Raw genomic sequence first — 262,717 nt, forward strand, 5'->3', positions numbered from 1 at the left:
ATTGAATACATCTTACAAATCTATTTATTTAAAAAACATCATCATGATTCATCACACTTGTTGCAATAAAATGACAAAATAAAAGGACACTGGGGAAGTCTTGCAGTGACTGAATGTTCAGTGGTGAGTGTCAATGCTACATGTGTGTATGTGTGTGTGTGTGTGTGTGTTCAGAGCATTTAGCACAGAGCCCTATTATTCACCTGTCTGCTCAAGTACCGTGAAAGTGTGTGTGTGTGTGTGTGTGTGTGTGTAAAGGACAGCGGTCAAATCTATTTTGAATACTGCAACAGCACGATCACAGAGAGGCGGGCGCGCACACACACACACACACACACACACACACACACACACACACACACACACCTGTGGAGTGGGTTCATAGAGACTTACTGGAAGTTTCTGAAGTCACAGTCACCATCAATCAAGCCAAAACACACACATATGGTATAAATATCTCTCAAAGTGGATTTTCAGCTGAACCTTTGAGTGAAGAAAATAAAACAGCAGCACTGATCTGAAAGTTTGGCTTCCTGTTTGAAACCAGTGCTGCTGTTCAAACTTCAACCCTTCTGAAAAAGAAAACAAAACACTAAATACCAAAAAAACCATTTGTACAGCTCCGTCTTGGTGTTTCCTGTAGCTGGTGTTCTTATACATTTGTGCAACTATGAAACTGACCCTTTGTGTATCAGTCAGAGACGTTTAATTTCTATCTTCTGCATCCTGATTGGACGAGGCCAAATGTGAGCCACCCGGTCACAGCTGACGGGGTGACGGGTGCATTTTAAATCTGAGCGTTTTAGCTCTGACTCAGGGTGGAAAACATGTAATGAGCAGAGCTTGTTTAAAAAAAAAAAAAAAGACTTAAAACGGCGAGCAGATCCCAGTCAGCCTGACGCGCCGCATCACAAGCCTCACAGGTCTGCTTGGATCCTGCTGGGCTTGGACAGAAACCTCCTCGCTTCCTGTGTGTTGTTACTGGAACTGCGAGCGTGCGTTCACGCGGCCGTCGACATGATACTGAAGTCACAATTCATTCATTTGCTATAAAAACGCCGCAGAGACTCAACAGACGTCAGCTGGTGCAAGTCGGGCACAGCTGATGTTCTTAATCAGCAGGTCAGGGTGTCTCTTAGCTTTTTTTCTTCAAGAGTAGAGATTAAACATCTCAAATGATTCGACTGAATCTGAGAGCTGAAACCACTGAACTGGTTCCGTTGGTGATGTGAAATGTTTGGCAATGAGAATGTGAAGGAGGAGGGGGTGCTGTAAGGCTTCATATGGCTTCAGTAAAAATGTGGAAATTAGTTCTTTCAAGGCTAATTGTTTCATTTCTGATGGGCCTTGCTTAACAGGCCCCCCCCCTCCCGCTCCCAGTCTCAGCCCTCAGCTAGGCTAAGCTAACCTGACACAGAGACAGGACTCTCCGAAATGTTCGACCCCCCCCTTAAACTCACAGAGGTCATGTGATGTTTGAAGGAATAGCTCACTTTTGGGGAAATAAGCTTTCTTTTCGAGATTTTGTTCAGAATATTGACAGAAATCTCGCGTCTGTGTGTTGCATACAAAGACTGGAAGCAGTCAGTGAGCTTCAGAGGCCGTGGTGGCTGTTTTTATTCACATCGGACACAACAAGGCTAGCTGTTTCCCCTTGCTTCCAGTCTTTATGCTAAGCTAGGCTAACCACATCGTGACTCCAGCTCCGTACTTAGTGTACGATCTCACTCTCTAAGTCTTTCCAAAATGTTAAACTATTCCTTTAAAAAGCAAAACTGAGACACATCATTTTGCTGAAACTGTCGCGGCCGTAAACCACGGAAGTAATCGAGCTTCTTACAGCACCAACACTCTGTTTTAACAGTCATGGCGCTCACAGCGTGAACACATGAGAGTCAGTTAGCGGAGCGACGGCGAGGTTTGAAAACGGAGGCTTTGATGTTACCCTGGAAAAAGGCTCGCGTTGCTCATGAATGACATCGGTCGGCCATTAGAAAACAGGACATGCATGTCTTCGTCTCACACACTGTGGCACAGCACTCGCACAGTAACACACACGAGAGACGGGGAAAAGAACAGCTGGATACAATTCAGAATATTTAGAAAAGAAGAGTGCTTGCTGTCGCCACTTTCAGTGGCTGTTCAAGTGTTGATCTGGCGATATGAACCAAGCACGCCTCTGTCAGTTCAAATATTGGCACCACGTACAGTATATCTCACACACAAACACACCGACTGCATATCTCCTTGTAAAGCTTAAAAATGTCTCTCACTTTTAAAATCTCTCAATTTTCTTAAAACTAGAGCTGAGAATAAAGGTAAATATTGTCCTTTTGTTAAAGTAGGAATACTCTGGGGTGATAGTTCTAGTGCAATACCTCTCGCGTGGAACGAAGGTGGAGCGCTTTCGTTGTCTCGGACTTGTGCTGCCTGTATGAACACGGCTCCACAGAAACAAAGGCTCAGGCTGCCTAAAGCGCCGCTCTCTGCGGGTACAAAAGAACTTCAAGCCACGTGACTGAACAGATAGCGTTCAATCAGACAGGTAAATGGATTTCCGTCTCAACAACCCCGACTGCCCCTTGACATTTCCGTTCTTCCTCAAACAGTAAAGTCAAGGGGGGAGGGGCAAGACTTCCTGTCGTGGTTGCACTTTGCAGCGAGCCTCGGCATCAGAAGAAAAAGTCCAGCCTGAGCGCTTCGTTTGTTATCCCTGGTGGTTGTAGAGGCAGCAGATCTGTTTAGTGGTCCTTTATTCCCAAGTGGCAGTGAGGCCTCAGAAGCCTCCTGTTCCTCAAAGATTATACTCTGGATTCTTCAGAGTGTCTTGTCGTGACGGCGAGCAGATGTATCTGTGTAAAAATCACTGGAAGCGCCACAGATTTCAATGGATCTTCATAGAAATTAAAGTGTCAAAGGCTATTTCCCCCCTCGGTGCTGGCAACAGTCCCCTGCTCCACCACTGCAGAGCTGGAAAATCCCGGGCACCTCTTAAAGCACTGCGATCGATCAGGCTTCGGTTTCCAAAGCGATGTGTCCTTTCACTCCCAGCGTCCCTCGCCTGGAAACAACTGGGTGTCCCAGAAATCGTCTATGGGCGTGTGTCTGTTGTGTGCGTGGTGTTTCCTGTGAGCGCTGCAGTGTGTGGGTGCGGGGGAAACTGTTTGTCAGTCCATCTCCAGGTCCATCAGTTTGTTGCGTGAGCGTGGAGTGTGCGTGGTGTTGCGGCAGCAGCACTGGGCGCAGACCAGACCCAGGACCAGAGAGAAGAGGCCCACACCTGGAGACACACGACAAGGTTAGAGACGGAGGAGACGCCACGTTACCAACAGTACTCCCACACCACCAGCACCACCCCTTCTTCTGTCCTCCATTTGGCCATTTTCAGGGACATTTCGCCGCTGCTCTCGGCTGAAAACTAGATATGAACGTCAACATTTCAGCGAGCTAGCTCACAAAAATAGGCGAGAGTAATCTGTCATCCTCCACCCAGATGTTGAGGAAGGGATTTTGAGACTGCAGCCTCCGCGGAGGCCATGAATTCCTGATTGTGGACACCTTGAAGGGAATTATCCCATTTATACCGTGGTCACTCGCCAAAGGGAAGAAAAAAATCAAGACCATGATATTATATTTTCAATGTTTTGCAATCAAAACCTAGTTTTCCACAAGTCATAACTCACCTGAGGATGTGACTAACACCTGAAACAATGTACCTTCCCATAAGGTTCTTATGCAATAGGAACACTCACTACTCCAGTAAATAGGTGGAACCTTAGACAGAATTTGGCAACAGGAGATGTCTTCACTGCTTTTTCTGTAACGTTTAAATGTAGCTTTAAACACTTCATTGCTGGTCTTGACTCTGGTGTCAGGCATGACACTGAATTCAGTGAAATGACGATTAATACACTCTATAGGCTGCAAATACTGAGCGATGTCCTGCTTCCTATTTAGTAATATATCAAGCAAATATTAAAGATTAAACACAGACTTGAGCTAACGCCTGCAAATACAGTGTGTGATGATTACATTACCTATTGAGGCTGAGACACCGTATAGGAGAGGCAACTTTAGGGACTCCCACACTGCAGGAGGGGAGAGAGAGAGAGAGAGAGAGAGAGAGTATTTAATGGGAGCACATCATGCAAACACATTGACAGTATATTCAATGCTTTTCATTCTGGTGTTAAAATATGGACGTGTGAAATGACCTCATGTGCCACGTCCACACTAATGGACCTGTTTCTGTCTGTTTTTGGCCTTCGGTTCACACTAAGCTGCAGTAACACAGTAACAGGACAATAAAAATGGAACTGTCCGGAGTTTCTGCACGAGTGTGGATGCGGCCGCGTTTGAACTGTGATGAAGTCGAGCGCACACACTCCTCACCGGCAAAGCGGACTGTAAGGAAGATTCGAGGCGACGTCAGCTCTCCAGCTTGAGTCCAGGCTCCTGTTGAGGCCGACAGGTACCAGGGGGTGGCAATGCAGTGATACTCGCCGCTGTCACTGGAAACCACAGAACACACAAACACACACACAGCAAGACACTGCAGGTGAGACTGTGCCGGCAAAGAGGTCACAAAGAACAAAACACGTTTGCTAATGTCCCATCACCACACACTCACCTGTCCTGAGTGCCATGAATGTTCAGTATGTAGGTGTGCGTGTCCTTGCGCTCGATTGAAATGTCACTGGAGGAGTTTCGAGCTTCTCTCTTCAAAACGCCGAAGCGGTCCACGCTGGCCACCTGGATCGTCGTCTCTCCGCCTCGCAGCCGGGTGAAGAACCAACGCACCTCGTACGCCAGGTCATCTGGGAGGCGACACGCACATTTCAGGGCAACATTTTGAAAATGGCGATTTGCCAAGAAATAGCTCCAAATAGCTACATGTTGAATGAGCTAAAACAATATGGAAATGAGGCAGCTGGCTCAGCAGTCTCTAAAGGCTACGCTAAACCCACAGGCTGACAGTACCTCCATCCTGGAAACACAGATTCAAGTTATACTGGTCTCAAGGACTTTTGCCTTTCGCTCCCACTGCAGGATGCAGCAGGATGACATCACCACTGAAGAGGCCCCCTTTTCCAGGAAGCAGCAAATTCACAGAAAGTTCAAGTGCCTACTTTCTGGAAACTGTCTCAGCTTTATCTAACATTTATTTTAGCTAATAGCTGGCTGCAAACACTGATGTTAAACTGTTGTAAATGTTTCCACACTATGACGTTTCCACATGTGATTATGAGCTTCATACACTAACAGTAAGAGTGAAGTGAGACTGTACTGCTTACATGATGCAAAAGGAAGAGAGCGTGTTATTTTTGGATGCACAACGCAGCCCTAATTTCACTATGATGACTACATAACAAAAAGAAGATAACCAAAAAGCAGGAGAAGCAGTCCAAACCAACAAAACACCTCCATTATCACCACATTAACACACACACACACACACACACACACACAGGCTGCTGCTCCTTCCTCCACGGTAAGAGGAAAGATGAAAAAGACAGACAGAGAGATGGACATGTGACATGCAAAGGAGGATCGTGATGACAAAAGACAGAAAACAGGGACAAGACAGAATATGTGATAATAGACGTAATCTTTGGAAAAGGGGGAGAGCAAGCTAATTATTTCCAAGAACAAGAGAGGGAGGGAGAGAGAGAGAGAGAGAGAGAGAGAGAGAGAGAGAAGCACAAACTAGTCATTAGTCTGTCAGGGAGAGAAGGACTATTAACACTGCACCTCCTACACACACACATACACACACACACGCATGCGCGCACCCAAGCACGCACGCACGCACGCGCACACACACGCACACACAGCACAATAAAAGCCCCTTGGAGTCTTAGTCATCCTCTGTCATTTCGGAGACAAATAGAGGATACAGATGAAAAAATAAGGAGAACTTTTACGAACAACAACGTGAAAAAAAAAAAAAAAAAAGATAAACGATGATGAAAAACAATTATGATTATAAAAAAAAAAAAAAGGATGAGAGATGGGGAAATGAGGGGGAAGAAAGAAGAGGATGGAGTGAATATAATGAAGGGAAAGACAGAGGAGAGGAGGAGAGGAGGAGTGAGCTCACCCAGGGCAGAGTAATGAATCACATCTCAATTTCTCTCTCCCTCTCGTCACTAATGGTTTTAATATTCAAGTGCTACATCATTAAAAATCAGTCGTAGCATGAGCAGCGGCGGCAGTAATAACACCGGCTGTGGTTGTCGCTCAGTGGCCCGTGGTCTTAATATTGATCGTTATCTGAAAACTTTGGCCCTCCATGTGACACTTCAGTCCAGACCAGACAGCGCTGATCTTCCTTCATACTGGCCAGACTTTCATTAAGTTTTACTGCATTCGTTCATGGTCTCAAGAGGACGACTTTAGTGACCTCTGATGGCCGAGATATCACAAAAAAAAAAAAAGAAAGAAAGAAAGAAAAAAATCCTCAGGCCAAAATGTATACTTGGACACATGGAATACACAAATTGCCATTAAAGTTAGTGAGGACATTTGTGCCTCCTGAAGTATGAACCCGTTCTATTTTGGATACTCCATAAGCATTTTTTGTACCGCTTCCCTCAGGCCACACTTTAAAGTTTCAGCAGCGCGCCTTCAAGAAAGGCAAAACTGAGGGCAAGTTGTTCCTCCATTTAACAACACATAAGCAATTTTGGGTGGCACAGCCAGACCGATGGGGGATATTGACACCGTTATTGATATTTGAGAGTTTATCTGATTGAATATAATGATTCATTACCTCAAACGTGATAATCAAAAAGCTTGTGAGCGAGATATGGACGAAGCAGGATAAGTTATGGTGGGAGGCACCAACTATGTAACGGTGACCCCATTTATACCTGGTAAATCTGAATAAGGAGAGACACGTTAATGTGCTGTTAACGAGGCTGATCATTTATCTTGTCAGAGTCGCCCACACTGGGCCAAACTGACAGGATTTGTTAAGGCAAAGAAAGGAACAACTTCATGTATAACATTAGCAGAATTTACAAGAGGGGGCAAATAATTAAGACTTTTTCATAGACGGTGTTTGATGAGGTTTAGAAAGCTTTCCTGAACTCAACAACTCCCAAAACTCCTTGATTTTTTAAGGGAGTCTGGGGCTGATTTGCCTCTTCCACACTACAAAGATGAGGATGATGATGATGGTGGTGATGCATTAGGACACAGCAGAGTGGCCGAGCGCTCCATCCAACCACAGAGGAGCAAACAGGAGAAGTGAGGGGTGAATGGGTTGACTGACCACACACACATGCACACACATACACACACATGCACATAGAGCTGATCTGCCCATTAACATCCTGAAGAAAGCCCACACGGTCCCCCACAGCTACACAAACTGTCGCTACAGCACAACTATCACTGGGATCGTCTGCAACTACTGGAACTGCCCTGACGTCTGACTTTGACTAAGGTCTTTTTAAAATAAGTATTCCAAGCTGTTTCCTCAGCAGACATATTGTCCACACATGAGGCCTGCCTCAGTGTAAGCCTATATTCCACTGAGACCGTCTGCACGGGCAGGGCCAGGACTTCTCTGACAGTGAGGACCCCTCCATCAAAGCTGAACCGTCCATTAGTCAGGGCTCCCATCAGTCCATGCTTCAGCACAAGAAAAACAGGCTGAGATCATGAGCACGATGAAGGATGGGAGTGATAAGAATGATGATCTCTTGGGTTGTGGACTCGGTGTGACCCGGTGCAAGAATCACGTCCTGAACATGACGGATGATTACAGCAGGAGAGGTTCAAATGAAGGAACCAAGTCGGACAATAACAACTCTGGACTAACTGTCCACCTGACTGATATGAAATCCAAAATTTCCCCAGAGCCAAAGGGGACAATTTCGACTTGGCTGTTTCGTCCAACCAAAAGTTCAAACCACAGATATTAACGGTGAGTTATGACGAAGAAAAGCAGCAAATCCTCACATTTGAGAAGCAGCAAATGGACACTTCTGCTTGAAAAATGACTGAAATGATTATCTGAGTAGAGAAATACTGCTGAGGGTCAGTTCGACAAGTCACGAATGTTGGACCATGACGACGTTGTTCAGGTGTGATTCAAATTTCTGGGTGTTTTTGACCAGACACACTGAAAACAAAACCCCGGGTTAAAAACACCTCACAGTATCATCACGGCAGCACATTTCAACATATTTACCTGGACGTGTTTTGTGACTGCAGGAAACTATTTGAATGCCTTTTAGAATCACTATATTCTTATATAATCACATCGTGGAAAAAGTGCCGAGCTGACAGTCAAAAACGTGTGTTTCTCTGACGTCCTGATAACACCAGGTTAACGTCTGACACCGCCGTTAATGATCAAAGACACATTTTGCATAAATCCGCAGGACTGACGCATGAACTCCGCTTGCTTGTTTCAGCAGTGACACCCGTACTCGAGGAGCGGAGCTATAATTAGAAAGCCTCTGCTTTCTCACAGTTAGCCTTCCATCCTTTACTTTCTTTGTTCTTGACGGCGGAGAGGACGGCGAACGGAGGAGAGAGCGAAGGGGATTTGAAAATACTGAGCGACTGAGGAGATTATTTTGTTTATCACACGGCCACGAATCAACAGCAAGAGGCAATGCGAGCACATCTCAAGCTGAGTCTTTGGAGAGCACGTAGTATCAGCAGAGACACCCCCCGCCCCCTCCTCATGGGAGGTGCTATATGGGAGTATGTGATCTTCCACCGGCAGGCTGACACACAGCCTCCTGCCCACAGCTGTTCCTCTGCTCAACGCTGTACGGACCTTTGTACGCCCCCCGTGAACTCATGAACTCACTGACTCTCATCCCAGCAGTCACTTGATAAGCTGCAGGCTCTGCTTACACTGCCTCCCTGCACAGCTCGTCCACATACAGGAAACACTTAGAGTTTATCTTCCTTTATTCCCTTTTACTCATCACACATGTGGCTGACTGTGGTGGGTCTGCCAGGGCCGATATTTTGTCCCAGTGCAGCCCTGGCAGCAAAGCTCTCCTGTCCACGATAATGTATTCACAAACATCAATACAAACCGGCCATTTGTTGAAGCCCACATTGCTGTTTGAGCAGTGACCATCTGATATATTCAGGAAGAATGGGGCTCTTTTGGGGAGGGGGGGGGGGGGGGGTGTAATGGGCTGAGCAGTCAGCTGACAGACTCGTCGATGACTGAGTTTGACAACATGGTGTGTCAGAACTTCACAACTCTGTTAGCGCCATCGCTAATAACACTTTTAGGTGGTGAAGCAGATTCAATAAAAAAAGGGGTGGGGGTGGGGGTGGGGGGGGACTACAGTGCATCTCTAATAGAATATCTGGCTCCTGTCTGAGCTAATAAAACTAAAATGGCTGTCTGTGGAAATGAAGACAGTCTGATTGGATTTCTCTGGATTAATCCCTTGAGGAGAGTCCAAGGCGTAAAACTGCCTGAAACACACACGCACACACACACAAAAGACTGACAATTACCACCAGAGCTTCTAATGAAACTGTGTGTGTGTGTGTGTGTGTGTGTGTGTTCTCTGCTCCATAAAGCAGGACAGCACTGGTAGAGTGGAATACTAAACACTATAAAAACACTATTTAGCCTCACAGAAACAAAGCCACCGGGAAGCGAAGTTTCCCTCGTTACTCGCTGCATGCTTAATAATGAATGCAAATCTGACTTGATATTTGGCACGTTTTCCATGCAGATGCCTTCTGAATGCATGACCACTGAGTTGCACGGATGCACGGCAACATTTTTCACGAGGGCGACGGCTATATTTCGGGTTTTCAGCGGCTAAATGCTGGTATTGAAAGCTATTCTTTTGACTTTGGACTGCTTTGAGGGGCCAATACAAAACAGAATTCCCCTCAAAACTGAAGCTCAAGGACACAGAATTCAAAACATTTTTACGTCTCTGGACTGTTTATTCTGCTGCTTAGCCTGCTGGCGTTAGCGCGTTCCCTGGCTAATGTGGCTAGTGCCATCAGACCCGCACGCCGGAGCGATGCATTTAAATTTTGAGGGACAGTCAAGAGACTCTGTGTGAACATCTGAAGCCACTTAAATCACCAGAGTTGTAGGTTGGATGTGGGACACTGTTTTTTCATGTTGCTTTCTGTGTGGTCTCACATAACCAGAGCTAACATTATCTCCACACTTCACATGGGCTCAGCTGGTTTTGTTGTCCCAGGAAAGCCTCCTCTGCTGCACTCGGCTGTGTGTAAACGTACTTCATAGATAGGCCCCTTGGTACACTGACGGTTGTACTTATATAAATGCTGTTCAGATGCTTAATCCTCCCCTTTGTCTAACACCGAGAAAGGATCACATTACATTCACTAATTAACCTACATTATGGGCAGTGTTGGGAAAGCTACTTAGAAAGTGTACTGAGCTAAGCTACCGCTCACTCTATATTTAATGAAGCTTCAACACGCTGAAGCTACACCCAGAGAAATGTCGCAAGCTAAGCCGCAGCAACATGGCAAGAGCTGCTTCTTACTTCTTTTTGACACTGGATGAACTTCAGGCGTGGATCAATGTTAAAAAATATGAAGTTAGTCAGTCTCACCGCTTAAAAACCAACAAACCAACACAAAGCAGGTGTCCAGAGTGTGTGTGTAGCTTCTCGGGGCTGCACAGTAAGTCCCTGAACACATCGCTTTCCCCTGTTGTTTCACTTACACGCACGTATTTCTCCACAGGATGACTCCCAACTGCATGAGTGGAGACGAGTGGGGATTCTCTCAACAATAAACAATAGCCGATTGTGCCATTATTATTGTCACCGGATAAATGAAGTCCTGTGTCATGGTTTTCTAAAGTGCTGAGCGGTTTTTGGATTTCGAACAAGCGCTGAAGCTCACGGCTGTGTTGCTGAAACCAGCCTTCCTTGATCTCATTTCCCCGTCTCACAGGTTCCAGCGTGCCTGTGGCGTTAAATATTATCTGTGAGCATATGCAGATTTGTTTTGGCCAATACAGACAGAACATTATCGGATGCGTGAGATAAATGAACTGTCCCTGGAGACGGATCTGTGGATTTGCAGAAGCGATTACACCTTATTCCGCCTCGACAGAGAATGCAGTTTCTGGACCACATTGAAATTCTGAAGTCAGATTAACATTTTATATTTTGACACATTATCAGTCAAGGCCTATCAGTGCAACTTATGTCATCCGGGGTTTCTCTGAGTGCTGAATGTCCCCATTGACTTCCACTGTAAAGCTAAACAGACGTACCCCCCCGTGATGTTTTATCACTGCACATGGAAAACTCAGTATGATCACACTAAAATCTGCCATTTCTGAGGGTTCCTTTGAAGCTGCCTCTCCGCTCCCATTCCTGTTTAACTGGAAGAGCTAATGGAGTGAAGATGATGGCGCCGCTCTGCTGTTCAGGACGATCTGCTCGACGTTTTCAATTTACGTTTTACTGTCACCCCGTCCTCTCCTCTCCTCTCCTCTGCTCTCCCACTGCTTCCCAGCCCCTCTTCCGTCTTCGTCTTTGTTTCGTTAGCTACCATTTGCTCCACTTTTTCACTACAGTATAAATATCCAGCGTGAGAGAGCGTTTGATGCTTTGAGTCAAGACCCTCTTCTGCTGAACACCTGAAAGCGAGCAGTAGCTTTGAATTATTTTTTTTTTGCAGTCATCTAAAGGCGGCTAAACTGACAAAAAACGATAAAATGACTGCTGAATAACTCTTTTCTCAAGTCTCTGCTAATGCTAATAGGAATGTTGCAGCCACTAAGAGGCCAAATCTGCTTTTTGAACATCAGTACACAATGATAACAACTCTTTGTTTCCATGACATGACGTCATGACAGAAAATTCAGCTGCCAGGCCTTTCCACGCTGTTCCATAAATCCCTGGGTTGCACAGTTATGTATTAGCGAATAAAACAGACATACGATAAAAAAGACAAAAGTATAAAAATCAGTACTTTTGTTGGCAGAAGAGTGTTAGCTGGGTTCAGCTGAGGGAAGCCTGCTTTTGAGCGTGGATGTGTGGGCTCTGGGGCACCTGTAGTGCCACCCAGATGGCCGATTTGTGAACGGTTTGCGAGCAGCATGGGTAGAGTCTTTGGTTATGTTATTAGCTGCGCCATCACGTCGTACTGTGCAGCTTGTTTGGACTTGAAACGAGCGTGCTATCTCGAAGTTTGACGGGAGAAATTTGTGATGCTGCAGGAAAGTTCAGGGGACACAAAAACAGGACAGACACACGAGCCAAAAATCGCCACCCTGAGAGCAGAAGAAGGGGATGACCTGGATTAAACTAACACGCTGTGACAAACCCTGAATTGGCAGTTCTTGAATGAACTAAAGCTTGTTTTTTTTTTTTTTTTCATATATCTGCAGCTGTTATTGGTTCACCAGAAACAGTTAATGGGGCGAGAACCATTTGTCTTTCTGTCATCCGTTCTCACCACCTCACCACTTCATCGTCCTCGCTGTCCAGCCTCTCTCATCCCTCTCACTCCTCTCCGTTCAACAACTCTTCCCATTCTTTCTCTTGCCACTTTGTTAGAATTCACTGCCTTCCTCTTCTTTTGCTCTCGTCCTTGTCTCTCTCTCTCTCTCTCTTCAGGAAACTTTGCATGCTGTTCTCGAGCCACTCTTCCTCCATTTACTGCCTCCTCTATTCACTCTCTTCCACTTTAACAATCTGTTTCGCTCCCTCCACTTTTCCCCATTCACTCCCACTTTCTCTCACTCTCTCTCCATCTCGCCGTCTATTCTTTCTCTACCTCGTTCTGTCTCCCCGGCTGGCTAACGGAGCGTGAGATTGGCTAATTAACGGCTGCCTGTCGGCCCTGCAAAGACAGCTGGGTAATTTGGTGAGAGTGGGGGGGGGGGGGGGGGGGGGACCGAGGAGGAAGTGAGCAGCAGAGGAGCCAAAAGAGGAGAGAAGGATGTGGCGTTATATTTATAACACAGAGTTATTTTAAAACACAATTCAGACGTTAATCAGCTATATCAATTATTTAAAACTATTCAGTATCGACTTCACACCCATCAGGTTCAACTGTTTAAAGCTGCAATCACTGATTTTTTGGCCACTTGGGGGCAGCAAAACAAGTTGTCACACCAACCTGTCACTTCACAAAAGATGCAATGCCAAATGTGTGTTTTTTTTTTTTTTGTCTTTTTTGGAAAAAAGCTTCCTGCTGTCACCAAAACAATGAGCTAACAGACGCCAGAACGCTCCTCAGAGCTGAAGGCTTCTGCAGGAGTGGGTGCATAAAAACACTGATGGCTGTACTTGGTTTAGTGACATCACGGCAGCTGTTCCTGTTCTGTTTGCATGAACGTTGCACGCCTGTGATTGGCAGCCACATGCCGTGATGTCTCCACAGATTGCGTCATTATCAATGAGCTGAGCACGAGATGAGTTGCGAGCGAAGTCTAAAGTCGATTTTCTGCTTGAGTAACTTAAGTGCTAATAGCTGGTTGAAAGTAACATGACGCTAAAACAGGCATGCTTGTAATATGCAAATGTTTCCCAACACGTAACGGTCGGATCTTCAAATGGACTCACTCACAAACAGATCGAGTCTTCATCATCAGCTTCCACTTCAAAAGCCTGATTGAGGAATCGGGGCACAAATGCATTTAAATAGAAATGAAATGGTAATTATTGGATTTTCATTACATGCCTGCGTCTGATAACAACATCTGAATTCCTTTTATCAACTTTGCAATTTCCTCTGCAGCATGTTCCAGTAACCTTATTGTTTCACAAAAAGACTAAACGAGCTCCTGCAATTACAACCAAGAACACTATCTGATAATCAAAAATACAAGCACCACTGTAGTTTTATCAAAAACTGTTTCTCCCTCTGTCATTCTGGGGAAAATGGAGATTTTTTTTGCCAGATGAATCGAAGCTTAATTGCTCCCCCAAACAGTGTTTCATACCAGGAGCTGAGACACCAGAATTCAGCAGGAATTCTCATCAAAATCGACTCTTTCAGGGAAAAAACACTTAAGTAACAGCATACAGAGAACAGGGTGTTTTAAAATGGAAAGCATAAAAATACAGACTGCGATGACACTCATTTGAATTAGTGTGATCTCTGGCTGAAAGTTGAGTTTCCTTCTTTAGTCCCTTTGACATCATTTCTTCACTGCATCTAAATTAAATCATCTTGATCGACAGTTGACAATTGCGGCTGTCCGACGTTCTTTTTCGTCTTTTCCTGTATGGCTGATGCCTTCTTTGGAGGCAGGGAGTGTGTGTGTGTGTGTGTGTGTGTGTGTGTGTGTGTGTGTGTGTGTGTGTGTGTGAACCAGTGAAGTACAAAGCTTTATTTTCTCCCAGGAGGAACAGACTGGTACACTGTTATTTTAACAAAAGAATGTCAGAGCAGAAAAACAGCGACGTGTTGAGAAGACACAAACTGTCACAGTTTGAGTGGCTTCAAAAAGGAGAGAAAAATATCTCTAATGGTGATGTCATCTCACCGCCACTGACTTCAAGCGTGCAGCGCCTCATGAACACGCACTGCCTTGACTGCCATAACATGCCAGTCATTCCTGTGCTGATGAACGCTGCGTGTCCGCATGCAGCAGCACGCTGAGATAACACGAGACCAAACAGCAGAGGGTCAAACGCTAAATGTTAGCTGAAACTCTCCTTCTACAGACTTCAGTTTAGCAAATGATTAGCCGTGCAAGAGGTGTCGAGAAGCTGTAACAATACGCTGATGATTTACTGCCACGGTTTTTAGAGCCTTAACAGGAGAGGAGTCATCACGCTAACACGCTCACAGTGACGCTGCTAACACACTGACGTTTAGCTGGTATCATAAGGACCAGACAGACCAACCCAGTGATTCCACCCTGAGGCCTCGCTGCTGCAGTATAAAACCTGACAACACTGCCATCGGTAACACAATCAGCGACGTATGGTCTCTATGCAGCCTCTCTAGTGCTGCACCACTGCAGTTCATGTAAGGTTTCTCTCTTCCTCTCTCACACACACACGCAGTTATGCATTTACCTGTGAGTCGTCAATCGTTGCACAAATAAAAGGCTAAATGTGTAACCAAATATGCTCACCATCTGACTCAGCAGTGAGGAAGAATGAGGGATACTTTGTGTGTGTTTCACCATGCCCGTCATAAAAACAAGCTCTGACAGGAGAGCCGTCTTCAGCCATTTATGAGGAATGTGTCACTCACACACACACACACACACACACACACACACACACACACACACTAAAAACCTCTTTTCGTTGGGTGTGACAGCATATTCCACCACAAAGCAGCGCCTCTGTTCCGGCATGCTCTCGTCTTCACACCGCAGGTCAATACAGTTATTTCAGTTGAGTAATATTAGCTGTGGCATACACACTGTTCCAACATGTGTTGGCGTGTGTGTGTTTCTACACAAACGACTGGTTGATTCGTTAGCACCTCACCTCCACAGCTCATTGTTCTGACACAATAAAACGAGAAGGGATCCTTCAGCAACAGTGTGTGTGTGCGTGCGTGCGTGTGCACATGTGGGTAAGGGAAGGTTTGGCTGTTGCTCAAAGCCACAGAAACGCCACACCTTTGTTGACATGTCACTCGATACCAGCTTGCTAATTTGTCTGTCTGACATTTTACCTGTGTGTCACTCATGCTTTCCCTTCCTCGAGCTGCTCGACCTGTTTGCCAAACTGAAAGAGTAAACGCCACCACGCCCATGCAGGAATGGTCGCAAGCGTTACACGAGTTAGCAAAATGGTTGTGGAACTCTATGATTAGCATGATTAGCAATGGTACAATGGTAAGTATATGAAAGAAACATATTGTATTATTGTCATTTGTCAAAGATCAATATCAAAACGCATGTATCCTTCCACAAAGCACTCTGATATATCCTATTCTTCCGTGCCACAGAGCTCAACTGTTGTCCAAAAACTACTAAAAACAAAATAATTAAGCAACAATGTCGCACTGGGTGACGTGTTTCTTCATTACCGTGAACACACACATTGTCGGTCTCAATCCCACAAACGCCATCCTGTTGCCTGAAGCACTCAGTCGGGGACCAAATGTGGATTAATCTGCAGCTGAAAATAGTCCCCAACTAATGCTCTTCTTACCCCTGTTTGGGTAACGTCTGAGGGGGAAACTACAGTGTCCAGCTGTTTTAGGAAATTACTGAGCCCATTTAAAAAATGAACAACTTGCTCTCCTTTGTTTTCTAGCACCGTTATCAAGGAGGTAACTTGGCAACTTGTGAAAGTAGATCAGTTGTTTAGTGGAACTGATTAAATGCTGCTGCAGGGGGAAAGAGGTAAAACGTAGTAAAACTCACGCAGGTGTTGACGTGAGGAATGATTTGTCGGGGGTGTTTGGCTGCAGAGCACTTAGTTACAGTTCACTTTGAAACCTGACACACAAGTCACACACACCATGACAGAACATGAGTTACAGTGACTGCACAGTGAACCACATACTTTAACAGTTCACCCCAAAACACACAAACACACTGTAAAAAAATCCTTCAGCAGTGTCTCGCCTCATATTTGTCTCTATTTTATGCACAGTTTTTTAAATATCCGTCTCTGAGTATCTGAAAAATTCATCAGCGGACCTCACTTGAGACACTTTGTGGAGTCTTTTTCAAAAGTAGTCCCAGTGAAAATTGTGCATGATGAGATCTATACACAGTAACCGGGACACTGTTGTCTGGAAAACACATTGCTTCTCAATGTTTCAGTGCCTGCCCCAAAATTCCCCGACACCCTGCCGGGCCTGGGAGCTTCCCCCGACTTCCTTACCTCTTCATTCATCAAAAACACTCAACGCAACAGCACATACGAAGAACAACTAGACCTCCTTCATCGCATATTTTATTCCATCATTGGTCTGATTTGCCTCATCTTCAGAAACAGGAGGGAACTTTTCATGCCTAGTTTTGTTCTTGAGTGATCAAAAAGGGCTGAAAGTGGGAAAAATGTGCTGTTTTTTGTTCTTTCGATGGACCACACCTGCCCCTTTAACACAACTAAAAGCACTTTATTCCAGTCTTGCACTAATACTGCCAGTAACAACACAATCCAATATATTCATGCACACTACAACATTCCCTTCCTCCCTCTTTCCTTCCCATCGTGAACGCGTCCATGCGTAGCGTGTCGGCTGTGATGCTGAGGGGGAATTTCTTCCCGTGGAGCAGCTGTCTGAGAGAGCGTGCTCCACCGCCACCAACCCGCCGAACCCTTCAGCGTTCTACTGCTGCCACTGAATATTGTGTTTATGTACTGGCATAAATCAAACGCATGCATGCAAACATACATTTCAGTGAGGAACCATATATGCTCCACATATGTTTATATGACTGTTATTTCCAAACAACCATACACACTTACATTGAGGAAGAATGGGAAAAAAAAACACATGTTGGACAGCAGAGAAAGATGGAGAGGGAGAGGGATGGTGACAGATGGGCAGAAGGAGGTGGCGAGTGATACACGGCGTCATGTGATGTGCTTAAGTTAAAGTGTAAGGAGTGACGAAGAAGAGGAGGGAGGGGAGGAGATGGATGGATGTTTCGAGTGAGGGAGGAGAGGAAATGAGGGGGTGGGACAGAAGGAGAAATAGATAAACGGAGTGAAGGGGGAATCGTGGTGGTTTGCACTGCAGATGGTTAGTTTCTGAGGAAAAGATGGAAGCGGAGGTTCTTCTTCTCTGTTCTATTGGAGTCTATGGGGAAATTTCTGTGGTGTAATGTAACCAAGTACATTTATTATACTGCGCAATCTCGATGCAGTTGTACCTTCCTTGAATATTTCCATTTTATGATGCTTCTCCTTTTGCTTCACTACATTTCAGAGGGCACTTCATTTATCACCTTATAAAGTAGACATGGAGGGTGTTTTTTGGCCTATCTACTCATCGAGCTGACACAGAGCAACATTAGGATTCATTTGGAGTTGTGTGAGGTCCGATTCTCTCCTTTGGGCTAGTTTGGTTTCATTAGCTAGTTGCTAAATTAGTGTGTTTGCTTAGTGCACGGTGCATTTTTCAGAGCTTTTTTAACTGAAAAACTAGAAACAACACCGATCAGAGAGGTGAGAATGCACCAAAACAGTTAAGTTGCAAATGTATAACCAAAACAATCAGCTGAAAGAGTCCAAAAAGCACCAGTAGTTTTCTTATTTCTGCATCAATCTGACTAAATGCAACCATGAACTGATAATATCAAGCTCGTTTCAGTTGTGAACGGTAATATTTACCACAGAAACATTATTATAATATACACCACAAGACATAACCAGTTTTTCAAGCTGCAAACACAAATGACAGGGAAAGAATTCAGATGGTTGTGTGTGTGGGTGTGTGTGTGTGTGTGTGTGTGTGTGTGTGTGTGTGTGTTGCCAGAGACAAGAGAAAGTCTCCTTCACATATACAACCATTTGAAATGAGGAAGTCGCATCATTCTTATTAGCGGTGGTGTTGACAGGTTGGCAGGTGAAGAACGCAGTGGAAGTGTGTGTGTGTGTGTGTGTGTGTGTGTGTGTGTGTCTGATTGTGTGTGTGTTACATCTGTGTTTCTTTATGCATCTGTGTAAAAAAAACATTCAGAAAACTCAAGAGAAAAACAGGAACAGTAATTGATCGTGATTTATGAGTGTGCGTGAGGAAACATCGACAAGTATGTGTGGTCTACCTGTGTGTGTGTGTATGTGTTTGTGTATGCGTGTGTGTGTTGTACCAGTCTTTGGAGAGGATCCAGAGACGCTCAGCGAACACTCCATCTTGGCTGTTTCCCATGGATAAACACTGCTGACGTCTGATTGGATGGCGATGGTGAAAGACGGGCCTGCAACACCAACACATCAGCTCAAATAATCTTTATTCAGAAAAAAAGAAAAAAAAAAAAACATTTGACACGGACAGCAAACATCAGAGAAGCTGAGCCGGGATCAAAAGGATGCATTTAAAGACCAACTGTTTCCAAACCTACACATACTATAACTCCGCATGCGCGTCCCCGAGGAGCAGCAGTAAACGCAAGTTTGGTCGGGGAAAATTGCGTTCGGCTCAGCTTTCAGCAAACATCGCTTTAAAGTCACAGTCTGCAGTCTCTCTGATATGCTGAAACTCACGAGGAGGAAACAGCTGTGGCGCAGATAAAAAGAGATCGACGAGAATAGATTACAGAATAACTAACGGCAAGCATGCAAGCAGCCAGCAGAGCGGAGTGCTGACATTTGTGGAGGCATCCTCACTGCCTATATCCTGACCCCGCCCCATTTCATGAGGTCATAATAACGCTTTAAATGTGGATTTCCATGAAACGTTCAGACCACTAACACCCCCTTCCTCTCCCGCGCTCTGGCTCATTTTCAAATGTGTGGGTAGAAGGTGGGAACAGGCGAAGAATCACTGTTTGATAAGTCTTTTAAGTCCTGCGAGCAGCCCCTGGAGGTTCACAATACAGAAGCGTTGGACAGAACGAGTGACGGAGAGACCGCGGACTCATTAAAATCGCGAGGCTTCACCACCGTGGAAGTGATCCTGCTCTGCACATTTCATGGCAATTGCCGATTCGATATGACATATCTGTTGTGCAAAGTTGTCGCAGGCATTTTTTCCCCAACAGACATTTTGGCTCGTCATAATAGAGAGGTGTTACTAATAACATTAACAAACTGTCACAGTAAGCCGTGACATTGTGACAGTGAGCCAGCGCGCCACAATACCAGGATGCTTCTCCTGCTGTGACATGTCAACATGGTGTCATTGAAAAAAAAAAAGGCTTATTTTGTGGATTACATTTTGACGTTTCCTGTCAAAAATTTGGACTGATGGACTCGAGACAGTCACGATGGTCCTCAAGGACGCTGCAAGGAGACCCTCTGCTTTGAATGTGGCATCAGAGGACAGGTTGAGGGGTGTCATCAAACTCCCGAGGAGTCCCCCTGATCCTACCAAATGTCAGTGTGCTCCTGTAATATTTTGCTCTGGACTCAAGCGTTGGGGACAGATGGATTGGCGGTCGGACAGATGGACAGACAATCCAACTGCCGTTCTTGGATTGAGACACTCGTGTGGCATTTAGCAGGCTGCAAAACATTAAGCATAATGTACAAATTCAGTGCTCAGTGTGAAAAGCCACAGGAAACTACAGCGATGATGTGTACTTCAGTGCGTGGATCAGATCGTCTTTGATAAACATTTAAGATGTTTTCCCCAAGAACGCTGCATTACTCATGGCGTCACATGCACACAACGTGCCGTATGATAGATGAACTGCTGCACAAACAGCACGTGGACAGATATTAAACTTCGTCCCTGGGTGTTGGCACTGGTGAGCTGTCAGTGAGCAAATCAAAAACAGGAGCGTTCAAGAAACAATTCGGTCATTAGTCCCAAAACGATGACGTTAAGATACATATATCATATATTCACTGTTTCTTCTTTGGGCCAGCATTTATTCACCACAAAACAATGCCTGAAGTCTTGATGCACTGTCAGTTTCAGCTTTCAAACCACTCAGATTCCACAGTAATAAAGTCAAGAGCACTTCTTTGGGCACAGCCCGAGGTCTCAGTCTGTTCTTGTCCCGTCTAAATCCTGGTTTTTGGTCTGCAGAGGCAAACACTGCCATCTTTGTGCGCCTCGCCCAACCGCCATGCCTGTGATTATCTCTGAAAGGTCCGTTGATGTGAACATTTAGTTATTTCCAAAGCTAATCCTGATCATCTCATCCCCATCATTCTCCCTGATCAATAAATCACTTGTAGTCGTTTATAATCATTTTTGGAGATTTCAATATTCTCATTGATGACTCCACAATTAAGTTATTCCAGTCGTTTGACCTAACCCAACAAGATATGAGCCCAGCTCCTCAGCACGGGCACATACGTGACAAAACTGTCATTTCCATGTCAGTATAAGTGCTATCAATGTCAAGTTATCGTGAGTAGACATGTCCAGAAACGGTACCTGGCAAACATCACCGCCGCCCTTTCAAACTCATTTTCTCAGTTCAGTGTTCTCATTGGGGCCTTTATCCGAGAGCAGCAGTTGTGATGCCCGGGCTGATTGCTTTAATTCTCTTCTGACAGATGGTATCAATAACGGCGCACCAAATGCTGAGACAGCATTTCTCAAAGCAGCAGCTCAAAAGAGACTGCCGTACAGCTGACAGGATGTGCAGAAAATCAAAACTGCACGCTGACCGGAACATCTTCGGCACACCTTCAGAACCGACCACAGATGTCTACAACAGGCCAAGCTCAGCTCTGATCCAGACCCACAAAAAAAAGATCCAGAACACCAATTCTCAACCACTGATAAACCCTCTGCTGTTTCCTCTGATCCTTTCTCAACCACCCAGTGCAGCTTGCATTAACTTTTCCGACATCTGGTGCGACATCCAGAATAATTTCGCTCCAATAGCAACACAACTGCACCGTTGTGTGCTGACGGTCTGAAGCATTTCTCCACTGTAGCCTGCAGAGCTCTCACTGACACTATAAATCGTCTCAAATCCGATGCCAGCCCTTTGATCCACTCTCAGCGTCTTTTTTCAAAATCTGCTTTTAATTCTTTAGCAGATGACATTTTGTCGATCGTGAACCGCTCTCTCCAAACTGCCGTCTTTCCCCTGAGTAAGATTATTGAGAAGATTGTACTGTAGATCAGCAACTGAACTAAAATCTTACAGACAATCTGGCTTCCGCATGTCTCACAGCACAAAAACTGCTCTTTTAAAAATGGTTAATGGAACGAGGATCGACAGTGACAATCAGTCCTGATGGTCCTAAAGCTCTGCATGTGACCCAGTGGATCATGGGATCTTGCTGGAAAGGCTAAGACACTGTTTGGGTCTATTTGGCACAATCCTCCCGTGGTTTGAATCGTACCAACACTTCAATGACACACTTGGAGACTCCAGACATGAATTAGTGTGTGGGGTCCCGCAGGGCTCCATCCTGGGTCCTCTTCTATCCAACCTACATATGCGTCCCCTTGGCGACATTATTAGCGGACATAACATTAGCTACTATAAATATGCCGACGACACGCACCTCCTTATAACACTGTCCACTGCTGATGGGATCACCAAACAAATCAATGCATTGATTACAATTTATCCAGAACTCAGCCGCACAAGTACTAACCAGGACAAAGAAATCAGCCCACAAAGCTCCAGTCCTCCCCAGGTTACCCTTCATTGGTGACCCGTTGTTCTCTCTTAGTTCACAAAGCACTTACTGGTCTGGCTCTACAGCACATGGAGCCATGTACAAGCTGTCAGTTTACAATCCCAGCAGATCTCTTTGGTCACAAGGTGGAAATCTCCATCTGCCTTGGGCACATCAAAGTCTGGTGAGATGGCATTCAGCATTCATTCATCTAAATAAATGAACACGCTATGTATGATTCCATGTATATGCGTATTTATGGGATGGGGATGTATGCATGAATATTTCGGTTTATAGTACTTTAAGATATGTGAAGATTAAGATTTTAAAATGCCCTCAGTTTATCCAAATTATGGAAACCACTTCTTTGGAACACACCTCCAAAAATCAGAGGGTCAAACCAGAGGGCAAGATTTAATGAGTGAACTATTTGAATAATACCTCCACTTTCATTTGAAACTCCAAATGAGTTGCTGTGTCTCCATAGCTCAGTGGTGAAGTTGGATTTTAAGGAACAACCTATAGGAAGGATAACCTTATGATAACAAAAATCAGATCCAAGTTGTGCATACACACAATTTACCTTAAAATCTTGAGTGGAAATGTCTGCAGGGTCGGATTTAAAGCCATAAAATACAACTCAAGAAAGAAGACGCTGGTGCATCTTTGCACTGGTCTTACTCTAGTCAAAAGATGACATGTTTTTCCTCTGGCCACTCCATATTTATGTTACAACCCATCTCAAAAAAAAAAAAAAAAAAAAAAAAATCACTTAAATACTGAATTATTTAGTAGCGAATGTGCTGTGAGACTTTGCATTTCCATATACATCCTCATAGACGATCCCTGTGCAGGCTGAAACACCACAACACGTCTGAAACATTCAAGATACAGCTGGAACCTTGGGAGAATTGCCAGTTTGTGGATGTGCTCATAACACACACACACACACACACACACACACACACACACACACACACACACACACACACGACTGAGTGCACAGAACTTCCGTCCCCTAAGGCAAGTATAAGGGGTTCTTGAAAACTGCGCAGCTTGAAGCTTGAGCGCTGTCAGCATGTGTGTGTGTTTGTGTGTCTGTGTGTACGTGGGGGGTGGGGTGTTGCTCTGTGTGGGGTCAACTCAAAATGTTCGACTTGGATGCACACACTTGAACACTTGAAAGATTACACGCACACACACACACGCACACACGCACGTGCACGCAGGCAGAGAAAGAAAAGGAAAGCAGCGGTGCAGATCTCCGCAGCTGGCTGATTGGCCAAAGGGCTTCACTTTGAAGAGGTCCCTGAGAGAGAGGGAGAGAGGGGCGAGAGAGGTAGAGGGAGACGGGGAGGGGGGGTGAGAGAGTGAAAGGATAGTGGAGAGAACGGGGGAGGAAAAATGGCAAATGATGGAGAGAGAAAGAGGAATTAAAGCTCAAGGGTTCCTTCCCTCCCCAGAGACAGAAGATGATCTTCAGTCTATCTCTCTCTTCTCTTTGCTGCCATCTTCCTTTCTCTCTCCCCTCTTTGCTCTTATAGGCTTAGAGCCTCTCTGCCTCCCACAGACCTCATTCAGGCGGTTCAAAATGCTCGTCTTCTAGCAAAGACGTGCCACAAAGTAATGTCTCGGGAGGGGGATGACGCGGTGAAGCCCTGAGTAGGTTTGTGATTTCTGTCCCCACTGCTAACCAGAGTCCGCTCCCAGGAGAGCGGGACAGACTGGAAACTGGACTGGACCAATATTTAGATTGCCATTGGCCAACTTTTTTTTTCTTTTTTTTTTAAAATCTAATAATGATATATCCATTTATAAGTAATCTTTTTCTATGTAACAGTTCAGCTTTGACCATGTTTATGTCGACTTCAAATTCAAATTCAAAAGTCATTTTCAAAACATGACTTCAGGCTTTTATGGCATACTTTCAATACCTCTGAACTTTGATCATTTTCTCCTTCAAACTTCTCACCTTCGCCCCGTTAATCTATCCATCAATTCCTTCTTCCACTCTCCCCTCCCTTCCTTTTGTGTCTTCCTCCCCCTCCTTTTTCCTTTCCTCACTTCCCCTTTCTTTCTCCCTCTCCGCCTTTCCTCTTTCTCGCTCCTCAGTCCACCTCACCGTCTCCCTCTCTTTGTCTTCCTCCTCATCATCTCCATCCTCGTCCTCCTCTGCCTTCTAATGCTCCTGTTCCTCGTCCTCCTCCCACTGTCCCACTGTCTCCCACTTCCCAGTCAGATCAAAGAAAGTTAAGTAGGCCAGTGGCTGTGGTGGGCGTCAAAGGGCTTAAGGTGTGTGTATGTGTGTGTGTGTGTGTGCGGCTTCCTTTTTGCACATTATTGGGGAACTTATGTTGGTTATCGCTAACAGTGTGTTGGTGGAGGATGTGTGTATGATGTGTGTAGAAATACAGAACAGAACTGCTTCATACCTCCACTAAAAGACTGTTTTGAAAGTGAATAAGTGATTGAAGGACTTAAATTAATGATCCATCTTACGACCGAGCTGGAAAGCACTTTCCCAACATTTAGTCTTCTGTTATGCTCTTTGTACACAGCCTGGTTCGAGGAAATTTCATGAAACGAGCGCAGTTTCTTAAAAAGAACAGACTGCTTTAGGAACAAGTGAGTGAGAATGAAAGAGTTAAGTGTGGGAAACATTAGAAAGAGGAAGCGGTGTGACAGAGACAGAGCACAGCAGAGGTGTTTAACCCTGCCAGCCTGAGCTCAGCAGAGCAGCAAGGTGTGCAGAGCAGCTGGGTTTTCCAACTCTGTGTTCACAAATCATTCACCTCAATGTTCCTCTTCGCGCAAACGCTGGAGCCTCGAGTACCATTTTAATGATACCGTCCTGTTGCAGCTTGACTTCTCGACAAGACGGTGGCCAGAGATGTGAAATCAGACTTTAGAGTAGAGTTTATAGAAAAGAAGACAATCTGTTTCATGTTTTACTTCATCAGCTGCTCGTTCTGAATTCGACATTTTGTGGCTGGAATATCTGTTTCTCACTTTGACGAAGCCCGGAAATATTTCTCACACTCAGTGAAAGTGAAAACGCACACATTGACCCACCATTTTCCTGAAAGTCGATCTTGATTTTGTTCGACTCTGCGCTGGTGGACCTGGTCCAAGCTTGTCCTGGCTGCTGTTTTGTCCATGCGGTGATGTCGCACCAGTAGTAACCCCTGTCAGACAGCTGGACGCCCGCCAGGCGAAACCGAAACTCTGTCGGACCAGACTTTGTCAGAACCAGACTGTCTCTAAGTGGACACAGAGACATACATACATTTCAAAATAAAGCGCAGACTCCGGTGCATCTCTGAAGAGGTCATGTTCTGTACACATGTAACCAGATACGTACCTCCTGTTGGGGTCCGTGGCTCCTCCGTGCTGCAGGACGTTGTCAGGGCTGAGAGTCATGATGGTTCTCACGCTGCTCTCCAGACTGTCTTGTGATTGGATGAGCACAGAGTAGCCCACTTCCCCAAGGTTCTCAGTGGCCACGGTGCAGCTCATCTCAAAGGTCGCCCCACCCACTGAGGCTTCACGGATGTGCTTGGCGACGACGTTTAGAGAGGGGCCTGAAAATACCACCAGTCCATCCATCATTGACCATCATTCAGCCCACCCAGTAGTGTCCCAGCGGGGAAATCCCCGACATTTGGCAACAGGAAGTGATAAGAGATAACACTGAAGTTCAGACTTAAAGCAGGCTCTCTTGTTCACAACACACACTTCCTCTATCTCAGCCCTACATGCTGAAGTTGCCCTCAATTTAGCTAATTGAGCCATGATGTAACTGCATGGCTGCGTGTGTGTGTGTGTGTGTGTGTGTGTGTGTGTGTGTGTGAACAAGAGAGGCTGAGACAAGAGGTCTGTTGTTATGTTGAGGGATTTCACTATGAAGTCTGGAACTGATATGTAGACATTACAGCTTATTCATAAAACTTAGCAGCAGGGTTGCTATGCCTGACTGGCAGCATATTAGACTTTTCTTAATCATGAGTGTGAGCTAATGGTGCTATTTTTCTGAATTTCTCTGAAAAAGAACCTCATTAAACCACAGAATACGACCTGTACGGAGCGTTGGGATGAATGTTGAACGTGCAGAGATGACTATGAAGGTGCCACAAGGAATTTACTGTCAACAAATGGGTACTGATGAAGGGAGGGCAGATAAATAAAGCTTCCTTACGTTTGGTGACCCACTGCACCGTCTGCGGTGAGCTCTGGTGCTCAGCCGCCTTCACCAGGTCACCCTGGCTGTTCATGCTCCAAGCAGACACAGTGCAGACATACTGGCCCATGTCGATCTCCTGCAGACAGAATGAAAATCAGTCAACATTAATGTCCTAACATGTTCAACTGAACGACCGGTCTGTCCCTGCGCGCTCTGTTAAGCTACCTGTGTACGGAGGAATCGCAGTTTAAATGTGTTGGGCTGAACTCTGGTCAGAGACAACGCGCCACTCTTAAGCCTGTCAGAATACATCGATCCTGGCAACAGGTTGCCGTGGCCGTCCAGGGAACCAATGGGATGCGAGGTCTGAGGATCGTCCCCTATACCTGCAGGTGATTGAACACAAATGAGTGAGTCTGTACGAATTCTGTGGAAAAAGCATTGACAACGGCTGAGGTATGTGTACCGGGAAGCGTGGTGTGCTCCCAGCTGACACCCAGCCGGCCTCCCAGGGGTAAATGTGTAATGTTGGTCACATGACAAGCCAGCTCTGTGGGTTCTGCTGTCATCTGGGCGCTCAGGACGGGCTCAAGGGTCAGCGTGAAGCTTGGTTCTGCAGACAAAATGTGAGAAGGCATATAATTAAACTCAATCTGATGATGTCGCTCAAACATTTAGATGCTTTAAATGACAAAATATGTACTAACAGGGTTATAAAGTATTGGTAAACTGTCTGATAACTCATGTCCTTCTGGGTTTTGAACTCATCTGTAATGTTCAAAACCCAATTCTGTAGCAAATTCAACACGGCTCAAGTTGGAATTGAATGCATTACGTTAAAGGAAACGGCAGCATGGGGTTAAACACACAGACAGATGTTCAATCCATGTCTATTGTTTAGTGGCTGAATGAGAGAAAATCCCTGCAGCCAGGTCCCAAAATTGCTGTGGACGCTGGAATGATGTTTAATAATCCCACACGGGTGTAATGTCAGGTTATCTCCATACTTTTGGTCCATATCTCAACATAATGACAACTATACACACGGTATATACTTAATCATCCCGATCATTGTTAATTGTCTGGATCAGTGAGTCTGAAATTAATACCAGTTTCAAGGGAAGGATCAGCATCCTGATGAACAACTCAAACCTCATCACACCACACAGCGAGTGACTGTGCTGCCTCCAGAGAAATGATTCCCATCCCAGCGGGGCGCTACTTTCATCAGTCATCGCCAGGTTTGGTCATTTTACAACATTCCAGAATCAGCACACAAATGCAAAGAGAACCCTGCTTTTTTTTTTTTTCTTTTCTTTGGTTCTTTAAATAGAGAGCAGAAATAGAGAAATACAACAGAAATAGACCTCCAAAATGAGGTAGGTGTGTGTGTGTGTGTGTGTGTGTGTGTGTGTGTGTGTGTGTGTGTTTGTGTGCAGGTGATGAGGCAGGTACTCTCAGTCAGACAACCAGATTGCACCTTTACGCGTCAATGAACGGGAAATGCACACAAAGATTTCCACCTGCCAAATGGTGAGATATCGCGCACACACACACCCACACACACTGTAGTGTACACAAGCAGTCACAGACACGAACCAGAGTGCATCGGCATGCCGATATATAACACTGACAATCACCAGTGTGCACACACAACTCGAAACTCTATAAATACAAGAGTGAGTGTGTGTTTGGCAAAGGAGGGGGTTTGTGTGATGTCATTTTCAACGTCACACACACACACACACACTGACTCATGCACTGTCACCATCTGCTGTGAAACGCGCGCGCGCACACACACTTTGATCGATGAGAACGTGTGAAGCTTTCGCTGCCAATTAGCCACGTGCCGCTCTCCCTCACATTTGAAATGTCGCCTTATTTAGTCGAGCGACGCGAACACGCAGCATTTCTCCATGTAGAGCCAAAGAGATGTGGGCACAAATCACTGCAGATACAACCAGGACAGCTGTTTTATTGATTATTTATTCAAAATGAACCGATCTTCTTCATGCATTAGTGAAGCATGGAGTGAAAATACCAAACGGTTGCTGAATAAAGCTTCTCAAATACACAGATTAGTCATTAAAGGACCTCACTACATGAATCACTTCATAGATTAGGATTAATTGCTAAAATAATTGATGCATTTATCAATAATTGTTGCAGCATGGGTGATGTAAACCCCCGAATCCCACGTCCAAGAGCCAGTGATGCTGCTGACCTCGCGCCGTGTCCTCACAACGGAGCCTGACGAGCATGAACTGCACTTCCTGCCACTCTCCGTGGCGTTTAGCAGAGCAGAAATTGTGTAAAAAAACAAGCTTTAAAAAGAAGAAAAGACTCTATTAGTGTGTGGCTCGGGGAGGCAGAGTGAGGAAAATAGGTCAATGTCAATAACGCAACACGCTGCTTTCATCTGCATCACACTGCGTGTGTTCATTTTAAGAAGCTACTTGGAGTTAGAGACTCTTAGTTTGCAGTGAAAGCAGCAGTGACATTCATTTGCCACTGATTGGTGTGTTTCAAGAGCAAAGGCACGGCTTACTGCAGGGACGCGACTAACAGTTAGTTTCATTGTTGATTAATCTACCAATTGTTCAACAAAACATCAGCAAATTGTGAAATGTGACGTGAAAGACGACAGCAAACGAGGAAGTGAAGCCTTCAATGAGAGCGCAGAGGGCGCGAGGCCGGGCTTTCCGTGTTTGGTCAGCGTGTGTGTTTGCTCATGGCTGTCTGCCATGATAATGATATGTTTCTAAGCAGCAGAGGAGACGAAAGTGCACCGCTAACCTTGGCAGTGACGGCAGCCACTGACCAGAGCAGGGAGTTGAACTCCCAGTCATGGCAAAGCCAGTGGTTTCCAGGAACAGAAGAATGTCGTACTCTGCCAAAACAACCAAAGGCATGTGAGACGCTCTGGTCTCACTGGAGCATGCAGGCATGTGTGTGCAGTGTGTGTGCGTGTGATAGGAAAACCAGATATGAATAAGACACTTGAGCCATTCCTTCTTTCTGTCAACACCCACTGTGTCTCCCAGGATGGAGGGGAAGTACGGTCGACACACACTGAGCAGATGCACTTTTTACATCACAATTCCCAGCTAACGCAACATGTAATCAGATTACTGTGCGCGCAGGCAGATGACAGTCGTCTGTTACCAGCCATGTCAGGCTTTCAATGTTGTTCACTCTTGTTCTGCAAGTTTCATGCAGATGTTCAAAAATGAAAAACGAGCCCAGCTTGTTCTGACACACTGTATGATATATAAAGGCTAAATAATGAATGCCCTGCAAATAATATATGAAGAAGTGTGAAAACGATGCCAACATTGGCTCCTCACAGGCAAACTGGCTAATGAAGTGAAGGTGGAAGATCTCCAACAGAAAGACACTGAGCCGTATAGATGCTAAACATCATGAAACCAAAAACTGGAGCTGCACACAGCGTGTGGCGACGCACAGCCTCCTTAATTCAGCTGCTTTACGTTTCACTGAAGGACAGACTTTCACTGAGTTCAGGAAACTGTTGCTCATTTGACAGAAGCTTTTGTCAAAAACAACAGTTTTCCCCCACATGAACACACATCGGGAGCCTTGCTCGAGAGCTTGTGGGGCAGGACAAGGTGGGACTCAAACCCCCAACCTTCTGATTAACGTTGGCTCTGGTTTACGTTGGGAGATGAATGGGCCAATTTCACTGTTTATCACAGACAGTAAAATAATAACTGTGACTTTCCAGAGTTGTAAAATCCTCTCTCATAACATCACAAACCGCTGCGCAGTGTTTTGATGTGCTTTCAAACTCTGGAACTGGAATACCTGGACCAAATGTCAACATCTTGCTGGTATCTGAAGCAACATGCCCGCACAAAGAGCCAGAAGAACCGTTCAGGGTTTCACGTTCTTTGGTCGTCCTGTCGTGCGGCGAAGCTGCTGCCGCCGGCTGGTCTCTAATGTTGTCTGTCTGCTGCTTGGTGCTGGACAGGTAGCGCACAGCGGATGTAATACTTAAAGCAGCTGCCTGCTGCTGGAAACGACGTTGATGAAAGCAGAGACCGTGGGCAGGAAAACCACAACAATGAGCTTAAAGAGTCGAGAACCGCAGTAAAGCTGCAAGAACGCAGGTTGACCCCTTTAAACGCTGTCATCTGATCCACTGTTTATAGAACAATATTACTGAGAGCAGCTCTAATGTGAAGCAGTGGCGCTGAGACTCCACGCTGTGCGAGGAGCAATTCCTTTATAGTCTCCAGTTTCCTCGAGCTCCACCTGGCCCCGGCGGGTCAGCTGGGAGACATTATACCACCAGGATGTCTGCGCTGAGGCCTCGGGGTCTCTTATCAGTCGTGCTAAAACACTTCCAGAGGAACACGGGTGTGACCTCCGCTGGCTCCCTCTCAGTGTGGCGGAGCAGCTGAACGGTGCAGGGGTCCACTCGTATCACCGAAGTCCCTGTGGTGTCGCAGCGTGAGGCCGCTGAGGCTGCGGAGAAACCGGATTTCGACGATTGCAAGCGAGTGCAGCCTGGGCATCCACCTCTACATTTCCATATTACGATGGCATCTTTCTCATATCGACACAAACTTTCCTGATACTTTTTGGGGATAATAGGTTTCATCATAACCAATCGGATCTGCGGCGGATGCTTCTCAGTTCTCCATTTCCTAATGAAGTCCATTGAATTCGATGAAACGACGAAGCAGAAGGCACACTGAGCAGCTCCTCTCGTTGGGCCCGGGATCAAAAGCCTTCGCTTCATCTACCTCGCGCCTGACAGCTAGCGGCTAATTGAAAGCAAACTGCTAGACTATGCTAGAAATAGGCAGCCATCTGTCTCTTCTGTAGCCTTTTTTCCAACACAGGTACGTGGGGGGAAAAAAACGTGGTTGCCACCGTCTCAATGAGATTTGTGTCTGTGTTTACTCCCTGATTCAGAATAATTAAAGGATAATTTGACTTTATCATAATTTGGGTTTTGCTTTCCTCGTGTTCTAATAGTAACAACAATAAAACACCCACTCAGTCAATTAATGAGATGTGGGAACACTGTTACAGCTCTAAAAACTGGATTGTAGCTTGCAGTAAGCTGCGTACTACAAGGTTTAGATTACCTTTAACGCCCTAAATGTGAACAAACGAGAGGCTGAATGCATGCATGAGATATGCTAAGATATCCTAAAATATTTCATTGGTGTGAAACAAGCAGCTAAAACAACCAAATCAAAGTAAATATGACCAAAATGTCATATCTATACAATGCTAAAATATACAGATGTTCCGAAACGCACCGTATATTTTCATAAATATTCTGATGAGCTTCAAAACAATAGAGCATGAGCCTGGATGGAATCTCAGCGGTCCTTTTTTGAGTGAAGCGGATCCACTGACACAATTCCAGCTGACACAACAACAACATGGCACATGGGGGGCTCGGGGGGGCAAGGGTGAGTGGAATGACACCCTCTTTAACTGTACTCTGTGGTGTGTGTGTGTGTGTGTGTGTGTGTGTGTGTGTGTGTGCCTGCCGTGGGGAGTTCCTAAACATGTTCTCCAACTCTTTTTGTGCTTCCTGGTAGGCTGTGCATGTACAAAAGCATCATGGGAAGAGGGGGTAACCTCAAGGCCACACATCAATAGAATAGGAACTGACTGGTTGACAATACACACACACACACACACACACACACACACACACACACACACACGCATAGTTTATGTTCATTCTCAGGAGGGATGAGGATGAAATGTGTGAGCTACACAGAAAATGTTGAGCTACATGAGCTATCGTCAATTAGAAGTGTTGCTCTTGTGTGTGCATGTGTGTGTGTGTGTGTGAGTGGGCAAGTGCGTGTGTGCGTGTGCGTGTATCAGCAGACGCAGTTTGAAGGAATGTATACCCTCAGGCTAAAATGTAGGAGTTCCACCAGCGAGAACAGCCTCATACCCTCAGTATGTGGGACACACACACACGCAGCGAGTGGAGCATGCATGTGTGTAGCATCCACTCGGGGGAAAGCCTTCGACAACCCCAGATTCACTCAGCACACAGCAGACGAACACACACACGGGTAAGTATGCAGGTAACGCACACAGGATCACCCACACACGCAACATATATAAACACACACCACATGGCAGAGGCTGACAAAATGTTCTTGATATTTCAGCTGCGCCCTCACTCTGTGTGTGTGTGCGTGTGTGTGTGTGTGTGTCCATAATGCCTGGTTGATATTTCTAAATGCAACACTGATCCTGAAGGCTTCGAGAATCTTCTGTGTGTCTGGAGCTGGTCGGATCTTAAATAAAGGCTGTGGCTGACACACAGGGTGGAGGATTCCTCACAGCGCGACAAACAGAAAACACACCTGGATTTTACACCTTCATCTCAACAAAACGCTGTCATTTAGCAAGAGGTTCACCAACAAATCAGCCAATGGAGCCAATGCCGGTCTCTGCATGCTGCCGTTACTGACCCTCCCAAACATCCAGCAGTCAAGACTGAAGAGCAGGGATTTATGGGTAAATGTCGTGTTCACTGGATGTCCATAAAAAAATCGAACTCATCTGATTTCAGTATTGAGGCTCCCATCCAGTCCAAAGCCCTCGGAGGACTGAGGTGTGTTTGAACTGAACTGACAATGTGATGGCCAAGAAGCACCAAAGCAGACTGGACTCCATAAATATCATTAAAAGTCTTCTATTCTCTCACCCCAAAAAAAAAAGGGGGGGGGGGATAAGTGTGCTCTTCCCTAAAATAAAATGACTCTCACAGCAAACTTTTATCAAGTCGATCTGCCAAAACGCTCGCTGGGAACTCCCAAAGGCCTTAAATATAGTGCTGCGGCTGAAGTGGGAGCGATTATGTAACAAGTATTAATTTATTCATTAAAGTCCATTTCATTCATTTAATTGGGAATTGGGAGTTTGTCAGAAATCCAACTGCTGTGGCACAACAGCAGCTGCTTCTCTGAGCAGTCACAAGCCTCCGTCAGCCTGCCCGCCTCTCCATCACCATCACCGCAGCGTTCCTTTATGTCAAAGCCAGCGGGGCTGTCAAATGTCACGGTGAAACTGTACCAAAAAAAGTCACTCACACACACACACACACACACACACACACACACACACACCACTAATACCAATATGCCAGTAATGCTCCATTGTTATTACAGCAGACTCTGAAGGGGCTTTAATCTCTTTGGCGCAATTCACATGTGGGTTTGGTTTGTTGGGGATGGCGGGAAAGCTGTTCGCTGAACCAGTGGCGACCCCGCAGAGTCGCTGGCCTCGCCAAGAAGCAATTCCAGGATGCAACTCCCGGGCACAACCACAAGTTGTCAGATTAAACAAACAAGAGGTAATGGTGGGTTAATCAGCGAGCTCCGGGGGTGGCGGTAGGTGAGGTCTCCTAGCCTCCAGGCGTTATGCTAAGCTCGGCTAACTGGCTGCTGACTAGCTTCATAATTAGCTCAATTTTCTCGTGTGACTCTCGGCAAGAAAGCAAATAAGCATCGCAAAATGTGGAAATGTTTAGTGTTGTACACCTGCAGAGAAAATGCAACATGATGTGAAACTCAAGAGCGCAGCGAAAGAGGGACAGAAATAGAGAAAAGACAGACAGACAGACAGACAGACAGAGAGACCACCCGCCAAGCCAGTAATTGATTGCTGTGTCGACTGTGTTCGACACCGCTGCTCTTTAGAGGTGGGATCAGAGCATCGCGTGCACACACTCACATACACAAAAACAGCATACCCAGAGGTAGCAGAGTGCAGGACAGGCATGACTAATCAATCGTTCTCACAGCAGGAGTCAACAGGCTGACTAGAGGATTAAAGAGTTTCCCCTCGAGACGCCAGATTCATCTGTGGCACCGCAGCACTGTTACACATCCGCAAATCATGAAATCACTCAGAAAGAACACGCACGTGCTGCTCGACATCCACTCTTCCTTCAGTTTTTTGCGATTCGCCACTGCGTCGGACATCAGAACTGCCTCCAAACACATCCAAGTCTCAGCTCTCCAATCAAACTGGACCATGCTTTACAAAAAGCCGCAGATTTCGACAGCAATGGGACCACACTTAAGCACCATAAACAAACTCTGGGCAAGGTTCAGTTTCATGTCAGGATGACATTTTACACAGCTCTACCCAAAGCACAGCAACATCAGGCGCTTCTCTCTTTGTGCCCTAAAGCAATGTGCTTTTTGTGCTGCAAGCCGCCTTTAGCCTATGGCACACACCACAGTGTGCAATGCAGCGCAGGGAGCGCCAGTCTTTCCACTGAAGTTGTTTTTTTTTTTTGTTTTTTTTTCTACACAGACAATTACAGCGATGGAAGCCCGTTCTCAGCAGAAAAACTCCAGAAGTTTGGAATGAGAAAACTCTCCCGAGTATCTCATGAGAGTGAATGTTGAAACGATTAAAAGACTAGTCAATGAGCAATAACACACTGAAAGTCATTTATCAAGAAAAAAATGACTTCTCACTCTCATTTCTCACATCTCTTCGCCTCATAAGTCATCTGAATATTTTAAAATGAAACACAAACATCTGTCGTTTCACTCACTGATCTGAGACACCTTCACCGTCAGAGGGCTGGACGTCTTCTCGGCTGCCATGTGCCACCTCCCTCCTCCACCCGCGCTCCTTCCTCCTTTCTCGATAAAGGCCCGGATGCGGCAGGCGTACACCCCTCCGTCCTCCCCGCTCACCCCTCTCACCGCCAGCCTGTACTCTCCGGCCCCCGTCCGCTCCAGGCTCGCCTGCCCCCGCTTCCCTTGCGCTCCGCTCGAGGACGCGTTCGAGACCACCACCCCGCTGCGCTCCATGGTGATGATGTCGCGGCCGTCTGCCAGCCAGGTCACTTCCAGGGCGAGGGCGGGCAGGTTGTCAGCAGCGACGGAGCAGAGGAGGGTCAGCGTGTTACCGGGGGAGAGAAGCAGAGCCGTGGAGGAGGGAGAGGAGGAGGATGAGGCCTTCACGCTGAGGGATTGACCTTGAAAGAAGGAGACAGCGTCAGTCACATCATCCTTATGTGTACGGGCATCAACAAGACGAGAAGATTAGGACTATTAGCAGCTTAAATAAGCAGTTTGAACACAAATAAAAACTTTCTTCAATAAATGATTAAACCTTTGAACTGTAGGACGTGTTCGTCCCCTTTAATTGCAGGCCGCTGGCTGCATGTCTCAGCGCGCCTGTCCACAGAGCTTCAATCGGCGAGATGTGTCTATTAACAATCACAACGGACTGTGTGATATCAGTCTTGAGTCATGTCAGATTGTGTGAAATTGTATTAAAAGAAAAGGCGCAAGCAGAGACATGTCAACAACCGTCACCGTCCACCCACGTCGCTCTCGTCTTTTGCCTCTGAGACCACAGACTCTGGTGTCACCTGTGGCTCGGACGCTGCACGTGGCTCTTTGCTTGAGTATGTAAAGAACTGCCCTAATCAGGGACCCAATCTCTCTTCTTGAGCGAAAGAAGAGAAAAGATGCTTCTGCTCTGTCACTGAGCCATGCAGTTTGTTGATCTGATTGGTTGAAGACAGACACTGGTAAACATATGGCTCAACCAATCACCTGCCAAGTGTTTTTTTTTTTTTTTTGAAAACGGTTTTCCAAACAGTTTCCATGGCCGACTTCCCAGATGCGTGACAAACCATCTGGTGCATCAGGCAAACTGTTAGTTGGACAACACAAAACATTCTAGGAAATTCCGCTGTTCTCTGACGCGTTGTCGACCAAAACAATGAATCAAGAATTGATCGACAATTGGGAGAAGAATGCAGATTAGTCGTCAATGAGAATAATCATGAGTTGCAGCCCGACAATTACAGATCACAAAAGAGTATTTTGCAAATGATGGTGTGCAAACTGCATCACATCAGATTCAGGTAATCAAAAGAATATTTTAATTCTGGTAATAAATAATTAAAATGATGCTTAGCTGCAGCACTAATGTGCACAGCTGAATATAAAAGCCTGATGCTGGAGGAGAGCTTTCCAATCCTTTCTATTAAAACTCGTTTCTGTGTGTCTTCAAAGTTGGATCAGAGGTTTGGATACGGTCTCCAGTAACAACCTAGACAGCATTATGCGGGGACGAGTCTCTGTATGGTGTCTGGAAGAGGACAAAAGAGACAAAGCCCACTCTGTTTGACTTTTCTCATCTTCTTTACTCAAGTCAGTAAGTCAATATGAACTGACTGCGACACAATGGACCTGAGACTGAGACCTGTGTGTGTGGCTCATCTCTGGTTTCATTACAAACCACTGGCTGTTTTCTAGCACTTAAGAGGATATGGAAACCCAGGAGGATATAAGATACGGTGACCACAGCAACCACAATGAATGAGTGAGAGAGAGTGTCTGAGTCGAGGGGGCCTCTCTCGGGACGGAATAAGCCAGAGAGACAGACAGCGAGGGTCATGAGCGTCCTGGGACAGAGCGAGGCCCAGAAAAAAAGACTCCCAGAAGAGAGGACGCCATTAAAATAAAGACAGCCACACAACAGGGAGAGAACTCTCCTACGTCCCTCCCTCTCTTGCCGTCCTTGATTTTCTTCCAGTGTCACTCCGCATCCACAACCAAGACTTGAGAGAGGTATCTGAAGATCTATTGCTCCCTTTGGTGTAATTATCTCCAGAATGTTATTACTACAGCGCTACTACTTCAGGCGTTACTGCCAGGGATGTGCAGGGATGTTGCACAGGATCACGTAACGCCCTTTTCGAGAGCGCGCAGATCTATTTGATGAGGCGGATGAATGCCCGCTGAGCCAGTGGCTCACCGTCTGTGTCGAGGCTTCAGAAACTGATGCACCTGGACTCGCATCGCTGTCAGATGGAGCGTCTGACGGGACACCTGGCAGTGCCACCTCTCTAATGAAATCTATTGTTTTTTCTATTTGAAAGGAGCGTTTGGTGCATACAGAGTCGACTTCTCTCAACAGAAAACTTGAGAACTTTGCTGCATGAGACTTAGGATCACGGCTATTACTAAACCTGTGTCTGTTGTAATGAAGACGACTGACAGGCCGATCAGAACATTTCACATAACAGATGTCGACACAGCATTAGCTAAATGCTCAGGTCTGCATGCTAACATGCTCGGCTATGACACTCGTGCTGCAGCTCCTGTTGGCCGGGCGGGTTTCTTACCTGTTGGAGTAACAGAAACAGTTCCCATCTCTTTGGTGCTCTCGACGATTTTTATCCATTTCCCTGGTTTTTCATGTGTCCATTCTGTTCCATTGCATTCATAAATCCCTTCATCAGACGACGTCACTCTGGAAATCACCAGCTCAAACAATCCGTTCTTCCCGGGAACCAATCGGATGCCTCCGTCGGCGTAGCGCCGGGCGAACTTCGGCCCCGCGACCACGTCTCCCTGAGGGCCAAATATCAAAATGTCCTCTGATGTTGCTCCCCTCTTCACCGACCAGGTGACAGACAGGTAGGTGGGGTGGGTGAGCTCCCGGGTGACGTTGCAGGACAGCGTGAGGTCACTTCCTTCTGGGACAACAGTGGGCGGGGTCTGGGGCAAGACCTTGAGGGTGTTGGGGATGACTGACGGGAAGAGACAAAAGAAGAATTTGAGGGAATGCATTAACAATTCTGTCACACTTGATATCACTGAAGACAAAAAAACTGCAAGCTCTCAACACACACATGCACACACGCACGCACAAAGTGTGACAGCAGAAGGCACTGAGTGACAGTGGAGGCCAGCAGTTCAGCACAGGCTGGTTGGAGTTTCACAGAGGTTTAATCTACTTTCAGGCACCTTTTGGAGTTCAGTGCACATCAAACCTCCCGCTCATTAAAAAACTAAATAAGTTTATAATGGTGTGTGTTCAGATTTTTTTTTTTTCTTTATTACTTTTTTTATTCGTCTTTGTTGTTCCTTGTAGAGTTTTGGGGGATAATCAGTGGCATATTTGCATTTTCTCCTCATTTTTCTTCGCTGTCTATTACTGGAGGCACATTCTGAGCTTCGCGTGAGACAATCTTGTTTACTGTGATGATCTGTTTAAACCAATTTCCACTTGAAATAATGCTCAATTTTGGGGGGGTGGAAACTCAGTCTTCTCCTGTGTTGTTCTGCCTTCGACACTCTGTGTGCACACAGAGACGCAGGTATTTATCACCAGGAAGGTAAGCTAAAGGTTAGCGTGAACTTCAAGGGATTCGTACAAGTCTGCTCGTCTACTCTTGTCAAGGTCACTAGCTTGAAGGAAAGAGAACAAGCAAACGGCTCCAGATAAAGCTGTGATTGTACGTGTGTGTGTGTATGAAACACACCCAGGGGAGTGTTCATAAAGGTGAACGACCTGCCTCGCTCAGGTAACACAATAAACTCTCTTTCGCTTGTTTTGTTCTGATCATGAAAAAGTTCCTGCTTCCCGGAACTGTCCAGCTGCTCCATGTGACATTCGAGAGTTATGACGCATAAGGAAGGCTCATGAGTCACTCTGTGAGGCGGAATTAAAAAAAAAAAAAAAAAAAAAACTGGGGAGCTTGTCGCTGCTGGGTATCCTGTTGGGAGCAACCGGCGTTGCTTTCAAACGCCTCAACGAGAACAATAAAAAGAAGTTTTACCTCTGCTTTTCACAACAGGGAAGAAAGAGGCATTGGATGCTTTGATGAATGGCGTGTCTGCGGTGAAGACGTGGGGGGTTAATAAGAAAACCGAGCAGCAGGCGAAGCAGTGCTGCTGGATGACTGCTAAACACAAATTAGAGGCTCGATTTTAAAAGAAACTTAAACATTGGATAACAGTAAGGACTGACTAACTCTGATGAGCTCATGGTTCCTGTTCTTAAAGGTTCATGTGCACAACAATCTTGATCATAAACATCCCATTTCCCTGCTAATCAGCCATTAGCATATTTATTTTGAGACATTAGTCCCTGAGTGCTGCAAACAGGAAGTATGATGTCACCACTGAGTCACTCAGTTATCCATAAGCTTCACTTGGCACCCCGAATGGTCGCCCTCATCTAATTTGGCCGTTGTTTGACTTGCCGTTTGAGGGGTGGGGTCACTGCGAACGATCAGCCCCCTGATCATATTGATCGATTGTCCGCACCCTCCACATATCTGCAGACATAAAGCCGGGTTCAGACGATGGTCACTGTGTCAGATAAGGCAATCACAGAGTCATAAATTCTTGCCCTGACTCGGCCGTGAGATACGTTTCACAGTTCCACCTCGCGATACCATCAACATCATTCCTCTTTTAGTTCGCCGTGTTAAGAAGAGCGCTCTGTTCTGCTATTGGTCAACGTCATGGAGCACTGTTGTTATCTGCTGTGACACCCCAAACTGGATAATCAACTCATTTTTGCTCCCTGCGTCCTTCATCTGTGAGGCCGGCTGATACGGTGCAGTCTAAACGCTGCAGAAATCGCACAGGAGGGCAGATTAAAACGTGTGGTGCGAGTTAAAACTATGCACAAGATCAATAAAATCCAACAATATCCACCGAGCATCTCCAGGAGTGTGTGTGTGTGTGTGTGGGATGTTTGTGTCTTCAGATCTGAAAAAGAAGGTGTGTGTCATATTCAAAAGGGGTTAAAGTCCTTTCACTGGAATCCTACAGCTAAATATAAAGCGTGGATATAACGGGACAGTAGTGGACACCGATGAGTCTCGTGGTGGAGGTTGGGAGGATTCAGCCGTGCTGCTGTGCCGCAGTGATGTGAGGGTCTGTGGCAGATAAAGAAAGCAGTACGAATAATCTGCGTTTTGCTCTATCAATTAAAATTAGCCTGAAAGGAGTTTTCAAATCCTCAGCGACCTGCGCTTCACTTGCTTCTTACATAACCAAACAGCCTCAGTGGGGCGATGGAAGCTGTGTGTGTGTGTGTGTGTGTGTGTGTGTGTGTGTGTGTGTTTATGGGAGTGCCTATGAACATGGTGTACAAGTCTCGACTGGTATAGACCCTCAAGCAGCAAATCTAACTCATCATCTCTGTTAACGACTGACAGTCTCATTCACACACACAAACACCTCCCCCCCTTCATACACTACAAAATACACTCATCAGTCCTCACTAATACACACGCTCGACATCCACACAACACAATCTCTCTGGCACATAAACAGTGCTGCCTAGTTAATTCAGGTCTAAATTTAACAAGGTGTCTGGGGAACCGTGCTGGGAAGCAGAGAGCAGCAGAACATGATGGTGCATTATGGAGCTAACTAACCTGCTGTCAGACAACCCCGATGTGTGACTTCACCTCTCAAATTTGAGGGGTTCAGAGCATGAAACGCTCCCGAAGCCCCTCCGATGGCATCATTAAGCACCCTGTGTGTTTGGGCTTGGGTCAACAGTGGATGTAAATGTGTGTGTAATTGCTGGACTGGATAACTGTGAGGGAAAAAGCCAATTAAATTCAAAGGAAAATGCTGAACATGGGTTTCTCTCTTTACCTCCGTTTCTGTGTCAGAAAATAGTCCAAAATCATGTCCACAGTGAGATCCGGGGAAGCACCCGGAATATTGTTTCTCAGCAGATCTCCACTCTTTATCTGAACTGCATATATGTCAAGCCTCTAGAAGAAGACCAAAATTCACAGGATTGGCCGGATATGAATAATGAGTCAGGTCAAATACCTGGAAGAGTGGCAGTATTTTAAACCTAACTACGGTCACATAAGTGTAAGATTTAACGATGAGCTGAGCTCTGAGAGCTTGAAACATGACGAAGACAAGACAGCACAAACGTCATTAATCACTAACTGTGACGATCTCAACATGCAGTACTGCTGATGGAAACAGGGTGAGACTAAAACGTAGTTTAAAGAATAAAATCTCTTGCTGTTCTCAGCGCAGGAGTTCCTTCTCCTCGCTGCGGGCGCCATATCAAGACGACACCGCAAGTGTTGCAAGCGTGGGCGGGTGCTGACCTGAAAGTGTAGCAGGGAAAGTACGCGCTGCACGGGAAGCGCGGATGTTTCGGCGAGGTTTGTGTGTTTACATTGGACTAAAATGACAAAAAAAAAAAAAAGGGATGCTTTTGACTGGACCAGATTGACCGAGACGATCAGTATAAGGACAAATTTCAAATGAAACACTGAGCTGCAGTGGCTCCATCACATGTTGGTGGCTGTCCTGTTTTCAGCTCTGTGATCATGCGTTTCCCTGCTAATCAAAGGGTTTTCAAATAGTTTATTTAGTTTCAGAAGTATGAACGTGCACATGTATCGCATGGATTGTATCTATATTCTCTCCTCAGCCTTTGAGTTTCAATACCCAAAAAATGCCTCCGTCTCTCCCCGGACCTCATTTGACACGAGCCAAGTACTCCCACCTGACATCTGCTCCCCACCATGAGTGTGCGTGTATCAGTGTGTTGAGGTGTGTTTTGTGTCTGCGTGAAAGACAAATTAGAGGCCAGTAATTGTCTAAAACCAGCAGGAGTGTGTGTGTGTGTGTGTGTGTGTGGGTGTAGTGTGTGTGTGTGTGTGTGTGTGTGTGTGTGTGGGAGGATATATACACGGTCAGTAGAGCATTAGTAAGTCATGGGGATAGCTGTTAAATGAACCATTATAGCCAGCTAGCTTCATACACAACCAAACACACAGGAGAAGAGTTTTGACAGGATGGAAAGGATTTAGATGATGACACACAAAGTCTCGGTTGAAACAGACACACGCGAGCATACACACACACACGCACACCTTTCCCATACCGGTGAGCTGGACCTGAGCCTCGTAGTTGCCGCTGATGACGGAGTCGGTGCTCGGCGTTTGACACCAGTAGAACCCGGCGTCCAGCTGCTTCACCTCCGCTATCTTCAGCTCCACCTCATTGTCCAGGAGGCGCACCACCGAGATGTCCCCGGACGCCACGCGCTTGCTGAGCGACGGGTGGGAGTAGCTGGCATCAAAGGTGGAGATTATCTTTATCCTCTGGCCATTGGTGTCCCTGGACATCATCCACTCAAAATCCTGCAGGGCAGAGGGGGACAAAAACGACTAGCATGTTCATTTCTGATGGATGTTTAATGCAACCGGCTGTAGGAGGTACTAGAACTATTTCATCATCATCATCATCATCATCATCATCATCATGTGTGATGTGGAGGCGTGAAAGACTCTCACCTGTTCACGAGGCCCCCCATAGTCATTGACATCACATCTGATGGACACCGGCTGGCCCTCCACCCGAATTAATGGACCGGGAGATACGGTCACCACCCGGGCCAAGCACCCACCTTCAGGGGGAGAGAGAATATTAAAAACTCCTTGGTTGTCTTCACATATGCAGTATTCTTCTATTAAAAGCTAGCCGCGCACGCACATAAACGCACGCACACACACAGGGCTTGCTGCAACTTTCAAATTTCAATTCTCCATGTACATCTGCACACATGCCCACATCATTTTGTTTGGCAAGCGCACCAACCGCTGATTCTGTCAGCACTCCAGAAGATTTCAAAGATTCCCCAAAGGCAGAAACCAAGAGTGAGATTTATATCTATAAGCGAATCCAATTTAGTTTCCATTGTTTATCGTATACCGTTCGGTTACAGTGTGAGATTTGGTCGTGTCAGATCAAAACATGTGGTTTACGTTCCTCCCCAGTCTAAGTAAAGTGTACAACTCTGACATTCCAGCTGAGCGAAGCATGTAGCAACACAGCAGAGCGAGACTGAGCTCAACAGAGTTGGTCGGTTCACTGGCACTTTGCTTCCTGGTTGGTGAAATCTGGCTGCAGGCCTCCGCATTCCAACTCCGACCCGGACATGTGCACTCGGCTCAGCTAAAGGTAAAGTTGCAGATGCTCCGTGCTGCCGGGTTTGTGTGGAGCGGGAATGTTGAGGAACGACAGCGGAGCACAGTCTGTTTCTTGGCAGGTTTCCCAATAAAATGTTCATTTTGATAATTTAGGATGATTTGATGAAGGCGAAGTTCTTGTGCTGGTGCTTTTTCTCTCCTGATGATTCAACCCTGCGTATCAAAGCACCAATCTGATACAGTGCTCTCTTTTCCCCCAATTTACAATCCTCACTACATTTTTATGGAAGGTAAGACAGTGACTGAATGAACGTACCTGATGGAGGAGGCACAAAATGTTATACTACAGATTTATTTTGCCATGGAGTGCATCCACGATGACAGTATTCTGTTGGATTCTGTCATGTTAAAGTTAGACATTAACATCACCTAAAAGTTTGTGTGAATATTTGTATACTTAATATTTTCCTGTGGGTTTAATTGTCCTCTTATCAATTTAAAAAGTGCTTCAATCATCTGAAACCATGTTTAGAAAGTCAGACATATGGTCATTTTGGACTGGGTATGAAGTAAATTAGGAGTACTGGACTGTGTCCATATAAATCTATCATATCAGAAGGTAGCAAGTTCTGAAAGCTGGCAACAAAAGTTTGGTCCGATTCTTCGTCTTGTTAACTTATTCTCGGGTTAAATATTACCTGATTTCAACAGCAGTTTTGTCAGTTTTATGCAGTATTTTATTCAGGTCCTCTGAAAAACTTTTGAGAAGTCTGCAAAAGACTGAAATCTGTACCTGGATCAGCTGTGGTTGAGAGAAGCACCTCATAAACAAGTCCTGCGCTTGTATGCTACATCAATACTTGGGTTTTTGGCAGCAGCTCTGGTGTTACTGTATGTGTGGGAGCCTGCTGACGGTGAGCTTTTTCTGCTCCAGTAAGTAACAAGTCACAGTGAAATAAGTACAACATAAAACCTGCTTTATGTTTCAGTTTCTGCTGATAATTTCTGAAGCCAGGAGTGGTCTGGGGCTTTACGTCGTCTTAACTCTGTATCACATAAAGCAGAGCCTGATGGAGCCCTCACATGCCGGTCTCTGTGGAGTCTGACAGCTACAGTGTTCATCATTTTAAGACGTGCTATGTGACGTCAAACACGCAGACAACTTCTTGTTTTCGAGTGATTCACTCGACTCAAAATGAAGAGTGTGAGATTCAGCAATCCCAACACATCTGCAGGTGTTTCTGCACCAGTGAGTCATCGGGTAACAAAAGGTCTTTCAGATTAAAACACTTTCCCGAACTTAATTACTCAATATACCTGGTCAATGCAAATCATCATCCGAGCTCCATTTCCATCACTGCTTTTAAAGGCACAGTGAGATTTCCGCTGTGTCATACTCCAAAATGACCATAATATACTGTATATCTAGGTGATGGGGCCATTCATCACTGAAATAAGAGACTGAAAGTTGCTTGGCCAGGTGCTGAGATTTATGGCTTTCCAGCCTGCCTGTCACTGCTGGAACAAATACTGCACAGCCGGCGGAGCCTGAAGACACTGAGAAAGTCGAATAATCAAGTCAAGAATCTGAAAAAAAATGTGGCACTGGCGGGGAGGAACCGAGAGGGCCGGCTTGATGTGGAGAAGGACTGGTCAGCCCCCCCACAGGCAGCAGTCTTGAGCCAGGTTAGCTGGACTTGGACTGGTTACCTCTGGTATTTGATTCATCGATGTACAAAAACACACCAATCCAAGGGTTCAGGTGAGGACACTAACTCCAATGTGGTCCCATTAGAGGGACACAGGGCCACTTTTCTACATTATTGGCCAATCCACCAAAAGAAAAACATGTACATTCACGAAATTATATACAGATTACACAGGATAATATATTTGAATATGAGCCATGCAGGCAATTCTCAAGCAGCCATTTGGACAGCAACCAATATGGACAGCAGCAAGCCGTTCAGACAGACATGTCTGTGGTGCACTGCAATGAAAATATCAGGGCAGCTGTCATGTGTCACCGTGGCATTAGATAACTCAGATTAAAATGCAAATGCTCTACAGGCTGTTACACAAAAAGGAAGCAGAAAGTCTGGTGGTGACATGAAAGGAGACTCCGTCCTCCCGGGAGTTTAAACGTGCACAGCAAATTTCATGCCGGTGTGGCCATGATGTGTCTGGCAAACCCACAAGTTATTGCACGGCGTCAGGAGTGGAACTCGAACTCTGTCTGTGTTATCTGGGTTTCCGTTTGGTCAAAGCACTTTGTATATGATGGCCACTTTCCCATCTGTCAGAATACACACACACACACACACACACACACACACACACACACACACACCTACAGAGGCACACACCCGCAGGAGTGCTGGCGACATTTGATCATCTTACAGTGCACTAATTTAAGCCAAGTGTCCCTCTCTCTTTCTCACACACTCTCTCTCTCTCTCTCTCTCTCACACACACACACACACACACACACACACACACGAAGAGAGCCCCCATGACATTCAGTGTTTTGCTCACAAACATATGGCAGCTTCAGTATTGGTAAGCCCTGTTTGGCCCTGCGGTAGGCCAGTGAACAAGAACTGGTTTACCCCTGTGGTGAAAACCAACCTAACGACTAAACACTGGCTTGGTCCTGTTTTAAACCAGCCTCATAATTAGCCGGTCTGGTTTGATTCTGGTGTGAACACAAGGCAAATAATAAGGCCTATCATGGTGGCCTAATGGGACGTTGTCATATCTGGTCACCTCCTGTTTGCCAGTTGGTCTTAATGGAAGTAGTTTTATTTGATCATGAGAGGTTGAGACTGATAGGAGGAAACATCAAACTATTTTCTCCACTTCTCTCAATCATTTGAAAAAAAGTCGTCAGTACTTATCAGTCCATTAATACACTGTTTTCCATTTTAGTTGAATTGAAGATGTGATGCACTGGTGGTGTTCATAACCTTTGATTTGGTGATTATTCTGTGTTAATTATTCATGCATTGAAATGAATTCATCACATTAGCTAAACACAATTGTACTGTAGTTTCTACACAGTCAGTGAGGCAGCTCATTTAAGGGGAAAATCCAACCAGAACCTTCGTGAAAGGTGCAGTTCATCCTGGCAGGGAGACTATCATGCCAGACTCCGCTTAACAAAATGGCATTTTAGCATTTTTTTGTTGGTCGTCACATGCAGACATCTTCAAAAACATCGCTTAATGATTTTTTTTCAATGTGTTGGATCCACTCTTCAATTTGGCATGATCCAATAAACCAAGCGACACTTGTTTTACACTTAATTTTTGACTTTTTAAAACTGTTCGCTTGTTGCACTCCTCAACTTCTTCCCTGGAAACACACAGTGGCTGGCAGCTGCTAAGCAGCGTAAACCAACAGAAAAGAATGATAATGAATTGACATTAAAAGCTGAAAAATGGATTAGAGACATGCCGGACTAGCTAGTTGACCTGTAAGATACGGGGAATGCTTTAACTGAAATTTTAAAATGCATATAAGACAGCCGAAAAATAAGTAAACATTTATTTGACAGATTTCTAAACGGGGTTTAACAGTGGGCTCTCCTTGAGAATGCCGACATGCACCGGAGTTAATTAGCTATCAACAGTCAAGCAAAGAAACGTTTCTTACCGAGCATTGAAAGACCAAATGCGACTGTGAAGAGACAATTCTCCATTTTTGTTCCTCTCATTTCCCACTCTTATCTTTTTCCTTAATTCCCCCCGTTTTCTTTGTCCTGTGTGTGGGGTACCGACAGTCCTCTCCCGCCGCTGTCGGTCAATCCAATAAAACTCTGAGATCTGAGTAGTCAGTCCGTGCCGCACACCGGGCGGAGCCGCAAAGGAAATCTGATGCACACCGCAGATCCTAATCCAGGAAAATGAAGTCCAAATACATGTTCACACAGTGACACTGAACCGGTTTGGTGCGTGTGTGGGAATGAGGGTGAGATTGATAGAATAGGAGAGAGGCTGATTGAGAGAGAGAGAGCGAAAGAGAGAGAGAGAGAGAGGCCGGAAGTTAGGTGACGGGCTGGAGGAGGAGTGGAGGGAAGCAGGGAGGTCCCAGGTGGAGAGAGAGATTGTAATATCATTCTTACGGACTATCGCAGGGTTTTTGGTGCAGATATTAGTCTTTATTACATGTCAGGCATTTACCAGTTAAGGTGGACCACCTCTGATATGATAGATCCCTCCCTTATAGTCGATATTACTGCTGTTTAATCTCTGAATGGTTTCGGGGCATGTGAATATCTTTTACTTGAACACTCTTGGCCTGACACCACACTGAACTCTCATGGTGGGCTAAACATTGAGCCGCAGTTAGCAGCCAGTTAGCTTAGCTTAGCATATAGACTGGAAACAACAAGAACTTCCTTGAGGCTTCACCTGTTCCCAGACAACTGAACCTGTCCAAGAAAAAGCCTGTCACATTACCTCCCATAAAATTATGAATGGTCAATTTTTTAGTTTTTGTATGAACCAAATGATATAAGGTGTTAATTTGTGAGCTTTACGGGTGCTGATACATACATTTTGTTCCGCCTGCCTTTGGTCAGAGCCAAGCTAGCTATTTCTAGCCTTCATGCTAAGCTAAGCTAACTGACTTGTGGCTCTTACCACACATTTAATAGGCAGAGGTGAGAAAATGAATAAGCATATTTCCCAAAATGTCTATGTTTAAGCACCCACTGTAATTTTGAGTCTGTTAAAGTGGTGTGTTTAGGGACCCCAGGAAGAATAGCCTTTGTTTTGATGAAGCAAACTGGGAACTTAAAGGTGCCCTGTGGAGTTTTCTGGCATTATGAAAAGCCACATTTTAGTGTGTCTTGGCTTTGAAAAAAATGAAGCAATCTCCATATCTCCCAAATTTCCATTTCCCCTGCAGGCTGTCCGGTTAACAAGGCTGACACATGCCGGGTGTCACTTCCAGTCCTGTGGCCAGGCCCATGCTGTGTATTTACACAGACGCCATGAGCAGGGCAAAGTTCACGGCTCAGCCAGGGGAGGTGAGTAGTTTTAGTTTGTGACCTCAGGGTCAAAGGTTACAGCTTCATGGGTCATCTGGTGTGTTAATGTGAGTATCTTGTTTTTAAAAAAATGTGTGTGGCAAGAAGGAATCAAGCCAATGTGTGTCACCTCTTACTGTATGTGGTCTCAGCACCGTTGCATCTGTTCCTCACATGACATCTGTTCAAACTGACACACACACACACACACACACACACACACACACACCAGACACAGTCTTATCTTCCCGCCCTACTCTCCTATCAGTCATTAACCAGGTCATGGATTGTTGGCACAGGATCTGGTTTTAATGGACTAAAAGCATCAGTCACTGCCAGCCACCTCAGATATGATGCATTTAAATGGTATTTCATACTTAACTTGAAACCTTTTTTTCCCACTTCAGACGTATTTACTCTGCAGGCGAACGATAATGGCACAGAGTCACAAAACTGTAACATGTAACATACTCAGCTGCCCTTGTCCATGCAAACCTTCTAAATCAGCTAAATTATCTTCCCTGCTTAATTGCCTCGCTGCAGTTAAGGACTGGATGGTAGAAAATGTTCTTCAGCTTAACTCATCCAAAACAGAAATCCTTATTATAGGCCCTGAGCACACTTCACTTGATCTTGGCACACAAGCTCATCGTGTTGTATCCACTGTTAAGAACCTGGATTAGATCTTTTATTACTTTTAATGATCTTCAAAGAGTTACTCGTGCTTTTATCACTTCTCCTTTGGATTACTGTGTTTACTTGCCTTGAGCAGAGCATGATTACACCGTTTTGGGGTGTCAGACTTTTAACCAAAATCCCGAAAGATTAGATCTCCCCTATTTTAGCTTCCCAAAGCAATTGAATCGTTCCTCAGCAGCCTGTAGCTCGAGGCCCTCTGATAAGAACTGTTAGCTCTTCCCCAGTCAAGGCTGAAGACCAAAGGTGACAGGCCCTTTGCTGTTCGGGTCCAACCCTTTGGAGCTTCACTGCCATCCTTTAAATCCTCTCTCAAGGCTGACTTTTACCATTTGCCTATTTGCTGATTATTTTATTTATTATTTAACTGCTATTACAGGTGTTACATGCGTACTTTTAGCTGTTTTATTTGATGTTTTTATTCAGCGATGGTGATTTTGGATTCAGCTGTTCTCCTGCTTCTTTTGTTCGTCTTTGGTTGTGGAGCACTTTGTGACAGGAGGTTTACAAGGTGCTTCTTCTTCTTCTTATCAGTGAAAAATACTGCTAATAATAGTGATTAATTCTGATTTAATCTGCCTTAGTTTGTTCTGGTGTGACATTTCACCTCAACATACTGACCTATTTTAGAAAACATGAACATATAGCACCATCTTCTGGCCTTCAAAAAAGGACTTTGACAGTAAGATCTTGGGAAGTAGTTCTATATCTGTAAGTGGAGTAAAATCTTAAAGGGCTTGAGGAGAATCTTCTTGGATTTATTCGCTGTGTTTTCACTGTGTAATATATGATATCATGAGGTTTACTCATGCTGCTGGTGGTTTTAAATCAACTACTCCTCACATCTACAAGATTGATCTGATGTTGTTTCTCATAGAAAGAGATAATAATCCAGTGAGTTTTGAAAGGTGGATTGGGAGTTGGAAAATAGTCTTCACCTGAAAAGACATCTGAAGATTCTCAGTCCTCCAGGTGATGGTTAGACAACCTATAAAGGAATATGTCATACTTTACTGAAAAGACACAAGAAACGCTAAAAAACATACATATTCGTACAGGAAAATTCATTGGCTTGGCATAAAATCCAATGCTGAAATGACAATCAGACAAGGTTTCACTGCTATGATGATGAGTCCAAACTGATTGGCCCTGTGGACATGAGGCCACAGCACCATCTAGTGGATATAATGGGCCAATACAGACTTCAAAACGAAGAGCATAAAGTTAGGTGTTTTCTCGATTTGCCCCCACATATTGCGCTTGCGTAGCTTCACGTGTGCCAGTAAGAAACGTCATTACAGAGGACTGGTTCTGGAGCCTCAACAGTTGATCCAGTGGCGTTAGGACACATCCATGACAGCACGTCAGCCAAGTCCATCCCTGCACAGCAGCTGCTACAGAGTCAATGTTTTGCTCATTCTCACATATCTGATGCAGTGCTTCAATCTTCTTTTCAAGCTGTGCGATTCTCGCTCAAGCTGTGTGCAGCTCACAGATTTTGCCATCTTTTCCCCGTCCTGATCCCAGCTTTCCAGTCACAGACACAGCACATGCTGTGTGGAGGTCGCGCTCACACAGTTCAGCCCAGTGTCACACCAAAACATGTAGCAGCCCTGCCAATCCACCTGACAACCGTGCATGAAAAAAAGCATGAAAAGTAAAGGCATGGATGGTGCTGCACTACCAGCGGGGGCAGAGAGTGACATGAGCGAAAGACAAAGGTCGTATCGAGGTGCACAGAATACTGTGATTCACTTCCTGAGTCAAACCAATGATCAGTGTTGGCCGCAGTTGTTATAAACTGTGACCTTTTTCAAAACATAACCAAACTGTGACCATCGCCTGAAATACAATGATATGATATGATTGAAAGAACAGCGGTTTCTGACATATAGGGACCGAGCACACACAGAAAAACCAGTCCAGTGTGCTCCAGAGACAGCCGCCCACCGCATCAGCCTTTCAGACAGGACACTGTGATCTCCAGTATCAAAAGCTGCGCTCAGATCCAGAGCATTCACCCACATCAGAAGACATCATCACGTCAGTGGAGACTCGGAGGAGAGTCTGTTTCGGTGGAATGCTTCAGATGAAAACCAGCAAGATGTCGAGTGCAGTGAAGAGAGCAGTCAGCTGTTCGCCAACAACTTTCTCGAATACTTTGAAGATTAAAGGCCTGTAGTTTTTGGGAATGGGCGCATCAAGGTTAGTTTCTTTCAGAAGAGGCTGAAGAAGTGTTTAAAATATGCTGGGATTAGGTCTTGCAAGGAAATAGGCGAGAAACAATCTGAAATTAGTAGCTGAGGTGGATAAGCATGAAAAGGAGTAGCAGAGGGGATGATGCTCGCCCGGACAAAGAACGAGGGAATCCTTATTTGAAAAGACAGGCACATCAGGAGGTGTAGGATTGGCCATGTTGCTGATGTCAAACAGGATTTTAGGGTTGCATTTACTGGTGGAAATGAGCTAAAGAATGAAGAGCACACCATGGTCGCGTAAAAGGGAAGCAGTGGAGCATAGTGAGGCAATGAACAGGGAATGAAACACATTGAAATGTATGAAATAAAGGCAGATCACTTCAGAATAGCTGCAAAATTGTCTTTGCTGCAAGTACAGGAAAACAAACACACACACACACACACACACACACACACACACACACACACACGATAATCATCTCGCACTCAGCAGTCGCTCAGCAGCCAATACACTCAAAACCACAAACACATTCTCAGCAAAAAGACACAGGATATGTGACTGAAACACACACACACACACACACACACACACACACACACACACACGCACACGCACAAACAGAGCTGCAGAGCTGTCGAGGTGAAAATGACGCAGTTTGAAACATTCATTCCTCCTGCTCATATTTCAGTAAAAGAGTCGCATCATGATTTACAGCATTTATTTTAAAACAACACAGAAAAGTTAATGTCGGTGTGAATAACTGTGACAGCAGAATATTCCAGAGAAAAGTTGAGTCATCAGACAACCCTGCGAGATGGTCAAGTTTCCAAGAATAAAGCAGAGGTGACGTGGTGATGGTTTGTCTTTTATTCGCCAAATCACCACAAATATACAGAGAAAGTACTGCGCATAAATAAACACAAGATAGTTTGTTTTTCTGTAAAATGTACAGGAAAAGGCTGCCGTGAAAGTATGTCGCTCCCAGAATGAAAACCTCTGAAAGCACTTTTTTTCTGCAGCTTTTCTTTTTTGGAGAAACAGAAGTAAGCACATGCAAAAATCTTTTCAACACGTTCAAGACATGGCCAAAAAAAAAAAAAAAAAAAAAAAAAAAAAATCTAATATGCATTTAAAAAAAATTGGTTAATAGTTTGATATTTTGGGAAATTGTTTGCTTTCTTGCTGACAGTCTGATACAGAGTCGCCGTTAGCTTAGCTTAGCAGAAAGACTGGAATTTCAGTAAATGTACTTAGTTACATGCCTCCACTGTCCCATGCATAACCTCCTGCTATACCACAATTCGTTTTCATACTTCTACAAAAGACACAAACAAGATGAAAAATAAGCTTTCTAAGTCTGTCTGCTATGCTAAGCTAACTGGCAGCTGACAGTAGCTTCACATCTAGCTCGGCAAGAAAGCAAAGGAGCAGCTTTTTGTTTTATGTTTTGTTGTATTTGTGCTCAATAAACTAAGAATTAAAGCAAAGAAAAAGCACAAAAAACACACAAAGGACACAGTGTTACAAATGTGCTCATTGTTTTTAGTTTGTTCCCATGCTGGATGCGGTCATGTTAGAGGGAAGTAAGCAGTCCTCGAACGCACCACCAAGACAGGAAATCATACATCCTTCAAAGATCATTTATATGTTGTTTGACATCCCTATATATGAGATTACTCGAGTATAAAGATCCCTTATATTTAAAAACTACAAAAGTACAGTAATAACCCCTCTAAAGGTCACTCTGACTAATAGTTTGACATAAAAACCTTAAAGACTCACTTTACAACAATGGCCTTTTACAGCCGACAGTCTCTCCAACAGAAAACTCAGGAGAACAGAGGTAGCTCTTCACAGAAAGTTACGCTTTTTGGTCTGAAAATGAAAATCAAACAAGAAATTCTGGCCACCTTTTGCTAGAAGATGTCATAAAATAACTAAATTGTGATAATGAGATAATGGTTTGATATCTTGAGACAGTTTAACAATGAAGGTTATCAGAAGATGATAACGAGTAAATATTTGTGTCTTAACAAACCGGAAGCTTAGCGAATATTCAGTTTGAGTTCAGCTTTGGCTTCATGATGTTTAACGGTGAGTTTGGATTAATTCATCTTCAGTGAAACACAAACATCAGCAGAGAATTATGGAGAAGAAGAAGAGCAGGTGAACTCAGGAAAAAGAGGATTACGCCGTCTGAACTCTCACATGGTGTCACACTCGTGGTGTTTTGGGAGCTTTCTTCCTGGGCTGAGGAAGAGGAGGAGGCTTCTCGTCATCAGTGGTGTCAGTTGGCCTGGGGGCCTGAGGGGAAGTGAAACAAGTGAGGCATCAGTCATGTTCATCCGACCACTGGTGGTAGCTTTTTCACCAAATGACCACATGGCTGTGTTGTTACCTGTGCAGGCCTTCTGGGGCTGGGCTGCGGCTGACCGTTGGGTTGGTCGGGGGCTCTGGGACGCTGCTGGCTGCGTGGCTGTTTGGAGCGGTGTTGGCGAGGACCAGTGTGGCCGGCCGGCTGCTGCTGGTGATGGTGGTGATGATGATGTTGACCTGGAGGATGGCTGTGTTGCTGAGGAGGATGTTGTTGGTTCGTATTGGTCCATCCCAAACGAAGCTCCTCCTCGTCTGTAAGAGTTAAAGAAAATGAGCATCGATGCTACGTCGTATGTGATGATTTACATTTATCGCTCACTTCTTCAGCATGTTGCTGACAAGATGCACAATCCCAAATCCTAAATTAGAAATATCTTTTGGATTTTTTCCCTTTTGTTAAAATCCTTGAATTTTAGAGACTTTATTCTAATAATGAGTTGGTTGGTTTTTGAGGGGTATATATTGGGTCTAACACTGAGCCTTGGGGACTCCCATGAGGAAACCTTGAGTGTATATAAGCAGCAGGAGGCCCACCAGCTCATCCAATCATCGAGCATGCTGTGGTAAACACAAGTAAATCAGAATACTAGCATTTTAATTATTGAGAAAAAAGCCAACCCTCACCCTTCACGTGCATGCGCTTTTTCCTTCTGTTGCAGACGCAGCAAACGATGACGGTGATAATCAGCAGCAGAACAACACCTGGTGAGGATGGAAATGACAGGAATTTGTTTCAGACATATAAAACTCTGCTGAGGCCTCTGTACATGGGGGATGCACTCTGGTGGATGAGCTGCCAGGGCACTCCAACAATGACAAGGTTTTAATTCCTTTAATCACAATTCCACCGGATTTCTTCTTAAGCACATGCAGCACAGTATGCTGTGAGGAGAGGTACTGTCCATGGAGTTAAGATGTATTAGCATCTGTGGCACTGCGTAGGAAAGCATACATACCTCCGCCGCCACCCACAATTATCCATGAATTAATTCCAGGTATTAATTCAGGGAGATCATGCCCTTAAGACAGAAAGAGGAGGAGAAGAAACACATTGAGTGAGTGCTGATTCGATGCATTTTCTCCTGTCTTATGACTTAATTTTCGATATGCAATCAATTCCATTTCAGACGACATTTAATCATATGTGAGGAAGAAGACATTGGCTGCTGTAAAAACTGGCTAATACTCACCAGGCTGAACGCAGTTGTGTTGAACAGGTGCACTAATCAAAAAGCTGACGCTGTTGGACACCTTGCAGCTGATAGTATGTGTTCCAACATCTTTAATTGTTTTTTCCAGAGTCCGACCTTTCACCTCGTCCAATATGTTATTATCCTGAACCCATTCAAATTTGAGATCCTGGTTCTGCTGGGCAAAAACACCATTGATGGTTGGATTAGCGGTTGAGCGTGAGAGCATTTACAGAGTGAGACCCTCTCTGTCTCTGATTCTACAAACACATCTTGAGGGGAATCATTTTGAAAATTACAGTTCCACTGCACTGCTTTGTGAGCATTGATCACATTTGTTGGATTGTGTGCATTTGTTCTCACCTGACCAGCAGTGCAGGTAAATTTGACAGATGACGGTGGAAGACATTTGAACATCACTTTAGGCTTCGGGACACGGTCTGAGTAGAGCAGATTTGATTAGATCAAACAAGTGGGATCCACAGCGACGCCGGGGCCAGACGACATGATGTTTTTGTCTTTGGCGATACTCCGATTTTCTTGGTACTTACCAAATACACATAAAGTTACGCTCTTCAGATTCGGTACCGCCTTTCCATTTTCAGTATAAACCTCAGGGGTGTATTTTCCGGCCTTGCTTTTATCCAAATTTGTCAGCCTGAGGGATCCATTACTCAAAACATCCTTCGCATTGCCTTGGAGTATCATGTCTGATCTGCGATAGAAGATGAGTGTACTCTCGTGAGTCCATCTCAATTGGTTCAAGTTTTGCGGTGCGTTGTGCAGTGGCACAGTGAAGTCATCGTTCATCGCAACAGAGTAGTCACAACTGGCCTGAGAACCTATGGAACAGAAAGAAAGGTGGCGAAACAGATGGAGAATTTGCAGTGAATTCAGCAGGAACGCATGTTATGTATTTCAGATTCCATGGCAGTCCATGTGCTGTTACAGCCGCTGGAACATCAGTATTCTTGTCTGGTGCTGGGGTTGGCCCTCAGAAGTACAGCGGACAGGTCAGTGGCCTTAAAATGACTCGGCTGAGTAATATCACAACTTCAAATATGAACAAAAATAGTTTTCAAGTAGGCCTCTTGAGGAGTACACAGGAAGAAAAGTGCACCAGTTTCATCTCATGAGTCATGGTTTTATCACCGCTGCTCACCGTGGTGAAACTGGGGGATTACGCTGGACAGGCCACAGTCACACTCACATGGAAACGATGGATTATGCTAATGATAATAATGCAGAGTTTTTGTCTGCATTATTTGTAGTCAAGTATACTTTATGTATATCAGATGCCAATTATTGCTTATTGCTTCTCTTCAGTAGTGACTTTGAAACTAAGTTCCCTTTCCGCTGGCATCAGTTTTATTGAAATGATTTTTTTTTTTTTTTTTTTTTATCATTTTCAGCTTGCACTCCCACGTCTCACACTGTGCACACATGGAATCTAAAACTGCAAAAAAGAAAAAATGAAATGAAACCCCCGTGCAGCCATGCATGGGTCGGTTCACGCTGTCGCAAAAGCCCGAGTGCATCGAGGATCGATGGTATGTGTTATATCCTGTGTTCACACCACAGTCTGCTGAAAAGCCACACACAGCAAAACACGCTCCCAATCGTCTTCGTGTCCAGCCTTCATCTGCACTAAAGCTGAACATCAGACTAAAGTTGACGGTTTTCCCCTTTCATACCCAATCATGATACACAAAGTAACAGGGACATTTCTCAGTGTTTTGCTGCTGCATCAAATTCGGAATAATCATATATTTACAAAATTCAATGAAGCTGATGAGGTCAGACATGAAATATACGGCCTTTGTGCTGTTTTTGATTGAGTCAGACAGGATGAGCAAATTATCATGTTTGACACAGCTTCCCAACTTTTTTCAGTTTGGAGTTGTATATCACTGGTTTCCTTGTAATAAAATATAAAAAGGTGAGCCAATTAGAAAAAAGTCCTACTTCATAGTCGTGCTTTAATCTTTGATTTGTAATCACACAATGTAGCTTTGCATTGTTTCATTTTTTGTGAAGCCCACAGGAAATGAGTGGTCATATGAGTCATCGTGTGATGAGATAGCACGTTAATAATTTTCCACATAATTATAAAGTACATCTGAATCAATGTAACATCGGGTTGATGTCATTTCTACAGAAAAATGACTTTGCACGTCTACATTTACACTGAATGTGTTTGCGAAACGTTCACTGTCAATGTATTTGTTTTCCTGCTTTGATAGATTGTAGCAACTAACAAAGCCTGATTAATATAATTATGGTTATTCGAAGCACCTCAAAGCACTTAAATACAGTTACAGGAAATCTGGAAAAGTCAACACGGTGTCATTACTTTATCAGTATTTAACCAAAACCACAATTTTCCACCACAAACGTTCAGAACGGAAACCTGATGTTGAAGTTCTGACCTTTGATTGGCTTGCAGCATTGTGTCCCCCCCACCCCCACCCCCTCACCAACCCAGCTCTTAGATATACTAAAGGTGAAGCTCACATCCAGCAGTGTACAAGCTGAAATCATCAAAAGCCAAAACAGAAAAGTTTGATACAGGTTATTGTTGCTCTTTCCAAATGTAAGATCAAAAAGAGAGGAAGGCAAACGATGCAGTTCATGACATCTAGGAGCCGGTGAAGGGGAAGGAAGCAACAGCATTTCAATCAGCCAGTGTGCCCCGTCTTCAAGAGACTGCTCACATTTAGACATTAAAGACAATTTGATTGCTTAAGACATCATGACTTGACTGTCAGAATTATTAAGGACAGCATTTATTATTTTTGGGGTTGTTTCAACTGATGATTATCTTGGGATAAAGATTTTAAAGAATTATAATTTGAGAAAGCAAGCCAAACAATTTGTTCTCAAAGTTGGGATCGCAAGAAAAAACGATTTTGAGGCGACATTTAAAAGCAGCCACGTCTGCTGTCCACGCCGCGGAACGAACCGGACATTCATGCAACATGAACATCGCTCACACTCATTTTGCAACAGTTTGTGTTGCTCTTTTCAACTGGATTGAAAGAAAACCACGTGGAATATTTCATCATGCGAGGACAAATTCCAGGAAGCAACAGGCAAATGTGTGAAGGCTGTTTATAAACCACACGTTTATGCCTCAGAGGCTGCACTCAGGTCAAGAAACAGACTCTGACATTTAAAAATCAGACAACAAGATCATCAAACTGCCCGCTGCAACACCTGAAATAGCTTTTTGACAAATACCTTCAGTCACTTGTTTGGCTGAATGCTGCATTTGTAATCAAATTATTTCATCAAATTATAATTTTAACCAAATTATAATCAAAGTATTTGCTGCATTTATGCTATTTTATTCCCTGTATATTCATGTTTCTTTCTTTCATCGCCTCCTGTTCACTCTCTACAGCATAACCTCATTTTAGACCATCGTCACCACATCAGCAGACTGTTTGTGCTGCAGGTAACGTTCCTTTGACAATTTCCTTTGTCTGACTTTGATATATTTCTGGCAGAGGTTTCAGCTCGTGCTCACCCGCAATTACAAGCACAGTGAAAGGGACACAAGCAGAAACACAGCGACAGAAAAGATGTTATTCCAGCAAGTTGAGTCAGTTTGAGTCAGTGTGTGCACACCAATCTTTTCATATTCATGTCTTTTTTCACGTCATTTAACACCTTTTCTTTATTTCTGGAGCTGCTGTTCGTTCCTTTAATGTAACAGCGATGAATCAACTTTACAGATCTGTCTAGTCTTTTTTTGTTTTTGAGAATTTCTGGCAATAAAATTGTTGAATTCACAGCATCAGTCCGGCGTTCTTCCATGTTTTAGCCCATTTGGTGTACACAGGACTGAGGCACTTACATGTTTTAATGTGTTTTCTTGAAAACTGATTCTTGCACATCACTGAAATCAATGTAAAAGAACAGAAAAGCAGCTGTAAAGTAGAAGTAAAACAAACATTTCAAAGCGCTATTCAGTTGGCCAGAAAGCTCAAACATAATTTTTTTTTAAAGGATTTCGTTTTGTTTAAAAGAGGTTTTACTTTTAAAAAATCTTCTGAAAATAAATGTGAACAAGCAGCCCTGTTACAGAAGGAAGTTTGATGCTCATTGAGCTCCAACAAAAAAAAAAAAAAAAAAAGCCTTTTAATCCTCAAATCATATCTTACGACTTCATCAGAGCGAGGAAGGTCATTGCTTAACTGTCCAGTACCTTTGGAGGCGAAGACGGAGCAGCAGAGCAGGAGCACAGTGACGGTGGAGACGGCAGCCATCTTCATCATCCTCATCATATGTAGCTGAAAAGAACAGCCGCTTTCCATTATCAAGGTTATTTCCTGTCAGAGCAGTCAGCTCGCCTCCTTTATGTGTGTTTGTGTGTGTGTGTGTGTGCGCGCTTATGGTTTCTAAAGGAAGTGATCCAAGCAGCCCCACTTTCATTGTGAAAGAAAAACATAAGCAAAGCCAAAAGTCACATATTTAGAACAAACAGAGAGAAGTCTTCTGCTTTTATTGTTTCTGTAACTAAACAGAGAATTGTCAACTCCAGTTAAAGATCATCAAAAGGCAAACTATTACCGGTACAAACCTCAAACAATGACCTTTTTTTGGTGAGCACCAACTTATATTTTAGACATTAGAGGAAACCACTTCCTCTTGGGTCAGCCACACCCCAAAAAAACAACATTATGAACAGACGACTTCTTTCTGAACACCACTGTCTGCCGTCATTTTCCTTTGTGAGCATTCTTCCATCCTCACAGTGTTTGATTCAGATAATTTACTTCATGCATTGGCTTGTTCAAACTCAGGTGTTTTGATTTGAGGACATTCAGGGCTTCACTTCATTTTTGAAAAGTTACTGCAGAGGCTGAGTTCTTGCAAGCCTTCCTCACCTCTCTTTCTTAAAACAAAATCCACACATAAGCCTTAAGACTCATCCCTCCACCTGACAGGTGTGACACATCAAGGTGCTGATTAAGCAGCCTGATTGTTGCACAGGTGCGCCTTGTTGCAGGTCACAATTAGAGGCCACTGGCCCAACTTCGCATGCATTTTTGTGTGTCTGTGGGTTTTATTAGGAGGCAGAAAACCAATGAGTATCCGCTGCTCCGAGTGAGCTCACAGACAAAGACATTTAATGTTCAGTCAGACACGATACCTTTTGTTCAAGGAGCTAGTCTATTACTCGCCACTGAGATGTCTCGGTGTGACCTGGTTGACGCGCTACGCTTCGTTGATTGCGTAACTGTGTGTTGCTTCCTCTACGAGCAAGAATCTACAGGGAATTCGTCGTTGCAGCATAACAATCTCTTTGTTGCTTTACTGTGATCAAAACATACACAATAACCATTTCTTCCTTTATCAAAGACCAAACACTCAGCTTCACAGTGACATTTCATCACCACAGTGGTCAAAAACCGTTTGTCCTTCCGGGGTCAAACACCTGACATCAACAGGAATCCTCCTACCTTTGTACCTGAGCCCATAGACTGGTATTACAGCGACACCAGTGTTCACAGCAGCGAATAGCACACATAAACCTCATGACGAATTTGCACATTTTGTGGAGCCAAGCTCAGGTCACGTAGCAGAGCTCCAGCGTGGACAAAGAAATGCATCACATAAAATGACACGCATGCCGTCTTGCAGTAAAACAGTTCATAGAATATTTTCTTACGATGCTGAACTTGAAATGAATAAAAAAGACATGGTGAAATAAATCATGGTATAATTAAACCAACAACCATCAAGCTTGCTCACGCTATCCACCTGAGCTAATTTATTAGCTTGGAGTAGAATAGAAAGGTCATCAATCTGGAGGAACTGAGTCGATGTACATGAGTTTTCAGAGTGAGAGATGAAGAATTTCCCTCACACACACTGCTACAGATGTCACTTTTTGGTCTCCATTATGTTCCACATCCTCCAGCAGCTTCATTCTTCTTTCATTTTCAGTTTTACTTCCTCAAGCTTGTTCCCCATTTTGCCATTGGTGTGAGTTTATCTGGGTGTTGATGGATCTGTACAGATCTAAATAAACAGGAAACACAGTCTCTGCAGTGCACGATAAAGGAATTGTGTTCATCACCACCAACAAACGAAATCAACAGTGTTAGATATGATACAGTAAGAAGAACCATGATTGTCCACATGGTGGCACCATTACATTTCCTGTGCATGTAGTTCAGTGTGTTGTTGATGCCAGTACAGGACCGCCAGCCTTTAAACCATCACAAATGTAATGCTGCATTAAATGTCATCTTAAATGTAGTATGTGAGCAGCTACATGAATTGGAGTGAAATTATATGACTTCCCTTAATGAGGATAGACTATTCTTGTATTATATAAATGATATATGATGGCATAGTTTGACAGCATTGCAGCTGCTGTATTACTGTGTTTACATTACAGATGTAAACAGACCTTTAATAGCATGAGTTAACAATAACTAATATTGAGCTGTCCCATTGAGGTCATCAGTCACTTTGGAATAGTGTTTCCAGACCTGTATTTGGAATTTAAGTCACAGATTGTACCATTAAAGACTTCCACAATAAGAAGATATTTAAAAACTTTAAAATCAGGTTGAATCTTCTTTTTTGTCATTTCTACTCAAGCTAGGAATAGAAACTTGAGAGGCCGGGACGGAAAACTTTTAAAAATGCCGTTTATGACATCTGTGCTTTATATGACAGCGTGTAAAAAGCAGGTAGCTGTGAGTCCAGACGAGATGCTGTGATGGAGTGAGTTCATGGCAGCAGCAGGACGGGCGGACTGTTTGAGTTCCTGTGGGGGACACAGATGACCCTCTTCTGTTAAATGGGCCTTTATAAATAGAGCAGTTATTTTTCCACTGCTCTGATCCAACTTGTCCGTACATCACACCGAAGACGCCGCACAAACCCTTTAGATGCCTCGGCTTCCAATCGCAGTCCTCTGTGTTAACCCCAACGGCCAATCAGAGAGCTCCAGATGACTTCGCCATCATATCAGAACGCTCTAAATAATGTTGCCAATCAGATATTTCAGCTGGACTGCGTCAAACCAGATGGTTGTTGCTCTTGGATGAGCCGGGTGCCGCGATGAGCAGAGTGACCTTCCTTCAACTCGAGAGACTCCAAACTCTTTCACACAGATACGGAAGCCCTGCAGGCTCCAGGGGTCCTGACCTCATGGTGGACAGGAGCCACAGCAAAGAGGAATATGCCCCTTTGAGTGTTGAAGAGGTGTTAAAATGTGTTTCCAACTTTATGCAAATGCAAGGAGAGCAGAGGATGCAACCCCCTGCAACATCATTTAGGAGACCCCTGACCACGGACGTGCACAAGGCCGGGCTAAAGTTGCCAGAGCAACTTGATTTGCTTTGCCCTCACATTTTGGAGCCCTAAGTTGAAATCCCTTAGAATCAAATCACATGTCAAAATGTGTTTGCAGTGCTTCAAAGCTGAGATTGCTTTGATATGTTCGTCACACAGCGGCCATCTTCAATTCACATCACACACAGTAGAAGGGTTTACAGTCCAACTACACCTCAGGGGCCTGTCAGATGAGGCATTAGCATGCTCGCTGTGGGCTGGGGAGTCAGTCCACATGTTCACCTGCAAGCTACCAGCTAATCTGCTCTGAAGCAGATCTCAGGAATAACGAAGGCTCCGCTACTACCACAACATGGCGGTCAGCTTTGAATGAATGATAGTAAAGCAAAGGCTGCATGTTTCAACATCGTACTGAGGAAAAGGAGCTGGAGCTGCATCTTAATCACACTGAAATACTTTACAGGGCTGGACGGAGATGAGTTCACCGCAGGCTGTTGTACTCTTGAAGCTGCCTCGGTGAAGAGAGACTCTTTTTATAGACTGTGTGATGAAACAATAATGTATCAATGGAAAGAATGCCTGCTGTGCTCTAATGACCGCCAGTGATAAGGACATTTAGTTATGCGTTCAGTGGCCTGCACTGTCTGCAGCGTACCTCCTGTAATCCTCTCTGGACGTCAGCAGGAACAGGGTGACTGATCAATCACACTGTTTATGCTCATCATAGATTCTTTGTTGCTCACCTATGTCAGAATTCTGTCTCGCTTCCATCACAAAAGTCAGTTTAAGACACAAAAAGCATCTTATCATTATCATATCAAAGAGTTAAAGGGCAGCTAAGACAAAAATACTGCACATTTTATGACAATTTACCGTCCATATTTGGACAAATGGAGGGAACTTCTCCACATATTGTTCAGTCGTTTCCAAATGGAAAATGTAAATGTGATTTTGAGTGAGTTCTTCGTACTTCTGGCACTAAAATCTGGGGGTTAGCGTTTCACTTGTTGAACAGGAGAGAGGCTGTAACGCTGATGGAAAGCTAATTTTAGTCAGTGTCATCCATCACGACTGGACTTTTCGAACTGGATTTTTCCGCTCGTAGCGAAAGAAAGCAAGTTCATCTCACATCGACCCGCAGTGGCTGCATTTACACGACCCCAAAAGTGATGCACGCCGCAGTTGTAGCTCCGGTCTCGCAGTCAATAGGCCCCAGCTGATTTGGGTTTCTATTTTCGGATGAGTGACAAGTGTGTCCAAAAATTCATTGCGCTGGATTAGTGTTATTTTTAGTGTCCAGAGGCATTCCCGATTTGAGTGAGTGTTGCCGGGTATCTCTGGGGAATGGTGTTGTTATGAGGCGCTGCAGCTGAGTGATTATTTTGGAGGTGTGACAGGGGACGACAGTGATCAGGTGCTGCAGATTTGTGAGGCTTTATTCCTGGAGGCCCTGCTGCATTCGTTTTATGTGGTTTTATTGGAGAAGCATGATGCACATGTCAGGATTGGATGCACTGGATTAGTGTTACAACAGTAGCCTGCTGTGGTTACTTTTGGCTCTTGTGGTACATCGAGGAGACTGGGATGCAAAGTCATTTGAGCACTTTTAGTTTCAGCATCAGTTAAGTTGAACAGAGGATGGCAACTATTGTGCCTTGGATTTGTGGTGTTTCACATTTAGTACATTGGGTGCGCTTGATTTATTTTAGCTAGACAATGAGGTGTGCAGGCTTTGTGGATTATTTCAGGGTTATTTTATGCAGGGAGCACGAGCACTGTCACTGGGAGAGCAGAACGAGGGCTGTAAAGCACCGAGTCTGCAGTTTTAAAGGTACGCTGTGGGGATTTTGACCTCGAGTGGCGCTGTGGTTAAATGTTTTGATGAGCAGTTTTTGTTTGTGCCCTCTGCTCTACTAAGATATGCACCGGCTATCGGTGGCTGCTCCAATTTGATTCAGTACACTTGCACTTGCCTATTGTGCTGCTAATGGCTCAGGCCCATCCTACACGCAGGACATGGTCAACCCATACACCCGGCCCATCCATCCACTCTGTCTGACCTTGTTTCTAAATGTAGCCCTTGATGCAGTTCAGCACACTCGATGAGGTTGATATACTTACATCACTCCTGCAAATTTGGGGTTGTATCCACATCAAATGCACTTTTGGATAGAAGCGTCTGATAAATAAATGTAAAGTGATGTCGTGTAACAGTGCAATAAAAATAAAGATGACTCATAATGTCAATAAACGTTTGCTAATATTAGTCAGCTCATCTTCTCGTTTGTAAGAGGATGACTGTTTTCTTCTTTCTAATATCACTCAGTCTCGCTTTAAAGTGTTTTCCAGATGATGACTGTAATCAGAGTCTTGACATTAATATTGACATCACAAGATAATTTACCTTCATCACAACAAACAGTTTTCCCTGAAGCTAATATTTGAATATGAATATCTTTTACGGGAGAGACCCCTTTGAAACCACCCTCTGAGATTCCATATGTGTGCTGATGGTTGCTGTTTTGTGATCACGCTGACATGTTCCCCTACAGCCTGTCAGTCACTTCCTTTCTGCCGCCCATATCGGATTTTTCCTGCATCTGAAATGCAAGAAAATCAACTGGGCTACTATAAATACATCCGACTCTTCCACACACACACAAACCTGCACCTCACACCTCCAGCGAACATCCAAATTAACAATCCAAATAACTAATTAAAATGAGATCATCAGATTAAGGTGCGTGTGTGTGTGGCCTGTGTTTCAATTGCAGTATTCTTGTAATCACATTAGGTTCAGTGCATTAGTGTGCATACTGATGCAGCCATCGCTGCGTCTGAGACATCAGGGGTTTTTTTGATGGATTAATGAGCCATTTTAACAGCTAAAACCTCAGCTTGGTGTCTCATTTTAATGTTATACGCTCGACTGGGTTATCTACATTATAACATTCAGCAAAACCGGTCCAACGCTGCCTGAAAGGACCTTTAACCCACCCGAGTTTCTACATTTAATTGTCTAAATTTAAACTGTTCACAAACATTTTAACGTCATTATGGTGAACTTCAGAGGAGAACTGTTCTGAGTCGGTGCCGTACTTCATAAGCCCATATCAGATAAACCCTGCTTTTAGACGGAGGCCTCTGGGGAAAAGCTTGTTGTAGGCTTCTCCACATAGCTGGCTATATCTGGAGAACAGAGAGACTAAGGGAAAGAGAGAATGCGTGTGAAGCTGCCAACAGCAGCAGTAAGCTTCCAGAGTAAACACAGCTGATGGGGTAAACCCTCCCTCCATCCCTCTTCACCCCTAAAATGCCCCTTCTCTCCGTCTATCTATCTGCCGCAGCCTCTTTATCATGTGTTACAAGCAATGCACGGCATTAAAACAATCACATCGACAAAAGTGTCCTTAGCTCGAACGCAGTCAATGAATATCAAATGTTAGTTTTGATTAAACGTCTGTGCAGGGTGAAAAGAGGAGGGTAGCTTAGGACAGGGCCTTGGCGAGTGGACATTTCCTTAACACCTCCTTCTGTACAGTGACAGTATGTGGTGCCAAATATTCCTGGTTTATTAAAGAGTTATTATGTCCACAGTGGAGAGTTTTCCAGAAGCTCTTTCTCTGACACGTGCAGTGGATTGGAGAACAAAGCTCAAATAACACTTTGAGCATCTGCATCGCTGCAACCGTTCACATGAAAAGCGCATGAAAAACAAACACACACCTCTTTGATTTGAACGAGGCCGTCGCTCTGATGCAGCACAATGCAAACGCACACACAAGAGCGTTGTACAGCCGTCACACACAAACACTGGTTTTCCTGAATCGTATTTCTTTGTCATCGTTCATGAGCTTAACTGCATTTGTGCGGATGCATGAATTCAGTTTCTGAGGACATGAAGGAAAAGTCAAGAACAAGCACTGTCGCTTGGAGGGATCGACTTTCTACAAACAGAATGTTTGGACTGATCCAAGAACAGGCCAGAAATGTCAAGTTTGTCTTGCGGGTGGAGTTAGAGGAGAAGTCACGGGGTCGTTAAAATCTAAACACCCTTTGGGGGGGGACCACTTTTTGGATGGTGGCACTGGAGGACAGCTCAGGAGGGTCCAAAATGCAAAGAGTTCCCCCCCTCTGGGGAGCATGAATGTCTTCAGTAAATTTAATAGCAATCTACTCATTAGACTTTCATTTGAAAGCTGGTCTGAGTGCAGCTGGAGGAAAGGTCAGGTGGTCCCCAATGCAATCAAGACTAATCCTCTGTGAGCATCCATTACCAGTCGATGGGAATGTGGGGAGCAGAGTCAAAAATGTCACGTGTGAAAAGCCACTGTGTGTTAACTGCATAAGGGTCCGCTTTTCATGTGGGCGCTCTGTGCTTACGACCTCTTCGGTCACGAGAGAACAAACCTCTCCGGCCTGGCAGCGGAGGCATCGCCTATTTTCTCTGGCCTGCCGCGGTTTTCTACATCAGTCGAGCTGTTTCTCTCACTCCACGTCTTCCTCTCGTCTTAGTCAGAGCTGTATGGCATTTCACCATGTAAGGCTGCAGAGCTGAACTGCTGCTGGGACTGAAAAAAAAGAAAGAAAACTATTTTCTTGTGGAACATTTTTCCAGCTGGAAATAAAAGCGACGTGTTTGTGAAGATGGAGAAGAGGATGATGATGATAAAACTGGATCATTGAGACACTCCGAGCCCATCAGATATACGTATATGTTGCTCTCTTACGGAGCAGTTGATTAAATTGCTGGTGGAATTCTTTTTTTTTAACCTTACAGGGAAGTTAGAGTTTGAGCAAAGCTCTCAGTTTCACACCTCCACAGCTCCATGCTGTCGTACCTGGAGGCTGCCCGGTGCAGTCACAGCCTCAGTCTGATCTGATGGCCAGTGAACAGCTTGTCACAGGCTTTGGGGCCTTGCTCAGGGCGATAATGACTTTCACTTTGCTCACCCAGATTTATCCTGCTGGTATCAAACCTTTGGGCCTCTGTTGGGGGCCTGTCACTGTGTCATCTAGCATCTGCTTGTTTTGATGTACTGAGGGGGTATACTTCAGCCACCTGACTCCTGTCTGCAGACCATTCCTCTTTTATGGAGGTTAAAGGAAACTGTGTGGTGACAAAGCAACAGGGATTGACCCAGGAATTTGTGGAGTGGTGCTAGTGGAACCACCTCCAGATCAATGCAGGGAAAACCAAAGAGCTGCTGGTGGATTTCCACTGGTGCAAACCAGTGAACATCCAGAGAATGAACAATCTGTCTCATTCTGCTTATTCTATTCTCCAGATCATATCACATTTCTAAACCCAGATTTCATACGTCGAAACAACGACACGAAGCAGTGGAATCATCTGTTTTCTTTAATGCGTTGTTATCTCCTACTTGAGCAGCCCTGCTTTCCCAAAGGGAGGATCAGTGTTTCATTTCATCTTTGGAAAAACACAGCAGACATAAAAGAGAGTGATCGAAACATGTGCTTGTCCGATGTACTCAGATTGTTTGAAATGTGTATCCACAGAAGAGCAGTGAGGAGCATTAACAACAAAGCTGACTGCCCAGTACGTGACTGACAGCCTGTTTACAGGCAGATTCTCCTTATAAGGCAGATGCAATGCTTTCTGGGCCACGGCAGGGGGGTTATTTATACTTTTTCCGGAGTTTTTTTTTAACGTCTTGTCGCTTTTGATTTCTCCCAAGCGGAGGATACTGTCCAGGACTTCACACACAGACTTGCCAAAGATCCAGAATTACTTGTTTAGCCCTAACATGTGTTTTATCTCCAGTATATACATTCATGCTGAAGGTTGGCAGGACAGCTGGCTGTGCTCTGGACTGTATGTCCATCTTTAAAATGAGTGGATGGCACAGGTAGTGAAGTGGATGTTTGCTTTGTCATTGTCCCAAAGGATCAATTCCCAGGCTCTTCTCTGGTGTGGTCATGGCCAAACTGTATATTTAGAGGTGCCATCAGCTGTTCATACGCACCAAGCTTGTGCCAAGTGTCTGTCAGGCTGCCATGATGATGAAGACAATAGAGTAATCCAGCCATGATGTTTGATTGCAGGCCAAACTGCAAAGCGAGCTCTGCCATGATGCACCGGTTGTTGTGAACAGGCACTTCATAGATGTGTTAAACGAAAGACGAGGAGTCCACACATAGTGACCTGTTCATTACATTTCGGATGCTCACCAACACCAAAGGAATTGCAAAGAGGTGAATGAGCACCAGAAGCAACTGTGTATGACATGAGGTTTTTGGGTCACATGACCTGCAGCAAGTCCAACTTCGACCACAAGGGCGAAATCAATGCAACAGCACAGCTCTGATCCCATGACATGAGTTACAACTGAGGCAAAAACATCAAACACTTTGATACAGAAATACAAAATCGAATAGAATTTGTGAATGGAGCGTTCGCAGATTGAAATCATTGTCGTAATGTAAACACTCACACAGACCTCCTCTCAGCCAGAACTCAAACTCCTGATCCTGGCTGCTGCATGTATAATTCACCAGACCTGGTACGACCTTGGCATCCTCACTTTCCGAAAATGTTTTCTGGGATGTCCTGCCTCTCTCTCTCTCTCTCTCTCTCTCTCTCTCTCTCTCTCTCTCTCTCTCTCTCTCTCTCTGCCCCCCTCTCACATTGTGTTTACAGCCTCGCAGAGCGCTGCATATCTGACATTTCTCTCTCAAACTCCAACCAGCTCTGTTCTCATCTGAAAGGTAAGAACCAGCATCCTCTTCAGACACAGCTGTTTTTAGATTTTCTCACAGTGGATGTGAAGACGACGATAATGATGACGTATATGAGAAAAATGCTTAGAATTAACCAGAGAAACTAGTCATTAAATTGGATTCACTATTATCATTTCTAGTGCTCTGAATGACCATCGAACAGCTTCTTATGGAAGTTGAAACTAGCTGCGTAGTTTGATGTGCTCATAGAGCAGTCAGGCAGTCACAGTGAGACGTCATTGATCTCACTCTGAGGGGAAGAGCAGGTTTTATGTGAAGATACGCTATGAAAAAAGTCATTGTTCACATGCAGTACAGACGGAGGAGTGGATGGAGGGGACGAGGCTGAACCTCCCAGAGGGATAAACACTCATCTCCTCTCCTCGTCTTCCATTCAAATCACATGCTTTTCTTTTATTGCCCTCGGGAGCCCGATCAGTTCAATCTGAAGCAGGGATTTCATTAAAGTTACTCTAGCCGACCAAATCCTCCTGGCCTTTAGTTTCAAACCAGTCTTATCTGACACGGCAGCGGACTTCATAGATATTGATGGTAAACTGGCTAAACTGGAATCTGAACTGGAGAAAATGGTTTAATTAAATGTGTTCGGTGGAGACTTTTCCTCCTTCATCCTGACAACAGGTAGCTGCTATGTTTTGGGCTTTATTTCACTCCACCATGACCCCTCAACGAGGTACATGGACCTAACTGCATAAGAAAGCACGATTTGCTCACTCTCTGATGAGCTTATTGTCAATACTTTTTCAAATTCAACGCAACCCACTGGAGCAAGTTAAACACATCATCTATAGATGATCTATCTTTAGAAAGAGAAACGACTGAATGTTGCTGCAAAATACTGGACCCCCACAGTTTCTATCAGCAGGTGGGTGACACTGACTGTGCCCCACTTACAGTAGGTCAGCATCCACAAACCGACAAATCTGTCTAACCTACATTTTACCCATCGATAGCTGTCAGTCAAACATACTGCAGTTGTTCTGTCGACGCAAACATTCAGATTTTCATCAGATCATAGCTGCACGGGCTCGAGAGGAAACTGCGTGTGCGTGTATGTACGTGGACTTCTGTGTGTCGCCTCGCTTGCTACTCAAAACAACAGATACTGGTGCTGACACACACTGATAAAACTCACACTCGTGGAATGACTGCCATCTGAAAGACTTCACACACACACACACAGAGGTCTGCTGCACAGTGTTGTGAAGGAAATATTTCAGTTTTCACTTTAGGTGAGACTTCGCGTCAGTGACTTTCTTTTGTAACGACACAAAAACTCCCCTCTGTTGGTCAAGTTAGAGGTATTTAGCTCATGGCAACACAAACTGATTGTGTTTATAAAAGTCTCATTAAAGGATTGGGCGGACAGTGATGGGCTGAAAATACTTTGTATTTCCTTCATGGAATGATTGTCCAAATAAATAAATAAATAAATAAATAAAACCCACTTTTGAGGGAAGTTGCAATATATTGTTTCCTTGGAGCTGCCATCTACTGACCATTAGTGGTACTGCACTGCAATGGTTGTGGTTTCCAAACTTTTTGGCATGTGAGCCTTCATAGACAGGCACCTTTAGGGGCCTCAACGTTTTTTTTTTTTTTAAATCAGAGGCCCGTCCTGGCACCTACACTTAAACTTTGCACTCAGCTGAGGTGTAACCTCTGCAAGAACAATGGCTGCTAAAGCTTTAACCTTGGTTGGGTTTTTTCCATTCGTAGTTAAAGCGTCAACATGTAAATTATTTCCAGGGCTGCCACTGTCTGCCTCTGACCAGCCTGCCCAAATCCTCCAGTTGCTGCGTCTTGTCCAGTTGCAGGCTTACATGTAAATAACATAACCCAGATCAGCCAATCACTGCCTGTGACGGAGCGACAGCTGTGTCTGTCTGTGTGGTCCTGTGAGAGGTGAGAAGTACAGACAGGAGAGGAAAGTAGTTGGTGATGACAAAAAAAAAAAAAAAGAAAAAGAAAAGGTAAGCCTGGGTAAATTTACTGTCAACATTTCATTTTTCCACTCATCTCTCTTTTGTGGAAATGAGGATTACAGCCCATCGTCTGGCATGAAATGATGGACAGCCGGCACTCAGAGCATAACGATGTGTCTGAGTGGAGGATAATGTGGAGCACCAGTCACTCACATGTCAATCACACAACATTGAGGCCCATGTGGAGGATGATCCCAGGTGTCAAAGGTCAACGTACTGGCAGGACAAAAGGGCTAATTTATGTCACTGAAAAGGAGAAGTCAATGAAAGATGATAAGAGGAAGGTTGTATCAGAGCTCCATTTATGACCTGTGGTGTTGAATGATTCATGGGCCAAGCGCTGGGCAGGGGCCTCAGAATGCCAGGGATTATGGGTATTTATTGTTTTATGTCCAGTATGAGCTGTTGCTAGGGGGAGGCTCAAAACGTAAAGGCTGCTGTCATATGACACCAGGGAACTGAAGATTTTTGTCATTTGTTTAAGCCACCACAGCTGAGTGGGGAAGCCACTGTTGCCTTAGGGTGCAGAGCCTGCAGTGACCACTAGATGGTGGCAACGAGCACGCTGTTCTCCTGATTTAAAGAAGCGATCCATTGAAGCTGCATTTGGAGGCAAAACACTGACTTACTGTCACATTATTAAGTTATAATGATGACTCGATGATGTGATGTTTCTGTGCACATCCATCAGAGCAACATTAGCATTAATTTGGAGCCACTCGCACAACACATTTTAGCTGCAGCCAATCAACAAAACGAGGATTTAGTTTGTTGGTGACCTAATTGAATCTTTAAATCGCCCCTTCAGAAGCTCACAAATGTTAATTCCAATTACAGTCGGTGGCAAAGTCTTTGTGATTAGAGATCAAACTTCAGACCCTTCAGTCAGGTCAGATGTTAGAGGTTTCAGATCAGGCTCTTGAGGAGTTATCCTCTCAGGTATGTGTGTGTAAGTGTGTGTGTGTGTGTGTGTGTGTCAAGGCGTTAACATGTCAAGAGATTAAGAGCGACACAGAGGAAGATTAAGGGTGGAAGAAACAAAAGAGAAATGATAAAAATAGACGTGTTGAAATGTCATCCGGGGCTAAAATGACTCCTGTTATCCGTCGTGCTCCCACACTGCAGCGACAGAGGAGAAAGAAAAATGGAGGGGAATGAATGAAAGTGCAGTTTCGATATCAGTCCACATTGATGGACTGAACGATGTGCTCGTGCGGGGGCCACCAGCAGGACTTTCAAGCTCGTTACAAACAGCGAAAAAACTTGGCAGAACTGACGCGCAGGTGGTAAGATGTTCACTGTCTGTGGGAGTCGCCACTGCCAAAGTCACCTTGTCACAGTGACTCTGATCACAGGAAAGTCACAGATCAGATGACCAGAGGGATTTAGTGAGGAGGGCCCGCAGCTGCACCGTGAAGCTCTCTCATTGTTTCTGCTCACATGCTTTTTGATTGCCTACTTCCCGCTTTTACCCATTCCATGATAAAATAACTCTACGTAATCAGTTTCTAAGAGTATTATGCCATGTGATGTGATGTAATGCAATGTATTAGTTAAAGTGGTCCATGTGCTTATTGAGAAGTTCTTAAATCAGGTCTCATCTTCTTCTGTCACACACACCTCGTCTTTGTCATTCTGCTGTCGCCACCGATCCCCGCGTCTGGCTTGACACATCATCAGACCTCAGCCGGCGCCTCTGAGCAGCTCTCTTATCTTCACACCATGTGCTGCGATACTCAAAGGTCACACAGAATCTCCACCAGGAGACATCCCCCAGAGGAGGCGCTCTGAATGGTTTCACGTCCTGTTCAGTGAGACTGAACCAAACACTGAACGTTGTCTTTAACCGCCTGTTCTCACCGTGGTTTTTTTTCTCCCTTTCTCACCAGAAGACAAGAGAAGAAAGACATCTCTGTATTCGTCGTTTAACCAGGACTGAAGCACGTCAGGACCGGCTGACCTGAGCTCGCCTCCAGACCAGCAGCAGCAGCAGTTTGATTCCCTGCCTTCGCCTCCTCAAACCAGCCTGAGCAGCTCGGTCCAGCTCTGCTCAGTCCACACAGGCCCAGCAGCCTGACTGAACTCCCTCCTGTCATAACCCAGCTGAGCAAAATCTAACCGGCCCGCTGCCTCCATGGAGCGCGTTCAGCACATGACCAAGTCGGCCATCCGCCGAGCGTCTCAGATCGAGGTGAATCCACAGGCCAAGCGGAACCTGCAGGAGCTGTTCGTCAACTTCACCCTCATCCTCATCTGCCTGCTCCTCATTTACATCATCGTCCTGCTGAGCAGCTGAGAGCAGCGGATCCATACCAGAGAGAGTTTGGCAATGCGGTGCCATGGGCGAGGGTTCGGCTGAGATATGGGCCTTACTGGCACATACAGCTCAGATTTCCACAAAAGCAATATAATTATGCCCATATATCAGCCGAACCCTGTCAGGAAGGATCGTGGAGGTAGAATGAGGCCAAACTCTCTGAAATTGTTTCTATCAGAGCTGATCAGGGATCAGCTCCACTGGCTTTCTTTCTTAAGGGGATGATAAAAAGTGAGCTTCAACAGTTTAAACTTCACTGATATACTGTATGTATTTGTATCTGCCTACAACTCAGTCAGACTCATACCCTGCTTGCATTACAATGTGTTGCTTTAAGATGATGATGATCTGCCCCCCCGAAAATCCAAATTTGACAAAAGCAAAGTGGGACAGGAAAGCAGTCAACATCACGGTTGAGTGTGATCGGCTGAGGCACGTCAATTAAGCAAACATGGCCCCGAAATTTGAATTAGAATTTGAAATACACCACAAATATCCATTAAACACATCATTCCCGCCGCTATGGGTCTGTCAGTCAAAGCAATAACAAAAGATTGAAGGTTGATGATGTCATGAAGTAGCGTGGGATCATGGGAGTTGTTGTCTTCATTGTGAAACAGCTACCATTGCTGATGAAAATGATCACTCGTGCCCCACCTCGAGTGAGAAAAACCAACAGTAAACAAGTGAGTGGCTGAGCCGACTTCCTGTTTCACTCTGACGCATCGTCTGGTGTTTCGTGTGTTTCCCACAAAGTTAACCACCAAGGGATGTGACGTCACTGACAGGTGGCAAAATGAAACGCACCGTTGCATTGAATGAAAAGAGGCTTTCAGACATCTTGATGAGGTAATGTTACATATTCTGCCTTTAAGGCAACTGTAAGTCAAATTTGACCCAACCTCTCATTCAGGCCTGACATGTACATGCAGTTCATCAGTTGTGAGGAAAACTTAACTTTGCATGGTGTGAATTCACTTAATGCCTTTTTTTTTGTTTATTCCATGGAAGTTTCTCTTTAGTTGATGCTGATACTTTTGGTTAAATACAGCACAAGTGCCCCAACTGGGGCGGCGACAGTGTAGAAAAACTGTAAAGTCTGATTCCTCCATCTCAAGTGCATCATAAAGAATCTGTCATATACAGTATTTATCACTTTTTAACAATTTAACAGTCACAAGTACATATAATATAAATGTAGAAATGACATTTAAATCTGGGATTCGAGATTGAGGAAAAAAACTGCACTTTTCTTCTTCTGTGTATGTTTGGAAGATTATACTTTAAACTATGGAACACCAAAGAAATTGCATGTCAATACAATTAAAGTGGTTTCTCCTGATGCAGGTGTGGAACATTTGTTGCATGTGCTGATTTTACATGTCGGGAAAGCATTTTCATACATTTAGACGACTGAATCCAGCCTCGAGGGATGATTAGACCAGTCTGGGTATTTGGAGGTTAAAGTGTAAAGCTTGACCAATGTCACTGGGCTTGGCTTCTGTGGTGTCTGTGTCTGTGTGAGAGGTGCACGCAGGAGGCTGAGGGCGTCCTCACGCACACAAAAGCAGACTAAAAGGAGCACGACACGAGGCTTTATCTCACAATCATAATTTTACTGTTCCATAACATACAACAGAAATGATATAAATATAAATAAATATTGTTATTAGATATTTTACCTTAAAAATGGCAAGACAGACATCATTAAATGATATGTCACAAGGGTGACATCACATCACTTTCAACTCAGTTCAAAGTACAAACGACAACACGGCGACTTTTTCAGTTTATGTCTTCGAATGTTTGGACGTCACAATCTTCTTCTTCTTCTGCATGACTGGATGAAAACTGAGTTGAAAGGGAAATGAACTTAGCCCTGATCAGTATATCGTCACATCCAAACAAAGCAAACGGACAATTCATGTTTTAAGAAGCTGCAGTTTCTATGGTTCATTGAGGGCCAGCTGATGCCAGTGTACAAAAAAGAAAGACTTTCATGAAGCGTGGGGTAACGACGGACAGAGGTCATGTGATGGCAATGAGCGCTGATGGCCTGATTCTGTTAACTTGCTCTGATTTAGTAGATTTGGTCATTTTTCCTTGACGTTTGTGCTTCTTCTACCAAGTCGGCGAATGAGACGCGGCCGGAGGAATTTGGGGGTACCGTCTAAGAAAGCACGTACATTTCTAACCAAACAGGAAGTACGGAAAGGAAAATAAACATATGAATGGAACAACAATGTAAAAACATAACAAAAGTCAACTATTCTTCATTTTTGCTCTTTCAAACAAGCAAACGCAACTTAAAGCCCAGATCAGCGTTTTTACATATCCAGTAAAGAATCTCACAAGGTCCATTGGGTAGCTGTTCCGGAGCTTTCTCATCACATGACCTCTGACCTCCGACTGTCAAACTCCATCTGCTCATGAAGCTGGAAGCTCCAGAACAGCCACTACATGGCCACTTGAGTTTTGGCAGACATATTATTCACGATGATGCATCATCGGCAAGGAAGTAAAAGCAGTGGCAGTAGAATTGGACGTGACTGTGTGAGCTGAATAAATATAATCTTCACAGTGTGCATGGAGGAGCGAACCAACTGTGGCTCAGCGTCGGGGCTACAATCCCAGAGAGGATGCTGTCGTCCGTAATTCTTCACATTACAGGTCAATATTTACATTGAAACCACTGAATCTGCTGTATCTGAGCTCACAACATCCAGCGTAATTAAAGCTTCAATGCCATGGAGCTGCATTCGTGTCATGAAGAGACAGTCGGACGTCAGGATGCCACGACCGAGGTTTGCTGGACACTCTTAGTTGGTTTTGTAGATACACATCCATCCGTCCGGCTTTCCCTCGCGACACAAACGCAGACGTGTCTGCTGGAGGGCCTGTCTCAGGCTTCAGGAAGCATTTCATTTTTCTTCTCTGACAAAACAGTTTAGTTTGGAAAACAACAACAGTTTAACACAGTCCGATGCAAGAGCCACGCAACAAAGGCTATGATATTTGTTGAAGCTTTGTCAGAGAGGGTCTGATTCGGTTCTTTGTGGTTGGATTGGATTGGAGTGCATTATTAAGGTGTGTCTAATCGACTGCATGAGCCACGAACCCAAGCAATGAGAGGACAAACACTTCCCGAACCGCTGAGGCCTCAGCTGATCGTGTTACGGAAGACGAGCATCGACTGAAGCTGTAATGAGACTGAATGTGTTTGTGTTGTTGCTGAACGGATGGAGAGGAAGTAAACTGTCAATGTCTCTCTGTCCACTCTTCAAGAAGTAAGAAGCAGCCTCTTTCGGGCTGACGATGACCATGCGGTTTGGAAACTGTACAGGTTACTGAATGGACTTCATGGACCTTCAGGTCATGAAAAGAAGTCAGCACAAGAACTATGTAAACTTTCAAGTCAAGTTAAAAAACAGACACCAAAAAACGGGAAATATGAGGATTTCAAGTGAGCGACAGCAGCATTATGATAGTGTTTCTGTTTTCACATGCTCTATGGCCTGCCCCACAGGCAGAGACACGGCGCCAAAGAGCTCAGTCGGCGACACGAACTCCGAGCTTGTAATGTAAATAAAAGTGTGACAAAACACTCCTTGGCATTAAAAAAGTTTCTTCTCCGTGTCGCTGACAGAACTCTTCTTCTGCATGTCTCTGGTCCACTGGCGTCACAAACAGACCGTAGAAAAACAGTAGCTTGTTACATTATAAATACTGGAATAATAAAAACACGAGGGGAGCTTGATTCAGTTTCTCTTGATGTTTCCCTTCCTGGGACTTTTGAGGTGTCTGGAGTGCTAAATCAAGCGCCCCCTCAGCGAGCTCAGATTGGAAAATGACTTTCAAACACATACTGTATGTACACAGTCAAAGCACTGGGACAGCAAGCTAAAGTTAGTGTTTTTCTTTTTTGCTGGTGTCGTCATTGTGGTGTACTGTAGTTCGTCGTACTGCAGAGGCCAAAGAACAACCAGAATCGGCAGCGAGCTCTGTCCTTTCTCCTGAAAGTACATGCATGAGTGTGTGTATTTACACTGCAAATGGGGCCACAGCATGAAAGACTAAAGGCGAGTATCAAGGCAAAAAAATCACTTTGTCCCGGCTGACTTTCAAAGCCAAATTACAGCGAGTAAGACACATGTTGAAATAGAAAAACAAAGAAAACAAGACAATCTTATGTGGAGCTGAAAGCATTTCCTCCTCATCTGCTGTATGTAAGTTACACTCACAGCAACACTGTGGCGTCTTTGTATGAGCTTCACAAGACATCAAGCGGGGCATTATTTCATGAGGGTTCGGGCCGTTTCTCTCACTTATGACACAATATTTCACCTAAGTAATAGCTTAGATGCGACAGATCATCTAAACCACGTTATTTGTGTATAATATGAGCTACCAGAATAACACCTAAGTTGTTATATGCTGCAGTTATCCTTTAATACTGCAATATTTCTGCTATCTCTGGTTAAGACTATTAATGCAGCCCTCATCTTACAACATGCAGTTACATTATCAGTGGACTACGATGTGATCTGTCACAATCAGAAAGGTAACACGTCACCTCTATGCCTGTCAACTTAAAAAAAAAGATTTACTGTCCGTGCATATCGCTTTTGTTTCTCTGAACCTCCTTTCTATTCTACATTTCGACTTTTACTCTCGGGTCGTTTATCCAAATCAAAACTGCCGTGTGCTGCTGCAGAGCTCATACAAACTGTCGTTGCAGATGGCATAAATGAGGGGACAAGCAACACGCGTGTGGCCTCACTTCCTGCGACCACGCACACTTTCACGATGACGCACTGACGGGCCACGCGACCCATCCTGCTCACCGCGTATGGAAGCCCTAAGGTTGCAATCACACTGAAATGTCAGTGCTGCACATGAGTGACGGGAGTGCTGTGATGAGCAGTTTGATGTTAATGTTGACTTTCAGAACCTGCAGCCTGATCGCTGTCCAACTTTAACTCTCTGTCCCATTACTTCATTTTTTTTTTTTTTGACAGAATTGGGTTTTTTTTGGAGGTCAGAAAGAGTAGTACAGGGAGTACAGCTCTTCTTCTTTCGCAACGTATTCTTTGCTTTTTCCTGCCTCCGCCTCCCTCGGCTTGGATGGCGTCGTGGCGTTGGCCTCAGGAAGGCTGGAGGGGGGGGAGAAAAACAGATCTGTTAAACTGGTGAGAAGGTAGATGCTCAAAGTCAGAAGAAAGCGAGAGAAATCGGGGAGGTCCTGTCGCAGTGTGATGTCCACAGTCCAGGATGCAGCTTGGTGGTCCGCACATGACTTGAAATGACCTCACAGGGACTTATTTTTCACACTTCGACACATGCACAGGACCTTGGGATCAAACCAGCTACGAGTGAACTCCCATCCATCCATTTTCTACACCCAGCTAACAGTCACAGGTCTGACAAACGTGGGCCGACCTCACACACATTCACACCTGAAGGTAACAAGCCGCACCGCTTCACCTCCTCCCATACTCACTGCCTTTTGTTTGGGTTCCAGCAGTGCCTTTAAATCAGTTTTTTTCCTTTGCATCACTCAGAGTCCCATTGAGACTGATTTGTAAGCGCAAAGTAAGCAAGGCGGACAGCGACGGCCGAGGATTTAGAGCGCGTTTGAGAGAAGATTCTGTCTCAGATTTGATCATAGTTGCCTGATAGGAAAAGGGGAAATGAGATGTTAAAGCATAATGGATCAAAAAAAGGATTATATCCTCACTGTACTTCACTGACCCTGAACTAATGGAGGAAGACTGCAGTGTTCCAAGAAACGAATAAATTGATTTGGATCTCGTATTAGCCGAAGCATACATTAAATATTAAAGCCTTTCAATCCAACATGACACATATTATTTTGTTTTTCTCATACTCCACTAACAGGTAAACAAATAAAGTGAGAAAATACAAATTGAATGTTTTTTGACTTCATTTCACGACTAAAAAACAGCCCGATTTTGGAGCTTTCTTAGAAACTCGACACACACACATCAAACCAGCGTCATGCAGGTTGAGAGGTTCTGTTCCAGTGCTCCATCCCCACAACAATACAACCTCACATTCACAACTCATTAACCTTTATATCTGTCTAACTGCTGTCTGCTAATGTCAGAGGTGGGAGCAGGTCACACGCGTGCGTCCCTGAATGCATATTTTATCATTCCGGGCCGAGCTCGCTCCATGATAGCTGCTCTGCTGAATCCTAGACGGTTAACAAGTTTGTGTGCATTGCACTGCAAATCACCCAATCCTGTCAAAACAAAGACAACATGTAACCTCTCAATATCTAGAAAAAAGCATCAGAAAAGTCATCTGTTTCAAGTCAAGTCATGTGACTTGAAGCCCCCCACTTTTGACTCATGTCTATCTATGTAATGGATAGCAAGTCAAGTAAGTGGCTGTAACACTGCTGCTAGCTTCATGTAGAAGGCCAGTTCCTGCCTTTTTAAAAAATAAGCCCTTCTTCAGGTTTGGGGGAGACGGGTGAGGATGGGAGGAAGGGAGGGAAACTAAGAAGTGAGGTGAGAGGTTCAGACAGTGGGGGCAGCAAACACCATCTAATTCACTCTCTGAACTGGAGGAAGTGAAAGTGAACTGAGGGCATCAGTGGCAGTAAGTCAGACAGTTCTCACCTCCTAAAGCTTTGTAGGCCTGGATGCTGTACCAGGGCTTGCTGAGGATGAGGAGCATGAGGAAGAGCAAGGCTTGGCATGGGATGATGTGGAGGATGAGGAGAAGAAGGAGGAGGAGGAGGAGGATGCTGAGAGAGAGGAGAAAGAGGAAGAGGGCTGAACAGTGGCAGGGCTTTCCTAAGTCTGGGGAGGGACTGCTGGAGGGGGAGTGAGGAGGCACAAAGTGGCCTCCTGGTCCTACCTCCTCCACCTCCCGCCCCCCCTTATCCCCTCTTTCATGACTCATGGTGGGAGGGCTGACGAATGGGAGAGCTGACTGGTTAGGAAAGCTGGTAAAGCTTGCAGAGCTGCATGTGGATGTGAATCAACACCGATCCAAATACTAGAATATTTGTGTACTTAGACAGTGGCTCTGTGGGGGGAAGGGAGGTGCACTGCTGTCTGTCACAGACACTTTCCTGATGCTACCGGGAGGAGTTGCCAAAGTCAGAAATGTTCTAATCCTGCACATGGGAGCTTAGAGGTGTAAGTGAGGGAATCAACGATGCACATGTTATCTAAAACGAACAACACACAGTGCATGAGGAGGAGGAGGAAGAGGAGGAAGCTGATGTTACCAAGCTGAAATCAAGCATTATTGTCTCCTGGGAATCGAACAGCAGGTCTGAGCTGTGTACACACAAGACGGATGATGAGCAGCTTTGTGCACAGAGATCGGCCTTTGTGACAAACTTGATGTGAGACAGTGTGTAACATTCACACACACACACACACACTGAGCTCAAATGATGTCAGAAAAAGCTGCATGTCACCCACACTAACAGGGACTTGTGGGTATGAGACCACTCACCTTGATCAGGGGGTTTATTACACCAACATTGGCACTGGAATTGAAGACCTTGTTGAACCCAGTCTCTCTGTTGACCAACTCCAACTGGTAGAACTTCTTGTCATCCTATTGAAAAGACAAAATGTTGAAGTGATGCTACACCCTCACTCCCTGACACCCTTAGACCTGCTGCTACCCGGACACTTTACAGAAAGAGGATGACACCAGACGCCACCCAGTCTACTCACCACCAACTTTTTGACCAGAGCTTCTCTTTCAGTGACCATCTCTCTGAGCTCTGCTATGATATGCAGGTCTTCTGGTCGGCTTTCTCTGTTTCTTAACTTCTCCTCTGTCCCCTCCAATCTGGACACAGAGACATGATATGCATGAGCAAAGAAGAGAGGGAGGCAGACACAGGAAAAGAGGTGACCATGAGACAGTCAGAACTCGAACATGTCTGTGACTTACAATATTTGCAGAGCAGAAATCTTGTCTTTGAGGACCTCCTGGGCCTTGTTGAAGTCAGCCAGCATGATCTGTGTTTCTCTGTGATGGACTGCACTCATTTCCCCCAGGTCTCTCTCATGTCTCTTTGAAAGGTCTTGTTCGTGGGCCCTTCAGCAGCAACAGACAAAACTCATTAGAAAAGGTCAAAATGTGAAGATAACAGTACCTAACCTAATGTAATGACCTCTGGATGCATTTTTCCTTAAGAGCAGGGCAGTATCACAACTTTACATATCACTGACTGTATGCATCACAAGGAGATTTTGCTGCATTTGTACCTAGTTTATTTAGTTTATTAGTTTTTTGGAGCATCTACCATCCATTAGGAACCACGTCTGATACGTTTAGACGTCATACAAGGGACAGACAGTCAGGATGTCTCGGCCTCTCCTGCTTTGATTTTGACTCTTTTTTTTGTTATCAATCTGTCTCTTCCAAGGCCCAAATTGTTTTTGTCTATAATCCTGCACAGATTATAGTCCTGCCCCTTTTAAAAACATAATGCAGCAACATGAACTCAGAGTCGCCTTTTATTGTGAAATTGATTCCAGCTGTCCTCTCGTGTTACGTACCTTATCTGCTGGTTAGCTTCACTGCGGACCCGCAGCACCTCTTTGCCCTTCAGCTCGAGCTCTCGGGTCAGAGTGTCGATGGTCTCGTTCAGAGAGTGGATCTCGTGGTCCAGATCGGTGATGCGGTTGCTACGGGAACACACCTCTGATTGCAGGTCTGAGAGACGAACCAGGAGCTCTTGTTCCTAAACAAAACACATGAACACAGTGTACAAAACAAAGAGACAAACTAGGTCACACACAAACACAAGAAAAGAACAAAGACGAAAGCAGATAAAACAAAAAGAGGATAAAGAAAGACGCTTATTTCCATCCCAGTTACCTGCTTGTGGCTGTGCTCTATCGCGTTCTCCAGCTCTCGTTTGGCGGCAGTGTTTTCCTTCAGGTGGATCTGCTTTAGATGCTCTATGGCTGTAGCGTGGAGGTGGTTCAGCTCAGCACGGAGAGATGCTGCCAGACAGAGACGCCGCAGTTAAAGAGAGTGAGAGTCTACGCATGAAACATCAGGCAGCGTCTAAGAAACATCAGCACTGTGAGAAAAAATGTAAATGACTGTGTGTACAAGTGATGTCACAAACAGTGTACTGGAGACGAGTCAAAGTTTTCATCTGTATCATCATTCACCCAGCTTTGCTTTCCCCTCGTCCTCCAGCTCAAACCGCAGCGTCTGCAGCTCCTGGTCAGACTGCTGCCTCAGGATGTCCAAGGTCCTCCGGTGGGCCTCCTTCAGAGCATGGACCTCCTCCCTCTGCTCCTGCTTCAGACGCTCCTCCAGGGCCTGGCAAAGGACACGAGAGAGGGAGGAGGGAGAGGGGAGCACAGTGCAGGAGAGAAGGGAGGATGATAGAATGTGTTTCATCAATCATTGATCATTCTTCATGTGGTGACACTGTTGTGAGTAGCGGTAAGTTTCAGAACCCCGAGGACGCTCTGACATAAAATATTTGAGCAGCACTGCGAGTTGGCATTTATGAAAATTAAATCCCAGAAGACAAACAATGAACAAGTCGCTGTGTCCCCATTCTGTGCTCGCGCTCATCAGATTTAGAGTGTGCAGAGTGGGGAGTGAAAAAAGATGTATTCTACTCAGTATGCAGAGTTAATCTGCTTGTTTATTGAGTGGGCTGTTGATAAACACTTTTTGTCCCACAATGCATTGCATGAAAAAAAAACAGAAGAGCTGCTCACAGCTACAAAACGATTGAACGAATAATTGATTTTGGTGAGACAGCTCCACGATCATCTTGGAAAACTGCAAAATAATTATCAAATCTCACACTGTCAAGTTTAATTGTTGTTTGCGACAACTCACATTGGTCACACACACACACACACACACACACACACACACACACACGTTGGTTTCTTACAAGGAAATCAGGATTAAGTTTGTGATTATGTGATCTCAACCACCAGGAACTGAAATGACAAGTCCCACATTAGTTCAATGGGGCAGTAAAAAAAGTCTTCATTCTGCCTGCAAGAGCTTCAACCACACACACAACAATAAGCTTTTACCGCCCTGGATCATTTTCAATAGACTTTAACAGGGAAATGGATGAAATGAAAGAGGATGAACCGAATGAATGGTTCCACAAAGCAAGAACTTTCTAAGCTGATTTGATTGCTTTATGAATATTTCACCTCCAATTAACTGTGCAGCAGGAATAGAGGGATCATTAAATTAAACTAACAAGAGTAGAACAACTAAAACACTCTTTCCTCCACTTAGACTCTTCACTCTATTTGTGTTGAGATTGACATTGAGAACTTTTCTCATTCATTGTGTGCAGAGTTTCCTGGACAATTCTGCGTTCAAGGACTCTGTTTTCTAAGTGACGACTGAAGACAACATTTTTTTGAAACTAGTCCAGCATCGAGCAAGCCGCAAAATGGGTTGCAGTGCAATTCCTCTGCACTGCCTAAGTACTCCATTAAAAGAGTTTGACAGGCTCAGATTGTCATTGTCAGTGTCAGGCAACATTATGCAAAGATCCTCACGTTAGTAGACATTTCGGTCCAAGAGTAAGATCTTTTTTGTTAAACCACAATCAGCCAAAGGCACCAGACTCCATTTAGAGAAACACTAATTTTATCAGCGTAAAAGGCATTTGATTCACACTCGACAGAAGCTAAATAAAAGTCACCACAAATCAACAAATCAAGTTACACGTCAGAGAAAATCTTCAATTTTACAGTCGTCACACTGAGGATCTCATCCTTTACCAGAAACACTATTTTGAGGACTTTTGCTGATCACAGCCGGCTACACACAAAAAGATGAGAGCACAGTAAAAATAGGTACAGCAGCAGCACATTTCTGTACTGACGGGCACATTTTCACAGGTGTACAGCATCATAACAAGCTCCTACGCCCATGATTGCATTTTTAACTGATTTAAATTTAAACTTAAAGGTTATACAAGTCTGATTTTGATACAGTTTCAACCTTTTGACAAAACTGGAGTTTACTTTTAGTCATTTCATTGTTGTTTTTATTCTTATATTGCAGTGTCACATGCACGTACAGAGGGTGATGTGGGTGACGAGAAACAGTCCCTCATCCATGCATGTTTCCCAGGGAAGGGATATAAAAAGGGTATTGTGATGTACTGTTATATTTTAACAGTCAAAAAGAGTGTGTGTGTGTGTGTGTGTGTGTGTGTGTGTGTGAATCCTACCCTTATCTGGTGCTGTCTGGCTTCCTCCATGGTGCTCAGAGCACAGCAGTGAGCCTCCTGTAAACGATGCTCTCTCCTCTGATGTTCTCTCTGCATCTCTGCAAACACACACAAACACACACACACACACACACACACACAAACAAGTACGCTGTGATACCTCGCAGTATCTTCCAAAGCAGACGTGTTTCCATTCTGCTGAACAAGACAGATGACATGACAGCCTGTTCCGGCTCCAGAGTGGCATGAGACACATTGCTGAACAGAATGTGACGAGATATCGTGCACGCGATGGCTGGAGTTTTTACGTTTTACCCATGACCCCATCTCACGCTGTGTGCATGTTGTGTGACAGAGCACTGCAATAGCAGCCGATTCCCTTGCCGACGTATTAGAAATGTGCTGGTTTGCACAAACCCCGATTGGTGTGTGTCGACTGCAGCTCTTCATCTAACAGCTCACAACGGCTGTTTCAACTGAAAGCATTCCGCTCTTGCTTGTTTTGCTTGTGCGTGCTTTACAATAAAAGCTTGCAATCAGATAAAATTGCAACAGCAACTATAGATATTATGAGAAGTGAGGTGTGAAATAATGAAAATCTCAAGGAATGTCACTTTAAGGTAAAACTGACTGTCGCTGTGGACGCTCCAGTGCCAGCGTGTAGCTGCCGCTCCCCCATGGAGGCCAGGGGCACCTTACCTTTCAGCTGTTGGCTCAGCAGCTCCCTCTCCTGGTTGAACTGAGACTGCAGCTGCTGCAGAGCTGACTGAGACTGAGACAACTGCAGCTCCAGGGACTGTTTCAACAGAGAGATCTGGGCAGAGAGAGACAGTACAAAGAGAAGCAGATATAAAAACTGGTGAAAGGCAGAGCAGTCATCTGAGTACCAGGCTTGTTTGAAAATGTAAAGAAGTGGACAGACATCAGACAGGTCAGTTTCTCTGCACCCTCAACATCAAGACAGCAATTACCGGCTTTGTTTCTGTGCAGCAGCATCACAGTCAAGTTCTTCTGTTGTTTAAGAAATATGTATCTTCAGGAAATGAACAACTCGCTCGACTTGCTGCACACATAATTAGGTCAACATTCAAAACGTCACCGCTCTTCCTTTCGCGTCTCCTCCTGTGTCTGTCTCTCATTCTTTAATCCTCGCATGAAAACAGTTTTTCGCAGATTGTTTTGACTTTAGTGGAGATTTTTTGACAACCACTCAGCGGTGGCGGTATCAACACATGGATATAAGCCAAACACTGCATGCTGTACTTGGAGATTTCAGCGCAGAGCCGACAGATTGTCAGACGGCGAGCGTCAGCGCACGGAGGTAAATAACATAAAGCCAACGAGTGTAAGACTCATCACAGCACACAAAACAGTTTTGTTTTGAGGAGATATTGGAACTATTAAGGGCCTAAGTGAACTCTCTCAGCCTGACAGCTCAGGTCCTCCACACGCCACTCTTCCTCAAGCCCCGACAGTTAAATCCCGGGCAGGATTTAGCACTGTAGGAGTACTACATTAGTGACTGCAAGGTAAGATGGATTTAAAATGAGTGGATGAGGAGCAGGGCCGGGATGAGGTTTGTGGGGTTCTTCACTGGATATGGATTTAAAACGACCCGGACAGCATATCCTCCCTTCCTGTGTCCGCTATCTGTCTGCTGCGGCGAATCGTTTTCACATTTCCAGAAAAATAACTGCACATAAAAGACAAACGAGAACGTGGAATTACGTGTACCGCATGTGTCGAACTCTTGATGTCTTAATTAAACACACTCTCATGTGCACAGACTGACACACAAACAGCAGCCTGGGGCTACAGGTCCTTGTTAATGAGAATATCTTGAAAAGAAGTCATTATAGATAAGGATGGCAAATCCACCCACCCACACAAAACACAGACATTCCACTCAGTTAATTTAGATCCAGTAAATAATTTCTCTTCCACTTAAAAGGCACATGCGGTTGGCATGCTGTCATCAAACGGGCGAAGCTGGTGTTTGGTTTGACCTATTGACAGACATGAGTGTCGGGAACATTCGATTTGAGGCTTCTGATGACGATTTGGTAGTAAAAAATAATGGTCTGGTTCTCTTAATGTTCTCTATTACTAAGCTTCTACTTATTATTTTAATATAACTGATAACTCGTCCATCACACGAGAGACTTCCTGTGGCCACTCTGACAGCTGTTTGTTTCAATCACACATCGTGTGTGAACAGTCGGAGCAGCTTGACACTTTAAACGTGAAGTGATGTGTTATATCTGAAGGGAATGTGACTCTCTCTGGTGCTGGTGTTTCAGTCGAGCTGCAAGTAGGTCAATACAGTGCAGATCGCAATTGTTTGTACCCGTGTCCATTTGTCTTCACATCAGCTTAAACTGGCTGCATGGCTGCTGTCTTTTCTTGATTAATCATCATCTATTCTCTAGATGTGTTTCTATGTTTGAAAACGCTGCATATATGCATACATGCACATAGATGAGTATTTGTATTGTGTGCATGAATGCATACCAGTATTGAGCTACAGACTGGCCTTTTATTTGTTTTATTTTGTCTGACCAGCAGACCAACAACTAGAGATAATGAGCGTGTTGTATCTCATTTGTTTAATCTGTAAAAATGAACATTTGTGGTGTTCCAGGGGGGTGGATTTGTGTTTATTTCTTGGCCAAGCACAGTCATTTCCCATATTGAATGGGCAGATAAGAGTGGTCATGAGCTTTTCATCTCACTTTTGGCTAAAAAGTGGATGTGAACCACTTTAAATTCAGTGGGACTCCAAAAACACGCAAGAAAAAACAGAAATTAGGTAAACTGGTGTTGTATCCTATGCCTCATAAACACACTGCTGTACATTCAAACACATGCACAGGTCTGAACACTGACACATAAGTCCACATGCACAAATATAGCGATAACAACACCCTTAAAATGATCTGTGCGCGATAAAACCACATATACACACAAAATAATTCATTTGTGTTGCTCTCTGTAGCACACACTCATACAGACAATTCAGTGTCTTCATGCAGCTAAAATAAAAAAAAAATAAAAAAAATAAGCACAATTCAGACGAAACACACACACACACACACACACACACACACACACACACACACACACACACAGTGTAAGCTCCTTAGGTATTTGGTCTGTGACATTGTTTGATGTTTATTTTCAGCCAATCTGCATGATCAGTATAAAATGCAGCGATCTGTGCTGTGACTCACATTCACACAGATACTAAAACTAATGTAACAAACGCAACGTCAGGCTCACTAAAGAAGCCTTCATGAGAAGATCTTTTAATTAAGAGAGCGGCTCCTTCTCCCTCTCTGGTTGGTTATTCGATTAATGCATCAATAGAAAAATCAGTCGCAGCTGCAGAAATATCAAATACAGTTTTCCCGCTGCAAACCACACATTTGCCACTGTAGGAGCAGAGCAAGCTAGCTTAGCACCATGTAAAAAACACAATAAACAGGCTTCAATCATTGGTTCAAAGTGTCAAAACCAAGAATTCATCTTGGTTGGGGTGTCTGAAAACTTGGGAAAGCTGGCATTGGTGGTTCCTGGCTCCAGCTTGTCACAAAATGTTTATCTGAGTCCACCGGCGTCTTGGCAAAATCAGGACGAGCCTCTCCGAGGTTTCAGCTGTGACTCAGCTGAGCTCTGAATTACCCAGAGGCAGTATGCTCAGCACGGATGGCTACATGAGTATAAGTAGACAAGCGTCTGAGCTTTCGGCCCGGCTTCAAATGCTTCTCTCTGTTGCTGCAGAGCTTTAATTCTGACCTGAGCAGCTCCAACAGTCCTGCTAATTTCACTTTCACTTCCATTAGAAAGTGGAGTTGGAGCGACCGTGCGAGGAGAAGAGAAACTGTTCATTTCAAACGCACTCTTCATATCTTCTTCAGTGTGTGTGTATGCACAGTATAAAGTGTCTAAGCGCGTGAATGCACAGCATATTCTGTGAATCGTGAAGCAGGTGAAGCGGCTGTTTATGGCCTCGCCGTTAATCACATTCACAGACGCAGTTAGAGGCAGCAAAGCCTGTGTGTGTGTGTGTGTGTGTGTGTGTGTGTGTGTGTATGTGTGTGTGTGTGAGATGGAGTCCTATCTCTCCTCGGATGGAGACTATTTTCGCTCTTGACTGTCTCCGGGCCTTAACATTGAGCGGAGGTGTCAATCAAAGCGATTCCCAAAGTGGGGGTGGTGGGCGGTGCGGGGGGTCATGGTTTCGGGGGCCCCTGCTTCTATCAAAGCCAGAGATGAGGAGATGAAAATGGCTTTAAATGTGCTTGAAAATCTGCTTCAAAGGCTTTCCCTCAACAAAAGAAGTAACACTAAATAATTACATCTGTAGTCACGACAACAATAAAACCATTTTAGACTCTGTGCTTCCTTTAAGGTCAGCACTGTCAAGACGGCTTACTGTCACTCACTGCGGCGAATTCGCGGGTCAAGTTCACCAAAATTAAACTTTACTTTGCTCGCTCACGAGCAAATCCACTCATCACAGATATTCTTTTAAATGCTGACACTTTGACGAGCCAATCAGAGCGGCAGCGGTGACGAGGAGCAGTCAGTTTAATGTTTGTGATATCGATCAAACAGCTGCACCACAAACAGCGAAAACCGAGGGCTCCATAAAAGGGACGAGGAAGCTGAAATACTAAATCTGAGATGCGGGTGACAATTCAGAAAACTGGAAACAGGTTAGGTGTTACCTGTTCCAGCAGGTCTTCCACCTTCCTCTGCCAGCCCTCTCTCGCCGCCATCATCTCCAGTTCTTTCTGCTGGGAGATCTGCGTCAGGGCCGCCTGTTTGTCCGCCTCATACTCCTCCGTCAACTCCTCCTTCAACAAACGCACCTCTTCCCTGCAGAGAGACAGCAGGGTTTGGAAAAAAAAATGATTGCATTTGTGTCTGTGTGCCCATTCTGCTTCATTCTGTAAATATTATATGCCTCCATAAATATTAATACCAGATTTCCTATTCATTCTTATTAATATCCATGAGTGCTTTGTTACACTAATAGCGTGTGTGATTGTGAAGCGGAAGGAGCGAGAGATGACAGAGATGAGTGAGAAAACAAACAGAGAGAGCAAAACAAGGAAAAGTCAGACTGACAGGCTGACAGAGAGGAGAAGACGTGTGACGAGAGAGCTTCCTTTAGTCTTTTTTGGTTTTCTCTTTACCGCAGCGCATCTCTCCATTTCTGGTCCAGGTCATCCGCCATCTTGTCCATCTTCTGCTTCTCCTCTGTTCTGATGGACATCACTCTGGCATCATGCTGCTGTCTCTGGGTCTCGATCTCCTCCTGCAAACACAAAGAGGTGCACATGTTTCAGCCGTAACAAGCCAGATCATCTTTCGTGCCACGGCAGCTTCCCCCCCACAGATTCTGATGTCGGATCGGGGGGGGGGGGGGGACATACTGACAATATTTGTACCTTCCTCAGAGTAATTGGCCGTGTGTCGGGCTGAGACGTCTCTTTCGCTCTTTTTTTTTGTCATTCTTCACACAACTATTTCTGTCACCTCTCACGCAGGCAATCAAGAGCATCGCTGTGATTGTCTTCAAGGTGAGCCTGTCTGACAATGTGCGCTGCCGTCCCCATATTTAGATCACCTCATCTCCACGATGGCCAGCATTTCAGCGACGCGTGCGAGTTCACGTCCTGTTTTGCTGAGCCGTGACAACAGATGCCACTCATCGGGCCAAAACGCCCATTTTTCCCACTCATTTTTAAGGCAACTTTAAAGATAACAGCTTCTATCTTCTGTCAAGATAAGAAGCCGTGCCCGCAGTTACTTTTTCTAAGGCTCTTAGAAGATTTTGCTCTTATTTTATCTCAACACCACACACTGTTTTTTTGTAATCAGCACTTAAATGCGTCACTACAGTATCTCAGGATAATGACTGTCCTTACTTCATGCTTTTCTTTTTTTTCAAGCAGCAGAGAAGTTGGAATAAAGGACTCAAAGACGACCATATGTGGCTAAACTGTCTCTCTAATCAAATAAAGTGTTGAACAGTGTTCGTCATGTTGGTGAACGAGCTCTGCACCCTGAACAGGAACAATGCTGCTGAAAGTAAGCAAATCTCCTGGAATTGCTATCTCTGACCAGATGCAGCTCTTCAATAGCAAAACATGGGATGACTCATAATGCCCACCTCCACATCTATTTATAATTCCATGGCTTCAGGACTTTTGTAATGTGCCGGTTCTGAGGCAGAAACTAACTTCACCAGGTCAGCTGTTTCCGGCTGGTGAAGAGGCTCCCTGTTTATCTGCCGCCGGCTTCGTTAAAATGCCTAAAAGCTCTTCTCTTCAGCTTCAACTTGCTCAAGTGCGACGATAAATATTTCTAATTGATCCTGAATCTGCAGGCATTGTTTTATCTACTGTGATGAATGTGCTTGAGGAAGCTAAGTTTTGGTCCACGCTGGGCAGGATCTCTCAGATGAGGTGACTCATGGTCTCATCAGCATTGGAGACAACAAAGACACAGTCAGTGGAGATGAGTCACATTTCAGTGTAACTGAGCCCTGCATTATGATCATCATCATCTGGATGACTTCATTGTACTGTGACATGTATCATGATTGAGTCATGTATTCAACAAATGATGTTTTCCAGTGCAGGGCGCAGGTACGGTGACATCAGCATAGCTTCATATCTCAGCAGAATATATCCTGTATATCATTTATTGTGTTTGTTTACACCTATTTTATTCAACTATCAACTGAGAAAAGTTGAGCTGAACTTTTGGGCTTCTTTCAAGTGTCCTTTATAGGAGTGATAAGCTTCTCAGGGGTTCATGCCCTGCTCAACAATGGCTGGTGTGGATTCCCGGTGAAGCAGGGCTCGGCTGGCTCTCTGCTGGTGTCTCTCCTGCAATGAGCTCAGTGCGAATACAAGATACAATCCTGTGCGAGGCATCCCTTTTTTAACAGTCTAAATCCTCTCTTTTTATAGAAGCCGGGCTCTGGCGGGAAAGCAAAGAGCGCCACTCTGCAATTTCATCTAATTATCGCTCCTCTTTCAGCCTCTCTGTCCCCCTTCTTTTATCACCCTCTTTCTCTCTTTTATTAGGCTTTTTTATAATTCACTGATTTTATGTGCAACTGTCCGCCAGCTGCGACTCTTTCACTCACTCCTGTTTGGACACATTTTTCTTCATTCATCTTTGTGCTACTGTGTTAGGTTTGATACAATTGATTGATTTTATTCACATTTCAACCTTTTGTTGAGCCCTTAATCATTTTGATGATTCAATTTTACCAGCAAGTGCCAACATTATTATGCTTGTTATTAATCACAGTGATAATATTTCCCTTTCTCTCTTTCACACACAGACACCATGTTCTCTAACACACACACACACACACACACACACACACGCGCGCTGCCTCTCTCTCATACCAGCAGGACACTTTTCAAACACAAGACCACTCAACTCATAATAGCTTCATCATCATTATCTCACAGCTGGCCTTCAGTTAAATCTCATTTCCTGTTTCAAAATGTCCTTCCCCTCTCCCATCTCTCCTTCCTTCCTTCCTTTTTATCAGCCTCACTCCCTCTTCAGAGGAACTGGTTCCGCTTTGATTCTGCAAAACCATCAGCGACTCAGCAGCTGAGGCTCGTCTGATCGGCTGACCAGCTGATGCCGGACTGTGTGATGAAGCCAATTACTGACTGGCTGAAGACAAAAGAGCTGATTGGTTGCAAAGCCCATTCAAGTGGTGATGTGTAAATCAGTTAGCAGTTACCAAATCTCTTTGAGAAGGACTCAAGATTCATGACAAATGTACTGAAGTCTAGTTTTCACTCCATCGGTCGTAGTTGTCACCCAGACATAATGGCTGTAAAATGTGAGAGAAATCCTACAAACTCTCACTTGAATCTTAACTGATGAAGTTCAACTGACTGAAGCGTCTAAATGAAATGAAAGTGAGCATGCGGTGACGACTGCGTGCAGAATCAGGCGAATCACAGACCGGCTGGGAAAAAGGCAACCTCTGTGACTCGACCGAAAAGTCTTCGTGAGCACAGCTGTCAGTCGCTCAGTCAGAGCCCGGATGACTCATTTTAGTCTCAGCTCCACAAATGGCCTGTTCTCAGTGCCCTTGCATGTGCTGTAAATGTCTCGGCAGGTTCCTGATTTGTAAGAATCTTTTTATATTCATGGCTAATTCTTGATTTCTAATACAATAAAATACAGATGATCAAGCAGACACACAAAAACACAAGCATGAAAAGGCTGATCGTGGCAGCTCATAGCTAAGGATGCTCATCACTCAAACATTATGTACATATTTGAGAAATCACACCTGAAGTTTTCTAAAATATGGCTTCACTTTTCCGACGACTCTTGATCCAAAAATCAGAGAAAAGACTCCTGTAACACTGCTCCTTGGTTTGTCATGATATTCTATGAATGATTCTTCAGTGGATTGCTGTGGGGATATGTCACATCATCCCTCCACTCTGTTAATAAAGGTTGCACGAAATATAACTCTCTCGGCACCGTCTTTAATGACTGTTCCATTTGTCAAAGACAAGCAGGAATCTGCTTAGTGTCACTTATATCGTGTTATGTCATCTCTGCGCTGTTGTTTGACACCAGCACATATGAGCCAGAGTAAAATTTACTGCTGGTTTTTGTCTACTGGCTCTTGCTGTAACTTTTACAGTAACACTTTTATTGGTCCGTAATTTTTTCCCCCCGAAAATGAGACATTTTCTGTCACGCAAACAGAAGCACACCATCCCACGAGTTTAGTATATTATTTGGCAGTACTGTTTTTGTGTCCAATAACGTGAATGTGAATAATGTAACTGAAACTGGTCAAGTATTTAACGAGGGCCCCGCAGCTGGCAGCCATGAAACAGGCTGCAGTGTAATCCTTCTGCTAACTGCTAACTGCTTTTGTTGATGTCACTGTTCCAACGATCACCATCAACTCTGGTTTGGTTGAAATAAACCCTTAATGTCAGGAGACGAGCGAAAGGGAGGGCGGACATCAGAGAGGCAGTGAGGGTGAAAAAACGGTGAATATAAAGTCACTGATCAGTCAGACTTAAAAAGTGTAGACCTCAAAATGTTCCCGCTGACTTGGTGTGAGATTTCAGATGGATTCTTTGAGAGATTATGGGGAAAGTTTTGGTCGGGTATTCCTCTTTCCTGACATTAAACCCTTGTCAATATTTTCTGAATCGTTTCCTTGTAACTTCCAAGGCATTTCCTGTCTCCACTGTGGTAGAGACAGTGTTCACTTCACACACCTGGACAGTCTTTCTGCTGAACGTTCAGCCTTTAATGACAATAAAGTTTCCAATAATAATCAAATCATGAAAATGAATATTTCCTTGGATTAAAGATGTTGTATACTACCAATAATCAGTAACAAACCATGTAGGAAATGATGAGAATAATTCTCCCAAACCCTCTCGGTTTTATCCTCACCTGCAGGTCAGTTAGCAGGTTGCTGGTCTCTCGGACCCGGGATCTAGTTGCGTCTAGTTCTATCTTGAGTTTCTCCTGAGTTTCCCTCAGACAGGCGATCTGAGTCTGAGCTGAACCCATGTTCTGCTCCCCCTCCCTCACCAGCTCCTGGAGGTGGGACACCTGCAGACATCAGCAGAGGGTTACCACATCACCATCAGAACATCGGTCGCGTTCTAGGACTCTGAGTAGAGTTGACGTAATGTTTCGTACCTCCTGATTGGCCATGTTGAGCTTGGCCGACAGCTCCTCTTTCAAGTTGTCAAGTTGCTGCTGAAGGCGGTCTCTCTGCTCCTCCAATGACAGCCGCTTAATCTCAAACTCCTGACTCATTTTCTGGAGCGAGGGAAGAGGAAATAAGCAAAGAGAGAGGATGAAAAGATGTGTGAGAAGAAGCAGGAGGACAATGAGAAAAGATCAGAAACTGAAGAAGCTCGTTAGTGTTGGGACCAAGCATGAAACCAGAGGAGATCTCTCCTAAAAACCTTCAAATACCATCACTGATAAAAAAAAGACACAATTTTAATGCCTTGAATCATCAGCGCATGTGTTTTGTTTCTGCAGTATTCCTACTAAAGTACCATAAAAGTATAATCTCTAAAAAGGATGGCATTAAGAAGGCACTGTAAATCCCATTTGTGCGAATGTGGGGACGCGGCAGTTTCTGAGTGCGAAGCAAGGCTACTGAATGAAGGAGGGACACGTGAGCTGTCATTTAAACTTAAAAGGCCATCTCATCAAACCAACCAGTTTCTATAATCCTTCAAACCACAGCACCAAATCCTTTCCAAGCCACTCTGAATTTCTCTTATGAAATTCTCTCTTTTCCCTCTATTTCTTGGTTTCCCTTAGTTATTAATTCCCAGCACTGATGGCGATAGTGGACATGTTTTCTGAAATACAAGCATCATTGTGCTTTGTTTGTATTGTAGTGCTTGGTACACATCTGCAGCTGAAATAATATGTTTTTTCCACCTTGAGTTGCCTGATTGTATGAAAAATGAAGTTGTAACAATGAGAATCTTCTTTCTTTAACCCAATCACATCAGATGCACGTGCGTCATGCTGCTTCCACCCTGTTCATCCATTGAAGCATGGTGTCATGGTGCCTCCCCTGTGTTCCTGCTGTTTAACCTTCCCTTTGCTTCTTGCTGGTTTCTTCTTTGTTCTCTCTGTCTTTCTGCGTGTTTGCCTGGGCATGGCTGCAGCCAGTCACCTGACTCCTCCCGCCAATTAACCAGCACACCTGCAACTCATCCACTCATCCAGCAGCTCTACACTCCAGTCTTTGCCAGATCATTCAGCAGGCCGGTGTGCTCTTTCGTTTGTCAGTATTTTCCTTGCTGTCTCCTGAAACCAGCCTAATTTAGTGCAAGTTCTTATCCTTCTGTGATCCCAACCTGCATTACCCAGTGTCCTGCCGGTCTGTCATCCGGCCAACAACACAACTCTCTCCGTCTCCATCATCTTTTCAACACAATTACAATGAATTGCTGCAACCTCTCTCTGCCCTGCTTTATTCCACACAGCACATGGAAATTACTAATCAATTAGTCAACAGACAGTAAATCTGGAACTATTCTGATGATCAGTTATTTCAAGTGTATTTTCAAGTCAAACATTTGATGACTCTAGCTTCTCAAAAGTCAGAATTTGTAACCTTTACTTGTTCACATTCGACTTTATTGAATCTTTGCGTCGGTATCCTCAGGTTCTGAGAACTAGGACATTTTTATTATCTGATGTTTTATGAACTAAACCATGTGTCGAGTAAATAATCAGATTAAGCAGATGGAACGATAGTGAAAGTAATCCTTAATTGCAGGCCTTGTCTTGACCTGCTGCTGCTGCGTCCCATGAGACAATCCAAACTGTTGACTGACTCCTCTTGACTGAACTGAAGCTGCACATTTCATGCTCCTCAAGCAACAGACAACAGCTAACAACAGTCTAGTGAGTCGCAGTTCACGGCAACAAACCCGCTACACGGATAAATGAATTAATCTACACCCACAGCAGGGCACTCGGCTGAGGGGAGATTACAGATATGACGGCAAAGCCTGGATTCTACCGCCATCTCATCTGGCCTTAAGTAGACTGTCTGTAGAATTAGTCATTTCATTGCCTCAGTTTAGAGACCTGTTAATATATTTGGACAGACGCAGAATTGAAATGTAAACGAAATGCTAAAAATGACCAGTTGTGTCTTATCTTTACATCTCCACCCTCACTCAATCTACTTCTCTAATTTCCAAATGAAAACAGACATTAAAGATGATGAGGTACAGCTCCACTCCGGCTTACATAATATTTCCCTTTTCATCATCTCTCTCTGTCCATCCCTTCTCTGCAGTGCTCTCTCTTTCAGGGAATCTATCAACACATACCCACATGCTCACACACCGCTCTCACTCGGCTCGGAGGCAGGATTTAATGTCAATGAAAATCAACCAATTAGCAGTCAGCTTCAAACGGCAATGGAACTATGAGCTCAAGAGGGGAGGAAAGAGAGAAATGTTATGAAAGACGGGAAATATGGGAAGAGACAGAGAGAGGGGGATTGAGTCCAAAATTATTTAAAACTCAGAAAGTGTGTAATTATTTCTGAGGCAGAAAATACGTCTTCATTTTAAATGAAAAGCTGTAACGTTAAAGGAATAATCTGGACCTTCTGAGACAAAGCGCTGAGTTACTGCACACTGCGCTGCCTTACTGCCTCAAAGCTACATTACTATGGACGTCAACAAGCTCCAGTATGTGTGGGAATCTTAATGTTCGCTGGATGCAGGTGGAGCCAAGCGAGCGTGAATGAATATGGTGTAATGTGCCGTAAGGGCTGCGCGAGTTCCTCCCATAGCATGGTATCAAAAAGAAAAAAATAACGGAATGCAGCCTAATTAAAATGTTCTTCGTTCTAACGTTCCTTGAATTCCCTGGATGCTTTCTATAGAAGAAAAACAAGTAATGCAGTGGTTAGATTAAGGCTATGCTTTATTGCTCAAATTATGTGCTTCACTTTGACAAGAGAGGAAGATTTGGGGGGATGAGGAATAAGCCAAGAGTTTGGCAAACGTGTTGGTGTCTAATGCAACTTTGGCTGGAGCTGCTGGAGTGTGAACATCCCCAAGTCAAACAAAGAGCAGGACTGAGCTGCTGTCATTCCTCTAACTCTGATATAGCTGCATCCTGGCTAACAGATATCCATAAACAGGACACGTGTCGGTCCTGAAAAGGTATTTCTCTTGTGTAAGAAGGCTGATCACATGACCATTGCCTTTGGACATAACGCTTGGTTACTGCTGCAGGTAGTAAGGCAGCTAGCCGGCCGTGCTAACATTATGTTAGAGCTAATAAAGACAAAGTTTAATCCATTCTCACGTTTGCTCTCGTGTTTTAGATTTTTGAAAGAGTACAAAAAGGATGCCAGTCTCCAAACTCTTGACTCTTGACCACGCTGCAGGTGCTTAGTTAGAGTTACTAAACTACGATTGGACAGTTGCTATTCAGAGGGGTTCAGTGAAGGGTCACGTGCATTTACCTGCTGTAATGAAAGCAAATCCCACCAACCTCGCTCATGTGGTCTTTAATTAAAAATGACTGCAATTGCAGCCGTACTTATAATGGGATTAAAATCACTGACCAGTGCAGGTGATGTGTAAATCCCCCCACCTGCCCTGGAGAAATAATTGTCTTAAATAACTCATCCTGTTGTATAATGTCTTCAGCAGCTCAAGTCTGTCAAAACAACCCTGACGATGTCATAGTGATGTCATCAGGGTTATCTTAGCTTGGGCTTGGACACTCATCCACTTTCCCTGTTTACAAGCATTTGTTGAGGGTAATCGAATGCTGCTTGGTAAATGAATTTGACCTGCGTTATTTTATCTGACGTCGTTGCTCCTTCGCCAGCAGGGACATTTGTATTCCCTTCATGCTGCTCCTTTGAACTCGGAGACAGAGAGGAGAGGAAAAAAGGAAAACCAGAGGAAGAAATGAAAAAACAGACGACAGAAGGAAAGGCGCAGAGGGAAACACAGGGAGAGAGCGATGTTGTTCTCACGTCTGAATGTTGACCTAATTAAATGCACAGTCGGTTGATGGAGCTGCTCATTTCTTAGAGATGCACGTTTCTTCAATGACTGAGACCATTTTGCTTTGAGGGGGAAATTTAATTGCTGATGTTGCTGCACTGAAGAGATACAAAATCCTGAGAGCAACACTCAAGAGTTGGAGCTGTGTATGTAATTAATGTATTTATATGAAAACTGGTCACTTCAGTTATGGCCATTTCCATGTTTTGTCACCATGAGGTCCCAGTTAATAATAATAAAGTTAATAATAATACATATTATGTATAATAATAATAGTAAGATGATCCCAAACAGATTTCCATGGTCCATGTTAAATTGTGTCCACATATCTTAAAATAGTCTGACCGCAAGAGAGCAATTCCAGCTGAGCTTGTGATTTTTCTGACGTTGACAGAGGGTTTGATTCACTCACACAGCAGTATGTAAATGTAGCATTTGGCCATATGATAACACCGGCAGACACAGCCGTCCCAGCTGTTCGGCCTTTAAGAATACACTGTGTCTGTCACTTCTATGGCATTTATCCAAATCAATGTGTAGGTCTCATGGATGCAACACCATCTCAAATGACTTGATTTACTCTTTCCTATTGCCTGTGTGCATTTATATTTGTCAGAAAACATGAGCACATTGAGGTCAATCACTCCATACTAACATTGGACTTACCGCCATGAGGAGTTTCTTCTCCTCCTCCTTCTCCTGTTGAGCCTCTTCACTCATGGCCTGGTGTTTCTCCTCCATTTCCTCCAGCGCTCTGACCTGGGCCTCTCTGAAACGAAGCAGCTCCTCCTCATAGTGCGCTCTCAGCCTGGAGAGCTCCTTCTCATAACCCTGGTGCTCTTCACGCAGAGACTGAGGACAGACAGAGACTGATTCATGACCTGTTTTACCCCACACACTGGACTGGGATGAATGAAGGGCTCACCGTACCTGTTCGAGCTTGAGCACTTGCTGCTTGTGCTGTTCGTTGGCGGCCTGGCTCTGGTTGAGCAGAGCCTCCCTCTCCTCCTCCAGCCTGCTGATCTTCTCCTTCAGCCGGCTCTGCTCCTGGTCCAGGTTCCTGATGGTTGCCTCGTGGGCCATCTGAGTGGCCTGCAAGGAGCCAATCTGACCTGGGAACAGTCAAATCAAAATCACTGACTCAAAGGAGCAGTTCTCACTCTTTTAATACAAATCTCCACCACAGGCAACCTCTAAAACTGATTGGAGCATTTGGCATTATTATTGCTTTACTGCTGAAGCAGTTTCATCAAGAAGTACTGAAACCAGGGTTGTTGAACAGGAGGCGAGCTCTCCCCAAAGGTGTCAGCTCTTCAAAGGTTCCCCTGAGAAAGACGCGCTGCTCATAACACTGGTAGAGAACGGGGAAATGGGATGGAGGAAAAAGTGCGGTGCATTTTTCACTGAAATGAAATGGACAGAAAAAGAGCAAATGTTCCCAAAAAGAGAAAGAAGTCAAAAGAGGGTTTACATGACAAATGTTCCTCTTCTGAATGGATTATAAAATGTTTAATCCAGAGCTCTCAAATGGAACCAAAATTCTTCCCAAACAAGACAGTTTACAAGAGGGCTTTTTTTAGATGGGGCTCTTTTTCTGATTATTATTCTGGCAAGAAAAGGCTCCACGCAGACGCAGTTAAGCAGAAGGTATCTCAGATCTTCCTCTAGAGGCTAAAGGGATAACACAGGGCTGATATTTTTATTTATTCTGAGGTTCATTTCACCTGTCACTTCACCAGTGCTGACTGGGAGTTTCCATTATCTGGTAATCACCTCTTGTACCAGGAAAAAGCTGGAGAGGTTGAATGAAGTCTGGTGGCTTTGGTGAGGCCGATATAGCGGCTTTTCTGGTTAAACAAAAAGGATCTTTCTCTCTGACAAAAAGGTCCATCTCTGCAGGGATCCTTTCCATAATGATGTCACACTAAGAATAACAATGTTAGCAGCAAAAAAAGCACTTTTGGTGGTCATAAACTGGAGGGATTACACTGCAGCTAAAATGTTGTCATGACCAACAGTCATAATGGACAAAAACATGAGAATAAGACCCAAGCTGACAAACAGCAGAATGGAAAATTGTACACAGCGCTAAACTACAGCAGTGAATGGCAAGAAATGCATCTTACTGGCTTTATGGAGGATTTCAGTTGCCTGCTGTTGAACTCGTTCCCTGCTGCCCTCCAGTTCATACTCAGTGTCCTTCAGCTGCATCACCCAGATCTCCCCGTCCTGGATGGCTTCCTCCAGCTGCTTGTGCAGGTTCTGCGGCGCACACACAGAAACACACGCTTACAATTACACCACAGCAATCAAACATTTGGTATTTTAAAACCCAACCATAGCTCTCCCATCACAGCCTCCAGTCACATAAACCGATCCAGCTATTCAGACTCTATAGATTTGCCTGCAGGACCATCAGCGCATACCCCATTAGATTTCCCACCGCTCGAAGACTCTTGAAAACGTTTTCACCCTGAGGCTTTTACTTTTGCCTTTGTTTTCTGCAACTGTTTTCCATCTAATTTAGGCCACTTTCCTTCCCAGCTGAACCAAAAGAGGACTCTCATACTATTCGAGCATTGCTGGGGATACTGTCTTTGAGCACTGAGTGTGAGTATTTGTCCTCAGTTTGCCCAAAAAGAATCATGTTCATCCACCCATTGATCTGTTTGTCCACACACACACACACCTTGACAGTTCCCTCAGCGTTGGCCAGCGATGTCTGCAGCCTGTTGGTCTTGTCTCGGTTTTCTCTGGCCTCCTCCTGTGCTTTCTGAAGCTCGCTCCTCAGCTTGGACAGCGAGCGCTGCAGAGCTGCTTCCTGAGCCTGGAACTCCTTACGAAGCTCAACCTTCACATGAGCGGAGAATTACATCATCAAATACTAAATAATGCGCCCAAAAGTGTTTTTTAGTGACAACGTGACAGATGTTGCTGTTTTACCTCGGTCCTTTTCCAGGCCAGCAGGTTCTCTGTGGTGAGCTGGTGCGTTCTCCTCATGGCCTCCAGCTCCCTCTCATAATACTCCTGAGCCTTGGCCAGCTTGGCCTCGTACTCCTCCATCAGACGGACCTTATCCTTTGTTAGCTCCTCCACCCTCTCCATCAAGGACTCCACCTACACAGAGAGACGAATGAATGAAGACAAATTCTTTGACTTTTGCCTCGGATTTGAATATTAGTCACAGCTATTCTTTGGAATGAAACCACCAACTGCAAACATATTTTTCATATTTTTCCATCTTGTGTTCTTTTGAAAGATTCGTCTCTGGTAAATCTGTTATTTTGGTTCGTTAAGAGTTGAGAGGAAAGGAAAAAATGGGAATAAAATAAGGGAATGACATGCAACAAAGGTCCATGGCCAGATTACTTCCACCGCAGGTTTATATTATACTCAAAAGCCAAGTGCACCAAAACACCTTATAAGCCTCCAAAACAGCAATTACCCCATCAAGTAACTTGCTGTATAAAATCTCTACTAAAGCCCACACTACGCTTCAAACCAAGGATTTTGGCCATCCGGAACACATCTATCTTCCTTCCTTTCTCAGTCTTAGCCCACCTCTTGTCTATGGAGCTCGGCCAGTTTCTCCTGGTCTTCGGTGGAGGTGGCGCTCTGGTTTTGCTGGTTGTTGAGGAGTTCCTCCACCTCCTGGCGGTGGGTGGCCCTCAGATCCTCCAGCGCTCGCCTCTTCTCCGCCTCAAACTGGGCCTGAGCCTGGCTGAACGCCCGTAGCTTCTCCTCAAAATCCCGACGCATCTCCTCCACCTATTGAAACCACGAAACATTCTTTTCCGTTTGAATGGTTCATGTGTTATTGCCAACCGAGTCTGTACCCTTGCCAAGCTAAATACTCCTATAATCTCATGAAAATCCCTGTGCATGATGCTGTCAGTATACTTACTAGTTATTTCTCTCAGTGCCAAAGCAAGTGCTCTACACCTCAACATGTTGAAGCTGCAGCAACAAAGAAACTTCTGTGTTTGCTGTTAGATCAAAGGATTGACAGACATGAGGGTGGAAAAATATACAAAAATGTTCTTTGGGATGTGATGTCCAGTGATGCTAGCAGACTCATTCAGGTTGGTACAGAAGGCATCTCTTTGGTCAGGCTGAAGGTGGACAGTGTGAAGGCAGTGGCAGAGAGGAGGACAAGGGACAAGACCGAAGCTAACACGCACCAACCCCAGCACAGATGAAGAGATGATGAACTGAGCTCATTTCGCCACCAGCTCATCACATATAAGTTCACTTCAGGTGTTCATTTATGCCCGCTGCCATCAGACTCTACAAAAGCAGTCGCGGATGATGCCGTGTCATGTGATGGGATGCTATGAATCATGACATGGCGTGGTAAGATGATACATGTAATCATAGCGGCTTGATATTGAGCTACTCTGCAACTTTTTACAGCCTCTACGGTTTTATTCTGTCTCGTACTCAATGCTTACTGGATAACTGTATCACATCAAGGTCAAGGTTGGAACCCATATTCAATTCAACACAGTACAAAGACAAGATATTTAATGTTAAAACTAACGATCTTTATTGTTTTTTGTAAATACGCATTCACTCTGAAGTTGACGCCAGCAACAGGAAACGATCCATCCAGATTGTTATCAGCACAAAGTTCATAAGTCACTATCTGTGACGTAAGGCGGTGTATTAGTGCCAACGGGCAACCTGCACATCTGTGAAGGCACCATTAATATTAAAGGGTACTTACAGGTTTGGAAGCAGCCTAGGCTGCCATCCAGACAACATCTTTTTCAGGGACATCCCTGCCCAAGCTGTCAATCAAACTCGTCTCCCACTGTTAATCTGTGGCGCAATATGCAGCACAAATACGACAGCGGAGACCCCGGACTGTTGAGCACGTGAACTTAAATGTCAGGAAAGAATGGGAAAAAATTTCACTTGGAAAACTTCAACAATTAGTGTCCTTACTTCCCTTCCTGAGTGCTGTTCAAAGACAGGCTGATGTAACACAGTGGTTAACACGCCCCTGTCCTAACTTTTTTTGGAACGTGTTGCAGGCATCAAATTCAAAATGAATGTAATTTCAATATATTTGTGAGTGTGTGTGTGTGTATGTGTGTGTGTGTGTGTGTGTAAAGCCTTACCTCTCTGCTCATAGAAACCACTCTCTGTGTGTGTTGGGCCTCAGTGCAGAGCTGGGAATCCTCCATTCTCTGCCTGTACATCTCAAACTCTGCTAAAGCCTGACAGTAACAAAACATTACAACAGCTGCATTACATTATTTTGCAATACATTACAGCAACTGCAATACATTATGTAAATGCGCAACTGCAATTGCATGCAAGCACTGCTATATCCTACCACGAGCTCAATTCAGATTGCATTAATTCAGTTCATTAAAGGCTGCTGCAGAGCTGCGACACAACGTAACACGAAGGTAATGACATAAGAAGGAAAACGTCTCTAGAATTTACAAAGAAGCCACTTTGTGCAAACACAAAACAGTCACACCAAACATAACCAAACTAAATGAAGCCCCTGTGGTGCCCAGCAGCAGTGAATGACCTGTCTCTTCATGTGTTCATGGAGTTCGACAGATTCTTCCAGACTGGCCAGTCGCCGCCTCAGGTCTGCTTCGTCCGCCATCTTACTCTTGTACTGCATGATCTTGTCTCTGGTTTCCGTCACAATGTGTTGGACCTGAGCGGAAATAATGTGACACAAGAATTCAGCTCACAGTTGTATGTAAACAGCCAGTTTTACCATCCAATGTGACAAACATTACATTAGATTTTTTTTTTTTTTTTTCAGTTACAACTTGTAGAGGATTTCCAAAACCCACAGACAGAGTAGGTGGAAATAAGAAGTACAGTGCAAAATCAAGAAATAGATACAAACAGGAGCCAGTACAACACTGCTGCCTCCAAGAAATGTTTCTTGGCAGTCCCACTACGAAAATTTAACACTTGAAAGCAACACTAATTAAATTAACACCTTAGACCATGGTACAACAAAAGCTTCTCTCTGAAAGCAGGATGAATGAAATCAACTACATTTAAACCAGTTTCATATGAGCTTAGGTCTTGTCCTTAAATGGCCGTCAGTGGAGATCATGACTTCTGATCGACAACCTGACTTGATCTATTGCTGTGGAACCAGTCCAGGAAACCCACTGTACAAATTATTAAAAGCGTTTTGAACCCACAAACTGGTCAGTTCTGAAACTGTACCTGCTGTGATTCAGATATGAGTTGGATTAGAGGATCAGTGCCACTCTCATGTCTGTCTGTTCAAGCATGAAGCTAGCAGCTGGTTAGGGGTTAGCTTAGCATAAAGACTGGAAGCAGCATCCACGTGCAAACATTTCAAGGTGGACTGTGATTGATAAAGGGATCATTGCCAGCAGGTGTGTGCATGCACATTTTAAGTCAGATTGTTTGGTGCATGCCATTTTCAGCTTTAGTGCAAATGCACTATGCTGTCATGCATAACTAACACACTTTCTGTTGGGCTTTTCCTTTCATATGGCAGTTACAGATGGGCTCAGGAGGTAGAGCGGTCGTCCACTTATCAGATCCTCACCTCAGTACACATATTGAAGCATTCTTGGGCAAGATACTGAACCCCATGTGACAAAACCATGGATGCACCCTGCACAGTGCAGCATTGACCTGCTCCATGCAGGTGGGCGGCAGACAGCTAAAGTACACACAGTCTTGACATCAAAATGGCAGTGTGACACAGGATTTCCTGCTGCCCCTCTCCTCCCACTGTGGCACACTGTCAGGCGTGGAAAACTCTCAAGACAATGCTACTTCACTTAAGTTCTCCACCGAAACAAATCTAAAAATAATAACTTATACAATCTTAGGTGGTTGTGTTCTGTGGCGTCCATACCTCGTCCTCGTGGGCTTCTTTCAGGGACTCAATTTCTTCCTCGTGTTCGTCATTCTTGGTGTTGAGAGCATAAATTACCTGGAGACAGGAAGAGAATTAGATGACAGAATGAGGACGGGACAGGGAGCTCTTATCCACTGTTTCAATATCAGATCAATAGTTCTACAGTGAAGAGTAAAGCTCAGTTCTTCATTCAGAGTGCGGCAGAATCGATACCAATAACATCAAGAAAGGAGAGAAATAGGTTTTGCATTCTGATTAAACACAGCATTATCCACAGACAGAGGAGTGTACACACAGCTGTAAAACACATTCACCTCCCTCCCTTTGTGTCTAAAGCAGGGTTAGGTAATCGTTTCTATTTTCATTTCATCCATGGTTACTTGAGATTGTCAAGAAGAGAAAGGGATGGGGGCAGGTTCATTACAGCATGACAGCAACATCTCTGAATGCATTTTTATAAGGTCTAAGCTCTGACAATGAGATAGTTTAAACTGTCTTAATATGGGTGTAGGAAAAAACAATCGTCAATCATCCCCTCAGCTGTTGATATAAGATCTGATTGCACAAGCCTGGTTGTTTTTACCTTTGGAGTTTCATAGAAAAAGCAAAGAAAAGCCTGACTCAGGTAAAGAGAACAAACTGAGCCAGGATTACACCACATGCAAAGCTCACTGAGCCAAGACATCGTCCCAACAAAGAAGGTGGGAACGGGAAGAGCGAGCGGTGATCCCACAGCCCAGCAAAGAATGGGACAGAGGCATTAAAGCACAGCTCTGCCAAAGGCTTCTGTGATAAATGTGGATGTTTGGCTCTTTTTCACTCCTCAGTTAACACGAAAACGAAGTAAAATCCCACACGGTCACCTGAACGTCCTCCGTCGGCTGTGGCCCTCTCTGCAAACGAGCCTAAGTGAATAACATGTTGTCAGTTCTGCTTGTGCTCTCTCAAAGAATTCTAAGTGGGTTTTATATGTGCTGGAGCTAAATGATATGCAGGAGCTTTAAAAAACCTGAAGCTTCAGCAAATTGAGCCCCCCAGTGAGCAGCTAATATTCAGTCTTGGTCAGCTGAATTACAGGTCTGCTGGCATCAGAACAAGAAACTCCACAGTTTGCTCCACTTCCAGGTGAAATGAAAGGTTTAAACACTATACACAGTATGTAATGGACATACAGGGACAACAGTGCACTCACTCAGACATTCATGGAGTGAGAAACAAGACTAAACCTCAACTGTGGGATTGTCTGTTTTGGAAAGTTACAGAATTGGCCCAGCTACCCCAATTCTGTCGTCAGAAAGAGGGCGCCATCTGCCGCTAAATGACATGCGCTTTGATTGAAAGCATGAAAGTGATCCTGATGATCATAAACTAGACCTAGTTGCTGAAACCGCACTAAGTTTGCTTCATGCCCGGAGAATAAACCTTTGCAGCTAACTGTTGCATGACTGAAGCTCTGCAGCACAGTCAATCAGAGGTCGAAGACAGTTCATTACTCTATTCAGGCTTTTGAATCAAGCTTAACTGAAATGTGATGAATAAAACCAAGAAAAAATGTGGCTCTCAATGGAGTTCTTCAGGAAGGAGGCATGAGCTTTGTAAGCAATCTTTGTCAGTCGAATATGAGTTTGGACTCATTGATAACAGACGATAAAACACCACAAGCCTTGTCTTTTACCCTGTGAAGACGCTGTCATGACAGCCTAACAACAGACTGATTTTTGCTCACGTCGGCGGTTGTTTGCCTCATGGCAATCACTACTTGGGTGTTTTTATTTAAAAGTGCGTGACTGGCGGTACCTTGACGGTATATAAGCCTTTCAGCCAGCAGAGAAAGAAGTCAGAGTCACGTCGATGTTACCCTCCCATTCTCCTCCACTGTCAGCCTTTGATTCCCAGCAGTAAGTCAGCCATGGAAATGTTCCTTCAATTATACATGATTATTTTAATGACGCTGGTGTGCCTGCTGCTTTCATCTCTCTCTCCTCTCCCTTTGCTGTCTTCCTTTTATCTTTCCCCCTTTTTCTTTATCTTCCTCTCTCCCCTCTCTCTTATTTCTTTGTCTCTACATCTCCTAGGAACAAGAGTACCTCACATTACTATTTATGTCTCCAGTCTAACACGAAAGCTCGCTTCCCACAAATAATCCTTCACAGCGCAATTATTCTGTCTTAAAATGATTATGTTGCAATACAGCAATAAGCAGTGATGAAAACACATTTTCTGGTAAACTAATTCTGTAAGCTTGGACTGATGAGCTACAATAACAGTTAAACAATCAATTGTTTAAGTCGTTTATCAAGCGTGAACTGATGTAGCCCCCTGCCTCTTTTCAGCTGGTACAACACTGATGTATTTTAAGACAGTGTCGCAATATTTACATGAATCATTGTCCTCTTTTACAGCCTAATGCTCCCATGCTGATCTATGTTTTGTCATCTTCATCTCACCATTTGCCTGCTGGCCGCTGTAACATGCATTCAGGACTGACCAGGTTTCATGTTGTACATTCCTTATGTCGAACATGGAAATATTTCAGCAAAACACAAACAAACAAACAGCACAGAACTCACTTTTCTCATGTTCTGTGTTCCTTTGCACCAAACACACCCAATCAATGACACTGCTGCTGTGATCCCATCAGAAGATGGTCTCTAATATCTTAACCGTGCACTGAACAAAATTGGGAATAATTGGGAGTCTCCACTTATGACCTGCACAAAATTTGGAAGATTGACATATTCGGAATAATAGTGGAATACTCGTCTGCATGTAAACTTAGTCAGCGTGCCGTGAAATGTGTTGCTTCCAAGTTCTTCCATTTTACTGAGTATTTTGTTGGGCCAGTACAAAGTTAAGAGCGAAGCATGGGAGCTGCTCTGTTGATGACTGCTAAAACTAACAGCCTCCATGTACTGTCACTGGGACGGAAAATATATATAAAGACTACGAAAGATGTTTGGTTGAGGTTTTTTTTGGCTTCTGTTTGAATGAAGTGTGTTTTGTGGTGAGTTAACAAGGCAAGTCTGCTCGATAAAAGAGAGAGTTTGGAACTCAGAAGACGCACGGCTGTGTTTTTTAATAAGAAAAACAGGCGTAAGACTATTGCCCTTCTCTGCTTTTTGTGAGCTTATTTCATTGATTTATTTCAGCTTGTGGAAACCAGATGAAACCACCAAAAGAGTCCTTCATGACTGGTGGCGGGTGAATGAAACAAACCGGGTTCCTTTAAAGAACCGGCCGTCTCATCAGTCGTGTGGAAAGAGGGGAATTTAGACTATCATGGTGCATGAAAACATCCCAGAAGAATCTCATTTGAGTTAATTCAGCTTGAGTTCTTCCCGACCAGTTGATGGAGTCTACATGTGTGACCGCTCAAACTGCACTATATCTACAATTACACTGGCCAAAAGCCAACTTTCAAAGGCCAATTATCAAGCAGGATTTCCAGTATGAGTCCTCCGATCATCAATACGTCAACTATAAAGCTGCTCGATGAAGAATGGGTGGTTACCCAGGAGGGTACCAGCTGAGGCTAAAGGACATTTTGTACAGTCGATCGCTATTGACTGAGCGACACAATAAAGGTCAATAATGTCTGGAGTAGGACAACTGCAGCATTTGGCTTTAACAAAACCCGTCATTTTCACGAATTAAAGGACTTCTGAAGGTCTTCCTCTCTGCTTTCCTTCACCATCATGAAGTGGCACCACGGTCTCTGTTGCCAATTAGCTGAAGCACACAGCATTTACTTTGTCCTCCCAGTCTTGGTGTAAAGGCACTTTGCATCTGTCTCTGCGTTCGCTGTCCTGCTGCTGCGATGCTCCGATGACACTCGGCTTTGTAGCATCGCTACGCCACATCACAACCTCAGTCACAACCACAGCAGGCAGGAACAAGGGCACGCTGACTCCGTCTGATAGAGAAAATACAGTGTTTTCTGTGGGATGCGGAAAACAGCAGGGTACAAGCCAAGTCATGGCACAGCAAAGATATTTCGATCCAGTTAGCAATGTAAAGAGAAACTGGATCAAGTTTCTCAAATGTACCTTATCGTATTGTAATGTATTGTCTAATCAAGACTTTAAAGAAGATTCTATCCCTAAACGTGGTTTCAAAATTTGATTCACTATTTCCCATGCTTGCATAAATGTTGGTAAATGTGTCATGCTGTCATGTTCTGGAGGATTGTTGGCTTGCTACAAATCTTTACTTAGCTTATTTCTCTTATGATCACAGAGATGAAAGACTGAAGAAACACAGCAGGCTGACTGACGTGTCACCACATTTTCATTTGCTGCACAGAGTTTTTCTAATTTTTCAGCCGCGTTTTGTGCTTCTTCACTGACAGTTCAAGTGGACAATCTGGCAAGGTTACCAGAAATTAGCCTACTGACAGCTGTCTCCCTCTGCCATATGACCCTCACCTACATAATGCCTTCTTGAAATCTGCTCCAAAATCAGCATTTTCTTGTCTTCTGTCTGATCTGCTCGTCTTCAACAGGCAACAGTTGCACTTAATTAGCTGAAATGATGATTAAAGCCACTGAAGCTTGTCTTGCTGTGGACTCAGTGTGGCACTGTACTAACTCCTCCAGATGATGCAATGGTCTGAAAGGCAAATCCATGATGTCTTCTTTAAACCTTTGCAGCCACTGGCCACTCTTCAGATCACGTGTCACAGCCTGCCTCTCTGTGCCTCCCTCCAGCTTCCATTCCTACTTCATCAGACACAATCTAAGCCATTCTCCATCAGATGACCTCGGACTTTCCTCCTTTCCCCATCACCTGACTGTCACGTCCAATTACACACAGGGAAATGTTGCCAATTCGCTCATCTACCCTGCAGGAACCTGGCCTCCTCCACCCAGTCTCTAACTGCTTGCCATGTGCCTCACGCTGCTGAGTTCCATCTGATGCATTTCTTTAGATTTTCCCATTACCTGTTCTGGATCCACCTGGATTTTGATCTGCTGCCTGTTCATCACCAGTCTATCTTACCTCTTTGGATTTGTTTCCCTGTTTGAGCTGCCTCCTTGGTGTTGATTCTTGCCCGCTCACAAGCCTGTAAGCCTTAACTCTTACTTTTGATGAATAAATTATTGATCTGCACCAGCTCTGCCTCCAGCCTCTGCATTTGGATCCCATTTCTGTTGTCCTGTTCACACCAGTTGTGACAACATGTAATCAATCTCTCAATCAGAAACAGAGCAGCCAATTTACTGGACGACCATGATAATAATTGTCTCGTCCTGGGCCACATATTCCTCATCAGGTATCTTGATTGGCTGCAGGCGAGAGAGAAATAAAAGCTTTGAAATACAGCCAGCCTTGCCCAGCAAAATCAAACAAACAGGAGATCTCCAGGGATTTATATCAGTCTGCCAAATAATAATAAGAAGATCAATAAAGCATTTTATTTATAGGTGCCTTTCAAAGGTTAAACTATTTTGGTTCAGTTGGTTGTAAACTGTGTGTTAATTAATCAATTTGGGTTTGGACTGAAAAACAAGCTGAAAGTTTTATGGACGAAATGACCAATCGATTATTTGACAGAATAACCTGAGTAATAGATAATGGCAGCAGCATGACCTAATGCTGGCTGTGTCCTATTGTTTGCAATGAAAAATGAAGCCACGTGACAGAAAATGAATCCACAGATTAAAGTCTCTGCCGCGTCAGAACATCAGACGTGCTGTTTTTCTTATTCGTTTCAGCAAAACTTTAAATAGGAGCTTCTGGCCTCCATCCATTTTAATTTTGGAGGGTTGAGGTTATTTATGCGTCTCTTTGCTGATGTTACAAGGTAATGTGGGATGTCCTTCTGTGTGGTTCCTTTGAAAAATGTCCAAAAAAGGGAAGGTTCTCACATGTTCTCAGACAACAAACGTCCCACTTTCTCTACTTTCTACCTGCTCGTCCTCAAAGCACTGCTGTATGACTATTAGCGAAGGAAACAACGCAGTGTCTGCAAAGCTACAAGAAGTGCTCGCACACTTCAGCGTAAACACAATACTGGAAGCAGAATTAACGAAATGCACAACAGCTTCACAGACAACATGGATTTAGTTTTCGCAAGAAGGACCACAACGAAGTACAAAGACAGAAACATGTGAGACACACAAGGAGCAATTACCTGATGTCTGATTCACTCATCTGAAATGAAAATGTTTCCACAGTAGAGTAACACATGGCCCAAATAGAGTAATAACAGTAGAGTAATAACTAGTAAGCAGATAGCGGCAGCCTGCAGATGCCCCACACAAGCAAAACACCGAGGGATAAACCTGCTCTCAATTTTTAAAAAGCAAAGATATCTGGAGACACCACACAGAGTGCTCTCAGCTTTTAGGGAGGCTTGAGAAGACAGCAGCAGAGATGCAGTAAAATACACTCAAATTCTTCAAACTTGACAAATCTACACCAGGGATTTCTTTCTTTTGCCATGGCCACATGGCGAGCAAGGTGAAAAAGTTAAACCACTGTCACCCCAGCTGCAGAAAATTCACATTCACATTCAGGAAACAGGCATCTTTCCCTGTCTCTGCCTCTGACCTCGGGGGTCATGTTTACACTCATTGTAATTGCTGAGAGCGCCTGAATAGACTGAGCTGCATGCAGATGACAGATACAAACAGATTCTCAGAGCTGATCATATATTGAAAGATCCATAAGTCTGACTTGTAAGTCTGTGGAGTAACAAGTCAGTCTATTCTGGCTAGCAGCAGAACGCTGTCTTTGTAATTTTAGTGATGGGTGAATCGTTTGTTTTCATCCTTGCAGCTTCTATACCTGCTTATTCTGTTCAGGCTCATGTGTGCAGCGGGGGACTGAAGCATTTCCCAGCATGCACTGGGCGAGAAACACCCTGGACAGTTTGTCCGTCACCGGGCTGGCACCCACACACAGACAAACACCCACACACTCAATTTGGACTTCACCTAACCTGCATTTCTTTGATTTGATGGGCAGGAGCTCCACACAGGACAGTCCCAGTTCACCTTGATGGGTCAAAACACCTTCTGTGGACCTTAATTCTGCCCCCATTGTCCTGCCCGTCTCCACCACCGCAAATAATTTTAATCAACCACTGAATTTGCTGCATTATAATCCTGGATATTTTCAATCTATTTGCAATGTTGTGTGTATTTGTACAGATTATCCTACTATACACAGACTCTAAATCTGTACTTGGATACTATCACCATGCCTGTTATGTAAAATCTTCCATCCTCTTACTCTCTGCTTTCGTCTCCCCTTGTACAGCATGATCGTACAAACTGCTTTATTTACGTTTTATCCACCCTTGTGCAAAGACAAAAGCCTGGGGATGCCGCAAACGTAGCTGCCACCTTAAATGCTCCACTACAGAACAACACAGCATCCCTGCATCCTTCATTGGTTTCAGGTGGAGTACAAAGAAGCAGCTCTGGCAAACCCCTGCATCCCTCCAAGATTACATAACTTCCCTAAGCCCTTCGGTGGCAATGGCAGCCCTGCGATGGTAAGAAAACATGCACAGGTTAAACTGTGTGGCAGAGGGTTTATTTAGAGGAGCACATTCCTCTGGGCACCTAGAGAGCTCTCAGTGTAATCGCTCATGAAATAGTGTGTGGTCACAGCTGTCTTACAGGCAGAGTACAGTACCAGTCTGCAGAGAGTAGGAGTAGTAGGAGCCTGCACAGGGGAAGGCTGACTCTTCTGGATAAGTTTGCATAGATTCCACTTGCTGAAAAGGACAGATGAGTAACTACCACCACATTTTAGCAACAGAGGCAAACCTTGCCTGAGTATTTCATGGTGACCTGTGAATCCTGCGAGGATGCAGGGCAGTCAAATATCATCAAACCTGCTCCAGTCACACCAACACAGCTAACATTAGCATCAAGCCCCCCTCACCTGCACCAAACTCAGTGGATAAAACACCGTAAAATAGCACCACATCCTTCCTCATCAGCATGTTTACAAGTGACAGCCCATCCCACACCAGCACAACATCCCAACCTGCTCCACTACATCCTACGTCATCCATTCACACCAACACACCTTGGTCAGTTGTGCTATCTTCTTACTCATCTTCAAATGCAGGTCTTGAGTGTATTCCAGCGTCAAACTCCCGTCGTAAAACATAGTGGACGTTGGAGAGGGGGTGTATTTGGTGTTGCTAGTCGAGGTGTTGTACGGAGGCTGCCAGCCTGCCCCCGTCGCCATTTTTACGGGGAAAAAACCCAAACTCGACGCTTGAAATAAGGATAAAATGGAGCAGAGGCTGCTACGCGTTAAATCTCCCCATTGTGGCGAATGGAAGTGATATCTTCAGCGAGGGAGAAAGACGGGGAGCAGGGACAGCGGGGAGCGCGAGACCGTCCCGTCACACGCATCCGCAACGGGCGCGCGCGCTCGGAAGGATGAGAGAGGCGGAGACGAGCGCCAGATGCTAAGCCGGTGGCGCGCGCCCGGCCAGGTTCAGCTGGTTTCCGATTGAATGCAGCTTGGTGTGACAGCGCGCGTGAGGCTGCCGGGACGTTTCATTGAGGACAGAGAACAGCGGACATGTTGATGAACAGCAGCCCGGAGAGCGTCATGTTCTTCAGCCTGGAGACGCAGCAGCCTCACGAGCTGCATGACGACGCGTTCAAAGCTGCCGGAAATATGGAAGTTTTGGCCGAGTTGAGCGATTGACATAAAATCACGTCTTCCGATAAAATTACTGTAAAATTCATGTTTTCTGTTTGATTTCCATCATTTATTTGTTATTATTGTTGGGTATTTGATTCCTTTACAATCACTTTGTGACATTGTTTTTAAAATGCTGTAAACAGAAGTTTGTTTGTTATTGTTATTATTATCATTAGTAGGAGTAGTTGTTGCTAAAACAAGGCCAAAATATTTTAACTATTTTGTGAAAATGTTTGTCATGTTTACTCCTTTTATTCATGTCAGTCAATACAAAGCAGGAATGTATTTCTGTGTGCAGAAATGCATGTTTCTAAGATAAGACAGCCTTTATTGATCTCTCTGAGGGAAAATTTGTGTGTTGCACAGTGTTGTACAGCACAAGGACAGAATAAATACAGATAAATGGAGAAAACAAGGACAACAGGCTGGTCAGTGTGATGATGGTCACCACTGCTGTAGTGAAGTCTGATGGCAATGAGCACAAATGAGTGCCTGAAGTGGCATTTTGCACTTTAAGCCTGTTTCTCTTTTAACCCTCACACCTCCTCCAGCCAGAGTGATTTTTCTTTTACAGATTTTTTACAATATCATTTTTGTTCCATTTCATTCCTGATCTGATTTATTACTAAACACCACACTGTTTCCAAGTGTCTGTAATCAATTAATTGTTTCATTCGTTCTATCTTTTCTGTTATGATGAACAGAGCAATGGCATTGAAATTGCTTAGTCAGAAAACTTACAGAGAAACAATATCAGAGCAAACTGTAGCTCTTGTATGAACAACTGTCAAGGCATGGTGAAAAGATGCTAATCTTCATTGTGACTTCACTGCATTACATCACTCTGAAGATGCTGAAGCTGTGAATAGTCCTGCACTGACACCTGCTGGTGATATACATGAGCTGCAGAATGATTATTAAAGGGTCAGTTCATCCAATCCATGAAAAACACCAAAAATGAAGTAAAGGTTTGGTACATATTACTGGGTAATATCCCCCAAAACTGTGGACAATCCACAAACCTCACAGTGAACAGGTTTCTTGGCAGCTGCTTTAATCGAAATGAAATGCTTGAGTGTTTTAAGACGGCTTTCTCAAAACCTGGTCAAATGAAACCCTTTAACATAAACCAGATAACACAGGTATACAGGTGTAAAGGACAAGGCCCTGAACAACTTAAATGTAAAATATCTTCAGTGTATGAGTGAATAGCAGCTCTGTGATGCTGTACTCAGGCAGCAGTGCTTTGAGCTAAATGCTAACATCCGAATGCCAATGCGCTAACATCGATGTTCTCATCACCGACCACTCCAACCATGATGATTTTACAACACTTTATGCCAAATGTGGGTTCAGACATCCACTAAAAGCAAAGCACTGATGTCTTAACCAAGTTTACTTCAAATTCCACATATGCTGTGTTGTGTGCCTTGATCATACATGCTTTTCATCACAGTTCACATTTTGATTTGCTCATTGAATATTGTCTTTGATGGGACTCTCCATCCATTTGCCTGATGCTCAATCACGTACTTGCAGACTACTGGACGTGCATCCTAAATGGTAACCCAGATAATGTTAGTATTTCACATATTACTGACACCTCATGGGAATCATGTGAAAATCCACTGGGCTCATTTTGCCACACTGTTAATGTTGATGAAGCACCGCCGTGCATTTGCACTTGTCTTGGTTTCTAAATGAATACATCAACATGACAGCAGTGTCACAAAAGCATACTTTCAAATTAAGAGCAACAACAAGAGGATGGATGGAATGAAAACATCAGACTGAATGAAACAGGAGGACACAAACCAGAAGCTTAAAATACATTTGTATTCATGCTAGCTATACAGCAAATGTATGTTTATTGAGTGGGCCTATTTTTTTCCAATATTGCCACTGACACTGGCTTTGCTGTATTGATTTCAGAAGCTTATTTAACCGATACTGCAGATTTTATAATGCCCCATATAGAATATTACTCTCACTGGTACTACTACTACTACTGTTATTCAGCCTGTTGCCATTATTGTAGACGCTTGTATCACAATTACAAATAGTTTGTATCTATGTTTATTTAACAGGGATGGTGCATAGTGCAATTAATGCCTAAATTTCCAAATGACTCTAAGTAAGAAAACCAGTGGATGATAAATCACTTAAGGCCTTTAAAGTCAGCAGCTTCCCAGTGAACACAGCCAGAACGGCTTCATTTGAGACTCATGTCCTGTAGAGGGCACTGTTTCCTTACTAATATCACCAGTGTGAGAAACCAGGAGCAGCACAACATTGCAGTGTGGCCAGTGGTTTATTCTTTTCACATCATGACCAAAGTGCAGTAATCTATTTTCATTAGAACTGGCAACCAGTTATTTCCCCCATGCCACTGCACCATCATCACTACCACCACCACATTCCTCATGCCTCCACCCTGCATCCCACCATTTGACTGACACTGTTCTGCTGCAATGGTTTGGAGAGAAGCTCACCACTTCCCTTGTGGTGGTACCAGCGGGAGTGAACAGCTTAATTTATCTTAGGTGTATCTGCAGACACTGGCTCTGAGCTTTCAGCCCTGCCTACATTGAGCCTGCTTTGCTCGAAGCAACCATAAGCTGTTACACCAGCTTGAAATTAGTGTTCTCAACTGCTTTGTGTTGTGGCTTACTTACTAAAAAATAAACAAGAAGCTATCAACCACAATTTTGGAGACAGTGATGGTTAATGTCATGTTTTCTGAAAAGAAAACCTCTTAATAATTGTGGAAGAAGTAAGATAAGTATCTTAATAGGTAAAAGTATAAATACCTATGTATAGAAAGTACAATGTGTAATACTATATATGAGAATTCTATTTGTGTAAAAGTACACAAGTATTATCAGCAAAATGTACTTAAAGCTTCAAAAGTAAGAAGCACTCAAAGGCATGAATGGCTCTTGTCAGATTACTGTGAGAGCAGCATTTCAATGGGTGATGTGAAGCAAAGTCCTCTGACTTTACATGTTTTTGAGCAGCTTCATCTATAACCATGCATCACATTTATAAGATGATTGTGTTGTAAGTCTCGATATGCAAAGTAAATATTGACTACAGTTGTGATGTGCACGCAGTGGAGGATAAACGACTGCATTTCCCTGAGGTCTGGGAATAACAAAGCCGTTGGGAGTCCTGAGGCAGCGATGGTGCAGCTGAACGCAAAATATCAATCTTCAGAAAAAGATTTTCAGTGCGGAGACAAATACGGTCAGCAGCTCAGCTGAGTGTTTTTTTTTTTTTTGTGAACCAATTTTTGTGCCTGAATGACTCCTGAAAGCTTGGAGAGTCAGAAGTCTGACTGTGTGAGATTAGGGTGGCACACCTGCAGTATGAAGACCTTTAATATGGACTTTTACGAAAGATAATGCCAGATCCAAAATATGTCACAGCTTTTATTTAGTGTCCAAATTTGTTTAAGTATAATATTAAATTCTCTGTTTTGACACATTGATACATTCAACCAAAAAACAACAACAACAACAAAAAACAGTCCAAAATCAATCAAACCGATATGAAAGAGGGCTGTTAAAGTTAATCCAGCAATACATATCTGTGCAAGATGCCACACACAGGAACAATTAGACACCAAATATCTATTGGTTGGCAGGTGTGCATTACTTCTATTAAAGCCTCTCCATCCACCCATGCACGCCTTCCCAGCTCACATCGGTGCACTGGATTGGTCTTGGAGGCTGTAACACTCAAAGTTGCCAATTAATCTAACATGCATCTGCATGGATTGTGGGAGGAAACTGGAGCCACCAGAGGAAACAGCAGAGGATACATTCAAATTCCACATAGAAAGCTCCCAGTGAGATATTTAATCATTTTCTCCAGTTCACACTGTCAGCCTTGCATAACATTAGTGTGAATTCTACTATAGTGCTGTAGGAATTCAAAATATGATCTTCATCACTGTATTAAGTATATTTCCACATATATATTTCCACAAAGAGATGTTTGGATATTCTGCCCATCCTGACTTAAATATTCATTCTGCAGCTTGAAGTGTGAAACATGACAGAAAGTGCTGGAGATATGAAGTAAAATCCCCAAAAAATACAACATAACACTTTCACTGACCCGCTTGAAACAGGCATTCATTAGAACATCAAAGGTTCAGAGGTGAAGCGAGGCTGGTAGAATTTCAAAGAGGCAGGGAGGCTGGCAGAGGAAACAGGGGGGGAAAGGAAATAGCGAATCGAAAGAGAGAGAGAGAGAGAAAGGCGTTTGTGCAAGAAAGGAACAGAGAAATGTCGAGGGAAGGGGAGGAGGAGAGAGGGATTGCATTGCAGTACACCCGTGCGTAAATGTGACCATCCTTGCCGCGGTCCCTCCATCCCTCCGTCCTCTCTCCTCCAGCTTCCATCCCCTCTCCTCATCCGGGATCACCTGCACGGTGGTCGCTGCTCAGTTTTGGACCGTGGAGTCCCGGGTGTCTCGGCTCGGCGCCCTCCTCCAAGGGTTGGGAGGAGCGCCGGGGACCACGTCCAGGTTCCTGCCGGGCTTCGTGTCCACCGAGAGCCATGGCTCGGAGCGACGGGAGAGACGCGGTTCGACCCGCTCTCGGATGCCGGTGATGCGGGGTCTGATCGCCCCACAAAACACCTTCCTGGATACCATCGCCACTCGTTTCGATGGGACCCGTGAGTGCATTTCTTTGATTGATCCCTAATCCCATAACAGTGTGATGCGCAAGCAGTTTGTTTAGTCAGAATGGCTCATTTGGCTGAAATTGAACAATAACCTATTTGAACTCTGAAGCCCTCCAGAGACCTGCAAAGTGCTTAATGAGCACAAAACACAAACAGACCTTAAGCTGATACTCTGATGAGTGAATGAAAATGAATGAAAGACTAATGTTTGACATATTAAGAATGCATGAAGCGCCTACCTGAGCACCCAGTTAAAGATGAATTAACCATAATGTGCTGGCCCTTTGAGAGCCTGCTGCAAAAATGAATGACACAGTGGAGGCTACTTTGTTCACTGTATGCACAAGAAATGCAAATAGGGTGAAGTCAATCATGGCAATGATTTTTGTTTACATTCAAGAAATGATAATTCCCCCAAAATATTAAACTAAACTCAACACGCGTGGTCGTTATTCCAAAATAGCACAGCTTACTCTTTCTTTTACACCATTTAAATGCACTCTTCCAAAGCACATTTGTGCTTTCCCAACTGTATCTATGGTGATAATATGTTGAGCTGTGATGATTCGCTGTTAATGTATAGTGTTAATTAATGCTATGAGTCAGCGTATTAATTACCATTCAGAGACATTGGTTTGGGTTGGCAAGCTGCAGCCGAGAACTGTCAATCAATACAAAAGGCTGCAGTTCAATAGGATTGAATACATCACGGCCTTTGCTGTCGATTCAGTCTGTGTGTTAGCTGTCATGACCAGGTTAAACCTGCTACAAGAGTTAAACATTACCTTCCAGGGTGTTATTATCCTACCATCTTCCCACTTTCTGTGCAATGTGTACAATTTTTTTTGTGCTGGAATACTTCCAATTTACATGTATCACCTCGCATTGCCAGTGTGTGAATGGATTGTAACGTAATACTTAAAATGACTTTCCCCGGTTTGCCTAAAACAGCCTGTGGACTGATTTCTAAGTAAAGCGCCTCTCTTCTGCTCCTGTACAGCAGCGACAATGTGCAACAATAGCTAACATTATCTTAGAAATCAAGAAATGATCAACACCCACAACACAAAGTTGCCCAGTATACTTGGTTGAAAATCCAGCCCTTGCAGGTTTGTGGTTGAAAGGCATTCATTTTTTATTTAAAACTGGCTCTGAAACATTTCAAACCATTACATCAGCGACCAAAGACAACATAGATCCATTCATAAAATAAAGGTGGCACCTTTACAACCTTTTTTTTTTTTTTCAACTAAAAGCACGACAGGGGTGGATTAAGCCCATGCAAGCCTGTACAGAAATCGCTGTCAATCAATATGCAAACTGCAGTTATTATATTTTAACACTGATACATAACACAGCCATGAAGGCACAAACCAACAGGCAGGACTGAGCAACAGAGAAAATGTGTGAATGGCGGATATACTGTACAAGTACTCAAGGAGGGATCTATCTATTTAGTGAAAGAGTTTTAATATAAATAAATGTAAAATATAAATTACAGTAAATGCAAGGTGCTATGTTTAGATGGTACTGTGGAATAATCAGTCAGTGACTGATATTCAGTGACATCGCTACGTATTTGATGTTTCCTGTATGTCGCCTGGAGGCAAAGTTTCACCAGATAGCATTAATTTAATTAGAATTTTTCATTTTGTGTCAACAGTGATTAGTTCTGCTCTAATCTGAGAGTGGACCAGATTGCACTCGCCTGTATCTGATCAGCCTGGCAGCCCCGCTGTACAGGCGGAGAGTGAGATCCATCAGATACAGGACTCTTTTGGTTGAACGGAGATTTCGTTCACTTCATCAAAATTTGAAGAGTTTTTCTCCATTTGCAACACAAAGTAACAGTAGCCCAACCTTATCTCAGAACTCATGAGAGAATCTAATAATCATTAGCTCCAGAAAGTGTGCTTGACTTTCTGCTCAGAATGCCTACGAGGATCACATGGCTCAGAGCAGCAACCCCCACACCCTGTAATCCCACAGTAGCCCCGACAAGATTCCCCAAGTAGATGGTCCATAAAACACATAATGCACATGCAAACTCCCATAAGCCCTCCAGTGTGTATCATCTCAAGAGTAAAGAGCTGATCCCCCGTTGCACAACCGGGATTGAAGACACTCTGTCGTTCTTGAAGCTTTCCAGGAAGTCTGATCAATGTCCCTTTTATCACTTTTTTTATAAAAAAGGGGATCGCTGTGTCACTTTGCCGGTCCGCAGGCACACTCGTCCTCTTCATGATGCTGGAAAAGCTTGTCAGCCAAGACAGCCCAACAGCATCTCGAGCCTCCAGGATCTTATTTACCCACACTGTAATGCGTTTTAGCATTTCAGCGACCTACGCATCACTGACATGAGTCTGCTTGCTGTGCCTCCTCCAACAAGGATGCATTAGTTGGGTTCAAGAGATCCTTTAAGTGTTCTTTGACGAGGTCAGCTGGTCATGGATGATTTGTTGATTCTGTCATATGCCTGTTTGTATGCTAGTATGAAGTATTATTGTCACTGGGGCTGCAGCAGCTCAGCACAGACAACAGAGTGTGTCTCCAACTAAATTTTGATAAATGGACTGTATTTGTATCGCGCTTTTCTAGTCTGAAGACCATTCAAAGCGCTTTTACGACTGAAGTCTGCATTCACCCGCACCCGTTTGCACACACATTCATACAGTAGCTAAGGTGCTGCTCATTATGAGTGTTATACATTCGCACACCGATGGCACAGCATCGGGGGCGGTTTTGGGGTTCAGTATAAGGATACTTCGGCATGTGGACTCCGAGGCCAGGAATCGAACCACCGACCTTCTGATAGGTGGACAACTGCTCTACCTCCTGAGCCACAGCCGCCCCCACAGCTTTTCTTCTCTATTACTCATAATCTGAACCAGTGAATGAAACACCAGGTATAAAGAGGTGAATGATGACATGTGATCACCAGCACTTCCCCCTCCATTTGGACAACCTTGTGTGAGAAGTCTGGAATAATGCTCGGGTCGAGCTCTTCATTCATGAATACACTCTTGCTCACAGTAGGGGAATTTTAATGAGGAGCATCTCCACTCAGATAACTGTACAACTGCACTGTGCTGTCGATGGGGTGCTGCCAAGGAAGTGTGTGCACGTCGAGGGGAGGGATTGAAAAAAGCTTTGTTTTAGTTAAGAGTCGAGCAGAACAGTATTTCCAAGTCTGAAGCTGGGACCTTCCGTCTCTGCTATACAACATTAATGCAGCACGATAATCAAGGAGACTCCAGGGAATTCTCTCTCGTTTTTTTTTTCCTACATCGCAGGAGAAAGCTTCAGATGGACTCCATTAACCCAGAGATATCGCTGTACAATATATGCATACTTAGAAGAGCAAAGGCTACAGATTTCAGATTATTATTGCAAAATCAGTTGGCCAGCTTCGCCCAGCCTGAAATAGGATTGCCATGAAATGAATGAAACCATCTCCTCAGCTGTGCTAAGTGATAACTGATGTCTCCTCCTTCATTCATGGGACAATCTACAGTATTCACATGTGAACCAACAATTTCCTTGTTTAGTTGATAAATTAGTTCAATCATTAATCAGTTCTGAAAAATGACATCTGATTTTGAGTCAGAGCTTTATAGGATGCAGATACTTGTTAGAAGAACACAGATTAATGGCATATAATTTATTTATGTTGATGGTACACGTGCACATACTGTATTTGTGGGCTTGGGCACATTTTCGTTCTTTAGTAGGACAAAAAATTCTGTAAAAGTGAGCAAATGAGACAGAGCAGTGACTTCAGAGTGACAGATTCTTGTGCTTTACTTAGGGGAGTTATGGCAAAAGCTGTGGGCTTATCAAGTTTGGAAGTTGATGCAGATTGAAAATGTGTTTTCTGTCAAGGTTTAGGAAACACATCAGAGCGACGGTTTAACAAATAAATCCTGCATGCAAGAATCATCTGGCTGCCAGCGTTCATCTCCGTATTGTTTGCCAGCTCTCTATTTCATGCCTTTGGAAAGGAATCTTACATGTCATTTTATTCTCAACCATTGTCAATTGATTCGATATTATAATGAATGATAGATGGCAGTGAATTATTATAACTCCATTGGCATGATAATAAAACAAATTTGACAGCAAAGTGACATGTCAGACCGAGAATGTTAAAGTAAGTGATGATGTTACACCAACTTAAGCCTTATAAGAAGCACCATTAGGCTGTGGTAATTAATCACATTAGCATGCTAACATGCTCATAATGACAGTATAAATATGCTAATGTTAAGAAAGTTTCCCATGTTCACCACCTTTTTTACCTTGTTAGGATGCAAATGTTGGCTAATTAGCACTAAACACAAAGCAGCACAGCAGAGGTTGGTGGGAATGCCGTTGCTTTGCAGGCAGTACTGGACAATGAGCAGAATATCAGTGTGTGCACTGGATTTTATGGCAATCCATTCAATACTTAGAAGCAGTACACCACAAATTCCCTACTAGAGGAAAACTCTGATGATCACCAAAGTACATTTGTACATTCATTAGGATTAGGTTAGTGAGGTTTGGGTCTCAGCACCAGAGGAAATTGTAATAATGTAATAATTGGATTTCCACACACAAGTCCAGATAGTCAATGCTTTTGTTGTTCAGTAGCAGAGGAGCTGCAAAGTAGCTGCAATCTATGTAGGAAATTCATCCACCACCATCATGATTGACTCAATGGCAGCTGTGCAAAAAAGCTTGTCACACTATTCAATGAAGTCATGCATTAATTATAACAGAAAGAAATATTTTTATGTGTGTATGTGAACAGCTGCAGTATTCATTTTACAAGCTGTTGTATACAGTTTATCTGTCAGTGACAGACCTGTCTTCATGAAGTTTTGCATTATTTATTTTAATCTGGCTAATTTTGCAGAGAACACAGAACCCCAGAGGAATTTTTGAAGCATCACAAGCTGAGAATCAGTTTCCAATAAACAGATTTTTGGTGCTTTGATTGGACTTGTATCAGCTATGGCCAAATGTACAGTACGTTAGCCTTCAGGGAACGAATGCAAGTCAACACAGTGTCCTTAAAAAACACTGTACACGAGGCATGTGTGTGGTTTGGTTTATATTGTGTGCGGTGGGGAATGCACTGTGGCAGGCTGTCGCAGTCAGTGTTATCAGTATCAGGGTTTATCAGGGTTCCCTAAGCTGCTCAGAGGCTGAATCTGAGTGGTTTTGGAGTTCAGCTCGCAAGTTATTACACCTGGATTGTGGTGTGGATGTGACAAGCCTGCCTAGTGCCTCGGGAATGTGCAGAAAATGAATACAACAAAAGAAAATAGGATCACAGCACAAGGCCAGAATAGAAGGAAAATGATGGAGCACAGGAGTTGCGAGTAGAAATGAGCTGTGTTCACCGGCAGCATCAGTGGCTGCACAATGCAGCGCCCACAAATTAATTACCAACAAGAAAGACTGAAATGGCCGAGCCTGCAGCTGGAATTGTTTACCGCAGGTCATGTACAAGATTTAATGTAGATTCAATGTTGAATGATATGAAAGTTTTACAGTGGTCTGCTTGGAAAAAGGTCTACAAAGGGCAGAAATGCACCATGGTTAGATGATGAGCTGAGATCTGTTGCAGTTCTGTAAATGATAGTAAGAAAATAAGACTTTGAATGAAATAATGTGGAACAAGTCAAGCAATTCCCAAAGATATGTGGCCATGAAAGTTGGATAATTTGAGATCTTGCATGAAATTGGATGCATGTATATGCAACTTAACTGGCAACAGTGGTAACAGCGTCATGGCTGATAAAACATGTTGTTTTACATTTGGTATAATTAGCCAGGATAAACTTAGGAGATGTTACCATGACCATCTTCTGTCATGAGTGATGTTATTTGGTCACTTGTTCTGTTCAGTGCTGCTGAAAAATATCTAAAAAAAGCTTCATTGTCCTGAATAGAGCGACTAGATTATTAGCTCTGTTCTTACTGTGCTGACTTCTGTGAGACGTATCCTGGCTAACTGTGGAGGCTAAAATAAGGCTCCTTTTCTTTAACATTCTTCTGAAGGCTCAAATGTAAGAGGTCCAGTAAAAGCTTCCATTTGTGCCTTATGAAAGCACAACCCTTGTTTTTTTTAGGCACAATGGACTCACTTCTGTTAAATATTAATATATTCCCTCTACCAGTTAATCATCTCCAAAGTACAGGCCTACTTTATTTTCTGAGAGAAGTGATTCATCAAATCCTTTTATATTTTGTCACGCTCCTCAAAATCGCCGACTGCATCATTCTTATGTTCGAAACCGCGGACGGCCTCCCTCCTCTGCTGCCTCACAGTGCAGCAGCTTGAATGATCAGTTGCTATTACAGCCATTTCTACATTCATTTAACACACCTGGTAAAACTGACAACAAGGAGACGACACCGCTGTTGCTGTTGTCACTACAAATCCATCTGGTGATATATGAGTAAGGAGGCCTCGCACTTGTTGCAGTCCCACAGTCTGTTGTTCTTGCAAGAAGCTGAACAGCAAGAAGCAGCTTGACAAAATGCGCTGCTGACGTGTTGACCTTCGCTGTGGACATGTGACACTTTGGTGTATGACTGCAAAATAATCCTCAAAAAGCCTTTTTATCAAGCCCAGACAGAAGCATAAACATCCTGCTGGCCATGATGGATCGAGCAGTGGCAACACTGTTTGAGTGCCATTTGCTTGTTCATCCTGTTTGTTCCTGGATGGCAGGTCATAAAACAACAGAGACTCACCCTAACCCTCACAATCTTATTACCCACAGCTCATGCCCATAGGTGAAATAGATGGACAGGTAGATCTAGAGCATTGCCTTCAGCCTAATTCATAGAAGATCAATACTAATCTGGAAATGGCTGAACAGCTTGCCAGGGTCCGTGTAAAGGTAGTAAAATCCACCAACTCGCACCTCAAAAGGTCACTAATTTATATGTTCTTATTAATTGAATCCATAGATCGGAGGGTTATGTGCATTATAAGCGTCCATATTTTTCCCAAAATGTTAAACCATTCCTAGGATTTGAAAAGAAGAGAAATTATCTTTGTCAGAAAGGTGGGAAAATATGGCAGAGTGGGGAGAGTTGACAGGTCTGAGTCATTGTTTTTTAGTTATTGAGTGTTTTTTGAAATACTTCTTTGCTCGCTTAAAACTGTGAGTCAGCTAATTTGTGCTAAAAAAAAAAAAAAAAAAAAAAAAAAATTCAGCCGTTAAGCCCACCCACTGAGGTTTATCCTGACCAATGAGATTACTTCTGCCTCCAAGAAATCTTGTCAGAGCTACAAATGCAATGAATGTGCGTCAATCTGAAATTGCTCTTCCAGGTTTAATGAGCACTTTAAAAGCGACATGTTGCAGGACGTCTTTCTGCCTGTTGTGTTGTTGTGATGCAGAATTTGTTGTGCTGCTTCAGAGGAAATGTGGACTTCCCATGAGCCTCCTGCACTGTGAGGTAGTTTGTACGTCCTGTCTGAGCGATGCTTCGATGAGGTTTGGCAAGTGCATTTACATTGGACATGCTTTATTAATGCACGAATTATTAAATTTCATTGTCCCCAGTTCATCTTCATGCAATCTCACCCCGTCTGCATCTCCATTCATTCCTCTCTCACTGTCTGTCACTCTCAATCATTTGCTCGGCTCTCTCGCTCTATATTGCTCTCATTCTTCAAAGTGAGCGCTCCAGTCTTCCAGATTCATTTATGTATGAACTTTAATGATCTCAGCAGAATGAATGTCTTGGCTGCGTGAGTCACCTATTGCACCTAATTCACTCTGATATAATTATTCAAGATTGTCTTCATAACTCAGTCAGTCAAACCTTTTGTCAGGCGGCCTGTTTGGACCACAGCCTGGCAGTCTGCTCGCATACATTACACTTACACATATGTTAGGTTATATATTCAATATTTCATTAACAGTTTGAAATTTTGTCAGTAAATCTACACATTGTGGATGTGTGACGTTGTCTGTGGAACCCAAAGAGCACTGACCTCTGACTGATTGATATGATTGTGGTGGATTACTTGGATTACTGCAGTGGCCTTAAATACACCACATGCCATCCATCTTCATGCCTTCAGACATGAAATGGTGCTGAAAGAAATTAACTGTTATACTAAAATAAGCCTTCGGGTGTTTTTGTGATTTCATCCTTAGTCATTTTTAATGTATGTAATGACTGCAGTGCATTATTATGTGTTTTCAATCATTTTGCTCATTAATTCATTATTGCTTTGAGGTACCTGTCAGATACTGTATATTACAATTGAAGTTTAAAGTTCAAGTTAACTTTGTTTGTGTTGCCCAATTGTCTAATGTCTGGCGGACAGAGACAGTAAAGACGTGCAAAAATAAAAAAAGATCATTTGAGGGAAAACAACAGCGAGAGTCAAAGAAAAGAAGATGACATGGATATCATTGAAAAGCAGCAGACATGTTAAATTCACCATGAGGAGATCTTTTCAAAGTGAGCCGAGCCACTCTGAAACCTCTCAGAGTGCAGAGGTGAGCGTGAAGTGAGAATGAGCGCAGTGACAAAAGAGAGCATCAAATTTTCATTCTGTTTCCTTTGAATCAACGGGACGTGTTTGTGAAATTGCAGGTGAGTAAGGCATGTCGCGTGAGTGTGACTGCAAAACTGTTCGATGGTTGTCCTTAAACGCGCCACTCACAGCTGCAATATGATCCTCCTGCCAGTTTTGTTTTTATTGTGAATGATTCTTTTGTCACAATTCACACAACCCTCTGCGAGGCTTTGAGGGACCCGATATGTGTTACATCAGAGTTAGTTGTAACAAAATAAAGGCGACTGGCAGCACTGCAGCGTTTTATGCAGATCACAACATGGATGCTATTGCCTTCATTTAAATGCTTACAGGATATATTCATATAAACTTGACACACTTTACACAATAACGATAGCCAGGCAAAAGAATTGCACATGCTGTGTACAACGCTGCAGTAACCATTTCAAATCCCTTTTTTTCTCTGGCAGAGGCAGGATACATAACTACAAATAATGTTGAATTTGCATCTTTACTACAAGCTTTGTTTCAGGAGAATGTTACATCTGTAAATCACAATATAGGGGAGATTGAATTATTTTTTTTCTCGACTAATCACAGCCATAGGTCAGCCTGTACACAGCCTAAGAGGCTGAAACCATGGAAAAAAGTAATCGCAGCACTCACTTTTGCACTCAATTGCAGCAGTGGGGCTGTGAAACAGAAAGTCAGCCTGAAATATCCTCACAATCATTGGATAGATTGCCAGATTTGGTCCAGACGCTCATGTTTCCACCTGATGAATTGTAAACCATTAACTTCTCCTCCAATACTTTACCATTTGGTCAAACATCTGTTAAACTAATACCACTCCCATTAGCCTCAGTTGTACCTGTGTACTGCTAGCAAATGTTAGCTTACTGACATGCTAAGCTGTGCTGTTGAACATATTACCTTCCCATCTCTCCTCCATTCAGACAGTAACTTTGTCCTGGGGAACGCTCAGGTCCAGTCCCTCTACCCCATAGTCTACTGCTCCGATGGCTTCTGTGAACTGACGGGTTTCGCCCGTGGCGAGCTGATGCAGAAGAGCTGCATGTGCCACTTCCTGTACGGCAGTGAGACCAGCGACCACCTCACCTCGCAGATGCAGACAGCTCTCGATGAACGTCGGGAGTTCAAGACTGAGATCGTTCTGTACAAGAAGAGTGGTAAGACTGCAGGATGTTGTCAAATTTGATCATGTTTAGGCATAAAAACCAGCAGCATCAGCCAAAAATATATGATCTTTGATTTTGTCTATATCCAAATGTCCATTCTTTTCACAGGCTCCAGGTTCTGGTGTCTGCTCGACATTGTGCCCATAAAGAACGAGAAGAGCGAGGTGGTTCTGTTCCTGGTCTCACATAAGGACATCACAGAAAATAAGGACCTGGACCATGACAATGAATCTGATGCTGGTGAGAGAAAGCATGAAAAAGAAAGAGAGCGAGGCCCTGTCCATTCCCACTATAATTCACATGGAATAATCCAATTGGGGCTTTGCAGCTGGGGCACAAATCTATCAGCAGACATGACTGGTGATACTATGGAAGGGTTTTAGGAACAGTCATCACACGAATAACTCATTCTACGTTCTTTCCAGCAAAGCAGTACATCGTTTGTCGGTTTTACTGTCCAGATTAATTCGGAAGTGGCCATGTTTTCATGTACAGTGGATTGGAAACGCATTGGCTGGTCCCCTCTTCTCCCGGAGTGGGCAGATCATTTTTTCATGTGTTTATTGTGTTTGTTGTGGATGGTAAACGCAGGCCTTGTCCACACATATACAGAAATTTTGCAAAACAAACATTTTCCTCTGTGAAGAGGAGAAACTATATCTGTACGTGTGGACAAGGCCAAATCAAACATGCTTTTCTGCATTGTTTTGCCACTGTGCAACTCTCCCAGGCGCGTCGCATCAGCGAGTCAGAGTCATCACCCTTTTGTGACATCACATCACTAACCAATCAAACTAAAAGACTTCATCAGAACAACTTATTTACTTTATTATGACCCAATTTTGGTCTATAAACATGTATGTTAATCACTGAAAAGTGCTTGATGACCATCACCCTGGTATGTAAGGTTTGTATTCTGCTGTTCAACATCAGAATATAACGCACCCAGAAAAGCACATAGTGTCTTTGTTTCTGCAGCAGCCTTACTTTATAATAAATTTTTAAGGTCAACACTAGGTATTGAGGTATTATTTCCAATAATATGTTGGGTTGAGGGTTTCTAAGATATGAATTCCACGGCTCATAACACATTCAATATGCTAACACGACTCTCAGGAGCGGTCGACACGAGTAACAGTATGGATTCAATAATCTGGATAACAGCCGTGTATCATCCGGCCTCATAAACTTGGCTTGTGGCTGGAATTTCGTAGCTGTAAGAAATAGCAACTAAATAAAACTCTAAATAAAATGTGGAAGAATATTAAAAGTAAAAAGACAATCAAAGCACAAAGGTGATTGTAGAACTTTATGAGTAGCATTAATACAGTCCAGTAAAAATGTGTCCAAAATGGCTACCCAAGGCCAAAGTAAGTTGATCGCTCTTCTTATATATAGTCTATATTTTTTTCAAATAGATGCTTGCAGATGGCTATATCTGGGACTTAGCTGGAAAACAATAACGGCAACACCAGAATTGTCCCTCATCCTGAAGAAAACGCCTGTCGTGTGTGCATACATGTGCGGGTGCATGAAGTATGGTACGCTTAAGGGTAATGGATTCGGGTTTTGAAAATATTGTCACCATAAGGAACATGCTGGCGTGAATCAGTAACAATGGCTCTCAAAGCTTCTGTTTTCTCTGCATTGGGTTTTTATGTCCCCTGGCATTGTCCTCTCATGATTGTACATAATTTAATTCAATAAAGACTAACTGAAGAGGACAAAAAGCTCTCTGAGCAAAACAAAAGAGGGTTCAATGGTTTAATAAAAGTGGACAGTGCCAGCTGGCCTTTCCCTCAGAGGTCGACGTTGTCAGCATTGGTCATCATCTAAAATTTGCATATCAAAGTTGTCACAAAACATTGTGCAGTTTTACTTTAGTCACAGATGAATTCACTGATTGCAGGGATTTGCCACAAAATTTTGTGATTATAAATGTGGCCTGGCTCCACAAACATGAAACTCTTATTGCTCTTCAATGTGACTTTCTCACTTGGATGCAGAATTCTGTATATGGTAACTTGGAGCACTTAAATGCTAAATGCTCACACATCTTATTAAGATCCAAGTTTGTTAACCACAGATGTGGACAATGCTAGTTTTTGCCACATGTGCATGTCTCTCTAGTTTTGTGTCCTTGTCTTCAGATGAGATCCACCAGGTCACCCGCCCTCCAGGCTTCAACATGGAGCGCCGCCGCAGTCGGGCCGTCCTATACCAGCTGTCTGGACACCTACAGAAACAGGACAAAACCAAGAGCAAGCTGAAGATCAACAATGTGAGACATGTCTTTGGTATCTTCTGTCCCACAGGAGGAGTATAAAGTGGCTTTAAATGGAAGAACTCAAGCAAAGTACCTCAAAATTGTATTATATGTAGGATTATATGGTGTCTCCAGGTCATTATTGCAGAGTTGCATGTGCTGATAAAGGGACAGTTTGCTTTTCCAGCACTGTTCAGTGGCTTTGTTTGCAACAGCTTGATTTGCATTAATTTCTAAGTTAGTAAGATGAAAATGTGTAAACTCAAGCGACTGGGATGAGACAAATACATTTGCATAAAAGCTCTCATTAGTCATTTGAATTCATTGTGAGCCTGGCTGATCACATATCATGGTTAAGAGTTTTCATCCTCTTGCATCAGCTAAATGTTAACTAGACGCTCAGTTAAATCACCATGGACACATTATATTTTGTCACTACTTACTACATGCAAAACACAGATCAGTGTGGAGTATTGCTGCGCCTTCACAGTCCATGTATTCTTTTTATGTGCCTTTAAGCTGAGACCTTGACCAATACTACACTTCCAGCAGTAGCAGTGTTGATAATAAAATATTCATGCTGGCTGGTACAGACACTTTCAAGATATAGGGCTCCACATGAATCAGAAAACAATCAAGTATTGATGAGCTTATACAAACAAATCAACCATAATATGCATAGTATGTCTTTCTTATTTGTGTTTGTGTGTGTTTTTCCGTATCAAGAGTGTACTCGGAGCCAATGCAAACCCAGTCCCAGAGTACAAGGTGGCAGACATCCAGAAGTCCCGTTTCATCCTCCTTCACTACGGTGCGTTCAAGGCTGGCTGGGATTGGCTGATCCTGTTGGCCACCTTCTACGTCGCCGTCACTGTTCCCTATAACGTGTGCTTCACCGCGGTGGAGATAAGAGAGGATGGCGGCTCGGCAGCGCGTAACCCTCCAAGTGTCAGCGATATCTTGGTGGAGATACTTTTTATCATCGGTAAGGCTGGTTTCACATGTTTTGGATGATTTGGTTTCTGTTTTTGCTGTAGTATTTGTGTTTTCTTATGATGTGAATTTTTAAAGATGGGTCCAAATTATGTACTTTCTTTTTTTTTTTTTTAAGAATTCTTAATAGTTTCCTGAAATAGTTTCAGGGGCTTTGTTGACAATACAGGATGCTCTTATCCTTTAAGTCACGCCTCACATGTTCTTCCACCTCTTCCATTATCAGTTTTAAGGGGCAACTCCTGTCTGCTTTACGTAATCCAATCAAGCAGGTCTGACACCACCCCTTCTCTTTTAATTGGCCATTTAGCTGCACCATAGTCTGCTTCTAACACCTCCTGACAGACCAGCTGTATGAAAGATCTCCACTTCTCTTAATGCCATCTCCCCTCTGGCAACCAAGTCTGCTAATCCCACTCGAGGATGGCTTGTTAGAGGAAATATTTTCACAAAGTGGATCTTATCGTCACAGTGCTGGCCATTGTATCTGTAGGTAAGCCGAGCACGGCATTCACTATTCCAGACCCTCAGCGCTGCGCTGCAAACGGTTTTAGAGCTGAAGATCAGAATCAATTAAAGCTCTGTTTACAGTGTCCTCAGAAACCTTTACATACAAAACAAACATGCAATGATCTATAATTTAGCCATTGTTACATGACTGCAAAGACATCAGTCGGTAATGCGAAGCCTTTGGTTTGGACCTCATCTTTACTCGTGGTTGTTTCGTCATCAGTGTGACTGTGAATTGTTAAAATGCAATTTTGATGTTAGAACTTTATTTTAAAGGTGCAGTCTGATTTTGCTACAGCATCCCAAAGCCCAATAGTCTTGCTAATCACTGGAAACTCAACACAGTTCAGTTTGAAATATTGAGCAGTGAGCTCCTTTTCAAGGAACAGTTTCATTTTTGGGTTGGGCAAAGTTAAATGAGAAGATCAATACTACTCCCATGTCTGTACGGTAAATATGAAACTTAGCTTGGCAGAAAACTTGGAAGCAGGGGAAAGCAGGTAGCTCTGCCACTGGTTGAAGCTGTCTGTTTAGCGGACAGATATGGGAATTCTCATCTTAACTCTCAACAAGAAAGCAAACATGTTCCCAAAATGTCAAACTGTCTCTTTAAGTAACAAATTGAAGGTCCACGTTTCCTCTCCTGCCAAACTGACTAACCACCTAAGATGCATGCTGATGACAGAAGTGTTAAGACTCAAGAGCTGAAGCATTAGCACAACTTAACAGCCTCCAAGTCCACTGAGGACGGAGCGTTTCCAAGCAGCAGTGGTGAGCTCAGTTGTACGTTTCGTGCCAGATATCGTGCTGAACTTCCGAACCACCTACGTGAGCACGTCTGGTCAGGTGGTGTACGAGCCCCGCTCCATCTGCATCCACTACGTCACGTCCTGGCTGTTTGTGGACCTGATCGCTGCCTTGCCCTTTGACCTGCTCTATGCCTTCAATATCAGTGTGGTGGGTCTCACACACACATGCACACACACTGTCCACACATGCAGTGCACTATATATTGCTGTGGAGTGTTGCTGTGTAATGGGAGTGTTGGAAAAGTGCATATAAATCGTACATGTTTCACTGAGCTTGCACTTTTGTGTGTCGTTAGGTGCGATTTATGTTTGTTTATGTGTCTGTGTGCTGCACAGGCAGAGGCTGTATGAGCCCTGTCTGTGGTAATGGATGTCATTCTTGCCTCAGTCGCACTCTCTGGCTTCATTAATGAACACCGAGGTAGACAAACACAGACGCACAAAACCTCTTATGCTAAGATGTGGTAAAAGAAACAAAGGGTTGAGGGATGACGGGAAACTTTTTATTCCACATTTTCTTGAAATCCTGCCCTTCCTGCTCTCAACATTGCTGTAGTGGATTCCAGGAAGGGAAACTGAGGATCTGAGCAAGAAACAAGAGAGTCATTATTAGGTAACTGATAATTAAGCGGATAAATGAGCACGCTGACATCAAATTACGGGCAGAGGCAAGTTGATTAGCCGGATGATGTTGAGTGCAGAGCCTGCCAGCTGCTGAACAGATGCAATGCGATGGATAGTGGATCACCGTGTGACGCAGCAGAGGAATCTGAAGGGTCACAGGATGATTAAACTGAAATACGAACAAGGAAAATGTTTCTCTGGAAAAAAAAAAAAAAAAAAACGTGAATCATTTGTGACATTTTCATTTTTCTTGTGAAATACCAAATTCATTTAGCTGTTCAGGGAGCCCACTTCAAAAACAAACTCATATAGGTAGCTATTTATAAAACTTTACTTTGACATGGAAATGGTCTTATCTCTAAGCAATGTCTAGACTTGATGTAAATGATTGTTCCTCCTCAAAAGCAGTTCGGAGCTTTCATGAACAATGTAATAGGAATCATCAATTTAGTGTAAGCAATTAGCAGACTTACAGTTCTAATGTTTAACGCTGACGTTATGTATGATTCTTCTTTTTCCTCTGAAAGTTTAAGGTCCGACCATTTCTTTTTCATATGAGCCACAGTTCTGCAGCATTAACACACTCCTAAGCTGCATGTTTGGCTTTGTCCATCAACCCATTATTTAGTCCAGTGAATGATACGTGTTGCTGCCATCAGTCTCCTCAACCGAGCAGAAGCACACTGTTGGAAATGTTCAATTTCAATTCAGTGTGGAAGGGAAGAATCATTGGTTGAGCTGCTCACTTCACAAAAACCTACAGCTCCTATGAAGTTAAATATTATCTGTTGGGGTCTCATTTTTTCCATAATATCCACTTACACTTTCTACAAAGAAAAAAATAAATAAAATAAAATAAAAAAATAAAGCACAAGTCCGGCTCTGTTGCTAGAATTTCTTGCGTGTATTAAATATTAACACCACTTGGCCTCCCTCTTCATTTTCAGTGCTTGCCACTAAGCATGCCTCCTCTGTCGAGCTCGGGATGTTTAACCAGTCTTGTGGGAAGCTTCAATATTAAAGGATACTAAAAATTACACTATAAAAAACAGTGATATTTGATTGTTTATCTTTAATTACTGACCTTATGCAGTTTGGTTACATTCTGAGGCTTTTTAGTCATTTTTAGTGATCTGGGATTTGGTTCTCTTCTAGAAGAAAAACTCTGGTTTCGGTCACTTCATGTGTCTACATTAAAATAATAATTAGCTCAAGATGGCTGAGGCAGAATTGTCGATCTGCATGAGTAATTTCTAATTACAAACCTCTCTCGGATCCAGATGAGAAACTAGCTGCTCTAATTTATGTCACGGGAAAAAGTCTCCTGCAGCTATCCAGCACTAACTAATCTAATCTTAATGAGCTTCACTTCTTGTGTTAGATGTCTTCACAGTATAACTTCTAATCCTTGACTCCCCTGTCTCCCAGAACTTTGGGGTCCACCTGCTGAAGACGGTGCGTCTCCTCCGCCTCTTGCGCCTCCTGCAGAAGCTGGATCGTTACTCCCAGTACAGCGCCGTGGTCCTCACCCTGCTCATGTCCACGTTCGCCCTGCTGGCTCATTGGATGGCCTGTGTCTGGTACTTCATTGGACGCAGCGAGATTGAAAGCAACAGCCCCGCCTCCTGGGATATAGGTGTGTGTCTCTGTGGTGAGCAGTCTGTGTGTCGCAGCTTCATTTTAATGATTTGATTTGATGAAAGAGTACAGTGTGGCAATGTTATTAAAGACTGTGATCGTGTAATTGGCATTTTCCAAGATGGTATGAACCCTTGAAGAGGCACTATTTTCTAAAGAGTGAAAGTAGCAATTAAATAATTATAAATAACTCAAACATTGCACAAATTATGGCCAGTATTACTATTGCAGAGTAGTATATGTCAACATGTATATTATACACCCGCTGTAGGCGGCCTGTGGCCTGTAGATTGATTCTTTTATCCTTTTTATGGAGCAGCACCTGTGGTCGTCTCATTCATGCCACTCCTGCAGCACCACTGTCTGTTTGCATGCTCATCAAGTTCCTTAGTTTAGCATAACTATGGAAAAAGACTCAAGCCTCTATAAGAATCCTTGCACACAGGCTTGTCATAAGCAGTCCAGAGCGCCTGCCTCCTTGTCTCCCATTAGACACAACTGCCCTGTCCTGCTCAGTGAGTAAGATAGGACAGAGCACCAACACTGTTTTTGGTTTCATGCGTGCTTGTGAAAACCCATGTGTCTATATTGAGCTTCTTCCTCACAATGCTCGTAAACCACACATTGCAGTGGGAAGAACAAAAGGGGATCCCATGAAGAAGGAGTACTACACAAACCTCAAACCACATGGCCTACTTAGCTCCCCTGAGAGCAGTATGGTGAAGATGTGTCAGTTAAATATATTTAAGATGAGGTATCTTAGAACATTTTGGTTAAGGTTGCAGACAGATCATGGCAATTGTGACAGTCATGTGATTTCATGAAGTGTTCACTTTCAGTCCCGCAAGCAATTGGCCGAAACACTTGTAATTTTGGCATGAAATAAAATAATGTCACTAAACATTGGTGTTTTTAGTCAAATGTTAAATGATCAGCATGCTGACAAGCTCACTGTGAAAATGCTAACATGCTGCTTTAGCAGGTGTGCATTCACCATCTTAATTCACCCAGTTAGCATGCTAACATCTACTAATTAGCAGTAAAACACAGAATACTGAGACTGATGGAACTGTCATTAGTTGTACAGCCAGGAAATCAACAACAACGAATTTACCTTCTTTGGACCTTGAACATCTGCTGCAAAAATTCCTTTATTCACAGGAAATGACAGGAAAAAATCCCAGTACCAGTTAACAATGTTTGACATGTGACCTCTGGGAATTGCTCTGCAAAAATAGTACAACACTTAGTGCTTAACACCAAAGATTGGGACCAAAACTTGCTTGCATACACTCAGCGTGCAGTGTGTGTGTGTGTGCATCCTTTTACTGAGAAAACACTTCTTGCTATGGCCATCTCTCTCTCTCCCCTCCTACTGTGCTCACTGGCACCAAGCAACAACAACAACAACACTGAGGGGTGCATGTGGTGATGGTGTTTATCCTGCTCAAGTGATTTAAATAAGCAACGTGGAAGGAGACAGAAAGAGCAGAGACGAGAGAAAATGGGGGAACAGGATTGGTAGAAAAATATCCAGAAGAGACCTTTACTGATGCACAGATGTAGATGGACACATGGGGCAGCGATGGCTCAGGTGGAAGAGTGGGTTCTCCATCAATTGTAGAGTTGGTAATTAAGCAAAACGTTAACCCTAAATTGCTTCTCATGAGCAGGGCAGTGTTCCACCATTTTTAATGAGTTAATGATTGCGTGTGTGCATTGGTGGAGGCTTTTTGAAAGCGCTTTGTCCTGCTTGAAAAGCGCAGTATCATTGTTATCCATTTACTATTACATACTGCAAGTCACCTGCAGTGCTTTTATTCCTCAGACGGAAATTCATGAAAGTAGCATTTATATCAGAAAAGCAGATTTCCTAGAGGTTGCAATGTTCATGGTGAAAGTGTTGTCCTGAGGGTGGTGGTGCAGGAAAGCTGAGCATTGAGCATGGGGGGAGCATGAATGTGCTCAGTAAATCTGAGATGAGCATTCAGTTTTGAAAAAGATTCCTGCACATGAAATCTGGAAATTCACGTTTAATACAACAAATTGAGTTATTTTATTTATTTATTTATTTTTGTTAAAATAAATCCATTTTATTATTTTCTTTTAGTTTCATTTGAAAGTCTGGCCACCACAGTGTCTGCTTTGCAAAAGTCTGGTCCTTGGACAATTGTAGTGGAGGAGGACCCCTGACTGCTGGGTCTGAAGGGGTTAAACAACTAAGAATCTACAGAGAATAAAAGCACATAAAGAAAATCGTTGCCAAATGATGCCAACACTCAGACAGGTAGACAAATTATCTGCACCATACATAAATGCAATATAAGCTGACACCCTTCCAGCCGTGTTACCATGACCAATGAAACTTACTAGTCAAAGTAATCCAACAAGCATGGATGCAGTCTTATCAAACTTACAAACTCCCCTGAACTGCCCCTCTTCCCCCACCAGGCTGGCTCCATGAACTAGCCAAACGCTTGGGAACGCCATACTTCCTGGCACCACTTACCTCCCTGTTTGGAGTCTCTGATTCGCCGCAAGGTACCGTGACAGCAGGATTGACCAATTACAGCCAGTGGAACATCTCAGGGTTGGAGCCACTGAATGGGGCTGGTTTACTGGTTTCAGGCCAGTGGAACGGCAGCAGGACCAGAGCAAGGACACCGAGCAGCTCAGGGACGACATTGAGCGGCGGGCCATCAGTCAGGAGTTCCTATGTGACGTCACTGTACTTTGCTCTGAGCAGCCTGACCAGTGTGGGCTTCGGCAATGTTTCAGCCAACACGGACTCTGAGAAGATCTTCTCCATATGCACCATGCTGATCGGAGGTGGGTAAAACCCAACACCAAAGCAGTCATACCTTTGACCACAGCTGCCACTTATCCAGCCACTAAAGCTGTTTTAATCACACCAGCTGAGCTTACAGAAGTCTTCATTTGAGATAAGCTTTTCTGGTCTTTTGTCTCCTCTGCAGCATTAATGCATGCTGTGGTGTTCGGTAATGTGACTGCCATCATCCAGAGGATGTACTCACGCCGCTCCCTCTACCACACCCGCACCAAGGACCTGAAGGACTTTATCCGGGTGCACCGGCTGCCCAAGGCCCTTGAGCAACGCATGATGGAATGTTTCCAGACCACCTGGTCTGTCAACAACGGCATCGACGTCAGTGAGGTAGGAGGGACTCACTGCATCAAGAATGAGTGATTAAAGGCCTTTGCCACAAGACAATGTGAACATACAGAACTGTATTAAAGTGAAGCAGTGTTAGTGGAAAGAGCATTGTGCTAAGCTAGGCTAAACATCAAGCTGATATCAGTCTTGAATCTCACCGTTATGTAACTCTAGAAGGCAAACAAGCATTTTTCTGACAATGACTGACTGTTCATTTAATTATCATGGATGGATGTATGACTTCTGTGGCTTGGATTGACCTTGTCAGTTACAATGGGATCAACTGGACTGGCTTCTAAAATTGAAAGTGTAAATCTGGTTCCTTGCCCTCCAAGCAGACGAAAGAAGCAGCTCAAAGTCACTGAGAGGATTTGGGTTTTGTTTTGGGTTCTGTCACGCTGGGGCATCTTAATTTCATGGATTAATGACCTCACAGACACTAAAGTCACTCTTGATGTATTTTACCATGGCTTCAAATCTAAATAATCCTTTTTAAAGAGATGACATGATGGTGAAGAGATGCTAATACTTTGAGGTCGTCACCTACCAAAGATTTCTGCCTTGCTACAGTGGAAAATGAGAAATTTCACGAAAGCTGGTGCATTTACTGTTATGAGAGACATTCGAGAAAATGTAGAAAATGGAAATACATTTCATGCTGGTCATGCATGTATCAGTTGGTTGTGACTATGTGGGAAGGTGAAAGGTTTTATTTTGCCTGTTACCTCCACCTTCCCACACAGTCACATTCAAATGATGACACACAAAGGAAACAAGCCACTAAAGCTGAGAGGGAGACAGAGATTCATCCACAGTTTGCAGACAAAGAAATCAAATTGTGTTTTGTGTGCCTTCATCGCTGAGGTGAGTTTTTTCCTTCTTATCCCCTCCACAGCTGCTGAAGGACTTCCCAGATGAGCTGAGGGCTGACATCGCCATGCACCTGAATAAAGAGCTGCTGGAACTGCCACTCTTTGAATCAGCCAGCAGGGGGTGTTTGCGCTCCCTCTCCCTTATCATCAAGACCTCCTTCACTGCTCCTGGGGAGTTCCTCATCCGCCAGGGCGACGCCCTCCAGGCTATCTACTTTGTATGCTCGGGCTCCATGGAAGTGCTGAAGGACAGCACTGTGCTGGCCATTCTGGGTAAAGAACAAAACAACTGCATGATAACATGATTGAAAGAGTTTGAACAGTAGCTCAGAAATAGCTAATTGTTAGCTATTTTAGCATACACAATGAAGTGAAAGAATAAACAAAAATGCACATATTAAATAATTAAAATCTACTCATATAATGCAATAAATGCCAAACACAACTCATATCACATAGCCCACACCACTGAGGTTCAGCTCCATTGGTAAAGGGATTCAGTAGACTTTTAAAAGAGGAGCCTGCCAGAGTTTTGTAACAGAATAAAAGGTTGAGTTTGTGTACAGGGCCATAAAATTCACCAAATACGCTGGAACAAGGCCATGAAGTGCTTTTTAAATAATATGTAAGATGAAGGTTGCAAGACTTCTCCTCTTCGGTCTATATTGGAGTCAGGTCACAGCATTATGAGCGCAAGATGAGAGAGGGCTTTTACCACTGGAAAAAGTCATTATCCAACATTTAATTGCAAGCTTTTATGAAGACCATAATGAACAAGAGCAGCCTAGTGCTAATAAAAATAGCAATTATGTCCGTATTAAATTGTCTCTTTGGGCAAACAATTCACACCCCATCAGGTGAAAGATGGGGTGTGATCCAGGGATTGATTTTAGGGAGCAGCCACAGCTCCTACAGGAAGTCCATAAACAGATCCCTATTTAAACATCCAGCATACGTTGCCTGATTCTGCCTGAAAAACCTCAATATCATCAAGCCCGTCGAGCCAATACAATTGAAAAAGTGCACCAAACTGCATTAATGTGATGCAAAATGAACAAAAAAAATGACATGCACCCAGTAGGTAAGCTGATTGAACAGCTAGAACCAGAAACCTGCCTCCAGAATAAGAGCCTCTCTGGAGCCTTGTCCTACAACACGTACACTGACACTCCCATTCTGCATAACATGGATGAAATGGAATCGAGAAGCACAAACAGACTCACAAACAGCACTGGAAGCAGTTCAGGTTCGTATAAAGCAGAGGGAGCAAATTGCCAACACCGTTTTTCATATTAATGATCTAACTGGTGTAAATAATGAAATGCTGCACGCTGCATGCTGCCTATAGAGGAAAGAAGGGAAACTCATTAGCATGTTGAGCCGGCTGTGGGTGTACATGCACATGCATGTTAATATTGAAACACGCACAACTGCACACACACATTTTTCTGCTCTCCCTCCTGTGTGTAGCTGGACGCACACTTGCAGACTCACACACTCAAATTGTTCCGGCATTGCCACTTTGGATTTACAGCTCTGGAGAGGTGGTGAGGTAGAGAGAGGAAGCAGAAACAAACAGAAACAGAATAATACAGAACTTCCACTGTCATCTACAACAGCCCAACCGAAACCTTTGCTAATTATTGTTTTTTCCCCCCTAAAATCTTAATCTGAAAAGTCACAATCAGCAATAGTAGTCAGATACATGCAGTGCAGTAAAAATACAGTATATCCCTCAACTACAGCCCTGCCTCTATCGCTGCTTTCCAGGTCGGGGTGACCTGATTGGCTCTGATTGTCTGACCCAGGAGGAGGTGATTAAGACCAATGCCTGTGTGAAGGCCCTGACCTACTGCGACCTGCAGTACATCAGCCTCAAAGGCCTCCGCGAGGTGCTCTGTCTCTATCCTGACTACGCCCAAAAGTTCATCACTGAGATCCAGCACGATCTGACGTACAACCTGCGGGAAGGACACAACACCGAGGTACGATAACGGCTGCTTTTCTCTCTAAATACCTGTGATATCAAGCTGCTGGTCACTTTACACGGTGACTGTTGTCATTTAAAGGACCCCTGCCATGAAAATCTTTGTTTCGAAATTGACCAAGATCGTCAAACAGCCCAGGCATCCTTCTTTCCAGTCACGTCGTCCAGCTCCACCTTGGGGATACGAAGACGTTACTAGGCCAGATGGGGTGTGTGATGCCTCCAGTGTGTTCTGGCTGGGATCAGATATCCTCTCCCAGTAGCACATGCCCTGAGGCATCCTGATAAGATGTGCAAACATCCTCGAATTGGCTCCTTTTAACAAGAAGGACCATAGGGATGTCCTCGCTCTTTACCCTATCTCTCAGAGTGAACGAGGACAAAGGAAATTCATTCTGGCTGCTTTTAACTCTCAATCCTTCGGTCACTACCCAGAGTTCAAGACGGTAGATGAGGGCTGGAATGTAGATCAACTGGCATTTTGAGAGCTTTGCATTCACCCAGTCAGTCTCTCTGCACACTGATTACAAGTAAGAGCAATGCCCAGCTTTCTTATTACTATTATTACTAATATTAACATATTTCTAAGCATAGAAATGCACCGGAGATGAATCATCTCAAAGCCTTAAAGAAAATTCTGGGAAAGCTCCACAAGAGGAGTCTCCTGTTTTTTAGATTAGTCTCAGCTGTGCGGTGACCTCCTCCATCCAACATTTTACGCAATGCCAGAGTGATGGCTTTGCACTTGAAGAGGATTAGCCATCTGGACTGGGAGTGAGGAGGAAGCCACTGCTTTTGCTTGAGATGCAGCCAACAGATAGAGACATGAGCTAAACATGGACGATTCAGATGCCAGGGATTTACGGCGTGATCTCAGCTGCAGTGCACACATGAATAACTAGCATATACTGGAAGTAAGTAAGTCACATTTTCACCGTGAGTAAGCTTGTTAATTAGAGCAGAGATCTAAGAGAAATATCAAGGGACGAGAGCATATATCAACATGAAAAATACTTCAATAATACTTAATTGACTTGTGTTTTCCTGGCTTGAGTAGATGGGCCTGTGTGATACATGATTTTTGGAAATCCCTCAAGGTTAAATGAGCAGTGCATATCTGCTTCTTAAAAAAGCCATTATAAACATCTTCTATTGCCAAATTTATGTGCCTGAGTCCGCCTGGAAACAAGTTGATTCCTGTTTGATTGTGACCACCTAATCCACTTAATTTTTGATAATGAACAGCTCATCACTATGAGATGAATGGAAAAGGAGAGCAGATGCAAGTAAGTGGAAAGGATGCAGTTCATCAATTGAGACGTTTGCAGCTATTAATGCTGCACTGCTGTCAAGCCTCACTGGCCAAGTTCCACCCAATTTTCAATCAGATTAAGCAGTTTAGATGTCACAAAAATACCACATAAATTGGTTGGGGTGTGCTTCTAGCTGGATATTGCTGAATAGGAGCATCAAAATAAGCTTCCTACTTTCTTGCCAAGAGTTCGATGAAAGGATCAGTATCGCTCTCATGAGTGTTTGTTATATATGAAGCTGGATGCAACATTCAAATTGTGGTTTCACTGGGGTTAAAACAAAACTGAACTGAAAATGATACTCGAAACTTGTAAAGAAAGGCACGAGAAAGCAGATTTATTAGTTCGCCCTGCAGTACTTTTCAAACACAGAAGAAATCCAAAGTGCATGTTCCAACTAAACTTTGATTCTCATCTGTAATGACTGCAAGGAAATGTGTTGCCGATGCTTGGCATGCACATAAAACTCCACACTTCCACATAGTCAGCACCTTACACACACTCACACACACACACACACACACATGCATGTACGTACAGCAACAGCAGTAGTGTATCCTCTGCCGAACGTGGCTTGGCACTAAAAATAGCACTGTCAGATGGGTGGGGGAGGTGTGGGGTCATCCCTGGCTGGATAAATATAGAGCAGCAAACCAGATGGAGACGAGACGAGAAAACATCAGGATGAAAGGAAGCTGCAAGGGGGAAGGAAGAGGAAGGAGTTCGCTGGTGTTTACATCCACGTGCCGACACACAGACGGCACGCACGCACACACTCACAGTGCGTTCACACATGCAGCATCACTCTCTCACATACCATAACACAGCAGTCAGTGTTTGTCCCCACACACATGCTCACACACGTAACATACGACAACATGTGATGTTTATATGTGGGCCATGTGCATACCTCACACAGGTGGGCTTATTTCAACATGCAGTATCTCTCACATGCAGTGCTCACGCATTTCTCTTTACATTTGCAGCGACTCACGTAATTGGCTGATGCCCTTGTAGTGGCATGCTGCATATCAAGGGTGGCACGTGCTGCTTGCGCACACACACACTCACACACTCACACACTCACACACTAAAATTCCAAACAGTCCCTTCTCTGCTTGGTTCCCTCCAGGCAAACCTCTGTGCTAAAATTAAACCTCTGTGATCTAAAAATACCAGCTGGGCACGTGAGCCAAAGACAGGCTGGAGAAGACAACAAATACAGTGGAGGGAAGGGGAAGGGCAGTGGTGACAGGGGGAATAGGAGAAGGGAAAAAGAGAAAATGGGAGCTGCTTGCCAGTGTTTTCATGTGATTTAAATCACAGTCCAGAGAAGGTACAGGAAATGTAACTGCAACACCTTCCCCAAAGCCATGTATCAACCACCACTAACAATATACTGACTGCAGGATGAAAGGATAATCTGTTCAGATATGGCTTGTTGGGAGTCCTAAACATCTACGAAGGTCAGATACAGAAAAGCGGCTGAACGTCTTCAGGAGTGAATCGATGCTCCCTCTGGTTTTGAATGAGAACGCTCCTTTGCAGCGATGCTGGTGAACTGAATGGGTATCAGCACCATTGTGAATGGAGACTGTTTGCTCTTGGTGATGCTTTCAGTGGCTCAGCAGCCCCCCCATCTGGTCAGAGTGAAGTGAGTTCCACCTCTCATTAATTCTCACAGTGTCCAAATTGCGTACTACACACCAATCCCAAGTAGCTTTAACTATGTAGTGTGCTCACACTGAATTGATTTGTGGAAATGTAGGTGCACTCACAGCTGCAAAAATAATCTCTGAAAGCAAAAGAATCTGAAATACTTTGGATAAAGTCATTCATAATGCAGTGTTTTAGTATTCCTCTCTGCTTTTCTCTGTTTGTTTGTTTGCATTTTGTTGCATCCTGCCTTCTTTTTCACTACTCAGGCAGACTGTGAGAGCAACGGGGGGATCGTGAAGAAGCTTCCATCCATCAAGGAGGACGAGGAGGGGTCGGGGTCCGAGGGTGAACACTCCCCTCTGCCCAAGATGCCTCCCCTGGGGAGGCTGGGCCGAGGCGTGCGCTCCCCCCTGCGCTCCCCTCTGCGCTCCCCACTGCTGCCCGCCAGAACTCTCAGGCCGGTGAGCGATCACAGCCGACCCTCCAGCCTGCAGGTCCCTGTGGTGAGCTTCAGCTGCCTGCAGCCAGACCTCAGCCCTCGGTAGGGAACCATTCATTGATTTATTCCACTATAGTAACCCAGTGGAGGATATTGATTTGCATTCTTTGAGCATTTTGACATTATGCAAATCACTTACCAGGCTGTTGTTTGACTGATTTGTGTTTTATTTACAGCTAATAGACTGACAAATCTGCCCATGTGAAACCTGTGATTGTAGATTGATGCTCAATTGTTGAACTAACCTCCGTATGCGTTTGTCTGAGATCACTATCTGTTTGCTTCTACATACAGATTTACATAATATTGTGCACTATATTAATTTTACATGTTTTGTTTGTGTGTGAAATTTGTGTGTGAAATTTGTGCATGATGTCACTGCCTTAAAAATGCCCACAGTAGAACACATAGTGTCATGCCCAGAGTAAAGGAAGACAACACCTGTGAGTGCTGCCTTTGAATTTGACATATTAGTGAACTTTGTAGAGTTTGTAGAGAGCAGGAACGGGCCTGTTTTTTGCAGATAGAAACAGAAACAAAAGACCATTTGCACCCTGGACACTGCATGATTTTGCCTCCAGTATCATCCTGACACCAAAATGTCAGCATCACCTTTGCACACAGGATATTTTATAAGCTAATTGGCAAATTGCCATGGAATTTGCTCAGCACATTAATGCTCCCAAAGGATTTAAGTGTGCAGATTTTTCCACCTTCAGGAGATTAGTCCCACTACTGATAGGGATAGGAATGAATTTATGTATGAGAGCATCAGCCAGTGCCTCTTAGGACTCCCCTCTGTATAGCCAATGAACTTTCAAATGCTGCTTCATTGGGGAAATTAACAGACAGGTCAAGGATTTCAGTGTAAATAGGGATATTACACAGGGTTTCAAATGAAAAAAATGGTAATATAAAGATATATATAGCCTAAATGTTAGTATAGATACTCAAAATATGAATATAGGTGGCCTAAATATAGATAAATATCCATTTTCTGTTGTATCACGATCAGTTTTTATTGAACTCAGACTGGGGTAAAGCTTCATGCTGTGGTCCCATTTGTTTTCTGGCTAATAAAGTCCAGATATCGTCATCTGCTGCATCTGTTTGCCAAGAAATATTCAGGCAGAAATGAAAACCTTGTACTTCGGTGTGTCCCCGGCGATACTTCAACTTCAAAGTGTTCCATTTCAAAAGAGACCAAATCCAACCATGAACTCCAAATGGTTCAAGAACAGCTTTCAATTTATTTTGGATAGGCATTTTAGGCTAATTTTACAGGGATGGGAATCCCTGATGAGAGGGTTTTTGTATGATTAGGTCATTATTGGCTTTGTAGCCCTCTCACAAATTGTTAAGTACCACAGAAGAAGAGGCTTCATGTGATATTCAGTGAATGAACTGCTGCCTTGGTGCTGAAATCCCATCCAGGAAGTCACAAGGGACATCTGGGATCTTGTCTGTTATCTTAAACAAGGAAGAGTACTTTGTACCTGCCTGCATGTGTCACTCACAGTGTGACAGCTGAGTTGTAGCTCTACTTCTGGAGACATGTGATGTTTACCTTGGCATTGTGTTGTGTGGTAGAAATGTTTTTTAGTCTGCTGCCACCATGTGGAACTTCTGTCACTGATTTATGAACCAGTGTGGCTGCTTCGGTGGGGAGGTTTCATATTAAATCGATATCGACCTGCGGGAGTCTCATTTCTCTGTCATAACTACATTCCAAACTGTAACTCTGACTTCATTTTCACGTTCTCTTTGTCACCGTATTGTTTCGTGTGAAATTCATAAACTCACTCCTCTGTCGTTGCCAGGTTTGTGGATGGGATTGAGGCAGAAAACCAAAGCGGTTTGGCTCAAAAGTTTGATTTCTCTCCCAGCGCAGCGCAGAGGCTCCTATCCAGCCCTTATTCAGCTACCCCAGGTGAACACACACACACACACACACACACACACACACACACACTTGTGTTTCCATCATTTTTGTAGACATTACACTTTACACTTGCATGATTGTGAGTGTGTATTTCTATATATGTCCACAGGGGCTCATGATGAGGGTGACACCATGCAAACTATCACTAAGCTGAAACATGAGGTAAGGCTGGTCACACGGTCACATTGTGTCTTTTCGTATACCTTAAACCTGAAACTTGAGTCTTGTGTGGTTTTCTTTCCTCGGAGCTCAGACACACGTGCATTTATGACTTCTCTCTCTTCAGATGAACGTCCTTTCCCGTCAGGTGACCGCTGTCAGTCAGGAGCTGCAGGAAATGACGCGTCTTCTCAAACCGCTCTTTCGTAACACCTCCACGCTGCTGATACCCGGTGCTGTGACTCCGCCTCCCAGCGTGTCTTCACACAGCTGCTCCCCTGCCCCGCCCCTTCCTACCCAACATGCACCTGTGGACTGTTTGGACGATCAAAGCCCTCCATCCACCCTTGTACCTGAACCCTCCTCTCCTCCTCTGAGCATGACGAAGGCGATACAAGGAGAGTTTGATCCACTTCAGTGTTCCCCCTCCCGAACCACAACCTCCCAGAATCCTTATCAGACCAGCAGGGCTCCCCTAGTCTCTCATTCCTCAGCTCCACCGTCACTCAACAGCTCTCCCCATGAGCACACAGTTGTGCCTCGTCCCTCCTCCTCCTCCATCCCTTCTCTTTCTTCATTAAGCCACCCGTCATTCACCGCTCCCCTTTTGGAGGACTTTTCAACACCTGGTGCTGAACCACAAACACGGCCTCAGTCCCGTCTCCCGCTCCTGTCCCAGTCTGAGTCCCAGCTCCAGCTCCAGCCCGAGTCCCAGTTCATATCCCGATATCGTCCTCATTCCCATTCCCTGCCTCAGCTTCAGCCCTCATCCTCACACCTGCGGGAACCCCTCCTGAACCTGCAGGAGGTGGACTGGGGGGAGCACACGGCCCAGCTCAGCTTCATCAATGAGGGACAGCCTTCAGTGTGAACAGAAGATCTGCACACTGAAGATCAGGACCGACACACGGAAACAACCAGCATGCCACACAACTTACTGCATGAAAAGCATTTGCTCAGAGCTCGGCATGAGTTCAAATGTAAATACATCAGTTTTAAACTATTCTTAAATACGATCATGAGCACGAGTTGTCAGCGGATCTGATAATAAAATAGTTTGTTTTACAGTTTCATTTTGATTCGTTTGACAGGATAACACTCAAGCTGACACTGATCCTTCAATAGTACGTTTTTTTTTTAGTTTTATTATATATTTCTAAAACACAGTAGCATATTTTTTTATATTTTTTTACATTTACCGAGAAAAACATGTATTGGTCAAGAGATTTGGATTTTAATTAGAAGTTGTCGTTGTTTTTAGGCCACAAGTGAATCTCAGATCTTGGTCCAAGTCCTAAACTTTGTGTTTTGAGTCCTAAAAAGCGATTATTTACATTGGCTGTGCAGGTCTGCACTCTCATTACACATGACTGGCTGCTGTTGGGTTGATTCAAGAAATATCTGTTCTCAGATATGGTCAGAGAGTTTTTTTTCTACTTATATAGCACAACTATAATGCCAGAGATTTAGAGGATATCACATCATTCCAAGAAAGGAGGATTAAGTCCAAGTAAAGTCGCAAGTCACAACACTCAGCCTTTTTCTTTTTGTCAAGTTGAGTCACCAGATTCACAGCTCAAGTCACGTGACTGGAGCTCACACGTCTGCTGTGCAGTGTGTGTGAGAAAATCAGAAAGAGTCAAAAATGCCCTACTGTTGTAAAGCCCTGTCTGACCAAGAAATAAGGCGTTCTGGGGCTTTCGTCTTCGGATCACAATCCCATATGAACAGCATATAGCTCATGTATTCCCAGACACTCACACACAGTGATGACACAACCTGGTAGTTCTTAGTCATTCTGCTTTATTGTACCCATGGCTGCAGCTGTGTCATGGTCTCTAATGTGTCAGTTGTGAGCATCAATGAAAATGGGAGAGAGAGGAAAGTGGCTACTCAGTTAGCTTTCTAAAAGACTGTACAGTGGGGCAGACGGCGCCCCAGTCCACCGGCTTGCGGTACTCTCCTTTCTCCAGCAGGTACTGGCGGCCCTTGTAGTTGGGGTGCTCGTAGAAGACCCACCAGCCTCCCAGAACCCTGCAGGAGTGAACCTCCCTCCAGTGGAACTTCTCCAGCACGGAGGGACAGTCCTCTGTCGCCTCGAACACCTGACCCGAAAAGTCCCCCTTAACGTAGAGCTGGATCTTGTTAGGATCTCCACTGGCCTGGAGGATGAAGGCAAAGGAGACAAGAGGGTTTGCAGAGATGTGGTGCACACATGGATGGAAGTTTGCTAATTGCAGCATAATTCAGCATCTTTAAATTCAAGTCTTTCCATACAAATCAGATTACTCCAGGACTGAGCATTGCACTGCCTAGTAACATAGCATGATCACAGGCTCAGCCAAACCAGCGTTTCATTCATCCATCACAGCCATCACCACTGTAATCTTGATGCCTGCACCCTAACTGCTACAAATCAAGTATATTTAAAGGCTTACGAAGTGAATTATCTTGCAGGAGCTGACTCTGTCGTTGAGGCCGATCCAGCTCTGGTAGTTGGGGTACTCGCCCCTGGTCAGGACGTACTGGTAGCCCATGTAGTTTGGTCTCTCGTAGATCACCCAGGTCCCGCTCTCCACCCGCACTGAGTTACAGCGACTCAGGTAGGAGTGGAAGTCGCTGCAGTCGCTGTCGCACTCATACCTGCGACCCTGGTAGTTCTTGTCCTCATAGAAGATGATCTGGAGGATGGTGCATGAGTGAGTATCAAGAAATCTGAACTGACTGAGAAAGGTGCTTAGCTGTCATATTAGTTTTGTGAGCTTGTAAATGAAGTTTCTGTCTGTAAACTGCTCTGTTTCATGATCCTGAGCTGCATTTTACAAGCTCTGAGGCAGAAACATGCTCCTTGTGTATAACCACAACAAAGGATCAACAAGACTTCGGACCAGTTTTCTACTGACTGTTCAGACTTCAACAATGCAGGTACAACACAAATACCACCAAGCAGCACTTTCTGCATTATTTCTTCACTGTAAGGTTAAATCTGTCACCTCTACTCACCCTGCCCATCCTGGGACTAGCTGTGCTCCACCGTCTGGTCTCCCTTGAATATGTGTGTGCTATGTAGAGTAAATGTAGAGTATGTATGTGTGTGTGAGTGTGTGCTCATATGTGCCCTTGCTCTCTTTTATACCTTCAGAGCCCTCTATAATTGAGACAATTGCTTTGTCATGAGAATGAGATCCAAAATTTGAGTCAGTGGTTCCATTGCTAGTCATGTTTTCCAGAAAGAGGCTGTGGGATTAGACTGCATAAAGACCTCAGCCACTGACCAACTCTTTACAGCAAACTGTAAACACACTACACACAGAGAGAGATACGCACAAACACACTCTGACATAAATACAAATATTATGGGCCGCTATTTGATGATTGTGTAAATGTTAACCTGTAGTGGTTGCTGAACCCAGTCAGGACTGTGGCGCAAACCTGTGCAAAACTGTCTGCACAAAACAGCCAAGTCAGCTTTCTGTGTGCAGCAACCAACTTTGACGAGCAACAGCAGCACGGAGCTGAACTTCAACACACAGGCAAACATGCAGTATATGCTCCATATTAAGGACCACAATGCTGCATTATATAGCACATTCAGTTCAGCTCTCAGCTGGTATATTACAGTACAAAGAAGCGGCTGTGGGAGTCTTGTATGGACTTCACAAATCAATGCAATGCATCTTAAGCTGCATTTCCTCTAGTGACCACCAGATGTCGGTGTTGTTTCATATTTTGTCACCTTACGACTCCCCTGATTTTAACCTGAACCCAACTTTACAACTTTATATAAAGGAATATGATACAATGCAACACTAAATCATGTTGCATTATCTTATATTCCTTTATATCAACTGAAGACTCAACTCTAACTTTGCTGCAAATCATATAATGTTTTAGGTCACAATGTGCATCAGAGGTGAAGCAAAGTAATGGAATTCTTCAGATGTCCAAGCAGTTATTTTCATATTTTTATCTTAATATCTTGTGTAGTTTTTCTTTAGGTGGACATAGTTATCGATATAGTTAAGTGCTATAAACAATCAAACCTCTGTCCTTTGATTATTTGCATGTTGTTAATGGGCATTACTTAAATCAATGAGGGATTCTGTTTTCACACAGAGTATATTTTTTATTCCTCTGGCCATAACGCAGACTAGATGTTACATTTCTCACTGAAACTCTTCTGAAACTAGCTGAGGATTAACCTGCACTCCTGGAATATCACGCAGTGCAAAGGTGGCCCTTGACTTTTCTATGATTTGGCAATCAGCTGGCACAGGTAGGTGTAGGGTCTCTAAGTATGTGGAGAATTAGTCTGAAACTACCAGATAGCACTGCCTCTTGTCCTCACACAGATCTACACCTACTTTTTTCATGTTCTTCAAAGTAATACAGAGAGTATTGGTGACTCTTTCCTCTCTGCTTTTGTTCTCTCTGCAAACTGACTTACTTTTGTTACTTTTAACAGATTCTATGATTGTTGTTGTTGTTGTTGTTGTGCTTATGGAGCACACACAGAGGGATAGTGTCCAGATCATGAGTTATTACTCAGATTACTCAGTGTGTTAGATCTGTCAGTGATTCTGGGTGGAGTGATCACAGGTGAAGGAGTTGGAGGCTTGGGCGTAATAGTAGAGGCAGGTTCAATGGTCTGAATGGGACGTCTGACATTTACATGTCCAGGATGTAGTCTATTATGAATATGTATCAGCTGTAACAACTTGAAAGCACAATCAATATTATTGACTAGTTGTTTTCATCCAATCCTACATCTCATTTTAGAGCATTTAACACAACTGCAGACAGCAAACCTGAATACCAACATGTCAAAGCAGCAACCGCACAGTCCACAACATGAATATTTGGAATATTTATCCATATATTTTGCAACCACAGCCGTGCTGGGGGCATCGCTGAGGACGGCAGGAAACAGGACGTGTGGAACATTTCATTGGATTGGTGCAGCTTGTAATGCTTCATCTTTTGTTAAAGAGCATCTTTGATCTTACACATACAACCCCTGTTCATGGTGAGTGACTTGTGGTGAGCTGTCAAAGATACTCAGGATGACGTAGGACAGACAAGCGCGAGCAGTTTGCACACACAACCAACAGAGGTGCACTGTTTCAACCAAGTGGACCCAAATTCAGCACACAGGCTCAGGGAGCTCTGATAGGAGGCAGAGCGAGTGATCCGATGGCGGGCTGGCAGGGAGAGGGGAGATGAAGGTGGTGGCGGAGAGCAGGCAGATAGGCCAACGAAGGAGGTGTGGAGCACGGGGAAACATAACGTCAGCAAAAGGGAGCAAAAGAGTTTAAGGTTTGGCCTGAAACGCAGCTCCAAGTGTAACTGACAGAACGATCTTCGTGAAGACTAGAGGGAAAGCTGGGGCTGCGTACTGCTGCTACTTTACCACATATATGGTGAGAATTTTGGGGTAAAAGTCAGAATTTCTGAGATTAAATTCACAGTTGTTGAAGATAAAAGTCAGAAATGTAAACGATTAAAATGATTAAAACTCCAAATTTAAGTCTCATTTATTGTTCATAAATGTCCAAAAACATATTGTCATGTAAAAAGTTTATCAGCCATAATACCCAGCTGTATCTGACTAGCTATAATACCCATGTCTTTATTAAGTCAAGCATTAATTACACAGTTTACTCTCTTTGGCATAAACTCCATGTGTACAAAACAATAACAGTTCATTCCATCCAAGCAGAGCAAAGAATTCAAATGGCTGTTGGCATAAACATAAACCGTTGGAGACTGGACCTTTAAAGCAGCAGTCAGAACCTACCAATCATGTCCAGTTAAAGGGACAATGCCAGAGTTTGAGCCAAAGCTACGCATTTCAGTGAGGGAGGAAGGTTTGCCCGGGAACGCTCAGCTCGGGTCAAAAAAACTCCCCAGAGCATATTTTTGTCCCTTTTAACCCTCTAATGTTTTTCCACCAGAAGGGGGCAGACAGTCATTTTCTCCGTCGTGTCGACTGTGATCATTCGTAACTTTTAAAATACTGTGTGTATCTCATCAGTCTGTGATCCCACACACACACACACACACACACACACACACACACACACACACACACACAGTCTACAGATCCCTGAGCTGCTACTTTAGAAAGTATCACAGTATTTCTATTACAGAACGGTGACATTGTTCCTATGATGAACCTCTGACATAAATCACCTTTACCTCACACTCTCTTCACTCCTCCTCCTCCTCCTCCTCCTCCTCCTCCACTCTGCTTTTATCGGGGAAATTAATTATCATTTCTAAATCTGTGATCACATTATTCATTTAGCTTTTTACCCATCTACCTCCACCTTCTCCAATAATTTGTATTTTTCTGCTGGAGAGCTTTAATGTTAAAGATGATTATATGAAGACAGTCATAAATGTAACTATTTTTAACATATGTCAGCCTGTCTCTGGGTTTCCCTCCCTAACCCCATCCCCTCCCTGCCTCCCTCCCTCCCTCCCTCCCTCTACATGTGTCATTTTACTGCTCTTTATTCAGCAGGCAGCAGCAGTCTGCCCTCATCGCTCCTTGTCTTTATATCTCCTTGCTCGTTCTGCTGCTGTGCTGCTTTTTGTCACAAAGGGAAACGTTGGGAAACTCATACTCTCTCAGGCTGGATTCGCTCGTTTTCACCAATGGATGGAGTTTATTCCCCAGCAAGCACAGTGACTTCTTAAAAAGTGAGTGAGCATTTACTGCAAAAGTTCCTAATCTGCCGAGATGACAGCTGACTGAAAGCTACCGATAAAAACTTAGCAAAGTGTGAGAAAATGTCCCGCTGAAACAGGTCAAATGTAAAGCAAAATGATAGATAGTCGTGCAAATATTCAGACATGCCTGACAATGAAGTCATGTATCACACATCAGGAGACTGAAGAGGTTACAGTATCAAGTTTTATGGCAGAACAGACTCAGACAGCATGCAGTGTGTGGCAATGTGACAGCAGTTTAACAGAACTGCACACATATTTATATGTTAGTAAATGTCGTGCTTATTAACAGCTGATCCTGTGGACTTAAAGTGTTTGGTTTTTAGTAAAGTAAAGAAGATTTAATGCCAAAACATATAGAACTGTAACCGAGTGTAACCTAGACCATAAAAAATGTACTTTTCTGTAATTAATGAACAGAAACAGATATTAATAGTATTAGTAGGAAAACAGAGTTGTCACTTTTTATAATAGAAATTATTATTATTATTTTTTTTTTTTTAGAAATGGTGGTGAAAATAGAGAAGTTGTCCCATTACGCAATATTTGGCACACTTACACTTGATATGGAAGTGTATGAAAGTGAAGCTGCATATGATCATTTTTACATTATGGATCCGTTTTTTGAAAATTGAAATTTTTTTAAAACCAAATTTTCTTTTGAAATAAATATTTTTTGTTTGTTTGTTTGTTTGTTTACTCATCATCAGTTTTACAGAGCTGACATTGGGCTTCTCTGATGTTGATGAAGTGGCACTTTCTCTTCCTTTCACACTCCTCACATTACAACTCTTACAATGTCTTGTTTTGCTTTAATAGAAATAGTAATATTTTTATGTGGCTTTCAAGTAACCTGACAAGCACTTTGGAGCATTTGACTATAAATCATTTTTCCCTCGTGTGATGGAAGCTTAATTTTAACTGTTGAACAATCTGTCACATCCTTTCCTTTCACACAGTCCTTGGATTGGCACTGGGGGTCACCAATAATTTGAAATAAATGTAATTTTCTAATTAGCTTTCAGATTTTGCTATGGAAATTTCAAAGCCTGTCATGTTCAGCCAGCGCTGCGTTCACAGTCGCTGATGACGACCAGTGAAAGATTACTAAAGTTTAATGGTCATACTCAGGAAAATGGAAAATGTTGAGCACCTTAGGTGATGAAAAATTAAACAGCTGCTTTAAAGTAAGTTTTTCATTCTCGTAACTGAGGATTTATATTTTTTACAATCAATCTAAACTGCTGTGGTTAAATCTGTATCTTAAATTTAATATGCTTTGACTGATCAGATAATCTCTCAGTGGCATTTGCTGCTTTTCAGACTGCATGTTTCTGTCAAAGTGCTGTTTTAAAGGTATAAAACAGCTGTTAGAAACATAAAGACACTCCTTAATGCTTGGGAATAGACTTTGAAAGGAGAACAAAGTGTCACTAATTTCCTCACTGATTGGTTTGAGGAGGCCTATCCCAGCATGCCTCGGGCAGACGGCAGGTCAGAAAAGTCTTATTTAGAGGTTTTAAACCGTTTTCATGAGTCTGTTATAATTGTCTTTGTCAGTTTCTGTGACACTCTCGCGGCGATCCCCAGGCATGGCTGCACGGTGCGAGTGTGATAAAAAGGCCCTTAGCTCACAAGTTTGTTCTTTCAATGCAACCAAACTCAATTCAAAAGACAAATAAATCAACATTGCCTTCTTTAAAACAGCATCCCAAGAAACAAAATTTTAATATTCTTCAACTGGCCCTTTTCACATACACTGGTTAAACACAGCTGCAGGTAATAGAATTAATAATAAATAGCCAGAATGTTTGATTCATTGTGCCATTATGCATAAACATGAAAAGACTGTTTTGTCACCGCCATTGTTGTCAGTGCTCATTGGTTCGTTTGGCGCACCTGAATCAAGCGGAGCCATTATTAGCCTAATTGTATTAGCTGCAGCTGTGTTTGTCCTGCTGTGACACATCAGGTGAGAAGCCTGCGCCTCTTAATCCTGCCATGGGGAGCACAGGCAGCAGGGAGAAACAGTGTGTCACAGCACTGAATTAAGTTAGCGCTTGTGTCCCAGAGGAGACTGATTTGGTCAGTATTTAAGAGGTGCACGCTGGCTGATAAGGAGTAAAAAATGATGATGTGAATGGAAATCACTGCTTCTTCATGCGAGGTCAGGGCGAGATCTCCTTTGAAACAAGTTACAAACACACTCAATCGTTAAAGAAAAGGAAATAAATCTTGAGCTTTTCAGGAGCAGAATATGGCTTAATGTTATATGATAGAATGTGCTCCTTTTTATTAAAACTAAGTCTGTTTTTGCCAAATAACTCTTAAAAATGATGGCATAATGATGAAAATTTCTCTCAGAGTTGACTTAAATGTATTTCTTTTACTGGACATAAAGAATGAAAACAAAAAGAAAAGTGAATGTAGAGACTTTCCAAGGGATTTCAGTTCAGTACAAGACAAATGAAAAAGCAGAACGTGGACAAAAACATTTAAAAAATGCAGTGAAAGTGATCATTTCACATGACAGACTGAGGAAAAGGGCTGCTGTCTCACTGAGTATCTGAATATCCTGATATCCACAGTGTTTCCTGTGATGAACCAGTTTATGGCCATGAGAAGACATCTAATCTAAACAAAGTCTGCTTCATTCATTCACAGGAGTTCATCAGCTGCTAATTGAAGCAATTTAGCTCAGGTGTGTAGGCTTTCACTGTGGAGTCGCAGCTCACTGTGAGGCTGGCCGAGCAGCTGAAAGGCACGCAGAGAACTTTTCATGTGAAGAAGCAAAAGTTATGCTTACACACAAAGTGCACCTTTGAGATCGAACCAACATGATCTGTGCAGCTCTGTCTTCAGGAAACACTTGCCAAGACAGTTTTTCTCAAACGTTTGACACTTGCATTGTTTAAATCTTTGTTTGCCAGAGGCAGTCTTCTTCCTTCATGCCTTTGCTGGTCCTGCTTGTTGCATGTCATGGAGTGTTACCGCCACCTGCACATCAGTGAAACCATGGACTCAGGGTTGTGTATTGCATTACCTGCGAGCGTGTGCGTGCATTAGAAAACCAGAGATTTTACCTCTTGTCTGTCCATGTGCATGTATGATGCGTTTGGATCCACTCACTTAAACTCTCTATCAGTGAACATGTAAAATTCCTGTAAAGCCTCTAAATCAGAGCCTGCCTAAATGCATCGTACAGTATTTTGCAGCCAGTGGAGTGGAGGTTTTCTGTGTGCTTCGACGTGACTCGTCAGCTGGAGGCCGGTGTGACTGTACATTTGGCCTCCACGTGTGCCAGTAAAGTGAACCGTGTTGGGAGTGTGTGTGTGTTCTCTTGGCTGTGCACCCTTTGAACGTGATGCTTCAAGTGGTTTTATGTGTGTGAATGAGTGAGTGAAAGTGAAGACATTTTTGATACACCGGGCCCCAAGCGAGACGGGGTCTTACACAGGCCAGCCTCTCGACAACAGAGGGCCTGAGCAAGGTTTTCTTTGGCCGAGAGAGAAATAAAAGTGGAAGCAATATATCTAGTTTAACTACAAAAACCATATAAAGCTGTTGGTTAATGGGGACAACATGACAGCCCTTTAATTATGTAGAATACAACATGCCTGCAGTCTATAAGGTGGCATGATCCTCACATGGCATTAATACATAAAACACATCGGTAGTGAACATGCCTTCATTCAACACAGGTTCATTACACCTTAAATCAGAGGCAACATCCTCAAGGCACACACACACACAGGCTGATTCAATATAAAAGCAGCACACATGATGATGAGACGACTGGACGGGGTTTTCAAATGTGAACATCTATGAGCCAAATATAATAATATCGAACAGCCAAAATAAATATATATAGAGAGGAGAGATTAGTGATTGTGAGCCATTGATTGGCTTCTCCTGGCAAGATTTGTGGGGCCCTTCACCAATAACAGGCCCCCAAACACGACCCCTTTTTTATATTGCATTAGAAAACAATAAAGTAATTCACCTTCATCCTACACTTTGTTTGAGATCATGTGACTGTTCAGCCCTGAAACACCTGCATCGTCTTGACTTTAGGATCAATATCTCGCTGATTGTGCTGAAACTGAAAGTTCTAAAAACTGTTCGTCTAATATCAATGTAAAAACACATTTCAAAGCTGGAAATTAGTAATTCCATGTCCAAACACTTAAAAGCTCCACAAACTGAAGGCTTGTCACGCTCTGATTTGACTGTCTGTACGTGCACGGTGCTCCGTGAGTTTCTTTCAAACACGTCTTTTTTCCCCTCCACATTTTATGTCTCATTAATGACTTAAATATTGTTCTGGTTAGAGGAGAAAATATGAAGGAGAGAAGGAGGCTGATTATCATAAATTGCCCCAAATATTCCAAAAATGTGTTCAGTAAAACGCAGTTCAGGAGAGAGAAGGCAGTTTATGCTTTGAGAGTTAACATGCAATCTAATTATTTTTACATTTTGATTTTTGGGATTTTTTTTTTTTTTTTTGTGGCTTGCATTCCTGTTGGAGTTGCTCATGATGTGATTCAGAAGGTAATCTAATCTCATCGTTATACACTTTGATTTTTCCAGCGATGTGCCTCGCATTCCTGCTTCAGCTGCTTTTCAGCGTGTGAGGTGTCTGACTGGACCTGTGTCGAGCTCAGCGCAACATGAAAAGGGCTTCACCGCCATTGTGTTGTTGCTCGGTATGTGTTGATTTGAGAAAACAACTTAGACGGAAATAAAGCGTTTAGTTATTTTCCTCCCCGGAGCAAAATTAAGTCCCACCAGGATTTATTGGGAAATTTCAGATGTTTTTTGGTTTTGGGGAACTGGAGAATGCTCATAATGATTAAATCTGTTTTATTATAAAAGATTGATGGGTAAAGTCGGAAAGGCGGCGTGGGAGGGACAGCTGCGCCCAGAAGGACAGACCAGCAACAGGATCAACATGGTGGTCTTTCAGTCCTAAAACTGCTTTTCAGTTGGATATTTTTGGAAAACAATACATGTAGTATTTTCAGTTTCTGGAGGGATGTTGTGAACATCAGAGTATTTGACTGGAGGACAGAGATTCAGCCCCAGGCTTGTCCGTTGGGACCGGCCTGGGCTGGGGTGGAGGGCTCGGGGGTGGGGGTGCTCGCTCAGTTGTGATTGGCCAGCGAGCCCAGTCCCGGAACACACGCAGCACGCTCTCATGCACACACAGAGGGCTGGTAAAGAGACAGACAGGGCCGGTAAAAACTTCATGGATTTTTTTTTTTTTTTTTTTTGATGGTCCGCCGGCCCACCGATGCCACGGCCCACCAGGATTTGTCCCGTGCTGCCAGATGGCCAGCGCAGCACTGCACCCAATCAGACATGTCAAACACGACAGCAGACAGCAAACCAGGTTGAAACCAAGTGAAGGGAGTTTTTCACCCACCACAGAGGCTCACCCTGAGACTCACGGTTTGTCCTGCCAGTGGTTCCTGGTTGGTTTCACCTTTCCAGGTATGGAGTGTGTTCTCGGTGGGAGGGATTGTTGCCCTTGTTGCAGAGGAGGAGATGCCATTGTTTTACAGCATTGTTGTGGGTGCTATGGACAGATCTATAGCAGGCACAGAGGAAGGCCACCATAGAAGAAGAAAGCAGGAACAGAACTTTTCCATTGACGATATGTGGCTGCTTCCTTGTTATTATTGTCTTCATACTTTGTTTATCTGATCTCTGGTGTGTTTTGGAAGGAGGCAGAAGAGGAAGGGATTGGGTCTGGGGTACCACAGACCATCAACCAATCAACAAGGAGCACATGCAGCTCGCAGACTGTCAGCTGTCCCCTGCTTCCAATGTTTGTGCTAAACACATTACACTTCCCCTGTGAAATGATGCTGATTTAATGCGAGTTGCTTTGAAGAAATCAGTAAGTTTGGAGGCAAATTGTCTAAAACAGTTATTTCACTCATATAAAGCCAAACGCAGTAAAGGGAGACAGATCACAATCTCTCTCTCTGAAGCAAAGCAGGGCAGGACCTCGTGCTCGTTTTTCTTGTTTGTGTTGGACGGGCTTTTTTAACAGCAGCTATTAATTTTGCATGTGTGTTTTATTATAATCATGTGTCGCTGTTGAGTTCGGATCCATGTGTCGCCGACGGCTTTACGGCCATACCAGTGGAAACCACACAGTGTGAGGAGAAACACAAAGCAAAGAGCAGACGGCTCTCCCAAATGGACTGCGCAGAGTTTATTTAGTCATGCGTGATGCTGCAGATTCTTGGTTTACTCTTCATATATATTTTTTTGAGGTTTTGCTGACATTAAATTGTAGAATGTAGTTCTGAAACTCGAGCTCTCTGGCAGTAAAGCATTGCATAGAAACCGTTTTATAGCGATTGAAACACGATGTTTCATATGTGTGTGTGGAGATAATGCAATCAAATGGGTTTTAGTTTTACTTTTTTATATGCTTTTCCATTTTTACCATAGTGTGAAGCGAATTCTTGCAGTAGTACATGCAGTAGTCGAACACACGGCGACCTGAGACGTAAACATTTAACCCGGCAGTGTTCACTTAGAAAATGTCTTAATGCCTATGCTTTGGGCTGGAAGATGAAAAACTCATTTATCAGAAGAGAAAAATACACTTATATCACTCTCATATGTGCGTGAAACATGGCGAAACAGTCAGACGTTATCTTGGATGAGCCTGGAAACAAGGCAAAACCATTAGCTTGACCAGTAACAGAATCCAACTACCAGCACCTCTAAAGCTCAGTCTTGTGAAGTTATGTAATTCAACCTGTATGACCTATTTGGTGCTGTCATGTCTTGTGATGGCATGCATTATGATGTACTCTGTCCCTTCCTGGTTTGTTCAGTCATCTCATTCTGTTGTCATGTCCATTTTCGTTCTACTGTATCTTGTCACATCCTGCCATGTTGTCTCATGTCCTGTTATGTCAACCTGCGCAGCAAAAAATACAAAGTGAAGGCTTAAATCGCATCATTGTACTTCCTCACCTGATGTCATCTTGTTAGCAGGAGCGTCATACTCACACCAAAGGTTCCTCATGTATATTAGATTAGTAGATTGTCGTATATCTTGAAGCACATTAAGTACAGATATTTGAAATACCCCTGATATCATAAAAAGACAACTATGCTGACTGAAAAATGTTAAGATTTATCAAAATCTGCTAAATGCTTTCATTAGCATATGTCACAGCCTCATTATCATAGACTGCAACGGTGATCATGGTGGAACAGTTTGCAGCTGAAGTGCCAACGAGAACAGTGTCCAACACAACCATGAAAATTCTCACGCCGTCGTCATTTACAGTTTTATATTTCATACAATAAAGGTTTATTCTAGCTTTCTGCTTTTCTTCCCGCTTCCAGTCCACAGAGTGCACTGTCACAGCGTTCCTCACCTTACGCACCCTCGCGTCTGTCATTATAACATATCGTTTACTCCCATGTGTCTAAACAGAGAATAATATACTTGCCTGTGTTTAGTCTGAGTGAATGCCACTTGCTGACCTGTGATTTGTCCCAGATGCCTCCGTCTGTTGTGGTTGTCCCTACCGCTCTTGTATGTGAATAACAAAGAACTGCGTTCAGTGTATTGGTTGGGGAGGAATTGATCAAAGTTGTTGATGAAACAGTCTGTGACGGCTCTTCACTGTCAACGCTGGCAAAGTATGAAAGATGATAAACTTGACACAGCGTGTGTAGATGCACCGTGTGAGGAGCATTTCAGCTTGTTTTAGTTCTGGGTTTTCCACTGGAAGGAGTTACTGATATAGTAACTGCATCATCATCATCCTTAGCCCTCTCTAACTCAAACCTTAAACAAAAGTGGTGAAAATACACATGATCATCTGTTTTCAGTAGCTGGATGCGACCTGTCTGTATGTCTTGTCAAGCGCTAAAGCAAGCTCTTTGTTCTCTCCCAGCTTCACACGCTGTGCTGGGTTCTCCTCCTGGGATTTTCAGGGGGATGGAGCAGGGCGGAGGTGCAGGCGGGGGAACGGAGAGCCCCAGCCTTCGGGACAGCGGCAGCCCAGAGGAGAGAGGGGAGAGCCCAGCCTCCAGCGGCCCCCCGCCAAGCAAGTTGAGCCGCCTTGAGGTCAATGGCAGCCCAGCAGCTCCACGAATCAGGCAGAACGGCACACAGCTGAGACCACTGGGAGGTGGGACATTCACACACACACACAGACACACATATTATGTGGATCCACATAAACACGCATGTTAAAATAGATGCTTAAAATACCATCCAATTAGCATAATGCTCTAATGCTTATTTAGCACCACGTACACACTCACTCACACCAAGATATTGAGGAGAGAGACAGGGAGAATTCAGGTACCACCAGCTGTCCCGAAACCCCAGTCTGCTTCTTCAAGGTGTTCCAGTAGACACATGTGACCATGACCATACAGTGCACTCAGCACACCGTGACCACTTACTGGCTACCTTCACACAGGTCCTGTCACTTCAGGTACAGGTCAAGTAGGTGAGAGGAACCAGAATGCTTCAAGGTCTGGATCAGGTTAGATGTTCCCCAGATGTCTGGACATACTGCCACACTACTGTTACTCTATTTCTGTTTTTTTCTGGTCATACTTAATATCAGAGGCCTCTGAAGGCCTTCAGTCTGTTATTCATTTATTTCTGCCCTGTTTGAAAATGTACTATTTCCCAAGGTGAGTCTTCATATGTTATTTGTCAAACCAACAGTGACACGAATCAGAGAAAATCAGCAATCCTTAATGTAACGGCAGACACAGTGTTTGGTGTTTGGCTTAATTTCTGAAGTATTAAAACTGTTGTTTGGAAGAGAAAGAGCATGGCATGCATCAAGTGCTCCCAGCCAGAATCCAGCAGTTATACTTAATATGTTTTGATTCAACTCACAAATCTCTTACCTTTTGGAGATGCTGAGGAAGGGTCAGTAAGCTTGTTGGTTGGTTGCACAGCATCTGAAAACCACTTCCTCCACACCTCTGCAGCGTTTGGAGGGGCTGCGTGCAGCAGTTTTTCTAACCGTTGACACACATTTCACACGACTGCGTAGAGCGGAGGTGAGAAAATTGGCAGGATTTGAATTCTCTCTAAAACTCTTTATTCAGCTCTTTATCACTACTTTCATCACTTTTCATGAGTTTATCCCAGGAGAGGGATCCCTTTGCTTTGTTGCTCTTCCTCAGGTTTCTTCTAGCTTTTACTGTAAAAGGGTTTTGTTCTGTTTTGTTTGAGGAACTTTTCTTCATCCTAACTGCAGATCTAAAGACAGAAGGTGTCATATGCTGTGCAGATTGCAAAGTTCAGAACGTTTGTCTGAAAAATGTGCGGCGTTTGCCCTGTTTGAACAATTGGCACGCCTCTCCCCTCTCGACCACGGCAGTCTCGTCACCCTGCGCAGCCACCTGAGCAGCTATGAACTCATAATACAAGCTCGTTAATTCTCTCACTTCCAGAATAAGGAGATCGCTGGCTGCTCGTATGTGCACCAGAACTCAACGTTTGCTTAAATGTTAGCATTGAGTGTTCACACAAGGCACCAAAATAAAGTCTACCAAGGACATGTGGATGATGTTGGTGTCTACTGTCTGTGGGTGGGGTGGCCACACACACACACACACACACACACACACACACACACACACACACACACACACGCACATTCTGCATTGGTACAGTATTACAGAGCAGCATGTACCCTCTGAAATACCTAACACACAACACGCTCACGCACAGATGCCCATTATTCTCTCATGCAGTTGAAAACATCATCATGCATCATCACACAAACATTGTAACCATACACACACACACACACACACACACACACACACACACACTCACACACCCAGATATTCGACTGGGTTACCTCCCTCCACCCTTCCACTGAGTGGTTGGCTTATTGGCCGATAGCGTGCCTGATGCTGCTGTGGTTTGGCTCGGGCTGATCTGTCGCAGCCTCATCAGGAGGAGGATTGATAGCTAGTTAATTAGCAGTTCCTGTGGGACAGAGCAGCGGACTGGGTGGGTGTGAATGGTTCCAGGCTTGTATGAGCTCAGTAATTGCCCAATAACGAGTCTAGACCAGTGCGCAGGAATAAGTCTTACCGCTGGAGTTGTGGCATCGCTCCTGAGTGGCTGAATGATACAGATATTATGACCAGCAGCGCCTCACGAGTTCTGAAGAGATCTGGAGACAAGTCTTACTCTTTGTGGGTTTTAATATGCGGTGCAAATACAAATATACTTGTACAGTCTTACACTGACTTATATTCACACTGGCAGCTGCCCAGTTTAACCAGAGTGTTGCACTGAGACCACCAAGCAGGCAGCTGCTCTTCAGCAACACTGACACACTCCGTCAGTGGAGAGACGGCCTTGTATTCTAGAGGAATCCTGTTCACAATGCTGAAACATGGATAAGAAAAAGAAGCTTAAAATTCCCGCAAAAAAAGTTCCTCATTGCAAGATTTGCGTAAGTTTTCAGACGTGGTCCACATCACCCTCTGTCGACTCCTCTGTCCTATAACTGTCTCTGTGCTTGTCTGCCAGGTTTGATGATCCCAGTCTACTGCGTGGTGGAGCATGCAGATGTGGGTGTAGCTGGTGACTGTGAGGGGCATGGCAACCGTCACGCTGAGTTTGTGTTGGTTCGGAAGGATGTCCTCTTCACACAGCTGGTAGAGACGGCACTGGTCGCTCTGGGATACTCCCACAGCTCAGCTGTACAGGCAAGTGGTAAGTAGAGTCTGGGTGTGTACAAGTGTGTGATAATGTTCTAGCATGTGAAAAGAGTTCATGTAAATCTTTAAGTCAGATACATCACAGTCTGTCTTCAGGAAAGCAAAACAGTCACATTTGACAAATTCATCCAAGATTCTTTTCTGATTTAAACCTTTATAACCGAGTGGACTTTCCCCAATAACTCAATCATCTAATTCTCTCATAAATTAGAGTGTTCATGACCAAATGCGATGCACTCTGATCACCACAGCCCATATGAGCGAAGGGCTGATCTGCAGGAAAAAAGGACTCTGTCGCCCTGACATGATGGAGCTTTGGTTGGTTTATGTCCAACTTATCCTCACGCTGCAGCTACGTTTTAGCCATACTAGGAAGAGAATGTGCTGTTCTTATGTTATGTGCTTCTTATATAATTTGAGTGAGAATTCACTCAATTGAATTCACTAAACCCTGTTTGGAAAGTCGCCCAATGACAACAACTGTCAGTCAAACTGCAGTCCTGACTGACAATTCAAATATAACAATTGTGTACATTTTAAAGAAGAAAAAAGCTCATGAATGTGTTTGTGCAAGAAAACTGAAACGAAAGGATCAGCATTTGTCTGGAAAGGCAAATAAATCTGGAATAAAATCATGGTCTGATAATGTAAATACACAACTCTTAATGCTTCCAATGAGCTTTGAGAGTGATTTCTCCATTAGGCAGATATTAAGGCTTAAAGAGGACTGTGTTCCAAGCTTCAGTGATGCCACATCTTTGTACTTCTGCAGGTCATGGATGCTGACAGCTTCAAATGAAACACAAATTAAATATATTCATTTGTTAGGAAAAAAAAATCATCAGCCTCTTCACATCACGGAAAAATAGGTATCTAAATTTTTCCATTCGAACACGCTCATGGGAAAATATTTCAGTCTTTCTGACCACTTTGTTTGGTAATTGATGAGTAATTAATTATTTCCAGCAGCAGCTAAATAAAAAAATGCTGGTTTCCAGATGGGTGGGGTTTGGGTACAACAAGAACCGAAATGTTTAGGCCATCACAGGAAGGGTATTTACTGAGACGGTATTTTAAAGATAAGTCTGATTTCTCCAACACTTATCTCCAGTTCGCCCACCTGGCAGCACGGAGGTTAAACCAGACACTCAGTCTGTATCTGCGCCTCTCGGAGCAGCACCAAAACTTTTTTCTCATCAGTTTGAGATCAAAACAAGAATGCAGACAACATCCAGTCGACCATGAAACAACAGCCTTCACACACACACAGACACACACACACACACAGAGTAGGGCAGTTTGACATTCCTGGTGTGTCCCGTAAACACAGGGCACTCTAACCAAGTGGCCGACGCCCTGCGACCCCCCTCGCCTCTCCCAAATGGCTAGGTTTTGTTCTGAGAAATAAGCCTTTTCTTTTCAAATAAATAATTTTTGGCTGGAGTCATGCATTTTTCCCCCAGTGTGGTCACGACCAAAATTATACAGAGACTCTTCTATTTTCTTCTGCGATTGAATTGCATCTTGCATAACTTTGGCTGGACGAGTATTTTTAAACTCTTAACTGGCATAGGGATTTTTCTTTAATTAACTTGCACATTATGGCAAAGTAAAAAAGAAGCTATTTCTTATTTAGAGTATATGGTTACTGCTCTCGATTTAACATGGGCTTAGGTGAATTGCTGAGCAAAAAATAAAACTAAATTTCACTTCTGGCCGTGTTTTGGGAAGCTTTCTCTGATATTACTCCCTTATTTTAAGGCTTCCCAGAAACATTATTATAAGAAACAAACTGCACTTAGGACAGTGTCTCTCAACCAAAGCATTGTTGAGATGTTTAAAATAGGCTCCCTGAGCTTTGCAGCAGCCTTACAGCTGAGGTTAATCAATACTTTTAATTCTATAAATTCTAGACAGGGACACTTTTAAAGCTGTTTTCTACATGCTCAGGGACAAGAGAAGTCATATCTTTTTAAATATATATTGAGTTTTGTGCATTGCTGCATCATTTCTCCATCTGAGTTGCCTGATTGCCTTTTCACGTCATTATTCAATCCGGCACCGTGTTCGTCTTTGCCAATTTATGTTTTAGAGGGGAGAATATTTTGCGCTAATTAATCAGTAATAACTGATGTGTCCATGCAGTCATAATTTTGAGTCAAACAGAAGCTTTGGCAGCTTGATATGAGCAGTTAATGGTTTTCACAGCAACGGAAATAATTGAGTTTGATTCATTTGAGACTTAAAACAATCTTGGCTGATATGCATGTATATAAAAACATGAACAGATTTATTAAAGATCCCTTACATTTTGTCATTAAATTGCCCCTTAGATATGTACCAGTAAATAAACTTGTTAATGCTTTCATGACAAAATCAAGCATTATGTTCCTAAAGTACCTGAAATTATTCTTTGGCTCTGCACTGTGCAACATAATTTAGGGCCAGGAAAAGTTTAAAACGTTAAAGTACGTCTGCATATTCATATCAGTAACCAGTTGTTGACATGTCAACGTATTAACAGTCATTTCTAAAGCAAAGTCAGCTGCAGGATAATAATACCTGCCAGTTATGGAGAAAAATATTCAGCTGTCAGACTTGAGAACAATGAGCTCACAATGTTTATTCAGTGCATCAACATCAAAACACGGCTCTCATTCACAGCCTGCTTCACTTTTTAATGTCGGGCTGATTTTACATTTCTCCTCTGATTAATCAACTGGAGAGTCCCAAGAGAAGAGCCTTTGTTCTTTTGCCCCTATCACCACCATCCTCATGTAATGAAGACGCATACGCACACACACACATGATTGAGGCTGGCGGGCCAAGGCCAGGCAGGGTCTGTGTTTGATTTAGCAGATCCTAACGCGATTAGGCCTTGTTTAGATTTGCACTTCCAGTCATGGTTGTAGGAAGGCCAGGGGAATGTTCGGGATGATGCTCCAAGACCGGGAGAGCTCCCCAGCGCACACAGCACAACACAAGCGGCTTGGGCTGACATCGATAGGAAAACGCATGCAGGAACACAGGATCCAAGGATTTCTAACCAGTCCAGTATTCTTTGTAACAGAGAGTGGACACATGCTTTAACTGTGTATCTGTTTGTTTGGTTTGATCTCTCCAGGCATCATCAAAGTGGGCCGGTGGAAGCCGATGCCCATCCACTACCTAACAGACGCTCCAGAGGCAACAGTGGCTGACATGCTGCTGGATGTTTACCACATGGTTACACTGCGGATCCTGCTGCACAGGTCAGCCGTGTGTGTGTGTGTGTGTGTGTGTGTGTGTGTGTGTGTGTGTCTGTTAAGTGTATTGGGATCATTTGACATTTAATAGTTTTCAAACGATTTGTCAATCTGTTATTTTTCATATCAGTGATTTAGACCCATGACGGTTTCGTTTATGTCAATAGTAAACCCCAGAGGGCCCTGGTTTTGTGCATGCACACTGGTTGTGATATTTTTGTTTTTTCAGATTCATCAGGGACAAACTTTACAGTCATGAAGCTGCCTTGTGTAGTCTGTTGTGTTCACGGTGCTGATGGAGACCTGATTGGGGTTTGGTATAAACATAATGCACACAGGGCAGGAGGTGGGGGGTCTAAAGGGGCCCAACAACAAATTCTTACCCCAGGGCTGACAAGCAGGTTAATCCAGCTGTGGTAACAGATGTGGCAGTTTCAAGACTGAGCAGTGCAATTGTGTCAATTCTGAAATAGATTCTGATGCTCTGATGCCCAGTAAGAGCAGAACACAACGGTGAAAACTGAGAGGAACAAACAACCAAACAAACAAGTGACAGCAACATGCTTGTTTCTCAGATATCTGAGCTGAGTACAATATTTGAAACTGTATATGGTTTCACCAGTGCGACAGCCTGCTATCAATGAATGAGAGTTTGATTCAGTGTACGGTAACAAAGCTTCTTATTGTGCAGCTTTACGCGGCTGGAGGAGCTGCCGTCAGAGCAGTGGACCCACGCCACAGTGAGGAACGCCCTCAAAGAGCTGCTCAGAGAGACCAACCAGAGCATGCTGGCCAAGGAGTGTCCTCTCTCCCAGGTACAGTCCCAGCAGCACTGCATACCATCACCATTTCATACACCTGAGTAAAATGATAAACAAAGTAGAGAGAGAAGCAGCTCAACAGAGCTAATCCGATAAATATTTAATATCTGTGTGTGCCCTCTGAATCCCTCAACCCCAGAACTTCTTGCTGCAACTCACAATTATTTAAACTAAATGGAATAATCTGCTGTTCGAGTCAAACAGTCTGTAAAATGCCAAATGTTAGGCCAAATGCTAATAACATGTGCTTATTAAAAATGGTTGTGGTGTTTTTCCAAAGCTGGAATTCTGCTTCTCCAGGCTGCAAAGAAGCAGGCAGGTGTGTGTGCGTGTGTTTATTTCATGCTGCTGCAAACAAAGAGGAAATCGGGAAACTGAAATCAGTTTCACCCCGGTGACAGTGTAAACAAACCAGTGGATCCATGAAACAAAAATGGAAGAATTTGGACTCATCAATGTAAATGAATGGGACAACGATATGGTGGGCAGCGATATTAAGAGCCTTGAAAGGGAGTTTAGTTTCCTGGGCTCTGGTAGAAGATCCTTTGTGGGAGCACTATGTTGAAATGTACATCCACACTCGGAAAGAAACAGAAAACCTAAACCTAAAAATCCCTCTGAAATACTATCCAATCAGAGTAATAAACTCGTTTCTGCTGGTGGATTTGATCTTGGAATTCATGCACTCATTTAAAGAAATCGCAATCCTGACTTATTGTAAAGCATCACTTAAAAAAGTTCTCTATCTCTATCAGTGATATTCATCTTATATATCCGAAATTCTGGATGTTGAGTGGGCTTTGGACTAATTCATCAAGACCTTCCTCTCAGTCATAACAAGCATTCTCTGTATCTCGCGGCCCTCTGTTCAGCCTAGATCCTGTCTCTTCAAATGCAGTTAAGATGCTCTCTGTGCCATCGATCCCAGGAAATCTACTGGAGAGGACCATCTGGATCCCTTTTCTCTTAGGCTTTCAGACCAAATTATCTCAGAGCAAATAACTCATATTTTCAGACTATATTTCCCCCAGTGAATTTCCCAGACATTGGAAAATGGCTCATGTTGTATGCTTACATAAGGGAGGCGACAAGAACAATCTTAACAGCTAGAGACCAATATTCAAAACGCCTTGCCAGGCAAATGTATTGGAATCTGTGGCAAATGATCAGTTGAAGGTATTTCTGTGCAGATCCTCCATTTGCAGAGGCTACATAAGACCGGATTTGATATCAATGCATGTAATTGGTTCAGAGAGACGACAATCTCTTTAATTGGGAAGCTAACAGTTTTTACCATCAATGGAAGGTGTTCCACAGGGTTCAGATTTAGGTCCAGTCATTTTCTTAGCAGTCAAAGACGTAAAACATTCCTTTACCATTCTGCAAAAAGACCTGACTTATACTAAATGCTCCTAAAACAAAGTTCATGCCATTTTCCAGAGAGCGGGATATGGCCTCTAAGTATCTTAATATTTCTACTACGGACTTCTGATCGAGAGAGTTACAGGATATAAAAAAATCTGGATCGTAGATAACATTTGGATTGAGCAAGAACTCAAATTCAGATGTCACATAGACACATGTTTACTGGGAAAAGGCTTGTCAAGGCAGATTTGGGTTGGACTACAGTGATGTGATTTACAGACATGCATCCTCTTAAACCCTTAAACTTCTGGACTCTGTCAGTCTGCCTTGGATTTATTACCAGTGATGTCTATGGGACACATCATTCTACATGAGGTTGGAAGGACTTCTCTCCAAATACACGTGACTCTCACTAGTATCTTGAAATCTATGAAGCCCTTATTGGAAATGGACTGTTTTACCTGTCAGAGCTGTTTCATCACTCGGATGGGCTTTATCAGACATATTGTACTGACTGGCTCTGGCTTTATGGTCCACAAGTTCAGTCTGAGAATGGAAAAAGTGATTTTAATCAGTGCACCTGACTCATGGAACAAAATACACCTAAAACTTTTTGGCCATTTTAGAAATTTGATCAACCTCCAACTTCTACCTAACTATACTTTATGTCACATCTTAATTATCTGACTTTATCTGGCAAATTATTTTCCCTGATTGGAAAGTTTTGACTTATTTTTCTGTTAAATAATTGTATTGCCTTGTTTGTTTTTTCCTTTTGCTTGCTTTGGTATCTCACTCAATGTTGTTGTAAGTGAGGTTTGAATGTTAAAGCATCTTTAGCAGCAATGACAGCCTCAAGTCTTCCTGGAAATGATCCCTCAGGCTTGGACTCCGGACTCTGGCTGAGCCACTCCAGGCCTTCCTCAGAGTTTTCCTGAAGCCACTCAATCCTGTGTTTTCTTGGCAGTATGGTTCGGCTCGTTGTCTCGATGAAACGTGAACCTTCGCCCCAGCCTGAGATCCCGAGTGCTCTGGAAAAGGTTTTCACTCAGGATTGCTCAATATTTTTCTTCATCCATCTTTCCCTCCATCCTGACTGGTCTCCCAGTACCTGTCATGGGAAAAACATCCCCATAGCATGATGCTGCCACCACCGTGTTTGACTGTATGGGTGGTATTAATGAGGTGGTGCGCAGTGCTGATTTCCTCAACACACACCCACAATTCCCACTGGGAATTTTAGCCACACGGTTTCTCCTTCTTTTCATCAGACCAGAGGACTTTGCTTCTTGTGGTTTTCCAGTCTCTCTGGCGCCTTTTGGCAAACTCCCTTTTAGTAAGAATGACTTTCTTCGGCAAATCTACCATAAAGGCCTGATGGGTGGAGTGCTGCACTGATGGCTGTCCTCCTCTAAGGTTCACCCATGTCCACAAAGGAACTCTGGATCGCATCCACATTCTTGGTACCTGTCTGATCAGGGCCCTGCATCCCTGATTGCTCAGTTTGGCTGAGTGGCCAGATCTCTGAAAATTGTTCTCCTGTTCGAGAATGATGGAGGCTGCTCTGCTCTCAGGCACTTTCTATGCTGCAGCTCTCCACCTTGACACCATCTTGTCTCTCAGGTCAATGAACAGTTCTCCCGACCTCATGGCTTCCTGTGCACTTTCACATTTACCATCAACTGTGGGGCCTCACATTGATAGATGTGGCCTTTCCTAATTATGCCCAGTGAATTCAGTTAGGCACAGGTGGAGACAAATCAAGTCGTTAAAGCATCTATGTATCATATGCATCTGAGCACAATTGTGAGTGTCAAAACAAAGGGTCTGAAAACATCTGCAAACGGGATATTGCAGTCTTTTATTTGTAATCAACAAAACTCATTTTCAAACTTATTTTTGCTGCCTGGAAACAGAACAAAATGTGGAAAACTTTTCCACATGCAGATCACGTCTTTTTCATGAAACATTTGTGCAAGTGGCACATAGGATGCTGGTTTAAATTCCTTTTCCAGAGATAAATGATGAGCACACACAAATAGCCGAGATGCTGCTAAGTATTTTCTCTAAACACATGTGGTTTCATCATCAGTTCACCACACACACTGTGTAATATGTCTCTCTCTCTCTCTCTCTCTCTCACACACACACACACACACACACACACACACACACACACACAAAGTATTGATACCATCCCATGGGAAAGGACGTAAACACGCACACCTCAATTATCCTGCTTACACACACCCTGCAGTCATTAGACTTGAGAGTGTGTCATTTGGACTTGTGATTTATACACAGGACTTACTCATGATGTAATTAGTGATTAGGGGAAGTGTGTGGGTGGTGTGTGTTTGCAGCCTGACTCATGTGAGTTTTAATCCTCAGTGTTTCCCATGTTGAGCTCTCACTGCTCATTTAGAGTTTGCGCATCTCCTGCTCTGCAGAACTGACCACAGTACATGTGGGGAAAGAGAGGGTGGGTGAAGAGTTTTAATAAATCAGCTGCTGAAATTTCTCATTTTCTCTAGCACAAAACTCATCACCCAATCTCAAGGCACTGCCACTCCCAAGACTATTTTTCATAAACTGACTCCTGGTTGAATCGTTTGAAAGACGAGTTTTGAGGTTCATCTCTTACTTTTTATGTTAGCTTGAATGTATTTTATTTTATTTTTTAACGTCTGTATTCATTCTCTCTTTTTGTCAGAGTATGATCTCAGCGATAGTGAACAGTTCCTACTATGCCAACGTCTCCACCTCCAAATGTCAGGAGTTCGGACGCTGGTACAAGAGATACAAGCGTATCAAAGGTAACTCTTGCGACTCACTTGCACTAGTTTCATAGATGAAGCAGACCGGGTAACTTTACGGCACAAAGTCAATCAGTAATGCTTTCCAACAAACTGCCCTTGAGCAAAGCACTGCATAGTCATATGTATTCCATGATGGATCTGCCCGGTCACGCTCTGCCTGCGAATACATCAGCATGCAAAGACTAATCAGACCGCATTGTTGCTTATTGTATGGAGGTTTTGTGCTCCTAACATTCACCTCCATTGTATTCAGTTGGAGACTGAGAGACCGATATCTCAAACCCCCTAAAAAAAATTGTATATTGTGGCACATGTGAGCACAATTGTTTGCAGTGTTCTGGTTCTTTGTGTGCATGTAAACGCTAACCTTGGTGGTAGCTGACTTTGTTCACTAAGCCCCTTGTTAAATGTTTGTCTGTGAGCTGATGCATTCGCTGGCACGTGTTTCCTTGTTAAATCCTCCTGCCTTGTTAAAAACTTTGACAGTTTTAGTGACCAACTCTCCTGCATCTCAACCGTCAACTGTTCACCTCATGTTGCTTTGAAAACTCGTACAGGTGAAGACTGTCAGAGCTCTTTCTCAAAATGACACTCACTGCTGATCACAACTCGACTTAATATGACTCACCTGCCTGGCTGCCTTTGTTTTTCTGATTTAGTTGCTTTAAATGTAATCCTTTTTAATGAATTTTTTCCATTCTTCTGTCCACCCCCTGTACGTGTAGGAGCACATGTGTCAGCCTGTATGTGTCTAATCTGCTGCATGAGACGTCTGTCACTGACAGCTCTCAGTAGGAAGGAACTGTCGCACATGGTTTGCATTAATGTCACCCTTAATACACATGACAAAACTAAATGCTCTTAACTCCTAATGGAAAACAGCAGCAGCCCCCCAACACACACGCCACCAAAACCCCGAAATAAGAGCTCTTCTTACACTTATTCCACACACACACACACACACACACACACACACACACACACACACACACACACTGGGAAGGTAAAAATCTGAAGCCCTGCCAAACCTCACTCCAACTTTTATTCCTTAATAACCTAAAATGTGACTCTCAACCAAACCCAGTGGAAGCATAATAAGAAGCAGATTTCTGCGGAGATGAGCAGAGGGGCCTTTAAAATCCAGAACAGAAAGGTTCAGCGCAGTGATAAAGAGGAAACATTCTCCAGTTATTTGATCTTATCATGACACAGTAAGTGAAAATAGGGCTTCATGCTAAACCAAAGACTTAGCGGTTATGAGATCATCCCCTGAACCACGAGACCAACCTGTGCTGTAAAAAACATCCAAAAAAAAAACTTTTCTCCTACACAGTCCCTTTCTGCACATCCTTTGTGATGCTGTACATACCAAGACTCCTCTGTTTTTAACTCATAAACAATGATAAACCACTTCCCCTTCACAATAAAAGCCTGGTTGGTGATTTCTTCTCCTACAGCCTAATTTGGGCTGCAGCATCATGCAGAAATGTTACTGTGTTTGTGGTGTGAGAACAGATTAATGGAAATTTTCTTTTTTGACTTTGTGTGTGTATCTTTGTGCAGATGGAAGAAAAATGTAAATTATTCATCTGATATTTTCCCCTCAGGCGAATACATTGAGAAGATGTGGTCAGCACAAGATAAATCAGATATCAAAGGTGGGTTCGCCTTTTATTGATGACATCATGCACCTGGTGGTGGCCATGTTGGAGGGTTGGGCTTCGGTGAACAGAGGAATAGAACAGACAGTGGAAGACTGGTAGATACAGTTGGATTAAAAGGTTAAAGGTTCATCTGCATGATTTGGGTGAGGGAATACATGTAAACAATGAATGCTCTTCTGAAGTATAACACAAACCCGTGTGTGTGTTGATGCAGTGGAGAGGGATTTGGACATGAGTGTCCTCAGCCAGCGTCCTCCCTCTCTCTTACCCTCTCCCACCCATTTGAGCACCCTGGGCGGCCCTGGAGCCCTGTCCATCAAAAGTGCCCTTGGGGACACTCAGACCTCCACCCAGCCTCACTGTCTGCCTCACCCCGTCAGCCAGCACCACCCCAGTCCTCCACTTCGTCCCCAGGCTCAACCTCTGCTGAGCCACAGCGGGCTCCTGTCCCCCCAGCTCTCCCCTCAGCTCGTGCGGCAGCAGCTTGCCATGGCCCACCTCATCAACCAGCAGCTAGCCGTCAGCCGCCTGCTCGCCCAACAGCACCCACAGGGAGTCAATCAGCAGTTCCTCAACCACCCGCCCATCTCACGGACCTGCAAGGGCTCTGGGGGGCCTACTGAGACCGGCCTCAACTGCTCAGGGACTGAAGTCTCTTTCGACATTTACCAGCAAGTCAGGAACGAGCTGAAGAGGGCCAGTGTTTCCCAGGCCGTGTTCGCTCGTGTGGCTTTTAACCGCACACAGGTAAACTGAAATACAACGATCTTACTGTTATGATGCAATACTGTTCACCCCTTGTGAGTAACTGTGTGTGTGTGTGTGTGTGTGTGTGTGTGTGTGTGTGTGTGCGTGTGCGCAGGGGTTGCTGTCAGAGATCCTGCGTAAGGAGGAGGATCCTCGCTCGGCCTCACAGTCGCTGCTGGTCAACCTGAAGGCCATGCAGAATTTCCTCAACTTGCCAGAGGGCGAGCGAGACCGCATCTACCAGGAGGAGAGAGAGAGGACCACAAACAGCAACCACAACCACGCCACCAACCTCATCTCCAACACCAACACACACAGACACACACAGGTACACACACGCTCACAGGACTAATACCAGCTCTGGACACAGCCAGTCACAGAAATACAAACAGACCAGTTACATAACAAGACACACAAACATTAGCACATGCACCACTGAAAATAGATATATATTTTTTCATAATTTCCATTTTTTCCATCACTTTTATGTGCTGTTGCTGTTTTGCAATAATGTCCCAGGACATTTTTACAATGGATATACTGTAAATAGTAAAGATGTTTTGTCATTATAGCAGAAATCAAGCAAACCTCTATTAGATACGAACGTGACATTAGTGTAATAAACAGTGAAATCGGCCACTTATGCCAGTGTGGGATAAATTATCCACTTTTTCGTCTCCCCTTCATGAAAATGTAAAACTCTCTGTCTTTAAGTTTCATCTGACTTTCTGTGTCTGTGCAGACAAAGTGCATCGTGTCTGGTGCGGAGCTGCCGATGAAGCTGGATTCTCTGGTGAACATCACCTCGGGGATCTACGAAGAGATCCAACAGGAGATGAAGAGGGCCAAGGTCTCCCAGGCCCTGTTTGCCAAAGTGGCTGCCAACAAAAGTCAGGTCAGTCCCAAGCGCTTAAAGATACTCTCCTTGATTTTATTTTGGCTCCTTAACCTCATGGATGGTCTATAAAATGAAAATATTTCAACTTGAGCAAAACGTTTGCTGTTAGCTTGAGATGAGAGTGAAAAACAAGACCTGAAGAAAATGAAATATCTGAGTAAATAAATGAGTTCACTCGCATGAACATCCAGTGACACATACTTATACATGTGAACACAGATGTGAGCTGAGTGGATGATGTTTGAAGGACTTGACGAGGGTGTAACAGGCAGGTGTGTGAGTGTGTGTGGGCGTGTGGGGTATCTGATTACCTGCTGTGGCATACCATCCTGTCTCCATCCTCAGATAAACAATGCGGCGATCGAAGGCGAGATCAAAGCAGAGTCTGTGCTGGAGGAGAGGATGACGATGGTTTCAAGAGCAGCTTAAAGTGCCTTTTTTTCTACAAACTTCACGTGACTAACGTATCACCAGCACAGGCAGAAAGGTTTTGAGAGAAAGTACATATTAATATCATATGAGAGACGCAGAGAGATGCTAAAAACGATAAAGAAGTAAATGGACTGAAATTGAGCAAGGGATGAGAGGGGGGCACAGCGGAGGAGGAACAGAAGGGATGCAAGACGGAGGAAAAGATCGACAAGATGACGGAGGGATGATCACATTATTACCATTAATTTCCAGGCTGAAGGCTGCGCATAAACAACAGCTGGTGGCAGATCCTGGGTCAGCCGAGCAGAGATAATCCAATCTTCACACACACACACTCACAGCTCCCCTCTCAGATTTTTTTCCTTCGCTTTTTTTCTTCCTCCTCTCAGGGAACAACTTCTATTCTGTTCTATTCTAACACAATAATGTGTTTATTTTAGCATCTGAATATGTGACACACTTGCATACAGCAGTGTTTGGGAGTCAGCAGCATTAACCCTGTGAAAGCAACTCAGAGGAGCATGATCAGAGTCAGTGTTTCAGCCTCCTTAATGCAATTTTTAAATCAAACGTAATCAAAAAGCCGACATGTGCTGCATTAGATATGTGAGCATGTGATACACAGCATTCAGGCCAACAAGCTGAACTTGTTGAACCAACTTACTGATGTCACTCCAGGCAGCAGGGCCTAATGATGCTCATCGGTCCATCCATTAACACTTTGCCGCAGCCCGAAATGTCTCAAAATTCACTTCCTCTTGGCACTTGATATTAGCGAGCGCCATATGCCACACGAGCATCCTCTCGCCTCATCTGTAGACTCTACAGCTGAGGCGACTCTGCAGACCGACTCTCCAGCTCCACCAAACAGCTGTTTGCCTAATCTGTTAATGACAAAACTGTGTTTTCAGGGAATGATTGCAATATATGGTCATCTACTGGGTAGCTTCAAAAATGATGTTAAAGAAATACATAAATAAAGTGAAGCTTTATGTATAATATTTTGTCAAAGTGGTCAACTTTAGTGTTATCTCATGCTCGTACAAGAACCCAGCTCACAGGCACTTGAAAGACACTGAAACACTGTTACAAACATAACTTACAATTCAAACAACGAACTTTGTCGTCTGTCTCATAAAATCTGCCACAAAAAGGTTCTTTTTCTGAAACGCAGCTCAAGAATTCCTCTGAAATGAAGGGCATTTTGCCAAAAGCTCAGCCATTAAATCATCATACAATGAGCAATAAAACAGGGAATGGACTTTGTCTTTAATCTACCCTAAAACACATAACAAATAAAAGCCCAGTTAATGTCAATCTAGTGCACTTTAGTTCTGTCATATTCACAAGTTCCAAAGTCTGTAGATCTGCTGCAGCAAATAGGACAAAGTGTCTGATTTTCAGCATGTGATCAATACTGCAGTCTTGTGCTCTGATTGTTCCTCTTGGAGGGTCAGACCTTTGTGTTTCACTGGAGGAGAGAAGTGACTGTCTCCATGTCTCTCCTCCAGGGCTGGCTGTGTGAGCTGCTCAGGTGGAAAGAGAGCCCGAGCCCTGAGAACCGCACACTGTGGGAGAACCTGTGCACCATCAGGAGGTTCCTGGGGTTACCACAAGCCGACAGAGACCAAGTCTATGAGGAGGAGTCGAGGCAGCAGCACAGCGACAGGCTCCACACTGTCCTTCACATCCCAGAGCAGCAGGTACAAACATGCAGTGGGGGTTTGGTTCCCTCCTAAAATATGCCAGAAAATCTCTTTTGCGCTGGTAATAGTTACTGATTATTCACCTTAGTTCTTGTTTTATTAATAAAAAAAAAAAAAAAAGATTGGACTGATGATAAAAATCTGTGTGAAAATCCAATTTTTGAAAATACACAGCCACTCAACCACAGTGCAGCCATGAGTAAGCATAAGACACAAAAGTGTTTTACGAGTGAGAAACTGTGGAAAGCAGGATGAGGTTGTGCCGTTTCGAAAAGTTTCCTCTGTCTGATCCACCACCTGCTCCTCTCAGCAGCCCTCCTCTTTGTCATATTTGAGCCCTATAAGTCATTGAAAATAGAAGTGGTAAATGACCAGCCCACACATTTCCTGCTAAACACTCCTCCATCCCACCCTCTCCCCAAAACCAAAATGCTCTCCGGTCTGGCCCCAACCTCAATATTATTCAGAACATACCCTGTAATTATTGAAGCAGAGAAAAAGGAATTGCCATTATCTTTATTTAGGTCCTTTAATTTTGATGGACCACAGATTTATGGTGTTGGATTCCTGTGTTTGGGTGTGCTGGCCACCCCACCCTGTTAATAAGCTCTAGTAGTGTGGTTGTTTGTGTGATGAATTTGGGAGTTTAGCGTGCATGTTGGCGGGTGATGGAAGCTGGTCGGCCACACTTCCGCTTGTACTACATTTCCCTTCATGACACTGCAAAGGGGCACTGAAAGAGGAGCTGAGTGGTAATGAGGAGTTTAAGGCCTGTGTTGTAATTGCACATCATGAGGCGTATTCACACAGACTGGATAAGACTGTACTACCTCTACGCCCACTTGTCATCTTGACACATTAAAGTGTTTTGACTGTGCAGCAGTGTTACTGTGTGCTTACACAGTGCTCAACCAAGCCTCCCAAAGCTAAATCAGTGTCTTTATATGTGCATTTTATAGGCTCACAAAACAGCATGTCCACACTATAAATACCCAGGAGTGAAGTGTGGATTATTTCCATACACTGTTAATATTACCATAATGATGCAGACAAATAACACTAAAAAAAATCAGTAAAACTGGTAACCACTTTAATTTTTCCTCCAGACTCTTTAATAGTTTTAAAATGATCTTTGCTATGTGCAGAATGTTCAAGACAGCAAGAAACAAGAAGAAAAAAATCACTCTGCATGGGAAACATTCAGTATTTATGCGCTACATTTGCTACATTTTTAATTGGTGTAGCATGTACAAAATACAAATGTAAAATGCAAAATATGACGATATGATGATAAAATGTAGTCACGGAGTGTCCTTGACATGAGGAGCTTCACTCTGCTGGAAGCGTGCCGAGTGTGTGTGTGTGTGTGTGTGTGTGTGTGTGTGTGCCAGATGTGATAAAAGTCAGAGATTTTATGCTCTTTCTTTGGAATTGTACTCATTAGTTTTTTCACAGGAAAAATGGTGCAAAAGCAGAGTCCGAATGAGAACTGGCTTTATTGGCCAAGTACATGTGCACATACAAGGAATTTGACTCCACTTTAAACAGTGCACTCAATGTAGTGTGACACAGCTCAACAAAAAGTTAAATAGTGCAAAAAACAAACAATATATGCAAAAAATGATGTCATAATAAACAATACCGTCAATTAAATTTACTGTGTGCAGTTATTTATGTTGATGGCGACAGTGAGAGATGTTAATGATTGTGCATTAATGGATTATATCAATGGATGTTTTGGTGTTTTTTTAGGTTTTGAGTGACGCTGCCACTGTAATATCAAAACTTTTTAAGAATGGTGATACTGGCTGACAATTAAAGAATACAAGCCTGATGTTGAGAGATATTTCTGTTAAATACGGATACAAATCAATAAAAAATGTTATTCAGTTTTTATAGTTATTTCAACATATCACAGTCTTTGACCTGGATAATGATGGCTAACAACTCAAGGTCCCCTCACCAGCTATTTCCAGACTTTCAACTGCATCTCATGATTCTTGTCATTGAATGGAGTTTTCATCACGATGGTTCACTCGTCATCCAGTGAGCTTCAGTCACATACGGGGGAAGAACGCAACCTGTGACATGTACCAATGAAGACCATGAGATTCAGTTGAAAGCTCAAGAAAAAGCCTTGAGTTTTGTTTGTTGTAGCAAACACTTAACCCTGTTTAAAATGCTGTAAATATCATGTCATTTTCTCAACTTTCCCATTCTTATAAGGTCCTCCACAGACAGCCCCTGCCTCCTCTGACAGCTCCATCTCCAATTCAGGAAGACCCACAGCCCATCCCATTGCATGGCTCAGAGGACAGACCCCTGCGTGGGATGAGCCCTGGGCTTGGAGGGGGAGGACCAAAGAAGGCGCGATCGCGGACACGGATTTCCCTCGAGGCCCTGGGAATCCTGCAGAGCTTCATCGGTGACGTGGGGCTCTATCCTGACCAGGAGGCCATCCACACCCTGTCAGCCCAGCTGGATCTACCCAAGCACACCATCGTAAAGTTCTTCCAGAACCAGCGCTACAACGTCAAGCACCACAGCCAGACCAGAGAGCCCATTCTCGGGGAGGACGACAGGGAGAGCTCGAGTCCCAGCGAAGGAGGCGTCGGCACGGTGGACAGCCGGGGAGAGGACGGTCTCTCTGTGTCTGAGGAGTCAAGCGAGGATGGGAGAGGATCGGTGGAGGTGTTCAGAACAGGGGGAGGAGATGGAAGAGAGGAAAGAGATGTGGAAATGGAGACAGAGAAGGAAGAAGGGGATGATGGGAAAGCCTCAGGACCAGCAACTTCCTCCCTGTCCCCCTACAGCAGCCTGGACAGCCCCCACTCTGCAGAGCAACAGAGATAACAGCAGAGCAACAAGTCTGAGAGAACAGAGGAAAACATGAGAAGGAAGCAAATGACACCATCAAACTGTGAAGGCCGCACACATTTACACCATCATTACTGTCATCATCACCTTTATCAGAGCTGATGATCGGAGCTCGTTAGAGTCTGACAATGATTGAAGTAAGATTTGACTGAAAAAGGTACAACCACTACCTTCAGATGCCACCAGTATTAGATGGTACCAGAATGACTTTTACTACCACTTAAAGAGAAAGGCAGTATTTTCCATAGCTGTTGTTTTTTCTGATGTGAATGGGAACACACTTCAAACAGCATTAGGTCATCACTCCACTACGCTGAAACACAACTGAATTCTTCCTGCTTTTCTAAGTGATACTCCACCAAAACACTTACCTCTGTAGGCTTTAAAGGTGACTGGAGTTCCCAAACTACTCCTGCAGCACAATCCACTTCTTCTGCACAGCTCCCTACGCCACCATCGGTTTAAATGTTCGAGATGAAGCTGTAAAGTATTTTGACAAATGGATTACATGCATGGACAGAGGAGAAGTGGATTATTCTGAAAAATCGTCTTAAAAAATTCTGATTGTAAAAAAAAAAAAAAACTCTGAATTTGATGCCAGCAACACATTTCAAACGAATTGGGACAACAAAAGACTGGGAAAGTTGTGGAATGCTCAAAAAACACCTGTTTGGAACATTCCACAGGTAAACAGGTTCATTCATGGGTTCGGTAATACTACTAAAACTAGCATTTGTGTTCGACGCAGCGTCCCAGCTTTTTTGGATTCGGTGTTGAAAGCTAATAAGGGGTCTCTGTTTATTTATGGACATTTTTATTCATTATGTTTACAGGTCAAGTGTTTGTATTCAAGTGAGTTTGGCAGAGTATGCATTTAAAGTAGGGCGATGCAGGATTCATTGTTGTTGAGTCCCAGCGTGACTCACAGGCTCCTTGATGTGACATGGATGCTATTAAATGAACAAATATGGAACTGCACTTTGCCCAAATATGACAGCGGTCTGAGCACACAAATGCTCAACTGTTCGACTGAGTTGACTGCTGACCTTTTAAACAAAACCCTCCCAAAACATACAGAAATCATTCTTCTGCTCGGATATTAGAAATAAGACCAAATGCAATGACAAGCTGCAGCCAGAGAGGAATTTAAATCTGAGCAGAGGTGGAAACGCTCAGTCTTGTTAGTGTGAGATGCAATTATATTGGGACCAAGGACAAACTGGACTGACATTGCGCAGTCGTACCTCATGAGATGGGCATTCACCTGGGAAATAGATGCAGGGCAATAACACTAGAACCTCCATCCAAACTGAAGCCCACTTTATATTCTATGTGATTTTTTATGTAATATATTCTGTAGGAGGTCCCTGCATCAACTGAGCTCTATGTGAAACTCAAGCCTTTATTGACAGTCCATCAGATCAACAGTACCCTCCCATTGATATTTATTACTGACTTTATATTATCTAAAATCTGAGTATTACTGTTGTAATTATAGTTTTGCTATTATTTTCTTCGGTATGACTACAAATGTCTTTGTAAATGTGACAAAAAGAAGACGAGCAAGTCCGAAGAAGTTTCAGCTCAGTGTTACACATTTTTGAGAGTGTGCTCCTTTATTTGCTACTTCTAAATCTGACCGGAGGAGGAACGATTCAACACGAGCAGACATTTATGTACATTATGATGTAAATGATGGCAATCCAACCTGCAAAACTGAAGCTGTCATCATATGTGGGATGCAACCACTGTCACACTGTTTGTGTAATTTGTGCCACAAAGGAACAGGGTATGAAAAGACGTTATTTGCATTCTGTTTCAGTTTGACAATCTTCTCTGTCCTGGATGGAGCGCACTAAGTTTCTCATTTGTTCCACTTTGATGTTCAACTATTGTTCTTTCATTCTGTTGTGGGCAGACCATGAAAATCCGATAAAAAGATTTTTTCCAAAGTATTCTCTGTGTGGAAACGTCGCCCTCTTTGCCTTTTGTAAAGCTCTGTGAGTTGGTCCCAGCGTGCAGCAGCTCTGTGATACAGCCAGCAGTGGCAGCCTGTACAAACCACAGTGTGTCTCAAATTGCACTCTCACTATTGATCAACCCATGGAGTCTTTTCCAGAGTTTTCCTGTTGTCATTATCACTTGTCAGGCCTGCTCTTCATGACACCGCCCAGCTGCCGCCCAAAGAATTTGAATTAGACCATGTATGCAACGCACCAAGTGCCCCTTAATTGTCAGAAGAAGTCATTACATGTGTTATTTGTTGCTCCTGAGGGAAGGTGAAATTCAAAAAAAAAAAAAAGGTCTGTTAGAGTGCAACCTGCATGTAAGGCTGTCAGTTAAATTCACCTGTTAATGGCTGAAATATTTGAATTGAGTACAATACAGAACAATCACACACTCATGTAATACAGACATGCCAGACAGTGATTAAAAATGCACAGATGTAAGACAGAGGCCAAATGTAAATCATGTAAAAGTAGCAAAAAAAAAAAAAATAGCTGTCATTCCACTCCCTCAACATACCTCGACTCGAACCACAAGCTTTATAAAAAGAACAGCTGTCAAATGCAAATACAAAGAGCACAGTCCACAGCAGCCCAACCACAGACACACGAATGTAAAAACAGCAGCTGTAAAGCGCAAAATACAAAGTGTACAATGCAATTAGATGGGTGGGGGGCACAGACTTGTTTAGTCTTTTTAAATCTCCTATACAGCACTTACTGTAACTCCAGAGTAGTGTATGAGATGAAAACATCAGGCACATAAGTGCAACCTCCTGTTGAGTCTGTGTGTTATCACTGTTTGTTGCTGGGTCACACTATCATGACTGTGCACAGAGACCCAAATCAGAAAAAGCTGCTTACCTTTTTTTTTTTTTTTCACTTATTTGGTTTTCATTATACTCCAGGCGTTACCCTAGCTAGCTCTAAGGAGGAGAAGTCCACTCAAACCATGTGTGGAGGTGAAAATGAGAAAAATATCCGCATATAAAAAATATTTGAAGGCGTCACTCATCCAGTTTTTATCCTCAGGCGAAAAAACGTTGATAAATACCTGCGAGGAATCCCGTCAAAATGGTTTATAACAATCGAGTCTAGCCCAGGACTTACAATAGACTCCCAGCGTGATCCATTTAATATGCAATCAATCAAGCCACAGTACCTCATGCATATCATCATATACATATGATGGGTATCTGCTGTGTGCGGATTTCTCGTCTTCACTCTGGGAATCATTAGAAACGGATTAATTTACGAGTTGTGCTAACTCTTTGCAGCTTCATGTCTGCTTTGCTTGCCAGGGCACCTGACAACAATTTGAAACAATTTAGCAACTGCCATGCTAACAAATGTGCCTCTCCTGGTCCATACCTCCATCTATCAACCTCTCCTCTGTTAAGTGTTTGGCTTTGGGTGAACATTTGCTGATTGTCTGCACAAAAAGTGAGATGCAGCTCTGGGTATTCACCCGCACTGAAGGTCCAGCATGACTGTGTGTTTTTTAGTCCTCTGCCTTCCAGTGTTGTGTTCCCAGATTTAAGAAATTAACGAGATGGTACAGTGTTGTTATAACCGACAGATACGATGACCCAAACTGGCTCTGACTTTGACTTTGTAATGGAGTTTTGCATGAGGATGCTGGAGGGACTCTTCCCCTGAAGAAGATAAATGAGGCCTGTGTCACTAAAACGAGTTAAGTTCGAGAAAAAAAAATCACAGCTAAATCATAAAATGTCCTTTTTAGTGTATTTTAGTTTTCCCTGTGCTCATCATAGTTAACTCCCTCTAATATCACAACTGCATCAGTGATTGTTGTACGGTCCACTGGATTTCTGCTCACACAGCTGGCTATTAGAGCCGTATGGCAGGCTGATACGGGGCCATTAGAGGTGTGTGTGTGTGTGTGTGCGTTGTGGGATGGGGCCGCAGGTGCTCCGTGGGCTGATATTACCCAGGATGCCCAGGGTGGGGGCAAAGGGGTTATGGGGGGAAGGAGGCTCTCTGCGGAGTTCGCAAACACACCTGTGATCCCCTGCTAGCACGCTCACACACACAAGCACGCACACACTCCGCTCCCCCAGCCTCGGCGCTGCAGCACGTTAATACACACTCTGATAAACAGGCTAATACTCGCAGCGGCAGCACTTTACACACCATTGAACGCAACACACAGTAATCAGTGAAACCAACACGTGGCACTGTGTGTGTGTCTGTGTCTGTGTGTGATGTTGTGGAGATGTGTGTGTGTGTGTGTGTGTGTGGGTGTATGTGTATGCGCATTGCAATGCTATGTATCCAATGAAAAGGGCACAGTGAGACTAAAGCCTCATTAGATAAAGTGTGTGTATGTGCAAAGATAGGAAAAAATATTATTTTTATCATCAAAAAGATAAGAAAAGAAATCCATCCTTTTTTCTTTTTTTTCTTTTTTTTTTACAGTCTGGATTTTGTAGTTTTGGCCAACTTTTTATTCCCCCAACTTCACAGCTGATATATAAGTGATAAAGTGAAAGTTATTCTTGTTGTAAGCATTTCTTAAAATTTCTATAGCTAGCATAGCATAGCTTTTGCTAAATAGTCTTTTCACTTTTACATGCTGTGAAGTGGTTTAATCTGAATTTATATGTGCCAAGGTGGAGTCTGGGGGTGTCTGCAAAGGAAGATGTGCAGATATGTCAGGTTTATTTTTTTTTAGTGGTAGTTTAATTAAATATAACACTTTGCTATTATTAAAAAAGAGATAATTCCACCTCAAAATGTCGCACTCAGTATGTTTGTGCTGCCTTGTTCTCATGCATTTTAAATACATCACGAGTTATGATCAGCTACACATGGTAACACAAAACATCACAACTTTTTGGTCCATGACACACACACACACACTCACACACTCACACACACACATGCACAGGGATGATGAAAACACCCCTCAAACACCCAAAGATGAAACGACTCAGAAAATAACCACATCACATCTCCTTCAAAAACAAACATGTAATTATGGCGGCTCTGCTGTATTAGTGGCGGGCCAGCGGGTTTTGATGTGTGCCTTTAAATCGCGTTACGTTGAGCCAGCAACATTTTTACGCCCACAAAAAGACATTCAAAGCAAATCGCTTCAAGAGGAAAATAAAAAACAATTAAAGACTAATAGGGCTTTAACTTCTAAAAGTCTGCTTTCTGATAATTTGATGTTCCATGTCAGGAGTAAAAAACTATATTTGCTGTGATTATTAAGAAAAAAAAAACAAAAAAAAAAAAAAAAAACTTTTTATATTTAAAGTGAAATTACAGTGTTTGGTCTCCATTTTGGAACAGCTTGAAGAATGGGCAACTTATTTTTGGGTCTCTAATTGATGCATGTGGTTTACTATAATTGTCTCTCTACAACTGATTAACATTTCGATAAGCTCAGAATCACAAGAGAAATTTTCCATTCTTTGATTTCTCTGGAAATCACGTTCAACACAGTCTTGCCCGTTGTGCTCCACAGCCTGCTGTTGCTGGAAAAGGTTGTGAAATGATTCTAATTGACCCATAAAGAGCATTTGATGCTGTCAACCACAGTCTGCTACTACAGAAGCTGTCAGCAGTGGGTTAGTTTTTACCAGCACTGAAATGCTTTGCTTCACGTTAATCCACTGGGGTGAAGAGGATTTGACCTAATAGTCATCCTTAACATGTGGAGTCCACCAGGGGAGTGTGCTGCCGCCCCTGTTGACACCCTGTTTTCAGCTGCTTCAGGCCTTTACTTGTTATCATGAGGCTAACAATGTCATGTCATATTAATATATTGAACTTAGCAGAGGAAACACAACACTTTGTCACACTACTGTGCTCTTCTTTGCCTCCTGTTTGATTTTTGTGCAACCTGAGATTTTGCAGAGTCATTTAAAAATTCAGTTTGGTCGACTTGTAGAAAATAGGACTGTCTTGTCCAAACCAAGAAACACACAACTTGACTTATCTGTGGAATGCTTTTAAAAAATATCACGATCAGTACAGCCGCCAGCATCATCCCCCTTAATGCATCCCTGAGCTTTGACCACAGCACCGGCCTACTGACTAGCAAAAATAAGAGTCAATGAGCTATTGAGGCATTCTGTGATTATGTAAGGCAGCAGTGGCTTAATTCACGCTCTGTAAATAATTGTGTCATTGCACAGTGAGTTCGCTTCACCACCCTGGATTACACTCCACATCCACCAATACAAAAAGAAACCCAAGAGTAGGAAAGAAGTCAATATGCATTTCTCTTTAATTCAGCCCTCAGACCTTCTTCAAGACCAACAATCAGTCCAAATTCACAGGGAGTGATGAGACCGTCCAGTTATATAACAAATTATTGTAATTGTTAATGTTTTTACTCCGTACAGTTTTATATAATATTGCATAATATGAGCTTCTGATAAACAAAGTCTACTAAAAAACTAAAGCAATTTTTTCAACTTCCGAATCTATTTCTCCTCTGCCACCAGCAGCTAAACTTTGCTAAAACATGCATTTTAGAGGCACACGAGCTAACTTATAAGCTAGTAGCACGCTATGCTACGTATAGGTTTGATTATAGTGTGTCAGAAACAGCAAAACAAAAAAAGGTTGAGCAAAAATCCCCCAGAAGGTTATAATTTTCAGAGTGGTAAAGCGGTGTTTAAGCTTTGGGACACAAAAGAGTCCCCTAAAAACCATAAAACTGTTATCATCAGAAAAATACATTTTTGCAGTTGCAATTTGGACTGTACCAAAAAATGTCATGGTTAAGACTGATTTGAGACTGCTATAGGGTTGATGCTATTTTGAACCATTTTTTTTTTTCTGTGTTATTCAGCTTTAATTTTGCTGAAAAGATTCACAACATTTTACTGTACAAAACTCAAGCACAACTTAATTTCTAACTAAATCAATGGCTGTATACTGAACGCTTTACATGGAGAGAATGGCAATAAATTCAACCTTCACCTTGTTTTTGGTTGAAGCTGCTGAAGCTAAATGGCAAACTTGACGATTTAACAAACCAACAAATTCTTCCAGTTTACAAGTTTGATGTGTTCCCTTAACAGCTGAGTGAGTCCGACACTAGTGGAGCACAGGTGAATTCTTGCACTCTTTAAGCAGGCCAGTATCCGTCCATGTAACCTCAGCGTGAGCCAGCGGAGCCGTCGAGGAAGCACAGCTGGCCGGGTGGCTGTGGGCTCTCGACACCAGCTGCAGACTCTTGCGCAGAAAGAGCCACCAGGTGTCGGGGATTTCACGCTCCTTCCCTCCTCCACTGGTTCCCACTGCAGCCTGCTGAACCGTTACTGGGTTGGATTAACACCGGCTGTTCCTCCACAGGGCCGCCATGGGCCCATCGCTCAGCACTCTTCGCTGCTTGTCGACTGGTGCCCCGTCTCCCTCGCACAAGACAGAATAGAGTATGTCTGCATTCATTCTCAAGTTTACTTTGACGCTCTATTTTGTAACCTTTCGTTGGTGAGGAGCACAAGCTGTTTGCAGAGCAGTCAGTCACGTTTGTTCGCTGCTCTCTAGGCACCGTTCTCAAGTCGAGGAAAATTCTTCCAAACCTCTTAAACATGAGAAACTGAATGTATTAAATGATAACCATGGGAATAAGACGTAGGATAATGGGTTTTCGTGCCACAGGAATACTTGTTACTGCATGAGAAATGTATTAGGTATGTGTTTAAACAACCTTATCGTGGAAATGACATTTCTGCAGTTTGGGTGCAGTGTCGCCACAGCAGCGGAGCACAGTTTCCAGACTTTTCAGCTCTTTCCCTCCCCCTTCGTTATGTCCTTCTTCCTTCCTCCCTCTCCTTATGTTTCTCCGATATCTAATCATGAGTGTTTGAAGCTTAGCTGGGATGTAAACAGATAGAGGAGGTCTGGTAATCACGCACACACAGATCATGTATATAAATCAGTATATACACCCAGAGGTACACACACGGATGCAACTGTAGTCTAGGTGTATATTATATTCAAAGAACATAAAGACACACACACACACATATATACTCCATGAGCATGTTCATATACACAAATAGACACAATCTTCCGACCAGGCAGCCCAGACAACTGCTAACAATTACAACAATTAGTGGTTCGGCATTGCCAGCCAGCCACACTGCCTGTTTATAATGTGATCGAACACAAATGTCATAACAGTGAAATTTTGAGACAAACAAGATGCATTATCAGCATGATAGCTCTAAGTCAGGACTGCACTAGACTATAGAAAAGATAGAGTGAGTGCAGCACATATGTAATCAAGGCCGCAAAGAGAGGAAGTTTACTGAATCTCCTGCATGTCGACCAAGTTTCTTTCATTGTCCCTTTCTTTCTTTGTCCGCACTGTTACAAATGCTCATTTTTGCCTCTGCTTTGAAGGGACTGAAGTGAAATATTTATAAGTAGCTACACAGATTGGTTTGCACGTTTGACATGCAGAGGCGGACTCTGAAGAGCTGGCACTTACAAACTCAAAAAGTCAGGCTCACTGAAAATACAGATCTGTTGAGAGCTGTGCCTGTGTCTGCTCCGTGATATAAGCAACAGATAGACCGCACCATAGGTCCTCTTAACAGAAGACACATTGACATGGCACAGTAAGACAAGCGGGGGTGTGAAGAGTAAAATTAACGATGGCTGAATTCCATTCAGCTGCTTCAGTTTCAGGGTGCTGTTATCGTGTGTACTGGCTTATCTCCACACTGTCAAGGCTTACTGGGGCACTTGAATACAACAGGACCATAATTAAAGTTATTAGTAACACCTGTGTGTATTACAGCAAAACATCTCAAAATCTGTCATATCACCACCAAAACGAGGAGTCTATTTATTGACTAGAAATTCTGGAAGAGTACTTTTTATTCAACCTGCTCTGTCTGAGTGTATGCACTTCAGTCCTGTCCCTGGCTGTCAAAACTTCACATTCATGGAGACTTCACTTTGAGGAGCACGAACAAAAAAAAGCACGTTAAGGTCAAATGAGTGTGTGATAGTCAGTGTTTGTGGTGTGGCTGCAATATCGCGTCACATTCAAGTGGATTGAAGGTTCAGCTGCATGAAGGCTCAGCAGGAGCTGAACGGCTGCTGCTGGTTTGAGCAGCTTTAACTTGATTAACTGGGGGAGGAGAACTCACAAGTGGCTAAAATAAGGTTAGTGGGCATGAATCGGAGTGTGTGTGTGTGTGTGTGTGTGTGTGTGTGTGTGTGTGTGTGCGTGTGTTTGTCATGGTCACTGTCATTAATGCACCATTATGGACCATAACTGGCCTTGCTCAAGGGTTATTTTTTCAGAAACTCTAAGACACACAGGTACACACACACACACACACGCGCGCACACACACAAGCCTCTGTAACTTTAGTTCTGGAGACCACACACAATAGGCCCTTGCACAGCAGACATGTTGACATGTCACGGTAGGAAAAGCAAAGGTATAAATGATAAAATTAATGACGCCTGACTTCCATTTAGCTGCTACAGCTTCAGGTCATTCATGCTGGCTCACTGTCACACTGTCATGAGTAACTGCGACACTTGAATAGTACGAAACCATCGTTAATGTTATGAGTAGCACCTCTGCTTTTCCTACTGTGACAAGTCAAAATGTCCGCTGTGAAAAGGCCTGTGTCTGAGCTGTGACGACACTCTTCTATTAGAGCTCTTATTAGTTTCCTCACAGCTTCTCTGTTCAGGTTGCTGACTGTTGCCATTATTTCTGCAGCAGTGTGTGGGACTTCAGCTGATAAATGTCAAATAATCTGCACAAAACACTGCTAAATATTTAATCCAGAACTTACCAAATTATTAATTCAAGTATCAATATTTAATGTGCATCTATGTTTGTATAGCACAACTATTTGAATTTATTTTGCAGTCCATGAGGCATTGGTGTGTTCCTTTTGATACAAATAGCCTGCTTATTATTCTGTTACTTCTTTAGTATTAAGAGTCAGATGAAAACATCTTCTGTTTTGCATGTCTTAAAGTTTGGAAATGAGTCTCTCTTCCATGCCCAGCAGTTACATCTCGGTCAAGGTTATGGGGTCTCAGGAGGCAAGGATAGCATTGAAGTGACTAGCATTAGTCCCTGGCTGACACTCTTAGCTGTCTCCATCCAGCATTTTCATGTCGACCAGTCATCCAAGCCTTCATCATGAAGGGCTTCAGTCCATCCACTATGGCTGCACAGTTTGGTCACCGAGCTCAATCCAAGGAAGTCTGAGGTAAACTATCTGTTGATGGACAAAGACATGATGTAAACAACAACTATGCAAAGGAAACAACTGACATCATGCGATTCTGATTTTCCAGTTATGTGCATGTCTGGACATAGTGAATATACAGTTGCAGTACAAATTGGTAATCGACTGTATCTGATGAGCTAACCGCTAGTATGCTAGCCAACCAAGAAGATGCTAGTGAGTCACAATAGCTCTCCAAGTTTCTATTTGTTGGCAGTTTGCATTCAGTCGACCACCGTGGCCTTCTAGTGGATCGACAATGATCCAACTACATCTGTCTCTCTCTGTCTGTCCTCTTCGATCTCTCCAGTCGTCTGTCTTCCTGGCAGACAGCAGTCTATCCTACACTGGGACCGAAGCCTCCTCGGCAGACAGCGGCCCTAATTTCATTAATTATAAACCAATATGCTGCTGGCAGCCCCTCTGGAGAGGACTTTACCCAGCGCTGGCATCTGTTCAGCACAAACACAGTGAGGGATGAAGGAATGGAGGGAGGAGAAAACAAGGACATCTCTGACTCCTGCCATGGGTGAAGCATGGTGCTGTGCAGTGGAAGGGATTGGGGTGGAGGAGGTGAGGCGCCTGGTGGGGTTTTAGAAGTTTGCGTTTGGAGCAAGGATGCTTAAAGTAGCCATGCAAGATGGAGAGAGTATGGTCGTATCAGAGCAACCATAGCGAGTTTCAGAAGAGGAAACTGAGGGACCAAAATGGAACTAGACTTTTCAGAAGTCTTGAGGCCGTACATTTTCCTTTGGACTCTCTTTGTCTTCAGAAAAACTAGTCACCCAGGGCTTTAAATCAAAGTGTTTTTTGTGTGGTTTGCTTCGCTGAAAGACTCAATCTTTCTATATTTTCTTGGTTCTTGTCCCAGCTTTGTTTCACCTTGTCGTGCATGTCCAAATCTCAAAAATGCTGCAATGCTCTCTGTAGCACCTTTGTGTTTTTCACCAACAACAGAAAGGAAAGGAAAGAAAAAAAGAGGTAAAGAAAGAAGGAAAAAAAAAGAAACAGAATACATATAAACAGGCTGTTAATTCATCCACACCAGAACTGCACACACATGCATTCAAAGTGCAAAACCATGTTACCAAAGTGGAAGCTGTTTACTCCCACATCATTCATAAATTATACACATAAACACACACATTCAAACACACAGGATGCACAGGATCACTGACGAAAGTGCTGCGGTTTAGGTTTTCTTCAGTGTTGCACCAGTGCCAAATAATAGAGCAAAAATCGGTGATTAAAGCTCAGCGCTCAGAACTAACTTTAAGCAGCAATAGTGGAATTAAATAAAAAGGAAATATCTGACACACCAGGTACCAAAACGTGAATTATGTGCATTAGGCACTCAATGCACTTAAGTTAGCAATAATAATTGTTTCATGCCGATGCTCAACACATTTGCTACGCTATTAGTTTATCATAATGCAATCTATTTACTGTGTCTGCGCTCTCTTTGTAATGCTTTTTAATCGGTTATAGTTATACGTTTAATACTGCAGCAGAAAGGGCCGCACAAATTTCAAAAACCAAACCCAAATCAATGATGGGAAAAGGTGAGCTACTTTCTGTATCAGAGAGCAGCTTTAATGTGATTTTCAGCTCTAATTAGAGTTAAGTCACTTAGTGTGTTGTAATGATGTTTGGCTCACAGAGCAGCAGACGCCGTCCATCAGCCAAATGAAATATTAAACTGACCTACCGCTGGATTACGTGTGTGCGTGCGTGTGTTTGTGTGTAGATTCATATTTGTAGCTGTGTCAGGAGACCTCCGTAGCACACTGTGCGTCCATTGCTGCCACATACAGTAAACATGCACACAGAGACAGAAAACACACACACATACACACATTTCTGACCTACATTCATATACACAAACAACAGGGTGTCAGGAGGGGCATGGTAACAAATGTGTGTGTGTGTGTGTGTGTGTGTGTGTGTGTGTGTGTGTGTGTTGGGGGTGAAAATCTGCAGGTGCACTGGGCCATGAATCTAATGCAAAATTAGTGTTATCTTCCTGCCAAATAATTCATGATCCCGCATCCGAAATGATTGCAGAATGACTTGACTTGTCATCTCCTCGGTCTTTGTCACTCTCCCCCATGAACCATGATTTATTCAAAATGTCACACAGAGCACAAACTAGTAAATAAGTACAGCTGCAATTGGCAATTCTGTGGTTTGATCCCTAACGGCTTTTAGGCCTGATTCGAGCTATAGATGGTATGTAAATGGAAGTGGTGTCACCCTGACTTATATAAAATCTGCAGTTTTACACTGCAAAATCCCTCATCGAACACAATAGATTACAGACACAGTGTTTCACGTAAAGAACAGTGACTGAAAGCAGAACACATAACTAGAGCATGGGTGTGTTAAAGAATTAGTTTGAACTTTCTTGCTGTATGACACTGCATTATTGTCATTATTTTTGAATAATTGATTTATTTATTTGCTTTTGAATCAGCACAATTAAATGAACAAAGAGGCTGCAGTGCCTCTGGTGCAACATACTCAAAACTTCAGAAAGGAACGATCAGGTGTCACACTCAGAAAGTAAACGTCACCATGTTCCCAGATGAAATATTCCAGTCAATATTATAGTGGAAGCTCACAAATACTGTAAAGTAAGACCAGCTGGATGCAGGTTTCTTTCCCAGAATCATCCCAGTTTTGTACCTGCTACATCCAATAAAGGAATTAAGTTAGATTTAAAAAAAAAAAAAAAAAAAAAAAAAAAGCAGCATGGAGACTTGGCTTCTCTTTTAGTTCACTGGCCAGATCCCAGTTGAGTGTGTTTACTTTATTGTAGGTCAGTGTGTGCACACCCACTAAATAGCCAGGGCCCCAGCATATAAAACCGTAAATAATATGTCTACATTTAGAGAAATCATCGGGTGTCGCTGTGGAATGCAACACCATTGTGGTGAAGCGTTTTCACAAAAGAGCAAACAACCGCTGGGGAAAACCAGAGAAAGGACAATATGCTGGAGCTCTGTCTATATGATGACACATATCTTTTATGGCGTTAATCAGTAATACTCTGGCTGTCTCATGTGAACGGCTATAATGACTGTAATGCAGAGTATGTTTCTTGGTTATTGCTTGAAAAAAATAGTCCTGGAGGAAACACTGAAGTTCAGTTTTATTGCAAGTTTTATGTGCTTTGATGCCAGTCGGAGTGGGACAGTAAAATCTGTCGACTTGATCGATGAGAGTGTAATTTGGCTTAATATGCTAAATCTACAAAAATGTCATTGCCTCTCTCTCTGATTCCTAGTCTTTCTGTTGCGTGTCCCTCTCTTTGGTTTCTTGCTGTCCTCTGTTTGTTCTCTCTGTTTGTGTGTGCGGCTTCGTTTTCCCACATGCTGCCAATCAGCCTGCACACCTGTAGCCCATCCACTCGTTGAGCTCTTGCAGTATATGAACCCCAGCTCTGCACTCCGGGCTTCGTCAAATGCTTCAGTTTGTCAGTATGTGCCTTGCACTATGGCCAAAGTCAAGTCAAGTATTTTCCTTGTGTTTGTGTCTCAATCTGGTGGGACTCTGTGTTCTCTGTGTGCCTGCTTCTCACAGCGTTTGCTAATCCACCTTCCAACCAGCTCCTCTCCCTGCTTGCTCCCCTCCACCATCATTCTGACTCTGATTCTCTCCAGACCTTCATCTCATCATCTTATCAATTACATTACAACAAACCTCAGACGGGCCTTCAGTAAGAGAAGAAGAGAAGCATTCAGAAAATCCTTTTTGTTTTGACATGGTTTGGCATGGTGGCTCTCAGTCACACTGTTATGGTTCACTGGGACACTCGACAATGACAAAGGCATCATTAATATTATTAGTGACATCTGTGCTTTTCTGACAAGTTCACCGCTCTTTTACCTCTCATACACCTGTGAATTAAAACCACATTCTGACTTGTGCTCCAGGAGTGTGGTCGAATAGTCAAACAAACATAAGTCTTGTGCCTTTCCCTAACCACTTTTCTTGTCCTGAATGGAAAATGTTATGAGGTGAAGGAAAGACGAAGGAAAGAAGGAGAACTCATTAGACTGAGGAAAAGAGAGTGCTGAGAGAATCTGACTGCAATGATGACAATACAGTGATGTGATGTGTGTTTTTACTGTTTTGTTTCATGCAGGCTTTGTAAGCATGGACACCCAGTGACAAACAGACAGATAGATCTTTGTTCAGGCTTCGCTCGTCTCCTCCCTGAAACATCTGTATCCTCACAGCGCCGCGTGATCATAAACCATGATGAACTAGTCCTGGGACACATGTCCAACCTGCAACCACGCGCTGTGTCTCCCTCTTCATCTCCTTGCTGTTCTCGTCAACCCACTTTCATTCCCAGAAAACGGCTTTATCGCGGCCCTCTGTGTCTCATGCAGACACACAAGGTACCCTTTGGATGATGCATCAGACTTTCAAATCATTCCAGTCTGAACCCATCCAGAACCATTTTAGAACATAGAAATATAAAATTGAAGTATTTGTATTTTTAACACCAACACATTACTGGACTCTCAATGTCTAAACAAAACAACACTGGATACTAATACATAATACATACTAATACATTGTCGATGTTTGTGGCTTGTTTTCATGAGAACAAAGGTGGTTCTGTAGGAAACCTGTTATATTAAAGATTAATCGACACATTAAGAACAAACAAACATCTGATTTGCGTGCATGTGCGAGTTTGGTCAAGAAAGGCAGTTCATCGACAGGTTAGGGCTTCAAGCAGAGTGTCACTGAAAGTTCAGTGAGTGTATAATCAAATCAGAACATGAGGTTATTGTACGAAATACAGGATTTCACATCAAATGGTAATTCCCCACAACACTTACTAAATTTGCTCAGTCCAGATCTCGCGAGAATACATTGCTGAGACAGACGGGTCTCAAACAGAATTAATTTTCTCCTCATGTCTTGTTCTGAAAAAAAAAAAAGCCCTGTGAAGTGATTTTAGTGAGGGAAGATGTGAAGTGAAGAAGCTCACGCAGGCTTGCTGGCTGTTGTAATGTAAAATGTTTTCAAATGAATATGAAAATAATTGTTACATTTATGCGAGACTGGCATAATGTGTTCGGCACATTGTGGGGCAGCATCATCTCCTTTCCTTTCATAAAGGATGCTCCAGTGTATCCTGTGCAAAAGGAGATATGAAAGGAAGCTCTGATGCACCTTTCCTGAGCGTGTAGAGAATTCAAAAGGCTCTTATCGTGGCTGCTACCTCGATACTTCCAGGTCATTTCACTCAGTTAGGATCCTTCCACAGCGTAAGAGACTGGTCGACCACCCACAGATTTTACCATGTTCCACAGAAACACAAACCTTCAAAAGTCATCATACCTCAGCCATGCTACACTGCCATCTATCAGGCACTGAGAACATAGCAAACGGCTTTACAAACTGGCACAAAGCAATAAAGACAATGTGTCGGGATGGAAGAAAAGAATGGATCTGGATAGAAATGCGCTGAATAAACTAGAGTTGTATAAGAAAAGGAACGCAGCCTTTGATTCCACTTCCTATGTGCATTATATCGACACTGATAACATACACTGTTCAAATACCTGATGTATCATGATCTGTGTGGCAGAAGTGTCTGTACTCCTCATGCATTTGATTGAGTCTGTTCAAGATATCCCAAAAATGGATTGGAAGAGTAAGATCTGGACGGCCAAAACGTCACTAACGATTCCACACAATGCACTCATAAATGTAACTTGACTTGAGTTCTGCATGTCATCTGGTCCACCGTCCAAGGTTCAAATGTATTTTCCCACTGCAGGCCCATAAACACTGGTGGGAATAAGTTAGATGTGAAGCCTGGATGCTGCGCAGGCTATATGATCTCTGTTTTGCCGTGATAAACAAAAGTTGACAAGAAACACAGTCAGTAGGAAAGCCCTCCTCCTCTGATAACCTAAACACACTCGCATGCAAAGACACACACATGATTGCACATACACACATATTCACACTCAAAGCCACATGTAGTTGATCATATTTGCCGGTGAGGTCCTATGATTGTAACATAAACAAAATGGAGCACAAAGAGGGAGGTCTGAGCCCTGTAGTCACCTGAGTATTTGCAGACATGAAAGGTGTGTGTTTGTGAGTTTGTATGTGTGTGTGTGTGTGTATGTGTCTTTTGCCTGCTCTCTCACATGTAAGGCTGACCTCGCTGTGCTCGGTGCTCAGACTACAAAGCGAGTTCTGCTCGACTCATACGAGCTCTTTTGTTGAACCATCACATCTTCTCCGCTGCCACCCCCGACACCACCCCCAGCAAACCCACTGCCATTTACAATAACAGATGAATAAATGGATGAAGGGGAAAAACAGTGCACTGAAACCACAGTGGAACTCGGTAATGGTCAGCCAGGCCCACCACGCCTCAGCAAATGTTTGTCCAAACCTGTTATTTCTGGCATTGTACTGTCTCAAAGAGATCATTTTATTCTCCAAGAGGAATGCAGCAGCTATAAATAGTCTGGAGATGAAGGAGGGGAAATCAGAGATTTGTAGAGTAATTACAGAGCCAGAGTCAAACCCTTCTGTTATGGCTCATTTTTCATCAACCTCTGTCTCCACGACTGTCTGACTGACTGACCGACTGAGATAAAATGGCAGCTTTCTCTATGGAACATTCATGTCTGACCTGATATTTGACCTGATTTCTCCTGTATCTGCTTTCAGTTACTCTGTGAGTCTCACAATTTTAAAGCACAGTCAACATTTGGGGAATTATGCTCATTTGTCACTGAATAAGAAGATTAGGCAGTTTCAGACAAAACTGTCCTCACAAGGGGACGGCATTTGTCTTGCATGACCTTGGTCAGAGTGGTTTGACAAAAGCAAATGGCAAATGCTGTTGTTTGACGTTTTTATGCCGTCATTTGTGAAGGCTTTGACGTCGTCCTGCCGATAGGTCACATCAATTGTGTCAGTTTGGACGGTGACGACAAATGACACATTTTGACGTAAAGTTTGGAGAACTTAGCTTGGTGCAACGACTGGAAACAGAGAAAATGAAAGCTCTATTAATACAAAGAAACCACTTTTTTTCAAGTCCAAAATCCTAAATGGCAGGAGCCGGGAGCACTATTTGTACGAACAGGAGAGAACCCAAGACCTGCCCAAACACACTGTGTTTGTTACCTAATGCCACCTGAACCCCTGAGCACATGGATGGTACTACATACTTGAAACTTTCAATCAGAAGGGATCCGTGAAATAATAATTTTAAATAAGTGGCAAATCAGAACAACACAAATGCCTTGTTGCATCACGCTGTAATGGATTGTGATGGATTAGGTACATTTTGCTCAGTGTCACAGCTGCATCAATCAGTCCAGACATTAGTCGTTGCTCGCCTCTCAAAATGCTGGGGCGCTGATTGAGATTTATCTGGATCCTAATTCTGGAATAACATTCCAAGTCCTGTTGGTCTGCGTTTGGCTGACAGGCGGGTCTGCTCTGCTCTTTTTCCTGCAGCACAAAGAGCCCAAATAACCCAGATCCTGACATTTCAGGGAAGCGATGCAGATGACAAAATAAACGACCGACCAAATGTTGTATCGTTTTTTGATTTAAGTTAATTAGATTTGCAGATGAAATAAATTTAACACACTGCCACAGCAGAACCTTACATCACAAAAGAAAGACTTGATAATAATAATAATAACACTAAGAAGAAGAAGAAGAGTATAATATTGGAGGAAATCAAGGTAAACACTAGTCAATACAAACAGCAGAGCTAGAACAGCCAAAAAATAAACCCGTCACACTTTGCTCTTTTGTTTTCAGTGAAAACTCAAACTGCCAGGCAAGTGGCCCTGACAGCATTTGTGTCTTAAATGATCTTTGTGGAGTATAAAAGGATTTTTAGCTGGTAAATTGCTGTAATTATCAAACATGCCCTTCCCATTTTGCACAGTCAGACCTCGTTGGCAAATTCACCCGGCAATTAACAAAAGCTGGAAATGAATGACAAGTAATGGTGTGGTCCACATTACTCAGATGAGGACAAACAATCTAGAGAAAGGAGGCTGTAATGATGGGAAACGTACAAGACAGGCGGAGAGGAATACACACTGAAGCTACCAGGAGTTTTTTTGTTGAGAGGAAGAGGATTCGAAAAGGTGTTTGCAAATGTATCCACAGTACTACAGATGTGTTGTGGGAAAACCTAAATCTTCTGTGTAGTGTCTTGTTCATTCATTACTGATATTAGCAGCTGTTAATCAAGTGCTTTTCTCTCTGTTGAAGACACTTTGTAGGCTTATTACTCTCGTTTTGTTGTGGTCTGGGGAAGGAGGAGGAAGAGGTGGGGAGCATAAGAGCAAATGGCAGTATTTCAGAGCACTTTGTCACCGATCACAGAGAAAATCTACATCCACGAGGCTCGTACGCAACATCCACACTGGCTACCTGCAGGACTGTGAGTGGAAATGTAGACGTGTTGAATCTCTGACCGCGTCACATGGATCTATGAGAATTTTCTTAGGATTTTCCTGCCTGTGGAATATGTCAGTCCAAAATCATAATCTCATAAACTGAAGGGAAATGTAGTTAAAAAAAAAACAAACAAACAAAAAACATATTTTAAGTGGGAATCCAAGTCCAGTAGATTTACCCAAAGGAAAGAGGATAAAACATTTGTGATTAATAGACTATTTAGAAGTCAGTAATTGCTTTAAGATCAGATCAGAACGCTGCAGGGGTTTGCCACTCTTCAATTAAATGGGGAAGGACGTGACTGAATATGCTGAATTCAGCAGTTTGTAGTCGTCGCTTTTCCATTCAACTTTGACCTCACTGAAAGCGTGAACCATCACTTGCGTGTCAAGTATAAAAAGAAGAAAGAAAACCTCTATGAATAACTCCAAGATCTTACTTTCATCATCTTATTTTTCAGTTTGATATGACACAGACAGCATGAAGACCGTCCCTGAGACATTTTTATTTGCAGAGAAATTGCGCCCCTGTGTGGACAGTATGTAGTAGTGCACAGATCTGGCGTGGAGTACTTTCCCCTTTATTGAATTTTCCATCTCTTCTCTTCATAATTATTAATTTGTTTAACTGTTTAGTACAATTTAAGTAGAAATTAAAAAGGAAAATGTCTTCCACTGATATCCCACTGCGATGAAACTATGGCTGGCATGTATATTTCCAGTATTTCAATTTTCTTACACAGTGCCTATAAATAGTGTTCCCTCCATCATTGCCACTGTCCACATACCCCTTACATTTACACAAGGGTCCACACAGTGAAGTCATTGGTGGAGCATGTTTTTTTCACTGAAATGTCATATTTTAAAAAAAAAACATAACTTTCAGTGATGTTGCTCTTCATAAAGGACTCCTATTTGGTGAGACGCTTTCAAAAACTTTTGAACGATATCGTTGAACGATATGGTTTCCTGTATTTATCTGGAAGAATTCGATATACTCTGTCAGACACTCACCACAAGTTTCTTGAAGTCTGGGGACCCTTTATTGAGTATATTTGAAGTGACCGACGTCATCCTCTGGACTAGTTACACTGGACACTATTATTCTGTCTCATTTCATTTTGTACCGAATACATTGTGCTTTGCACAGCCAAGCTTCTAGTTTCCTTGATGTCACCTGGTCCTGGCTCTTTGGACTCTGTCTCAGACTTTTAAATCTATCTCTGCACCTTTGATTCAGTGTCTGGACTAACATGCATAACTGTAATTTTTACATGTTTATATTTCTTTGGGCTGGCAGTTTGTTTCGTTTTGCTCTTTGCAGGTAACACCTGGCTAACGTGCCATGAGCTCGTAAGGGGCATTAGAGTTCAGGAGCAGCGCGCGGTGGGCGGGGAAACAGAGGGGGGCGGTGCAGCTTCGGTCAACTGGACGAGAAGTGACTCATGAAGCAAAGCAGCCATATTTTTGCCAAGTCTTAATAGGCGGTAATTAGTTTGCCATTAACGTGTAGTTACGTGCTTTCTAGAGACAGTCAACCAGATGAATGTGGCTATGGAGGAGGGGGAACCAAACGCGGTGAGTGGACTGCCCCGTCAACACAGCGCCGTTAAGCCCTTTAGCTAGCACAGCAGCTTTCGTGGTAATTAGCTAGGCTAAGTAACGCTAACGCCAAGTCATTTGAACTTCAACAATGGTTAGTTTCTCATGTCAGTGTGGCACTTAATTATGAATTTGTTGTCAGCCAGTTCGTCCATGCATACATTCATTACTTTTTATTTGTTTATCTGTTTTCATGTAGCTAGCGGAGTTTGCGAAAAATCAACCACGCAAGAAAATGCTAGCATTAGCTGTAAAAAAAGAAGGTCAACCTGTTTTGAGGGTAAGCTAGGAATTTTATTCACGTTCAAGTTAGCTTAGTAGCTAACTAAAGAGTGATATTTGGAGGACTAGATGTCATATTTTCAGGTAAGGTTCACATTTCGTGAAAGAGTGGAGGTTTTTGGCTGGGAAATACTTATAATGTAGTTATAATGTAATTAAAGTTAGCATAGTTTATCCTGCAGATAAGCTGCAAAAGTGCAAAGCTAATTGACAAAAAAAAAAAAAAAAGTGTTTCCTATCAAATAAACAACTCATTTTGCATATTAGATTTTTGTTTTTCTTGGTGGTTGATTTTTTTTATGATACTCATTTATTCATTGCCATTCTTTTACCCATATTTCCATTTTACATCTCAGGTGAAAATGTACAGAAATGAACAGTTGGCGTCTGTAATGACACCACAGAGACAGAAGAAGAAACTGTAGACATTTTTATGAAACTTTGGCCACTTTTTGTGACTTATTGTTGTGAATAGTAGATTTAATATTCTGGCAGGTGCATCAACTGTCTGACTGAAACAACTTGACGATGTACTGTTTAATATGTTGTTTGTTGGGTTTTCTTTTTTTCAAATTCACATCCTGCTTTCCATCTCAGAACGACAGCAGCTCCCACACCTCTGAAGAGTTACCTCCAGAGAACCACACTGATGCCATGGCCCACCACATCGCCCGCCTCAGCACTGTCATCCCCAATCGGATTTTTGTCTCGGGATTTGACCGCAAGGTAAGAGCTGCAAATTTGCACAGGCCGAGTGCATGTTTAGCCACGTGTGTGTCTTACTGTAGAGGGTTAGACACAAGAAATTTGAGACATGAACACAATTCATAGGAAGCCTGTTGTTACTATTGTGATTCCAAATTTGTCTAGAAATCATTCATCAGGTGACATTCAGGAACCGCTTGTTTCTTGACCCTGTAATGTTGAAGCTACTTGAGCGGCACTCTGCGGTGTGTTACTTTGTCGTGTTGCCTGTACCATCTTTTGGGGAGACGATACAGTTGAAAGTGTTTTTGTTTGTTTAAAAAGGTGAGTGAGAGCAGCCTGGAACATGTCTTCTCTCAATTTGGTGAAGTGAAAGAGGTGAACATTGTGGTAGATCGCCAAGGAATATCGAAGGGGTGAGTTAATTGCATCATTCCTGTCATATACACTTAGTGACTGATTAATAGTGCATGTAGCCATGACTCAGTCCTTAAATTGTGAGCATTACTTGTAGATTTACAGTTAACCAATTAAAGTATGGGCTGTTTTGATTCTGTCTCTTTGAACAGATACGGGTTTGTGACATTTGAGACCGAAGATGATGCACTGAAAGTTCTTCATAACGTAAGTAAAGCAACTAAATTAAACTTTAGTTATATAATGTATGTCCACCAGATTTATTGTCTAATGTGTTCACATGTTCCCTCAACTATTATGTTGAAGGCTAATGAAATACATGTGAAAGGCAAGAAGCTCAGCGTTGCTCGGGCTTTCCGGAGGCATCAAGCTTCAGGACCGAGTAAGTGGACTGTAGGTGGGTTAACATGTGTCTCGATTGTATGAATTCCTACATGATATGAGGCATTTCTCTGGTAACACAGTTAACAACGATTTGTTGATGATGACGATTTTGAAATACCAAGTTAAAGGCACAGGATTACTCTTCAGTGGCATCCATCTTCCTTCAGTTAGGAGCTCTACCATACATCTGCCGATGTCCTGTGGGACCCTATACCAGACGGCGCCCACAGGCTGGCCATACACCTATCAAAACAGAGTGGCCTACTTCCACTGCCCCACCATGAACCATCTGCCCCACCACTGGCTTGTCAGTTCTCACTGGTATCACACACACATAACACTTCAAGCGAAAGTTCACTTTGAGTTATTAAAAATGTGTCTCGCAATGAATTCCTCTGTGCAAAGCAAGGATCCACTTGTATGGCTCAACATTTACTGCAGGCTAAGGACTTACTTACGCTGATTGACTGTGAGGGATGCTGGTGGGTGGCTCTGACATGGTAACATTCGAGTCAGCTGCAAGGCAGCATTGCACAAGAATGCAGCGTTCTGCAGACTTTCCAATCAGCCTGCACTTTCCACAAATAAATATTTTTTTTGAATCTCTGTGTGGGGTAAAATCTATGCAGGTGGGCTCCACAAATAAATTCCAGATAAGGGAAACGCCGGTTACATAAGCTAAGGCAGCTGGCCGATTAAGGGGTTGAGTGTTTCTGCTTAACTAAAGGAAATAAAAAAATAAAAAACAAATGGAAGTAAGTATTAAGACAGAGTTACGCCAGCTTGACAACTCCACATTTTAAGACTGAATGCATCATATTAGGCTGCCTCTCTCCAAAAGCTGTCTCTTATCTCAGCCTTTATTGCTTTCATTTGGAGACACCACTGTTATCTACGGTTATATTAGTGCATTTCCCCGAATATTTTGGTAGTGGGAAGCAGATTAAACTCATTGTTGGTCGATCAGTCAGATTTAAAGAGAAAATAACGCAAACTATTGTGGAGCTGAGGGGGTGAAGCAAGAATGTTTCACACACCACAGATGGGTGTGGGAGTGAGGTGAGCACCAAGATGAATATCCACTGTGTGATTTGTGAATGCTGATCCTCTTGCAGCCTGTTCCTCCAGTGATGTATCCTCAGGCCCGTCAGCCTGTGTACCTGCAGCCACCCTGTCATCTCTACCAGGTCAGCTCAGCCCTTTAGCAGTTCACTGATTTCTCACCATGTCATCATTTGGCAAGTATAGCAGGAGTTTGAACAGTCTGCTGTCTCTCTCCCCAGCGTGTCCCAAACCAGTATCGGTGGAATGTCACCCAGGTAGGCGAGAGAAAGCCCTTCATTGTTAGTAGTTCAGGAGAAATTGGGCAATTGCTCAGCAGTTGTCAATGATTTGTTGTCCAGTCGCTGGTTCCCTCAGGTCCAGTCGTGTACTCCCAGCCATCAGAATATCTGTACCAGCACGCTAATGAAGGCTCTGTCCTGGAGAACACCAGACAAGAGGTACAGTTTCGCCAGGGAAAGAACATAAGTACCGCCATGACAGGAGTCAAATACTGTTGCTGCACAACTGCGAATCTGCTGCCACGTGTTCAGTAAACTTGTTCTACACTAGAGCTCACTTTGGTCTCTTGTCATACTTGTGCAGCTTTTAGAGCCCAGGGTGCAGCAGATTTACCCACTGTGTCCTCAGAGAGCTGAAGGAATGACACCTGCTGTCCTGCAACATGACCCTGCAAGGGTAAAGGACCTTTTATTATATAACGGAGCCGCCCACAGTGGGGAAACGATTGACCATAACAGTATCACCAAGCCGACCTAGATTGACCAGTCACATGCTCCTTTTATTGCAAAAATAAGAGTTAAAATGATGGAAATCTTGTACTAACAGAAAAGTAAACAGTGTCCACTGGTAATCACAAGGGATGAGTGTTATATTCCAGATGAGAAACTTATTGTCCTGCCTTTGAGACACTGTGTTGTGTGTGTTTTTGGACTGATGTTTCTCTTCTATGTCTGTCATGTTTGGACATTCCTCTCCTGCAAACATCCATCGAGTCTTAATGTCATACTTTTCTCCGCAGAATCAGACATTTCCACACTTCAATGTCCATCTGCAGCCAAGGTATCGCCGACACGTCAACCACAGGGACTGTCGCTGCGTGCCAGAAGCAACAGAGCCGCCAGGCTCCTCCGCGTATCATACTTTCCCAAACTCCCATGTAGACTAAATCCACGGGCAGCTTCTCAGGGACCTGGAGCACAACTTCCAGTGTTAGCTGAGTCTTTCTTCTCATTGGATTTAACACACATTTCATCTGTCAGCGTTTAAAACTTGTGCCTTACAACATACTTCACTGTGTTTCATAGCACATGGGAGGAACTCTCACTTTGTCGAACTCACTGGACGTGCAGCAAACATCAACCGTCGTAGTTACGATAACACAATAACTTGGCGAAGACTATACTATATATTGCAGTGCAACAAATGTCTGAAGTTCATCTGTTTGAGACCGAATGGTCTGTGATGCAGGAGGTAACTAACATGTCACGATGTGATTCAGGGATTTTTTTTTTTTTTGCGTTTCTCAGAAATTTTGAAGCCAAATTTGAAAAGCTGAAATTTAAATGTGCCACCAAAACATCAACTCACTGTAGTTTTTGAGTTCAGATCCGTTCAGATCTTTTCTCGTTTGACGTGAACATAACTTGAACCCTTTTCTTGTTTTTGTAAACATTAACTTCTTATGGTTTGCCTTAAACTTAGCTACATACAGACAGGCACCATGATGTAGCTCAGAGGCATTTTTTTTTTTTTTCCCTGACCATGTCAACTTTCTTTTTACTTTACTGTACAAAGAAGCAAAGCCTTCCGTTCTCTGTGGATCAGTGATCACCTTTATTCAGAAGGAAGTGAAAACAGCAGCACTGTTGATTGCAGCAGTGTTATTGCTTGAGGCTCAGTGAGCTCATGGGTGAATGTGAACAATATGTGATGCCGCATCTTGTCGCCTCTGCTGGCCGAGATCACTGTTGGGACCTTTCAGGATCTTCTGATCCACTGTCTGACTGGTCCTCTGCTTGTGACATTTCAGAGCCACTCTTAAAAACATAATTTTAGAGATTCAGTGTATATTTATGTGTAAGTTTTCAGAAGACCAAACTATGTCAGGAGCGTTAAGCAAGTTCAAGAAGTAGTAAATATGAAAGCATGCAGGGACAGATGTGATCACAGAACCTGTTGAGAGCGAGTCTGTTCGTCTTTGTTTGCAGCCAGATTTGTTTTTGTTTTTTTTTGTTTTTTGTTTTTTTTGGCTTGTGAAGTCCACTGTATTTGACCTGGAAGCGTCACGCTGTTAAAGCGTGCTATTTACGCCACATCAGGTGTGGTCCCTCTTGGTTTATTCATTTTTAACACTGTAAAAAGAGACTAAGCCTGTTTGAGAAGTTCACATTGCGCTCATGTTCTGGAGTTGCAGGTTATGTGTGAAGTTCAAATAGGGTGTTGCCAAATACGTTAAAGTGAGCCTGCATGACATTCAGTGTCAGTTAGATTAAATTTCAATTATGTTGATTTTATTGTAAAATATTTTCCATGAATATTTTATTGCAGAACTATTCAATTCAGCATGTTTTTTTTTTTGTTTTTTTTTCCATTTTGAATTAGTGATAATAATTCATACAAAACATATCTAAACGTCTGCAGGAGTACGTTTGAATTTCTCAGGATGTTTTTATAACACTGTTGTTTTTCTTATTGTAAATTCAACTTTCCTGCTATTCAAAGCAGAAGCCAAACAAAAATAACCTAAGCTGAAATATTTTTGTGATTTCTTTAGATTTTGTTGAAGAGATGCATGCAGTGCAGATTTAACCGTATGATACTGTGCATCAAGACCACCAGTCACCTGTTTGATTTTTAGTTCAGTGTGTTTCCAGTTCTTAAAATAAATGTTCCTCTCAGTGTATTTGCTGTGTTTTGCTTATGTGTGCGTCAGTTCTGCATTGGATTGACTTTATGTTAGTGAATGAAAACTAGCGGAAGTCTGAAAACATTTGACAGCCTAAAACAAAGAAGGTTAGCATGTGATTTGAAGTAAAATCTGTGTCCAGCATGCAAAATCTGTGATCTGAAAACGTACTCAAGTGGTGTAGTATTGTATTTTTTTAATGTAAGTGAGAAACGATAATGAGCATTTGAAACACTAAACATTACCAAATGTATTTATGTGGGCATCCTGTGGTATAATAAGAGGGGGGTGGGGGTGGGAGGTCAATCATGTGCCAGTGTAGGGAAATGATGAATCAGGGTTTTTATGTGTATGAATGGGATCAAGACCTTGGCAGGGTGGTAAAAGCACCAAATGCCTGCTCATTAGAATGACAAAAGATTGAATCTCATGACCTTTGATTGAGGTTTATAAAGCAGCCGCGCATCTCTGCGTCAGCTGTCTGTGCTGACGAGCTTCATGCTTTTTAGATGGACTTTGAGTGTCCCAAGCCTGCTTTAGAGTGGAGGTGATGTGAAGAACATTTGAGAATGACCTCTCAGATGTGTGTGATGTTGGACCGTAATGCACAATTACTCCACAAGTCTCCTCTACATCAAAAGCTTAACCTCAAAAACATTAACTTCTCTTCTTTTTGGGCCATCATACAGCAGCCTGCACCACTTCAGTCTCTCCCTCGTCATGCATGAGCAGTTTTAAGTTGATGAGGCACAGGGTCCATCGACAGTACATTTGCCTGCTACTGTATATTTGATCCTCATTACTATCAGGCTGACACAGTCGAGGAGAAATATCCATCCAAAATAGATATGACCAACAAAAAAGGGCACATTCAAGCTTTAATTTTAGTCCAAATTGAACTGACTAAATTGTTATGTATATGTAACAATGCTGATTGCACACCTATGAGAGTGTTTTTATGAGAGCTACATGAGGAAAGTTGACGTGCCACATAAAGAACAGGTTTACAGTTCAGATTTGTATTCTTAAGCTTCTGAATCCCCACTGTCCTGTAAAAATGTCAGATGACAGAGCAGAAAATAGAGGCAATATTCTCATAACTCTGGCTAATTGAAAGCTGCATTTACATGAAGTTTTTCATGGATGCGGTGCAAAACCAGAGGGAGCTCACGTTGTCTTGCCTGCAGCAACAATGACAAGGTGTGTTTCTCATCTGAAGTGGGATCAATAAAACATGCAGTAATATGTGTGTCCATAAAAAGGCAATGGGAATGTCATTTATCCTGATGATGGCAGGAAGCAGCTCATTTGGCCACAAGTAAAGCAAAGTCACTTCTGTCCACTCGGCTTAAAGGAGTGAGAGCAATCACACACTCCTCATCATCACCGAGCCTGCAGCATTTCATTAACAGTGCACTCAAAATTCTGCAAAATTTGTCCCCAGTTCATCAGATGAAAGAGTTATGGCACTTTTCTCGCTAAGCCCCGCCCCTTGCAAACCTTTTTGATTGACGGATTTTCAGCCGATCTTGATCATTTTCAATAGAAACGTGGATCTCAGTCCCACAATGCTGCAAACCCATTTTGGTGTTATTAAAGTTAAAATCCAACAAGTTCTACTCATATTAATAGAACTGTAAAATTCAAAATGGCAGGCTTTGATGGTACAAGAGGCACAATAAATATATAAATAATAAACCGGCACAAACGAGACACGTATCAGTTGACTGTGGAAAATGTTGATTGAAGTCTACAGGAGCACAAAGCAGCCTGAACCACCGGCGGTGGTCACTTGAGGACTCTTTTTTTTTATCTGAAAGAATTTTAAAGGACAACACTTTGCAGCTCCTTCAGTTTTTGTGTCCGCTTGATATACTTGGTGCTGGGGGGAGGGGGGGCAGGGGTGTGCTATGGAATCTTTCTGAATGAAGAGGACACAAATGACGGCCGTTGTTTTGCTGATACTATGGACGTTGACCTCTGGGTCACTAGCACACTGTGGTGTTTTGATCAATAGTGATGAACATGTGAAAACTGGACAACAATAACTCATCACACTGGTGCGTCGCTATACGTAAACAGATTTGTGTTTATAAAACCTATTTGGATGACAATACTTTATGCTGTGCCATCACACAGCTACTTAATATAAAAGGGCAGCGGTACAGAGAGTGTCTATTGACCGTCAGTCTGGCCCCCACTAATATAACAATGGGAAAGGTAAGCTTATTATGTGTTACTGGAAATACAGAATGAAAACATGTAAGAGATGTTTTTAACATAACGGGAGCTGAGAATTAATCAGCGCTTTATCAAACATTTGCAGATCATATTCTACGAGGACAGGAATTTCCAGGGTCGGCACCATGAGTGCATGAGCGACTGTGCTGACCTTCACCCCTACTTCAACCGCTGCAACTCCATCCGGGTGGAGAGTGGCTGCTTCATGGTGTATGAGAGACCCCACTACCTGGGCCACCAGTATTTCCTTCGCAGGGGGGAGTACTCTGACAACCAGCGCATGATCGGCATCAACGACTGCATCCGCTCCTGCCGCATGATTCCCATGGTGAGCCTAAGTTTGTATGAAAGAAGTGTCAAGGTCAAAGAGGAGCCAATGAAATGTATGGCAGAAGTAGTTTGAAGAGCTCTTTGGAGCATCCATCAATCCTCCACAGCTCATGTTGGATCGAGATTCTCCAAATTAAAAGCATCCTTCTGAGCTGTGGGGGAAGATTAGCTTAGGTTTAGCACTGTTGGTTGAACTCATGAGGCTTAAAGGAAGCTCTAGACTGCTTTTGTAGACCGTTGATGGTGTAATCTTGTTGTACTTATAAAGCACATTAGCAAGATCAAATAAAACTGGCTGACTTGTCGATGTTCTTCCTGCAGCACCGTGGTTCCTACAAAATAAGACTGTATGAGCGTCCAGACATGAGCGGCCAAATGCAGGAGGTGAGCGACGATTGCCCCAACGTCCAGGACCGTCTCCGTATGTCTGACATTAACTCGTGCAATGTGGTTGACGGCCACTGGCTGCTGTATGACCAGCCCAACTACAGGGGAAGAACCTACTACCTGAGACCTGGCGAATACCGTAGATACAGCGACTGGGGCGGCGCTAGTCCAAGGATCGGCTCGCTCAGGCGAATCACTGACTTCAACTAGAAGTCTTTCCAACTTTCTTCCTCTCTCTATCCTCAATAAACATGCTGGACTTATACTGTGTGTGTGTCTCTGTAAAGACGTGAAGATGGAGTGTTTCCATCATGTGTTTTTTATTGCTAAGCCTGTGCTCTCGTCCCTCTCCTGCAATATTTGATCCACTCATAAAATAATAGTATGGCTTATGGAAACCATCAAAACACAAGCAATCAGACCCACTTTGCCTTCTGAGTAAACCTTTCGACCCAATGAACCCCTCAACTCAAAGATCCTCAAGAAGCAGTTGACAGAACAGCAGTTATTGGATAAATTTATTGACAGTATTTATTGACAGTTTAGACATCAGCATTTCTCACATAGTGATGCGTCTGATGGATCCCACCCTAGAACTCATGCTCCCCCACTCATTAAACCTCCTGTATTCACCGGGGCGCATCAGGTACTGGCGTCCCCTGTAATGGGGATGCTCGTAGAAGATCCAGTGACCGTCCATGACGTTGCAGGATTGGATGTCGTTGGTGTGGAAGCGTTCATACAGGGAGGGGCAGTTGTCAGTCAGCTCCATCATCTGGCCTCCAAACTCTGGGCGCTCATAGATCATGATTTTGTGAGTTCCTTGGTTCTGCAGAAAATATAAGGTGATTTATTAGCCCCTCGATTGGTGAGAGATTATCTAAAGAGACGCCTGTTGTAACACAACGCTCACTGAAACCACGGCTTACCACAGGGATCACACGGCAGGACCGCACACAGTCATTGAATCCCATCCAGCGCTGGTAGTCCGGATAGTCGCCCCTCCTCAGGAAGTACTGGTAGCCCATGTAGTTGGGTCTCTCATAGACCATCCAGTCGCCGCTGTCCACTCTAATGGAGTTGCAGCGGCTGAAGTGGGAATGCAGGTCAGAGCATTCGCTGCTGCACTCATAGGAGCGGCCCTGGAAGTTCCTGTCCTCGTAGAAGATGATCTGGAAAGATCAGTCAAGGGATTTTCAAAAACGCTGATAATATTGCCTCAAATTAGGAGAAATGTGCGTACTGTACCAAATGAAAAAAAAAAAAAGAAGCTTCCAGCTCACCGGTTTGGGCTGAATAATCCACGTAGGTATGCACAAGCACAAAAGACACACAGCAAAACAAGCAGCCTTACCTTACCCATTGTGTTGGCTAACCTTCGTCACACTCGCAGCAGCCATGGGCTCCATGCTGCCTTTATAACCCACGGATGACCTGTGTCATTGTAATTGAGAACAATGAGCGGACTTGTCAGCTCTTTCTCACAGAACAATATTTCTTTCTGTTTTGTGTGGTCAGTGAAGCAAATCAGCTCTTTTCCTTTGAGCTGAGGCTTCCCTTTGAATCTGTTCTGGTTGATGGTGGAACAATCAGAGAATCTATAAACCAAAAATCAAACATAAAACCAATAAATCTCCAGACGTGTGTTTCGGTTGGAATGGAAAGCTGTTACATGGAATCATGAAAAGCTCATATTTGTTTGTACGAACTTTATTTTTCCATCTCCAATTCATGTACAGCTTTATCTTTGCACAGTGGAACACATAATGTTTTACATGTCACACCCAGTTTATCTTGTTGATGTAAATTACATACATACTGTACGGCCGAGGTTGTCATAAAGTAGCAATACTGTAAAGATGCTGGCCATAAATGATGTCCTTTATATTCACATTTTGAATTTAACTTTTGCTTTGTACAAAACCATGTTGCTCCTTTCAGAAATCCTGTGAAGTGAACTCAGCCACTGCCCTGCCTCAGTGTGCATGGCAGTAGCTTTTATGCGATTTGCAATTGAGACACTGTTATTTCCCTCATGTCAGCATGACAACTTGTTTTACATGCTCACTAGTGCTTTCAGTTTTGTTCCTGCTTGCCAATCATCCCATATTGTCATATTCTCTTTGGACTGAGCTCACAAATGTTTTTTTTTTCAATACAGTCTGCACGTGATCAATTTCATACAATGGAGCTGCTCGACAAAGAGCAGTGACAGCAATTGTAAACAGACGTTGAATGCACAGACAAGATTTTTAATTCTACGTGCACATTAAATACAGTAAATTAAAGGTAAAGGCAGGTAAAACTCCTCCATACTAATCAGAGTAGTTTCTACTCTATACAAATATTTAGACAACATATAATAGATGTAAGATGCACATGTGGAAAAAAAACAAAAACAAAAAAAACCCTTCTAATTTCTATATTTGGGGGTGACTGTGTGGCCTAGGTGTTCCTGTCAACTCTCGACTGTCAACTCTCTAATAATGGCATAAAATCCCCATTAATACCAATAGTCCTTATTAACGACTAAAATCCTCATTAAATGCAAACACTGGTTTCAGATGTGACATAATCTGTGCCACACCTGACTCTCATTGCAGTAAAGGTCATATTTTAATCCACAGCTGTTATCTCCACAGTGGAAAAGGGTGAAGGAGATAGAGGTGTTGGTAAAGGCTGCTGCCCAAATATCATCCTTTACTAAAACTTATCACATCCTTCATTAACACTGGCTGGATGTACGCACAAAAGGTATTAGACTGTAGTTTTACTTAAAACAAGAAGTCATCTGCTTTGCTGTATAATCCTATTTTAATTGTCAGATATTCACATTTGGGTTGCTGTACATTTGTTAAACATGCTTTCACCCCACAGTTGCACTCATATTTGTATATTAGACAAGCTTCAGGAATTTTTCAGTATTTCATAGTCGAGGATTCAGGAGTTTGGACACCACTGTATGTTAATCTGGAGTGTTTAAGTGACTAAATACTACTCAGTGGGCCAAACAAACAAATGATTCACACAAATATGCAGCAAATCAGTTTATTGTGCGCATCACACAGTTAAAGAGGTAAATTCATTGTGGCTGGATTGCACAGTGCTACAACTGGAACTACATGCAAACAGTGCACAAATCACAGTTTGAGGATAAAAACAAGGCTCCTTTTTGCCTTTCACTTTGACAACTCATTTATATCGATAAAACAAAGCATCTGCAAAACTTATCAGCTGAGTATAAGTCATTAGACGGAGTCCGTGATGCGTCTGATGGAATTGAACCTCATGTCATCGCTGCTAAACTCTCTGAGGTTCCTGTATTTTCCTGGTCTCAAATAAAACATCTTGCCCTCGTAGTTTGGCTGCTCAAACATCAGCCAGTGGCCCTCCATCACATGGCAGGACTGCAGGTCAGACATGTGATAATGATCCTGAATGGAGTCGCAGTCGTCAGTCAGCTCGTGCATCTGCCCTTCAAAGTCCGGCCTCTCATAGATCCTCATCTTGAAGGGTCCCTTGTGCTGTTGAAGTACAGAGTGTTACATGAAATAAAATACATTTAAAGATACACCAAGCTGCTGTGGTGTTAATATGAGTACCAAAAAACGATGGAGCCCCTGCTGGCGTATAGCAACTTTCTAACTCGACTGAAGAATCAGACGCTGAATATCAGTTTGATCTGTGAGTTTCCAACGTATCTCATTGTGTGAATAAAAATGCAGCAGTTGCTCCAGTGCTGACAAAACCTTTAGATCTACTGCCAGCAGCGAACAGGCTACAGTGTGCAAGACATCTGAAACATGTCCTGGAAGTATCACTACTGGGCGCACAGAGGTGAAATCCCTCTCCCTTTCCATCACTGACTGCCTTGTCTCTCCTTGCTTGGTGATACGGTGCACATATTTACCGCGGGGATAATGCGGCAGGACTGGATGCAGTCATTGAAGCCGATGGTGTTCTGATACTCGGGGTACTCTCCTGTGGTCAGGAGGTACTGCCGGCCCGTGTAGTTGGGCTGGTCATAGACCACGAACGTCCCGCTCTCCACCCTGCAGGAACTGCATCGGCTCAGGTGAGAGGTGATTTCAGAGCAGTCACTGAGGCACTCGTACGAGCGGCCCTGGAAGTTTCTCCCCTCGAAGAAGACGATCTGGAGAGAAAGACACAAATTGTGTTTGGGTCCAACATCAGAGAACATCCAGAGCTAAATGTTTGAGTTCTGTGATGACTGTCAGGTATCTTGTTAATACAAATTACACTGTGTTTCATGGCAGACATTATGTGCTGCAGTATTTTGGTCCACATGTAGTAGGCCTTTAAAATAATGATCTAAGCTGGAGGCACCATATGCATCAGTCAGTCTCTCTCTCCTGCACTGGCTGGTGCAGTGATCTGTACCCGTCATTACCTTTCCGCTCATGGTCACGCTATTTGATTTCTGTTGTTCTTCTCACTGGCGTGCTGCCTTTTATGCATCATGTGACATCAAAAGAATCTGCCCCTCGATTGTACAAAACGACTGAGTCAGCTCATCAGCATGGAAGACCCTACTGTACTATACATCAAAGCTGTGAACACTGCAGTCACTTCGATTAAACGGTCGCAGTGCAGATTTCACAATGACAAAGCAAACTCTCGTTATTGCATTACTTTTGTATTTTTGTGCCATCATTTTTATTGCAGGGCGCATTTATGTTTATAGCTACAGTTGTGCAACAGATTAATGTTTGGACAGATGCGAGATTAAATGAAATGCTTTTGTTTAAAATCAAAATATAGAACTTTTGAAGGAAGAAATGACATAATCCTTTTGCAAATGAATAATTGAATAAATAAAACACCTTTCTCAGCTCAGTACGCTCACATTTTGCTGCTGGAGCCTCACTTGGTCTGCTATGACCAGTAGCTTATGATGGCTAACTTTTTCTTTGTAGCAGCTGTTACTCAGTCAATGCACTGACTTTATCGCTCATCCATACGTTTGCAACAGTAACATTAAATCTAATTGATGTTACAAATAAACCTTTAAATGGCTTTGACACAGAAGTTGAACAGAGCGTACCTCATGAGGAAACATGCTCATTCGATTATCCTGCAATTACATAGTCTCTCTTTAAGGTCACGCACACAGATCAGTACTGATGACGTGCTCTATGTCAAACCTGTTCATGCAACACTTTTGTGCAAAACAACATCTCATTTGTTCCTGGAAGAAGAATCTCAGTATTTTTTTTGTCCTGCTTATATTTCCTCCTCTGTCACCATAAAGTCAAAATGTAATTGGCAGATAGTTGGGATATTTTCGACTCGGAGGAGGATGAAACCTTTCTATTTTAAGTCGGTGAGCTTCCTCTGGTACCCAAATGTCAGCTTTGTGGGGACCAAACCTTTTGAATTTAACCACATGATCTTTCATTGACAAATTGAGCATTTTAGCTCCTTTAATAGTATCAATAATAATATTACATAATACATTTTCCCACAGTCAAAGTATGTGGTCAAATGTGAACCATTACATGAACTCCGTGGCTCATTTATTGATTTATAATGGATGTTTACAAAGTATAGTCTAAATAGTTCACTTCAGTTAGCTGGTACTGAATAAGCAGCTGCAATAATGGTGGGAAAATGTTCAGGGTCTTGAGATTTACATGATATGTGCATAATACTACGTAGTAATTCAACATAAAGTTAACTAGTGTGGAAGAATGATTGGCTGCTCTCAGTTCTCACGGAAGATATTCAATCACTGACTTTATTTAGGAATCAAAATGTCAGTGCTTCCCTCTGAACTCTGAACTTGCACCACTGATATGTTACAAAACATGTCATTTTACTCCATAGTAAGAAAACTGCAAAAAGCAAGAGGGACACTTCAAATCAGATTTTTATTTTTGACGCACAGTTTTGTTCTTAATGAACGACAATCAGCACATATCCATGATGCGTCTGATAGAGCTGATTCTTGTCATGTTGCTCATACCCATCTCTCGGAGGTTTCTGTACTCTCCTGGCCTCACATATATCATGCGGCCTCTGTAGTTGGGCTGCTCGAACATCAACCAGTGGCCATCCATCACATTGCAAGACTGGCAGTCGGACATAAAGTAACGATCCTGGAGAGACTCACAGTCGTCCATCAGCTCATGCGTCTGGCCTCCGAAGTTCTCCCTTTCATAGATCCTCATCCTGAACTGTCCCCTGTGCTGTTGGAGGAAGACAAGACATGACATCAGTCCACCAAGATTTCTAGAATGCCAGTCGATCACAGGCAATTTACTTTCTAAGTCACATAACATAATACAGAATATACAGCATGAGATCCAAACAGGTCGCTAATTCAAACTTGGGACGCCTCAAGTCTGAGAAGAACCGCTGAGCCACAGCAGCTACCAAACATCTTACCATGGGGATCATGCGACAAGAGCGAATATTATCCATCGTCGCCATGCCCATCATGCCCATCATGCTCCCCATGCGCTGGAAATCGGAGTACTCCCCCCTCCTCAAGAAGACCTGATTGCCCATGAAGTTGGGGCGGTCGTACACCACGAAGCACCCATGTTCCACCCTGCAGGAGTTGCAGCGGTTCAGGTGCATGTGGATGTCGGAGCAGTCAGTGCTGCATTCATAGGACCGACCCTGGAAGTTCCTTTCCTCATAGAAAATAATCTGCAGCAAAACACAAACAGGAAACTTACAGTGGTTAGATGACAATAGTCAAGAGCAGGACACTTGGAAGATTTATTATTTAGATGAAAAAGAGTTTCTGTTTCTGTGGAACAATGCATTTCTAATCCTATTAAGAACCCTTGCATGGCATCATACTGCATCTGTAAGCTATCAGTCAATTTATTACTACTTCTACAGCACCAGACTCTTCAACATTATACAAACATATGACAAATCAGTACCCTGCCCATGGTGACGGTTTTAGTTTTTACAAACGATGCCAACGCAGCTCCACTTTTATATAGAATCAGCCACAGACCACCTTGCACACCTTTGTATGAAACATCATGACTCATCACGAGGTTCACGTGGGCCTGCATTCATTTTTTTACAGCACACCTCAATAGTTATTATTGTATGTTGAATGTAGTTTTGAGAGGTCACGTCAGGTCACAACAGAAGCAAAACATTTCTCAAATAACATTATATGAATTGTATTTTTACCTTTCAAAAGGTCAAAGAGAGTTTAGTGGAGCATGTCCTTCCATTTGTTAAATGCCTTTAGTGTTATATAAAGTTCAGTCTCATATATCAACATATCTTATATTCACACCATATAGATTTTTACAGAAGACACATGATTGTAAGTAGTTGAAGCTGCTGGAAGCCAGCATAAAACCCAATATTCAGTTCACAATAACTATTGCAGATTCTGACATACAGTAAAGTCTGCCACCCTATAGTGCTGCCCTGTGCCACAATATAGAGTGATGACTCAAAGGTTTCAGCACAAGCCATGTGGAAATACTATGGCTGTGTAATGTATAAAAAGGGAAAAGGGTCGATGTTGAAGCTGTACATCTGAGATTAGCTCACAAATACCATGACCATGGGGAGGGTAAGTGAAACTTTCAAATCATCTGAGGCACAATTAATATGAGAAACATTTAAAATGAAAATTCACAGGCAAAATGTAAATGAAAAAGTCAAAACAGCCTTAAGACAAGATATCCTGTTTTCCACTTTTTCACAGTGTTCTCATTGTTCTTTGCAGATCATATTCTATGAGGACCGGAACTTCCAGGGTCGCTCCTATGAGACCAGCAATGACTGTCCCGAGCTCACCTCCTACTTGAGCAGATGTAACTCCTGCAGGGTGGAGAGCGGCCTCTTCATGGTCTATGAGAAGCCCAACTTCATGGGCCACCAAATGCTGGTGAGGAGGGGCGAATATCCAGACAACCAGCGCCTGATGGGAATGAGCATGAGCGACTGCATCAGGTCCAGTCGCATGATCCCCATGGTAGGTGGATTTGTTTAGCACGCTCATCTGCATTAAGCCTGAATTAAACCAGAAACTACAAGAGAGGTTCTGATTCTTGATCATACTGACAGACTGGTGCTTTCATGACACATCTAAAATGACTTCCAGTAAATAATTTACATTGCCATTTTTAATCTGCCATATAGGGATTCTGTAATTTGACTTAGCTAAAAAGACACTATACTCCATGTTGGACTCCCAATCACTGTTCATTTAATTGTGAACACATTAAAGGCAGCATTTCTACTGGTTGGCAGCACAAATTGGTAAAATGACCAAATACATGAATCACTACAAATATCTGAATATGTATTGATCTCCACCCCAAACCTTGAAAACAGGTCTGTGATCAAATCTTATAAAGTCAAGGTCCACTTACTAGCATTTGACCGTATCTCACTGCCTTCTTCAGCAAGTGGAACCTTCTCATGTACTAAACTTAAAGCAGGCTACACTCACCGAGGAAGTCTGTGGGATACGGTTGAAAGCTCCTGGAAAAGCTAGTAGGTGGACCTTGACCTCAGTTGTCAGTTAGTCTCAGTTTCAGTTTGTTCACATCCCAAACCTATTCCAACATCACCAGTACACAGGCCAATAATGGTGCAATACCTTTTTAGTAACCATTATTCATGTCATTGCAGCTGTTTTCTTGTGATAAAAGAATGATTATTCAAAAAAAAAAAGGGGTTGTTTTCTTGACAATGAGTGAATTTGATGTTTCTTCACCCACAGCACAGGGGACCCTTCCGAATGAGGATCTACGAGAGGGAGAACTTCGGAGGCCAGATGCACGAGCTGACGGACGACTGTGACAACATGATGGACCGTTTGCGCATGTCCGACTGCCAATCCTGCAACGTGATGGACGGCCACTGGCTGATGTTTGAGCAGCCCAACTACAGAGGCAGGATGCTGTACCTCAGGCCAGGAGAGTACAGGAACCTTAGAGACATGGGGATGAGCAACATGATGAGGTTCAGCTCCATCAGACGCATCATGGACTCCTGTTAATTCAAACTCTCAATGCGCTGCCTGGAAAAAATAAAGCAAGCTGAAATCCAATGTTTCTGATTCCTGCCTGTCATTCCATGGTAAAATAATCACTTTTTTAATCTGTGACTTCATGTCAGCATGTTATCAAAATGGTAAAGCATTCGAAGCCAGGAACAGTTCTGAAAATGTGTCTTTGCTGATGTATTTATGGAAGCTCGGACTTTCAGTGTTTGAGAGTGAGGTATGAAAAGTTTCGTTGTTAGAAAATCAGGAGCAACAGTGAGCAAACAGGAAGTTAGTGAAAGGATCAGCAGCTGACTCTCAAATGAGTTTCCCATAAGCACTGGAACACACCAACAGGTGTTCCCAATGTTCACTGATTGCACTGATTCACTGATTGCAACTCGAAGACTTGGCGTAAGTTTAGGCACACTGTGCTGAGCCAAACTGGCCCGAGACGGTAAAAATCCAACCATGTCTGTCCATTAATGCAGAGGGCAGTGAACAAGTTACTGATACCAAGCCAAAAAAACATAGAAGAAGAAGAAACAAAAGCAGGGGGATAAAATGTTGCAGCAATCGTTGGGTTTGGTTCATTAAAGGTTAAGAACTCATCTTCAAGCATGTTTATTTAGTCATTCCAGAAAATCTCTCATTTAATTCCTGAACAAATTGAGCATTTATATACATGCAAAAAGTGGCAAAGATACAGTCCACAGATGTGGACTTAGTATTGTTGTTGAGAACAATAAATTCATGACACAATAAGTAGAATCAAACTATCTACTTACTCCTGGAAGAAAATGCCATGTTGCTCCCGCATGCGTTACATGTGTTAATTGAAAACTCCCCATTCACCTGCTGCTTTAAACTTGTCACATATCCTCTGCTATAGGCTCACAGGGATTATCAGTTGAATTGTTTGGGAAATGTTTGCACCTTTGCTGCCAAATTCATTTGTCACAGCCAAATGGTTTCGACTACATACAGCACCTCCTGACCCCCACACGTTACCTGCTGTGCTTCAAATGCAAAAAAACACCAAAGCAAATCTGGTGCAAAACCGAAATGTGGGAGTTCGTTAAAAGTCAAACCATTTCTGAAATTAATCAATATGCTTTTGGCAAATAAATACGTTTTTGGAAAATCTCATTGAACTATGAAAGGAGTAACGCTGAAATTCCAGTAGATGTGCACATTTTAAAGCCATGATGAACATATTTTTTGCCAGACAACAGAGAAATATTAGGGTTACAGTGAACAACCAGCTCTGAATGTCAGAACATGAGAAGAGAATGAACAAAAAAGTAAGAAACATTTTACAAATTCACATTAAATCACAGGTATTTACATCTGTAAATACATCTGTAAAACATGTATCTAAAGCAGAACCAACTGCCTGAAGCTCAGCTAGTTACATTCAGGGTACGAATTAATGAAAAATAAAAAACAGTAAAAGCCAAGTTTTATTCCAGTTAGATGATCATTCAGGTCATTTGCAGATGTCATGAAAATACAGGAGCTAATCTAACATTGCCAAATCACTTCTCTCCATCACTGCCTCTCTGCCTTCACTGTTCCAGCATGCGTTTGATACCGAGTCATCATCAGACTGGAACAAAGGCAAATCAAACAGCACCAAGCCATTTTGCTGATATGTAAATCTACCTCATTTGGGTATCAAAGACTTGCCACACTCTGCACATTTTGTTTATCGATAAATACTTTGATGGGGCTGCAGCAAAGAATGAGGTTTACAGTGGATCCAAATGGGGAAGGTAAGATATAACCTGCTCATTTTGAGACAACCATGTTCAAAATAAAATGTTCACAGTGTGTAACTGAACTTTTTCCTCTTACCTTTGCCACAGATCACATTCTTTGAGGAGAAGAAATTCCAGGGCCGCTGCTACAACTGTAGCAGCGACTGTGCCGACCTGCACACATACTTCAGCCGCTGCAACTCCATCAGGGTGGAGAGCGGCGTGTGGGTGATCTATGAGAGACCCAGCTACAAGGGTTTCCAGTACATCCTCAGCCCCGGAGAGTATGCCGACAACCAGCAGTGGATGGCCTTCAGCGAAAACGTCAAATCCTGCCGTGCCATAAAGAATGTAAGAGTCCTCCTTCAGGTGTCTTCAGACATTTCTGTCAAATACAGTGGAGGATTTTAGGTTTTACGCGTCATGTTTCAAAATTGTGTTTGGGCAGCTAACAGCAGCACAGGAATTTAACACGGCACAGGGCTGAGCTCTGTGAACCCTTTTCAGCAAACAGACTGAACATGCTGACAATAGCAAGCATATTTGGCAGCAATTTGCAGGTTTTCGCCAAGATGAGGGGGAAAATTCAAGGTAAAACGCATGGCTACATGTGAAATCAGTACTTATCTTAACAATGGACCAAGTGAGTAGTGTCAAAGGTGTCTCTTAGAGAGAATCGAGAAAGAATTATCACCCAGCTCTGCAGTAACCCCCAGCTCGACAGAGCATTTTAGGGCTTCTGACCCCAAATAATAACAATACTTACTTACTCAGAAGAACCTGCTTAAAATCTCATGCCACATTTGAATAATTCTAAGGAAAATGAGACAACAGCAAACTTATTGTATATGTGGGTTAAAATGTTAGCTAAACAATTAGCGATCATCAGATACAGAATAAATGTAATAAATCCGGTTGAACCAAGAGTTTAAAGTGAAAATCTGCAAGTTTTGTAGTTTTTTGGGTTGCATATGCCTTGGAAATGTCACAAGGGATCATCTCATTGGACCAGAAATAGCTCTGGCCCGCTACCATCTTGAACGCTTTGTTTCTTGTGTTTTTAGATTTATGGCAGCGCGTGGAAGCTGAGGCTGTACGAAAGGCCTGACTTTGAAGGGCAGATGGTGGAGTGCTCTGAGGACTGTCCTTCAGTCTATGACACCTACAAGCTACGTGAGGCCTACTCCTGTGTGGTGACTGATGGCGCCTGGGTACTCTACGACCTCCCCAACTACAGGGGGCACCAGTACCTCCTGGAGCGGGGCGAGTACCGCCAGCACAGCGACTGGGGGGCGTCCTCGCCTGGTGTTGGTTCCTTCCGCAGGATCACAGAGTTTTAACTCTACCTCAGCTTTAGCTTTGATCAGAAAGTGAAAGACCTTTCCAGATACCTACACTGACATAACACCACCAATAAATGAGAAGCAAACCCTGATCTGATCGTTCTTATGGATTTTCTTGAAATGTGTCAACCACTGGTTTGCAATTACTGGAAAATGAAATTTTAAATACAGCATATATTATTTCATAGTTTAATTCGACTAATTTGGGATATTAAACACTGACATTGTTTTCTCACAATCACAACTTCAAGGGGTAGTTTTCCATAAAGTTGAGATCGAAATCAAATCAACAGGGGCCGAGATATCCTGAATTTCAGGCCTCCCATAATGCAACTCAGTAGCTTCTTTCATGAGACCCATCCTGAAAGCTGTCATACACCCATACCTTTTAACTCCATGTCCCCAACTTATAACACATGCTTCAAATGTTCAGTCTCCAAACTCAAAATGAGACGAACGGAAAATGACAAAGGAGAAAGGTGAAGGTCTGCCTAATAAAGATAATTAAATCGTGAAGATGATGACATATCTCATCGTCATTGTTTGATGAGTCTGAACTTGTCCTCTGCACTTCATTTCCATGCTTTGTATAACTTTCACCAGAGAGGAAATCAGTGGAATCATTGACTCTGACTTCATCTTCACACGATTCCCCTGCAGCCAACAACACTGTTCTTGCAAGCATGTGAACATGGAAACATTTTACTGTAACTGGAAAGAATAACATTCCTGTGATAAACCTGTTCTGGGATCAGTTTAAATTTTAAATATACATAAATCCTTCGAACCAGCAAGACATGGTCATTGGCTCCAGCAGAGACGTGTAATGGACAAGAAAGGTGATTTAAGTGACTTTGAATGTGACATGGTTGTTGGGCTGGTTTGAGTATTTCAGAAACTGCTGACTGTCATATTTGATGATAGGACCCAAATGCAGATGCCTGAGGCAGAGCTAATGCAGGTCAGTGATTCTATTCACGCAATGAGGTACGAGGGCTTATGGGATGGTAAAAACCAGAGAAGAAGGTCCAGAAGGGCAAAGAAATATGACAAAGTGCAGATAATGCTTCAATAAACAGGCAAGGTCTATATAGGAAACTACTGGCAGGAACAACAGAAGACGATGATACTGAGTCTAGAAAGCAAGACATGAAGCACACTGCAACTTAAAGATCTGGCAGAGAACAAAGCAAGTGATATGGCAAGTTAGTGGCCGATGAGGGAACTGTGTGGTTGGGTGGGGCATTCAGGTAATGGGGAAAGGAGAGATAATCCAAGGATATGCACCTGATTTGGGTATTGTCACTGGCCATGTCCATCCCTTCATGAAACAGGGCATCCATCTTCTAATGGTGACTCCCAGCAGGATAACATGCCATGTCACAAAGCTCACATCATCTCTGGTTTCTTGAACATGACAAGTTCTCTGTACTCAAACAGCCTCCACAGTCACCAGATCTCAGCTCAATAGAGCCCCTTTTGGATGAGGTGCAATGGGAGACTGGCATCAGGAATGTGCAGCAGACAAGTCTACAGCTACTGCGTAATGCTATCATGTCAATAAGACTTTGGCACTATGTCTGCAATGTTCACGATTGTTCCCGGCACTGAACCGAACCTTATGGTGGTGTCAGCTCAGAAATTCACATCAGATTTGGCTGCAACTAAACGTGTCATTTCGTTCAGAGGATTTGTCGTTTTGCTGGAGAATAACACCATGTCCATTGTAGCTGTAAGCGAAACATGAGTTCAGATTTTTTTGTCCAACTGCTATGTCCAAGGCCATGCATGCACATTGTTTAATATGAATAAGTTCTGTGGTGTGTGTCCCCCTCTCCTGTAAAGTATCTGGTGCCTTCCTGCCTTCCTGCGGTGTCACTGACTCAGCTCAAAGCGTTTCATATCAAACCAGATGTCCTGCAGTGGCCTTGTTTTTGTCAGCACGCTTTGCTGCATCCAGTAGCTTTGGGCTGCTTTGCACTTTGCATTTGCATTGTTTAGGGATTCACTGCTTTGGAACAATGTGATAAGCCTGGATAAATATTTGAACCTCTGATTGAATAATCCAGTTCACACAAAGCAAACCATGTGCTTAGTTTTATTGTTCTTGGTCTGTATAAAGAGAATATTGGAAGTGGCTGCTGAAATGTTTTATATCACAGCAAAGCTATTGATTAACTATGGAGAAGGTAGATTACACACATTTAGTGCCACATATTTAATGTTAAGACTATGTGCGTGTATATAAAACGTGTAGCTTTTATAAAGCCACTTCACAGTTGACAATCCTATTTTAAAGTCTGTTTTTATTCTCGTTTCAGATCACCTTCTACGAGGACAGAAACTTCCAGGGTCGGTTCCATGAGTGCGACAGTGACTCCAGCGACCTGCACTCGTACCTCAGCCGCTGCAACTCCATCAGGGTGGAGGGAGGATTCTGGGTCATCTATGAGAGACCAAACTACATGGGCTACCAGTATGTGCTGAACCCGGGAGAGTATCCAGACTACCAGCGCTGGCTGGGCATCAACGACACCATCAGATCCTGTCGCATCATCAGGAATGTAAGTCAAAAGAGATAAATAATGCCAGACCAGACATTTCCTGTAAATCATGTACAACTATTTTCCAAAGCGTGTCACAGTATTGTAGTCTATGATTGTTATGTTTTAATTCTGTAATCACTACATCATGTCAAGTCATAATGGGTGGTTGTAACATTGAACTCATCTGCTGATGAAAACCATGAGATCTAGCTGAAAGCTGGAAGAAGTGAGTAAGTTTTTGTCATCTGTAATGTCACTCAGCTCTTCCCTTCAGCTCAAAACAGGAATCAGAAACCAATAATGGATACAGTTTTCCTTCGACAAGCTTTAATAGCAGAAAACGTTCAGTGTCCTTTATTTCTTTCCTCCAGGTGGGGAATTTGTGGAGGCTGAAGGTTTGGGAGAGGCCAAATTTTGAGGGTCAGTCGATGGAGGTGGCAGACAACATGCCTGCTTTCCAGGAGCGCTGGCACAGCCGAGAAGTCCACTCCTGCAAGGTTTTCGACGGTGCCTGGGTCTTCTATGAGCATCCCAATTACAGGGGGCGCCAGTACCTGCTGGAGAGGGGCATGTACAGGCGGTCCACTGAGTGGGGGGGCGTGCAGCCCACTGTTGGATCCATTCGCCGGGTGAAGGAACACTAGCCATGAAAATCAGAAAAGAGCAAAGAGCCTGAACCTTGAAAAATAAAGTCATTATACGAAGTGAGTTACTTATGTGCCATCTTCATCTTTTTCACAAAAAATCTGCATAATATCACAAATTTGATGTCACATATTTAAAGTCTTTCAGACTTTAAACACATTTAGTTTGCCACTTAAATACAGGCACATTTACATAATGCATACTTGGATGTTCAGTAATGTTGTTGGTAATTTGATGCACTCGCAAATAGCGTTAAATAGGATTGGTATGATTTTACATAAACCAAAAAACCAACACAGCTGAAACAACAGAAAACACAGATCTCATTAACAATTGCACTTTAATCCATTTGTTTTCATTATCATGAAATATATATATTTTTTAAATGCAACCATTTTATCTCAGTTTGTGTACATTCTCCATACTGCTAATATGCACATACTGCACCTGGCTATATCTTTTAGATGCATTTATAGGTCTGGTAATACTGTAAATAGTTCAAATCACAACAACAAATAATATGAGCTTATAATAAGCTGATGTGGTTTTAAATTGGTGCAAATTGTAATTATCAGGGTCTGAAAGTATATGCTACAAAAACTACACAGATATTGCATACAGCACTGCACACGAGACACAATATTACAGCATGAAGCAGTAAAACAGAGCAGAATCTCCACTAAGAAACAAAACAACCAACATTATTTAATACACTCAAATTTTCTGCATCAACACGAGAGCAATCAGACACTGCACTACTGCAATTGCAGCATCAGCTAATGTACCAAAGTTAGTGGAGAGCTCATTTGAATGACAATAATTCTACTGGCACTGCATTTCATCAGGCTTTATATGAAGGTGGAGCATCAGTGATGCACTGCAAATGAGGGGCTTTAATTTTATTGGGAAAGGAAGAACATAAGCTGATTATGGAGCGCACGGGAAAGGTGAGTACTGTGACTGTTCAGTACAGTGATACCATGATGCACTTCATACTGTCTGATGGATTGTTTCTAAATGTACTCCAAGAATCAGGTTGATGGTGGTGTCATTTAACAGCAAGTTCTTGTATATATAATCTAAAGAGCTATACAGACTTAAAGCACTGCCTCATTTTTTGCTGCTCCTGTTCAGAGACTTTGTTTAATTAGGCCAAAATGAGCTAATTGGCCAAATGTTTCAAAACTGGGGCAGCATAGCATGCTGAAAACACAACATCTGACGTTATGGCATCAAAAGACGTTCAATGGGACAAGAAAAATGAGCAGTTGCATGCTGTAAACGTCGTCCATATATTACAGATTGGCTGCCTGCTTCAAATTCGACCTACTGTACTGACATTGGATCATCTGGATAGATTGCTGGCTTGCTTATAACCTGTCTAACTGTTTCTTGCCCTGTCAGACTTTGTTGTCTCGTTGTTGATCCCGATGTCAGCAAATATATATTTTGGTGATTGTGGTGTCATTAATGATAGTAGCGATGGATATGACAGTATGAAAAGAAGCCCAGAGCTGTGATAAACTAGAGTTATGTGGCTGAGTGGATTGCGGTCATCCATTTATCAGGAGGTCGGTGGCCTCAGCAGTCTACATGTCGAAGTACCCTTGACCGAGACACTGAACCCCAAATTGGTGTTGGGGCGAATGGGTGAATGCAGACTAGAAAAGTAAATAAATACAGTCCATTGACCATTTAATAGTAGTGTAGTTAGCATATGAAGTAACACTGAAAGCGGTTGCAGTCCTCTGGTAGTCAATGTAGCAGTCTAATTCAGAGCCCCGGTTGCAGATCTTCTTCTTTGAGGACAAGAACTTCCAGGGTCATTACTATGAATGCAGCAGTGACTGTCCTGAGCTCAGCTCCCACATCAGCCGCTGTAACTCCATCCGGGTGGAGTGCGGGGCCTGGGTCATCTATGAGAGACCCCATTACGTCGGCTACCAGTACGTCCTCATGAGAGGGGAGTACCCCAACTACCAGAGCTGGAATGGCTTCAATGACACCATCCGCTCATGTCGCCTCATCAGACATGTAAGTCCGGGAAAACAGTTTGTGAGACAAAGCCAGTCTTCAACATGTTTGTATCACTCATATAAGCTGTTTCATAGCTACATGTGAACAGAAATTCTGACTTTTTGCTGGTTTGTAAAGTTTGTTATCTCCTAATGCTGATGTTCTGGGGTCATGTCCAAGTTCAAATTGTTTGGGTAATGCCCTTGTACTTACATGACATGCTAATATGCTGTTTGGTTACATATTTCAGTCTAAACTGTCACAAAACATCCAGGTTTTAGTCTTTAGAACTTGTTTTTTCAGTTGGGATTTGCTGCTTGAGGTTCAAGAGTAACGCAGAATCTGAGCTAGTATTGTTCAATTTAGTACAGAAACGGTCTGTGTAGGTTTAAAATACATATAGTGTAACATACTGCACTGTAGAAAAACTGGAACTACAGAAATAAAGCAGTGCCTTCATAACTCCAATGTTTTTTGTCTTCATCTTTTCAAATGTAATGTTTTTATTTAATGAGGCCAAGATGAATTAAGTGTTTCTTATTGTCACTAGTAAAGTCAGGAAACCTTGACTTGTGCTTGATGTGTCAGTTTAGTGTAGTCCATTTCAAGTTGGCATAACTTTACTGAAAGACAGAGGTATCTTCTCCAGCACATGTGACAGAGCATTAACATCTGAATCAAGTACTGGAATCTTCAGAGCCAGAGTAAATGCAAAAAGCATAAAGAGGGGGGGAAACAGCTAATCTGGCTCTCTCCAAAGGTTAAAAATCCAACCAACCAGCACCTCTAATCTCACTAATGAACATCTGACATTTTGGTTGTTTAATGTTCAAGCCTCCCAACCGACACAGGATCCGCATCTACGAACATCCTGACTTCAGCGGCCAGATGATTGAGTTCAGCGACGACGTGCCCAACCTGCTGGACCGCTGGCCCTACCGGGACGTCCATTCAGCTCAAATCCAGGAAGGCATCTGGGTCTTCTATGAGCAACCAAACTACAGGGGACGCCAGTACCTGCTGGAGAAGGGCGAATACAGACGGCACACAGAGTGGGGGGCCCTTCATCCGTCTGTAGGTTCCATTAGACGGGTTTGGGACTTGTAGACTGCACCTTTAACTTATATCACCTCCTGTTTCTCACCTTCTGCCACTCACTACCCTGAACTTTACTCACCTGCAAATAAAAGCACACAAACTGCACCAGAATTGGAGTGATGTCATTTCTTGGGACAGCATAAATCAAATCATAATTATACAAACAGTAACCTCTGATGGTCAAAGAGACATTTTAGCCTGATGGTGGTTGTAGACAAAAGGTGCCTGATTGTGAGCTGGATGTTGGATCATCAGTAACAGAAAGGCTGCACTGATGATTCAAGAGAATTCACCAACAAGGACCCATGGTATGCCAGCATGCTATTGTTCTGAGATGGCAGCCTGTGCCAGAGACTGCAGGAAAAAACAACAGAGCAGTCCAACAAAATCCACGACCCAGCTGGTGCACAGACACAACAACAACAAAAGTGCAGTGTGTTGGACAGCTGCAGCCACTTTTGGACAGATAATCATCTACTGTAATCATCTACTGTACCACAGATATGGTGGAAGATCTTCCACATCCAACATCCATCTGACAGTGGAGTTGATGACTTTATTTCGTGGCTTGAATATGGATGACTCATCAGCTAAAGATTGTTCTAATTAATGGCTCATGACTGATCTCGAAAGTATTAGTAAATTATATATCAACCTTTAAAAAAGCTATTAGTTAGAACTAACTTCATACACATGTGATCTGTACAAACTACTCATAGTAACAAGGGAAGTGGTATGATCCAAAGGATGCAGCATGTAGGCACAAGAGTCACCTAGTGGTGTTAGAGCTTTATTACACAGGGCAGAATAGAAGAGCATGTTTTTGACTCTGTACGGAAGCTCAGAAGGAAAACACAGAGATCAATGAAAAGATGCTGAAGAAACAAACAAATTTTATCAGTATGTTATCAAATCGACTTCGTCAAGATTCATATAAACATGATTTAGTATTGAGTATTGATATCAAGACTTTCAGTAAAAATTCTGCTTTCTCTCTGTTAGATTATGACATATTGTCCTACAGTTTGTAACTTCAATTCATCAGATAGTGTGCATTAATGCTCCCTAATAATTTGTTGACATCATGTACTGGAGAGCTGTAACTTGTGCTGTAACTTTGCATTATTGCTGTGTGAACCCTTTATGAAATGCAATAAATAATTGTTCGCAAAAAAAAACATAAACAAAAACATTGTATCATATTTAGTATTGTAATTAATAAAAGAACAAGTAAATGAAGTGAAAGCAAAAGAAGATACAGCTAATAAGCTAATCAATCTACAATAAGGACCAAAAGAAAGACTCATAAACACAACCTGCTGGTGCATTTGATAAGAAACAGATTTCCTCTGTACCTAAGTCTAATTCCTGACACAGGATGTGTTACATTATATCAATGCTTGTTGATCTGCCAAAACGGAAGAATAAAAATCACTGATGTGATATGAACACAGTCAGACCCACGTGACGGCCGAGCAAACAGGAGAGGCTGCAAATCAGTAACAGAGCTGCTGAGCTCAGCTGATGTTTGAACTGGAACTTTTATCACGCACAGATCTGTTCTGGCATCCCCCAACGCTGATCAAGCAGATTCTAAGTAGAACACAAACAGTCACTGCACCGTGCAAAAGAAAAAAAAAAAAAAAAAAAACATCCACCTGGACAGGTCATTGAGTCTGAAGTCATAACACTGGACTTTTACTTTGAAAAGCCAATGAGGTTTCCAGCACTCACTGCAAATAAAGTAACACTTGAAACCATGTTTGAAATGATGGTTTAAGAGAGGCAGCAGGTGGTTTACTCTGCTGGCTGTCTTTTAATGAACAAATCAAACACGCGCCTTTCTATTTTGAGAATCTGACTTTATTTTTTGATGATTGAGGAGTGCAGTCATGAATCTGAATTAGCTTCAATCAGATATCATGTCAAGTCAGATGTGGATGATTGAAAGTTTCTGTGAATCAATCAGACATCCACTTTAAGCTTTCCTGCACAGTATTAAGGCTTCGTGACTGAAAGGATCATTGAATGTATCGTTAGTGAAGGTCACTGTAAGTTCAGGATGTTAAAGGACACTGTATCATAGGTTCATTTGCTCACATCACTGTTTTCTTCATTATTTCTCTGCAGGGATGGTATTGTGCAATTACAGTGTTCAGCAAGGAACAAAGTGTTGATAACTGCAGTGTTTGTATGCTGTACATCTCATTCCTTCAAGAGCCATCAATTATCAAAGGGGTACTGTATGAAAACCTCACTGCGGGCCTATAAAAGCACTAAATACCCCAATTTCACACATGATCAGGTGACACTGTGAACCCTCTGGAGCGACTGGTAATGAAGTGGAAAGAGAACAAAGTCGAATTAAAAGGGGAGAAACTGCTCCGCCACCCACTGAGATGAATGGACTTTGAAGCGGTCATGCTTCTCGTGGTCCTCCATTTTAAATCTATCAAACATGTAACAGCTACAAAACTGCGTGTGTGCATATTGTGAGAGGTAATATAATATTTCTGCACGTCAACAAAAGTATCCTGTTCGATGTCATTTTCTGGAAACATTCTCCTCAGATTCTCTGAAACATCACCAGTGTTCTCATATTTTCCAGGAGAAATGTTATGACATGATGTCTGCCTCTCACAAAACATGTGCTGAGGCTCCAGAAATTACTGGATGGATTTAATTTCATATCTTGTCATCAAGAACATTCAATGAATAACCAGAAAAACAGCCATGTTGTCACATTGGGATGTTGTGTACTCTGTCAGTCAATACCTGTTCACCTATCCTGGATTGTGTACTTTAACTTGTGTTTATAAGTAGAAGCAAACCTTAAGTTATCAATTACATCTCCCATAATGCATTTCTAAATCCCTCAGAGAAGAGGTTTGAACTTGTTCCTCTCAAACAAAGATAGGCATGTGCCCTTTGAATGTATTTAATAAATGATTGTCTAAAGTGATTTGCATGTATCAAGGAAATCACACAGGGGAACAGTTTGTGGATGTAGCTACAGCACCTGATTGTCACTCGACAACCTCTCGTCAAAAGGTGTGTATGTCGACCCTCGAAATCTTTCTGTCTGTTACTCAATGAATGATGAAACTTGGAGGGATAACGCAGCTTCGTTAGCCAATTTTTCTTCCTGTTTTACTGTATTTGAATATAATTTAAAGACTGTGAGAAGTGACATCCTCAAATGTCTTGTTCTGTTCACCCAACAGTGAAAAAACAAAATACTGTTGTGTTATCTTGACACAGAGTGGGCAAAAAGCAGGAGATCATCACTTTTGACAAGCTGAAGATGGAGAATATATATATGTATATTTTTTGGTATTTTTTTCCCCCATAAATTACTTAAACTAAGAATTGATTATGGAAATAGATGATGATTGATGTTATGAGTGTTAGTAATGATAGTAAATAATCCTATTCATAATATTAATGTTACTTATAATAATAGATATTTAATTCTAATAGCATGGATCTGGATCTGGGCTCCATATGTAGATGAAAATAAATATAGTACTGCAAGTGTCCTCTGCAAGTGTCACTGATGTCATCGTGGTCATTATTATAATTATGGCAAAGCATTTTTGCAAATCCATGTCTATGACCAATGAGTGATGGTCTAAAAGCAACAAATCAGATTCCATAATGAATGCCATAATTCATAAATATAAACTGTCTTTTTGGATGTAAAAGTTAGAATTCAGTAGTTACAAATAACATTACATGAGCTGAACCAGTTTATAGCTATTTTTACCATTATTTTATTTGTTTGTTTACATTTAGAGCTGAGAAGTTAATGTGGATGTGTTTGTTAACTCATTTATTTACCTTCTTATTTAATGAATTGGCAGCTCTGGCCCTTTAAGAGATCTGTGGATCCATGAATGAAACCCAGCCATTCATAAAAAACACAGGGACGAACGTCACAGCAGTCTTAAAGACGATTGGTTGGCCCTTTGACTGACTTTGTGTTCTGGCCAATAGGAGAGCAGCAAAAGGCTCGCGTTAGCCCCACTGATTTGAGCTCCTCATTGAGAAAAATCCATAGCCGAGTTTTTATTCGAGGAGCTGCAGGGGATGTAGGGGAGGAAGTCTCGTCGAGTTAATTCTTCACACCGCCAAGAAACTTCACTTGTCAAGTGAGTCCTGCATTATTATTCGATCATTTTAACAAAAATAGTCGCATATGCGTGGGCTTTGTGTTAAACGCCAGCCGCAGCGTCGCGGTGTGTTGGCGGCAGTGCGGGGTGCTGATATCTGTTTGGAGACGAACGCCATTTTCTGAATATCACAGGCAACATTGCGTCCATTTTCCCCACATCTGTCAGCTTTGCACAGCGATCTGTCCGTCCGTCTGTTAGCATCGTGAATCTTACTCTGTGCTCTGTGGCTAACTTCTCAACCCACCCCCCCACCCCCCCCGCACCCTCACCCCCCCCTCTCCGAGGATCAAGTTGCACTTCATTGAGAAAAACAAGGAGGTCCCACGATGCGTACTGTTCCCTCACGTGCGTCACGCCGAACTCCATTCACAAATCCCTCATTTTTACTGCTGTAGTCTTTTATTGTCAGCACAGCCGACCAGTTTGAAACCCGCACTAATATGAGTCGACCACATGGTTTAATGTTGTGTTTATGTCACAGGAAATTTACCAAACGTAAAAATGAGCTGTCGCTTGTTCTTTACACGCTCTTCTTTAGACAAAAGCTGCTGTGGCGAGAAGTGTTGTTTACCTACGGAAGTCCGCTGACTTCGAAAAGAGTAATTTCTCGTAATTATGGCTTCCTGTTTTTTGAGACCTGTATGTGTTTGCTCATATCGTAATAAACCCACACACTGCACTGATTTTAGTTTGATTAACCTAGCAGGAATAATTACAGTCGTTAAACTCAAATCTTGCTGGACCATAATTTAATAATTTAAATTCACCACATTTTTACCCATGTTATTCATGTCACTTCCTCGATGGTAACTATGCTAAGTGAGTAACTGAAGGTAAACAAAACACACACAGAAAAGTCTGTATCACTATTTAGAGCTTTGGAATAAGGTTTCAAATGACGTTATAATTTTTTAATTAATGATATACCTATTTATTTTATTACTATTCCTTCACTTATCCTCATGTACTTTGACCTTTCACGTCCACCCATGCTTCAGCAGTGCATTGTGTCATGTTTTAGTACTCGCTGTGGTGGTTTTTATGTTCATGTGTTAAGATTTTGTGACATGAAAACGAAGAAATGCATGCATGAATGATTACTGATGTCCCGCTAATGAAATACGCTGTAAGGTCACCACAGTGCTGCCAGACAGAAGGAAAGGAATAAGGCGTCACATTTTATGAGACTGTACAGCTGTTTTCTGTTTATCTTCAAGAGTAGCATCCCCCATTCAAAAGCCTTTGAAGGATTCTTCCTCCTGCAGCTCCTATTCATGTGAGATTAACTTACAGGAGCTTGCATAACGCTGCCATTGAAGAGAAGGTTTTTATAGCCACTGTAAACCCAGCTGTGGGGTCATGGAGGTTAGAAAAAACACAAACACACCAAGATACAGGAAATGGATGATAGTGATATGGATGGAGTATGGAGTAGTAAATATTTTTCCCTGACTGCTGTGCTCTTTATTCCAGGGTGAAGCCTCCTGCAACATGGACGGCTTTTATGATCAGCAGGTCCCTTTTGTGGTCCCCGAGAAGGTGAGTTTGAAACATGCATTTAACATCCTGTGTGTGAGGCTGATCTCGAAGTGACGGTGTTTGGGTTTACAATTTATGTTCGCTCAGCAGTGTTGTTGTTACACTTCCAGAAATGTCCCGTAGCGGAAGCAGAGAGATGTCTCAGCGACCGGAAGAGGAAGTTCATGGACACAGAGCTGGCTCAGGACACAGAAGGTAGGCTCGTCACGGCATCCTCGAGGCAGCTTGTGATTTGAGGCGTTTGGTGACATTTGGCCTTTAATTGGGCCAAATACTGGACGCATAATAACACTTGATATTTTTAAACAAAGCATCCATTATTGTCTTTATGTGATCAGGACACGCAGCTCTGCTCAGTGTGTGCACTCAGTTAACTGCGAGTTTGAAGAAAGCGTGAATCAGAGGTGCCTTTTTTAATATAGTTTCATAACTGTCTTGCAGAGCTCTTTCAAGATCTGAGCCAGCTCCAGGAAATCTGGATCGCAGAAGGTGAGATCTGCAAACATCATGCACTACAACCACTGAACTCTGTGTGCACTCCTCAGATTTTAAGATGTGTGGTCACGCCCCTTCAACAGGCAGTGTTGAAGGAAATGAAGACATATGAAGCACTAAATCCCAATACGTCGCTCTGAGAATGCACTGATAGGAGATTCAAGGGTGAAGATTTGATGAGTCACCGTAATATTGTGTCTTTTCCCCTCTGACAGCTCAGGTCCCCGATGACGAGCAGTTTGTTCCGGATTTCCAATCCAATAACTGTGAGTAGCTGCTTCTCCTCTAATATTCATAAAGGGTTGTACTACGGGGCGCAGACATGTCGTGGAATAACACACATTCTTTATTCATGCCTCAATGTCCTAATGGCCGTCATTTGAACGCTCTGACTCAGTAAATCCCATGAAAAGACGAGCACCAACGATGAACGATAATGAATCATACTTTATTCACAGATCACGTGTTTTGCATGTAAGATCTTAATCTGTGAAGTAACATAGCTGTCAGATAAATGTCGTGGAGGAAGAAGGTACAAAGGAAAGATCATATTCCCCTTAGTAGAAATGTAAAGTAGGATAAAATGGAAATGAGGTGAGTGGAAAAACACGTGATGCCTTCATGGAGCGACGGTGATGTTATTGGCTTTGTGCATTTTTTCCCTCCGGTCTGCGGTTCCACCCAACCTTCATGTGGGCAGCAGATAAAGTGTGAACAAGCACAATCAATGTTCGTATCCAGGGCCAGTGGTGTGAAGACAATTGTGTTTACAGTGTTCAATGTGACTGCTAATGCAGCATAGGGCCTCACACATGCTCGCAGTGGGTCTGTGTCAGTTAAATGATAGCAGTCATACGGCAGAGGAAATGATGGCTATAAATAATGACAATAAAAGAACTTCCTGTGACTCTATCTGTCCCTTAAAAATAATGATGGTACAGATAAGCCCTGGGTCGGGGGAAATGGCACTTTTAGTGCTGCTTTCCAATCACGTGTATTTATTTATGCATGTATTTATTGCTGCTTGATCGCTGCCTCAACAGAATGAGTCCCGGTGCTCACAATAAATGTGACGATTGCGCTGTGGATGGGCACATTGGCGTCAATGCTGCGTGCCCATGACAACCTGCGGATTCCGGGATTGCTGAGATCAAATAGGAGGCTGTCTTTCTTCTGCTCAAACACGAGTGTGTGTGTGTGTTTGCAGTGATGCTTCATGGACTCCCTGTCAGCAAAGTGAAGCGAGAGCCCAGCCCGTCTGAAGACCTGTCTCCCTGCAGAACACCTCACGCTGACATGTGCCTTTACAGTTACAGGTAGAAAATCGGTGCGTGACATGCTGACACTCTGTCACTTCATGTGCAGGGACTGACCGGCTCCTTCCTGTGTCCTCTTCTCTCCTCAGTGCCTGCGACAACAAGCCAGCTGGGGTCAAAGCTCTGACTCCCACACCAGTACAGTGTGGCTCCACCCATCCACCTGGACCTGCACCCAAACAGAGGCAGTTACACCCTCCCGCCCCCCATCTGACCAATAACTGCCCCCAAAGCCACATTCCTGCCCCGAGCCCCTCCCACCACCGCAGCCTCCCACAGACCAACCAAAGCCAGCAGTTTGTTCTGCCACATCCTCCCATTGGCTGCCCCGGTGGACCTATCAGCACAGAGCAAAGGTGAGTTCTCATTAATACTTTCAGTGATTTCAGCTGGAGTCAGTTCAAACCCTCAAACCTCCTCTTGTGTTCGTCCACGCTTCAGGTTTCAGCGGCAGCTGTCAGAGCCCTGCTTGTCTTTCCTCCCTCTGGAGAAAACAGTGAACGCACCGTACCAGCCCTCGAGCCGGGATGGGCGGCCACTGTACCAGCGTCACCTTTCGGAGCCAATGGTTCCCCGCGGCCCCGGGGGTTTCAAGCAGGAGCTGCTGGATCCGCGGTACCCAGATCCAGGGCCACCTGGTCCAGGTCTGGCCCAGCCCCAAACCACCTTCAACCACATCAACATCAAACAAGAGCCAAGAGACTTTGGCTTTGAGTCAGGTGTGTGTGTGTCATCTTGATCTGTCATCTATTTACAATTGATACATTTGGGGAAATTATTGAATTAATATATAACTTTTAAGGATGATCATCAGTGTGTCTGATATTCAGTAAAGAATATGCGATCTGGATTATTGTTTTCTATTGGTAGTCATGGTGGTGGGGGTGGAGGTTTATCAGCAACAAGAGAATCAGTGACCACTCAGCTTCTACTAAGGTTCTAGATGCTCTGTAGGTTCTCTGTATACCTCCCTACAACTGAACTCCCACTCCTGCAGCGTCCTGTCCTCCACACGACACACATCTACACACTGCCGACCTGCGCACAGCGCAAGAGGAGGGGGAGAGAGGTTATACTGTGAGCGCCTCAGACAGCGCTGCACTACTTTTTTCTCAAAGTTAAAGGAGGTTGTTTAAATGTATGAAGCTCATAAATGATGCAGGTTGTGACAATGTGCAGAAACAATCATCATGAAAAATGTCTCATAAAAGTCAGTCTAACATTTGACTGTGTGGTCAGTTGTAGTTGACTAATGCATGTTAACTTGCCTCCATTGGAGGTTAAATAACCTTTGAACAGGCCACAACTTACCCATGCAGGCGTGCATTCATGTGCCCCGCAGTGCTTAGACAAACAGGACTACGCCTAAGGCCGAGATTGACTTTTTGTGGTTCTTCACGCTGTCGCGCAGTATTTTTAGTCTGTGTCACACTGCCACCTAATGGAGATTCCAATGAATCAATCACATCAGCAGCAAAACTTTGCTCATGATGGCTTTCTTTGTGTGTTCCAGAGGTCCAGACCTACCAGTCGCCGTCATTCGGAAAGTCTTCGGTTTTGTATCAGAATAACAGTGTCGGTGAGTTTGTGTGTGCACTTTTTTTTCCATCATGTTTGTCAGTCAAACACACATCAGCTTGTCTGATAGCATTTTATTTTTCACTTCACAGGGTTCAGCCATGACAGAGAGCCACACTTGTACTATGACGACACTTGCGTTGTGCCAGAAAGACTGGAAGGTAAGACTGCGTGTCGACAGCGTGACTTAGAGCTTTAAAGGAAGCTCAGACTTAGTTCTGCCTGTTTTCAGTGAGAGACGTCCTCATTGTGTCCTGTTTGACTCTGCAGCAGGTAAAGTGAAGCAGGAGGGTCTGCCGTACCAGCGCCGCGGCTCCCTGCAGCTCTGGCAGTTCCTGCTCACGCTGCTGGACAACCCGGCCAATGGACACCTGATTGTCTGGACGGGCCGAAACATGGAATTTAAACTGATCGATCCCGAAGAGGTGAGTCATCTCCGAACCCCACGCAGCTCCATTTTAAAAGTGCGGGATTTCATCCTGATGCAGCTGTAGGTTTATGGACTGATCAGTGTTGGACGTCAGCATCTGGCTATGACATTACATGAAAAAAGACCAACTTTGATATGAACCTAGCTGGATTTTTTTTTTTTTCCTCCTGTCTGGTGCTCAGGTGGCTCGGCTCTGGGGCATCCAAAAGAATCGACCGGCCATGAACTACGACAAGCTGAGCCGCTCACTGAGATACTACTACGAGAAGGGCATCATGCAGAAGGTAAAGGCAGACAAATTTTGTATGAAATTTGGATTTCATATTTCTTTTCAAGGATTTTCTTTTTATATTTGGAACTGCTATTATGGTGCATGGTGTAATTATGGCCTGCCTGAGGGAAGAGGGGAAGAGCCCTGCTGGTACAGAACTATTTGCATTCTTCAGTGCTTCATGTGTCGGACAGTGAAATACACATTTGAAAAGTTCTGTGGAAGCAGGTGGCGGAGCTTAGCTGCTGGATCACCTCTTCTACATCATTAGAGGTAAAAAATGATGCATTGTGCCCACGGTGGTGTGATGATGGGAGGGCATAGATAAGTCAGATCCACTGGTAGGAACCGATCTTGTAGCTGAAATTTCCATGAAAATGCTCAAATGGTTAATCATTCATGTCTGTCACTGGCTCATCCCACAGGTGGCCGGGGAAAGGTATGTCTACAAGTTTGTATGCAACCCCGAGGCGCTTTTCTCCATGGCTTTCCCCGACAACCAGAGGCTGACCCTGAAGGCCGACCCGGACGCCGTCTTGCCTCCCAGCGAGGAGGAGGAGGGTCCGTACCTGGCTGAAGGAGGGGAGCAGTGCATCCAGGGACTGGCTTTCCCTGACGGCTACCCGTACTAGACTCCACCTTTTAAACAGACAGACTTTTTAAATAGGAGGAACCAGAGTTACTGAGTGGTGTTTGAGATTTTCCCATTGTCTACCCGCATTATGTATATCACAGAAAAGATTGGGGATTTTTTTTAAAAAAATCATCACTTTTTTTTGTCAATATTTAAATTTTATTCTCAAAATGACTGATTTTTTTATTTTTATTTTATTATTTTTTTTTGGTCACAGTGTCTCAACTGCTCAGTTGTAATTCAGTAGCGTCCCTGTGGTCCCCGTGCACGTGAACTCTGGGATCTGTATTTCAACCAAAAAGTATCTCAAAGCCATGGCACTCCTTTAAAAATGTACTTCTCATCATTTTTTGAGTAAGCCTTATACTGCTCGAAAGGGACACACTTGTATTTTCCAGACGTCGTTGTCCTCCTATAAACATGTATATTGAAATGTGTTTTTTTTTTGTGTACTTGTTTTCAAAGCTAATATTTTTGGCATTATTTTTCCTAAACTGTTTTATGACAAAGGTATTACTCCTATTTTTGATTCTGTAACACTGCCACTAAAACGCTAATAATAAGCATGGACTTTCTTACAAATGTCTCACCGGTTGTTGTACTGAGATAGTTTTCTGCATTTTGTATAGTTGATTTGCTTCAATGTGTAGAAGAGGTGTATAATTATATATGAATATATTTTTTCAAAAGGCTGCATTTGCTTTATGTTGTACTACGAGCTGCAGTGTTTAGCCTGCTAATGTACTCCATCAATTTCAGCCTCCCCGAGGTGGATTGACTTGTACCCTTTGAGTCCTGCAGAAAGAAAGTGGTTGTCACGGTACTGTATATTTTGCTATATGATCACATGGTGGTATGAATGGGGGAGATGGAGCATGCTGGCGAAAGATTACTGACACTGGTGTGAGTCGACCCTCAGATACTATATGTGTGCCTTCTGTTGATTTTTACAGATACAATAAACTATTTTACTCTTTCATTGTTCCAGATTTGTCGGTCTCAAAGAATTGCTTGTGTGATTGCGAGAAGGGGCTCTAGACACTGGAGGTGTGGAGATGCATGTTCTCTCCTACAGTACTTAATTGCACTTGCTGTAACAGACAGTCAGTAGTGAAGCGCAGGGTACGCGGCGTATACCCACCTACACATCCCCTCTGATGCGCACCGTTTAGTAGTGTGCTGCAATTATTTATTCCTAGGATGGCAGAGGCACGACCCACCTTACTCTGCTTCTGATTGGCTACTACTCGGTGTTGCCTTAATTGGTTGGTTGGGTGAAAATATCAGGGGAAGCCATAGGCAGAGTAAGGCGGGTCATACGTTGCCAATGCTATCCTGGGGCCTACCTGCTTGCCTTGTTGGATAACAAAGCTGATAATTAAATTACTGACAGAAAGAAGGAAGGAAATGAAGCAAATATGAAGTGAACAACTCAAACAACATCCTGCTTACAGAAAAATAACCAAATACACACAGTAATCACACTTTGGCATGTTGTTGAACAGCACCTTTGAATTTCTTGTCAGTTGTCTTTTTATTTGTGAAAATATCACCTGAGTCATGAGCAGATTCACTTATGAACTTTTTGTCTTGTTTTTCTAGTGCAAGAAAGCCACACACCTGCTCACTGAAACGTACCCGCGGTCATCAATGTGAGTACCAGCTACACTCCTCCTCCTCCTCCTCCTCACCAGCGAAGCCGCCGTCACTCCTCAGCCATGTGACCTGTCAATGGCATCGTCTGTGACGTAAGCAGCCAAGAGCTTCTTATCAATCAGACAGACAGTCTAAAGTTTCCCCTCATCACTTAACTCGACAGCAACAGCCAGGTTTTTAGCAAAAATACAGATTTTACGTAGGAGTGCTTCATCCATTTTTTGCATACGCTCAGTGGCCTCTTTATTAGGTACGCCTCCACAATCTGACACAATTCAACTTTTCCGTCTTAAAGGCAGCTTGACTGCAGGGTTGCCTCTCGGTGAATGTGGACACATGTTTGTAAGCAGTGAAACAGGCACAGGTGAAGGGAGTTTTTTGCATTCCTGTGTTGACGCAGAGTTTTTGAAGAAACGGGAATGAACCGTGGATCAAAACAACAACATGAAGGGACAAAAGCTGAAGGAGCTGTTAGGAGCTCATTTATTGTGGAGCTTTGCATGCATGATTTTACTGAGACCCGTTTATGGTTTCAACACTCTGCTGTTTGACTTGGTAATATTGTTCCTCTTGTCGCACACTGATGTGATTATTGTCACAATCGATCAGAGGAAACGACACCCTTCTGTCATTCGAGCTGCCGAGTTACTTTTCTATCACGCTTTAGAGAAGCTGAATTGTCTTCCACGGCTTGTGTTGAACCATCAAATGCAAACATTTTCTACGCATCCTCGCTCTCAGGAGTGCAGTATTTGTTTTCTCATTAAATTATTTAAATTAATTATTCAAAGGGAGCTTTCTAAAACCACAGAAACACAAAATGTTACACTAGTTCCTGTTGCATTATGGAGAAGGTTTGAAGAGTTGAGGACGTAGAAAGACCAGAGTTTTAACTCATTCACCGCAGAATTAATAGAAAACGTGTACAATCCTGTTGATACGCTGAAGGGACGTTGAACCCTGAATGTGATGTTCCAGATGTGCTGAGTTGTCGCACTGTTTGAAATGAGTGGAATCTAAGGAAGAACCCAAGTACTGACGTGAAGAGCAGATTTGAGGTACTTGAGTCACAACACAATAAATTTGATGTTTGACCTCATTGTTGGAAATAAATGCTTATTCCGAATTTGATGCAGCAACAAGTTGAGACAGGAGCAACAGAAGACTGGGAAAGTTTCGGAATGTTCCAAACCACCTGTTGGGAACGTTCCACAGGTGAACAGCCCGACTGGTCGCAGGTGTTCCTGATTGGACGCGAAACGCTCAGTCGGTCGCGGCAACGATGGAGCGGAGTTCAGCGCTTCGTCAAACATCTTTGTTTGGAATGGAGGTAAATTAAATTGTGTAACTGTATAGACTGTTCGGTGACTTTATTGTTACCCTCGCGCGACTGACGTGAAGTCTGAACATGTCTGTCTGCAGAACGAGGAGTTTCAGAGTCCGTCGGTGGACATCAGCAGAGGTTCGGCCGGAGAAGCTGCACAGAAAGCTGCGGGAGAAAACTGCGTCAGGTCGGTCAGTTGTCAACTCTGTGGCCTCTGGAAGCTGCTGGCACCTCACTGAGGCGAGGCAGCTTATTTAGTTTTGGTTTTAGCAAGATAAAATCTATTTTTCGTCTTCTGTCCATCACTCGTCTCCTGCTGCGTTCAGGTGCACCGGGACATCGCACGATCGCTCTTGTACATTTCCAACCAGACACAACTTTTCACATGTATAATCAGTGGCGGTTCTACACGGAGGTCTAGGGAGTCCCGTGTCTGTGTAGATATGTCCCCTGTGGCCCCCCGTGCTGACAAAAAAAAATATATATATATATATATATATATATATATATATATACGATACGATGGTGAACGATAGTGTCAACTGTAGAGCGAGTGGAACAAGAAAAGGATCCTGAAAGGAATGATATATATATTTTTTTATTTTGTATGTTGTGTGACAGCAGCGGTAGCTTCAAAGATTGCACCAAAAATCCTCTAATTTTATATATATATGATTTTACACGCGAGCGCCAAAAGCGGAACTAATGCGACGCAGCGTTCTACCCGGGTAACTTAAAGCGGCGCACCCAAACACTGTGGCGTGTCAGGTGTGGTGCTGCTCGGTGAATGAGAGCTCAGCAACGAGTCTTGTGGAGAGGAGCTGCGATTTCTCCTGTTGCAAGAATCCAAGGTAAGCGAAACGATTTCATGTCGTAAATGACTTGTTGTTCGTGTTGCTGTTGGTCCTCACACTGCTAATGAAATCAAGTTTGCAAATGTCTGATCTCGATATGTTTAGAAACTTTAAGCAAACTCATCGAAGCAGAGGCGAATATCCAAATGTCAGTATCATTGCTAGGTCTCCACAATGTTGTGATGCTAACCACGTAACTTCGTGCGTCTTGACTGTTGCATTGCGATAACAAATGGGTGATTCTTCAATTCGGGGAAATTTTGACTTTTGGAAATATGGAGAAAAAAAATAATGTTCTTTAATCGCTGTTTTCTATTTCAAAAGGTTTATCAGTTGGTCTGGAGCAAAGATCTTAGCATAGCTTTGATTGTACGTCATGATAATTTTGATATTATGATGCTTTTTTCAAAGTTGTCACAGCAAAATGTCTTTACCGTCACAAACACAAAACACTGATTTTAATCCAAAATGATCTGACAAGCAAAGTTTTCACAATCATTCCACTAAGTACAAAACATGCTCTGTAAGAATCATGTTCTAAATGTTTGTAAGTACATTTAAAATACATTTTAACATGTTCTCTCTAACTTTTTAATATACTGCCTTGTTCAACAATGAAATATTATGTACTAATCAGAATATTTGAATTGCAATGTTTATTTATTTTTTTTTTTTGTGACTGCAACAACACGAGTAACCAATTGATTTTACACACTAGCAATGAGAAAATGCACTTAACAGTATAGAAACTCATCATGTGCAGAATTAAAGTGTCTGGCTTTATTTTTAGCACTTTTTTTAATTAACAGCATTCAAATATCACTTTGTAAAAAGCTATTTTGTTTTCACAAGGGCACAACCTGCTGCATCTGCATCCTGAATGATGCCCGGATACACATCTGGGTCATATTGAATGGCACACCGTTGTCCTCTCAGTTGATCTGTGATCTCTGAAACGGGGAGGACTGTTGATGGATGTGTGTTCATCTCAGGTGGCTGCAGATCCAGGTGTGACCCATCAGCTGTTTCCAGTTGATTTGGTGGCAGAGCATCCTTTGCTGAAATGTCTTCTTCGGTGACACAGAAGAGCTTGATCTGTGATTGCTCCTTTGACAGGACATCGAAGAGGACTTCACCACTTGGTACATCTGTTCCACGGCAACAACAGCATCTGCATTTTGTTTGATTGCTGCCCCAACTCCATCTGCAGGCCCTTTGCCATGCCCGGCCTCCAGAACGCCCCAGGTCACCCTGCTGAACCCAAACCTGAACGGCTTTGTGGATCAGATGAATATTTGCAGAGATTATTCTCAGCGAAATCCACTTGAAGAATAATCTCACTCTGCCCAACATTTTCTTTCGGACGACTCAGCGTGGAGTACTGAAGGCGGATGTTGAAGACATGTCTTGCAAACCTCTCTTTTAAAGCAGTTGTGAAGTCTTCTAAAAGAGACTGAAGGGTACCACATATCCGCTCCTTTGTCGTTCAGTGGACATTGAACTTGTGTTTCGTTTCATCTTTCTTTGTCTTCTCACGCTCTTCAACTTTATGTTTCCAGTTAAACCAGTGGGTCTGTAAACCAGGATCAGATTCACCAGTTTGCAGCTCTTCTCCTTTGCAGAGGTCACACTCTCTGTATGCACGTTGTTTTGTTGGCTTTTCACAGCATAAGGTCTCCATCAACCTGTCAGGCGTTTTGCTTTGTATCACTCTTTGATACGTTAGCTTGTCAGCCATGAACTGCACGTTGGCGTATTTTGCATCAGCAGGTGTCTGTCGGGTGAAGGAGCTGTCACGACCCAAAAAGATCATTTTTGCAAAACTCTGGATATGACAGCTTCAACAGTGGACCATCCATCTTGAACTTCAGGTTCCAAGAATATCTTGATTTTCTTGCTGGTATCCACACTGATTCTGTTTTTGTCGGGTTTCCTGTGAAAGTGAAGACCAGCCGGCTGTTTGCTGTTTTTCTGCATCATCTTGGCTGAGAAACCAAGTTGGTTTTGCACTTCTTTCACAAAGTGGTACTTCAGAATCTTCAAAGCCAGAATCTTTGACACTACTCGGTTTTCTTTTGTGCCACAATCCTTGTATTTTTTTTCCAGCTGAGAAAGGGCCTTCGGTTTTATCTGCATTTGTTGCTTTAATTTCATTTTGGGGGATTCTGAAGTTTTCATCTTCTCGGAGAGCCTTTGATATCTCTCTTTATGCTTCTCCACCTCTCAGAGCATGTTGGAGCTTCAGATGGTTTTATTTGCCTTATTTGCTCTCACAGTTTTCCGTCCTCTCGTATGACTTGAGATTTTATGATGCCAACTGTCAGAAATATGAGGTGAAGCTTCAAGAATGGGCACTTCATTCTCACGTTCTTCCTGAGCTGTAGGCGGTGTGGGAGCTGTGTTTCCAGCTGTATCACTTTGTATCTTCTCTCTGGTCTGATCACTGGCCCTTTTGTGTCTTTGCTTAACTTTCCACTGTCGTCTCCTGCATCTTTCCTCCTGCTTTGATAATTGTGAGATGGCTTTCAGTTTTCCCGTCTCTTTTCTTTTTTTCTCTCTTTCAGGATATTGCTGATATTTCTCAGGATCTTTGATTTTGTCTCTGTATTTTTTTGACTGTTGAGCTGGTTTAGCTGGGGCCATGTTGACACCTTCAAACAAAAATAATGTAAATTACGGTTGATCACTGTTCATTTATCTATCAGAGTAAATAGTAAATTAAGCTGATATATTGTAGTTAGAAGGTAAGAAACAGATAACTTGTCATTACCATCACAGTCACTTGTGTGATGGTAATGACACGTGGCTCAGTTTTAGACTTGCTAAGCTAACTGGTCAGCTAGCATAAACTGTACACTGAATATATGTGAATAAAGTGAAATTTCCTGTTAATGAATTAAAATACTCAAACAGTAACTTTTTTGGTAATGACCCCAATTAAACAAACTCTCAAATCAGGATGTATAAAACATCAAATTACTACAAAAAATCAGGCTTCTGCCTCACGTCTGGGAATGTTCCTCTGGAGCATCTAATTTGCATGTTGAGTGTGATGGTAATGACAGATGTAAGCGGGACAGCGATATTTAACTGTAAATAAATTGCAAATGGAACAAATATAAACTATATGAATTTGAAAAATGTCTTTTTAAGTTATGAATGCAAAGTAAAGTTTTAATGAATTTAGCACTTTCTATTGCTTTATTATAGAGGGGATGTCAGAAAGTCTGGGTTGGGGACGAGTCCAAAACAGTGAAATTCTTGCACATTTGAATTTTCAACACACTCAAAAAGTATTAAAATGTCACAGTTATTTTTTTCATTGCTACTACAACCTGACCTTAACAAATACAGGAATTGTTTTTTCTTGAAAATCTACCCTGGGGACAGAAAAACTCCCTTCATTGAAGAATCACCCAAATAGAAATCAGCTTTTTTTGCCCCAGTGAACAAAAAAGTGAGAAAAACAGCAGTGAGAGAAACAAATGAAGGTATTGAGAGAGCTGAGGAGCAGAAAGAGGTTGGAGAGAGGGCATGTGATGAAAGTGAGGGCTCTGACACAGAGAGGGGAATTCCAGAGGGTGAGGAGGATGAAGAAGAGGACGAGGAGGAAGAAAACCATCAGGTTTGTGATGAAGAAGGTTCTCACTCTTTGCGAAGCAGTGCGATTACAGTTTCACTGCAGGCGAACTGTGTGTCTTTAAAATGGTGTTTTCTGCTGGAAATTCTTTTTTGTGTCAATATGGCTCGAAGGTTTCCTTTTTTTTAAGTTAATATTGGCCTGCATTTTGAAATACATGTGGATATACATGCAGTAAATAAATGTTGTACTTGCGCCCTGTGTTTACTGTACATCTTTCTACAGATATCAGCAAGTCCAAGAATGATGTACCAGTGCAGCCCAACCACTTTGATGGGGGACAGAAGACGGAGCCTCAGGCCAAACTGGTAGACTCTTCATCCGTGGTTTGAGTATTCTGTCGTGATGGACTCCACGTATTGCCATGCATGTAGACATTTTAGCACACCACATGCCCCAGACACTGTTTTTGGTTCAACACCTGGTTTTAGAAACTGGAAGCAGCAGCTGTGAGAGATGCAGGGTTTTCACTACATGCCAGACAGCACAACCATCGTATCCTGCTGCTGCAGTGTATCGACATTGTGTTCAAGTTCAGTTGATAGGAAATGGCACATTGTTGTACCCTGGAGTTCTGTTCACACTGAACTGACGGCCTGTGTTTGTACCCTGGACTGTATTTTTCATTTTTTCTGGCCCTACCTCTCGTGCACCTGCACTCACTCTTCTACAAAATAAATGTTTATGTGATTTTAAAGTAAAATAAAGTTTCTAATGATTAAATGTCTTTTGTTGCCATTTTTTAATGTGCCCCTCTGGTTAAACACTGGCCCCTCCTTGCCCCCCCCCCCCCCCAGTAAAATGTGTCTAGAACCGCCACTGTATGTAATTGTTTGTGTTATATCTCGATGAATATGGTTCAGTCGCGGTTCCTCCGATTTCTCGACATCTTTTTGATCCCTGAGGGGAAGCTGGGTCTCTCCAACAGTCATAAAAACAGAAAGGAAATAAGAAGGTCTCAGAGAACATAAAAATGTGTCCACCAGACAAAAATATACACCGAACATAAAGAGCAAACCGTGTTAAAATAGATGGAAATCTGTTGGTTTCTTTGGTGACCTTTGAAAATAAGGCCTCAGTTCCTCTGCGCTCATGTCCACCATCACACACCTGAATAACCAGGCTGTATTTGGACTCAAGCCAAACCCAACCTGCCTTTCTCTGCCTGGAAACTTGAGCCGTCAACAGAGGAGTGGTTCGTGCCACCAACAAATACACACAACAAACTGCATTTCCTTTTATTTTCTGCTGGTCGCTTCATGCTTCATCCTGCATTTGTTCCAGTGGAGTCCAGCTTGACCGGTAAGTAGTTTATTTTATTTTTATTTTCTTTACAAAATGCGTCTCAGAAACAAAGACAGCACAAGTGTACAGCTGTCTTCTTCAGTGTACAGTCAGCTTCATGGATAACTGAGCAGTCAATGTTTGCTGTTCTGACTGTTCGTGTTTCAGGTTTCCTCTGCAGATGAGTGACTGAGTAACTGAAGGCTGGTTGTTCAGCAGCTTTGCTTTTCTACGCAGCACTTTGACCTCATTTGCATATCAACCGACCGTCAAACTGTTTTTCTGAGACTCCTTTCAGATGAGGCCTGAACCTTTGAATCGTATGAAATTAACTGAAAACTATCTGCAGATTAAGGCCAATTAAGAGACACTTAGCAGGATTTAGCGTTTCTTTTTTTCTCAATAGGATTAGTTCCAGTTCAGGAGTAGTGGCGAAATGTTCGACACCTTTATTTTGAAAATGACTCCAGGCTCACCTCTGTAACCTGCCAACCAGGAAGCAGCCAGGTGTGGGACATTTTGTCTGACGGTTGTTCATTTCTTATCCTGCGGTGAGTCAGTTGGACATGTTTGCATTGCGCTGACGGCAGCTTGACGTTCCAGGTGCATGAGAGAGGAAACACTTCAGATCCAGGCGGAGTTTGCTGCGAATACATGACACCTTTAACATGTTGGATCCAAGAGGGAATGAAAGCAGAGGAGGCCAGAGTCTGTCAACAGGGGCCAACGCCATGAACGATACAGGTCAGTTTTTAGAGTTCAGGTCATCCGATACGACCGTTCACCGCTTTGAAAAGTGTGACAGTGAAACCACAAACTCATCACGGTCTCGTTCCTGAACGCTTCACTCCTCGAGCGTGTGCCGCTTTCAGGACTTGAGGGAATGAGGAAGTTCAACATGTGTTGAGCAAATACTCAGATCCTTCACCTCAGAAAAAGTACAAATACCACACTGCGTAAATACTCCGTCACGAGTAAAAGTCCTGCATTCAGAATCTTTAAAGTATTTAAGTGTTGTAGGCAAAATGTTTGAGGTACCAGAAGTAAAAGTACTCATGGATGAATATTACTGCTGCATTAATGAGATGGGATTCAGTTTGACTGAAGTGAGTCTGAAGTTTTATTCGCAGTGGTGGGAAGTACTTGAGTACAATTTTGAGGTACTTGTTCTTGCTTCTTTCTGCTAGAGTACTTTACACATGTACTCGGTTTCATGTCAATAATGTAAGAATATTTAACTAGAAAAACTTGTGTACTTTTACTGAAGTACATTTTTGAATGCGGGACTTGGACTTTGTGAATACTTCTTTCACTCTTTGATCTGTCTGTTTATGACAGTCTTCCATCCACACTGATAAAACCTTCCTTTGGCAGATTTCATGTCACGTTTTTGGTGATTTCTTTGATCCAAACTTCATTTTAACTGTATTTTCTCCCCTCAGGTTGTTTTGATCCCAGGCTGCCGGAATACGCACAAGCTGTTCGCAAGAACACTGTGAAAGAACTGCTGATGATGAAACGCCAGGTCAGCCACACACAGAACAAGCACATGAACGTGATTAGACACGTTTTCAGTGTACGGTTTGGGTGTTGCAGTCAACTCCATGATTCATGTTTTATCTGGATTTGATTGTTAAAAAGAGGAGATTTATTTCTTAAACGTGTCTCGTTTAGTTCACGAGGACAGATATTTAGATTTATGAGTTCCTTCCATTCCTTCACAAGTTCTTAGTATGCAAATCATTACAAACATGAAAATGGTTGCAGTAAACACAAAAGTAACGACAGTTTGGACACGATTCTCTTTCAGAAATGGAGCTGCCCGCTGGACGACAACAACTTGCATCAGAAATTTAAATATGCCAAATCTGAAGCTCCTTCCAACGACACCAGTCCTCACCTGTCGGGACGTCCAGCTGCAGCAAACTCCAACATGACGAATGAGCGTGTGCCCGAAAACGGTCACACGACCCCGCAACGTCCAGCTCTGCAGGGCCCGGCGTCTGCCGCCGCTGAAGCCAAAGTGACTTTATTTCACTGGCAAATACAGCAAGAGGCTCGGAGGCTCAGAGGAATTTCTCCAGAGCTGCTGAACATGCAGGATGAAGATGGAGACACGTATGTATTCATGAAGACAGTCATCAGTTGAGACAGTAAATGTGGAATGGATAAAGAGTTCAGATAGACAGCGAAAAGCCAATGAACCATTGAACGGCGAGCTAATGTCAGAGAACTGTTGAACGAGTTAGCTCAAAGCGATCGCCGAGTAAGACAGGAACACTAATGGATTAATGGCCGAATGAACACGTGGACATCATTTGCATGTGGCCTTATTTTCTCCTCCATCTCCAGATTTCTTCACATCGCAGTGGCACAAGGCCGACGGGCTCTGGCTAATGTGCTCGCTACAAAGATGGCTCCGGGCGGCTCCTTGGACATGAAAGAACACAATGGACAGGTACAAACGCTGCAACTTCATCTCACGTAATGGATGAGTCGGGATTTTCCTGTTCTTCAGTCTTCCTGCACAGCTGAGACTCTGGCTTGTTGCGCTCTTTCCACGCAGACAGCTCTTCAGATAGCAGTTGCCACCAATCAGCACTTGATTGTCCACGACCTGCTGACGCACGGAGCGCAGATCAACACTCGTGACCTCTGGGGCCGCTCTCCTTTGCACGTGTGTGCCGAGAAAGGCCACCTTCTCAGTCTTCAGGTCAGAATTAATTACCATTAATGCATCAACTCATCCCTCAGTGTGGCAGGATTCAGTCCTATCTTAAACCTGTGCTTTCACTCTTCATGATGCCAAATGACAGCATGGCCACTGTGACATCAGAAAACACTAAACTTAGTGATTTTCTCCTGAGTTATATTCTCAGCCACTTCTACTTGAAACAAGCAAACAACATTTGAACGATTGAGTGACAATTGAATTTACATCTGCCTCGAAAACATACAAGATAATTATTGTTCATTTAATCCTCATTTCACTTCAGTGAGGTTAAACGGAGGCACAGCGCTGAGCGAAATGCTGGCTTGAATCATAATAATGTGCAGTTGATCTCACCTGTTCATTTCTAACTGCGCATTCACGTCAAACACTGAGTCTCCTCACTGAGTTTTGACCTTCGTCTTGTTGAAACTTACATTTCTCTGTCAACAGAAACCTGTCTATGACGTGCACAAGCGTGACCTGTACTCTAACAGGTTTCCTTTGTCACACATTTTTCCACAGAGCATCTGGAGGACCCTCATGGGGAGCGGCCAACAGATCGATGTTGAAATGGTCAATTACGACGGTGAGCTGAAAACTGCTTTTCCGATGCTTCTGTCAAAGGTCTTTGTGACGAAACTCCGTTGTTCTCTGTCTAAAGGTTTAACTCCGCTGCACGTAGCTGTCCTGTCTCACAACGCCGTTGTTAAAGAGCTGAGGACTCTGGAAAATCCTTGTTCATTCATGACAAACGAGCTGCTGCAGAGGAGACACACGCATGTCGAATGTGTTCAGACGCTGCTGCTCATGGGCGCCTCCCTTGGGACAGAGGCAACCATTGAAATCACTTTTTTCACAATTTCAAAGATAACATTAAAAGTTAGCATCAGCCGCTTCACCTTGTTTCCACGTTTCTTTCACCTCCTCAGGATCTAAAAAGCGGACGCACGTGTCTTCACATGGCTTCTGAGGAGGCAAATGTGGAGCTGCTCAACATTTTCCTCCATCATCCGTCTTCACTGTCAGTCGTCAACGTTCAGGTCAGTCGCGGCTTAAAGACGTCCAGCGCGCCTCACAAACCGCTTGAGCTTTAATGTCTAATTCTGCCCTTTTCAGACGTTCAGCGGAAACACGGCCCTGCACGTCGTCAGCTCTTTGCAAAATCACAAAAGTCAAGCGGAAGCCGTGAAGCTGCTGATGAGAAGAGGAGGCGACCCGGGAATGAGAAACGTCGAAAACGAGTTGCCGTCTCAGCTGGTGCCCGAAGGACCCACGGGTCAACAGGTGGGCCGGCTTCACTGCGTTTTAACAAACACGAGGCCAAAATATGCAACAAGAACAACAAACACCAGGCACATCATCTACATGAATTCTAAACTCCAGTGGGCTTTTTTTCAGGTGCAGAAGATCCTGAAGGGGAAAAGTTTTCACGCTTAAGTGAAGCTCAAAAACACTGTCAGTCAGACAGTCCGGTCTATGAGATACCATTTGCCGACACAAGGCAGATTCTGGTTGTTTCACTGAAACATGCCCAGTTGTTCGTTACCATGTAATGCCTAGGTTTCATTTGTGTTTTCTGTTCAAATAAAATGTTTATTATTTTTACCGTTTTCCTCATGACAACGGGCCAACGGGCTCATTTTATTCATTGTCATTTCTTTGTGTGTTATTGTACAGATTATTTTTGTCTTTGCATTGACGCTGTCTGTGAAACTTTCCTTCATGTGGAAATGCTTGATCTGAATGTGCCATCTCCATCCCAGACAGTCATCATTTGTTGTTTAGCTCAAATTTAAAAGTGTGTTGTTTTTAAAATCAACAGGATATAAATGGACAAGTCAACCAATAAATATACATTCCACATCGTGCAAGAGACCCCCACAACAACCCAGTGTAATATTCACATGTATTTTTGCATTTCTTTCCTCAAAAAAACCTCAACATACATCTTGTCAGTCTCCTTCCAGTTACCTGCTTTCTTTACACTGTTTTGCTGATTGAAATAAAAAGGCCTCTTCAAACCTCAACACAGAAATCTCTTGATCAAATTAGAACAGATAGATACGAAGGAGCTTCTGATCTGTTAACGGCAGCCGTATTTCACTCGGCGACATGACAGGTGAGTATGAAAATGAGGCGTTACTGAGTTATTCTGAGGACTCAGACATGCAAATTTACCATGATTCAATGTTTCAGGTTCCAGAAATCCATTTGCCGTTGGGCAGTGAGCATCCAACAGCAGGAGGAGCCATTTCTCTGCCACCCTCTTCACATGACGGGCCACAAAATCCCAAAGAGACAAGGTATGCGCACACTCACACTTCAACATCACACTGTGTGGAGTTTCCCAGTGTGTTGCTGTGTGGATATAATGTATAAGTGTGTAGTTTTCAAGTGTGTTTTTGTGTAATTTCTAAGTGTGTTGCGTGTAGCTTCCGAGTGTGTTCTTGTGTAGTTTAAGTGTTCAGGTGTAGTTCCTAAGTATGTGGATGGAAGTGTGTCGATGTAAGTGTATTTTCTAACCCTGTAGTTGGGTGTGTATGAAAGTGTCTGTGTGTATGTATGTGTATTTTATAAGTTTGTACTTGTGTAGTTTCACTTTCTGAAAAAACTGACAAAAAAAGAACCATTAAGACAATCAATAACTTTAAGGCCCCCATCTTTAATTTCACCTTTCTTCATGTAGTTAGAACATAGACATAATAATAGAAAGATAGATCTTTAGTTTGATGAATTGTTTTCATCACAGTCTTCAACTTTGATCTCATGTCTCTCTTTTTAAAAGTGAATGCTTGTAATTCATGTGTTCACGACGACTTTTGCGTACAGGTGTATCAATAATCATTTGACGAGGACGCTCGCTGAAGGAGAGGAGGAGACGCAACTTTCAGGTTTGCAAATGGAAGTGAAAATATTTAACCATGATAATGTCATCAAGAAATGATCTATCTATCTTCAGTCAACTCGTGATTGTGTCTGTACACTGGTCTTTGTGTCTTGTTCAGCAGATGGAGTGACAGCGAGCCCCAGGTGGCCACAGTCTGCAGGTAAGTCAGGTGAGATCATCCAATTATCTGTCCATATAATCCAATGGTGAGTCAGTCAAGCAAATCCCTGTCTCAGATCATGTCTGAATAGACAGACGGAGCGATGGCGAGTTCCAGCTTCGTGGTGGCGGCCCCAGTCTGCAGGTAAGTTGAAGGACTTTTCTGTTGATTCAACTCACGTTTACCTGTTCTGTCTCAGCACTAAGATTGTTCCACGAGGTTAAAAGTCAGCTTCTTTTCTTCGCATTTTCCACGGCTTCCTGCATTAATGCCAACGTGCTCATCGGAGCCTGCAGAAAGGGTGAGATTCACACGTTCAGAAGCTTGTGAGTAGAATATTTTCTGAAAGTGTGGTGTCTTGATGAGTAACAGAGAGGGGTAACCTCACGGTGTCAACAAACTCTCTGGCCGCGGAAACCTAACGGTGACAACGCAAGCGGTACTCCTCAATTAGGACCAGTTGCTCGGGTGAACTCCATACAAACTGGTTGGCCACAAGTCAGGAAATGCTTCCAAATAAACACTTTGTTTCTCCAAAGGTGGGGAAAAGCAGAGTAGAACACACCAGTACATACTGCCTTGTGCCACTAGGAGGCAGCGCAAGATGGAAAAGTCAATTCCATATTGTCCTTTTGCAGACGCTGTGCAGTTCCAAACCATGTTTTCCTAGCTTACGTTCATCCTTCTGTCAGAAGTCTCATCCATAAAACATGTCTTTTCTGTCTTTGTTGTTTTTTTTCAATTGAAGACAGAGAACACACGTTTTATGGATTCATCTCAATTAATAAGCTTCATAAAATGTCACCTAGATTTTGTTTTGTTCAGCATAACCCCTTCCACTTCTCCAAGTCCCCAGGTGCTCCCCAAGCACCAGAGTTACCCACTGAGCTACCAATGTACTGTGGTCCACTCTTGTGTTTGAATTGTAGTTGTAAAAGTACTAGTAGTTTTAATAGTAATTGTAATATTAGTTGTAATAGTAGTTTTAATTTTAATACTAATTGTTGTAACAATTGTTATAGTAAAAATAGATTTAATTGTAGTAGTTGTCTGAAGTTAGTAGTCTAGAGTAGATGTTTAAAGTAGTTGTCTATCAAGATCAATATTCCTTTGTTTGTCCCGCGAGGGGAAATTCCAGAATATAGCAGCATCAGTAAAGATTAATATAAGAAGTGCAATGCAGATTAGAAACAAAAACAGTATATACAAAAGAGTGAGGATTTAAATAAAAGGAAAGAAATTGTAAGAACTTGTAGATTGTATTTACAGACTGTTATGTACATGTTTTTATTGCACAGTCTGACAGCTGCAGGGAGGAATGACCTGTGATACCGCTCTTTCACACACTTTGGATGTAGCATCCTGTCACTGATGGAGCTCCTTAGTGCAGTGAGTGTGTTTTGGAGGGGGTGGCAAAACTGTCGCCTCACAGCAAGAAGGTCCCGGGGGTGTGGCCTCCAACATTCCTTCGGTGCCTGCTGCTTGAGGAAAAAGGCCTTTCTGTGTGGAGTTTGCATGTTCTCCCCGTGTTCACCTGGGGTATCCTCCATAAAATATACCCCCCACTAAAAACATGCAAGAAGATCACCACCTGACCAATGGTGACACAAGGAACTTGGTCCCCGGGCGCCGGTTGGATGGCAGCCCACCGCGGAAGAAGGACGGGTTAAAGGCTGAAGTCAAATTTCACAAATGCATGGCATGTGTGGGCATGAATCTGTGTGACAAATAAAGGGGATTGTCCATCTGATTCTTCTTTAGACGACTACCACTACAACTACCTTTAGAATACTACTCCTATAGACTACTACTAACACCTTTAGAAGACCACTACCACTCCTATAGACTACGACCACCACTACCTATATACTACTCCTATAGACTACGACGACCACTACCTTTAGACGACTACTACTCCTATAGACTACCACTACCTATAGACCACCACTACCCCTATAGACGACCACGACTAACACCTTTAGAAGACTACTACTACCACGACCACTACCACCACTCCTATAGACGACTACCACTACCTATAGACCACCACCCCTATAGACTACTACCTTTAGACCACCCCCCCTATAGACTACTACCTTTAGACCACCACCACCACCCCCCCTATAGACTACTACCTTTAGACCACCACCACCACCCCCCCTATAGACTACTACCTTTAGACCACCACCACCACCCCCCCTATAGACTACTACCTTTAGACCACCACCACCACCCCCCCTGTAGACTACTACCTTTAGACCACCACCACCACCCCCCCTGTAGACTACTACCTTTAGACCACCACCACCACCCCCCCTGTAGACTACTACCTTTAGACCACCACCACCACCCCCCCTGTAGACTACTACCTTTAGACCACCACCACCACCACCCCTGTAGACTACTACCTTTAGACCACCACCACCACCACCCCTGTAGACTACTACCTTTAGACCACCACCACCACCACCCCTGTAGACTACTACCTTTAGACCACCACCACCACCACCCCTGTAGACTACTACCTTTAGACCACCACCACCCCTGTAGACTACTACCTTTAGACCACCACCACCACCACCCCTGTAGACTACTACCTTTAGACCACCACCACCACCACCACCACCCCTGTAGACTACTACCTTTAGACCACCACCACCACCCCTGTAGACTACTACCTTTAGACCACCACCACCCCTGTAGACTACTACCTTTAGACCACCACCACCCCTGTAGACTACTACCTTTAGACCACCACCACCACCCCTGTAGACTACTACCTTTAGACCACCACCACCACCCCTGTAGACTACTACCTTTAGACCACCACCACCACCCCTGTAGACTACTACCTTTAGACCACCACCACCACCACCACCCCTGTAGACTACTACCTTTAGACCACCACCACCACCACCACCACCCCTGTAGACTACTACCTTTAGACCACCACCACCCCTGTAGACTACTACCTTTAGACCACCACCACCCCTGTAGACTACTACCTTTAGACCACCACCACCACCACCACCACCCCTGTAGACTACTACCTTTAGACCACCACCACCACCCCTGTAGACTACTACCTTTAGACCACCACCACCACCACCACCACCCCTGTAGACTACTACCTTTAGACCACCACCACCACCACCACCACCCCTGTAGACTACTACCTTTAGACCACCACCACCACCCCTGTAGACTACTACCTTTAGACCACCACCACCACCACCACCACCCCTGTAGACTACTACCTTTAGACCACCACCACCACCACCACCACCACCCCTGTAGACTACTACCTTTAGACCACCACCACCACCACCACCACCACCACCCCTGTAGACTACTACCTTTAGACCACCACCACCACCACCACCACCACCCCTGTAGACTACTACCTTTAGACCACCACCACCACCACCACCACCCCTGTAGACTACTACCTTTAGACCACCACCACCACCACCACCCCTGTAGACTACTACCTTTAGACCACCACCACCACCACCACCACCACCCCTGTAGACTACTACCTTTAGACCACCACCACCACCACCCCTGTAGACTACTACCTTTAGACCACCACCACCACCCCTGTAGACTACTACCTTTAGACCACCACCACCACCACCCCTGTAGACTACTACCTTTAGACCACCACCACCACCACCCCTGTAGACTACTACCTTTAGACCACCACCACCCCTGTAGACTACTACCTTTAGACCACCACCACCACCACCACCCCTGTAGACTACTACCTTTAGACCACCACCACCACCACCCCTGTAGACTACTACCTTTAGACCACCACCACCACCCCTGTAGACTACTACCTTTAGACCACCACCACCACCCCTGTAGACTACTACCTTTAGACCACCACCACCACCACCACCCCTGTAGACTACTACCTTTAGACCACCACCACCCCTGTAGACTACTACCTTTAGACCACCACCACCCCTGTAGACTACTACCTTTAGACCACCACCCCTGTAGACTACCACCACCACCCCTGTAGACTACTACCTTTAGACCACCACCACCACCACCACCACCCCTGTAGACTACTACCTTTAGACCACCACCACCACCACCACCACCACCCCTGTAGACTACTACCTTTAGACCACCACCACCACCCCTGTAGACTACTACCTTTAGACCACCACCACCACCACCACCACCACCCCTGTAGACTACTACCTTTAGACCACCACCACCACCACCACCACCACCCCTGTAGACTACTACCTTTAGACCACCACCACCCCTGTAGACTACTACCTTTAGACCACCACCCCTGTAGACTACTACCTTTAGACCACCACCACCACCACCCCTGTAGACTACTACCTTTAGACCACCACCACCACCACCCCTGTAGACTACTACCTTTAGACCACCACCACCACCACCCCTGTAGACTACTACCTTTAGACCACCACCACCACCACCACCACCCCTGTAGACTACTACCTTTAGACCACCACCACCCCTGTAGACTACTACCTTTAGACCACCACCACCACCACCACCCCTGTAGACTACTACCTTTAGACCACCACCACCACCACCCCTGTAGACTACTACCTTTAGACCACCACCACCACCCCTGTAGACTACTACCTTTAGACCACCACCACCACCCCTGTAGACTACTACCTTTAGACCACCACCACCACCACCACCACCCCTGTAGACTACTACCTTTAGACCACCACCACCACCACCACCCCTGTAGACTACTACCTTTAGACCACCACCACCACCCCTGTAGACTACTACCTTTAGACCACCACCACCCCTGTAGACTACTACCTTTAGACCACCACCACCACCCCTGTAGACTACTACCTTTAGACCACCACCACCCCTGTAGACTACTACCTTTAGACCACCACCACCACCACCACCACCACCCCTGTAGACTACTACCTTTAGACCACCACCACCACCACCACCACCCCGTAGACTACTACCTTTAGACCACCACCACCACCACCACCACCACCACCACCACCACCACCCCTGTAGACTACTACCTTTAGACCACCACCACCACCACCGTAGACTATATTACAACAATGACTATTACTTCTATGACTACTACTATTGCTATACTATACTAATACTATAAATATTACAACAATGACTTTCACTATTACAACTAAAATTACAATTACTAATAAAACTACTAATACTTTCACAACTACAATTCAAACACACGTCGTCTTCTTCTAAAGTAGTAGTCAGTAGTGGTAGTAGTCGTCTTCTATAGTAGTAGTGACTTGAAACATCTACTATAGACTACTACTTTTAGACAAGTACTATTGACCACGACTATGACCACCAGTATTACTATAACAACTACTACGTTTACAATTAAAACTACTATTACAACTACTATTAATATTACAACTATTACAATTAAAATTACCATAACAACTATTACTATAACAACAACTATTATTAAAACTACTATTGCAACAATGACTATTCCAACTACTAGAAATATTACTATTGAAACTACTAATACTTTCACAACTACAATTCAAACACAAGACTGGTCCACATTACTATTGCAGTACATCAGATGCTATACTACCACTACTTCAGTCAAAGTCCATCAGTGAGGAGCCTATGCTGCAGGACTTGGTAGCTCAGTGGGTAACTGTGGTGCTTGGGGAGCACCTGCCTCAGTGAGGCAGAAGCTGGTTCGATACCCGGGGGTTGCTGAAGTCTGACGCGGGGGGTGGGGGGTTACGGGAGGGGGCATGGGCCCCCTGGGTAACTTGGAGCAGTGGAAGTAAGGGGTTATGCTGAACAAAACAAAATCTAGGTGACATTTTATGAAGCTTAACAACAATGACTATTCCAACTACTATAAATATTACAACAATTACTATAACTATTACAACTAATACTTTCACAACTACAATTCAAACACAAGAGTGGACCAAATTACTATTGCAGTACATCAGATGCTATACTACCACTACTTCAGTCAAAGTCCATCAGTGAGGAGCCTATGCTGCAGGACTTGGTAGCTCAGTGGGTAACTGTGGTGCTTGGGGAGCACCTGCCTCAGTGAGGCAGAAGCTGGTTCGATACCCGGGGGTTGCTGAAGTCTGACGCGGGGGGTGGGGGGTTACGGGAGGGGGCATGGGCCCCCTGGGTAACTTGGAGAAGTGGAAGTAAGGGGTTATGCTGAACAAAACAAAATCTAGGTGACATTTTATGAAGCTTATTAATTGAGATGAATCCATAACACATGTGTTCTCTGTCTTCAATTGAAAAAAACAACAAAGACAGAAAAGATATGTTTTATGGATGAGACCTCTGACAGAAGGATGAACGTAAGCTAGGAAAACATGGTTTGGAACTGCACAGCGTCTGCATTTTCATGAAATATCAGCCGGCACAGCGTCTGCAACAGGACAATATGGGATTGACTTTTCCATCTTGCGCTGCCTCCTAGTGGCACAAGAGTATGTACTGGTGTGTTCTACTCAGTTTCTCCAAAGGTGGAGATGGTGTGGGAAAGCAAAGTGTTGATTTGGAAGCATTTCCTGACTTGTGGCCAACCAGTTTGTATGGAGTTCACCCGAGCAACTGGTCCTAATTGAGGAGTACCGCTTGCGTTGTCACCGTTAGGTTTCCGCGGCCAGAGAGTTTGTTGACACCGTAAGGTTACCCCTCTCTGTTACTCATCAAGACACCACACTTTCAGAAAATATTCTACTCGTTACCCACTGCAGCTTTTCACAGAAAAACACAAAGAAACCAGTTTCCTCACAACAAATTCATCATTGTTTGCAGATAGTGACCTGCTCTGGAAGGAGGACAGCATCGACAAGTGTGATGGTGTGATGGACAATGGGTTTGCCGCCTGTGGAAGTTCAAAAATCCCCAAAGACAGCCATCATCATGTACCACTCCCCATGCACGTCTGCTGTCAGTCTACATGTTGGCCACATGTCATACATGATGAGCATGAAGGATTTCTGTTTCGTATCACAAGCTGCAGCTCCAACACTGTGAACACACAACAACACAGTTAAAATCCAAAACAAGTACGACATTTAAGAAACACTTTAAGAACACTGCAGATGGAATATTCAGTGACTCCACAAGATGGCAGCACACAGCAACTCCCTCCGCTGGTTTCAGAAGGTGAACCTGGAGACTTTTCCTCAACTATTAAACAGAAAAGTGGCATCATGCTGCACAGCAAAGTGCACTAACGTTATCATTTTATTTTATACAATATGGGAAGTATTTGAGGGAAGTGCAGAACAGGTATTACAATACAAACATGATATCAGGGAACTCAGTCTCTCACACACAGCAATGTCTCCTCATGCCTGTTATTGATCTAAATAAATTAATAATACCTGTACCTGATTTTCTTCCATTTAAAAAGGTTAAAATGTTAAAATAAACTTACATATTACTTGCATACATTCCTTTTTTTGAAGACCTCGTCTAAAATATATGGTTTTAATATGTTTTGAGAGAATATTTGGGGGATAATGGCAAAAATGTCATGTGGTGTAACCCTAAAAACTTGGTACCACATTGTTTAACTTACAATTTTCAAAAAAAGCATGCTATTAACTAGTTTGGCATAATCTTACATTAGATTCATTTAAGAGTAAATAAAAGTAATAAAACACAGTTGCTCTGAATATTATATTTTATTTGGGGAATTTTGTCCGTCAAGTCAAAATCCTGAAGTGTAAAGGTGGTGTAACCACCATTCAAGGAGCTATTTTGGTAATATGATGTAAGAAGACAATGTGACAGGAAATGACATCACAGACCACGGTTAGTAACTACGGTACGGTCATGCTTATGTTTACATGTCAAATGGTATGACCCCAGGAAAACATTTATTAATCTTCATAATTATAAAAATTAGTATTTGTTTTTTTTAAAATTATGTTTGAAATATTCACACAAAGGCCGTGTGTGTACATTTGTGTCCATAGTAATGCCTGTCAAATTTGATTTTAAATTGAAATGATTAAATTCAAATGTTGTAACCGGTTACACCATTTGACTCCTATTACAGAGAAGTCAATTTTATCAAATATCAGTAGTTTATGAGGCTGATTTATGTTGTAATATAAACTAAAACTGTAAAGTATTAATTATTGATTTAATAATGTAGCAGAATTAAGTAGGTGTACAGTGACACCTACCTTTGAACATAAACAGCAGCTTTAAAAAGACAAAACTTCAATAATTCAATAAAGGTTTTCTCTCTCTCACTCTCTCTCACTCTTTTAAACTGTTTTTCTACACTGAAAAAAATAAAGTTCAATTAAGCTTGAATTCATGTGACTGTCATTCTTGATTTTCAGTGTCAATTTTTTCAAGAAACAGTGACCTTTGACTATAAAAGCAGGTGGTGTAACTGGTTAGTGTCAATTGGCATCATGCGATATTTTCAAATCAGGTAATTATTTTTATGGCTGCATTTATATGTATTCTCGGTGGATTAAACATTTAAAATTTATCATTCTCTTTCATTTACACCATTTGACATTTTCAGGCACATTCTGTGTGATTTTTGTAAAGAAAAAAAAATGGTACAAATGTGATTTCAAATGACATGAAACCAACATGAACACAAAATGTACATTTTGACAGACCTGTGCAGACCTGATGAATGCTTTTAAAACAGATTTTTAAAAGGTTTTTGCATTTCTCATCTTGCCAACCCTTATTTGTCACTGACCCATCTCTCTAAGCTGGTTCTATAGTTCAATGTTGCTATGCTGTCTATCATGTTTGGGTTTTTGTACGTTACAGATGTCAAGTCTACCCCAGTTTCTGCTGTGTTTACAAAACGCTGCACATATTTGAAAACATTTTATCTAAAATAAACATGTTTAAATTTAATGTATTTTTCTCCTGGTACTTATTTTAAATAGGGCCTAGAAATATCAATAATTATCGATATCAACTGATATAAAACACTTACATTGTGATCCAGTTTGATTTAGTCAGTTTAAGTTCTGCTGATTAGATTTCACTGCACGTACCTTGCTCTGGCTGGCCAGGATGTCGTCAGTCGTCAGCGTCTCTTCTCCCTGAACAGCAGGCAGACTCAGCGGTCAGCAGCACACAGCATCAGCAGGCTGTCCTCGGGGTCAAACCCTCGCAGCTGGACCTGAGGCTCAGCGGCGTGCTGAGGATGAGACACACAAAAGGAGACCAGAGTACCGTTCCTGCTGCTCTCAAGACTAAATTTCAGACCAATTTATGTTGCTTTGAATCAAACTGTCCTTAGAAAGCTGCTGAATGATTTGTGAATTCACAACAGCAGATCGAATTAACACCACCAACAACAACAACGAAACCGATGTACTTCAGGCAACTCACCGATGAAGTCTCACAGTCCACAGATCAATAATACTCTGACACAACAAATATTTTGTCCCAAACATTACAGTAAGCCACAAAAAGACGTTTTATCCCTTCAAAATAGCCCACCGAGTCGCCAATTGTCCGCGTTATTACCAGAGTTTGCACAGGTGTTTAAATAAGCTGCTTCTTCGGTGAATTTTCCGACGCCTCGACGCTGCATTACCGCCACCTGCTGGACAAGAAGTGACCACCCACAGGGATCCCGTTCACCATTCATCAGCCACAAAACAGGACAGGCACAGAACAGGCATAGCAGTATAGTGTAGCTGAGCGTGTCCAGTGAAGCTCACCCTCATCATTGGTTCTCCTGGTGTTTTTGTGCTGCAGGAAGTGATAGAGAACGTCACTTATATTATTACAGTGCAGCCAGCTAATTTCTACTTACTTACAAAGAAGCACATTACAACATTTAGAATACAACAGTATACACAATACAAATATCTCTTTGGCAGGTACCTGTTGACACGCTCTTCACCTTCCCCGAGACATCTGAACATTCTTCTTGTCTTCCACCACTTGAACA

The 262,717-nt window shown here is 43.3% G+C and overlaps 18 protein-coding genes and 1 long non-coding RNA gene across 28 annotated transcripts; 11 read left to right on the plus strand and 8 right to left on the minus strand.

The window, feature by feature from the left end:
• Positions 1 to 3,039: 3,039 nt before the first annotated feature.
• On the minus strand, positions 3,040 to 47,176 carry ptgfrnb (prostaglandin F2 receptor inhibitor b). The gene is made up of 15 exons (XM_076723141.1): positions 46,781 to 47,176; positions 42,491 to 42,603; positions 42,079 to 42,337; positions 37,538 to 37,945; positions 34,943 to 35,371; positions 26,831 to 26,977; positions 26,590 to 26,750; positions 26,380 to 26,500; positions 25,546 to 25,765; positions 25,257 to 25,444; positions 18,743 to 18,850; positions 4,631 to 4,817; positions 4,393 to 4,511; positions 4,038 to 4,088; positions 3,040 to 3,280 (listed from the first exon to the last, which is right to left on the minus strand). The coding sequence occupies exons 1-15, from the start codon at positions 46,839 to 46,841 to the stop codon at positions 3,168 to 3,170; spliced, it is 2,685 nt and encodes an 894-aa protein (XP_076579256.1). The 5' UTR covers positions 46,842 to 47,176; the 3' UTR covers positions 3,040 to 3,167.
• A 5,099-nt stretch (positions 47,177 to 52,275) lies between these two features.
• LOC143316102 (T-cell surface antigen CD2-like) lies at positions 52,276 to 58,928 on the minus strand. Of its 2 annotated transcripts, none has more exons than XM_076723810.1 (8): positions 58,830 to 58,928; positions 55,171 to 55,461; positions 54,983 to 55,059; positions 54,620 to 54,794; positions 54,386 to 54,448; positions 54,054 to 54,131; positions 53,452 to 53,681; positions 52,276 to 53,357 (listed from the first exon to the last, which is right to left on the minus strand). In XM_076723810.1, the coding sequence occupies exons 1-8, from the start codon at positions 58,906 to 58,908 to the stop codon at positions 53,268 to 53,270; spliced, it is 1,083 nt and encodes a 360-aa protein (XP_076579925.1). In that variant the 5' UTR covers positions 58,909 to 58,928; the 3' UTR covers positions 52,276 to 53,267. The 2 variants fall into 2 exon arrangements, with proteins under 2 accessions (XP_076579925.1, XP_076579924.1); XM_076723809.1 differs by having other exon boundaries at positions 54,620 to 54,797.
• A 9,670-nt stretch (positions 58,929 to 68,598) lies between these two features.
• pln2 (phospholamban 2) lies at positions 68,599 to 74,337 on the plus strand. 2 transcript variants are annotated; one of them, XM_076723057.1, is made up of 2 exons: positions 68,599 to 68,665; positions 72,573 to 74,337. In XM_076723057.1, the coding sequence occupies exon 2, from the start codon at positions 72,818 to 72,820 to the stop codon at positions 72,977 to 72,979; it is 162 nt and encodes a 53-aa protein (XP_076579172.1). In that variant the 5' UTR covers positions 68,599 to 68,665; positions 72,573 to 72,817; the 3' UTR covers positions 72,980 to 74,337. The 2 variants fall into 2 exon arrangements, with proteins under 2 accessions (XP_076579172.1, XP_076579173.1); XM_076723058.1 differs by having other exon boundaries at positions 72,576 to 74,337.
• Positions 74,338 to 74,595: 258 nt separating this feature from the next.
• Positions 74,596 to 113,354, minus strand: LOC143315799 (protein FAM184A-like). Its single transcript, XM_076723228.1, has 23 exons — positions 112,773 to 113,354; positions 104,727 to 104,804; positions 103,395 to 103,529; positions 102,973 to 103,071; positions 101,411 to 101,617; positions 100,793 to 100,966; positions 100,539 to 100,700; positions 99,976 to 100,111; positions 98,780 to 98,961; positions 98,516 to 98,701; positions 93,972 to 94,094; positions 93,720 to 93,881; positions 89,441 to 89,562; positions 88,970 to 89,120; positions 84,939 to 85,053; positions 84,240 to 84,337; positions 82,183 to 82,336; positions 81,881 to 82,008; positions 81,559 to 81,743; positions 80,948 to 81,094; positions 80,725 to 80,842; positions 80,498 to 80,602; positions 74,596 to 78,153 (listed from the first exon to the last, which is right to left on the minus strand). Exons 1-23 carry the CDS (start codon positions 112,935 to 112,937, stop codon positions 78,145 to 78,147), a joined length of 3,141 nt encoding a protein of 1,046 aa, XP_076579343.1. The 5' UTR covers positions 112,938 to 113,354; the 3' UTR covers positions 74,596 to 78,144.
• Positions 113,355 to 117,738: 4,384 nt separating this feature from the next.
• LOC143315915 (voltage-gated delayed rectifier potassium channel KCNH8-like) lies at positions 117,739 to 147,352 on the plus strand. 2 transcript variants are annotated; one of them, XM_076723479.1, is made up of 16 exons: positions 117,739 to 118,090; positions 127,592 to 127,825; positions 127,943 to 128,074; positions 129,985 to 130,115; positions 130,827 to 131,085; positions 132,403 to 132,560; positions 134,465 to 134,672; positions 137,126 to 137,215; positions 137,303 to 137,503; positions 137,650 to 137,849; positions 138,745 to 138,994; positions 140,492 to 140,706; positions 143,947 to 144,221; positions 146,000 to 146,109; positions 146,231 to 146,283; positions 146,408 to 147,352. In XM_076723479.1, exons 1-16 carry the CDS (start codon positions 118,015 to 118,017, stop codon positions 147,149 to 147,151), a joined length of 3,336 nt encoding a protein of 1,111 aa, XP_076579594.1. In that variant the 5' UTR covers positions 117,739 to 118,014; the 3' UTR covers positions 147,152 to 147,352. The 2 variants fall into 2 exon arrangements, with proteins under 2 accessions (XP_076579594.1, XP_076579593.1); XM_076723478.1 differs by having other exon boundaries at positions 117,890 to 118,090; positions 137,126 to 137,503.
• An 817-nt stretch (positions 147,353 to 148,169) lies between these two features.
• Positions 148,170 to 153,227, minus strand: LOC143316107 (gamma-crystallin S-like). 2 transcript variants are annotated; one of them, XM_076723814.1, is made up of 3 exons: positions 153,213 to 153,227; positions 148,719 to 148,961; positions 148,170 to 148,442 (listed from the first exon to the last, which is right to left on the minus strand). In XM_076723814.1, the coding sequence occupies exons 1-3, from the start codon at positions 153,225 to 153,227 to the stop codon at positions 148,170 to 148,172; spliced, it is 531 nt and encodes a 176-aa protein (XP_076579929.1). The 2 variants fall into 2 exon arrangements, with proteins under 2 accessions (XP_076579929.1, XP_076579930.1); XM_076723815.1 differs by lacking the exon at positions 153,213 to 153,227 and adding an exon at positions 149,284 to 149,292.
• LOC143316106 (DNA-binding protein SATB2-like) lies at positions 152,905 to 180,364 on the plus strand. The gene is made up of 12 exons (XM_076723813.1): positions 152,905 to 152,985; positions 160,950 to 161,186; positions 163,574 to 163,759; positions 166,889 to 167,015; positions 167,701 to 167,824; positions 171,909 to 172,011; positions 173,622 to 173,672; positions 173,893 to 174,425; positions 174,541 to 174,753; positions 175,168 to 175,320; positions 177,267 to 177,458; positions 179,688 to 180,364. The coding sequence occupies exons 2-12, from the start codon at positions 160,994 to 160,996 to the stop codon at positions 180,312 to 180,314; spliced, it is 2,502 nt and encodes an 833-aa protein (XP_076579928.1). The 5' UTR covers positions 152,905 to 152,985; positions 160,950 to 160,993; the 3' UTR covers positions 180,315 to 180,364.
• A 20,248-nt stretch (positions 180,365 to 200,612) lies between these two features.
• On the plus strand, positions 200,613 to 204,690 carry LOC143315663 (protein boule-like). Its single transcript, XM_076722988.1, has 11 exons — positions 200,613 to 200,648; positions 201,552 to 201,680; positions 201,984 to 202,075; positions 202,229 to 202,283; positions 202,383 to 202,458; positions 202,628 to 202,767; positions 203,576 to 203,647; positions 203,744 to 203,779; positions 203,864 to 203,962; positions 204,108 to 204,200; positions 204,544 to 204,690. Exons 1-11 carry the CDS (start codon positions 200,613 to 200,615, stop codon positions 204,688 to 204,690), a joined length of 975 nt encoding a protein of 324 aa, XP_076579103.1.
• Positions 204,691 to 208,623: 3,933 nt separating this feature from the next.
• LOC143315899 (gamma-crystallin M2-like) lies at positions 208,624 to 209,598 on the plus strand. The gene is made up of 3 exons (XM_076723458.1): positions 208,624 to 208,650; positions 208,757 to 208,999; positions 209,323 to 209,598. The coding sequence occupies exons 1-3, from the start codon at positions 208,642 to 208,644 to the stop codon at positions 209,596 to 209,598; spliced, it is 528 nt and encodes a 175-aa protein (XP_076579573.1). The 5' UTR covers positions 208,624 to 208,641.
• A 349-nt stretch (positions 209,599 to 209,947) lies between these two features.
• LOC143316109 (gamma-crystallin M2-like) lies at positions 209,948 to 210,772 on the minus strand. Its single transcript, XM_076723816.1, has 3 exons — positions 210,743 to 210,772; positions 210,318 to 210,560; positions 209,948 to 210,217 (listed from the first exon to the last, which is right to left on the minus strand). Exons 1-3 carry the CDS (start codon positions 210,749 to 210,751, stop codon positions 209,948 to 209,950), a joined length of 522 nt encoding a protein of 173 aa, XP_076579931.1. The 5' UTR covers positions 210,752 to 210,772.
• A 1,864-nt stretch (positions 210,773 to 212,636) lies between these two features.
• Positions 212,637 to 213,811, minus strand: LOC143315917 (gamma-crystallin M3-like). The gene is made up of 3 exons (XM_076723482.1): positions 213,800 to 213,811; positions 213,299 to 213,541; positions 212,637 to 212,912 (listed from the first exon to the last, which is right to left on the minus strand). Exons 1-3 carry the CDS (start codon positions 213,809 to 213,811, stop codon positions 212,637 to 212,639), a joined length of 531 nt encoding a protein of 176 aa, XP_076579597.1.
• Positions 213,812 to 215,318: 1,507 nt separating this feature from the next.
• On the minus strand, positions 215,319 to 225,330 carry LOC143315920 (gamma-crystallin M3-like). 2 transcript variants are annotated; one of them, XM_076723485.1, is made up of 3 exons: positions 225,307 to 225,330; positions 215,797 to 216,063; positions 215,319 to 215,597 (listed from the first exon to the last, which is right to left on the minus strand). In XM_076723485.1, exons 2-3 carry the CDS (start codon positions 215,989 to 215,991, stop codon positions 215,319 to 215,321), a joined length of 474 nt encoding a protein of 157 aa, XP_076579600.1. In that variant the 5' UTR covers positions 215,992 to 216,063; positions 225,307 to 225,330. The 2 variants fall into 2 exon arrangements, with proteins under 2 accessions (XP_076579600.1, XP_076579599.1); XM_076723484.1 differs by lacking the exon at positions 225,307 to 225,330 and adding an exon at positions 216,306 to 216,344.
• LOC143316182 (gamma-crystallin M3-like) lies at positions 216,947 to 218,398 on the plus strand. Of its 2 annotated transcripts, XM_076723958.1 has the most exons (4): positions 216,953 to 216,961; positions 217,118 to 217,366; positions 217,800 to 217,802; positions 218,120 to 218,398. In XM_076723958.1, exons 1-4 carry the CDS (start codon positions 216,953 to 216,955, stop codon positions 218,396 to 218,398), a joined length of 540 nt encoding a protein of 179 aa, XP_076580073.1. The 2 variants fall into 2 exon arrangements, with proteins under 2 accessions (XP_076580072.1, XP_076580073.1); XM_076723957.1 differs by lacking the exon at positions 217,800 to 217,802 and having other exon boundaries at positions 216,947 to 216,961.
• On the plus strand, positions 219,965 to 221,483 carry LOC143315664 (gamma-crystallin S-like). The gene is made up of 3 exons (XM_076722989.1): positions 219,965 to 220,003; positions 220,252 to 220,494; positions 221,208 to 221,483. The coding sequence occupies exons 1-3, from the start codon at positions 219,965 to 219,967 to the stop codon at positions 221,481 to 221,483; spliced, it is 558 nt and encodes a 185-aa protein (XP_076579104.1).
• LOC143315918 (gamma-crystallin S-1-like) lies at positions 223,667 to 224,676 on the plus strand. Its single transcript, XM_076723483.1, has 3 exons — positions 223,667 to 223,675; positions 223,808 to 224,050; positions 224,404 to 224,676. Exons 1-3 carry the CDS (start codon positions 223,667 to 223,669, stop codon positions 224,674 to 224,676), a joined length of 525 nt encoding a protein of 174 aa, XP_076579598.1.
• A 276-nt stretch (positions 225,331 to 225,606) lies between the features above and the next one.
• Positions 225,607 to 227,800, plus strand: LOC143315916 (gamma-crystallin M2-like). Of its 2 annotated transcripts, none has more exons than XM_076723480.1 (3): positions 225,607 to 225,624; positions 226,469 to 226,711; positions 227,528 to 227,800. In XM_076723480.1, the coding sequence occupies exons 1-3, from the start codon at positions 225,607 to 225,609 to the stop codon at positions 227,798 to 227,800; spliced, it is 534 nt and encodes a 177-aa protein (XP_076579595.1). The 2 variants fall into 2 exon arrangements, with proteins under 2 accessions (XP_076579595.1, XP_076579596.1); XM_076723481.1 differs by lacking the exon at positions 225,607 to 225,624 and adding an exon at positions 225,904 to 225,918 and having other exon boundaries at positions 226,469 to 226,728; positions 227,545 to 227,800.
• Positions 227,801 to 231,829: 4,029 nt separating this feature from the next.
• LOC143316258 (ETS translocation variant 5-like) lies at positions 231,830 to 239,206 on the plus strand. Of its 2 annotated transcripts, XM_076724126.1 has the most exons (14): positions 231,874 to 231,942; positions 232,505 to 232,565; positions 233,440 to 233,505; positions 233,616 to 233,700; positions 233,947 to 233,994; positions 234,216 to 234,266; positions 235,208 to 235,316; positions 235,406 to 235,672; positions 235,758 to 236,035; positions 236,830 to 236,895; positions 236,987 to 237,055; positions 237,165 to 237,319; positions 237,507 to 237,608; positions 238,021 to 239,206. In XM_076724126.1, the coding sequence occupies exons 3-14, from the start codon at positions 233,458 to 233,460 to the stop codon at positions 238,225 to 238,227; spliced, it is 1,485 nt and encodes a 494-aa protein (XP_076580241.1). In that variant the 5' UTR covers positions 231,874 to 231,942; positions 232,505 to 232,565; positions 233,440 to 233,457; the 3' UTR covers positions 238,228 to 239,206. The 2 variants fall into 2 exon arrangements, with proteins under 2 accessions (XP_076580240.1, XP_076580241.1); XM_076724125.1 differs by lacking the exon at positions 232,505 to 232,565 and having other exon boundaries at positions 231,830 to 231,942.
• Positions 239,207 to 246,830: 7,624 nt separating this feature from the next.
• On the plus strand, positions 246,831 to 252,905 carry LOC143316224 (NF-kappa-B inhibitor zeta-like). 2 transcript variants are annotated; one of them, XM_076724032.1, is made up of 14 exons: positions 246,831 to 247,494; positions 247,591 to 247,731; positions 248,430 to 248,512; positions 248,798 to 249,105; positions 249,340 to 249,445; positions 249,554 to 249,700; positions 250,223 to 250,286; positions 250,362 to 250,531; positions 250,630 to 250,740; positions 250,817 to 250,984; positions 251,099 to 252,003; positions 252,530 to 252,591; positions 252,706 to 252,747; positions 252,824 to 252,905. In XM_076724032.1, the coding sequence occupies exons 2-11, from the start codon at positions 247,656 to 247,658 to the stop codon at positions 251,135 to 251,137; spliced, it is 1,272 nt and encodes a 423-aa protein (XP_076580147.1). In that variant the 5' UTR covers positions 246,831 to 247,494; positions 247,591 to 247,655; the 3' UTR covers positions 251,138 to 252,003; positions 252,530 to 252,591; positions 252,706 to 252,747; positions 252,824 to 252,905. The 2 variants fall into 2 exon arrangements, with proteins under 2 accessions (XP_076580147.1, XP_076580146.1); XM_076724031.1 differs by having other exon boundaries at positions 252,709 to 252,747.
• An 18-nt stretch (positions 252,906 to 252,923) lies between these two features.
• On the minus strand, positions 252,924 to 262,360 carry LOC143316225 (uncharacterized). The gene is made up of 4 exons (XR_013076268.1): positions 262,150 to 262,360; positions 261,810 to 261,955; positions 259,587 to 259,794; positions 252,924 to 253,037 (listed from the first exon to the last, which is right to left on the minus strand). It is a non-coding gene; the product is annotated as an uncharacterized LOC143316225 (long non-coding RNA).
• Positions 262,361 to 262,717: the final 357 nt, after the last annotated feature.

The sequence above is a fragment of the Chaetodon auriga genome, chromosome 23 (genome assembly GCF_051107435.1).
Source record: "Chaetodon auriga isolate fChaAug3 chromosome 23, fChaAug3.hap1, whole genome shotgun sequence".
NCBI classification, from domain to species: Eukaryota; Metazoa; Chordata; class Actinopteri; order Chaetodontiformes; family Chaetodontidae; genus Chaetodon; species Chaetodon auriga.

Excerpts from the sequence above, each read along its gene's own strand:
- ptgfrnb (XM_076723141.1), bottom strand. The coding sequence starts at position 46,841 with ATGAGAGGAACAAAAATGGAGAATTGTCTCTTCACAGTCGCATTTGGT. Across the intron at positions 26,978-34,942 it reads GGTGAAGGTGTCTCAGATCA|AACCAAGCTTCACGCTGACC; the intron begins GTGAGTGAAACG and ends TTTTGTCTGCAG. Across the intron at positions 25,445-25,545 it reads GCCACGGACCCCAACAGGAG|AGACAGTCTGGTTCTGACAA; the intron begins GTACGTATCTGG and ends GTGTCCACTTAG.
- LOC143316102 (XM_076723809.1), bottom strand. The coding sequence starts at position 58,908 with ATGATGAGGATGATGAAGATGGCTGCCGTCTCCACCGTCACTGTGCTC. Across the intron at positions 55,060-55,170 it reads CGTAACTTTATGTGTATTTG|ACCGTGTCCCGAAGCCTAAA; the intron begins GTAAGTACCAAG and ends TGCTCTACTCAG. Across the intron at positions 54,449-54,619 it reads ACACAACTGCGTTCAGCCTG|GGCATGATCTCCCTGAATTA; the intron begins GTGAGTATTAGC and ends TTCTGTCTTAAG.
- pln2 (XM_076723057.1), top strand. The coding sequence starts at position 72,818 with ATGGAGCGCGTTCAGCACATGACCAAGTCGGCCATCCGCCGAGCGTCT.
- LOC143315799 (XM_076723228.1), bottom strand. The coding sequence starts at position 112,937 with ATGGCGACGGGGGCAGGCTGGCAGCCTCCGTACAACACCTCGACTAGC. Across the intron at positions 98,962-99,975 it reads TGAAATCCTCCATAAAGCCA|GTCAGATTGGCTCCTTGCAG; the intron begins GTAAGATGCATT and ends GACTGTTCCCAG. Across the intron at positions 82,009-82,182 it reads CGAGGGGAAAGCAAAGCTGG|CATCTCTCCGTGCTGAGCTG; the intron begins GTGAATGATGAT and ends TCTGTCTGGCAG.
- LOC143315915 (XM_076723478.1), top strand. The coding sequence starts at position 118,015 with ATGCCGGTGATGCGGGGTCTGATCGCCCCACAAAACACCTTCCTGGAT. Across the intron at positions 127,826-127,942 it reads CGTTCTGTACAAGAAGAGTG|GCTCCAGGTTCTGGTGTCTG; the intron begins GTAAGACTGCAG and ends TTCTTTTCACAG. Across the intron at positions 140,707-143,946 it reads GGGAAGGACACAACACCGAG|GCAGACTGTGAGAGCAACGG; the intron begins GTACGATAACGG and ends TTCACTACTCAG.
- LOC143316107 (XM_076723814.1), bottom strand. Across the intron at positions 148,443-148,718 it reads CCTGCAAGATAATTCACTTC|GCCAGTGGAGATCCTAACAA; the intron begins GTAAGCCTTTAA and ends TTCATCCTCCAG.
- LOC143316106 (XM_076723813.1), top strand. The coding sequence starts at position 160,994 with ATGGAGCAGGGCGGAGGTGCAGGCGGGGGAACGGAGAGCCCCAGCCTT. Across the intron at positions 163,760-166,888 it reads CTCAGCTGTACAGGCAAGTG|GCATCATCAAAGTGGGCCGG; the intron begins GTAAGTAGAGTC and ends TGATCTCTCCAG. Across the intron at positions 174,754-175,167 it reads ACACACACAGACACACACAG|ACAAAGTGCATCGTGTCTGG; the intron begins GTACACACACGC and ends GTGTCTGTGCAG.
- LOC143315663 (XM_076722988.1), top strand. The coding sequence starts at position 200,613 with ATGAATGTGGCTATGGAGGAGGGGGAACCAAACGCG. Across the intron at positions 200,649-201,551 it reads AGGAGGGGGAACCAAACGCG|AACGACAGCAGCTCCCACAC; the intron begins GTGAGTGGACTG and ends TTTCCATCTCAG. Across the intron at positions 202,284-202,382 it reads CACTGAAAGTTCTTCATAAC|GCTAATGAAATACATGTGAA; the intron begins GTAAGTAAAGCA and ends ATTATGTTGAAG.
- LOC143315899 (XM_076723458.1), top strand. Across the intron at positions 209,000-209,322 it reads CCTGCCGCATGATTCCCATG|CACCGTGGTTCCTACAAAAT; the intron begins GTGAGCCTAAGT and ends TTCTTCCTGCAG.
- LOC143316109 (XM_076723816.1), bottom strand. Across the intron at positions 210,218-210,317 it reads CCTGCCGTGTGATCCCTGTG|AACCAAGGAACTCACAAAAT; the intron begins GTAAGCCGTGGT and ends TATTTTCTGCAG.
- LOC143315917 (XM_076723482.1), bottom strand. Across the intron at positions 212,913-213,298 it reads CCTGCCGCATTATCCCCGCG|CACAAGGGACCCTTCAAGAT; the intron begins GTAAATATGTGC and ends GTACTTCAACAG.
- LOC143315920 (XM_076723484.1), bottom strand. Across the intron at positions 215,598-215,796 it reads CTTGTCGCATGATCCCCATG|CACAGGGGACAGTTCAGGAT; the intron begins GTAAGATGTTTG and ends TTCCTCCAACAG.
- LOC143316182 (XM_076723957.1), top strand. Across the intron at positions 217,367-218,119 it reads CCAGTCGCATGATCCCCATG|CACAGGGGACCCTTCCGAAT; the intron begins GTAGGTGGATTT and ends CTTCACCCACAG.
- LOC143315664 (XM_076722989.1), top strand. The coding sequence starts at position 219,965 with ATGCGTTTGATACCGAGTCATCATCAGACTGGAACAAAG. Across the intron at positions 220,004-220,251 it reads ATCATCAGACTGGAACAAAG|ATCACATTCTTTGAGGAGAA; the intron begins GCAAATCAAACA and ends CCTTTGCCACAG. Across the intron at positions 220,495-221,207 it reads CCTGCCGTGCCATAAAGAAT|ATTTATGGCAGCGCGTGGAA; the intron begins GTAAGAGTCCTC and ends TTGTGTTTTTAG.
- LOC143315918 (XM_076723483.1), top strand. Across the intron at positions 224,051-224,403 it reads CCTGTCGCATCATCAGGAAT|GTGGGGAATTTGTGGAGGCT; the intron begins GTAAGTCAAAAG and ends TCTTTCCTCCAG.
- LOC143315916 (XM_076723480.1), top strand. Across the intron at positions 226,712-227,527 it reads CATGTCGCCTCATCAGACAT|CCTCCCAACCGACACAGGAT; the intron begins GTAAGTCCGGGA and ends TTAATGTTCAAG.
- LOC143316258 (XM_076724125.1), top strand. The coding sequence starts at position 233,458 with ATGGACGGCTTTTATGATCAGCAGGTCCCTTTTGTGGTCCCCGAGAAG. Across the intron at positions 235,673-235,757 it reads CCTATCAGCACAGAGCAAAG|GTTTCAGCGGCAGCTGTCAG; the intron begins GTGAGTTCTCAT and ends TCCACGCTTCAG. Across the intron at positions 237,609-238,020 it reads AGAAGGGCATCATGCAGAAG|GTGGCCGGGGAAAGGTATGT; the intron begins GTAAAGGCAGAC and ends CTCATCCCACAG.
- LOC143316224 (XM_076724032.1), top strand. The coding sequence starts at position 247,656 with ATGTTGGATCCAAGAGGGAATGAAAGCAGAGGAGGCCAGAGTCTGTCA. Across the intron at positions 248,513-248,797 it reads TGCTGATGATGAAACGCCAG|AAATGGAGCTGCCCGCTGGA; the intron begins GTCAGCCACACA and ends ATTCTCTTTCAG. Across the intron at positions 250,532-250,629 it reads GCGCCTCCCTTGGGACAGAG|GATCTAAAAAGCGGACGCAC; the intron begins GCAACCATTGAA and ends TCACCTCCTCAG.